This window comes from Pelophylax lessonae (genome assembly GCF_965119305.1).
Source record: "Pelophylax lessonae genome assembly, chromosome: 1".
Lineage (NCBI taxonomy): Eukaryota > Metazoa > Chordata > Amphibia > Anura > Ranidae > Pelophylax > Pelophylax lessonae.
In genome coordinates, this window is record NC_138768.1 from 678,117,584 (window position 1) to 678,405,941 (window position 288,358).

A 288,358-nucleotide genomic window follows, 5' to 3' on the forward strand; every position below is an offset into this window, starting at 1 on the left:
TCTCCCAGGCTCTCACAGCGTCGGGAGGCACACATCTGACTGTCCTCCTCTCCCCAGCCCACACGGCGTCAGGAGGCAGCAATCCTTCTCCCAGGCTCTCACAGCGTCGGGAGGCACACATCTGACTGTCCTCCTCTCCCCAGCCCACACGGCTTCAGGAGGCAGAAATCAATAGGACTTCCTTTGGACAAATTATAGAGGCCTTAACTTCCTCATTCCGAACAGCTGAAGGCCTTTCAACTTCCTTAAGCCGTCCTGGCTACCTCTGCAGCCGACACCCTATAGTAATTGGTGAATTTTCTAAACCAGGTGGAAATGTATCTCCTGTCTGTGACTACATCCACAGATTTACCTGACTTCCTGTCACACATTGCACAAGAACCTGTTTTATTTCTGCACTGAAATGCTAATGGACGTTTTAGACTCCATTTAATGTGATACATTACTTGTTGCAACCAGTGGTGGTTGGGATTATTTCACATAGCACCACATTAAATATAGAATTTTTTTTTTTATTTATTTATGTATGTATTTATGCACTTCTTTATTTACTGCAATTGATTGATAATATAAGCTACATGCACATGGCACTTTTTGGTTTGTATCACACATCATATTGAGGCAAGTGATGGTGGTAGCCAATAGCCACAGAGGCTAATATGTACTGTATATATTTAATTTCAACATACCCACATAGCAGAGTATTAATTATAGTAACACTTTTCAATAATTTATTTAGTATTCATTTACTATAATTGATTGAAAATATATGGCACATGCACTTAGCACTTTTGGTTTATAATATATCATACAGGCATGCGCTGGTGGTAGCCAACAGCAACAGAGGCTAAAATATATCATCGCTGCCACTAAATGACAGCTTCCCGCTCCTTGGTTGCTAGGATGATTGTTGTCACCTAAAGAGAGGAGACCCTTGTCCTTGTCATGTCTATTCTGCAATAAAAAGCCTACCTATTCATAATTTTTTACATTTAGTTCCACATAAGGTAGGCTGACAAGCATTTGTAATGAAAAAGTTTATTTTTTTTAAATAATTTTTAATTTTTTTTTTTTTTTTTTGAGTTTGCGTATGTCTGTTAGACTCTCGCTTGTGGCACAGTAATTAAAGCAAATTGTGTATGTAGAAGGACAATGGCATGTGTGTTCTGCAAACAATGAGAGTGCTCAGGTTTTGTTTAACCATGCCCCTTCCTGCCCTTTCCACTGTTATCTTAATTTGGCCACACCCACCATTCGACACAGAGTTTAGATGGATTCATATAGCTCAGAAATTTGTCAGGATAAACTGTATATTGAAATAAGCAAAGATACATTTTATTGTACATAGATTAAACATTTATAGTCAAATATTACAGTCTTATTACAAAGTATTAATTGTTTTAGTAATCATGAACTGGATATAAAGCAATTCATAAAAAATATTTGATAATATGAAAATAATAAGTGTGGTACAGCTCTAAAGTGAATAGCAGTAAACAAAATAAACAGAATTATGCAGTACTGAAGCTCTTAACACATTAATTTTTGAGCCAGCTGGCAACAACAAAAAACTGAAATAGTTCTATATTCATGTATAATATATAAAACTACTATTATAGATGTGTGGTAATTATTTTCTCTTCAGTTATCCTAAGTAGCCTTTGTTGTAGTCATGGATCTGTTTTAAACTAAAGTAAAGTTGACCCTGCCCGATTATAGACCTGTTCTTTTAGACTCGACCCTGTTACCCTGATGCATTAATGGGACTTCGTGAAATTCTCTGCCCGCTTGATCTCTATTCATTTTCTCCTGTCAGTCATCTTAGACACCCCACAATTAGCTATTAAATCTTTCAAACATTTACAGGAGCACTGGCAAATCCCTGCCATGGAGGCCTAACAATGCACTCAAATACATCACCATATCCACTTTCTTCTTAAACCCCAACTGGACTCCCTAAACTCCTGACTCCATTTGAAAACAGGTGCCGTAACTACCCATCTCTGAAAGGTTTAATGTCTGATCTATATAGATCACTAACAGACACTATGAAGAAGCCTCACACACTTTCCTATGTTTCTAAATAGGAAGCCGGCCTAGGCAAAACCAATCCACCTGGAACCAAAATTGGCTTGATTCTTCTGGCTGTTCTCAGAATATGTTTGCTCAAGAGAATGCCTATAAGCTATTCCCTAAAACAAGTAGCCAAATTTATCCCCTTAGCTTCCCTTTCCCGCTTCCAGGAATGCAGGGAACCAGGCACTCTCTTTCACATCTAGTGGACCTGTCTGAAAGCCGTGTAATTTTGGACTAAGATCTATTCATTGATCAGATCTGTTTTACATGTCTCATTAGCACGCATTCCCTGGGTATCCTTGTTGAATACGTCTATTTCTGTCTTGACCAAAGCTCAGAGGAAATTGGTGACGTTTGTCTTCCTGGCAGCTCAGCAGACATTGGCAAAGGCCTGGTACCAGCCTTTTCTCAATTTTGCTGAGGTAAAACAGAGGCTTATGGGAACTATGGTTCACAAGAATTTCACATCTATATTCACAGATACCCACACCAAGTTCCTAAAGATTTGGGACCTATGGATTAACTTTAATGATCACCTAGGCCTGGACTGTTCTTTACTATCAATGTGACTGGACGATCCATTCTAGGGTAGTGTACTAGACTGGACTGCACAGAAAATCTCGCCTTCTTCTACTGCAGGCAAACTCCCTTACCCCCTCCCCCCCCCTTCTCTATAGGCTAATGAAGATAACAGGCAGCTATCTTCTATTCCTCTTTCTCTCCCCCCTGGGCTTCAGATCCTTTTCCACCTTCCCCACCCTTTTTATGGCAAGAGTTCTTCTTGGAAATACACTCCCATACTGGCTTGCCTCCTAAATCATACTCTTGCTGGAATTGTATATTTACCAGTTCCTCCGATAACTTGTGAAGAATCATTGTGTACTGCCACTATGTCCAGACAGACTTGTTACCATGCACCTGCCTCTGCTATTTTTCTACTTACCTTTACTATTGCACTATTCTGTGTATCATTTTGTAAAAAAAAACTTTAAAAATCAAATAAAAACCTTTGTGAAATAAAGTAAAGCAAAGCAGTTCCTAAGGCTTTCAGCAAGAAAGACCTATAAATATGTCCTAGAGCAGGGGTCTCCACAGTATGGGCCACTACAAAATTTTCTTCAGCTCAAAGCTAGGGTCATAGGCATTCTCAATGTCTACCAATTGAGGATTAAGGGCAGTGGAGGCTGCCTATGTTCTCCATTTCTCCTCTTCAGCACCCTATCATCTAAAGATGTGCTTGCTCCAGTATTCACAGAGGAGAGGAACTTCCTCCATCCAGACCTGCTCCACTTACCAGCATCTGCCCAGCTGATACAGCCACTTTTTAAACCTTACAACGCTGATGGGAACCCTGTTGTAAGATGGAGACTGTTATAGGGACCATGATGTAAGCGGGGGACTCTGATGATGGGGTAACTCTAATAGGGAATCTTACTTTCTCTCTTTTGTTATGAATCATATCATGCTGATTACAAAAGGATCCAAGTAAAAGTTATTCATTTACAACCCAATTCCAAAAAAGTTGGGACACTGTACAAATTGTGAGGAAAAAAAGGAATGGACTAAATTACAAATCTCATAAACTTATATTTTATTCACAAAATAATATAGATATTTTGAAATGTCATGCCAAATATTGGCTCATTTTGGATTTCATGAGAGCTACACATTCCAAAAAAGTTGGGACAGGTAGCAATAAGAGGCTGGAAAAGTTAAATGTACATATGAGAAACAACTGGAGGACCAATTTGCAACTTTTTAGGTCAATTGGCAACATGATTGGGTATAAAAAGAGCCTCTCAGAGTGGCAGTGTCTCTCAGAAGTCAAGATAAGCAGAGGATCACCAATCCCCCCAATGCTGCGGCGAAAAATAGTGGAGCAGTATTAGAAAGGAGTTTCTCAGAGAAAAATTGCAAAGAGTTTAAAGTTATCATCATCTACAGTGCATAATATCATCCAAAGATTCAGAGAATCTGGAACAATCTCTGTGCGTAAGGGTCAAGGCCGGAAAACCATACTGAATGCCCGTGATCTTCGGGCCCTTAGACAGCACTGCATCACATACAGGAATGCTACTGTAATGGAAATCACAAAATGGGCTCAGGAATACTTCCAGAAAACATTGTCGGCTAAAACTCTATAGGCCAAAAAAAGAAGCCATATCTAAACATGATCAAGAAGTGCAGGCGTTTTCTCTAGGCCAAGGCTCATTGAAAATGGACTGTGGACTATTGCAAAGTTCTGTGGTCAGACAAGCCTGCATCTCTGATGGTATGGGGTTGCATGAGTGCGTGTGGCATGGGCAGCTTACACATCTGGAAAGGCACCATCAATGCTGAAACGTATATCCAAGTTCTAGAACAACATATGCTCCCATCCAGACGTCGTCTCTTTCAGGGAAGACCTTGCATTTTCCAACATGACAATGCCAGACCACATACTGAATCAATTACAACATCTTGCCTGCATAGAAGAAGGATCCAGGTACTGAAATGGCCAACCTGCAGTCCAGATCGTTTAACCCATAGAAAACATTTGGCGCATCATAAAGAGGAAGATGCGACAAAGAAGACCTATGACAGTTGAGCATCTAGAAGCCTGTATTAGACAAGAATAGGACAACATTCCTATTCCTATACTTGAGCAACTTGTCTCCTCAGTCCCCAGACGTTTGCAGAATGATATAAAAAGAAGAGGGGATGCCACACAGTGGTAAACATGGCCTTGTCCCAACTTTTTTGAGATGTGTTGATGCCATGAAATTTAAAATCAACTTATTTTTTCCCTTAAAAGACACATTTTCTCAGTTTAAACATTTGATATGTCATCTATGTTGTATTCTGAATAAAATATTGAAATTTGAAACGTCCACATCATTTCATTCTGTTTTTATTCACAATTTGTACAGTGTCCCAACTTTTTTTGGAATCGGGCTTGTATTTAAATTTTATTAATTTATTTATAAAATTGATTTTACATAGAACCTATTTTAAACAGGTCATCAGGATAACATTTATGATAAACTCTCCCAAAAAAATTATGCTCCTACATGCACAGTAATTTGCAAATGTTGATGTCCTTTCACCTACCTTCACTTGATTCACATACACAAGAAAAGCAGGGTATGATAATGCTGCAGTCATGTGTTTTGTGAATGGCCAAGCATAGATAATTGGAGGCTTGACAAAAGATCTTACATACACTGCTAAGGTCCAAGGGTGAGTGGAGAGCAAGCAGAAGTATAGTGGGAGCTGTACTATTTTAAGCAACTGAAAGAGATCTTTTAAAGCTATCTTTAGAAAGCCAGCACTGATCTGATATAATGAACAGCATAGGTAAACAGAAAGGGGTTCATGTATAAAAACTCTCTTTGCTAATTGCTCAGCAGTCTTGCAAAAGACAGGAATAATATCCTTAATGTTTACAATACTGTATTTGTGCAGTGTTGGCTTCCATTTGTTGCCTTGGGCGAGTGTAACATTTCCTAGCTTTTAATTCTAAGAGAAACAAGTAGGGTTGAGCGAACACGGACTGTATTATTCGGGTCCATACCGGATAATTGGATTTTTGTTACCCGGACACGGCCCGAAAACTTTACTGTATATTCGGGTTTAAAATCCGTGTTTGGTAATTTTATTTCCTGTTTTGTATGTGATGGCCGGGTTTTAATGGCGCGGTTTCAACAGCCAATCAACAATCGTTTAACTGGTGTGTCATAGAAGCCATCACAGCCATGCCTACTAATGGCATGGCTGTGATTGGCCAGCTGAAGCATGTGACCCAAGTTTTTATAAGCTAGAGACACAGCGCGGTGCGCGTCAGTCTGTTCTAGTGTAGGGAGAGAGCACACACAACGGTGCTGGCTGCTGCTGATTAGGGACAGAGACAGGAAAAAAAAAACATTGTGGCTGAAAAGAATGTAGGGACAGGTTGGAGTGTAGGCAGGGAAAGATAGAAAAGCATTTTAGGGACAGGCTGGAGAGAGTAGGCAGGGAGAGATTAGTAGACACAGGACAGAACAATCGTCCGTTAGCGATCTACATCGATTTTGCTGTGTGGGGGGGGGGGTGCAGTGAACGATCTTTTTGCCCTCACTTGAGCCCACTGAGGAGGAGGAGGAGGGAGAAAAAAATATATTTTTATCAGTCTGTTGTGTGCAGCGTTCAGCTATATTTTACTACACAGTGCTGTTCTGATCTGCTATTTAAAAATTACAAATTTAAAGGGGAATTTATTATTTTTTTCCTTCATAGCCTGCTGCTGACCGTGACATAAAACATAAGACACTGCTTTGTTCACATGTGCTATTGAAAAATCACCAATTTTATATACTTTTTTCTATTCCGCTATTTAATATACACTCTTTTGGGGTAAAAAAAATTGAATTGCGGCATAGTCTGTATCGGTACGTTTGAGATACACCTTTTAAATTTGTTTGGCGCATCTCCTTCCACCACCGAGGATTGCAGGGCGCTTCAGTTTGCCTCCTGTTCCGAAGTCCTCCTACTCCTCTTCCTCATCCTCCCTTTAGGGTACAAAAAATTGTAATCGGGGCCTAGTCTGTGTTTGTACGTGTGAGATACACCGTTTTATATACTTTTTTCTATTCCGCTATTCAATATACACCCTTTTGGGGGTAAAAAAAATTAAATTGCGGCATAGTCTGTATCGGTACATGTGAAATACACCATTTAAATTTGTTTGGTGCATCTCCTTCCACGGCCGAAGATTGCAGGGCGCTTCAGTTTGCCTCCTGTTCCGAACTCCTCCTACTTCTCTTCCTCATCCTCCCTTTAGGGTACAAAAAATTGTAATCGGGGCCTAGTCTGTGTTTGTACGTGTGAGATACACCGTTTTATATACTTTTTTTCTATTCCGCTATTCAATATACACCCTTTTGGGGGTGAAAAAAATTAAATTGCGGCATAGTCTGTATCGGTACGTGTGAGATACACCTTTTAAATTTGTTTGGCGCATCTCCTTCCACCGCTGAGGATTGCAGGGCGCTTCAGTTTGCCTCCTGTTCCGAACTCCTCCTACTCCTCTTCCTCATCCTCCCTTTAGGGTACAAAAAATTGTAATCGGGGCCTAGTCTGTGTTTGTATGTGTGAGATACACCGTTTTATATACTTTTTTCTATTCCGCTATTCAATATACACCCTTTTTGGGGTGAAAAAAATTAAATTGCAGCATAGTCTGTATCGGTACATGTGAGATACACCTTTTAAATTTGTTTGGCGCATCTCCTTCCACCACCGAGGATTGCAGGGCGCTTCAGTTTGCCTCCTGTTCCTAACTCCTCCTACTCCGCTTCCTCATCCTCTACCGCCTCCTCATCCCATCAGCGTAACACCTTTACCGCCAACTTCAGCACAGCCAGGGGTAAACGACAGCAGGCAGTTTTAAAACTTGCCTGTTTGGGGGAAAAACCACACACCGCGCAGGAGTTGTGGAGGAGCATGAAACAGCAGACCGATGAGTGGTTGCTGCCAGCGAGCCTCAAGCCCGGCCTGGTGGTGTGCGATAAATCTCATAGCAGCTCTGGGCCTAGCCGGTTTGACGCACATCCCTTGCCTGGCGCATGTGCTGAATTTGGTGGTGCAGAGGTTCCTTAAAAATTACCCCGATATGTCAGAGCTGCTGCAGAAAGTGCGGGCCGTCTGTGCGCACTTTCGGCATTCTCACCCTGCTGTTGCTCGCCTGTCAGCGCTGCAGCGTAACTTCGGCCTTCCCGCTCACCGCCTCATATGTGATGTGCCCACAAGGTGGAACTCCACCTTGCACATGCTGGAAAGACTGTGCGAGCAGCAGCAGGCCATAGTGGAGTTTCAGCTGCAGCACGCACGCATGAGTCGCTCTGCGGAACAGCACCACTTCACCACCAATAACTGGGCCTCCATGTGAGACCTGTGTGCCTTGTTGCGCTGTTTTGAGTACTCCACCAACATGGCCAGTGCCGATGACGCCGTTGTCAGCTTAACTATCCCACTTCTATGCCTCCTTCAAAAAACGATTCGGGCGATGATGGAAGAGGATGTGGCACAGGAGGAGGAGGAGGAAGAGGGATCATTCCAAGGCTTTTAGGGCAGTCATTCACAAGTGGCTCCGAGGGTGGGTTCCTGCACCCACAAACGCCAGGTACACAATTGTCCAGCAGGGGCACAGTTCTGGAGGATGAGGAGGATGAGGAGGAGATGGAGGAGGAGATGGAACCATGTTCACAGCAGGGTGGCACCCAGGCCAGCTCATGGCCATCACTGGTGCGTGGCTGGGGGGATACAGAGGACAGCCTTTCGTTGCCTCTGAGCAGCCTGGCACACATCAGCGATTACATCAACGACCGCCGAGTTGCCCACATTCTAACTTGTGCTGATTACTGGGTGGCCATGCTGCTGGATCCCCGTTACAAGGACAACGTACCGTCCTTAATTCACTCACTGGAGCGTGATCGCAAGATGCGCGAGTACAAGCGCATGCTGGTAGACGCGATGCTGCTTGCATTCCCACCTGACAGCGGGGCCACAGTGGAAGCACAAGGCCAACGCAACCAGGGCACCGCCAGCACCTCAGAAGGCAGGGTTAGCATAGCCAAAATGTGGAAAAGCTTTGTCAGCACGCCACAACAAACAGCAGCACCAGCAGCTCATATGGAACGTCTTAGCAGGAGGCAGCATTTCACCAACATGGTGGAACAGTATATGTGCACACGCTTACATGTAGTGAATGACGGGTCTGCCCCCTTCAACTTCTGGGTCTCCAAATTGGGCACATGGCCTGAGCTTGCCCTTTACGCCTTGGAGGTGCTGGCGTGCCCAGCAGCCAGTGTATTATCTGAACGTGTATTTAGCACGGCTGGGGGTGTTATCACAGACAAGCGCAGCCGCCTGTCCAGAGCCAAAGCTCACATTTATTAAAATGAACCAGGCATGGATCCCACAGGACTTGTCCGTACCTTGTGCAGAATAGAGATGGATACCGGCCTTACCCAGCCATTGTTATATTTTTGATCTTTCTCACTCTTTTGGGGTGTACCCTAATTTAAAATGACTAAAAAAAAGCAGTGTTGGCTACCTCGTCCCCCTCCACCGCCGCTTCCACCTACACCGCCACATCCACCGCCACCTCAACCTCCCTCCTACTCCATATGGGCCTCGTCCTTCACAGATGAAGAAAATTGTTTTATTTTTCTGTTTTTTTTATTGTTTTAAGTTATTTCCCTATCCACATTTGTTTGCAGAGCACTTGCCATGCTCTTAACTACATTTTGCTGCCATTTGCAGCACTCTAGCCCTTTCCATTGGTTTTTTAGAGCCATTTTAGTGCCTGAAAGTTCGGGTCCCCATTGACTTCAATGGGGTTTGGTGTCCGGGTCAAGTTCGGAAAAAGTCCGGGTCAAGACCCACCGAACACGGACATCCAGGTGTCCGCTCAACTCTAGAAACAAGCCTTAAGAACATTCGACCAAAATAGTTAAAGGACATTTAACCAATAGAGAAAATAGCCTAAAGCTACAGGCTAAGAAGAGGAAATAATATGAGGGAGACCTCTGCACTGTGTTCAAAGTTTATAAGTATTCCTGAATGAAGGGCTGAACAAAATGGGTCTTTGGACATCCAGTTGCAGTGGGAAGTAAAACATTTAGCAGCTGTATTATTTTCACTGCTAAATGTGACAGCTTCCTACTCAGGGCTGGTTGTTACTACTCAGACCCTGGTTGTTAGGGAGCTGGTACTTGCCAGTGTCCTAACAACCAGTGATTCATCCCCATTCGTTAAAACGATATCAAAGTGCAGGTGCTTTTGTGCTCAAAACATCCAAAGTTTGTGACTTTTCGTGGCGTAGGGTTCCTTTTTCAGTAAATGTGGTAAAGGTGGATCACTTACCAGAGGTATTGGGTCTTATGTGCTCTATAGCACTAAGACCACACTCGCTTGTGGGCCTGCCAGGCCGAAGGTACTGGGTTCCCTGTGTACTCCTAGTGGGGGTGATAGTTGGATTCCTCCTCACCTATTCTCCACTCCTCGGGGTATAGGGCCAGGTTTATGAAAAAAAGGAAATGCTCCAAGATAGTGTAGAAAGTTTATAAAAATATATTTCCCGCATAGGGGTAAAAACATATCAAAGTAACTCCAAAAGGACGAACAACCACGGGCATGCAGAGTAGGGAGCGGAGTGTCCCGGCTTGCGTTCCAAATGTGCGGTGTATTGGAACGCGCCTTTGGCCAATCATGGCTCTGACAGGACATTGTGCTAGGATTGCCCAAAGCATAAAGGTCAGGTACATGCTTTGGCCAATCATCAGCAATCAATTCACTGCAAAAGCACAGTGCATTATGGGGTGCTTATCGGCAGGCGAACTTGCCACGCAGCGCCCCATTTGTTTGTGTGTCCAGCGATGTTTGAGTCAAACTTACGTTTGACTTGAACATAGAGCCCAGCCCTAGTTGAGACATTTGTAAAACTCTTTTTATTACAAAAATCCATAGTGTCCTCTCTATTGCTAGTTATATCATGGTGCCTGGAGTTAAAATTGAATTATAGAGAGCTGTGGGTTCAAAGACTAACCACCAGATGGAGCTCTGTATTTAATTCAAACTCATCAATTTTTATTTTACATTGGGCCAGCTTAGCCCAATGTAAGTATGCATATGTGATATGTGCTGGCCTTCATGTACTCTAAGTGTAAATGATTGCATTATCCCAAGCTACTACAGTGATGGCTGTGATTGTGCGAAATGCCGAGCAGCTTCTGCCTAGTAACCACAGGGACTCGCCTACTTGGCATAACTGCCATGCAAGTCTTGGCTTTTCCTCAATGAATACAAAGCATTCTCTGATTGAACGATGTGGAGATTGTGATGTGACCCCCTCCACTTTACCGAGACCAATGAGAGAATGCTTTGATCATGGCCATCACTGTATTAGTTTGGAATACTTCAGTGATTTAGAACTTTTACAAGCCCAGTCAGGTACCACATATAAATATTTACATGGGGTCAAGCTGGACCAGTGTAAGTATTAAAAATATATCATTGCTGGAGTCCAGCTTTAACAACTGTTGAAATAAGGAAGCTGATTTTTTAACTACTTCCTGTTCATAAAATGTACCAGTACATCCTTGGGTTGAAATGATTATACCGGGACCATGGCTGCAGCTGCAGTTATGACCCCAGTATCTTTCTTTTCAGCTGGCGATGTTCTACAGTGTAAAAGTATTCCAAGCAACTGGATCCTTTTTACTGATATTTGTGGCCGAAGAGATCCCACCGCCTTCTGCTGCCTTTCTGGGCTCTCCCGTTCCACTGGGGAAGTGCTGCCAACCATAGAGCTGAAAGAGGACTGAAAGTTCTCGATCATCTCTATAGAAACTAAGAGTCTAAGAAACTGGGCGCAAGGAGGATTCTGTCCCTTCCGGTTTAGCTCAGATGTAAACAAGCTGGTATTGGCTTATAAAAGCGTAAAGAAAACCTGTCACTGGCCATACTATCACGAGGGATGTTGTTATTCCCAGCCTATTGTGATTTGCCACTTGTTATGTGTTTGTTTTCTCATCCTACTGCTACACTCAGATCTGTGCCCCTTGTGGTCTCTATTGGTCTTACAGCTGTAGGAGCTGCTACTTCCATCTGACTGAACTTTGCTCTGCCGAGACTTCACCACTGGAGGCTTCTTCCACATGTTTGGTGTGTCTCCCAGGTGGCTTGTGGCAAACTTTAAACAACACTTTTTATGGATATCTTTAAGAAATGGCTTTCTTCTTGCCACTCTTCCATAAAGGCCAGATTTGTGCAGTATACAGAGTGTAAAACAGGAAACAGAGTGTGTGTATAAGATAAGTATATATTGCTGCCACCGTGTACACATATAATTACAAACTATAAATTAAAACAAGGTTTTAAATAACCAAAAAAGATTTTTAACATCAAATTGATTTCTTTTATATCTAGAAAATCATTCCCTTTAACAATATGGAAATGTTTAATTTCATTTGTGTGCTTGAACTGGAAATATGGTATGAATATTAAAGAGTTATACATTTAATATAGTCATTTAGAGCTTATAGAATATTATTGCAAAGGACAAATAATAAATCAATTATACAGAAAATATAGCACTTACAAAAGCCATTAGTATATTTCTTTATTGGAATGGAAGAGTTGTCAGCATAAATTATTTCTGCAGTGATCTACTGCTGGAAACGACTGCAGTGGTTTGTGAGTGGTAGCTATATCTATTGCAGTGAGGAAGCTTATGAATCTAGCTCCTTAGCTTAGGTCTGTATTCCAGTTGTCACTGACAACAAAAGATTCCAGTGCAAATGCCATCCAGGACCTGCACAAGCCACTGGGTCCCAATGCAATTTTAAAATGGTACTGTGATAAATAGCTGCTGTCCTAAGTACTGTTTTAAAACAGAACATGGGACTAAAGTAATTAAGAAACAAAAACTAGAAATATGAGGTAGGAGGCCAGCCGGCCATCACATTTTTAAATCAAATTTTATGTTTGCATATCAGAGTGCCTGGTTTTAGGGGTGTCCCGGCTCTCAAAAATCTTGTGTGGCAGTTTTTATATACTCTTTGAAATCCAGATTTGACTGGTCCTAAAAGGCAAGCATTTCTAGGTTTGAAGCTGTAAATTTCTCAAAGAAATGGAAGCTGGACTTCAATAAATTTTTTTAAACAGTATCTTAAGCAAGACTGCACATACTCACACATGTGATTTTGAATTACAAAAAAAATCCTTAAACGTGGTGACTGAGCAGTATTTCATAATTGTCGAGAATCTAAATTTGACTGGTTCTAAATATGCTGGCTTCATTTAAAATGTACAGGCTATGAGGCTTTATGCTAATTTAGGCTGGAACGTGTATATACATACAGTGGGGATCGAAAGTTTAGGCACCCCAGGTAAAAATATGTATTAATGTGCATAAAGAAGCCAAGGAAAGATGGAAAAATCTCCAAAAGGCATCAGATTACAGATTAGACAGTCTTATAATATGTCAACAAAAGTTAGATTTTATTTCCATCATTGACACTTTCAAAATTAGGAGATTTTTCCATCTTTCCTTGGCTTCTTTATGCACATTAATACAAATTTTTACCTGGGTTGCCCAATCTTTCGATACCCAATGTATATAGCCCGATAAAGGATGTCATGTATGACGAAACTAGTCAGCTTATTTTCTTCCTGCTGTAATCATTCCATGCTACATACGCTGTTTACTTGCAGATCTCTGTAAGTGTTTTGTACTTTTTAAATAAATATGTTTTAAGTGGTTTTACACTATGTGTGACTATTTGGCTTGTCTTACATACTGGCTCAAACCTCGAGACATAGCTCATTTAAGTAGAAGTCCAACCCAACCAGAAGTGTGGTGACATATCTTGATTGAAGATTCCCGAGTCACTGGGGTCTCTACATTGTTGGTGATTATCCCTGCTTGAATGACCCATTTACTATAAGGTATCTGGGTCCACAACCTCTGGTAAGCACAACACCTCCAACCATGGTGGTTGGCTTGTCACACTGGTGACTACTGGCATCTGGACATCTTTTGTTCCCTATTTGGTTTCCAGTATCTTCTCCTGAACACTTTATTTGAATGTGGATTTGCTTTTGGATTTTTCTACTTTGATCCTTTGAACTTAATTTAAATTTTTTTTCAAGAGTATATATATATATATATATATATATATATATATATATATAGTATCTAGCGCTGCACTTTTTTATATTTCATTTGTACACAATTTTTTGTCGATTGTAGTGATAGCAGCTATTTGTATATACATTGGTTTCAGACAATTTAGACATTTATTGGCTACATGCTTGTTTCAGTGACTCCCTTGGTAGTGGAGGATGAGGATGACAATCCCAGAGCCTTGCACCTTTAAAAACAAGTTAGCAGTGACAGTTGTATACAGTAGGTGTGCTTCCACCTCTTTTCACACAGTAGAGCAGGTGTTGTATGAAACAACCTTAAAATCATGATTTAAAGCCCAACTCCAGGAAAGATTAAATTTAAATAGAGCATTATGCATACATTTTTTCTCAGACTTGATTCCAAACATCTCTTTCTAAGCCCTCTTGCAATGTAATGGCTCAAAGTCACAGTTTCCTCTAATTTCAAAGTTTCCAAGCAAATTTTCCGCCTTTGTGGATCAGACATTTTCCCTGCTCATTATCTTCTTGGGCGCTGCCCTCATAAGTTCTCCTACCTGTGGAGCCTATGATAAAGAACCTGGCTGCTGTCTCCACATCAAGGAGATGTCCACATCAAGCAGACAGTGATTTGAACACCTGAAGAAGGAACTCAGGAAGTAAACAGAAGAAATTAGAAATATCATCATGTGACCATTGGCTTCAGGTAAAAAAATGGGTATTTATTTTTTCTTTTCATACTAGTTAGAGGAGGGTGAGGGGCTACTAATATCCTAGAGTCGGGCTTTAAGTTTTCTCACAATAAATGCATTCCTGTTTAGCAATCCTGTATATCTTGTTTGTATCTTGATTGGCTGTCTACATACTGCGATATGTTGGGTATTTTCAGCAATATGAATGCGCAGGCCCAGAGAACATTGGTTAATACAAACTCCAGAATTTCTATAACTGTAATCATGCTTGCGCCACAAAAAAGACCAAGCTGTCCACCCACATCAGCTGCAATAAAAAATATTGATAATAACATATTAGATAGTAGATGCATGACATGCAAGACAACTCAGTTTTTTTAAACAGGTGATCGAAGTAGAGGAACCTCCTGCTTAAACCCGCTGAGATGAATGATTAAGGCAATTTAAAAAAAGAAGGTTTTGGATAGAGTAGGGGAGGGTTAGAATTTCTAATCAAACACAAAGTAAAACAAAGTGTTGAATACAGATTGTCACAGGGTAAATCAATTTATCACTGGGCACATTATCTCTGGTTTGTCAGCACTACACAAAACAAGAGGAAAACTCAGAGTTGAGAATCCATATACTGTATATACAGTCCAATGACATCCACTAATGTCCAAAAGTCCAAAGTTTTAATGATAAATTTGGTTTATGTAAGAAATAAGCCAATGCATTTTAGGGGCCAAACAGACTTCTTTATCAGAGCTCAGGAATTTTGCCTGGGATTGGCCATAGATACACGCTGGAAACAGCTTCAAATAGCAGGTTGTTCCAGTTTTATTAAGTTTAGCAAAGGACGTTCTCTCATGGCTTCAAATACTGTCTATATTTCTATAGAGATATTTTATTCTTAAAGTCTATAGAGACTTATTCTGTCTTTCACCCATCACCATGACAAGAAGTGGTGTAAAATCTGCCAGATGGGGACAGTAACAAAGGCCTGACAAATTCCCTACTGTACTAGACATAGAGAACAAAAGTAGAGTTGTTGTCCACCAGTCAAATAAAATCCGTTATACTTTGGGAAAAAGAAACAAGCAAACCGATTGTTTACTTTGAGAAACATGAAATTCACCAATTTTCTTCAATTTGTTATAAATAGCCTTCAGGGTACTTTATACGTGGCTGCATTTTTAACCACTTTAGCTCCGCTCACTGTGCCTCTACTGCGGCACAGTGGCTCGTTCCCGTCCAGCGACGTAGACCTACGTCGCTGGACTCCTCCCCTTGTGGGCGGCGATCACCGCTGCTCTTCCCCGATCATCGGGGAATCGAGTTTGGAGATCCGCCCGCTTGTGTAAACAAAGCGGGCGGATCTCCTAAGTGACAAACAGTGACAGATTGCAGGGTTCAGCATAGCTGAACATGCGATCTGTCCCTGTGTCACTCAGTCACCTCCCCCCACACACGTCAGTAAGCACCAGGCATACATTAACCCCCTCCCTCTCCAATAAAATTAACCCCTTCCCTGCCAGTGTCATTTTTACAGTAACAGTGCATATTTATAGCACTGATTACTGTAGTAATGTCACTGGTACCCCCAAAAGTGTCAAAAATGTCAGTCAAGGGTCCGATTTGTCCGCCGCAATGTCGCAGTCCCGCAAAAAAAATCGCAGATTGCCGCCATTAAAAAAAAAAACACCAAAAATGACAGAAATTTTTCCCTTAGTTAGTAAACGCAATAACTTTTGCGCTAACCAATCAAAATACGCTTATTGTGATTTTTTTTACCAAACAGATAGCAGAAAACAAATTGGCCAAAAATTTTAAAAAATTTTGATTTTTACATTTTTTTTGGGGGGAATTTCATATAAAAAAATGTGAAAAATATTGTTATTTTTTCAAAATTTATGCTCTTTTTTTGTTTATAGCGCAAAAAGTAAAAATCGCACAGGTGATCAAATACTACCAAAAGAAAGCTCTGTTTGTGGGAAAAAAGGACATAAATTTAGTTTGGGTACAGTGTCGCACGACCGCGCAATTGTCAGTTAAAGTCGCACAGTGCCGAATCGCAAAAAGTGGCCTGGACGTAAGACAGCAAAATCCTCCGGTGGTAAAGTGGTTAAAGTTATATTAACCACTTGAAGTAAAATATTTGCCCCCTTCCAGTGCAGACCATTTTTCAGCTCCCAGCACTGTCACACTTTGAATGATAATTATTAAGCCATGCAACACTGTACCCAAATATTTTATCTTTTTTTTTAGACAGATTGTGATTTCTTTTGTTGGATTTGAATCACCACTGGGTTTTTTTTATTTTTTGCTATATAAATGAAAAAATGCCAAACATTTTGGGGGAAAAAAAACATGTTTTTTTATATAGTTATAAGGCTACATTCACACCTGAGCGTAGCGTTTTTCGCGCGTTTTTACCGCGATTTTACCGCGATTTTTGCGGCGTTTTTTACCGCGATTTTACCGCGATTTTTACCGCGATTTTTGTGCAGGCGTTTTTAGATTGAATAGAGATCAATGGAAAACGCCTGTAATCTGCCCAAAAAGAAGCTCATGTACTTTTTTGAGCGTTGGGCGTTTTGTATACAGCGTCAAAACGCTCAGATGTGAACAGGGGCCATTGAAATGAATAGGATTTGTCTTGTTGGGCGTTTTGAGAGCTGATCCTAGAGCAGAAAAACGCCCCAAAAACGCCCCAAAACGCCTACATGTGAACGGAGCCTAATAGTTTCCGATATAAAAGTTTGCAAATAAATAATCTTTCTTCGTACATGTTGGTCAAAATGTGTTCTGCTACATTTCTTTGGGTAAAAGAACCCAACTTACTTAGTATGTGAAACTTGAAGAGTCTACAAACTATGGTATACTGTATATTTACACAGTATTTGAAAGTTGGTCAATGCTGATGTACTGACTGCCTATTTCATTTCTTGAGGCCCTTTAATGCCATGACAGTACAACTATCCCCCAAAATGACCCCACAATTTGTGTCCCAATTTTTGGGAAAATTAAGAAATGAAATACTATATATTTTTTTCAAAGTTGCCATTTTAGCAAGTTCTCACACACAGCATAGGCATACTTAGAATTTCACCCCAAAACACATTTTGCTATGCCTCCTATGTATAGGAATACCACCTGTGTAAACCTTTTCACAGCTTAGAAGCATAGAAGGGCCCAACATCAAAAGAAGCATGTTTGGGTTTTCAAGGTGCGTAGATTATGCAGCTAATTTCCTGATACATTTTGGAGGCCCTGGAGAACCAGGACAGTAGAAACACCCACAAAATTACCCTATTCTGCAAATCAATACACTTCAGGTATTTGGTATCTGAAAGGCATAGTGAGTGTTTTGAAAATGTCCTTTTTTGTCACAAGATTTTGGAAAATGCAGGAAAGAAAATTAAAATGTATTTTTTTACACACAGTTACACCCCAAAACACATTCTGCTACACCTTCTGAGTATTGTGATACAACATGTTAGACTTTTTCACAGCCTAGGCACAGAGAGGGACCCAAAATCCAAGGAGAGCCTTCAGGCTTTTTAGGGGCATCAATTACGCATCTAATTTCCTGACTACCTATAACATTTGGGGAGGCCCTGGAGCCCCAGGACAGTGGAAACACCTACAAAATGACCACATTTTTTAAATCAAACACCTTTAAGGTATTTTTTAGGAGGCATGGAAAGTATTTTGACGACTTCAATTTTTGCTACAAGTTTGTAGAAAACGCAGGAAGAAAATAAAAATGTATTTTATTTACACAAAGTTGTCAACTTAATAAGATATTTTTCACACACAGCATGGGCATACTTATAATTAAAACCCAAAACACATTCTGCTACTTCTACCGAGTATAGTGATACCACATGTGGGAGACTTTTTCATTGTTTGGACTTATTATATACCGGATATGGTATCTTGTGAATCACACAAATCATTGTATCAAAACAAATGTGATGTAATGGTCACCTCAACACGAGTAATCAGGGGCGTTAACTTAGTGTAGTGTCATCTATAGCAATCTTCCTATAAACCAGGCAAACCTAGCCTACTTGTATATGGCTAGTTCAGGAATGCCATGTTTATTGGCCAGAAAAAACAGAAGGCTAAAGAAAGGAAGAACAAAATATTCTGTATGGTTCCAGGAGTGCAGTTATCCGCAGGGGATGGCTGGGACTGGTTTCTCACAGGAACATAATCTGTCAGACATGCAGATGGGTCAGTTCAGGCGCAGGCAGAAACATGGTCAGCAAACAGGCTAACAATCAGTCTAGGCAACAGGTGGACACTGCACTTTTATGGTTCATTCATACGTGTGGTTGGGGATGGTAAAAACGTGTGGTTGAGCTGTGGTTTTACCATCCCTTCACCACTACTCCCTTTAGCTGCAGCAGCAGGGGGGTGTACACATGCCATGGCTGTGATGCTTTGCTTTACTGTTGTGGCAGGGATTTTACCCCCTGTATGCCCACTGTTAATGACCCATTCAAGTGAATAGAGTTTCACATGCAGGTTCCATAGGGATGAAGCAGGTGGTGAGGAGACGATAAGATGCCTCCTCATTGCCTGTCTGATGATCTCTGAAGAGCCATCCGAACATGGATGGCTCTTCAGAGACCATCGTACATGTGAACAAGTCCTTATGATGACAATATGTCTGGGGTGGTGGTGATCAGCGACACTGCAACGTGTATGGCAGTCATCATGGACACTGTAACTGGTGTGGTGTTGGTGATTATGGACAATATGACTGGTGTGATGGTGATTAGGGACACTGGGACTTACCTATTTGATTACCTGGCTTATGGCAATCTGTTGCCGCCAGCGACCCAAGAAATGATACACTAGCAAACTTCTTAGCTGGAATTCCCCACTGGGACAACGATTCCCACTTACAGCACCTTGCTTCATTACTGGTGTTACTGTATTTCTTTATTATTTGTGGGTAAAGGGCAAAAAGAGAGCCTGGAGGTCCCCAGTCAGGTACATGTAGGCTATTATCTTGGTACCCTAGGGGATGTCCACCACCTATTTGTTTATGTCACTATGTTATATTATTCTGAATAAACATTGAGGTTTTGGAGTACACCGCAGTCTGTCACCTTTTCTCTTTTTGAGATACGGACTACTTTGGGGCCCTATCCCCCACCCCATCCTTTTTTTGACACTGTAACTGGTGTGATGGTGTTTAGGGACACTGTACCTGGTGTGGAGGTGATTACGGACAATGTGACTGGTGTGGCAGGGCTTAGGGAAGCTGGAACTGATGTGGCAGGGATCAGGGACACTAGGACTGGTGGGGTGGTGATAAGAGGCACTGTAACTGGTGTGGTGGTGATCAGGGGTACTGTAACTGGTATGGTGGTGACTAGAGCAATATGACTGATGTGGGGGTGATTACAGCGGGTTACAGATTGTGATGCTGCACATTTTAGAGAGTGCACACAAGTGGATGATGCAGGAGGATGTATGGGTATTTCCCATCTGGCTGTTTATATGCATTGGCCAGACAGGAAGCAGTTAAACCCTAAAGCAAAAATGCATTATATTGCGGCTACATTAGCTTTCTTTTTCTTCTTTATTTTACTTCTTTACTTACTTTAACAGACCAAGCTGTACAGCAAAGGTGTTGGTTAGAAGGTTAAGACAAACCATTTTAAACTGACAAAGGTGTGCACAATGGTAAGCTTTTATTCATTTATGTAAAACCTTTGTGCCAAAAGGAAACTGTTGATGTAACTGCTTGAAAAGTGTTAGTTGGAGTTCAGCTTTGATTTGTTAGTGAAATCTATCTAATTCTGCCAGTGTGTCTAACCTTACCCTCACCCTGGAATAACAAAGCCACTGTCTAAAGGAGAAGTCACCTTAGGACAGGAAGTGTGTTACTGGCTGGATCACCAGTTTGAAATAAAGAATAAAAGTGCGCCACCACATTAAAAGGTTGCTAAGCTGCAATATATAACATTTTTGTTTGGGTCAAATACTGCTTTAGCTTTGCATCTTTTAAATTCAAATGTACTCATCTGATTTGAGATTCCCTTTGTGCTCCCTTTTATTACTTTAATGTGGAACTATGTATGTTTCTTCTGCAATGAGAGCATCTTACCTGCCTGCTAGCAAGTTACTTAAGACTGTAAAAAGAGCTGAGCATACACAGAAGTTACAGTATCTCACAAAAGTGAGTACACCACTCACATTTTTGTAAATATTTTATTATATCTTTTCATGTGACAACACTGAAGAAATGACACGTTGCTACAATGTAAAGTAGTGGATGTACAGCTTGTATAACAGGGAAAATTTGCTGTCCCCTCAACACAAAATAACTCAACACACAGTCATTAATGTCTAAACCGCTGGCAACAAGTGAAAATGTCCAAACTGGGCCCAATTAGCCATTTTCCCTCCCCGGTGTCACGTGACTCGTTAGTGTTACAAGGTCTCAGGTGGGAATGGGGAGCGGGTGTGTTAAATTTGGTGTTATCGCTCTCACTTTCTCATACTGGTCACTGGAAGTTCAACATGGCACCTCATGGCAAAGAACTCCCTGAGGATCTAAAAAAAAGAATTGTCACTCTACATAAAGATGGCCTAGGCTATTAGAAGATTGGTAAGACCCTGAAACTAAGCTGCAGCATGGTGGCCAAGATCATACAGCAGTTAAACAGGACAGGTTCCACTCAGAACAGGCCTCGCCATGGTCGACCAAAGAAGTTGAATGCACATGCTTAGTGTCATATCCAGAGGTTGTCTTTAGGAAATAGCCGTATGAGTGCTGCCAGCATTGCTACATCGGTTAAAGGGGTGGGGGGGGGGGTCAGTGCTTAGACCATATGCCACACACTGCATCAAATTGGTCTGCATGGCTGTTGTCCCAGAAGGAAGCCTCTTCTAAAGATGATGCTCAAGAAAGCCCGCAAACAGTTTGCTGAAGGCAAGCAGACCACAGGTCATGGATTACTGGAACCCTGTCCTGTGGTCTGATGAGACAAAGATAAACTTATTTAGATCAGATGGTGTCAAGCGTATGTGGCGGCACTGGGGAGCTACAGTTCATTCAGGGAACTATGAATGCCAACATGTACTGTGACATACTGAAGCAGAGCATGATCCCCTCCCTTCAGAGACTGGGCCGCAGGGCAGTATTCCAACATGATAATGACCCCAAACACACCTCCAAGATGACCACTGCCTTGCTAAAGAAGCTGATGGTAAAGGTGATGGACTGACCAAGCGTGTCTCCAGACCTAAACCCTATTGAGCATCTGTGGGGAATCCTCAAATGGAAGGTGGAGGAGCGCAAGGTCTCTAACATCCAGCGTGATGTCGTCATGGACGAGGACTCCAGTGGCAACCTGTGAAGCTCTGTTGAACTCCAAGAGGGTTAAGGCAGTGCTGAAAAATAATGTTGGCCACACAAAATATTGACACTTTGGGCCCAATTTGGACATTTTCTATTAGGGGTGTACTCACTTTTGTTGCAAGCGATTTAGACATTAATGGCTGTGTGTTGAGTTATTTTGAGGGGACAGCAAATGTACACTGTTATACAAGCTGTACACTCACTACTGTACATTGTAGCAAAGTGTTATTTCTTCAGTGTTGTCACATGAAAAGATATAATAAAATATTTACAGAAATGTGAGGGGTGTACTCACTTTTGTGAGATACTGTATACTCTTTTGCTACATGTGAAATAAAATAGGCTGTGAGATCAGAATTCTAAAACAGCTTTAAAACATTTGATAAAAGCATACACAAAAATTTCCTCCATGTTGATTGGTTCCCAAAAGCACCTTGTTGAAACCCATATATTAGCTCTCTAAAACCTAAAATGATAGTGCAAACAGATTATAATTATTACTAGTATTAACAATAAATCAATACTTACATAGCAGTGCACTTGAAGTCATCGCTTTTTGCTGCTTGGTTATTTTGTAATTCAGCTCGCTGTACTTAATGTCAATATACACCAAGTTATTCCTAGAAAAATATTAATTTTAAATAGAAAAACAATGTTTACTTTTAGTCAGTGACCCAGACCTCATAGAAGCCAAACTGTAGAAACAAGGATGTCTTCTAACGCAGCTCAGTGGTATTGTACTATATAATGCAGAATATAGGAACTCTATTTTCAAAAATGCTAAACATCTGCTGGACATGCTAAGTCTTAAAGAGGTTGTAAACCCACTTTGTTTACATTTACCTATAGGTAAGCCTACATTAAGGCTTACCTATAGGTGCTATAAATATCTCCTAAACTTGCACTATTTAGGAGATATTTACATTGCATGCAGCCGATGACGTCATCGGCGCATGCGCTCTGAAGGAACGGCCACCCGTGCCGTTCCTTCAGATCCCAGTGCCGTGAACGGCGGCTACCACGCGCATGTGAGGGAGTGCTGTAATCGCGCCCCCGGCCGATCAGACGTCCGGAGGACGAGATCCAGGAAGCAGGACGGCCTAACATGTCGGCCGTTCCTGTCCGCACTGAGGGGGCTTTGTTTTTAGGTAAGTACTTCATAATGAGCTAGTATGCGATGCATACTAGTTCATTATGCCTTTGTCTTTACAGGTTTTTTTTTTTTTTCACCTTTTTTTTAAGCGGGTTTACTTCCTCTTTAATGCCTGATGTGTCCAATCGAAATAAAGATGGGTTCCAATGGACCTACCGTAGAGCAAATCCGTGATTGAGTGTAGTTTGGGTGGACCCTGTCCTGTTCTGGCCTGGGCTGTTACCGCTCTGCTAATTACACAAGAAAGTGTTCACTAGATAGCAGATTCTTGAATGTGCACCGAGGAGTGCCTGACACCAAATTAATTTCACTTAAAGGATTTGTGAAACATTTACTTTTTAAGAGCATCAGATATAGCCAACATATTTGGGGGGGCTCCTCCATCTGCAGGGATTGAGCAATCAGTGTAATAAAATCACATAAGCATAAACAAAGGGGCCTGTGTTAAGGCTTGATGAGAACTAGCATCTTCTGATGGCACTGTAGAATATTTTTTGCCCCCAAAATGCGTTGTATATACTGTATCTGATGCTGTTAACCATTTAATGTTTCAAAAAGTCCTTCACGTGAGATGAACTTTTGTACCGGGTGCTCCTCTGTACACATTCAAGATGCAAAGTCTTGAGAAAGTTCAGAGCTCACAAAAAACAAAATAAACCAGTAAAAAATTCAATGGGAAACAGCCAGTTATTTACATGGGAGGCATACAGCAACCACTATTCTTGGGCTCATTGATATTTCTTTCATATCTGTGCAATTTAGACTGGACTGATTTGACTGACAAATAAAAGGCTTAATTTAATATGCTTTCCTATGCTATTCTTTAGCATTGTGCTGTGATTGGCAACATTCATATACAGTATTTGCACTTCCTGTGGGCTTAGGTTTGTGAGAGGTTGATTAAAACTCAAAGTCTTCTGAGCAGCACTCATCAGTATGGATAAGGCTTGAGTCTGACACTACCATGGGGGTAAGGGGAGTCCTGTGGGTTCAAGGTTGAGAGTCCCAGCAGATTTATGTGCAGATTCGCCCTAAAGACTTCTTGAAAACTATAATGCACTGCATAACCTTTAAACTATTGGCAACAGGCTTAAAGGACCAATAAGAAGCATGTTGGATAGGCCAGCCCCCTCACTATAAAAGGATGGCAGCCATAGTGTCAGTGAATTGGAAACTGTTGTAGGGAATGCATTGGGAAAGCTAACAAACAAACATACCCTCATTTATTGCTAGCTTCATTCATTGCAAACTGTATTGTTTGCTGCAAGGCTTCCTTTTTAAAAAATGGGCTATTTTTCAAGGGGTGGTATTTTGGTGTTTTCAATTATATTTGAGGTTATGCTAGTTTTTTAGTTTATGTTGATCAGTCCTATATTTTTCTGTTTTTTTCTGCTGTCAAATTTCAGCTTTAAAAAAAGTGGGATTGTGTTTTAGGGGTGGTATTTTGGAGTTTTAATTTCTTTTTGTCTCTGGTAAGCTCAGGCCTAGCCTAGCTCATTAAAATGGTCTTTCTGATTGTATATTTTGATGAGAAATTGTCCAGTGATAGGACAGTTTTCCATTAGTGAAGACATGGACATCCAAAGCAAAATACTGGCAAATATTTATCTGTCACTCAAAGCAGCCCTATTACTTTTTGATGAAAAAGCATGTCGTCTGCCAAAGTACCCCAAAAAAGCCTTTTTTTTTTCAAAGTGAAATTGATCAAATTGGAATGCTGTTGTTGTATGAAAGCCAAGCTAAATGTAAAAGAAATAAAAAATTCTACAGTTAAATATGTGCTGCAAGTAAATGCTGTTGCTGAGACTGTCCATGAAAAAACAGAAACAGCTTGTATGCATACAGATTTAAAGCATTCCCCCCAAACATGGTATTTAAGAGCCGGTTCACACTGAGGCGACACGACTCCTTACTACTTTGGGGGCGACTTGTGCAGTCCCGTGCACCACGACTTCGGAGCGACTAGCAGGGACTTCACGTAATGGAAGTCTATGCAAGTCACTCCGAGGTCGCCCCGAAGTAGTACAGGACCCTTTTTCTAAGTCGGAGCGACTTGTGTCGCTCCTATTAGAACGGGTCCTCTAGCGGTCAATGGACCGCGAGGGAGCGTGACTTGTCAAGCTGACAAGTCGCCTGACAAGTCGCACTAGAGTGAACCGTCTCTAAAGGATTTGTTTATTCTTAGTGCTGCCTTCAAAGTCACATGTGAAGAACCTTTCCTTCTGTATTCTATTTTCTTAAATCCCTCTTGCATTTTAGCATTGGCATACTGTATGTCCCCCATGGCAGTGCCTAGCTTCCCGTGTTTTTTTTTTACACTAGGCTGCATATTACCCCCAAAAATGACCAGATTTTAACAAGATTCGCCCCTTCCCCCATAGACTTCAGTTGGATTTGCCCCTAATGTCAAGCTTGCTAAGTTTTAATTAAGATTTGGCAAACTTTAACATAGTTACCGATTGTGACTGTCTTCCTACCTGTCTATCCAACTGTCTTTGCCCCTACAGAAGACAGGTGGACAACAATGGAATAGAAGTGAGCACAAACACAAATAAATACTGTATGTATGACTAATGCCTCTGCTCATTAATGACTCTGTGTATATAATGCATTAATGATGCTTGCTTTGCGGATCACCCATGTTCTTATCTATAAAATAACTGAGAAAAGCTTTCTTTTCTCAGACTGCACATTTGAAATCAATAGACATCTCATTTGGAAAATGGCATCTGATGCTTCTCACTCAGTCTACATGATTTATGTCAGTTAAGCACTTAGTGATAGAACAATGTTCTAGACATTAGGTTGTTTAACCTGTAACTTTAGTTTCCACTGTTTGCAGACAATAAACGGACAGCCTTAGAAAACCAGAGGTCACAAGGCAGTTCAGATATTTTCTGAAACCAGTAAGAAAACATTGATAAGTATGTGGATCAAGTTAACAACACAAGAACTCTACTTTGAGCTTTAACATGTACATTTATTTACCTTATGTAGGTTATATTTTTACTCAGCTTGTTGGAGAGGAAATCTGCAGCTTTGTCGCTGGGAAATGTGGAGTATGAAAGGGTAGCTGGGTAGTCAGTCTCTTCACACGGAACTGGGCAACTAGAATTATAGGTTCCCACACTACACAGCTCCAGTTTTTCGATTCTGACTGCTCAAAAACAAAAAAACAATTATTATAAACAAACACTTCCGATATATACTGTATTAAATCATGTACAATCACCGGCCACTTTATTAGGTACACCTTGCTAGTACCAGGTTGGACCCCCTTTTGCCTTCAGAACTTCCATAATTCTTTGTGGGATAGATTCCACAAGGTGTTGGAAACATTCCTCAGAGATTTTGGTCCATATTGACATGATAACATTGTGCAGTTACTGCAGATTTGTCGGCTGCAAATCCATTATGCAACTCTCCACTACATCCCAAAAGTGCTCCATTGGATTGAGATCTGGTGACTGTGGCGGCCATTGGAGTACATTGAACTCATTGTACTGTTCACGAAACCAGTGGTGAGATAATTTGAGCTTTGTGACATGGTGCATTATCCTGCTGGAAGGAGCCATCAGAAGATGGGTACACTGTAGTCATAAAGGGATGGACATGGTCAGCAATAATACTCAGGTAGGACGTGGTGTTTAAACGATGCTCAATTGGTACTAAGGTGCCCAAAGTGTGCCAAGAAAATATCCCCCACACCATTACACCACCAGCCTGATCTGTTGATACAAGGCAGGATGGATCCATGCTTCCATGTTGTTTACGTCAACTTCTGACCCTATTATCTGAATGTCGCCACTGAAATCAAGACTCTTTAGACCAGGCAATGTTTCTCCAATCTTCTGCTGTCCAATTTTGGCAAGCCTGTGTGAATGGTAGCCTCAGTTTCCTGTTACTAGCTGACAGGAGTGGCACCTGGGGTCTTCTGCTGCTGTATCCCATCTGCTTCAATGTTCAATGTGTTGTGCATTCGTGGATGGTATTCTGCATACCTTGGTTGTAACAAGTGGTTACTTGAGTTACTGTTGCCTTTCTATCATCTCAAACCAGTCTGCCAATTCTCCTCTGACCTCTGACATCAAAAAGGCATTTGTGTCCATACAACTGCTGCTCACTGGATATTTTCTCTTTTTCGGACGCTAGTCTGTAAACCCTAGAGATGGTTGTGCATGAAAAGCCCAGTAGATAAGCAGTTTTTGAACTACTCAGGCCAGCCTGTCTGACTCCAACAACCATGCCAAGATCAAAGTCACTTAAATCCCCTTTCTTCCCCATTCTGATGCGCAGTTTGAACTGCAATAACCCGTCTTCACCACATCTAGATGCCCAAATGTATTGATTTTCTGTCATGTGATTGGCTCATTAGCAATTTGTGTTACCAAGCAATTGAACAGGTATACCTAATAAAGTGGTCGGTGAATGTGTATATATATATATATATATATATATATTACTACACTATATTAATTTAAATTATAAGTATATTTAAATAATTTAATTTAGAGAGAAGTACTTACAAAGTGTAGGATACACACAGTTATAAAACTGTGGAAGGTCACATTCCTTTCCAACACCTGTCAAAAAGTTGTATTTCAAAGATTCTTTAGACAAATTGCATGCATAGTACTACTAATATTTATAGAAACAGCTGTTAATAATTATAATTATTAAATATATGAAATTAAACACTTGCTGACCAGAGTACATATATAAACATCCTGGGTAGCATGTGGTTATACCAGGATCATGGCTACAGCTGCAGGCATGATCCTGGTACCATTTTTTAGTGCCAGTGATCGGCAAGTGGTTAAAAACATTTAGGCTGGGTTCAAACTTAAGTGAATTGGATGTGGGTTTGCCCGCATCCAATTTGCATGACAGTAGAGTGTTACCGACTCTCAATAGAGCCGGTTCACACATCTCTGTGGCAGCTGCTGAGCAAATTGCTCAAGGATCCTGTGCATCTTTGGCTCTGTTTTACGTCCGAGTTCAGGCATAAATGAGTGCCTGATTCAACCCCTTAAATGGAGAACAGGGCTGCGGCCATATTAGGTGTGAACCCAGCCTAAATATTATTATTGATCTAATATCATATGAGTTGTTAAGTGATTAGCAATTAATACAATTGTTACAATACATATTAGAGGACTATTTTAACCATCAAAAGATTTGCAGTTCTACAGTCAAATCTTGGGATCCAGAAACCCCTGCCAGATAGCCCAACCAGGCCCCTACCAAAATTTGAGCAGCAGTAAAACTTGGCCAGGAACAAGTGCCCAGCCTGCTATTGGGGCAAAAAAAGAAAAGCAGCAGACAGATAAGTAATTTCTGTGTTCACCATCAGCTCTTACAGTATGTACTCTAGTGATATCCCTCCTTCTCCTAACCTAAGTGCTGTTGTACAGAGGCTGTGTCTGGAGTTCAGCTCTACATAAACATATTGTATTTGAATAGACTAACTGAATGCAGCCTACCCCTCACATATTTGTAAATAGTTTATTATATCTTTTCATGTGACAAGACTGAAGAAATCACACCTTGCTACAATGTAAAGTAGTGAGTGTACAGCTTGTATAACAGTGTAAATTTGCTGTCTCCGCAACACACAGCCATTTATATCTAAACCGCTGGCAACAAAAGTGAGTACACCCCTAAGTGAAAACGTCCAAATTGGGCCCAATTAGCCATTTTCTCTCCCCGGCGTCATGTGACTCGTTAGTGTTACAAGGTCTCAGGTGTGATTGGGAAGCATGTGTGTTAAATTTGATGTTATCTCTCTCACACTCCCATACTGGTCACTGGAAGTTCAACATGGCACCTCATGGCAAAGAACTCTCTGAAGTTCTGAAAAAAAGAATTGTTGCTCTACATAAAGATGGCCTAGGCTATAAGAAGATTGCCAAGACCCTGAAACTGAGCTGCAGCACGGTGGCCAAGACCATACAGCGGTTTAACAGGACAGGTTCCACTCAGAACAGGCCTCACCATGGTCAACCAAAGATGTTGAGTGCATGTGCTCAGCGCCATATCCAGAGGTTGTCTTTGGGAAATAGATGTATGAGTGCTGCCAGCATTGCTGCACAGGTTGAAGAGGTCGGGGGGGGCAGCCTGTCAGTGCTCAGACTATACGCCGCACACTGCATCAAATTGGTCTGCATGGCTGTCGTCCCAGAAGGAATCGTCTTCTAAAGATGATGCACAAGAAAGCCCCCAAACAGTTTGCTGAAGACAAGCAGACTAAGGACATGGATTACTGGAACCATGTTCTGTGGTCTGATGAGACCAAGATAAACTTTTTTGGTTCATATTTTGTTAAACGTGTGTGGCGGCAACCAGGTGAGGAGTACAAAGACAAGTGTCTCTTGCCTACAGTCAAGCATGGTGTCGGGAGTGTCATCGTCTGGGGCTGCATGAGTGCTGCCGGCACTGGAGAGCTACAGTTCATTAAGGGAACCATGAATGCCAGAGGTGTCAGAGATGAGGCAAACAGATTGGACACACTGATATTTTTGACACTTTGGGGGGACCAGTGACATAACTACAGTAATCAGTGTTAAAACATATGTACTGTTACTGTACTAATGACACTGGCAGGGAAGGGGTTAACACCAGGGGCGATAAAAGGGTTAAATGTATTTCCAGGGCAGTGACAGTGAATCTTGGCACCCCAGATGTTTTGGAACTATATTTCCCATGATGCTCAACTACACTGCAGAGTGCATGAGCATTATGGCAAATGTAGTTCCAAAACATCTGGGCTGCGAAAAAGGTTCACCATCACTACCCTAGGGGGTGCTTTCTAACTGTGTGGGGGATGTACTTATGGAATGAACACAGGGACTTGTGTTTCTAAATAGGAGGAACACAGGAGCCCTGTGTTTATTGCTGACAGAACTGTGGTCTGCCGTGTTTACAACTGCAGACCACCGTTCTGTCTTTACAAGGAGAGATCGCGGGTGCCTGGCGGCAATTGCAGCCGCCGGACCCGCAGATCAGCTTCCCATGTGCCTCCCACTCCCGGTTCCGCAAAGCGACGTACAGTTATGTAGTTTCACAGGACATAGCCGACCTGCTGCTGTATATGTACTGCTGGTGGTTGGCAAGTGGTTCAAAAAACTTGAATATCACTACAGGCAGTTCCTGAGTTAAATACATTCAACTTATATACGACTCATACTTACAAACAGAGGGAGAGGAAATCTACCCCTAGGAAGGGATATTCATGCCTGTAAGGGTTTTCATGGAAAAATTGTCTGCACTGAAGATTTATCACCAATTCTTGTTTCAACAACAACCCCACATTTTCAAAATCCAATTTTCACAGATACAGAAAGTGAGGTGAACTCTTCTGAACTGGGCACAGACAGCAAAACAAACATTACAGGGTTGTTACCCTTCTCTATGCTATCCAAAAATGTAAAAATTATTGTTTTGGCTGGAGTTACTTTTAAAAAAAAGTATTTCTTACATACAAATTCAACTTAAGAACAAACCTACTAAACCTATCTTGTTTGTAACCCAGGGACTGCATGTAAGTGATTTTATAATTGTCAGCAAATAAATGTGTTACCGGGAAGTAAGAATGGTAAGCATCCACATTCTTCTTGTATATAATTTGCCTTGCACTCCTGTACACATCCATATGTACTGTAGACTTTATGATGTGCCAGTGTTAAATCAGGATCACATTCTCCCCATGGATATTCTTGCATTATTGCCTGCAATTGAAACATTACATTAATATTATATAATATAATTTATATAGATTTAAAGGATCATTCTAGACTAAGATAATATCACAATTATAGCACAACTTGTCGGACTTATAGGGGTTGTAAAGGCAGAAGATTTTTTATTTTAATGCATTCTATGTATTAAGATAAAAAGCCTTCTGTGTGCAGCAGCCCCTCTCAGCCCCCACTAATACTTACCTGAGCCCCCTCTCTATCCAGCAATGTCCACATGCTCCTCAGCCACTCCTCAGCCACCATTGGCTCCCGCTGCTGTCAATCAAACTCAGTTAGCCAATCAGGAGAGAGAGAGGGGGCAGGGTCCAACAGCAGCTCTGTGTCTGAATGGATACAGGAAGCTGCAGCTTAGCTCGGGTGCCCCCGAAGAAAGCTGTTTACTGTGGGGCCACTCAATAGGAGGGAGGGACCAGAAGCAGTGAAGAGGGACCCGAGAAGAGGAAGATCTGGGCTGCTCTGTGCAAAACCAACAGCACACAGGAGGAAAGTACATGTTTGTTATTTTAATAGAAAAAAAAAACAAGACTTTACAATCACTTTAACTACTGGCATCTTTCTCCTTCCCAGGACTTTCATCCCACCTGTGCGAAAATAAAATAAATGTCAAAGGGGCAAAAGAGATCCCTTTTATTAGCTACCACAGGTTGGCAACCCACCAGGTTGTGGGAAAACCACCACAGAGCAGATATAATAGAAGCCATTGGGTATTTTAAAGTATAGGAGCTTCAAGGAGCTGCTAGTGAGCATGAAGCTTTAGAGAGCTAGGGTTGAAGACTGCAGGGGTTGTGTCAACAGGAGGCAGAGAAACAGCAGTACATTGAACTTCGCAGTGATCAGCTGTGCTGGGAGGCTGTGCTCCCAAGTGGAATGGAAAGAAGAAAACTGACGATGCTGGGATGGATGTGCTTCCATGCTTATCATAATACTCTTTGACCCCCAATGGATGTCAATACACATTTAAGATGTATTCCCTGTTTGGCCTTTGATCACCCAGATATAATTTTGTGCATGGAAAAATGTCTATATCGGTATCCCGATATATATGTACCCCTAATGTGACGTTTTTTGCATTCTATATGTATTTATTGTTAAACCTATTATATGTTATTCCATTATGGGCTTTGTAATACATGCTGAATGTTGTATTAATTAATTTTTGTTTCCCCTGCTGACACTTGGGCACTGATGGCCGGGAGACACCAAGCGGGATCAGTTCTTTCCGGCGGGTATGTGTCCCCCGAGCCAGCGGATATCCGCTGGTACCGCCGGATTTCCGATGGAGTGCGACGGCGCTATCGATGCGCATGCGCACTTCGGTGGGACTTGGCGCATGATGTCGGACGCCGCATCCGCGGCGCCGTGACGTCGGATGCGCCTGGAGACACATAAGAAGCCGGCGCTGCCACTATGGCGGCGTCGGCTTCTTATGCTCCATGCAGAGAGGACACAGAGTGGATGTTACCCCACATATTATGAAACTATGCTGCCAGCATAGAGTCTGGATAATAACTGTATCTATGGTATTAATAATTGCTAATAAAGCAGTTAATATCCAGATCAACGTTTAGACCTTTGGGGTACAAACTATCGGTAAGGTAGATCCAGTGTGTTTCTCGCTTTGATACTTCACGAACCCTATTAACACACTGGATCTGCCTTACCGATAGTTTGTACCCCAAAGGTCTAAACGTTGATCTGGATATTAACTGCTTTATTAGCAATTATTAATACCATAGATACAGTTATTATCCAGACTCTATGCTGGCAGCATAGTTTCATAATATGTGGGGTAACATCCACTCTGTGTCCATCCCTGATCTCACATGTATGTATTCGGAATGATTAGGGTTTCAACCTTTCCATTTCCCCTTTGTGACTTTTCTTATGCCTGATTTTAATTGGATAGGGTTTTAATTAATATTAATATTTCCCGTGTTTTTGTTGGGAGTATTTATTTATTATTTTAGATTTTATTGAATGACGGTGTTTTAAATATTTAGATATTTATGCATAATTCAGTGTGCTAAATTGACTACATTTCTTTTCCAATACCGATTTAGGAATAATGTGAATGCACTTTTATTGTTTGAGTTTTACTGCAACTTGTTATCTGATGCCTTTTTTAGTTTTAGTTTGGTGCCATTATGCAATTATTGATGTAAAGTTAAGGCATTCAGTGTAAAATATGGATGTTTTATGAAAATTGGTCCGGAATCGCTGATGTATTACAATGCCCCACTGGTGCAGGTATCCCTGCATAAGTATAGGCAAGTGAGAGGGCTAAGGGATTTTATGAAGTTAATCGCATTCCCTTGGTTTAAATGCGATCCGGAGGATAGTAGTAAGGGGAGTCCGCAGAGTCGGTATCCAATGAGCATGGTGAGGTTATACATCCGGCGGTAAAACCGGATGTTGACATCTCCTGCTGGGTTCCGATTTGACGGCAGGATGTGCGTCATCACGTCCGGCGGAAGTACACATCCGTGCATTAGAGTACCGATGCCGGATGTTGTTTAATGCCTGTGTACTTCCGGTGACCCCTGAGCTCGACGCTGGTGTGCACGCACCGGCGTCATTATTAAAGGAGACAGACCGCGCCGCGCACATGGGCTCTCAGAAGAAGTCGAGAAGACGAAACGTCAGAGCTGATGTGCGCGGTCGCTGAATACATCACACAGGACGTCCACCAGTATTCCTAACGTTCTGCAGGAATTACATATGGTGGCCCTCCAGTGTACATATTTTTATCTTTATGCCTTCACTCCATTGCCCTCCTGTAAGTAGACATCTTGAGGGGAGAGGGGCTTTTATTGTGTTTTTCTTTTAAATAAACATTTTGCGGAATTACACTATTGTTGCCCCCACTTTGTTCAATTGCATGTGCTTTGAACGGAGGATAATTGGAGGAGGAAGGAGTCAGGTGATGTCCAGCAGTGATCCCATACCCGTCGTTTGGTGGATATATTTGAAGGTTCTTTGCTCACCGTTTTCTGGTGAGTGTTCCATTTAAGGGGGGGAGCACCGAAGTGTGGTGGAAGCTTGGTGAATAGTCAAGACCCTTCACTCCCCTACCCTGGTTGATGGATTTTGTTTGAAGAATCACTGTATGGACTCTATGCCTTTATAATATATGAGTTGCTAAGGACTTTGTTTTACACAACAGTTCTGTATTTCTTAGCGCTGCTAGTGTTATAGTTTTATTTTACCAGGTATAATATTCTACAACACCTTTGTTAATATTATCATAATCAGTATGAAAAAGGAAAAAAGGGCACTGACAGGTTTACCAGATATTTCACAAAAAAAAAAAAGGAAGGCAGTGCAAAAAGAAAAGGATACTTTTTAACGCACTTTAAATAAACAGACCCTATTCATTAAAATAATAATAATAATTATATTAGAAATGAATGAACGTAACATATATGTGCCCTTTTTTAATCATGTCATGTATTTATATGGCAACATATTTGTAATGATTTACATTAACGACTTCAAGACCACACCATTTCACCCCCTTTCTATCCAGGTCATTTTGCAGATTTAACCACTTCTGGACCAGAAGGCTTTACCCCCTTAATGACCAGGCCACTTTTTGCGATTCGGCACTTCGTTACTTTAAAGGACAATTGCGCAGTCATGCGATGCTGTACTCAAATGCAATTGATGTCCTTTTTTCCCACAAATAGAGCTTTCTTTTGGTGGTATTTAATCACCTGTGCGATTTTTATTTATTGCGCTATAAACAGAAAAAGAGTGACAACTCTGAAAAAAAATCAATATTTTTCACTTTCTGCTGTATACCCAAAGAAAAAAATTAAAAAATCTAAATTTTCCATCCTTTTAGGCCAATTTGTTTTCTGCTACATATTTTTGGTAAAAAAATCCCAATAAGCGTATTTTGATTGGTTTGCGCAAAATTTATCTCGTCTACAAACTAGGGGAATGGTTTATGTAATTTTTATTATTTTTTTTTTACTAGCAATATTGGCGATCTGCGATTTTTAGCGGGACTGCTACATTGCAGCGGACAGATAGGACCTCTAACTGACATTTTTGACACTTTTGGGGGGGGGGGACCAGTGACATTACTACAGTAATAAGTACTAAAAATATGCAGTGTTACTGTAATAATGACACTGGCAGGGAAGGGGTTAACCCAGGGGTGATCAAAGGGCTAAGTGTGAGCCTAGGGTGTGTTTTCTAACTGTATGGGGAGGGACTTGTGAAATGAACACAGAGACATGCGATCCTAAATAGGAGGATCACAGGCACCCTGTGTTCATTTTAGAGAGAACAACGATCTGCTACAGCAGCAGATCATCGCTCTGTCTCAGCGGGGAGCGTACCCATACATTGGTTCGCGAAACCGAGCCAGCCTGCCGCAGTATATCTGAGGTGGGTGGTCGGCAAGTGGTTAAGCTCTGTTAGACTTTAAATGAAAATTACTTGTTTTTTTTTTGCTATATAAATAAAAAAAAGGAATAAAGGAAAAAAAGACTGAAACTTTTGAAAAAAATAACAGTTTTTCTTAGCTTTTGGTATACAATTTAGTAAATAATCTTTTCTAAAAGATTTAAGCCAAATGTATTCTGCTACATTTTGTTGGTAAAAATAACCCAAATTAGTGCATATTATTTGGTCTGTGTGGAAGGTATATAGGGTCTAGAAACTATGGTATATATATTTGAAAATTAAAGGATACGCTCACTTTTTTAAAAAAAATGTGCTACTATTATTTTTTTTTTTTTTTGAGCCTATAAAGCATTGCACCAGCAATCAAGCCATGCAGGTCTGCAGCAATCTTCCAATATATCTGTTGTGGGGGAGTTGCTCTTGTAAGCAGGATTTGCGGGTGCAGCACAGAAGGTTCTTAGAGTAAATCAGGAGTGTTTTATTCACATTTCAGGAACACAAAAGTAACAGTCCTTTTTGGTGTTAATTCACACCCAACAAAAAAGGAAAACGACAGTCTTTGAGGCAGGTTTAACCACCTCAATACTGGGCACTTAAACCCCCTTCCTTCCCAGACCAATTTTCAGCTTTTAGCGTTGGTGCATTTTGAATGACAATTGCGCGGTCATGCAACACTGTACCTAAACCAAATTTGCGTCATTTTTTCCCCACAAATAGAGCTTTCTTTTGGTGGTATTTGATCACCGCCAGGTTTTTTCTTTTTTGGTGCACAAATAAAAAAAGACCGAAAAGTTTGAAAAAAAAAAAGTTTTTTTGTTTAGGTTATAAAATTTTGTAAATAGATATGTTTTTTCCTGCACTGATAAGCACTGATGACGCCGCACTGACAGGCACTGATGAGGAGACACTTATGGGGTGGCACTGATGGGGTGGCACTGATGGGGTGGCACTGATATGCCGCACTGATGGGCACTGATAGGTAGCACTAATATGCAGCACTGATGGACACTGATATGTGGCACTGATAGATAGCACTGATATGCAGCATTGGTGGGCACTGATAGGCAGAGCTGATGGGCACTGATAGGCAGCACTGATGGGCACTGATCGGTGGCACTGATGGGCACTGATAGGTGGCACTGATGGGCGGCACTGATCGGCACTGATGGGGGCACTGATGGGCACTGATAGGCAGCACTGGTGGGCAATAATGGGCACTGGTGGGCGGCACTGATAGATGGCAATAACAGGCACTGGTGGGCAGCACTGATAGATGGCATTGGTGGGCAGCACTAATAGGGGGGCACCACTGGCAGGCTCTCTGAGCCCTGTTTGCCATCCCTGGTGGCCATGGTGGGCATTCCTGGTGGTCATGGGTGGGCATCCCTGGTGGCTCTAGTGGCACCCCCTCCCCCCAGGGCTGCACTGGTAATCAATCATCTGATTACCAGCACAGACCCCCCCCTGTGATCAGTGAGTAATTAGAAATGCTCACTGATCACCCCGGCTGCAGTATCGATCCTCTGCTCTTCTCCTCACTGACAGGATCTGTCAGGAGGAGAAGAGATCGAAGCCGTTACAACGGCTGTATTGACCTTACATGACGGCTGTGATTGGACACAGCCGTCATGTGATCAGGAGGGCCAATCACAGGGCCCTCCTGCCGAGGCTTGTTGCTCTGTGTCCTGGGGACACAGGCACATCGAGATCGCGCCGCTGCGCGTGCCCGCGGCGGTGCGATCTCTCTCCTTCTGAAGGACGTTCCAGAACATCCGATCAGAAGGAGGAGACTCCCACCTGGCCGTATATTTACAATGGCCCGGGTGGGAGGTGGTTAAACACCACAACAAGTCCATTCACCTGTGTCTCTTTGGTGCTGCTCACACACAGTAATAGATCGGTTCACCTGTTTGTAGCCTTTCCGGCCTCAGCACCGACTTCTCCAGCCTTCTGGTGTGTGGAGATCATTCTCCCTCACCTGTTAGGCTGTCTGCCTTATAAACCTCAGGCAAGACCCGGCCTGGAGCGTGGGGAGCAGCCACCCACCCATACTTTAACTGCTCCCAATAAGAGCCGGCCCGGATTCGGCTTTGCAGCCACACTAAAAAAAGAAAAGTGTCAAGCAGCACTAGCTGCAGCTGGCACAGAATTACTGGCTCTTATCTCACCGAGGCCAGGAACCACGGTGACACGTATCTTCCGTCGATCACGGATTCATGTGCCCTGCCACACTGTGTACATCCTGCAAGTAGATACAATCTGACAGAAAGAGACAATGAACTACGTGGAGCTCCACAGCACCGTGGTAGTTCATTGAAAACCGCAACCCGACAGCCTCAAAAGCTGCTGGATCCTGTAGTTTTCCATTCACAAGACACTTTTTTTTTAAATGTGTGACAGCTAGTGGAGGTGGGGGGGGGAGAAGATCCCTGCTAGCTGTCAGATCGGGGATCAGGGAGGTGCGGGGGGCGGTCTGTTCATAACATGTTACATCCTGAATATGGGTGTAATATGTAACGTGTTACATGGTTAACTTGCTGAACTTATCCTTTCATCATTCCCTGATGTACTGAACGTCTATGTCAATTTATGAGGACCTAAAATGCCAGGTAAATACCAATGCCCCGCAAATGACCCCTTTTTTAAATCAGACAGTCCAAGGTATTTAGAAATAGGCATGTTGAGTTTTTTTAAGTTGAATTTAAAAAAAAAAATGAATTTAATGAAATTGTGATTTTAACAAGTTATTTCTCACACACAGCATATTACAATTAAACCCCAGAACGCATTTTGGTTTGACTCCGGGGTTTAGGGTTACCACGTATGGAAGACCTTTTGTAGTCTAGATGCATAGAGTGACCCAAAATCTACTTTGAGGAAAACACCCCAAAGTATTTTCTGAAATGCAAATTGAATAGTTGGTACAAGGCTATGCCGATCCAGCCCAAACTCCCTTCCCCACTGAATTCATGGAAGAAACAACTATAGGTGTCCCAGGGGAATTTGAGTGGAGGGGCTGGAGATAGTCAGTATAGTAATAGGAGATATAAAGAGGAATATATAAAAATTATACATTTATTGATTTATATTAAAATTCAACAGAATAACAAAAGATAAATTTATCTTTTGTTATTCTGTTGAATTTTAATATAAATCAATAAATGTATAATTTTTATATATTCCTCTTTATATCTCTTATTACTATACTGACTATCTCCAGCCCCTCCACTCAAATTCCCCTGGGACACCTATAGTTGTTTCTTCCATATTTTCTGAAATGCATGTCTTTTGAAAATGTTATTTTCTGCCACAAGTTTTTGGAAAATACAAGAAAAAAAGTGAAAATGAAATGTTTTTTTTTTTTACACAAAGTCCTAAATTAATAAGATATTTCTAACACATCATAGGCATATTTCCTGACCACCTATCACATTTTTGGACGCCCTGGAGCACTAAGACAGTAGGAACACCCACAAAATTACTACGTTTTTTAAAGCAAACACCCAAGGTATTTTCTAAGAGGATGGTGAGTCTTATGAAGACTACATTTCCTGGCAGTCTCCATGGCAGCCTACGTGTGGGTTAACCCTGCCTCCACTCCAAAGGTAAAGGACCCCCCTCCCATAAATTTCAGCTCTCAGGTACAGCAGGTGTTCCTTTTTTGTCCTCCTCCATGGACCTACAATTCTGATGTCTTACTTTGTCCGGCTTACCTCAGAATACTTTGGATGGTGTCTGCATGTCCAGGGCCCAGCCACGGGCGGGTGAGGGACATTTAAAATCCCCCAGCTCTCTGCGGTTGACTTAAGCTTGGCTGGCATTCTCTGACAGGGTCTGAAGATTCCCATTACAGCTCTTCATGGCAGCGGTATTTGTGACTTATGTTTACTTTGTATGTGTCTTTCTCTATCGCTAAGTGGCGTTTGTTTGTAGCCCCAATGGCACTGGAACGCTTCCTGCGTTCCAGCATTCCTTCCTCTTCCTCCTCTGCTGTCTGCGGCCAATCAGTGGACGCTTCTTGGTCCCTCACATGCGCAGTGTGTCGCGAACGAAACATGCGCACTAGTGATCGCGGCTGCATCACCGCTGACGTCATTCCGGCGGGGGATTTAAGCAGCTGTCAGTTCCCCTGTACTTTGGGAAGTACTGTGGGCGTTGCGGCAGCTTCCCTGTGTCTCTGGATTCCTTGCTACAGGTATGTGCAACGGATGCTTGACTTGCAGAGGGGGGGATGGATTGTTGCTATCTTACACTATATCACTATATTGTCCTGGTGTCTAATGTGTATTACCTTTCTTTATCAGTCTGGTTGTTTGGCCTGAAGTATGGATCCTGCGTCACCGCCCTCCTGTGGCCAGCCCTCTCATAACAGGTGGGTGCTGGAAATTTCAGGGGGGGGGGGGGGGCAGGGGAGGGCTAGCTGGTCTCTGTTTCATGGCTAAATCCAGTGTCACCCCGACTTTCTCTTTTTCCATCAGCTCTTCCAGGCCTGGTTTATCTCAAGAAAGAGACCCTGTCAGACCACATGGGAGTTCATCCTCCAGATCAAAGCACCATGAATCTCCATCAGGGAGTAGGCAGCAGGGGAGACGCTCTAATTCCTCCCCCAGACACCATAAACAACGTCAGAGTCACCGCACACACCAGAGAGCTTGTTGGGGTTGTGGGGCGCAGGTCTCGGAGGACAAGTCCCTATGCGAGCCATGTTTTGCTCAGGCAGCCGGTGAGAGGGAGCCCGAGGACCACAGATTGGAATCCCTGGTAAAGAGGATAGTGCAACAGTCCCTGAAAGAATGAGGTACGGTCCCAGCACCTGGTCCCACTACATCCAGCTCTCCAGCTGAAGCGCCGGAAGATCAAGGCCCATCTCAACCGAGCATTACTTCTGCAAAATCATCTGACAGTGATTCGGAAGAAGAAGGGGCAGTAGGCGGCTTGAGTTTGCCCTGGATTCACCCCTGATCAGAGTCATTAAATAAGCTCTAAATTGGGATGATCCTGTGTCTCCCCAGAAAAAACAGCGGAAGTTCTTCAAGCACCTTGGCAAGGAGCGTATTAACTTCCCTTCCCTCTCTGAATTACAAGAGGTGATTACTGAGGAAGGGAGTAAAGGGGATGGTAAGTCTTCCCTATCCTCCAAACTAGGAAAACGATATCCCTTCAAACCTGAAGATGTTGCTCGCCTGGAGTCTGCTCCCCTTGTGGATGCTGCAGTCACAAGATTGGCAAAGCATGTTACTCTGCCCCTGGATGATGCGGTTTCCTTCAGAGATCCCTTGGACAGAAAAATAGATTTAGACCTGAAGAGAATCTATGTTACGGCCGGAGCGGCCTGCAAACCTGTTATGGCATTAGCAACGATGTCTAAAGCCATGGAAGTCTGGGTGTCTGATATTGAGACCAAACTTGGGAGCATCTCGGAAGAAGCTGTAGAGAGCTCTCCTATTCATGAACTCAAGTTGGCTTCTGTGTTTCTAGGAGAAGCATCCATTGATGTTCTGCGCCTTTTGTCCAGATCAATGTTATCATCAGTGACGGCAAAAAGGGCCTTGTGACGTGGTGTAAGATCCCTTTCGAGGGTACTTCCCTTTTCGGTAATAAATTGGACAGCGCCATTGCAAAGGCCACTGGCGGAAAGTCGGGTTTGCTTCCGCAAGATAAACTTCTATTTGGCCAGAAGAAGCCTCAACCTAGGAGGCAATACACTGAGAGGTCAAGAGATGCCCGCTCTTACAAACCTACTAGAGACTTTCCGAGAAATTGGAGAGGAGGCAAATCTTCTTCTCGAAGATCATCCAAGAATCCAGCTCCTGCTAGACAAGAATCCACTAAATCTTTTTGAGATTGGGCCCGTTCAGACATGCCAGGTGGGGGGCACGTCTTCTCCATTTTCAGCGTGTCTGGACGGCCTCAATCACTGACTTTTGGACCGTCAGGACGGTCTCTATAGGCCACAAATGGTCTTTTCTGGCAGATCCAGTTCCACGGTTCATTCCAACTCACTTGCCCTGTCAAGAAGAGAGAAGAGAAGTCTTGCTCGCTTATGTAGACGCTTTGGTGGCTCAAGGAGCAGTAGTTCCGGTTCCAGAGCAGGAAAAATTTCAAGGTGTTTACTCACCCCTCTTCTTGGTCCGGAAGAAGAACGTAGCTTGGAGGCCCGTTATAGACCTCACATACCTGAACAGGTTCATAAAGAACGAAAAATTCAAAATGGAAACACTCTCCACCATTCAGAAGGCAGTGCTGCCAGGGGACTGGCTCGCCTCAATATATCTGAAAGATGCGTACTTTCATGTACCTTTGGCAGTCGACTTTCACAAATATCTCCCCTTCTGTGTTCTGAACCGACATCTTCAATTCATTTGTCTACCTTTCGGCCTCTCTACCTCGCCCAGAGTGTTCTCCAAAGTTCTCCTGGCTGTAGTGGCCCTCATAAGGTTAAAAGGAATACGTCTACACCATTACCTAGACGATCGTCTGCTGCTGTCTCAAGACAAAGGTCAGTTACTGGCACACAGAGATCAGGTCATATTGACCCTCAAGGAATTTGGCTGGCTGTTGAACTTACAAAAGAGCCAGCTGGAGCCCACTCAGCGCCTAGTCTATCTCGGGGCGCAATTCAACACCATCGAAAATTCAATCTCTCTCCCGTTAGAGAAGATACCGGTGGTGCGGGAGAGAATCCTTCCAGCCCTTTCTTCCTCCCGGCTGAAAGCCTCTCAATGCCCCAAATCATTGGCACCATGGTGTCCACGGCTCCGATGGTCAAATGGGCTCTTTGGCATATGAGGCCTTTCCAGAAAGGGTTCCTACAACAGTGGAACCCGGAAGAGAGGGAGCAATACATTCACATCTCCTCCAGCATGAGATTCAGTCTTCTTTGGTGGCTCCAACGCAAGAATCTGCTCAACTGACACTCTCTGATTCCAGTCTCATGGACCATAATCACAACAGACACCAGCAACTCAGGTTGGGGGGCTCATTGTCTGTCGGCAATGGCCCAAGGAAAATGGTCTTCTCAGAGACACACGCCAGTCTCCAATATACTGGAGCTCCGGGCAGCATATCAGGCTCTTCGTTCCTTTCAACACCTGGTGGAAGGGAAATCGGTCATGATTCGGATGGACAACACCACGGCAGTGTCTTATGTGAAGAGACAAGGTGGGACACCGAGTCTCTCTCTACTACGAGAATTAGACCCAATTATGTCTTGGGCTCAGGCTCATCTAGTCGATATCTCAGAAGTCTACATTCCAGGTCCTCAGAATGTTCAAGCAGATTTCCTGTCCAGGGTCCAGTTGAACCACAACGAGTGGTCTCTCCATGTGGAGTCGTTCAAATGGATCCTGTCATTGGGAGTGTCTCCCGAAGTCGACCTGTTCTCCTCTCCTTGCAACCACAAGTTGGAGAAGTATGTCACAAGAGGCAGGTGCCATCAGGCCTACGGGACGGATGCGCTAACCAACAGGTGGGAGTTCAACAAGGCATATGCCTTTCCTCCGGTACCCATCATTCTCAAATTCCTGCAGAGACTTCAAGCGGAAGATGTAGAGATAGTGATGGTGGCGCCTTTCTGGCCGAACAGGCCATGGTTTCCGCTACTCCTACAGCTAAGTTACCGGGACCCGGTCCCTCTTCCCCTCAGACCAGACCTGCTCCTATAGGGAACATCAGTACACCCCTATCCTGCAATACTCCGGTTGACGGTCTGGTTCTTGAGAGGGAGAGGTTGGAATCGCTCTGCTGCCCACCAACAGCCATTTCCACCTTAATGAACGCTAGACGACCGAGCACAAATAAGGTATATTGCAAAATCTGGTCAAGATTCATGAAGTCTGCATATCCAGAAGGTATGTCTTCCTCAGTTCCTGGGATTCAAGAAGTACTAAGATTTTATTCAGGCTGGCTTAGATATGCCCCTTTCAGTAGCAACTCTAAGAGTCCAAGTATCGGCATTATCTGCCGTCTCTGGGATCATGTGGGCTCAACACCCACTTATTCAACAGTTCTTTAAAGGAGCAGCTAGGCTCAAACCTCAAAGAAAACCTAGGTTTCCAAAATGGGATCTTCCTCTTGTCCTGAATGCCTTCTCAAAAACGGGCATAGAATCTTCTTCTTCTATCAAGGACCTGACCATCCGGACAGTCTTCCTGGTAGCCATCACTTTGGCTAAAAGGGTCTCTGAAATAAGTTCCCTCGGCTATAGAGAACCATTCCTGACTTTCTTCCCAGATCGGGTAGTGCTGATACCCATGCTGAATTCAAATCCGAAAGTCACCTCGGTGTTTCACCAGAACCAGAAGATCGTCCTGCCTACTTTTCGGTCTTCTGATGAGTCTAATCCTCATCCATTGGATGTAGGAGAATCCTTAAAAGTTTATCTTCAAGCAACTGCACCATTCAGGCAGTCTGACCACCTCTTTATCCTGTTCTGGGGGAAGAACAGAGGTAAACGTGCTTCATCCAGAACTATTGCATCATGGATAGTGGCGGCTATCCAACAGGCCTATAGAGCAGAGGGTTTGGCTCCTCCAGAGGCGGTGACGGCGCACTCTACAAGGAGTATTTCTACGTCCCGGGCGGCCTCGCGACACATGGCTCCAGATTTGCAGAGCGGCTTCATGGTCTTCGGTCAATACTTTTATGACCCACTATTGTGTGGACCCTGCTTCTTTGTCTTCAGTTAATTTTGGTTTAACTGTTTTGTCTGCAAATAGCATGAATTAAAGTTTCTTTGCTAAAGCATTCCCACCCGTGTGGCGTGAGCTAGTTATTTCCCACAGGTAGGGTGCCATGGAGACTGCCAGGAAAACTGAAAATTCCTATCAAATACTTACCGTAATTTTCCTTTCCTGATAGTCTCCATGGCAGCCGGAGTTCCCACCCTCTCGTCTTGGATTCGGCTAAGATATGGAACACCTGCTGTACCTGAGAGCTGAAATTTATGGGAGGGGGGTCCTATACCCTTGGAGTGGAGGCGGGGTTAACCCACGCGTAGGCTGCCATGGAGACTGTCAGGAAAGGAAAATTACGGTAAGTATTTGATAGGAATTTTCAGTTTTTGTTGCTTACAGTTTTTGGAAAATGCAGAATAAAAATGAAAATGTATTTTATTTTGCACAAAGTTGTCAGTTAATAAGATATTTCTAACACACATCATATGTATATTTACAATTACAACATAAAACACAGTCTGCTACTCCTTCCAAGTGTGGCTATACCACATATACGAGACATTATTATAGCCTAGCTGTCATTGACCACTGTCACTGGTTGCACTTGTCAGGTGACATTGGGATTTGTGTACTGGTGATTAGGATCAGTATTGCTGGCTTACATTGGTCTGGTGACACTGGGATTGATGTAACGACAATCAGGGACACCATTGCTGGCTTACACTGTTCTAATGACATTGCAACTGGTGTGGCAGTGATCAGGGCTGGCCTTAGGTGTTCAGGCGCCCTGTGCGAGCTAATCCTGTGGCGCCCCCCCCCCCCCCCATACATTTTCTTGCACCTTTTTTGCACTTTATTTGACTTTTCTTTTTTATGATCACTAATAACTTAGCCCCCCTTACATTAGAGACCCCCCTTACATCAGAGACCCCCCTTACATCACAGACCCTCACAGAGTCCCCCCTTACATCAGAGACCCTCACAGAGCCCCCCGTACATCAGAGACCCTCACAGAGCCCCCCCTTACATCAGAGACCCCGCTACACAAAGCCCCCCTTACATCAGAGACCCCAAACAGAGCCCCCCTTACATTTATTGCAGGAGAGAGAGCTTACTTACCCAGTATGGAGGGTCATGCTGTCTGCAGCTTTTTTTTTTCTTTAAACTTCCCACCGACACATCCCTGGGGAGTGTGGGCGGGGCAGACCCAGGAGGAGAAGGGGCGGGAGGAGGAGTCCCTGCAGAGAGGAGGAGGGATCAGTCAGCGGCGGCGTCTCTGTGGCTGAGCTGTGGGAGATACACAGTTCAGCGCTGAAGCAGTAGAAGACCGAAGCACAGTGGGAGGTAAGCGGCGGCCGAGGCCTGTGTTAACCCTGTCCAGGCCACGGTCGCTGCTTACCTCCCGCTGTGCAGCCTGATCATCTGCGAGCTGTGATGGCCGCACAGGGCGCCCCTGTTGCCCATGGCGCCCTGTGCGGTCGCACAGCTCGCACACCCCAAAGGCCGGCCCTGGCAGTGATAACAAACACTGCTGCTGGCAAACATTGGTCTGGTGATAATGGGACTGATGTGGCAGTGATTAGGAAAACTCTTGCTGGCTGCACTGGTGTGGTGTGGTGGCAATCAGAAACACTGATTCTAGCTACACTGGTCTGGCAAAACTGTGACTGGTGTGGTGATCGGAGACACTGTGACTGGCTGCATTATTAGGGCTCTTTCACACATGAGGTTTTGGGGCAGTAAAACATTGCGGCTAAACAGAAATTTTCCCCCCTGTACACCCACCGATGACAACTTATTCAAGTGAATAGGGGTGCTGGTGCGGGGTCCAAGGGGCTAAAGCAGGTAGTGAGGAGGTGATACAACAGCTCCCCACTGTCTGTAAAATGCTCACTCTTCAGAGAGCATCACACATGTAAACAAGTCCTTATGGTGACACTGGGACTGATGTGGCAGTGATCAGGGACACTGCAACTGGTGTTGTGGTGATCATTGACACGGTGACTGGTGTGGCAGTGATTGGAACACCGTGACTGGTGTGGTGGCAGTGATCAGGGATACTGTGACTGGTGCAGGCTGGTGACAGCATGTAAAAAAAAAATGTTGTAATTGTTTACAAAGTCATGATGACCGTGTAAGCAGCCAGTTTGCCTACACCGTTTGGCACACTTGTATAAAGTACTCGAAACCCATACTTGAGTAAAAGTACAAGTGCTCGATCAAAAAGTGACTTGAGTAGAAGTGGAAGTGCTCTATCAAAAAGTGACTTGAGTAAAAGTACTAAAGTATTCAACATTTTTTGTACTTAAGTATTGCAAGAAGTTTTTTTTTTTTACATTTTGCTACTCAAGTACTGAAAGTAAAAGTACCAGTAGTTTTTTTAAAAAATGTGCTACTCAAGTATTGAAAGTAAAAGTACAAGTACTGTGTTATGTAGTTATTAAAGAAAGAAGTCAAAAGTTTGAATATCATATTGTTTTTTATTATTTGAAATGATTAACCTAAGGCTCCGTTCACATCTAGGCGTTTTGGGGCGTTTTTGGGGAGTTTTTCTGCTCTAGGATCAGCTCTCAAAACGCCCAACAAGACAAATCCTATTCATTTCAATGGCCCCTGTTCACATCTGAGCGTTTTTCTGAGCGGTAAAATCGCGGTAAAAAAACAGCGCGAAAACGCTACGCTCAGGTGTGAATGTAGCCTAAAGGACAATCACAATTCCTTTGGCTGTAACTTTTTGTAAACAAAAACAGATAAAGTATGTCCCTCCCTTTCCCCTTTAAAGCATCCCTCCTTATCTTCCCTGCATGTTTTTTTTTTTTTCCACAGCTTATTGGTGCACAAAATCATATATAAACCAATGTGATATACAACAATATATTCCAATAATGAAATAAAGGAAGAGTGTATGAAATCAAAGTCCATAAAAAGTCCATATATATATATATATAATTCCATAATGCCATAATACCATATATATGTGACAAAACAAGATGAATATATTTTCAAAGGTGCAGGAATCAAACAGGTGCTATTCCAAATAATAGGTGCAGACTCCCACCACCTTGTGGATTTCCCCCTTACCCGGCGGATGAAGGTAAGTGCAAAATAATATCCAAATAGACTCTTCCAGTGAAACAAAACTGCAAAACCTGTGCTCTCAACTTCCAGTGAAAAAAGCAAAATCAGCCTCTTACCAGAAAAAAGGTCTATGTATGCTTGTGACTCTCCTTGGATGGGGGAGGTTCTCTTTCCCCTTAACAGCAGATATGTAGACCATTTTATTTATACATACAGTAGCATTTATTTTCTTATGCGCGGATTTACACATGGCATTATACACATTTTTTTGAACTTCATGAAACCTGCCATCTACTGTTCTGGCAGTGGTAATTTTTATAATTGTAACGAGTAACTATTTAGCACAAAAAAAAAATATCGGAGTAGAAGTATTGAAATCATCGAAAAAATGTAGTGAAGTAAAAGTGGAAGTAGGAGAAAAAAATTCTACTCCAGGTACAGATACCGCCTTTCGGTACTTAAGTACAGTAGTGAAGTAGTTCTACTTAGTTACTATACATCTCTGCCGTTTGGCTGCATTCATGCTTTTATTTATTACTGTGATCGCTTTGATTGGTCATGGCAATCACGTGGTACTGGGACAATTTCATTTTAGATCCACCTGATGGTGAAATCTGATACTGAAGCTTTTCTACTAGCCTTTATTAATACTTAAAACTTAATAATTAAAAAAAACTAGGCATTTGTATGTAGCTGAGGAAAGAGAAAAACCCACAGTCAGTCCATCTAGGAGCAGCAGAGCTTTGGCAGAAAAAACGCTCTATGCGCCCAAACGCGTGTAAATGCATCTAAGCGCTAGGCCTGTCTAGTGCTTGCAGGTTAATTCATTTCAATAGCCAGAACAAATTAATAGTGCTTGACGCACCTAAACACCCTAAACACATTACACAAGTTGACAGTTTTTTCTGACAAAACTCTGCTGTCAGGAGGAAATAAATCTCGGAGAGCAAATGCTAACTAGAGCAAATGCTAACTAAACCTAAAAAAAAAAAAAAGATTGTGAAAATTAACCTCTCCTGCTGCAAGGACCACTGAACCTAGTATGGTTGATGAACAACCATTTCTTGAAAACTGCTGTGAAACCAACACTTCAAGAAGTCCCCTTCTCCCTTCCACCTGGCAGTGCTCAGTGGTTCTTTCTGCTAATTTCAACATCACTACTGTGTCCTGTGTCACTAATATCATCTGCATTGGAGGCCAGTATGATAAGGTAACAACTGTGAGACAGGGAGAGAGTGTTGCTTGTCCTCAACAAGGACTTTCATGGCAGGATCTCCACATATTTTAATGAAAGCTTTAGTTTTAAAAAAGATTGAAAATGACTATAGAAATTACATTAACCTTTATGGGTTTGCAAACAGTATAGTTTATTGCACAAGGTCCTCTGAGTATGCATGAGCTTGTACCAGTACAGTACAAACTGTGCTTGTAGAAAACTATTTGATTTGCTTAAGAACGTATTGAATCTAATAGTAACTAAGCACTTTTTTAGAATGTCTAAATTCCCCCGCATCATTAGCATATTCTTCAAAGCTATACTAATAATGGGAAGCTGACATTTATTGGCTTTAGATCCTGCTGAGTTCATGCAGGGTCCTCTATCTTTGAGAGAGATCATTAAATACGCATATTTAATTGAAGAGTCACCTCTGTGCCTTGTAAAACCTTTTAATTTGCTCTTCCTGTTTAAAACTGTGCATAAGTTATATACTTGCATTGGGAAATTATCTAGAGTATCAACAGCAACATCTGAACCTTCATTTGCCTATCTATTAAAAATTTAAATACCGGGGGGGGGGGTGGCTGTCAAGTTATGAAAACATATTGAGGACTCTGAAAGACTTTTATATTACATATTCATATATCCATAACCCGTATAGCAGTCTAGAGTCCCCTCTTAATTTCTGAATATATTTTCAGTAATAGTTTTAGAATTCAGTCTGTTAGTCTGTTAGTTTGTTATGTTGTTATGTTGTTTTTATTGTGTAAATGTGTCAAGGATGACATGAAGTGTTCTGCCAAAGAACTTTCCTAATTTCCCGGAAAATAGATAAAAATGTTATGTTGGCTTAGATAATCATAATTCCAGTAACCGGCCATTAATTTCATATTATCCATCATTTTAATTGTCATATTGACCTATAGTCACTCATCCTGTCTCGGTCAAGTTGACCACCAATAAGACTAAGTAATCAACAAAGAATGTATTGTGAAATATTGTGTAATCTTGTATAAACATGTTCTTGGACTTACGCCTCTTATAGGCTCTCATGTAAAAGTTATGTATAAAAGCTGTAACCAAAATGTAATCTGTGTCACATATCCGTTGGAGGATTATGTAAACCGTTGTACGGCTGTATGGCGCATATTCTGAGTAAACATATGGAGACGAATGCAAACCTGATTGGCGCAGATGTCCCTTCATTGAACGACTAAACTTAACATTTGGTGACTCTCGAATCGTGTCTTTCTGACTGCTTCTCCACTGCCGGCGATCATCCCACCATAGGAGGGACAGCATAGAGGCCTCAGGTGAGAAAAATTTTTTATTTCTCATGTTGAAACTGTCTTTATCTGATGTGTGGTGGTGTGCCGGTTGGGGAGTGCGGCTACGAAAGGTAACAGGTTTCCTTTGAATTTAATTGCATTCTGTCTGATTATTGTTACTGAGATTATTATATGGTACCAAGGGGAAATATTGTGCATGCAAAATATTACTGTCTGAAATATTTTTCTTTTCTTCTTATTACCAGAAATGACAATATATCTATAGTTGTATAATAAGGGACGTATTTAAGCAGGTACCACTATTTTCTGGAGTGTGTGTGTGGTGTTGAAAGACAAATGTGGAGGTATTAGGGCAGGTATTGCCTTAAACCCCAGTGTCTGTATGACCTGCTGAGTGTTCTTTGGATTAGGGAGTCAGAGAGAGACTAGCCTATATTCACTCATTTTTGGAGACGTCCAAACGAGCACAGCCGGGAGAGATGGCCGCGTGAGAGCAGAGCTCCGTCTCACCCGGTCTCTCCAACGATACTTCAGCGACGAGGGTAAACTAGTCCGGCTCCCACTTCCTACACCCAGCCCAGGGATCCTATAGGTTACCATTGGGAAGCGAAAAAACAACGGAGGACCCCATAATTTGACTGACTTTTTCGCCTCCACAAGCACCCTGTGCTCCCAAGGACGTCCGGCACGAACACCGGGGAAATCAGGCAGACTGAAGGTGCCATCTCTCCCTCCGCTAGCAGCCGCTCATCTCAGGGTGCTACCCCTTCCCAGAACCCACAGAAAACTGCGCAGAGGAGGTCAGTGGATCACCGGTGTGCAGGGGATGACCATGAGAGGGATATATCACAAAACAGCACACTGGAGTTCTATGACAGCATCAAGGACTTTCCTACCATGGTACAACCTCTGACGGATGTCACCATGAAAGAGATGCTTTTATCCATCAATGGCTCCTTTCATAGAGAGATCGTGGCATGTGTTAGTGGCATCAAAACTGAGCTGACAGAACTGGGGGGCAGGGTGGATCATATAGAGTCCAAGATGGAGGACTTCTCCATAGCACACAATGAGCTGGTGGATGCACATAATGACAGGGGTGATGACCTGGAGGCCTTAAAGAGCAAAATGGCAGACCTAGAGGATAGGGCCTGCCGCAACAATGTTAAGCTATGCGGAGTCCCATAGTCGATCTCTCCTTCAGACTAGAGGTCATATGTGCAGGCATTGCTCCTGCCACTACTGCCTGAAACTCCAGCGGGTTGAGGTGGTGGTGGACAGGTCTCACCGTTTACCGAAGCCACAACATTTACCAGAGAAGATGCCAAGGGATGTCATTGCCCGTCTACACTTTTTTCATGTTAAAGATGATCTCATGAGGTACGTTAGGAAACATTCCCCACTGCCTGACCCATATCATGGGATCTCTGTTTATGCTGACCTGTCTCAATACACCATGAATGCAAGGAAAAAATTGATACGATTGATTAAGTTGCTCCGGAACAATTGGGTCATATACTCCTGGGGATTCCCTACCAAGCTGCTTATAGTGAGAGAGGGCCGCACGCATGTTATCCGCTCAGTGGAAGATGGATTCTCGCTGACCAAACAGTGGGGTCTTCTCCCTGAATCACAAGCGTCTTCATCTCCCTCAGACCCTCCAACCCATCTGGAACCAGAATGGCGTCGTGTCAACAGATGATCCCTTTGATTTCGGAATATATACCCACATTGGTTTCTCAGGCTGGCTAGCTGAGGGTCCTCAATTTCCTTTTTTGTTATCTCAGCTTAGCTGGATTTGAGGAGACGACCGGGTGACCGGCGATATTACCCCCTTTACCACTACCTGCGATATTGATCGCATGATGGGGTTTTCCCCATACCCCTGTTTAACTGTTTTGTGTTTTTTCCAAGCTATCTTCTGTTTTGTTTTATTTTGTTTTAGCCTCACTAGTTGCTACCTATACACTGGAAACCATCAAGATCACGATCAAGGTTGCTATTTGCTCCATGCCACTTACCACAAGCGGGGAACACTGGTACATGGATGTCCTGCCTTGTCTTGGCAGCAGGTACTGTTTCTTTTTTTCTTAATCCATGAGCTCTTCTTGCTACGGAACTTTCTATGGACTGCCCAGCGATACAACGATAATTCTTCATGTGTAAATGACTGTTAAAATAGTTACTATTAATGCTCATGGCCTTAATAGCCCATTTAAGCGTAGATCCCTCTGGAGAGAGGCACAACACCCTTAAGGGTGATATACTTTGTGTCAGTAGACCCACTTCGCGCGGTCGAATTCACCTCGATGCTCAGATAAAACTTACCCTCATATATTCTTATCCTCTGGGGTCTCTAAAAATAGAGGAGTGCTCACTGCTCTTAAAAACTCTGTGGCATTCCAGCTGCATGATTCTATACCTGATGAAACAGGGCGGTATTTAATACTGATCTGCGATATCAACAATATTACATATACGATAGTTAATTTATATGCCCCTAACAAGGGCCAAAGCCGATTTTTGAGAGCATTGAAAAAGAAAGTGGATCGCGTTAAGAAAGATCTCACGGTATACTGCGGTGATTTTAATTGTGTCACAGATACAACTTTGGATTGCTCCCCAGCTCAGGGACATGCAAGGGCTACTTTACCAAAGTTATTGCACACCTCTGAACGATATGATGTGTGGCGTTGTTTGAACTCTACGGAAAGGGACTTCACATATTAATCGGCCCCCCACGGATCCTACTATAGACTGGATCTGTTTGTGGCTGACTTGCAATTTTTAAGATTAGTCGAATGGGCTACTATACATTCGATTTCCTGGTCTGACCACGCCCTGGTCGCGGTGGTGGTTTCGGAGCCTCATACCATCTCACCTGTGCACTTGTGGCGCAATAATGTATCTCTGCTCCGGGACCCGGGCCATCGGGAGCGGGTGGGTGGTCGGCTCCGGGAATACTTTGAACACAACGACATCCCTGAGACTGACATTTTTCAATTGTGGTGTGCTCATAAAGCGTATTCTAGGGGAATTCTTCTCCAGTTAGCATCTAGAGTAAAGAGAGAAAGAACCTTGGCCCTGACCACCCTTTTACAACAACTTAAATCTTTGGAATCAGCCCATAAAGCGGATCCCAATATATCTCTGCTGGAAAAACTCACAGAGTGTAGACAGAAAGTAAGACATAAATTGCTAGAGGAGCACCAGCATCTCCCATACCTATCCAAGGCGAAATACTATGCCCAAGGCAATAAATCCTCTATTAAAGACCCACAAACTAGTGCCCTAGTGCATCCCCCCAATGATATTGCTAATGCTTTTGCTAAATATTACAAGGTGCTGCACAACCTAAGGGAGGACGGTGCCACTCCGCAACCGACCAACCTTCTTATTAAAGAGTTTCTAGACTCCCTCCATCTACCCACTCTTAAGGACCATATGTTAACGTCTCTTAATGCATCCATTTCTGAGGCAGAAATAACACAGGCTATAAATTCCCTTCCTTACAACAAGTCTCCTGGCCCTGACGGCTTTTCGGCCGAATATTATAAAGCCTTCTCTCAGATCCTATCTCCTTATCTCTGTAAAGTGTTTAATGAGGCAGCCCATCGTGCTTCCTTCCCGGAGGAGATGCTACAAGCAGTGATTGTGGCACTCCCCAAACCTGGCAAGGCACTGGACGCACCTCAAAGTCAGCTTTGTGAAGGGGAGGTAAGCACCGGACGGAACTAGGCGGATGTTTGATCTTATGCAGCTAGCGGAGACTCGGAAGGTGCCCTATGTGTTCCTGATGCTGGACGCTGAAAAAGCATTTGATCGGGTCACTGGGGGTACCTAGAGCAACGCTTACCAGATTTGGACCGCAGGGATCGATATTCTCGGCTATCTCCGCCTTATACACTGTTCTCTCTGCTAGGGTATTTATGAGTAATGCTCTCTCTGATAGTTTTGCTATCACTAATGTCACCCGTCAGGGATTCCCACTATCTCCCCTGATCTTTTCCTTGATCATGGAACCCCTAGCCGAGGCCATTCGGTCCGACTCTAATATCTCCGGCATTAGAGTGGGAGGCCGAGATCACAAAATCGGCCATTTTGCCGACGATGTGATACTCACGTTGACGTTCCCCACTGTTTCCCTGCAAAATGTGCAATGCCAACTAAAGAATTTTGGAGCGATCTCATATTATAAACTTAATGTAACTAAATCCCTATGCCTACCGGTTTATATGCCTGTTCATACACTGTCCACCCTGAAACAGACATATCCATTCCAATGGACTACCAAATCACTACCGTATCTGGGGATTGCTTTGGTAGCGCCAACGTCGGTCACATATCACACTAACTACTCAAAACTACAATCTACCATTAAAGCAGATTTACTGCACAATGCATCCTATGAACTCTCCTGGCTGGGTCGTATTGCAGCCCTAAAGATGTTGGTTCTCCCAAAGATCCTGTATTTTTTTAGGACTATACCTATCACTATACCTGAGTCTTTCTTCCGTACAACGGACAAACTATTTAGACAGTTTCTGTGGGGAGGTAAAGTACCAAAAGTTCCATACTCGACATTACTTAAACCTAGATCAGAGGGAGGTATGGGCTTTCCACACCTTAAGAGATATCATTCTGCCGCCCTGCTGGACCAAATGAAAGCTTGGTTTGATCCAGATACGGACAAGCTGTGGGTGCTGCTGTAAAGGGCGCTTGTAGCACAGAGGGAGCTTTCATCTCTCCTCTTAGCGGCGTTAACCAGGAGAGAGGTGCATATTCCCCATTTTGCCCTCTCTGCAGGCCACTCTTGAGGCGTGGAGAGGAGTGCAGAACTTGGGAAGTACCCCACTGATCAAAAAAGAACTAACCTTAGCAGCATACGATTTTCTTTTGCCCTCTTTGAAAATCCCAAGTCAAGAGCTCCCAAAGTCCTCTACTTATCACGATGTACGGTCCAGAGTAAATGCTCCATTGTCCTTCTTCCATGCACAATTACACCATAACCATGTTAAATATCCTTGCCCAATAGTTGAAGTGCCCACTGAGATTTGGGATTACCTACATACAGAGTATCGTAAAACCAAGGATTTGTCCTGGTTTTATTGTAAACTGCAACCCCAATATGGAAAAGGAAAGTCTGCGCCTATGTTGGCTTGGGAGAGTGACCTCTCTGTGGAATACCCAGAACGTGAGTGGTTTTTGGCCATGCGTTCTTACTACCAATTCACGCACTGTACCAACCATTGGGAGGTGGCTCTCAAAATCCTGCACCGCAGTTACCTGACTCCAATGAAACTCGCTAGGATGTTTAAGGACACTTCTGCCCGGTGCTGGCGGGGATGTGGGGACAACGGTAACATATTCCACTTATTATGGCAATGCAAGAAAATTCATAGTTATTGGGCGGCAGTATACGCCCTACTTATCTCACTAATTGGTTTGCCACTGTCCTGGTCTCCGGGCCTTGCTCTATTAAACTTGGGTATTCATAAAATCCCATAAAAATTTCGCTGTTTGGTTACTCCTATTCTGACAGCGGCCAGGCTGACTGTTACCGCAGCATGGAGAACTACTCTTGTACCCACGATCTCCGAAGTTACGAACAGAGTACGCACATATTACTCCTTTGAACGGTTCTTTGCTAATTCAGGGGACAATTCCCTGAAATTCTCCCAGAATTGGGAACCTTGGTTAAGAAAGTATCCAAACTGAATAAGACAGTTCTGTTTGGGCTCTAACTTTTGACAACTTGTGAATGATGACTAGTAAACAAATATGAGGCTTTGTTATTGACTGTCCCGTTGACAGTCCTTTACTTATGTGACAAATGATGTTTTTGAATGTAATGTCTACTAATTGTTAATGTTTGGGTGTAGTTTCACCCTTGTCTGCCCTAGCATAGTATTCTGCTAGGAAGTGGGCGCGGGGGGGGGGGGGGATCTGGCTCCGGGCACCCATTGGGAGGCGGGGGGTGCATCCCTGGCCGCAGTGTTGTTCCCATTTGGGGTGGTTGGGGGTGTGACCCTGTCTCCTCGGCTCTGGGTGGGTTGCCTAGCTGGTGGGCCTGGCCTCCTCGGGGGGGATATGTTTGTTTTGGAATATGTTGTACGTGTTCTTATTGTCGTGGACTACATACCTGAGTTTCATGTACGAGTATTATTTGACTACTGTTTGTGATATTGAAAAGTTTAATAAAAAACTATTGAAATGAAACATATAAATACCTTGCAGAGTCTGATGGAAGCATGTGCATGCATCCCCACTGGACTGTGCAAGCCCAGACCATTAAATTGAGGAGGACTCTTCGGTGAGTGTATCACAAATGTTATCCCAGCATCCACAAAGCCCAGTGTTGGATCGTCTGTGAATTCGGTCTGATAAAGAAAGAAGAGCCATTGTTACTAATGTAATAAACATATATTGTACATCCAAAAGGTCATCTCAACACAGCAAAAGAAAAAGATATCATATTTCCTAAAAACATACAAGCAGAAGTTTTATGAAAACAGAGATAAACCTTGCATTTTTGAAGGTATTAACCAGAATTAAAGGGTTGCTGTGAAACATACAGCTACAGTATGTATTGTGACACATTATTAGTGTATTATTCATCCAAAACTGAAAACTTATTTAGCAGCTCTTGTCCTTTGAATAGATGGTACAGTGACTTACAAGCATCCCAAGACCCCAGATGCATCAAGCATTGACTAAATCTGCAACAGCCACACAAAAATAGTATTTCCTTGGGGGAATTTGGATTAGCGTGGGTGGATAGATAGATAGATAGATAGATAGATAGATAGATAGATAGATAGATAGATAGATAGATAGATAGATAGATAGATAGATAGATAGATAGATAGATAGATAGATAGATAGATAGATAGATAGATAGATAGATAGATAGATAGATAGATAGATAGATAGATAGATAGATAGATAGATAGATAGATAGATAGATAGATAGATAGATAGATAGATAGATCTTAGCCACTATTACCAATGATCTGGCACTATTCCTCCTCCAAATAAACCCACTAATAAACCCACTGACCACCAAACCTGAGACATTGTGGACTACCATTAACGCAAGGGCATTTTCTACTCCCACTGACCACAGTCCAGCTCTCGTAAAGTCTGACAGGCACTAAACTGGGCCTTTGTTTAGGAAGTTTAGAGACCCCTAATTTAGAGGATAGCTTGGATAGGAAAAAGGGATTCATGGGATGCCCAGAACTGAGGAACTAGAATAAACTCTTGAGGACTTGTCTGCTAAGAATTGGCTTCAAAGGTGCTGCCCACCTGCAGGAATAATGATGCAGCTGGAATAACATTAAAAAGGTTCCAACTGACAATGCAGGTGCTGCTCTTTGCAGGAATGCCAAAGCACCTGGCTACTACTGTCCCAAGCTATAGATGTGGCGATCCTCCTGGCTGCTTTGCGCTGGCTCTAAGCTGTCCCTTGGTCCCAGACATGTAAAGTATTGCAGCCTTACTGTCTTCTCTGTACAGGCTTGGGGTAAATTTAAATGGTAGTTACTCACTCAGTCCCTTTAAATTATTCCAGAAATCCAAGAAGCTTTTTTTTTTGGGCACACTGCTATACAGGACAGGTCTTGCTTTCAGGATGACTTCAGCTAAACCTAGCTGAGGCTGGTAAAGGATGTAAGGCTTCCTGCTGCCCCTTCTCTCTTTCTCTCACTCTGTCCTTCTCCTGGCATTCATCCTGCCCAGGGGCACAGCCCCCCAGAACATGGGTCCCCTCCAGACTACTTGACCCTGGACTCTGCTCCCCTGACTGCCAGGTTTCTTAGTATTTATGGTTTATTCCCCCACCTACTGAGCCCTGCTTCCTCAGGGATTGGTGGTATAAATATTCAGGCTGGGTGCAGTCTCTGCTCCTATATCCACTAGATTCTAGAACTATCCACAGGGTTCCAGAAAATAGAGGGAGGTAACAGAGCCAAAGCCCTTGAAGCCCTGTATAATCAACACCACAAATAAACCTCTGCTCCTCTGCCTTCAGAGGAGCCAAACTAAATCTTCTTACACTTAGTAACACTGAGGGTGCTACACGCAAATAAACTGTTGCAGTTTAAATTAATAAGTTGTTGCAGTGTGCTATGTAACTTTACAAATGTCTTTGTAAAAAGACGTTTGCAACTCACATTAGGGACCTATTTATACTTGTCTGCCTTCTAGAATGTGAATTTGATAAGGTAGAAATCCTGTTTTTTTTTATGTGGCTGGTCCATAACTTTGTTCAGCAGTTTAGTGTCATGTTAAATGGCCTATTCACGACTAAATTTGTGCTATATCACATGGTCATATTTGTGAATGAGCTAAATGTGAATTGCAGAATTTCCTTTGATAGGGTTTGAAACAATGCACTCCCAGTTCCCATCTTCTATACCAGAACAAAAGATGGAAATACCCCCACTGGGACTTTATAGGTAGTAATAAAGGTAGTAGGTAGATAAAGTAATTATAGTAGAAGATAAAATCAATATATTTTATTCAAATGTGATCAAAAGGTGCTAAACATCATAATACAAATTTAGGAACAATGAAAAAATGACCACATAGTAGCTCAGTACCCTGCTCTCATCTTACCATGAAGAAGGAATTTATTTACATTCCAAAACATCTTGGATATGTCAGTGTGAACCCTATGTATGGTTGGGCATCTACACTTTGAGACCCACCCGGGGTTCCCAGATTGACCTAATGGTACCAGTGTATAACACTGTATGGTCATTTTTTAAATTGTTTTTCAATTTGTATTGTGATGTTTAGCACTTTTTTTTATCACATTTGAATAAAATATATTGATTTTATATTTTCTACTATCATTACTTTATCTACCTACTGTCTATAAAGTCCCAGCAGGGGTATTTCCTTCTTTTGTTCTACATATTTTAAGGGATGTGGCAATCAGTCTTCTGACTTTACAGCACTAAGCTCTAAACCCTGCTTATCTTCTATACCAGTCACTCTCAACCAGGGTTCCATCAAACCATAGGTTTTCTTCCAGAGGTTGCTAGGGGCTTTAACAGTGACTAAATGACTTCTCATTTGATGATGCCTGCATAGTTCAAGGGCCAATGCCACAATGACTCCAATGATCATTTTAGCTGCTTTATAGGGGGGCATTCTTCCTACTAGCCTGCAATGTAAGATGGATTTTCCCATTGAGACCCAATATATTTGTTTAGCAAGGGTTCCCCATAACTTAAAAATAATTTCAGGGGTTCCTCTGGGGTAAAAAAAAAAGTTGAAGAAAGCTGTTCTATACTAATCATTGACCGTACTCAGTGCAGGATGAGTATCTGGCGGGTCATGCTACCAGCAGAACAGCATGTTCACAAGCAAGAAGAGTAGCAGATGATCCGGCTAACTGCCAAGAAATGCAAGCAAAAACATAGTGTAGTAATTAGCACATACATAACTATTCATATGGATTATTTATTAATGAATTATGTTAGTTTCCTGCAGTTTTTTTTTTTTTTTAAGTAACAAACCAGTAAATCAATTATAGCACCCAACACCAGGGATGTAACAAAACAGATATGCTTGCTATGAAAGTGTTTATTGATTCAAAGGTAAATTGCATAATTACCTGTTTGATATCGAACAGTACACTTAATCCTTTCCCTACTGCATTAATTCTTTTATTTGACTCAGGTGTATTGTGGTTAAAAGTGTAGCAGTTCCCATACTCTGTAAAAACATGCTTAAAATCCTAAAAGAGAAAAAAGTAAATATAATGATACATAAGAAAAATATAAATTAGGAGTTATATGGAAATGCCCTGCAAGCACTGGAGCAATAGCTTGTAACATTTTTTTCATTCTATAATAAATTGTGGTACAATAAAGGATTGTCAATCCAATCCGCAGGCATTATTTTCGCCTAAAGCTGAACTCGAGTGAAAATATATTTTGCATACTTACTTTAGGCCAGCTTTGCACACCGTAAATATGCATATATGTTACCTGATTGGTTTGTAATGACATGCATACAGGATGAATGAAAAAAATGTGTAGGGCTGTCCCCCAAAAACGTACAGGTTTTAAGGAAAACAAAAAAATGTGTGAGGTCCCCCAGCCTGGGTGGCCAGAAAAGGATGGGGACAAGAATGCACCCTTCTTCCTGAACCATAATAGGCTGCATGCCCTTGACATGGGGGAGGCACAAGGACAAGGGCATCTTCCCCACAACCTTGGCCCAGCATTTGTTGGGGTCTGAGGACAGGGGACCCTTTGGAATCTGAAAGCCCCCTTTAAAATAAGGGACACTCAGATATGCCCCCCCTGCAAGTGAAAGAGTATGAGTTACATAGTACCCCTTCTCATTCCCAAAAATAATGTAAACAGCAAACAAAAACACATAACATTTTTTACATGTCCTTTTGTATACACCCTCACGATGCACATCTACTGCCAACCCCATCATCCCACAATGTAGAGCCACGTTAGTCATGATGCCCACCAACCCACCAAAGCAAAAAAAGAAAAGAGATAGATCCATCTGCTTTTCTCCCACCAACTATAGGACAAAGAGATGACAGCTTTAATATACAACGGGGCATTTGTCATTAACCATATACGGGAGTTGTGATGTAATTGACCAAATATTGTCATGTCCATATATAGTCAATGACAGCAACAAAGAGCCCCATCACCTTGTATATAACAGCTGTCATACATCGGACTTGTCATTAGGTGGGAGGCACACAAAGGGCCAGGTTAGGGGGCATTATGATTGATGCAAATTTACATCCCTGGATAAAGTGATGGATAGTGGATATACATTGTCAGAGTCTATTCCTAATCTACAGCCTTTGTTGTACACAGAGAATCATATTGTGCTCAAACATTGACCCATGTCCCCCTTACACACGTCCCTGCCAGAGTCTTATGGCAATATTGACTGGTGGGGCTTAGCACAAGCACCAGTGGAAGTTAAGTCTCTAAGTACATTGTTTATAGATATAAATATTAACACTGATGCATGTAGGAACCAAAACATGCCTACAGGTTAGCAATATTGTTAAGTATAACTTTTTAAAACCTGCAGGTCGTGTAATGCTAACTACAACAAAGAACCCATTTGTAAATTGTTTTGTTGATTCTTGCACTTTGAACAGAAAACAGTATCTTACCTCTGGAGAACATGGAATACCAAAGAAGTCGCATTTTAACAGTGTGCTGTTATTGAGATAAAATCCATAATTTTTGGTAAAGTCTTTGATACTGAAATTTTGGTGGAGCTGCAGATATTGATTAATTTCTTGTATATCCTCATGATCTTTTCCTGCATTTGAAAACTGCAGTACTGAAGATACAATGTTCCACATGAAAAATGCAATACTTAGATTGTTCACTGCAGGGGTTTGGAACCTACAATTATGCATAGATGAAAGACAGTTACTGTATTGCAGGTAAATACATTATTTTGCTTTGAAATTAAAATAGAATTGGTTTCCAGAATCTACTTTACATATTATTTAAAGTGAACCCGTGTTTTCCCCACACAGAGTATAATAACGTGTTCATTTTTACTTAACCCTCCTCAGTTGCATATACTTACATTCTTGTTGCTCCTCCAACACCCAACTGCCAAGAAAGATGGAAGGTCCTCTGTAAACTACAACTCACATTTTACACAGGGCTATGGACTCCTCTTGTGACAGGACTGATTGGCTGTCTCATAGAGTGAGTCATGTGATCCTCCATACCCAGAAGCATTGAGTATTTCCTTTGGCATATAAAGCTGAAGGGATCCGGAGGAGAGCAAAAGAGAGATAATGATATGCCAGGGTGTCGTGGGAAATTAAAGCAAAGATTAAGATAAAGCATGTATTTGCTTTACAGGGTATCTATGGTCAAAATGTGAAATCATATATTAATTTCCACATCGTATTTCAATTATTTCTACCCTACTAGTATTAATCTGAATGCTCTTGACGTTTATAAACTTACTTTGTGAAGATCCCCACACATTTACATCCTTGAAATGGATGTTTACTATGCCCTGTGTGTAGGCACCAATGTGTCAGACATTTCACAGAGCCTTACTTCTGAAGTACAGAGGTGCCTAGAGGAGGAGTTTCAGGAGGCGGAGTCAGCACGGGAATCACAGCTTGCAGGTAACAAGGTACAATGGTATGTGTAGTCCTTGGAAATTGAAAGTACACAGCAGAAGAAAAGCTGCAAAGCATGCAAGGAATCCAGGCAGTTTTGGAAAGAGAGGATCAGAAAACAGGCAGCACTCACAACATTATAGGAGATTTTTCAAGTAAAATGATATTGGATTGTCAAAAAGTACTATTTTTGTTTTGTTATTACAATGCTGATGTTATAAAATGCAAGTGCATGCCATGACCATAGATTTCTTTTAACTTTTATCTAAAGTCAAATACATTTATAGCAATGGATAGAATAGGGAATGTCAGGGTTTGTTTTTGCTGTCTGTGTCCTACTGGGGAGATTTCTCTTCTTCATTTGCTTCCAGTCCTGGATACACAACAAGGTGTGAGTAAATAGGAAATCTTCTACTACACAGTTGTCACCAGAACAGGGTTGAAACAGAGTTAGAAAGCACTCTCCAGGGACTCTCCAGGGACACATTTAACCAATTGATTGCCCCTGATGTTAACCCCTTCCCTGCCAGTGTCATTAGTACAGTGACAGTGCATATTTTTTAGCACTAATCACTGTCTTGGTATCACTGGTCCCCAAAAAGTGTCATTCGGTGTTCTGATTTGTCCACTGCAACATTGCCGTCCCGCTACTAGTTGCTGATCGCCACCATTACTAGTAAAAAAAATGTAGCACTGTCTCCGTAGGGCTTGCTGTAAGATGACTTCTCGGGCCTCCTCTGATTACCAGCACACAGTCACTTAGGAAATAGTACATACAGTATCTCACAAATTTTTTTTTTTTTTGTATTTATTGTGGAACTTGGATGGGAGAAGGGAATAGTGGGATACTCCAACTTTCATTTAACCATTTCATTCAACCATCATTTAAAGTCCCAATCGTTTTTCCTTTATAGTGGGATACTCCAACTTTAACTACTCACAATGGATATGGACAACTCTCACTTGCCTCAATGGGTTGCTTGTGGAAACAGCAGCGCTGTTTAATCCATACTGCCACATGTATGGGAAGGGTTAAATCTCCTTGCTCTTTCCTCTCCAGCAATAGACTTGGTGATCCTACATTATCTTTGGGACACTCACTAGCATCCCCTTTACTGACACCCATTCACTGACTCATCTAGCTGCAGGGATGGCCCCCCTCAGGACAGGCCCCTTAACTCAGATCTGTACTCACTGTTTTGCTCCTGGCTTTTATACATGATCCCAGCACGCACTGATGCACTTTTCCTCTGTCAAATCACCGGGGCTGTATCAAATGCCTGTGCACTATTTCATCAGGTTTCCTCCCACTGTCCAATATGCCTCCTTATTGGATCAGCGTGAAACACTCTGCAGACAGAATGAGTTGCACCCAAGCACAATGAGCAGATCTCACTAACAGATCCTGCTCTCTGGTAAGCAGAAAACAATATAGATTTACCTGCAGTCCTCTGGATAAGCAGACAGGACCAAAAACGATACTTTCTCTCTAGCACCTACCTAGGAGGGTGCTACAAAAATAAATAAATAAAAATCCCATAAAAATATTGCATAGTTTGCAGACTCTATAACTTTTGTGCAAACCAATCAATATACGCTTATTGGGATTTGTTTTACAAAAAACATGTAGCAGAATACATATTGGCCTAAACTTTTGCGCAAACTATTGCGATTTTTTTTTACCAAAAATATGTAACAGAATACAAATTGGCCTAAAATTATGAAAAACATTGGATTTTTAAATTTTAAGAATGTGAAAAATATTGTTTTTTTTTCAGGATTGTCGCTCTTTTTTTGTTTATAGCGCAAAAAATAAAAATCGCACAGATGATAGAATAGCACACAAAAGAAAGCTCTATTCGTGGGGAAAAATAGGACATCAATTTAATTTGGGTACAGTGTTGCACGACTTCGCAATTATCCGTTAAATTAATGCAGTGCCGAATCGCAAAAAATGGGCTGGTCATAATGGGGGCAGATCCTTCCAGTCCAGAAATGGTAATTTGATGTAATTATCACTTAAGAGGTAGCACGGCACCTTTATCCTATTTGTTTATGATATATAGTAGGCAGTTGATGTGTTTCAGCTAGGTACAGCTGAATTAAGGCTGTACTAAGCTGAAACGCGTCAACGCTGTCTATACTATGGTGTTTTAATCACAGTTATTTATTAAAGAAGATTTTACAGTCTGTGGATGAGTGTTGGCTTTTCTATACAGACTATATGATGGGTATCTGGGAGCCCTAGCTGCAGCGCCATCATTTGCGTACAGACATTGGACCCATGCATATGTATATATATATATATATATATACTGTATATGAAAAAAGAAATGTAACCATACATATCAGATTCAAGTTCTTATGTTCTCTAGTAAAGGAGAGAACATGAATGTTAACATCTATGTTGTTGCTTCAAGCAACAGTCCTCTCTCACTTTGCCTCAGTTTTATAGATTAACCATGGCTGGATTTATACTTTTTGCGCCTCTAGAACAACTATGTTGTACTGCACCAGCTGGCTACCTTCATCATACTAGTATAGACAGTGTAAGTTGAAAACAAATTATTGTATAGAACAATATAAAACCTAGTATTTTTTAAAGTCTCAGGTAACAAAAAAAGAATATGAAGAAGTGGTATGCTGAAATAGTTATGCCATCTTCTCATACACAATATTTGGGAGCTTATACTCCAGTTGTTTCGGCACCATATTTTAACTACAGAGCAGCCAATCAAAGTATTAGTAAAATGGTGGCTTGGTCTTTAAAAGGGCTGCATATTTAGGAAAAAGTGCTGCATATTTAGGAAAAAAGTACTGTATTTTTAGGAAAAAGTACTGTATTTTAAGGAAAAAGTGCTGTATTTTTAGGAAAAATGCTGTATTTTTGGTAAAGAAAAGTTAAACATGCCTGCCAAACTGGAATAAAACTACTGAATTCAGAAAAACAGCAATTCGATTTGACAATGTTATAGCACCATCTGTCCTCAAATTCCATATATGTCTCATAATAAATGTATTTATTACAGCAAATTAAAAGGTTACCCCAAATGTAACAAATATGCTTTAGGTAAAAGAAAAAAATGGCGTTATAACATTATTAGACCCTTTAAAATCAGTCCTTTTTGTCTTGCATTATAAGTCATTAAGAAAAAAAAAAAAAACACATATATACCTGTTCAAATTACAAAATGTGACAGAGGGGAATTCAATCTTTTCAACATACTGGACGGTTACTGATGTCATCGTTGGCCAAGTGAAATAATTTACAATGCGTGAGCAGACTTGCGAAAGTGCTGCAAAGACAAAAACCAGTACAACAACGAACCAGAGAACTTTGCGGATATGGCCCCATGTTCCAGTGCTGTTGCCATGTACAAGGTTATGTAATCCATGAAATGAGGTGGAAACTGCAAAATCACGGTTAAATTTCCTCCGTTCTTCTGCGCATGGAGCAGAATGCTTTCTAAGAAAATATTGCATTTTATCCCATACTGCTGAAATAAGAAAAAGTCTCAAATTAGTTTTCATACTACTTATGGACTAGTGAAATAATTGCACTTTGTGTCAGACTTGCGCCTATTTTAATGTTATTTTTATTCATTTTTTTTTTTAAATTGACAATGGAAATTTGCATTGGTAAAGTGAACCAAAATGGTAAAAAGTTTGCAAGTACAGTGTACATTGGGCAGCTATATTTTACACACTACATATAATGTATATATTTATCTCTTTTACTAATTGGCATATCTCAATCATCCTAATACATGTTTAGGGACTTAAAATTTCAAATAAGAATGTACAAAAAATGTTAAAAAGAAAATGATCTACAAGATTACATAAGATGACATTGCAGCCTAAGTGAAATTTTGAATTTTAGTTTTGACAGTGGAGTCTCCAGTCTGCACGTGTTTACTGTGACAAAGGTAACAGAGTGATCACACAAGCATTTTGATTGGTGCCTGATCGTCCCTAGGGACCAAGGTTATCATTTACAGCTACGGGCATGGGACATCCTGACAGAGAACATTGTTATACAGATTGCAGGTGGGAAGAGGTTAGTAGATAGCATATAGTGGTTTGTTACATTGTATTTACTTATTTATTACAGTTCAGACTAAACTTACCATTTGTAAAAACATTTTTCTATTTTAGGTAGGTATATATACAGGTAGGTATATATACAATATTGTATATTTGAATTTTGATAAACAGTATAATCAAAAATTCCAATTTTGTGCTCACTGGCAATGTATGTTTCCTCAGGCTTTAGGGTACATTGTTGGTGAGATTTTCTGTGAAAATTGTTAAAACTAAAACTTTACTAGGTTATCACCAAAAATAGGGAAAATCTAGATCAGTTTTAGCTGTGAGCCAAGTTTAAAATGAATAGGCGACAGAAAGACACCACAGTAAAGATAGCAGATAAAGCATATCATATTATACATATACTGTATCATAATGTTAAATGGTATGTAATTACTACTAGTACAATAAAATCTTTAGGTTAATTATTTGCCAGTAACTCATTTAAATACAATAATGAAGTTGTAGAAGTTAGATAAAATGTGTTTGTCTCTATTGATAAAGTATACAATTTACCAAGATGGCCATACATGGATCAAAATGTTGTCCAGTTCAATAGAGACCAGTCGAATTTTGATCCATGTGTGGCCACTACAGTTGAAAAGAAGGCGATTTACCAGTTGACTTCTGTTTAATCACCCTTTCAGATAAAAGGTGTACGATCAGCTCCACAGGCAACAAGCTGCAGCATTGATCTGTGTATTCTGACAGCGGGGAAGTCTCCTCACTGTCAGAATACAATAAAGCAGCAGAGAGGAAGGATTTCCCCATCCACTTCAAATGGGGCAATCGGGTCAGTTTTTTTTCGTTTAACCTACTGGTTGAAAAAAAACGACTCATGTAGGGTCAGCTTAATACTAGTAAGCACATACATGAAGGCATTATTTTTGTATTTACATTTTTATGTGAGTGTCCCATTTTAAGTGCTTGCTAAACCATATCTGTCATTTCTATTGTTAAATAAATGAATTTGTAGATTAATCACTAGAGGGAGCAATGTCTTAGATTGAGTCTTGTTTAAAGTGTAAGCTATCTTTTCAGAAAAAATGAAAAGGTGAACTAACATCTTACCCACTCCCCACCCCTCATCTGTCTTTTCTATGTCAGAGCAGCCATGCTACACACACAGCATGCACAGGAAGTAGTTAAGTGGCTAACAAAGCCTCCATCTTCTTCTTCCTTCTAGATAAAGAGCAGCCAGTTGTCTACAACTGCACGCCCTCTTCTTCCTCTTTGAACCCTCTGCAGAATTCTCCAACATCCACCCTATTGTCTCCAGCAGCATTCTTCAGCAGTGTTCCCGACACCACATACATAAAGGCATCTCCTAAACATGTAATTAAAAAGAATGCTTGTTTTTTTTCAGTGTTGCTCTCTAAACTGCATTAACCAATTGCCGCCTGCCCACAATACATTTACTGCAGGCGGGCGGCAGCTTCAGGCTAAGCGATGTACTGTTATGGCATTCAGCACATGCGCACTGGTGCTCAGGTCCTGGCCTTTGTGAGTGACTGGGATATCATGTGATCGCTAAGACCAATCATAGCGATCACATGAATAATTGTAAGCAAAGCTGTCGTGAATGGAAGCCATTTATGACAGCTTGCTTACTATTGTAATGCTGTGATTGGACCACAGCTATCACACGGTACCAGGGCCAATCACAGCACCCTGTACCATGTGATTGCAATACACAGCATCACAATGTTAAGCAAGCTGTCATAAATGAAAGTCATCCATGAAAGTTACAGCTATTGCTTATAACAGCGATCATCAGAGCTGGTTCACATTAGAGCGATACGACGTGCCGGGGCGACCTCACAAGTCGCGGTGCGCAGCTCGCACCGCGACCACGGAGCGGCCGGCACAGACTTCATAACATTGAAGTCAATGCAGGTCGCTCCGGGTCGCCCCAAAGAAGCTCCGGAACCTTTTTCTAAGTCGGAGCGACTTGTGTCGCTCCTATTAGAACGGGTCCACAGCTTCTCTATGGCAGGCGACCTACGGTGATCTGTCAGGCGACCAGGTCGCCTGACAGGTCGCCCCACTGTGAACCGGCTCTCACTGTTATAAACAATAATTGTGTGAAAATAAACAAATACAACTCTGATACCCTTCCCCCCCAGAGTAGTACACTGAACTACTCTAATGACAGTAAGTAAAAAAAAAATGTAAAAGAAAAATAATATTAAAAGAAGGAAAAAAATATTTAAAAAATGTCATTTACATTTTTTTTTTTTATGTCACCAGTCAGTATCCCTGATCACTGCCACACCAGTCATTTGGTGATGCTGTACTGTACTGGTACAAACAAAAAGATTGGTGCAAAGCATCTATCTCCTGCGCTCTGAGTAGTGTAATCCTCTATCCACCTCGGCCACAATCATGCAGCTACTGAGAACTTTCGACTCGGCATCACTGGATAGCTTCAGCCTTGCAGCCCCTTACAAGACCAAGGTAGTCTAAGACCACTGAAAACAAAGAACAAACACAAGGGTGCCTAGTGCATTATCATCTAAAAAAGGTTTTTTTGAATAAAAGGTATAAAAATACTCACAAACAAGTTTTTGGTACAAGCATATCAAATAGGTATGTTGCCATTAGCATCTAGATAAAGGGTGTACCATCCTCTGAAGCCTGGAAAGGCTTACACGTTTCGAGGCTTGGCCTCTTCCTCAGAGCCTTGAGGAAGCCAAGAACTTCCAAGAACTCCAAGTACCAAGAACTCGCTTGTGAGTATTTTTATACCTTTTATTCAAATAAACCTTTTTTAGAGGATAATGCACTAGGCCGGTGTGCTCTTGTGTTTGTTCTTTGTTTTCAGTGTACTGTACTGGTGACAGTATGTAAAAAAAATAATAAAACCTAATTTTCCAAACACTGTGACAAAAAAAAAAAAATTACAACTTAAAAAAACTCACCATGCCTTTTACTAAATATCTTGAAATGTCTACTTTCCAAAAAAGGGGTAATTTGAGGAGTTTTGTTCTGTCCTGGCCTCAAGAAATGAGATCAAGAAATGAGGACCTCAAGTAATGAGAACTTTCACGTAATGAAAGCGTCAGTACATCAAGATTGATCAATTTTCAAATATATATACAGTATGTACAGTATATATATGTATGTATATATCTATATATATATATATATATATATATATATATATATATATATATATATATATACACTAGGGATGCACTGATACCAGTTTTTTAAGACCGATTATGAGTACTGATACTTTTCTCCATTATACCAATTACATATACCTATTTTTAGTGTCATGTGACAGTTTTTTTTAGAGCTTGTTCACAGCATACATGCTTGAAAAATTGATAGGAAAACTGCACAGATATCTCTTTGCGGGACTTCAGTTTTACTTCAGTTTTTGAGTGTGTTTCCTGGCCCGGAAGGTATCAGTTTAAGTATAGGAACATTTTCACAAGTACATGTACTCTCAGCACCGATACCAGTTTTGGTATTGGTACAACCCTAATATATACCATAGTTTGTACAACTTTCACACAGACTTAATATAATACACTGATTTGGGTTGTTTTTTACAAAAGAAATGTAGCAGGCTACATTTTAGCCTAAATTTATGAAAAAAAATAATTTATTGCAGACATAGACATTGAGAAAATTTTTTTTTTTTTTCTTAATTTTCTATTTTTTTTTTTTTTGTTTATATAGCAAAAAAAGGAAAATGAAGGCTCTATTTGAGTGAAAAAAAAGATAAGTAAATACATTTTATTTGCTTTTATTTGTGTACAGTGTTGCATGACCAAACAATTGCCAGTTAAAGTAGCTTAGTGCTAAATAGTAAAAAAAAAAAAAAAAAAATGCCCTTTTCATTGGGGGGGGGGGGGGGTAAAACCTTTTGGGGGTCATGTGGTAAAATAGACCTTCTCCCCACTTTATGGTATTTCAAAAATGTTGTTTTATGTCCTTAATGCCTGACTCTTCATGTCCTCCTTTATTGACAATAGCTTGCCTATTACCCCCCCCCCCCCCCTCAATAGAATTCAATGTGATTCTTTCACAGACATTCACAATAATAATTCACAGACAATAATTTGTAGCACCAATTTAACAAAGTATTTTTCATTGACTATCTTTTTCAGTTAAATTTAGAGAAAAAAAAGAAAACTGATCTTAAAAATGCAATCATTTATCAAAAGCAATGCATTCTTGTCCCTAAGGCCCCTTTCACACTTGTGCGACTTGCCCTGTGACTTGAGACTGCAAAGTTGCATGACAAGTTTTACTCCATGATTTCCAATGAGTACTATTCATGTCTGTGCGACTTCAAGTTGTAAAAACTTCAAAGCAGTTCCTGCACTACTTTGGTCCGACTTTGATGTGGTTTGAGGTCCATAGACCTCAAGATTACACAGGCATTGCTTGAGGCTCTGTTTCAGTGGCGTACCAATGGGGGGGGCGGGGGTGCGGCCCGCCCCGGGTGCCACTCACTGGGGGGTGTCAGCCTGTGTCCTGCCCGGTGTGTTCAGAGTCAGACAGATCCCGCAGTGTGAAGGCAGCTGCAGTGGCTGGCAGCTCCTTCAGTCCGTGCTGCTAGTGGGGGGCGGAGCCGCGGCGGGAATAAGGGGGCGGAGCCGCGGCGGGAATAAGGGGCGGAGCCTCGGCGGGAAGAAGGTGAGTGCCCATTGCAAAAGTGTGTGCTGGATAGGAGGGGGATGGGGCTGCTACATATAGAGGAATTCATCTTTCTCTATTCTTCCTGCAGCTTCCTGCTGAATAACTGATTCTCCTCCTCTCCCTCCTGCAGGAAGAATAGGGAAAGATCAATTCCTCTATATACAGCTGCCCCATCCCCCTCCTATACAACTTCTTTTGCTGGCCCCTCAAAGTTCTTAACCTCCTCCAGTGCTCCTAATCCCTCCCTCAGTGCTTTTAGCCCCCCCCCCCCCCCGCCAGTGCACTAGACCCCCCCTGTTCTTTAGCCCCCCCCCCCATGCTCTTCAACTCCCCACAGTGCTTTCTCCCTCCCCCCAAGTGCTCCCTGTCCCCCCCCTGTGCTCTCCACCCCCTGATTTTCCTTGCCCACCCCCCTAAGTACTCCCTGTCCCCCCAGTGCTCTCCACCCCCCTGATTTTCCTTGCCCACCCCCCTAAGTGCTCCCTGTCCCCCCAGTGCAATCCACCCCCTGCACCTTCCAACCCCCCTACAATGCTTTCCAAACCCTCTCTTAATTCTCTCCAGTCCCCCCCCCCCCACCGTGCCCTTCAGCACCTCCAGTGCTCTCTGCTTCGTCTGTGCTCTCCGGCCCCCCTAGTGCTCTTCTATCTTCTATCATATCCTCAGCCTCTGAGCATCTCCTGTACCATGTCTGTAGTCTCTGACCATCTCCTGTATCATGTCTGCAATCTCTCACCATCTCCTGTATCATGTCCTCAGTCTCTGACCATCTACTGTATCATGTCTGCAGTCTCTGACCATCTCCTGTATCATGTCTGTAGTCTCTGACCATCTACTGTATCATGTCCGCAGTCTCTGACCATCTCCTGTATCATGTCTGTAGTCTCTGACCATCTCCTGTATCATGTCTGTAGTCTCTGACCATCTCCTGTATCATGTCCTCAGTCTCTGACCATCTACTGTATCATGTCTTCAGTCTCTGACCATCTCCTGTATCATGTCTGCAGTCTCTGACCATCTCCTGTATCATGTCTGCAGTCTCTGACCATCTACTGTATCATGTCCTCAGTCTCTGACCATCTCCTGTATCATGTCCACAGTCTCTGACCATCTACTGTATCATGTCTTCAGTCTCTGACCATCTCCTGTATCATGTCTGCAGTCTCTGACCATCTACTGTATCATGTCTGCAGTCTCTGACCATCTCCTGTATCATGTCTGCAGTCTCTGACCATCTACTGTATCATGTCTGCAGTCCCTGACCAACTCCTGTATCATGTCTGCAGTCTCTGACCATCTCCTGTATCATGTCTGCAGTCTCTGACCATCTCCTGTATCATGTCTGTAGTCTCTGACCATCTCCTGTATCATGTCCTCAGTCTCTGACCATCTACTGTATCATGTCTGCAGTCTCTGACCATCTCCTGTATCATGTCTGTAGTCTCTGACCATCTACTGTATCATGTCCTCAGGCTCTGACCATCTCCTGTATCATGTCTGCAGTCTCTGACCATCTCCTGTATCATGTCTGTAGTCTCTGACCATCTACTGTATCATGTCTGCAGTCTCTGACCATCTCCTGTATCATGTCCTCAGTCTCTGACCATCTCCTGTATCATGTCTGCAGTCTCTGACCATCTACTGTATCATGTCTGCAGTCTCTGACCATCTCTTGTATCCTGTCTGCAGTCTCTGACCATCTCCTGTATCATGTCTGCAGTCTCTGACCATCTCCTGTATCATGTCTGCAGTCTCTGACCATCTCCTGTATCATGTCTGCAGTCTCTGACCATCTCCTGTATCATGTCTGTAGTCTCTGACCATCTCCTGTATCATGTCTGCAGTCTCTGACCATCTCTTGTATCATGTCTGTAGTCTCTGACCATCTCCTGTATCCTGTCTGCAGTCTCTGACCATCTCCTGTATCATGTCCTCAGTCTCTGACCATCTCCTGTTTCATGTCTGCAGTCTCTGACCATCTCCTGTATCATGTCTGCAGTCTCTGGCCATCTTCTGTATCACGTCTGCAGTCTCTGACCATCTCCTGTATCATGTCTGCAGTCTCTGACCATCTCCTGTATCACGTCTGCAGTCTCTGACCATCTCCTGTATCATGTCTGTAGTCTCTGAATATCTCCTTTAGCAAGTCTCCAATCTCTTACTCAAACTTAAACACATTGCTAATATTAGCTATCTATCTATGCTGAAGGTAGGACTGTGCAGGGGAGGCAGAGAGTGCAAAAGGGGGAACTGTGATTAGAGAGACGGAGGGCCACTGCAAGGGGCACTGTGATGGGGGGCTGTGAAATTTGTGCAAAAAATATTCTTGAAAACATTACATTTTTTTGTGGGTGTTTTTACATTTTAAAGTCGGTGGGGGGGGGGGTGCCAGATATAGGATCCGCCCCGGGTGCCAAATGCTCTAGGTACGCCACTGCTCTGTTTACATATCGGGGTCCCCGATCGTGGGCAGAATCACAGTAATTCTGTCTGCGATCCTGAATCACGGCAAATCGTGGGACGCCCTCACAATTCCCATCACTTCCAATGGCACCCCAAATGCGGCGAGATTTTGCTGTGATTCTCACCTGTTGAATCACGGTAAAGTCCCGCAAACAGAATCGCGGGATGCCTGTCGCCAAAAAGAAGTTCTTTTTTTGGGCGACAGGCGTCCCACGATTCTGTTTGCCTGATTAGTCGAGCAACAATCACAACAAAATTGTGCGTCTTTAGGGTTGCACGAGTGTGAAATGGGCCTAAAACATGGTCTGCATCTGTTCCGAAACATGATATCAAACAGAATTCTTTAAGACCCCGTTCAGACAGGGGCGACGCTACTTGCTGGGGCGACCTGTGAAGTCGTGGTGCACAGCGTGCACCGTGACCTCGGCGCGACATGCACGGACTTCATATCATTGAAGTCAATGCAGGTCGCCTCCAGGTCGCCCCAAAGTAGTACAGGACCGTTTTCTAAGTCGGAGCGACTTGTGTCGCTCCTATTAGAACGGGTCCTGTGCTAATCAATGGCAGGTGACCCACCGCGACTTGTCAGGCGACCAAGTCGCCTGACAAGTCGCGCTAGTGTGAATGGGGACTTAGTCCCTACATTTACATTTATGTTTTATTTTCCTAATAGAAGAAAATAGGCTGGAGGTAAATTACAGTGTTTCATTATTCCTCTTTACCAATGTAATAGACCTGCACCTGGCCAAAGACTTAAATGGCTACATACATAAAAGTTACAGTTCGGCCATATTTAGATAAATAAGGCCAGATGTATACATGGTGAAGTGAACTAAAACACGATTTTTATCCACAGCAAACCAATAAAAAGTATTATTTTATTTCCCAGCTGCAGATTGGGGAAGGAATAATAACATTTGAAAAGCTATTGTGGACAGTTGCCCAGAGCTCAATATCTTGCACTTATTCTTAAACAAAGCTTATATGACAGTTCAGTAAAAAAAAAAAAAAAAAAAAAAATCACACTGAAAGTTTAAAATGCATTTAAAAAAAGTCAAATTAAATAATATCCTTCACCTCTTTTTTGGCAGACACATCTAAAACAATTGAAAATCCTTTTCCTCATCTAGGCTGTGTTATATGAGAAATTGAGCAATGTACATACCATTCGTTTCAGGTGCAGGTGATTTGCTTTGGTCCATTATTCTGGAAACCAATGCATTGTGTTTGTTCAGATAGATTTTATAGAAGGTCCAGTGTGGGAGGAGAGTATAGTGTTCATGCATAGTGCAGTTGTTAACCTGCCTGTGCTGCTAAAGTAAAGATAATATCCTATTAGTACATACCAAATAAAACTCTAATGTAAAGTCAATAAACACACACTCATCGCAAAATGACCATTAAGGAATCATAATCATCATCAACTGAAATGTCTTCAATATTGCTGAAATTCTCGGCCAAAATATGTAAACATGCAACTCAACCACATTTTATCCAAACAGGATACTTTAAGGAGATCTTCAGGTAAAACACATTTATAAAATATTAAGGTGAAAAAAAACCCTTGCGTGATCTCCTATATAATGCGACCAGATAACCACTTCTACTGCTGCTTGTATTGCCATGTGTTCCCACACACCACCAAATAGTTTTGTTATATATGATTGCAGTGATGCAAGTATCTTCCTATCTTTGAATAATATGAATAGGGCAGCCATCAGAAATATTGGGGCCCCTTACACAGATTTAGCCCTGGGCCCCCTGGGGCCTTACCACCAACATTCCCCTTGGGAAAGCTGGGCCCTTGGGGACGCCCAGGCCCCCTACATGTGTGGGCTGTCCCCCTCTAACTATTATGTATTTTTGAAAAGGACATATTAGGGTGTCCTTGTGAATTATTTAACATAGATGTCCGTTCTTTGTGGTTGATTCAGGAGACGGATTATAATAAGATCATATCAGTCGATGTGGATTAATACCGTCAGGGGATAATTCCTGCCAACAACAGAAAGTCTTTCCGGCTCCTGGAATGCATGTGTTTTAATTTCCTGTTCCTGGATTTTGATTGACAGTTCCGCCTTCCCCGTCTATATTAAGATGCGTCCCCGCCGTTAGGCCACACCCCTGACCACGTCAACAACGTATGACGAAAAGCATTGGCTGGAGCCCATGGTGGATGGACGCATGCGCGATCGGGGAGTATGGCGGCCTTTTTTTTGGTTTGAAGCAAGGTCACGCCGGCTAGCCACTGTATGATACGCTGCTGCCACTCTGCATACATGTAAGCTGCTTATCCTTTTCCCTTAATAAATTGTGACAACATATAACACTATGAGAGGCATCTCTGATTGTTTTTTGGGAGCTGATTAAGAGTGACATGCTGGCTATCACATCATACTGGGAGAGAAGTACCATTCGGTCTAGAGCCATGATCTCCATTATCTACAGTCTGCAATATATGACCTGTTTGGGTATAATTGTCTGGTAAGAGTATATTAATGAATACTTGGTGGTGGATCTCTATCTCCCTGCACTACAAAGCCTGCTGGTGTGATTCGCATTCTACACATGTACTTTTTAAATTTCTTATCGACTTTAAAGTACCTTTTTGGATTAGCGCTAAACCCCCACTTATACTCGAACTATTACATTTAAAATTGTGTGTATGCACTAAAAAAGCTAAACAGATCTATATAACATTCCTATATATACCTATATATCCCTCATGTGCATTCTAATAGTAGAATATAAACAAAAAAAAATAACAGTCCCACTTTAATTAAAGTCCCCTTGTGTTAATTATTTTGTACTCCACAACCACTACACTACCACTACCAACAGCCACAACAAACTTTCACCTTATCGTTTGACCTATAAATACAATAGGCCCAAATGTGCCTTCCCCTTTAAGGGGTGTAGCCTGGGAGCAACACCGGACCAGCCGTTGCTCATTGGAACGCCTCCCACGATGCTGAGCCGAGCAGAACAGAATTGCCTAGACTAGAGATGACACAACCGGAAGTAGAAACCAGCTTGAACTGCATCAAGAAACAAGTTGCCGTGACCATCCGTATGCCCAGCTCGGCTGGGGCTTCCTTTATCCCATTCTGGGGATTGGATTCTTCACCCAGTGGCCCTGCAGGTCGCCATCCCTCACTACCAGCAGACATAGCCTGGATGGATACCGGTTTGAATTGATTTTTATTTATTGAGATAAACACAATTTTTTACTTCATACATGTTATTTACAATAAACATGACTTTTTCTTACGGGCTGTCCTCATAGCATCATAAGTGCTGACGGACACTGAATAATTGTGCAGCCCAGAAGCTTCTGGTGGCGTCTCAGATCATGTAACTATGTATGGGTGGCACAGTGGTTAACACTATCGCATAGCAAGAAAAGGGTTCCTGGTTCAAATCCCAGCGAGACTATCTTCCTGGAGTTTGTGTGTTCTCCCTGTGCCTGAGTAGGCTTCCTCCCACACTCCAAAGACATGCTGGTAGGTATTGGATCCAGTATAAATTGGTGCTACTATGTATATGTATGAATGTGAGCTAGGGACCTTAGATTGTAAGCTCTGAGGGTAGGAACTGATGTGAATGTACAATGTAAAGTGCTGCATAAATTGACAGCACTATATAAGTACCTGAAATAAATAAATGAGGAGTATGTAATGATTTCCCCCCTTCACTTTAAAAATGGTCTTCCTTGCTTAACCACTTTACCACCGGAGGATTTTGCTGTCTTCCGTCCAGGCCACTTTTTGCGATTCGGCGCTGTGCGACTTTAACTGACAATTGCGCGGTCGTGCGACGCCGTACCCAAATTAAATTTACGTCCTTTTTTTCCCACAAACAGAGCTTTCTTTTGGTGGTATTTGATCACCTGTGCGATTTTTACTTTTTGCGCTTTAAACAAAAAAAGAGCGTTTATTTTGAAAAAATAACAATATTTTTCATTTTTTTATATGAAATTCCCCCCCCCAAAAAAATGTAAAAATCAAATTTTTTTTAAATTTTTGGCCAATTTGTTTTATGCTACCTATGTTTAGTAAAAAAAAACGCAATAAGCGTATTTTGATTGGTTTGCGCAAAAGTTATTGCGTTTACTAACTAAGGGAAAGATTTCTGTCATTTTTGGTGTTTTTTTTTAACGCATATTGGCGGTGATCTGCGATTTTTTTTGCGGGACTGCGACATTGCGGCGGACAGATCGGACCCTTGACTGACATTTTTGACACTTTTGGGGGTACCAGTGACATTTCTACAGTAATCAGTGCTATATATATGCACTGTTACTGTAAAAATGACACTGGCAGGGAAGGGGTTAATTTTATTGGAGAGGGAGGGGTTAATGTATGCCTGGTGCTTACTGACGTGTGGGGGGGGAGGTGACTGTGTGACAGAAGGACAGATCGGATGTCCAGCTATGCTGAACACTCCAATCTGTCAGTCCCTGTCACTATGGAGATCCGCCCGCTGTGTTTACACACAGCGGGCGGATCTCCAGACTCGATCCCCGACGATCGGGGCAGAGCAGGGGCAATTGCCGCTGCTCCTCCCCTGGCCCGACTCCCGCTGTGAATGAACACAGCGGGAGCGAGCCTCCGGCGGCGCGCGAGCGCCGCCCACAAGGGGGGGAGTCCAGTGACGTAGGTCTACGTCGCTGGACGGGATCGCGGCACTTTGCCGCAGTAGCCTCCATGTGAGCGGGGCTAAAGTGGTTAACTAAAAATGTTCCCCCTCTCTATGAAAAGGGCCTTACAAGGTATCCTTTTGCTAGCTGCAAGAATATAAGCATTGATACATTTCAATAAATCATTTGCAATTTCTTAAATTACCCTTGCTTATCTTTATTTAAACAGACTAAATAGAGATGATCATGCCTTTGAAAGTTTGTACTGACATGGACTGTTATACGTGTTTGAGCTATGATAACAGTTGGAATGACTCTTCAGAATCTGGCAGCAGCTCTGCACTGCATGCTTCATACTATTATATGCCAGTTCTCATTTGACACTGGCCCCTATCAACTCTGATCCTTTAATTCTGTGAATGTCACTGCATAAACCGTGACAAGATTTCACAGTCTGTGTGGTGGCCAGGCATTCACCTTCATTTACTGCATTTTTCTGTAGATAAAAGCATGAAAAACTGTTAAAACTCCAGACAGGTTTTAAAAGCACAAGGTAATGCATCTCTGTAGTCATTAAATGCATTATTTAAGTGCAATTAGTGTAAGTACCTGAATTTGGCTTGGTATCAGCCTCTTGCAGAGTCACCTTTCATCCCGGCACTCGGTGGGTAAGTCGCACGCTGCAGATTTTTGTTCGGCCTAACTAAACGTGCCCTCCAGCAAAATTCTGTCCACCCTGGGTTTCCCTGCAATTCTTCAACACCAGATGACTCAATGATGGACAAGTGTATGTAGCACACCCCACATAGGAGCTGCAGATGAAAAGGGATCCTCCACTCGTGCACAGCCAGGCACACCGAATCTTCACAGTCACACAGAGTCAGAGAACAGTGCATAGCTTTTTTTTGTAATTTGAGAGGTTAATAAATTTGATATGGATGGGAGGTTATGGGATGCCCACTTGACTTGGCCAATATCTTCAGGGACAACTTCCTATTTTCAGTCTCTTATATACAGCTTCCTATATACAGCTCCAACTTCTTTAGCCTTCCACTTGCACACACGTTGTTCCTTTCCTTTGTTAGTTTTTTCCTCTGTACAGCTCCAGCTGGTTCACTCTTGGTGGAACTGACATACTCCTTGTCAGTTCAGTAACAGCCAATTACAAGCAGGAACTCAAAGTCCCTTAAAAGTATCACAGTTGAAGTGAAACAGCTTCCCCTGTGTCCACTAATCCCAGCACCACTTCTTCAGGCAATGCCACCCCACCTGGCTGCACCTGCCCCTTTCACCTGCCTTCCTGGCTGCCTCTCTACACCAGTCCGACTGACTCTTCCTCAGCCCACCCAGCTGACTCTCAGGAGATCTCCCAGGGAAAGGATAGAAGACTTAAGCACACTGCTTTCTTAAAGGGAGACATGTGGCAGTCTCCCCCCTTTGTTAGTCCACACAGTGTTGAACTACTCACACTGTCCTCTCTTGCTCCCTTGCCTCCAAGGAAGCCTCCCCCCTTTGTGTTTTTGGAAGGACACCACCCCCAGAGTAGGGGGTGCACCTCAAGCGCCACGACAGCCTCCCCAACATTGTATCTCCATCGTCCACCTGACTGCCCTCATTGGCATGGCCCATGTCTATTTATGAGGTGAACTCAGTCCCTTGCCAGCTCACTACTGGAGATTGGCTGAGGCCTAACAAATATTCAAGGCAGCTTCTCCTTACCCCCCCCCCACCCTCTAGTTCTTGAAGATTCTCCAGAGAAAATACTAAATAGCACAAACCCAAATGCTTTCCAACCCTCTGTAAGAACAGGAACAGGCTGCAACCCAAGATGGCAGATGCTGAATAATCTGTGCACAGTACAGAGAGATCCAATTGTGAGTATCTCATATGGGCTTGCTCTAAATTACAAAATACTTGCAACATAGGTAGCTCTACACATCAAAGCAGCCTTACCAATCAAAAAAAATGCTGATGTCAGAACAGAGATTTTAAGATTGTACAGTTCACATTATGCTTAGACATTTAAAGAAACTGCAAAACTGAAAATAGATGTCACAAATCTTGTCACAAATCCAACTTAACTCAAGTAGACCTACTTCTTCTGGGTCAGCCTAGTAACTGGAGTGCCAGCAGTTGCCTGGAAGGCTGATGTTGTACCTCTGATTAACAAATTGCCTTTATACCACATTCCAATCTATCCCAAGCTCAAGATGAAACATGGGGCTGAGGAGGCTTTGTATTTTTGCCAATAGGCACATCTAACAATTGCTACATCTAACAATGCGAAGAGCGCTCTGAAATGACATGTTAAATCTTCCACCAGTATCACTCAATAAATGAATGCTCATGGCATTCACATGACCAGGTTATTCCTCTTCACTTCTGGGAATGCTCATGTTATATGTATTTCATCAAAGAAAAGGCCATACATAGTGTAATCCTATATAATTAATCCAAATTTATTGTAAACATAATGTACTCACAAAGCAGCAGAAGAAATAAAGCTCATCACATTCTGCCATACAGTGCACATGAGTCAGATTGTATGCCCCACCCTATACACGTTTCGGCAGAAATGACATCTATGGGGTGAACAAGTGTTTCTGTTTACCTTGAAGACATGAATTCTGAGGAAACATGTGTAGGACGGGGCATGCAAATGGATGTTACTACACATGTGCGCCAAATGGCAGAATGTAATGAGCTTTATTCTACTGCTGTGTGAATACATGTTGTTTACAATCAATTTGGAATCATTTTATGGAGTTACGCTATTTATGGCCTTTTCTCCGAAAGTGAAGAGGAATTACCTGGGGTCGTTGGAGTGATTCTCTTGCCAGCTACAATCTGCTTAATATTATGAAAGAGCACTTGTGACCTACATAATAAGGGACCTTTGGATTCAGTATGAGACATATTTTTAGTTGAGGTGGCAGTGAAGAAGTGTCCCGATGGTGATCCACTGTGTGTCAGAGAACCTAAATGGGCACAAGAAGTCATTATTACACATTTTATAATTCCAGTGGACCTTAACTCAATATTTCACAAACAGGGTGATGGACTTAAAGGGGTTGTACAGTCAGAAGGTTTTTTATCTTAATGCATTCTATACGTTAAAGCGGAGTTTCACCTCCCCCACCCCACCCCCTCCAAAAATTAAAAGTCAGCAGCTACACATACTGTAGCTGCTGACTTTTAATATCAGGAAACTTACCAGTCCTGGAGTGCAACGATGTTGGCACCTCCATCGGGTGCCGCCGCTGCCATTGCTGGTAAGGGAACCTGGCAGTGAAGCCTTGAGGCTTCACGGGTGGGACCCTACTGTGCATGCGCGAAGCGCGTTGCACATTCCTATTGGCTCAGCGGCGGAGGAGGAAGGGTACCTGTCAAAAACAGGTACCCATTCCCCCTCCCACCTGAAAGGTGCCAAATGTGGCACTGGAGGGGGGAGGAAACAAAAGAGCGGAAGTTACACTTTTGGGTGGAACTTCGCTTTAAGATAAAAAAAGCCTTCTGTGCATAGCAGTCCCCCTCAGCCCACCTAATACTTACCTGAGCCTCATCTCTATCCAGCGATGTCCTCTATCCAGCGATGAGTGCCTCAGCCATCCGGGACTCTCTCTCCTGATTGGCTGAGACACAGCAGCAGCGCCATTGGCTCCTGCTGCTGTCAATCAAACTCAGTTAGCCAATCGGGAGACATGGGGTGGGGCAGAATGTCAGCTCTGTGTCTGAATAGATACACTGAGCAGCAGCTCGGCTTGGGTGTCCCCATAGCTAACTGCTTGCTGTGGGGGCACTCAACAGGAGGGAGGGGCCAGGAGCTCCAGCCAGGGACCCAAGAAGAGGAGTATCCAGCTGCCCTGTGCAAAACCAATTGCACAGAGGAGGTAAGAATTATATGTTCCTTATTTGAAAAAAAAAAAAAAAAAGAAAGCAGACTTTACAACCACTTTAAGCTTATATTGAGATTGTGTTAGGATTTTGCACTGAATTTGTTTGTATTGCATTTACTATTGTATGTGTATTATAGTCATTCTAAAAGGGATAGCACTACACAATTATTTATGTATACATGTTTAAAGTATTTTTTGTGGGCACTAGTGTAAGCAACTATCTTGATTGTGATGATGGTTGCACGTTTTTTACATTGGTTTATACAATGTTTCTCTATAATCTTTTGATGCTTTTTGATTGCATTAGAGCAGAGTTCACTAGGATTTAGTACATAAGACTTGAACAAAGAAGGTTCCCACCACACTTTTTAACTAGCCAGCAATAAAACATAAACTAATCTTTTTCAACTACTCAGGTTATAAACATTGCCATATTTAGACATCTGTGTTTGTCTGCACCAAACACAAAAAAGTAACAATGACAACTGCTCTAACACCAGGCCTATTTCAGACATTTGTTGTATTTTTTGCTAGAAAATTACTTGGAACCCCAAAACATTATATATTTGTTTTTTAGCAGAGACTCTAGAGAATAAAATGGAGATTGTTGAAATACTTTATGTCACACTGTATTTGTGCAGCGGTCTTACAAACACAATTTTTTTGGAAAAAATACATTTTTTTTAAATTAAAAAAACAGGAAAATAGTAAAGTTAGCACAATTTTTTTCTATAATGTAAAAGAGAATGTTACGCCGAGTAAATTGATACATAACATGTCATGCTTCAAAATTGCGCACGCTCGCTGAATGGCGACAAACATTGGTACTTAAAAATCTCCATAGGCAATGCTTTAAAATTTTCTACAGGTTACAAGGTTAGAGTTACAGAGGAGGTCTAGAATTATTGCTCTCACTCTAACGATCGCGGAGATACCTCACATGTGTGGTTTGAACACCGTTTACATATGTGGGCGTGACTTGCGTATATGTTCACTTCTGTGTGCGAGCTCGGAGGAACTCTTAATTTTTTTTCTTTTTTATTTTACCTTTTATTTTTTATTTTTCCCTTTAAAAAAAAAAAAAAATTTGATCACTTTTATTCCTAATACAGGGAATGTAAACAAGCCTTGTAATAGAAATAAGCAGGGCAAGTCCTCTGTAATGGGAGATATGGGGTCAAAAAGACCTCAGATCTCACATCTACACTTAAAAGCAAAAAAAAATGTAAGAAAAAAAATGGGCTCTTTGGGTGGAAGTGATGTATGATGTTGCTCTGGTCCTCCAAGGCCATAGAGTCACGTGGGGGCCATCTTGCCCTCACTTGACTTCCTGCCTGGGACTGGAAGGACCGGATCATTTTCCCCACTACCGATGGCTCCGGTAAGCCAGGAAAATGACCAGGAAGAGGCGGAGGCAGGGGCGGGGGGGTTGGTGGCACCTCTCCCACCGCTCATAAAAGTGATCCCGGGGCGAATCCCCCACTGGGACCATTTGTATGGGAAAGAGGACCACCGGTCATGTTAAAAAATACCAGGGTTATGGCAGATATCTGCTGCCATAACACCGGTATTTAACGTCAAAGTACTGAAGTAAATTTGCTTCAAAAAACAAATATTTTTCATTTTTAAATTGCGCCTTTTTGCGAAATTGGTGGAAATCGAATAGACCCAAAAGTTTAAATATCCAAATTTCTTTAAAGATCTGAAGGTCTTCTTTTTTCTCTTACAACTTTAGGAATTTGTGAAAGACCCCATAAACCATATATTTTCTGAAAGCACATAACCTGTAGAATAAAAAAAAAAAAAGGTGCTACTGATTTTTAAGGCCCCAGGATATTTGTGCAAATGTTTATCAAATCAATATGTTCGCTAAAAATACACTAAAACCATTATCAGCAGATAAAACACAGCTAACTTTACAAAATTTCTGCTGCATCCCTACTAAATATAAAAGCTTAACCTGTATGGAGTTAAAAAAATAACAAATATTTGTAATTTTTACATTGCACCTTTTTGCAAAATGGTGAAAATTGAACGAATGCAAAAATATAAATATCAAAATTTCTCAAACAATCTGAAGGTTTTCATTTTTCCCTTACAACTTTAAGAATTTGTAACAGACCCCCCAAACCATATATTTTCTGAAAACACATGACCGTAGAATAAAAAGAAAGCGCTACTGATTTTTAAAGCCCCGTGATATTTGCGTAAATGTTTATCAAATCAATACTGTCACTAAAAATACACTAAACCAATTAATAGCAGAAAAAAATACAGCTAATTTTACAAAATTTCTGCTAAATCCCTACTAAATATAAAAGTTTAACCTGTATTGAGTTGATAAATAACAAAAATGTGTAACTTTTAAATTGCGACTTTTTTTTTAAAAAATAAGGTGCTACTAATTTTTCAGGCACCGCAATATTTGCGCAAAAGTTTATTAAAACAATATTTTCACAAAAAGTATACTAAAATCATTATTATCAGATGCCAACACAGCACATTTTACTGCTAATTTCTTTTTTTTTTCCTCCAAAATGATTTTATTGAATAACATGAACAAGTCAGACAGCAGGCACAATAAACAATCGGTAAGCTTAAACCTTAAGCTGCATAATAAGAATACAGTGGGGATCGAAAGTTTGGGCACCCCAGGTAAAAATTTGTATTAATGTGCATAAAGAAGCCAAGGAAAGATGGAAAAATCTCCAAAAGGCATCACATTACAGATTAGACATTCTTATAATATGTCAACAAAAGTTAGATTTTATTTCCATCATTTACACTTTCAAAATTACAGAAAACAAAAAAATGGCATCTGCAAAAGTTTGGGCATCCTTCAGAGTTAATAACTTGCACTGCCCCCTTTGGCAAGTATCACAGCTTGTAAACGCTTTTTGTAGCCAGCCAAGAGTCTTTCAATTCTTGTTTGAGGTATCTTTGCCCATTCTTCCTTACAAAAGTCTTCCAGTTCTTTGAGATTTCTGGGCTGTCTGTCACGCACTGCTCTTTTAAGGTCTATCCATAGATTTTCAATTATGTTGAGGTCAGGAGATTGTGAAGGCCATGGCAAAACCTTCAGTTTACGCCTCTTGATGTAATCCCCCATGGATTTCGAGGTCTGTTTAGGATCATTATCCATTTGTAGAAGCCATCCTCTCTTTAACTTCAGCTTTTTCACAGATGGCATCAAGTTAACATCCAGAATTTGCTGAAATTTTATTGAATCCATTTTTCCTTCTACTCGTGACCGTGAGATGTTCCCTGTGCCACTGGCTGCAATACAACCCCAAAGCATGATTGATCCACCCCCATGCATACCAGTTGGACAGAGGTTCTTTTCATTAAATTCTGTACCCCTTCTTCTCCAAACGTACCTTTGCTCATTCAGGCCAAAAGTTCAATTTTAATCTCATCGCTCCACAGAGCTTGTTTCCAAAATGCATCAGGCTTGTCTATATGTTCATTTGCAAAGTTCAAACGTTGATTTTTGTGGTGAGGATGTAGAAGAGGTTTTCTTCTGATGACTCTTCCATGAAGACCATATTTGTACAAGTATCTCTTTATAGTGGAATAGTGTACCACAACTCCAGTGTCTGCCAGATCTTTCTGGAGGGATCGCACAGTCAAACGTGGGTTTTGAATTGTTTTTCTCACAATCCTGCGAGCTGTTCTGTCTGATATTTTTCTTGGTCTTCCAGATCTTGCTTTAACTTCCACTGTTCCTGATGACTGCCATTTTTTAATTACATTCCAAACAGAGGATATTGACATCTAAAAACGTTTTGCTATCTTCTTATAGCCTTCTCCAGCTTTGTGAGCGTCAACTATTTTCAGTTTCACTTTTCTAGACAACTGCTTAGAAGATCCCATGGTGCTGATTGTTGGCGCAAGCTCAGATGAGTCTGGGCATTTAAAACCTTTGAGATTGACATCACCTGGTCTTCCCAGACGATGATTGAGAACAATCCATGACACTGGCAGGTCTCAGCCTTGCAAAGGGGGCAGTGCATGCTATAAATGCTGCAGGGTGCCCAAACTTTTGCAGACACCATTTTTTTTTGCCATGAAGGTTTTGCCATGGCCTTCACAATCTCCTGACCTCAACATAATTGAAAATCTATGGATAGACCTTAAAAGAGCAGTGCGTGACAGACAGCGCAGAAATCTCAAAGAACTGGAAGACTTTTGTAAGGAAGAATGGGCAAAGATACCTCAAACAAGAATTGAAAGAATCTTGGCTGGCTACAAAAAGCGTTTACAAGCTGTGATACTTGCCAAAGGGGGCAATACAAGATATTAACTCTGCAGGGTGCCCAAACTTTTGCAGACACCATTTTTTTTGTTTTCTGTAATTTTGAAAGTGTCAATGATGGAAATAAAATCTAACTTTTGTTGACATATTATAAGAATGTCTAATCTGTAATTTGATGCCTTTTGGAGATGTTTCCATTTTTCCTTGGCTTCTTTATGCACATTAATACAAATTTTTACCTGGGGTGCCCAAATTTTCGATCCCCACTGTATATATATATATATATATATATATATATATATATATATATATATATATATACATACATACTTTAACTTATTTATAGTTATTTATTATATTACAATTTATGATTTTGTGTTTCAAACTTTATCATAACCGAGAAGTTATAAAGAAGAACGCACAGTAAAAAAAATCATATGTAAATATTTGGTTTCGGCTGCTCATCATTAAGAATTACATGCAAAATAATGGTACCGCTTTGAGCACCTGAAATCCGAAACAATCATACTGCCAGGGAGGTTAAACTGAGACGTTCAAATGGTGTTAGATCTCTGGCTATAGTTCCTGAACGGTTTTGAGAGTTAAGGAAATGCCGTATTTGGAAGTAGGTCCATTGTGGCATGGGGGGGGTGAGCTTGAAGTAGTTGGAAGGCAAATGCGATCTATTAAAGAGCAATCTATGTAGAAGTGACATGCACGGATTGTATCATGTTTCCAGTGACTTAATAGGAAGGATGATGACATACCAGAGGCAGAATCAGGATTATGTTTTATCGGCGTAAGGGGGCCCGGTGTGGAGGATAAGGAAGAGTGTTAGCATATATCTCTGAAAGTGTATAAAGTGGCGCCTATTAATTGATGGGATCTTAGATATTGTGGAATATTATTTGGGGTAATCCATGGTAAAGTTTGTATGGGGATAATGTCAAGTGAGTTTTCCAGTGCTATCCAATCTTTGTTTTTTCATGAAGAGACCAGTCTAGAATTCTTGTAAGGTGGTGTGCCCAATGGTATTTTTTTAGGTCAGGAAGGCCAATACCTCCCGCCAATTTTGGTTTGGTTAATAAATCGAATGAGAGTCTGGGTCTACTTTGGTTCCAAAGAAATTTTGTGCATAGGGTTTTGAAGGTTTGAAAAAAGGATGATGGGATTTTAATTGGGATCATCTGGAGTAGGTATAGGAGGCGGGGAAGGATATTCATTTTAATGATGGCAGCCCTGCCAAACCAGAAAAAGTGAGGTTTGATCCATTTTTTAATATCGTCTCTAACAGCTTTTAGCACTGGGGAGAAATTTTTGGTGAAGAGGTCTGCTAGGTTGGTAGGGAGGTGTATACCTAGATATTTTATGGAATCTCGTTGCCATTGAAATGGAAAATTGTTTTTACATTGGGTAATTGTCTCCGGGGGTAGTGAGATGTTGAGTGCGTGTGACTTAGAAAAAGTAATTTTGAAATTGGAGATGGTTTGGAAAACTTTGAATTGGCATAGAAGGGTAGGAATAGATAAAAGTGGCTTACCAAGAAAAAGCAGAAAATCGTCTGCAAAGGCGGCTAATTTATATCTGTGAGAACCGATATTGATGCCATGGATATCCTGGTTGGTATCAAGAGAGCAGAGAAAGGGTTCCAAGGTGAGAATAAACAAAATGGCGGATAGCGGGCAGACCTGTCTAGTCCCGTTGCTAATGGAGTAGGCGTTTTGATTTTTATTGATTATGCTGGGGATGATAGGGAGCAGTCTATTTGCGAGTATTTTAGCGAATAATTTGATATCCACATTTAACAGTGATATGGGTCTGTAATTTGTTACAGAGGTGGCGTCTTTACCTTCCCTGTGGATAACAGTAATCTGGGCCTCTAACAGTCTGTTGGGAGGGAGAGGAAGAGTCGACATGTAGTTGAAGGCTTTCGTCATTGGGTTGGAGAGTAAGTCTATAAAGGTCCTATAGTATGGGGCAGTGAAGCCATCTGGGCTGGGGCTTTTGCCTACTTTAAGTTGCTTGATTGCGGTGAGTTCTTCCTGGGATATGGGTTCATCCAGTTTTTGTGCTGTTATGGGTGTAATATGTGCCGGGCAATGTTTGTGTAGGAAGTCACGAATAAGGGTACTTTTGTCGGTTTCTGAGGGGGTGGTGGTGAGATTGTATAGGTTAGAGTAGTATTGTTCAAATTGGGAAGCAATGTCTGGGGTGTTGGCGAAAGTGTGCCCTTGACCATCTTTAATAGTGTGTATGGAGATAGACGCTTTCTTTGCTTGAAGGGCTCTCGCTAGATATCTACCTCTTTTGTTGCCGTATTCGTAGAATAGCTTTTGTTGTAGTATAAACTTCCGTTTGACCTTAATGTGTAATTCATCGAGGAGTAGCTGTCTGTGCTGAATATGTTCATTATAAGTGTCTACTGCTTGTGTACGCTTGTGTATGGACTCAAGTGTCTTGATTTTCTGGATAAGTGAATGAGTTTTAGCCTGATGGGCTTTTTTCTTGGATGTTTTAAGAGCTATTAATATACCTCTCAAAAAACATTTATGTGCTTCCCAGATGTTAATAGGTGACGTCTCTGTCGTGTCGTTGTTCTCAAAGAAGTCTGAAATTGCTGTGCTGATGTGTTGAATATCTGGTGCCAGAGTCAAGAGAGAACAGTCTAATCTCCAGAATTTGGAATGCGGATTGTGTGAGGGGAGAGATATTGTCAGTGATATTGGGTGGTGGTCGGATATGATCATTGATTCGATCGATGCTTTCTTAATAAGTGGGAGGTCTTTTTGAGAAAAGAAGATATAATCAAGTCTGGAGTATCTTTTGTGGAAAGGAGAGAAGAAAGTGTAGTCTTTAGTAGAGGGAAAGAGGGTACACCACGAATCATGGAGTAAGAGATCTTGAAGTTGTGTTCTAATTTGTTTTAAAGCTCTGTAGGGTAAAGAGGGCGTACCGATGGAGGTGTCAAGTAGAGGATACAGCGCCACATTAAAATCTCCCCCTAAGATAGTGATTCCTTTTTGGAACTCCGATAGTGTATGTGCGATTTTCCTGAAGAAGAAGACTTGTGCTGAGTTGGGACTATATATATTGGCTAATGTGAATGGCTTGTTTGCAATTTGCCCCTTTAGAAAAATAAATCTGCCCTCCGGATCGATTATAGAATCCAGGAGTGTCCAATCGACTTTTTTGGAAATGAGGATAGCTACACATTTAGTTTTGCCTAGAGGATTTGTAGAGAGATATACGTTATTGTATAGGTGGTTGGAGAATTTAGGTGTGTCTCTGGTGCGGAAATGCATTTCCTGAAGAAAAAAAATGTCCGCCTTAAGTTTTCTCATGAGATCTAGCACTTGTGTACGCTTCACTGGCATGTAAAGGCCTTTAGCATTCAGAGACACAATTTTGAGTGGTGTGGAGTTATGGGTGGTGGAAATGTTTGCCATCTTGGGTTTCAAGTGTGAGTGACGTGGATAGGAATATAGAGGTTATGTGGGAACTGGTGTCACTCACGGATGACTGGGTATAGATGAAGGGAATCGTCAGAGGGACAGAGATCAGGCAAACTCCGGGTGTTTTGGGGGGGGGGGAGGGGAAGTGGAGAGATCAGATGGGTTAAAGGAAGGACCAAGGGAGGTAAGGGGGGAATAAAGAAGGAGGTAAAGAAAGAAGAAAAGAAAGAATCCCAGTCTAGGGAGTAAGGGTAGAACCCGCCATAGTTACTGTATATATTTACAAGTCGGAAAGAATCGACGTAGAAAAGGAAATTCCGATTCCCGTCTCTTGGGGATGTAATTAGCGCTCGGGTCGAAAATGAATCCTGAGGGATCCCGAGCCAGCCCAGGGGATAGGCGCTGCTCCCCCAAAGAAAAATAAAAAAAAATAAAAAAAAATTGATTTTTAGCCCACTAGGGGCGCCGGACCACTAGGTGGGTATGGGGGGGGGGGGGTTTCCACCGCACGTGCAGCGGACAGAGGCGCCGATTAGACTCAAGCCTGGACCAATCACACAGGAGGACATCCCGGGACCTGTGACGTGGCGCGTAGGGGTGGCACGTGCGCCAGTCACTACATCCCAGGCCGGCGTCACACGTCACAGGATCACCGTCTGCCCGACACCTTCCCGCCAGAGAGCCGCTCAGCCGCATATCAGGAGGAGTGCAGCCGCAGCGCAGGACTCAGGACGGAGAAGATGTTCCACCACCAGTATCTAGTCCAGCAGAGTGACCAGAGTCAGACCACCCACCGGCACCGCCTGGTTCAGTTCCCGGCCCGCAACTCCGCACTCCACCAGTCCGCAGTGACTTGACTCCTGCCTCCCGCCGCCGCCCCGGGCCTACAGTCTCAGTCAGGCAGAGCAGCAGGCCAGCAGCATGCCACGCAGCCGGTCACCACTCAACGTCCGTGAGGTAAGTCCACTTCACACTGGTCACTGCATTAATGGGGAAATGCTGGTCACTGCATTAATGGGGACATGCTGCTCACTGCATTGATGGGGACATGCTGGTCACTGCATTGATGGGGACATGCTGGTCACTGCATTGATGGGGACAAGCTGGTCACTGCATTGATGGGGACATGCTGGTCACTGCATTGATGGGGACATGCTGGTCACTGCATTAATGGGGACATGCTGGTCACTGCATTGATGGGGACATGCTGGTCACTGCATTGATGGGGACATGCTGGTCACTGCATTGATGGGGACATGCTGGTCACTGCATTAATGGGGACATGCTGGTCACTGCATTGATGGGGGCATGCTGGTCACTGCATTGATGGGGGCATGCTGGTCACTGCATTGATGCGGGCAGCCCAGTGGTAACGGTAAGTGAAGTGAATGATAATGTGTATTATTTCAAGGGGTAACTATGAATACTTTTTCAAGGCACTGTTCCTTGATTACTGAAGGCCTCTTTAACACTTGTGTGGCGTCAAAGTCACGCAATTTTTTTACAGCGTTTTTTGCCGCAAATTTTTCTTTTTGCGCCCCCCCAAAAATTCTGAGCACCAGCCGCCACTGGTAGAATAGCTAAAGAGGGTGGCAAGTCATGGGGAGATAGGCGAAAAGGGGTAATTAAGGGTTAGATGGGAGGGAAATTGAAGTTTTCCGTATCTGCGTGTTGAAGTAATGGCTGGGTAATTCTGTAAGGCATTGCGGTACTTTAATGGAATCCATGGTTGGATATAGATAATTCTATAAGATTCTAAAAATACCTTCAGAAAAAGCAACAAACAATGCAGTTGGGAGAACGTAGGGGGACAATTGGAAGCCTCTTTAGAGGAGGTGATGGAGGGTCTATGTCTGGCAAGCTAGGTTAGATAATGGATGTAGAACATCTAATGGACATCACCCCCAGTCTCACACTATAAGAAGTGGGACAGGGGGGAAGGTCAGGAAAGACATGTTTACCAGAGGAGAATAAGATCTCGTGTGAGGATCAGCGCTCCGGAGACTCCAGTATGAGCTATAATATAAGTGGTATATAGTGGTTTGTCCACTCGCCTCGATATATGGGTTTAGGGTTTCAGAATCTTTGCGGATGTTGGTGAGGGTTGGGGGAAGAAGGTTGTAGGGGGCATAAAATGGTTTTGTGGCCATACGAGATTAAGGCTAAATGGATGTTAAAGGAAGGATAGGGGTCCCGGAGAGCTAATCCACACTCATATTGGAAAACAATACAATATTTACAATATAGAGAGTATGTGCAATATAGAGAGCAAATTAATTATCATATGTGTGTTTAATGGGATTGTTATTATCCATTCACCCTTCCTAGGCCTCGAATATGTTAGCAGTTTTTAGTAAGGCCTATGAAGGGGAAGTCATACGGTGGGTGGAGAATGATTATGAAAAAAAAAAGAAAAAAACGGAATCATTGGGGGATACTAGGTATAAAACCAAAGGGTAAATGCTGCTGGTTGTCTAGAGCGATGTAATGACAGCTCGTGAGAAAAACAACATGGGGTCATCAAGACAGGTCTCTTGGGTGAGTTATGAGTCTGAAATCGGGAACTTTTTGGGATTGCATACATTACCAGTCTCTGTACGATCGGAAGTAGGGAGCTTCTAGAATAGGTAGGTCTCCAGATCATGTTGTTGTAAGTGTCAGCAGGTAGAATGCGCTTCTAGGGTATAAGACTCCTGTCAGTTCGAGGAAGGTGCGTGGTAAATGCAGTGGCGGCTAGGCCTGAGGCGGATAGCAGTTTGGCGCATGTCCTTCCACCACGAGGATTGCAGGGCGCTTCAGTTTGCCTCCTGTTCCTAACTCCTCCTACTCCGCTTCCTCATCCTCTACCGCCTCCTCTTCCGGTCAGCGTAACACCTTCACCACCAACTTCAGCATAGCCAGGGGTAAACGACAGCAGGCAGTTTTAAAACGTGCCTGTTTGGGTGAAAAACCACACACCGCGCAGGAGTTATGGAGGGGCATTGAACAGCAGACCAATGAGTGGTTGCTGCCAGTGAGCCTCAAGCCGGCCTGGTGGTGTGCGATAACGGGCGAAATCTCATAGTAGCTCTGGGCCTAGCTGGTTTGACACACATCCCTTGCCTGGCGCATGTGCTGAATTTGGTGGTGCAGAGGTTCTGTCACGAACCGGCAGGACTGGTAGTGGATCCTCTGGACCAGAGAGGCGATGGCACGGGTTGTACTAGAGGACCGGTTCTAAGCAGTTACTGGTCTTCCCCAGAGCCCGCCGCAAGGCGGGATGGATTTGCTGCGGCGGTAACTACCAGGTCGTGTCCCCTAGTAACAACTCGACCCCTCTGGCAGCTGATATGGCGTGGTACACAGGGAGTAGGCAAGAGCGTAGTCGGACATAGCAGAGGTCAGGGCAGGCGGCAAAGGTTCAAAGGCGAGTAGTCGGTAGCAACGGGTTCGGCAACAGGCAAAGCAAACAAACACAGCAGGGAACACTTTCTCAAAGGCACAAGGCACAAAGATCCGGCAGGAAGCTGTGGGAGGAGAAGGTATTTATGGGTAGTGCACAGGTGAAGCCTAATTAAGTCAGCACTACCTCTCACAAACCTTAACCCTTAATAACCACTTTAGGCCAGGCACCAATCACTGGTGCACTGGCCCTTTGAATCTAAGAGTCCCGGCACGCGCGCGCCCTAGAGAGCAGGGACGCACACGCCGAGACGCTGGAGTGCTGCCTGGAGGCATACGCTGTGAGCGCTCCGAGGCCAGCAGGAGGCCCGGAGCGCTCAGCGTAACAGTACCCCCCCCCCTTTGGTCTCCCTCTCCTTTTGGTACAGAGGAACTTGAGGATGAGACTGCGGTCCAGGATGTTCTCCTCCGGCTCCCATGACCTCTCCTCAGGACCGCAGCCCTCCCAGTCGACCAAAAAAAATTTTTTTCCCCCGGGAGATCTTGGTCGCCAAGATCTCCTTGACAGAGAATATATCGGAGGTACCAGCGACAGAGGTGGGAGAAACAAGCTTGGGAGAAAAACGGTTAAAGACAGCAGGTTTAAGAAGGGAAACATGGAAGGAGTTATGGATTCGGAGGGAGGGAGGAAGATGGAGCTGATAAGAAACTTGATTGATACGACTCTTGATTTTATAGGGTCCCAAGAAACGAGGGCCCAACTTGTAACTTGGGACCCTAAATCGGATGTACCTAGAGGAGAGCCACACCTTGTCACCCGGGCGAAATTCCGGAGGAGATCTGCGTCTCTTATCAGCTTGAACCTTCATACAGGCGGAAGCCTTGAGGAGAGCAGCGTGGGTTTCTCGCCAGATGGAGGAAAAGTCCTGTACAAGACTGTCAACGGCAGGTACAGAAGAAGGAGTGGGAGACTGTGGCAGAGGTGGAAGAGGATGATGGCCAAAAACTACAAAGAAAGGAGACTTGTTAGAAGCAGAGGATTGTTTGTAGTTGTAGGAGAACTCCGCCCAGGGAAGTAGATCAGCCCAGTCGTCATGGCGCGAGGACACAAAGTGACGCAGATAGTCACCCAAAATTTGGTTCACCCGTTCTACTTGGCCGTTAGACTGAGGATGGTAAGAAGAAGAGAAGTCCAATTTGATCCCGAGCTGAGCACATAGAGCCCTCCAGAATTTGGAGACGAATTGTACCCCACGATCCGAGACAATATGTTTGGGAAGGCCATGGAGACGGAAGATGTGCTGGAAAAATTGTTTGGCCAACATGGGTGCAGAGGGTAGACCGGGCAGGGGTACAAAGTGAGCCATCTTGGAGAAGCGATCCACCACGACCCAAATAACGGACTTGCCATGGGAGGAGGGAAGATCTGTAATAAAGTCCATAGCGATGTGAGACCAGGGAACTTCAGGAACAGGTAAAGGCAAGAGGAGACCCGTTGGTTTCTGGCGAGGCGCTTTATCCCAGGCGCAAATCATACAGGCCTGGACGAAGTCCGAGACATCTTTCTCCAAAGAAGGCCACCAGTACCTTTGGGAGATTAGTTGGAGAGATTTTAGCACCCCCGGATGACCGGCAAAATGGGAGGCGTGGCCCCACTTGAGAATTCGCAACCGCTGACGTGGAGGTACGTAGGATTTGCCAGGAGGAAGAAGGCGCAGGTCCACGGGAGCGACTGTAATAAGGCGTTCTGGAGGGATAATATATTGAGGTGTTAACTCGTCGCCCACCACATCAGAGGAGCGAGACAGAGCATCTGCCCTAATGTTCTTTCAAGCCGGACGGAAATGGATCTCAAAATTAAAGCGGGCGAAGAACAGAGACCAACGGGCCTGACGGGGATTTAGTCTCTGAGCAGACTGGAGATAAGCCAGGTTCTTGTGGTCTGTGAAGATGTACACAGGATGTGTGGCGCCCTCGAGTAAATGTCTCCATTCCTCCAGTGCCAATTTAATAGCAAGCAGTTCTCTGTCCCCAATGGAGTAATTTCTCTCTGCGGGAGAGAATGTCTTTGAAAAGAAGCCACAAGTTGAAGTCTTGCCCCTGGAGGACTTCTGGGTGAGGACAGCTCCGGCTCCCACCGAGGAGGCATCCACTTCAAGAGAGAAAGGTTTGGTGGAATCTGGTCTAGAGAGAACGGGTGCAGAGGCAAAGGCGGATTTCAGGGACTGGAAGGCTTCCTCGGCTTGGGAAGGCCAGGATTTGGGGTTAGCTCCTTTTCTTGTGAGAGCCACGATAGGAGCTACCAGAGTGGAATAGTGAGGGATGAATTGCCTGTAGTAGTTCGCAAAGCCCAGAAATCTTTGTATGGCTCGGAGACCAGAGGGACGTGGCCAATCCAGAACCGCAGAGAGCTTGGCTGGGTCCATTTGAAGTCCTTGGGCTGAGATAATGTATCCCAGGAAAGGCAGGGAGGTCCGTTCAAAAATAAATTTTTCAAGCTTAGCGTACAGGCGATTCCTCCTAAGACGAGTAAGGACTTGTCGCACATGGGCTCGGTGTTGGTCCAAATTGGAGGAGAAGATGAGGATATCATCCAGGTATACGACCACGCAGGTGTAAAGTAAGTCCCTGAAAATATCATTGACAAATTCCTGGAAGACAGCAGGTGCGTTGCAGAGGCCGAAGGGCATCACCAAATACTCAAAATGGCCGTCCCTTGTGTTAAAGGCGGTCTTCCATTCGTCTCCCTCACGGATACGGATCAGATTATAGGCCCCCCGAAGGTCCAATTTAGTGAAGATCTTTGCCCCTCGGAGACGATCAAATAACTCAGAGATTAAAGGCAGAGGGTAACGGTTCTTGATGGTAATTTTATTAAGACCTCTGTAGTCAATGCAGGGGCGGAGGGAGCCGTCTTTTTTTGTCACGAAGAAAAAACCGGCCCCAGCAGGAGAAGAAGATTTTCTTATGAATCCTCTCTGTATGTTCTCACGTATATAGTCAGACATGGCAAGAGTCTCAGGAGGTGAGAGAGGATAAATTCTGCCCCGAGGTGGAGTAGAACCGGGTATCAGGTCGATCGGGCAATCATAGGGTCGGTGAGGAGGAAGAACCTCAGCTTGTTTCTTGCAGAAGACATCTGCAAAGGAATGGTATGGCTTGGGCAGCCCTGGAGGCGGAGAAACTTGCGGGTCCTGTTTGACCAGAGCAGGCTTGAGACAGCGGTCAGAACAGGAGGAACCCCAACGCAGGATCTCACCGGTGGACCAATTAAGGACAGGACTATGACGTTGAAGCCACGGCAGACCCAGGAGGAGTTCGGAGGAACAGAAGGGAAGGACAAAGAACTCTAAAGTCTCGGTATGAAATATTCCGATGTCCATCTGCAGAGGCTGGGTACGGAACTGCACGGTGGCAGAGAGTCTCTCACCGTTAACAGTAGAGATGAAAAACGGCTTGGGTAGACGTATTACTGGAATACGGTACTTGTCAACCAAGGAGGCGTGAATGAAGTTGCCTGCTGAACCGGAATCCAAGAGGGCGGTTGCGGAGAAAGAGGACTTGGAAGAGATGATCAACTGCACAGGTATGATGAGACGTGGAGAGGAAGAATCCACACCTAGCAACGCCTCTCCCACGTTTACTAGGTGCGAGCGTTTCCCGAACGCGGTGGACGGAGAGGACAATCTCTAAGGAAGTGCTCAGTACTGGCACAGTACAGACACAGGTTCTCGTCTCTGCGGCGGCTTCGTTCTTGCGGAGTCAGGCGTGACCGATCCACCTGCATGGCCTCCATGGCGGGAGGCCCAGTAGCGGGTTGAGGTGGACGCAGAAAAACGGGAGCCAGATGAGGGTAACGTCTAGGACGAGTTTTTTCCTTTTCAAGGAGGAGTTCCTCTTGTCTTTCGGCGAAACGCTTGTCTATCCTAGTGGCCAGCAAGATGAGGTCACTAAGAGTGGAAGGAAGCTCACGTGCAGCCAGGATGTCCTTTATCTCGCTGTTAAGTCCCTTCTTGAAGGTGGCGCAAAGGGCTTCATTGTTCCAGTTCAGCTCAGAGGCCAGGGTGCGGAACTGAATGGCATAGTCACCCACGGAAGAATCTCCTTGGGTCAAGTTTAGTAAGGCAGTCTCTGCGGAGGTAACCCGGGCAGGCTTCTCAAAAACATTCCGGAACTCTAGGCAGAAGCTCTGGACGGAAGCGGTGGCAGGATCTGCGCGGTCCCATAGTGGTGTAGCCCAGGCCAGGGCCTTCCCGGACAGTAAACTGAGAATAAAGGCTACCTTGGCTCGCTCAGAAGGAAACTGGTCGGACAGTAGCTCGAGGTGGAGAGAGCACTGCGACAGGAACCCACGGCACTGCTTTGGATCTCCGTCATATTTGTCTGGTAGGGACAAACGGATTCTGGAACCGGTGGCAACTGCAGGCGGAGGTGCTGGCTGTTGCTGAGAAGGCAGGAGCTGCTGCAACATAGCGGTCAACTGGGCCAGCTGTTGACCCTGCTGGGCCACAATGGTGGTGAGGTCCGCTAGGCTTGGCAGGGGAACATCAGCGGGATCCATGGCCGGATCTTACTGACACGAACCGGCAGGACTGGTAGTGGATCCTCTGGACCAGAGAGGCGATGGCACGGGTTGTACTAGAGGACCGGTTCTAAGCAGTTACTGGTCTTCACCAGAGCCCGCCGCAAGGCGGGATGGATTTGCTGCGGCGGTAACTACCAGGTCGTGTCCCCTAGTAACAACTCGACCCCTCTGGCAGCTGATATGGCGTGGTACACAGGGAGTAGGCAAGAGCGTAGTCGGACGTAGCAGAGGTCAGGGCAGGCGGCAAAGGTTCAAAGGCGAGTAGTCGGTAGCAACGGGTTCGGCAACAGGCAAAGCAAACAAACACAGCAGGGAACGCTTTCTCAAAGGCACAAGGCACAAAGATCCGGCAGGAAGCTGTGGGAGGAGAAGGTATTTATGGGTAGTGCACAGGTGAAGCCTAATTAAGTCAGCACTACCTCTCACAAACCTTAACCCTTAATAACCACTTTAGGCCAGGCACCAATCACTGGTGCACTGGCCCTTTGAATCTAAGAGTCCCGGCACGCGCGCCCTAGAGAGCAGGGACGCACACGCCGAGACGCTGGAGTGCTGCCTGGAGGCATACGCTGTGAGCGCTCCGAGGCCAGCAGGAGGCCCGGAGCGCTCAGCGTAACAGGTTCCTTACAAATTCCTCCGATATGTCAGAGCTGCTGCAGAAAGCGCTGGCCTTCTGTGCGCACTTTCGGCGTTCTCACCCTGCTGCTGCTCGCCTGTCAGCGCTACAGTGTAACTTCAGCCTTCCCGCTCACCGCCTCATATGTGATGTGCCCACAAGGTGGAACTCCACCTTGCACATGCTGGCCAGACTGTGCGAGCAGCAGCACTGCGGACAGCACCACTTCACCACCAATAACTGTGCCACCATGCACCTGTGTGCCTTGCTGTGCTGTTTCGAGTACTCCACCAACATGGCCAGTGCCGATGACGCCGTTCTCAGCTTAACTATCCCACTTCTATGCCTCCTTGAAAAAACAATTCGGGCGATGATGGAAGAGGATGTGGCACAGGATGAGGAGGAGGAGGAGCATGAAGAGGTAACATTTCCAAGGCTTTCAGGGCAGTCATTCACAAGTGGCTCCGAGGGTGGGTTCCTGCACCCACAAATGCCAGAGACACAATTGTCCAGCAGGGGCACAGTTCTGGAGGATGACGAGGAGGAGGAGATGAAGGAGGATATGGAACCATGTTCACAGCAGGGTGGCACCCGGGCCAGCTCCTGGCCATCACTGGTGCGTGGCTGGAGGGATACGGAGGACAGAGAGGATACACCTCCCACAGAGGACAGCTTTTCGTTGCCTCTGGGCAGCCTGGCACACATGAGCGATTACATGCTGCAGTGTCTCCGCAACGACCGCCGAGTTTTCCACATAGTAACTTGTGCTGATTACTGGGTGGCCACCCTGCTGGATCCCCATTACAAGGACAATGTACCGTCCTTAATTCCCTCACTGGAGCGTGATCAGAAGATGCGCGAGTACAAGCGCACACTGGTAAACGCGCTGCTGGTGGCATTCCCACCTGACAGCGGGAGGACAGTGGAAGCACAAGACCAAGGCAGGGGAGAAGGAGGAAGAGGTCGTCAACGCTGCCAGGGCACCGCCAGCACCATAGAAAGGCAGGGTTAGCATGGCCGAAATGTGGAAAAGGTTTGTCAGCTCGCCACAACAAGCAGCAGTGCCAGCAGGTGATATGGAACGTCTTAGCAGGAGGCAGCATTTCACTAACATGGTGGAGCAGTATTTGTGCACACGCCTAGACGTACTGAATGACGGGTCTGCCCCCTTCAACTTCTGGGTCTCCAAGTTGGGCACATGGCCTGAGCTTGCCCTTTACGCCTTGGAGGTGCTGGCCTGCCCTGCAGCCAGTGTATTATCTGAACGGGTATTTAGCACGGCTGGGGGTGTTATCACAGACAAGCGCAGCCGCCTGTCCAGAGCCAATGTGGACAAGCTCACGTTCATTAAAATTAACCAGGCATGGATCCCACAGGATTTGTCCGTACCTTGTGCAGAATAGACACGTATACCGGCCTTTCCCAGCCATCGCTGGATTTGATCTTTCTTACTCTTTTGGGGTGTACCCGAATTTAAAAAAATTGTTTTATTAAAAACCAAAACCAGTGTTGGCTGCCTCATCCTCCTCCTCTACTGCCGCCGCCGCTTCCACCTACACCGCCATATCCACCGCCATATCCACTGCCACCTCAACCTCCTACTTCACATGGGCCTCGTCCTCCTCCTACATCATTCAAGATGATTATTTTTTATTTTTATGTTATTTTAAGTTATTTCCCTATCCACATTTGTTTGCAGAGCACTTGCCATGCTCTTAAGATGATTTTGCTGCCTTTTGCAGCCCTCTAGCCCTTTCCATGTTTGTTTTAGAGCCATTTTAGTGCTCAAAAGTTCGGGTCTCTATTGACTTCAATGGGGTTCGGGATTGGGACAAAGTTCGGGTTAAGTCCGGTTCACGAACCCGGACTTTTTTTTCAAGTTCGGTCGAACCCGCCAAACCCAAACATCCAGGTGTTCGCTCAACTCTAGTCGTTAGGAAATTATATGTGTAATTTATGCTCCTAGAACACCTGACGGTACTCCTTGAATGTTGGGCCTCTGTGTGTGGACAGGCTGTGTAAAAGTCTCACACATGTGGTATTGCCATACTCAGGAGGAGTAGCAGAATGTATTTTGGGGTGTAATTGCAAGTATGCATATACTGTGTGTGAGAAATAACTTGTTATTATGACAATTTTGTGTAAAAAATATATATATATATTTCTTCATTTTCCCAAGAATTGTGGGAAAAAACATTACAACTTCAAAAAACTCACCATGCCTCTTACTAAATACCCTGGAATGTCTACTTTCCAAAAAGGGGTAATTTGGGGGGTATTTGCACTGTCCTGACATTTCAGGGCCTCAAGAAATGAGATAGGCTGTCGGTACATCAGGTGTGATCAATTTTCAATGATTGGCACCATAGCTTGTAGACTCTATAACTTTCACACAGACTAAATAATAACTACTAATTTGGATTATTTTTACTAAAGATATGTAGAAGTATAAATTTTGGCCCAAATTTATGAAAAAAAATTACTTATTTGCAAAATTTTTTAATAGAAACTAAAACAAAATGTGTTTTTTTTCTAAATTTTCGCTCTTTTTTCACTTATATCGCAAAAAAGAAAAAACCCAGTGGTGGTTAAATACTACCAAAAGAAAGCTTTATTTGTGTGAAAAAAATGATAAAAAATTTGATTGGGTACAGCGTTGTATGACTGAATAATTATCATTCGAAGTGTGAGAGTGCCGAAAGCTAAAAATTGGTCTTGGCAGGGAGGGGGTGTAACTTCTCTGTATGGAAATGCTTAAAAAAAGGACTTAAAAACATCTAACAGGACACAACATATCTATATGTAATTCAAATAGAGAGAGATTTGAATAGTTATATCTTCACTGGCACTATAAATTACATCATTAAAGATTGTTTTCTCCTAAATACGTTGTATTTACTGCACATGACACCCCTAAAAGTCCTGTTTGTTGCAATGTTTCCTAGCTTGTTTGCATGTCACTAAACATAAAGGCCTCATGCACACGGGGCGTTAGAAAAAACGTGCTGCAAAGCTAGTTCTGACCCCGGGAAAAAGCGGCTGTAAAAACATGCTTCTAGTAGCTTTTTCCATTTGCGTTATTGCACGTTCGCCCATGTTGCTTTTAGCAGCGTTTTTTCTGCCTCCATTCAAACCTATGGGAGCCTATTGATTTGAATGGAAGGCGCATCGCAAGTCGGATCATCGATGCGGTGCGACTTGCGTTGAGAATCCTGAGAGGGAACTCCACACCAAAATGGGAAAAAAAAACGGCATGGGGTCCCCCCCCCCAGGTTCCAAACCAGGCCCTTGAGTCTGGTGTGGATTTAGAGGGGAGCCCCATGCCAGAAAAAAAACTGTGTGGGGTCCCCCCCAAATCCACACCAGACCCTTATTCGAGCATGCAGCCGGTAGGGCAGGAAGGGGGAGGGGACGAGCAAGCCGCCCCACCCCCCCACCATACCAGGCCACACACCCTCAACATAGGGGGTGTTGGTGCTTTGGGGCAGAGGGAGCTCTGCACCCCCCACCCCAAAGCACCTTGCCCCCATGTTGATGAGGACAAGGGCCTCATCCCCACAACCCTGGCCGGTGGTTGTGGGGGTCTGCGGGCAGGGGACTTATCGGTATCTGGAAGCCCCCTTTACCAAGGGGGCCCCCCAGATCCCAAACCCCCTCCCTATGTGAATGGGTATGGGGTACCAGAGTGGAGAAGACCGGATGAAGATTTTTAATAAACTTTTCAAAACGTCTCCTGTCATTATTTACATACACTGCCTTTTATGGGGTGAATGGGTAGGGGTACAATGTACCCCATACCCATTCACATAGGGAGTGGGGCCGGGATCTGGGGGGCCCCTTGTTAAAGGGGGCTTCCAGATTCCGATGAGCCCCCTGCCCGCCGACCCCCACAACCACCGGCCAGGGTTGTTGGGAAGAGGCCCTTGTCCTCATCAGAGTGCAGAGCCCCCCCTGCCCCAAAGCTCCCACACCCCCCCCCCCCATGTTGAGGGCGTGTGGCCTGGTATGGTCCAGGGGGGGTGGGGCCACTCGCTCGTCCCCTCCCCTTTCCTTACCTGCCGGGCTGCATGCTCGGATAAGGGTTTGGTATGGATTTTAGGGGGGGACCCCACGCCGTTTTTTCGGCATGGGGCTACCCTCAAATTCCATACCAGACCCCAAGCGCCTGGTTTGGAACCGGGGGGGACCCCCCCGCCGTTTTTTCCCCATTTTGGCGTGGAGTTCCCCCTCAAGATTCTCACAGCGCAAGTAGGATCATCCTGATCCGATTTGCAGTGCGCCTTTCATTCAAATCAATAGGCTCCCATAGGGAACCATTGATTTTGAATGGAAGAAAAAAAAACATATAATGTGGCTTAACGCAGTTAAGCAACGTTATTCAGCCTTTAGCAGCATCAGGCGATTTTGCAGCTGTAACGCTGGTCCTCAGAACGCGCAGGCCGTGGGTTCTTCTTGCAGCTATAAAACGCCTATGCCACTTACAGCTCAGAAACGTCTGTGTGTGCATGAGGCCATAGAATAACACAGAGGGGCGTTTTTAAGCTGCAAAAAAAAATGCCTGACGCTCCTAACAGCAGCTGTAAAAACGCCCTGTGTGCAAGAGGCCAAATAGTCCCAAACCAAACTTTGGTTTGAACCGAATTCCACATTACCAACTTAAAGTGTTTGCAATACAAAAAACAAACAAACATCCTGTTCCCTTATAGCAGATTAAACAGCTTGCGCTGTCTAATCTGCTCCTCTCTAAATGGTAAAAAACCTGGCTGATAATGCCACTTACTGTGTCCCGGCGCTGTTCGTTGTAAAAAAAATACTTTACAAAATATCCTGGCAACCCCTCTTCTTTATCTGGCGATAACTCACTGTGTAAGTGTTTGTTTAAATAGATGCCTCTAAATACCTTTTTCCAGTTATCTTCAGGCCATACACGTGACTCCCGGCCCGCTCTGCTACTATGATAGAGTGGGAGATGCCGAGCGGCCAGCATGGTGGTCACGCAACATCCTGCCAACATCAGAGGGAGATCTCGGCTCCTCCTGCTGTAGCCCTGGATCGGAGTAGCAGAGCGGCCGGGAGTCACGTGACCGGCCTGAAGATAAATGGAAAAAGATATTTAGAGGCATCTATTTAAACAAACACTTATACAGTTTGTTATGACTCGATAAAGGAGAGGGGCTGCCAGTGAAAGGAATTTTAGGGTTACTACCACTTTAAAGACATCATGAAGTTTTTTCAGTATGCTGCTTGGTACAAAACTAAAAAATGTAAATGAACCTTAGGCAGATTAAATGTCTTATGATTTACACAGACCTCCGGACTAATATTTAAATTATTCCTCCTATTTATTTGATTTCCACTTGATTCCCAGCACCCAGGGAATCTCTAGCTGCCTATTTGGGGACTTGGCAGTGGGACTGAATGAGGTGATTTGCCTAATTCTCTGAAACTATACTATCGGTTGTAAGATTTGCAGTGCTATTTTGTTTTTCTTTTCCTTTTTTCTTCTCATTCTGATTATGCACCTCAGCGGCTCAAACTTAGATATTTCTTTAAAAAATATATTATTTGTTAGGCAAATACCTTTTCAATCTCATGTCAATGACAAATAAGCTATCAATACAGTAAACATAGGTAAAAATGTTCCCATAACAGGTTCCTTGTCATGTTTCTTTTCATACTGTTGGCACTTTGCAGTGCACATGTAACATTCTTATTGTGTTATATAACCTGTGGAACGGGCAGCAAATAGCCAATCGTGTGTGCAGCAGTGCCAGGAGCATGCTTCTGCCACTAAGGTGAGGTTGTGGAAGACCATTTCATGTCACGGGTCATACACCATGGTAGTGGCGGCTGGTGCTCAAAACTTTTTTTTTGGGGGGGGGGGGGCGCAAACAGAAAAATGTAATAGGCATTGCTTTGCGGCAAAAAACGCTGTAAAAAATTGCGTGACTTTGATGTCGCAAAAGTGTGAAAGGGGCCTTCAGTAATTAAGGTATAGTGTGCCCCCTTTCAATGCAGAGACCAGTGTGCCCCCTTTCAATGCAGAGAGACCAGCATTCCCCCTTTTAATGCACAGTTACCAGCGTGCCCCCTATTAATGCACAGTGACCAGCGTGCCCCCTTTCAATGCACAGTGACCAGCGGGCCCCCTTTCAATGCAGTGACCAGTGTACACGCCCCCTTCAATGCAATGACCACCGTACATGCCCCATTCAATGCAGTGACCAGTGCACATGCCCACTTTAATGCAGAGATCAGCGTACATGCCCCCAATGCAGAGACCAGCATACATGCCCCCTTCAATGCAGTGACCAGCATACCATTCCCCCAATGCAGAGATCAGCGTACATGCCCCCAATGCAGTGACCAGCATACATGCCCCCAATGCAGTGACCAGCATACATGCCCCCAATGCAGAGATCAGCGTGCGTGCCCCCAATGTAGTGACTAGCATACATGCCCCCAATGCAGAGTACATGCCCCCAATGCAGAGTACATGCCCCCAATGTAGAGTGCATGCCCCCAATGCAGAGATCAGCGTGTGTGCGCCCAATGCAGAGATCAGCGTGCATGCCCCCAATGCAGGGATCAGCGTGCGTGCCCCCTTACTTACCTGGAGCAGCAGCGGCGGCGATCAGCTTCTCCTCAGTCCCCCGAACGGCTTCTTCTCCTCGGTCCCGACGCGTCTCCTCCAGTCCTTCCGGTCCCGCCTCCTCCTCGGCCAATGGCATGGGGTTTGCCTTGCGGCCAATAAGGAAGCGCGTATCGGACGCGCTTCCTGATTGGCCAGGAGGAGGATCGGTGTGACAATAGCGAATTTTCATTCGCTATTGTCACACAATGGGTGGGCTCAGTATGCACGGCTCTGTGTCCCGGGTCCACCCTTTGCATCGCCCTATTAGAGCCTCTGGTTCTAATCAGGTGATGAAAAAAAAAATCCCCATTGAACTCCATGCGTCCGGCGCCCCTGCATGTAGATTAGGGGGCCGAACGCATGAATGGGGGGCGGCGCCCCTGCGCCCCTAAGGAGCCGGCCGCCACTGCACCATGGCAAGACTGAGTACAGCAACAAGACACAAGGTAGTTATACTGCATCAGCAAGGTCTCTCCCAGTCAATCATTTCAAAGCAGATTGGGCTATAAATATGTGCTCAAGCTCATTTGAAGAAGCAAAAATAAATGGGCAACGTTGAGGACCATAGACGCCAAGGTCGGCCAAGGAAACCTAGCAAAGCAGATGAAAGACACATAATGCTTACTTCCCTTTGACATGGAAAGATGTCCAGCTGTTCCATCAGCACAGAATTGGTTAAAACAAATGGGGCAGTGGTGGTCTTCGTGGAAGAAATGTGGCTAAAAAATCATACTTCCAATGTGGAAACAGGGCTAAGTGGCTCAACTATGCCTGAAAACATAGGAAATGGGGTGCAGAAAAATGGCAGCAGGTGCTCTAGACTCATGAGTAAAAATCTGAAAGATTTGGCTTTAGTAGGAGGCAGTTTGCTCACGGAAGGGCTGAAGAGCGGTACTATAAGGAGTGTCTGCAAGCAACAGTGAAGCATGGTAGACATTCCTTGCAAGTCTTGGGCTGCGTTTTTACAAATGGAGTTGGAGATTTGGTCAGAATCAGTGTTGTCCTCAAAAACTGTGTGTAAGTGTACCTTGAAAAATTAATACTGTTTTGATGGCCAATGGCAGGCAAAATTGGCTGTTTTGATCACACCAAATGCTGATTTGATTTGGATTTCTCTTCTGTTCATTTACTTTCCATGCTGTTAATTGATAAAAAATAAAGTATTAGCACTTCTGTTTCTGAAAAAATTCCTAATTGACAGCATTTTTTCACACCTGTCTAAAACTTTTGCACAGATACAAATATACAAATATAGTTGGGTTGGTGCAGGGCATTTAACAAAAATATATACTAAACTCTAATATACAGAATAAAAGATCCACTTAAACTTGCTACAGGTGTTTGCCAGCTATTATCCTGTAAAACCACCTGTAGCAAGTTTAAGGGTATTTTTAATTCAGTATACAGTATTTGCCTTAAGTTTATGTTTTTCTTGAGGGCGCTGCACCAACCCAACTATATTTGTACTGCTTTACTATTTTTCATTTGGAAATAGGAGGTGCAGAGCAGCTTACAACACTCCATTTTGCACATTATCTCCAGAGGTGCAGAGGTTCATTATATCACATTTAGTTTTGCACAGTAGTTTAGGTTTAGTGTGGGGAAAGGTTCCTCAGGAGTAGGGACAGCATGGGGTGGTCCAGAGCATTCCCAATTGCTACTTTGAGTGATGCACCTGCCACCATGATTGGCATATCCTGGTGCCCTTTTCCGTCAGTACAGCACCCCATCTGGAAGGCCACTGCAGAAGCCTTAGGGGCCCTTAAATAAAGGAGCGATTCTCATACTGCCTTCTGTAAGTTTTGCATAATTGCACTGTAATCATGTACAGAACTGTAAAAAGTTTTATTGTCCAAATTCCTACCTCCTACAACTGCAATATTGTACAGTTTTCTATTCATTATGTAAACCAGAAAATTCTGATAAGATGTTGTGCTTACTAACCCTTTTAAATTATCACCATACACTTGCCCCACCAACATGTTAGTAAGGCAGGCCTGGCAGGAAAGAAGTTCACTCGATTCCCCAATCAACACATCAGTGTTGAAGGTAGAAACCCTCCCTTGAAGCTATTGTGTTCTGCCAGGGGGGCGGTGCATGGAGCAGTCCCTCCAGGGAGAACACAGTGATTATTGCTAGCGGCATCCTAAAAATCCGACAATCAGTCTGCCCCTACATGGTCAAATCTCAGCCAGTCCCTGCTGAACAGAAGGAGATTCGAACCGTCTATAGCCAGTTTACCACTTTAGGACTGCTCACGTTGCTGCTACTGCAGCACAGTGGCAGCCCTGGGTCCAGCGACGTAGACCTACGTTGCTGGATTCCCTTCTGTCTCAGGGGGGCGCGCGCGCCGCCAGAGGCTCGCTCCTGCTGTGTTTAGACACAGCGGGAGTCGGCCCGGAAGAGGAGGGGCGGCAATCACCTTCTCTCTTCCCCGATCATTGTGTAAACAAAGCAGGCGGATCTTCTCTGTGACAGACAGGGACAGATCACAGGATTCAGCATAGCTGAACCTGCAATCTCTGTCTCTATCACAGAACCCCCTCCCCCCACACACGTCAGTAAGCATGAGGCATACATTTAACCCCTTGATCACCAACAGTGTTAACTCCTTCCAGTGTCATTAGTACAGTAACAGTGCATATTTTTAGCACTGATTACTGTAGTAATGTCACTGGCCCCCCCAAAAGTGTCAAAAATGTCAGGTAGAGGTCCGATCTGTCCGCCGCAATGTCACAGTCCCGCAAAAAATTGCAGATCGCCGCCATTACTAGTAAAAAAAAACAAACAATAAAAATGACAAATCTTTCCCGTAGTTAGTAAACGCGATAACTTTTGCGCAAACCAATCAAAATACGCTTATTGCAATTTTTTTTACCAAAAATATGTAGCAGAAAACAAATTGGCCTAAAATGTTAAAAGATTTTGATTTTTACATTTTTTTTTGTGAATGTTATATATCAGAAAGTGAAAAATATATATTTTTTTTTCAAAACTGTCGCTCTTTTTTTCAAAAATTAAAAATCGCACAGGTGATCAAATACCACCAAAAGAAAGCTCTATTTGTGTGAAAAAAAAGGACGTAAATTTCATTTTGGTACAGCATCGCACGACCACGCAATTGTCCGTTAAATTAACACAGTGCCGAATCACAAAATATGGCCTGGTCAGGAAGGGGGTAAAATCTTCTGGTCTTAAAGTGTATAAACATAAGCTCATTGAGAATATTTTTGTCAAAGATATAAATACATTTTGGCCTAAATATATGACAAAAATTTAATATATTGGATATTTTTTAACTGTCAAAGTAGAAAATGTTTTTCGCAAAATTTTCGCTTTTTTTATTAATATCGCAAAAAATAAAAAGCACAGAGGTGATCAAATAGCACCAAAATAAAGCTCTGTTTGTGGGGAAAAAAGGATATAAATTTTGTTTGGGTACAGCGTCACATGACTGCTCAATTGTCAGTTAAAAATCACCCAGTGCCAAGTTGAAAAAAGTGGCCTGGTCATTAAGCAGCAAAATCCTCTGGTCTTAAAGTGGTTAAAAGTTAAATTGCAGCAAAAAAATATTAGGTTCCATCACCTACCAGGCATGCCTGTATTGTGTGGCCACATTGTTAGAATCTCAAGACTGGATGGACAGAATTTTAAGTTCTCTAGCAGGTAATACAGCTTTCATGTATGTATTTCCTCTGTGTATTTAGCTTTTTGCATAGCGTTCAGCACTGGGATGATCAAACTTTTGAAAAGTTTGTTTCGACCAGAACACCCAAACTTCCTGAAAGTTCGGCCCGGATTTCAGAACCCCATTTAAATCAATGAGAACCGAACTTCGATAATCAAAAAACACCATTTTGAAGCCCTAAAACCCAATAAATGCCCCTAAAAAGTGCCTAGGGTTCTGGGTCATGCCCCAGGGACTATTAATCACACAAAAAAAGTTCCTAAAAATTGTCATTTTTGATAGAGAACCAATTATTGAAAAAATTATTGAAAAAAAAAAAGAGATTTCTTTGGATTTAGTGTCTGGGGGGGTCTAAAAAGTGTACCTGTGAAGTTTCAGCTCTGTAGCATGTCCAGAACCAGAAAAAGTTTGTTTGTATTAGAATTGCAGTAGAGCAGGATAGTGGCTTCGCTATTTTCACACCCGGCTTTTTGTTGCAGGCGTTTATAGGGCTTTTTTATGGATGTGTTTGGAGGCAGGCATGACATCTGAACTTCTGTGTAGGGGTATATATACACACACACATGTATGTATATATACACATACACAATTACACATATATAGGTGTGAAAGTAGCAGAACCCTATTCCTGCTCTAATAAAATAATGAGCAGGCATAGGACTTCGCTCCTATCACACCTATATGTGTGTATGTTTATAAATACATAGAAGTGTGTGTGTATATATACCCCTATACAGAAGTTCTGATGTTATGTCTGCCTCCAAAGACTCCCAAAAAATGCCCAAAAAAAAAGCCTGCAACAACACACCTGGGCGTTTTTGTAGCAGGCGTTTTTTTGGGCATTTTTTGGGCGTCTTTGGAGGCAGACATAACATCTGAACTTCTGTATAGGGGTATATATACACACACACACTTATATGTATTTATACACATACACACATATAGGTGTGATAGGAGCGAAGTCGTATGCCTGCTCATTATTTCATTAGCGCAGGAATAGGGTTCTGCTACTTTCACACCTATATGTGTGTATGTGTATATATACATACATGTGTGTGTGTATATATACCCCTACACAGAAGTTCTGATGTTATGCCTGCCTCCAAAGACGCCCAGAAAATGCCCAAAAAAACACCTGCTACAAAAACACCCAGGTGTGTTGTTGCAGGCGTTTTTTTGGGGCATTTTTGGGCGTCTTTGGAGGCAGGCATAACATCTGAACTTCTGTATAGGGGTATATATACACACACACTTATATGTATTTATACACATACACACATATAGGTGTGATAGGAGCAAAGTCCTATGCCTGCTCATTATTTCATTAGCGCAGGAATAGGGTTCTGCTACTTTCACACCTATATATGTGTATGTGTATATATACATACATGTGTGTGTGTATATATACCCCTACACAGAAGTTCAGATGTCATGCCTGCCTCCAAACACGTCCACAAAAAAGCCCAATAAACGCCTGCTACAAAAACGCCCAGGTGTGAAAATAGCGAAGCCACTATCCTGCTCTATTGCAATTCTAATAGAAACAATATTTTTTCTATGGCTTTCTATGGCGGTCACCCTGACATGGAAGGGTTTGGTCACCCTGCCAAAGCAGTCAGAGTCAGTTAACCCTACACTACACTACAGTCCCCCTGACACTTAACACTTTCCCTACAGAAACTAGATTATTAAATCTAACTACTGTATAGTGGAAAATAGTACCCTAACTACACTAGATATCCCTTTCCTCACACTAATAATTGCTAAATGACACTTTGAAGCAGGAGTAACAGAACTGCTTCCACTCTCTTCCACAGCCCCTGTATTACAATGTTAGAGATTTGGTGGGGCTATCTTATATACTGGGGGGCGTATTCACTACTGATTGGCCTCTGGACCCCCTAGTCACTCCAATCACATTCCTAGCATCCTCCTGCCCCCTCAATTGGCTTTTACTGATGGTTCTGGTCCAATAACGGGCTTTTAAAGCACAGTTCCTGTCCCATTGCATTTTGGTCGGTTCTGGTTGCCGAATTCTGAACAGTCAATGTTCGGGTCGAACCGATGGTCGACCCGAACCGTTCGATCATCCCTATTCAGCACAGCATGCAGTAAGACACAGGTGAGTGCACTATCATATGATAGCATTTATAGCTGAACTGCTGGTCAAATAGACAACAGACCTGAAGAACCAAGGACCTGTAGCCATAATACATGAGACTGCTATGGGGCCAAGCAACACACCTGATCCAATACTATTTTACCAGACAATTATTTTTTCATGAGCATAATTTGCTAAATAATAAAAATAATGTGTAAAACATGTGTTATATGCATTCTAGTTGAACAGGATTACTACGCCAACCCTGATGATGCAAAAAGCAGGGGCGTAGCGAAATACAAAGTCATGTGCCACATCCTAAAAATCATTGAAATGGGAGAACGGGGGAAAAAATGGACTTTAAAGGCACCATACGTAAAAAGAACAACACTTTATTGTTGATTAGCATAAAACCAAAAAGGGGTACATCAACCATCCCCGGAGGGGCGGAGACAATAGGTCAAAATGCAGGTGGCACAGTGACAGAAACCCTGCCACTAGGTCATACAAGGTGACAGGAGTGGACAAGGTAACAATAAAAGTAATAACAACTGACATGGGTGAGGGCGCTATACGCTACAATCGGGCGGCACCCGAAATAAGGTAACGCAGAGCGTCCTCAACAATAAGGGTACAATTTCCACAAGGGAACAGGTTCATGTAGCCAAATGCTCTACATGTTTCGCCTGATGTTCAAGCTTCTTCCGGAGCTGTTGGGATACACGTTCTGTATAGCGAGATGAACCATAATTAGTAAAGCGACAAAGAAAATAATATACATAATACAAGTTGAGTACATCCAGCTGGTTTACAAATATGCACCATGTCACACAGCTTAACAAACAATTGCACATATAATGCTATACAATTGGAATATTCATAAGTAGTTATACTGATCCAGCACACATAAGGGGAGGGAGGGAGAAAGGAGGGAGAGGAGTACCTCTCCGACCTTCTCATGGCTACAATGGATGGCACAAGGGTCACCCATCCGAGGGCCACGAGAGCATGGTGGGGTCACTGTGGGGAACAGGGGAGAAAATAGGAAAAGTAATCAACGTAACAATCAAATAAGGATACCTACCCCTATAAAGGTGTCACTGGAGCCAACAAAAGGGCGCCAGGAAGGTAGCCAAAGAGTACCATGAAATGATAGTAGTCACGAGGGACGACCTGCTGAGGCAACACATAGGGGCACGCACTGCTACGGCCAATTGGAAAATATTGATTGTTCAGGTAAAGGAACAAATCAAATGTAAACCTATAGTGGAGGATGGGAAGAAGGTAACCTGTTAAAATGAAGCCCATGGTGTAGCCATATGAGAAATACATCACTGAAATAGCTACAACAGGGTCATAAGGCACCAGAGGGTCTTAAGTATGGACCACCCAGGTAGGGGTGCAGATATCCAAAAGTCCCGCAGAAAGATAAACATGCAAGTAAAGGTGCCGCATACAGGTAGGGGTACAGATATCCAACAGTCCCGCAGAAGGATGAGCGTACAGATAGCGTGCATAGGAGCAAAACCAGAAACCAACACCCGAAATGGTATCATGCCATAGGTACAGAAAGTAAGAGTGTGGAATAATGAGTACATAGCCCACACCAAAAGATGTAGATGGGGGTGGTGCCTGATACATATAAAGAGGGGCCGTGAGCACAAGCCAGTCAGGAGTTAGAAGCAGTGAATACTCACCGGTAGATAACATAACAGGACATAGGCTGAAGGGGCTTAGTCAGTAGTACTCCCTCCGGCGAAAAGAAACTGGCGATAGAGAGGTAGATTTAGTAAAAAAGTCACAGACAGGGCCAGCAAATAGACAAGCAGAAGAGCAAAGTTACCGTGCAGTGCGTCCTCCTGGTTTTCCTCACAGAAATACAGATCGATGCCCCCGGATGGGGAATAACCACCATACAGGAGGCTTGGTGGCTGCCTCCTTTATAGCTCCACTGCTCCCGGGTCAGTGGGTCACAGGATGTGACGTCACTCCGACCCCGGCCGTACATCCCGTGCATGCGCCAGTCACATGCGCTCAGAGGGGCAGGATCCGCCGGGCTGACGGGGCGCGGGAGGGGAGGAGCCCGATGGGACCAACAAGTGATCCTATGGGCTCTCAATGCCACACGCAATGTCATCCAGAACTGGAGACGCCACGTGTGGCTACCTGGCCGCACAATAACCCCAAAAACGCCCAAGCGGTCGCCGGTGGCGAGACAGCGCCACCCAGTGGAGCCAGGACCAACTCCAACCTACAATGTGCGCTGGAACAAAAACAAAACAGAGGACTGACAAATGATAAAAAGAACCAAGATACTTGTAAATTAGGTCCAAGGTCACACAGGAGCCGGGGGACCAAGGGGTCCACGGATTGCGTGAGCCTGACATAAAAACATCTTAATGAACAAAAAACAAAACACAACAAATACAAGAATACAATAATATTGGCGCAGTAAATAAACGCCTAATGTGGGGTATCAAACATGAATCACAGAAGGACTAGTAGAGAGAGGTAAAACAAGGAAAGAGGGGGGGGGAAACAGAAAGGATTGGGGTGTGAAGAAAAGAGAAGGGAAAACAGGGAGGGGAACATATCCGTTACAAAAATGATTTAAAGGACTGTGTCTCGTTGAGGCCAGGGCGACTGGTGGCATTAAGGTGTAGGATCCAGAGTGCCTCTCTCTGTAGGATCCGCCTATTCCAGTTGCCCCCACGGGGGTCTTGGGGAATAACCTCCAAAATAAAGAAATGTGCACACCTATTATTGAACCTGTGGTATAGATCTAAATGTCTTGTGACGGGGAGTAAGCATTTTTCCTTTTGAGGAGTAATAGACATGGTCGTTAATACGACGTCTAAGTTGGCGTATAGTCTTCCCCACGTAGAAAACCCCACAGTCACAATACATTAGATATATGACCCCTTGAGTATTACAGTCAGCTCGGAACGTTGGAGATAGGGTCTCACCATTGGGTAGAAGGAACTTGGTGCCCTCTGCCACCCAAGGGCAAAATGTGCACTGGTGACATCTAAAAGTGCCCTTGCTCCTGGGGGGAGGGGCTCGGGAAGGTTGATAAAAGCTACTCTTCAGACGATCGCGTAAGGAACGCGTACGTCTGAAGGTAACTTGCGGGGTGCTACTAATATGTTTGCGGACGATAAAGTCCTTGCAAAGCATATGCCAGTGTCTATTTAGGATGTTGCGGAGTAATCCCTGATGGCTAGAGAACTCTGTGATGAGCCTGACCGTAGGTCATGCATTCTAGTGAATTCTGTCAGGATCTCCTCTGGGTATTTTTTTTGGAATAGCAGTATTAGAATGGCTCTGCTCAATGAGTTTTAGAAGCATGAAGTCTCTGTTCTTGTAAATACTGCTTGGAGAAGTTTTTTTTTTTTTTCACTTGGCCTTACAAACTGCATTATGTTGATCAGCATTGTTATTATATATTATTATGAACCTGTTTCTGATTAATCCATCTCCCATTGACAAGTTACATTTATACTTTGGCAGAGCAGAGAAGTAATGACTTGAGGACTGATATAATGGCATGGAAAAAGGCATAAAAAAAAAAATGTTTACTGTAATTATTAAAATAATACATTCAGTTTTTTTAGCCTGCGACGAAAGTTACACAAGTATGGACATTTATTTGGGTGATAGGACATAATAAACTAAAGCGCATATGAACCTTATCCTTCTTTTTACAGATTGTCCTTGACTTACCAGAGTTCACGATTGATCACAGAAGGCCAAGTAGATGTAGGTACTGTTCTGTTATATCTACTTATATTATTTTTCATCTGTGTAAACAGAGTATGTCAAATGTGTATAGTTGTATCCTTATATAACCAGTATATATCTTTCTAAATAATATGCGTTAAAAACAAATGTTAAAAATGTGCTCGATAAACATTAAAGACCTTACAGGCAGCCTGTAGCTTGTTTTACTGTTTGTATTGACACATGTGATTAGGAAATTGCTCAGAGATACTATGTGCAGGGCAAAGTCTGATGCAATGGGATCTCAGTTTACCAATCGTTGAGCAACACTGGTGGGAGGAATGTGGGTCAATGACATTTTCTAGAAAATTCATGGAGATGATTTTTTTTTTTTTTAAAGAAAACAGAACTTTCTGGGCAAGCTTTAGGTGCTCACAAAATTGTTCACAAAATGTGGGCTTTTGTCTTATATTTAGCTTAAATTATTGTATTCAGAAGAATAGTCAGAAAAAAGAAAATAACAATTTTTGTGTTAACTGTAAAACAAAATTGAGAAAAGTGGTAGTTAGATCCAGAGAGTCTTCCAGATGGCCCAGTGAGAGTATTTGTGGGCTTGTGTCAGCTTCTGTCCTGTCACAATCAATCAGATCTGTTTTCATGTAATATATCATCCAAATCTTGTGCCCCATGCCCATCTCTACTATGCCAGTGATGTAACTACAAGAATTATGCAAACCAAAAGCCCTATTCTGATGGGGACATTTTGACTTGACCATAGGTAGTTGTCCTGATTCAGCAAAGGCCAGTTAAGGTGTTACTAAACCCAGGACCCTGCATTCACTATAGCTGGTCTCCTACAGTACACAGAGCATGGAAATGCAATAGTTTTAGTTCATATAAACTGCTAAAAACCTTTCCTCATCAGCAGTTAGAGCAGTCTTGTGACTTATATCTGTGTCTGGTTAAAACTTAAAGGGAGAGTTTTCATTCTGCTCTCACTGTCCTATAAGGCTGCAGGACTCCTTACTCTCTTTGCTGATTGGCACTGTGTTGATCACATGCACCCCTAGCAGAAAACCCTCTAGCAATACACACCAAACTGAGCATGTGCAGCTTGTCCTCTACCCTCTGTTCAATCAGGGGATGAGTTGGAGGCACTGGAAGAAAGTGAGGATCAGAGGAGACAGGATCAAACAGTATTTTTATACAATGCAGAGGATTAACGCCTTAGGTTCCACAGTGAGTATAATAAGCATGCTTTACTGCATATACAGACTGATTTCACTGTTGTGGGTTTAGTAACACTTTAAATAATCAGTAGGTGGAACATGCACATACAGGCTTGCCATGTACTCCATAGCATTATGTAGTGGTCCTTTCCTCTTTTATAAACACAGTTAGAACAGAACTTTAGCTAAAAGTAACTACATAAAATGATTAGCCTATTTTTTAAACCTAAAATAAACTTTACACAGATTTGTAGAGAAAAGTGCAATGAACATTTCAAAGACCATGATGGACTTTACATTATATAAAGTACCCAATGATTTTCTGTATCTATCAGATACCGTACCTTATTGGTGGAGGGGGAATAAGCAGGAACTGTAAAGCTGATTACACACTGGCCGAAAATCAGCCGGTTCACCAGGAACTGGCCTAATTTTGGTCATTGTGTACAGCAGTCTGTCAGACAGAAGCTGGACATGCTGGAAAACCAGCTTCCGATCAGCACTTACAGCCAATGGCTGTGAGCATTGATCAGCGTATTCTGGTGGGGGGATGGGGGGGGCGAGTCCCCCTGTCAGAATACAATAGATCAGCAGTGACATAATTTGTGTTGGCAGGGTGATCTGTCATTTTTTTTTTTTCCTGTTCAGTCAGAAAGAAAAAAAATAAATACAGTGTGTACCAGACTATACAGAATGTCCAGTAGGTGTGCTCTTCTGTATCAGGAATATCCTAACATAATACTCACAATATATAGAAATATTTGAAAAAGGAAATAACATAAACATAAAAAAACAACAGCAAAAATATAATACAAAACAACCTTGCTAGGAGACTTTTTCAAACAACATTTCTATAGTTTTGCAAGCAGGTCAATAAAGTCCTCCATGCAATGCATTAATGAAGAAGCAGCATCTTTGATTTTCTGCAGTTTTGCGCAGCACTTGAAAAAATGTGCTAACATCCGGCCAATTGTTTCAGCATCAAGAACATGTTCTGTTAAAAAGGATAATAGCACCTTTTCTTTTCTTTTTTTTTTTTTGTTTAAATATATATTGTATTATTTTTTACCTATATTTATATCTCCTAACATAACTTTTTCTATCATACGTATGAGCACCTATATGTATTATACACACTTGCTTTTACTATTTTAATTTAATGTGTTTATCTATTAATTTCTATATTTATTTGTTATTTTATTTATTTATGTATTTATTTATTTATTATATACTTATACTGGATACAGGTTGTTTTCGGCCTATTTTCGTATAAATATTTTTTCTTCATGTCTCCAGGTTACTAGTTTCATAGATATCTCATATGAATTTATTTCCTGATAATTAGGCTGAAAAGTCCATCCATGATTTGTATTAATTATGATAAATATACAGTATGATCCATTTTAAAACAATGATATGCATTATCCATCATATACTATATAACATTTTATAAATATTAATATGCATTTGATCTTTATGTCAACAAAAACACACAGGGGGTGCCCCCCGGGTGCCCCCCCCCCCCGTTTTTGTTAGCTTACAGAGATCCTTTCCTGCCTCTGGGAGGAGCTGCCCATCTAGTGCTCTCTTGATACACCATTCCTTCCTTTGGATTTATAGGCTTTTGTAGTGTTATGTACTTTTATGAACTATAATATAACACATATTACAATTGGTTTTATATAAGACCATATGTGAGTTTTACACGCTAATTTACCAGAGATTGCCCCATATACCTTGCTGTTGATGTGATATTTATGTACATGTAGTTGCATCTATATTTCTATATTTAATAAATATATATTATATATAATATTTTGTGTGCACTTTAATTATTACACTTAATTATAGCACTTCATATTTTGATAAATAATATAATAATAATATTATTATTTTTCAGTTTATGTTTTATATTCTGGTAAATGTTTTTTTCTAATGTAAACATATATATTTATGTTAATATATATTTCATTTGTTTTATTATATGTACTACCTCTCTTCGACCTCTCCCTCCTCCTCCTAAGATTGACCCTGAATTTTATTATGTTATGCACCTTGGTGATAGTTTGCCCATTAGTAGACATATGCTTACCCCTTGGAATATCTCATTCCTTAACCACTTTAGCCCCGGAGGATTTTCCTGCTTATCGTCCAGGCCACTTTTTTTAACTTGGCACTGCGCGACTTTAACTGACAATTGCGCGGTCATGCAACCCTGTACCCAAACTAAATTTACGTCCTTTTTTTCCCACAAACAGAGCTTTCTTTTGGTGGTATTTGATCACCTCTGCGCTTTTCATTTTTTGCGATATTAATAACAAAATAGCTAAAATTTTGCGAAAAAATTTACATTTTCTACTTTGACAGTTAAAAAATATCCAACATATTAAATTTTTGTCATATATTTAGGCCAAAATGTATTTAGCTACATGTCTTTGACAAAAAAATTCTCAATAAGTGTATTTTTAACCACTTTAAGACCGGAAGATTTTACCCCCTTCCTGACCAGACCATATTTTGCGATTCGGCACTGTGTTACTTTAATGGACAATTGCGCGGTCGTGCGACGCTGTGTCCAAATTAAATTTATGTCCTTTTTTTCCCACAAAGAGAGCTTTCTTTTGGTGGTATTTGGACCACCGGCTACTCATTTTCACGCATTTGGGTACACTCTTTTTTCTCATCACTTACTCAATGTTTCTCCTATGACTCTTAAAATCCTCACTCTCAATACTCATGGATTAAACTAACCCTCCAAGTGTCATATGGTCTTCAATTTTCTTCAATTGCATGTCTCCAAAAGACATATTTTTCTGCTCTCTCAAGTCTGCACTATTTCCATCCCACTTATCAAACTGCATTTTTGGCATCTGCTTCTATGAAGCACAGAGGGGTTCTTATCACTTTTAATAAAAATGTGCAATTTGTTTGTAATAAACAAATAGCTGATCCTGCAAATATCTTTGGTTACGTGGCACAATCTTTAACTCAGGCATTGCTATTTTGTGCTACTATGCACATAATACATGGTAAAGGTGTTTTTCTTTTTATTCAGAGACTTAAATTTGGTCACTAACGCTAAGCTTCACAAATCCAAACCTACCACTTGCTCTATTTCTTCAGATTCCTTGTTTCTGGGACTTATTCTCAAATTTTGTAGATTAGTGGCGTGCGCTAAATTCTTTTCTCAGAGATTAAACTTATTACTCGGCACCAGAAGATTTTTTCACTTACACTGAGCATATTTGGATCTCCTGTTCCTTGCTCCCAGAAATCAAAAACTGTACCTGTATCTTGGTCAGACCACAATCCAACTATCATTTTTTGTCGTTCTCTGGTGATCAGACCTCAACACCGTTCTTGGTCCCTGAATGACTCACTGCTTGCTATGCCAAAAGTTCTTATGCCCCATACACACGTGCAGATTATCTGCAGACTTTTGTCTGCAGACTTACCAAAACCATATAATATGAGGTCAAACCTAAACACTTTCAATTTGTATGCAATCCGGCAGGCCCTTGCACTACATAGAAAAGGTAAGTCTGCAGACAAAAGTCTGCAGATAATCTGCACGTGTGTATGGGGCATAACTCAACCTAAATCCATTTCAGCTGATTACTTTTTAAATATTTAAAGGGGACATATAATCCAGCTCTCCTTCAAATGTAAGAAAGGAAGGAATGAACATACAATTTAATTAGAGTTTAAATTAGATCTTGATTTACAACAACATAAAAATAACCCCTCTAGTATTCTTAAAGCGGAGCTTCACTCTCCCAACCAACACTATTTATCATCCTATGCTGCTAGCATTAGTATATAAATAGGAAAGGTTGTCATATTTACTTGTTTCAAACTTTTTTTTGCATTTCTTCAGTTACTTTCTGGTATTATTTTGCTTGATTAAAAAGTACCTTTTCAGCAGCAGCAGATTCTCCCTCTTAACTTTGTGAGAAAAACATGGGGTTCTGGCTAAACCTTATACCCATAAACCCATGTTTTTTCCTTGTAGGTAAGAGGGCTAGGCTAGAAGGGAGCATGTGTCTTTTAGACACATGTCACCTTCTATGACAATGCAGTGAGAGGAGAGCCTCCACTGCAGCATTTTTATTGGACAGCTTGGACCAATGGTGCTTTACCATTGGTCCAAGGCTCCAAGCTGTCCATTGAGCTCAGTGCCTCTGACAAGAAATCAAAGGCACTGTGAGCTCATCCTCTCAGTCTGCTGCAAAAAGCATGTGCCAGGATGTGCAAGGAGCCCCGTATCTCCGGAACCATAGGTGATAGGAGCCCCAAATTTTGACCAGTGGTGGGGTAGGGCTTCTGTGACCCCAGGTCACTGAGCTATGACCCTAGAAGCTCTTGTTAAGTTCATGGCAAGGGAGACTGTTCTACCTGCCTCCCCTGACTGCACGTCCCTGATAAAATCCAGGAAGTAAATGCTACATGAATCATCTCATCTGCCCTTACTCAAGATAACCACTGATAAGCATATTGCAACACTGGTAATGTGAAAATATATAAATAGCAATAAATATCTGAAATTAAATTTAAGACATGCAGATCAGTATGAGCAAATGAAGCAAAAATTGTGTAAATATATATTAAAGTGCATTGTGACTTAAACCTTGTTAATGGTCATAAACGTGCATATGAGCAAAAAATAATGGTTAAAAGCATATAGTCCATCCAGTTCCAGAAACAATGGATAAATATAATGTTGACTGTAGAAAAGTCCACCAAAAGTGCAAAGTGCTAATCCTCCTTTGGAAAGAGTGACTGTGGTCACTCACGCTTATGAGAAGAGATAGTTATCACTGCATGGCTGACGCTGGAATGCCTTCAGTATCAATGATAAAAAAGCACTTGTAAATAGTTGACAATGTGAACGCAACACCTGTAGCTAACCCAACGTGTTTCGTCTCACAAGACATCATCTGGGTTGTCATGCTACTGATGTTGCTACAATAAATACCTTTCAGAGGCGGTCCCCACAATTAGACGCCCACATGACCTCAAAATTCGGCTCAGCCTGTCTATGTCTACACTTCCTGTTTGATCCAAAATGGCGGCAAAGCGTGCTCTCCAGACTTAGTTTTGGAGAGCATAGGTGAATAATACTGGCTCTGGGTGTGCATTCCAAGCCTCAGTATGGGTCCCAATATGAAACCACAGAGAGGAAATGGAAACAAAGCCTTGTTATATGAATGTTTAAAACCAGAAGTAGCTGATACGTCTAAGTTCTAGCCTCCTTTAGAGGAAACAACAACACTGGCTATAGGCATACAATCCACGCCTCTCTATCAGAACCAGTGAACAATCGTCAGAGATGGAGGGCGCAGGCCAAGCCTCGTTATGGGAATATTGCAAAAGGCTTAACTGACGTTTACACACTGAAAAATTAAAACGGCACGACTATTTCATTGGGGATAAAAGACATACAGAACTTAGACTGGCAATTAAACCAGTTAAGATGAATCTATCAAAAACCGAAAAATGTATAGAAATATATAAAAAAAATGGGGCTCAATGAGGGAGCTGTGACAGATAGATGGTAAAAACCATGTATATAGTATCTCCCAAAAGTGAGTACACTCCTCACATTTTTGTAAATATTTTATTATAACTTTTCATGTGACAACACTGAAGAAATGACACTTTGCTACAATGTAAAGTAGTGAGTGTACAGCTTGTATAACAGTGTAAATTTGCTGCCCCCTCAAAAAAACTCAACACACAGCCATTAATGTCTAAATCGCTGGCAACAAAAGTGAGTAAACTAATAAGTGAATAAGTGCAAATTGGGCCCAACGTGTCAATATTTTTGTGGCCACCATTATTTTCTAGCACTGCCTTTAGCCTCTTGGGCATTGAGTTCACCAGAGCTTCACAGGTTGCCACTGGAGTCCTCTTCCACTCCTCCCTGATGACATCATGAAGCTGGTGGATGTTGGAGACCTTGAGCTCCACCGCCTTCAATTTAAGGATGCCCCATGGATGCTCAATAGGGTTTAGGTCGGAAGGCCTGCTAAGCCAGTCCATCACCTTTACCCCCAGCTTCTTTAGCAAGGTAGTGGTCATCTTGGAGGAGTGTTTAGGGTCGTTATCATGTTGGAATACTGCCCTGTGGCCCAATCTCCGAAGGGAGGGGATCGTGCTCTGCTTCAGTATGTCACAGTACATGTTGGCATTTATGGCTCCCTCAATGAACTGTAGCTCCCCAGTCCCAGCAGCACTCATTCAGCCCCAGACCATGACACTCCCACCACCATGCTTGACTGTAGGCAAGACACACATGTCTTTGCATACCTCACCTGGCTGCCGCCACACATGCTTGACACCATCTGAACCACATAAGTTTATCTTGGTCTCATCAGACCAAAGGACATGGTTCCAGTAATCCATGTCTTTAGTCTGCTTGTCTTCAGCAAACTGTTTGCTGGCTTTCTTGTGCATCATCTTTAGAAGAAGCTTCCTTCTGGGATGACAGCCATGCAGACCATATGGATGCAGTGTGCGGCATATGGTCTGAGCACTGACAGGCGACCCCCCACCTCTTCAACCTGTGCAGCAATGCTGGCAGCAATCATATGTCTATTTCCCAAAGACAACCTCTAGATATGACGCTGAGCACATGCACTCAACTGAGTGGAACCTGTCCTGGTAAACCGCTATATGGTCTTGGCCACCGTGCTGCAGCTCAGTTTCAGGGTCTTGGCAATCTTCTTATAGCCTAGGCCATCTTTATAAAGAGCAACAATTTTTTTTTTCAGATCCTCAGAGAGTTCTTTGAAATGAGGTGCCATGTTGAACTTCCAGTGACCAGTATGAGAGAGTGAGAGAGATAACACCAAATTGAACAAACCTGCTCCCCCTTCACACCTGGGACCTTGTAACACTAATGAGTCACATGACACCGGGGAGGGAAAATGGCTAATTTGGCAGAATTTGGAATTTCACGTAGGGGTGTACTCACTTTTGTTGCCAGCAGTTTAGACATTAATGTCTGTGTGTTGAGTTATTTTGAGGATACGGCAAATATACACTCTTATACAAGCTGTATACTCACTACTTTATATTGTAGCAAAGTGTAATTTCTTCAGTGTTGTCACATGAAAAGATATAACTAAATATTTACAAAAATGTGAGGGGTGTACTTTTGTGAGATAATGTATATAAAAAACTGTCCATTGTGAAAACAACACTCGAAAGGTACTTCAAATGAACATAAAATTAGGAAGCTAAATACAAATAAATAATACGTCTTATATAGAAATATTGTAAAAATAATATTAGAACTTGATCATGCATAATATGTACAAACAAGGATAAAAGATAATATAAAACATAAGGACGCTGAATTTACACATTGGTTTTTACTATCTATCTGTCACAGCTCCCTCATCGAGCCCCGTTTTTTTATATATTTCTATACATTTTTCAGTTTTTGATAGATTAATTTTTAACTGGTTTAATTGCCAGTCTAAGTTCTGAATGTCTTTTATTCCCAATAAAATAGTCGTGCCGTTTTAATTTTTAGTGTGTAAACATCAGTTAGGCCTTTTGCATTATTCCCATAAAGAGGCTTGGCCTGAGCCCTCCGTCTCTGATGATTCTTCACTGGTTCTGATAGAGGGGTGTAAATCATATGCCTATAGCTGGTGTTGTTGTTTCTTCTAAACGAGGCTTGAACGTAGACGTATCAGCTAATTCTGGTTTTAAACATTCCTATAACGAGGCTTGGTTTCCATTTCCTCTCTGCGGTTCATATTGGGACCCATACTAAGGCTTGGAACGCATGCCCAGAGCCAGTATTATTCACCTATGCTCTCCAAAATGAGGTCTGGAGAGCATGCTTCTCTGCCATTTTGACTCAAACAGGAGGTGTAGACACACACAGGCTGAGCTGAATTTTGAGGTCACGTGGGTGTATAATTGCGGGGACCCCCCCGAATGGTATTTATTGTAGCAACCCCAGTAGCATGACACCCCACATGATGTCTTTTGAGACAAAACGCATTGGTTCTGCTACAGGTGTTTTGCGTTTACATTGTTTACTATTTACAAGTGCTTTTTTATGATCGATACTGTAAGTGTTCCTACTTTTAAAATAAATGGTTCCTTTATTGGTACACACTATGTGAGCTTTCTATTTCATTGAGTTCTTGTGGAGGATATCTCAGCTGCTGTCTTAAGTGGTTACCCAGTGATTTTCCATATGGATGTTGTAATGCGTTCGGAGGTGGTCCCTTAGTACTGAAGGTATTCCAGCACCAGTCAGACAGTGACAACTATCTCTTCTCATAAGCGTGAGTGACCTAAAGAGTGTATACTCTATTGGGTCCTATCCATCTGGTAAGCCCCCTACCTACCTTTTTCACTGGTGGTGGTCACATATACCAGAGATCACAGTCACTCTTTCCAAAGGAGATTTTGCACTTTACACTTTTGGTGGACTTTTCTACAGTCAACATTGTATTTATCCATTGTTTCTGGAACTGGATGGACTATATGCTTTTAACTATTATTTATTGCTCATATGCACTTCATGACCATTAACACGGTTTAAGTCACAACACACTTTAATATATGTTTATACAATTTTTGCTTCATTTGTACATACTGATCTGCATGTCTTAAATGTAATTTCATGTATTTTTTGCTAAATCTATTTATTGCTAAATCTCCCAGCAAAATAAAATAATAAATAAATAAAAAGCATGGAGACATGGATGGATTGATGGATGGATGGAGGAGTTTGCTTTGAATAATAAAACATTAATTATATAGAATTGTTGGTTTGTGCTACTCAGATGCAGTGCAGTTCCACTTTAATCTTCTTGATAAAGTCATTACAGAAGTTTACTTTTGTCTTTCAGATAAATCTGAAAAACAATTACACTGGACGAAACAGAAATTTTATGCACCAGTACCAAACCTACAATGCTTGCAAAACGCTTGAAAACTGTTTATACCAGACCATATCCTATTTCCCTTACAGCAACAAAAAAATTACTAATCCAATCAATATACTTTCTGAACTTGAAAGTATTTTATCTCATCTATATGCCACTCAATCCTCTTTTTCGGATGCTGCAGCTGATCATTTTTTTTAACATATAAAATTACCTTCTCTACCTCCTGACTTAATTTCCATGCTTAATTCAGAAATTACGTCAGAAGAAATCATGACTGCTATCAAATCTTTGAAAACGAACAAATGCCCCAGTCCTGGTGGATATACCTCCCTTAAAAAAAAAGAAAGAAAGTCTGAAATTCTAATTCCACACTTACTGTCTTATTTACCTAAGGAAGCACTTAAAGCTACCATTGTGATGATACCCAGACCTCATCTTGATCCACCTATTTGTTCTAATTACAGACCTATCTCTCTTCTTAACACAGATGTTACACTTATAGCAAAGATTTTAGCAAATAGAATCAATACAGTCTTTAGAAAAACACATACACAAGATCAAGTAGGTTTCGTACTCTTAAGACAAGCTGGAGACAACATATGATGTGTTTTTCAACTAATACATCTAGCTAAATACAGATCTCTTGAAACAATGCTGTTTTCACTTGACAATAGAAAGGCATTTGGTTCATTTTAATGGCCTTATTTATTCATTGTACTTTGTAAATGGGGATTTGGGGATGAATTTCTAGCTTGGATACATGCTTTATATGCTTGTTCCACTGCCTCTATTAAATACGCAGGCCTTTCGTCGACTTCTTTAACGTTCTTTTTGGCACTAGACAAGGTGGCCCATTGTCCCCGATCCTTTTTATTTGGCTATAGAACCTTTGGCGGCTACTATCAGATCTAATCCATCTATATATATATATAGCCTTTCTGTTGTGGATACACATCATAAAATGTTTATTTTTGCAGATGATATTCTTTTGAATATTTATTTTCTTCCTCCTGGTACTGTATATGCACACCCTGTCATAGTTTGGCCAAATTTTTTTCTATTAAAATAACAAATCTTACCAAATTGTTTTATTTGTTTAGATTCTTGCCTGTTCATATACCAATGCACATTCTTCGCATTGAACAATGTAAAATATTAAAATGTATATGGGGTGCCAAGAAATCACGTATCCCAGCTCATTTATTATATTGGAAAAGATAATTTAGTGGTCTTAATGTACTCAATGTTTCGAAATGCTAAGCCGGTCAAACCCTTAATGATTCTTCATGCTACTTTTGACTTACCAATTTGGACCCATCTCAACATTTTGAACTGCTCTCCTATACCAATCTTTAACCTAATTTGGCTCACCCCAAAACTTCCCCCTCCTATTGATGACCCTGCTCTACAGATGTCCCAAATAGGAGGAAATATTCAAGCTGACTGATATCTCCACATCTTCAACTTACAGGTATAATTAATAATCCTTTGTTCCCTCCTGCGTTTGAAAATCGCTTTTCTTTGCTGGTCAAACAAAGGCATAAAGTATATACATGAACTTTAACCCTTGATGTAATTAAATGATTTTTGTACCTCCAAGAAAGCTGGCAACTTCCTATCTCTGAAGTACTCTAGTTTGAACCAGATTTCAGAATTGATTTGCAAGCTCCCCAAAAACATTCAGACCTGCTCAACTCTTTTAACACCCCTTGAAAATAAATGTAGGAATACTCCTAATTCCACCGGTCTGATTTCTCTTCTATACTCAGCCTTAATTAATCCTGCATACATCTCTAAGCCACAATATGTTCCCAATTGTGAACTCAATTTAGGTAAATCACTAGACATTTGTGAGTGGAGTAGGATTTGATCTGGAATATCTCATTGTTCCATCAATGTCCTAGAATGTCTATAAGATATTACTTAGCTGGTATATGGCTCCAACTTTATTACCAACATGTATGCCATCAGTTTCCTCTTTGTGCTTCCGTGGTTGCAACTCTCCTGGCACATTCTGTCATATATGGTGACAGTCCCTCATTGTTTAGACACTCTGGAGATGCACCTATAATTTAATTAATCTTCTTTTTAATAGGTCCATACTCTGTGATTCGTGGGATGCTCTTTTTCACAAACAGATCTATGGCTTTACCAAATTCAGAAATTTGGCTTTACCAAATCAGAAAGGAAATGAATATTATTCCCAGCTGGGAAAAATTCCACTTCCCTATTCTCCTTTTCTTCCGATCTAAAAAAAATGTTGTTTAATTTATCATTATTATAACAGTTTTAATTAATTCTTTTTTTTTTTTTTTTGCTTAAAACATTGTTTATTTACATTTAAGATTCATCATATTCTATACTTCTGTTTAATACATACAGTAGATTGTATTAAACTGAACCCGCTTTCAAAATATATCTACACCGACCGATCTTGGTACAACATTTATTTATTAAGAATTTTTTTATTTTATTTTACTTGTACTTTATTTACATATCTATATCTGCATTTCATGCATTTTTATGTGCATTTATTATAACTGTAAATTCTCTATGCTTGATTTGTGGAATTCACTTTATCATTTTGCTTTGTATTCTATCTATGATAAAACCCAATAAGATCATTGCACTAAGAAAAAGGATAGTAATTAATAATATAATTAGTATCTTATACATATGGAGAAAACAAAATAGGTTTTCATTTCACTTACATGTGCAGGACACAATGTCCCCAATGTTTTCCTTGGCCACTTATTAAAATCACTTCCTGCAAAGTGACATTGGTTGGGTCAGAGAGGGAATGGTCACAAACATCAATTCTGGAGTAGGGACGGCAGCTTTCTTGGTCCTGCATTTCTCTTGTGTGATAATTATATCACCTGAAAATAAAACAGTTACAGTTGGTTAAAAATGCTTTAATATTTGCATCTGCAAAACCTACTCTTCTGAGTTTCCCCGCTGGGCAACTACTCTTCTTCCTACTACACCACCATAGCAAGCCGGAGGGTAAGGAGCAGGATGAGTGTGTGCATTGACAAACACTGTATGCTCACAGTCCCTGCAGCACCCAACCCCTACCCCCTATAAAGGCAGATACAGATCCCTCGATGCAGGGAATGCAGTAGATAACATAGAAAATACAGGGAAAGCCTCTCTCTTTTGTCTCTGGGAAAAAGGACTTTGTAAGGGTTATGACACCACTGTTCTCGTCAGGTATGTATACAGTATGTATACAGTGCCAAAGGTGTGATTGGTATTTTTCGCACATCTTGATTCTTCAGTATGCAACATATACTCCTTGTGAAGTATTTTCTTTTTTAATTTTGCTTCTATATTAACAAAAAGAATAATAGAAAGACAAATTGGGATCATTCAACAAGCAATAGAATGTTCAAACATCTTGTTATTGTTTGCAAGGGTATCTACCTGGTTAAGTAGAGGTATGCCCATAATCATCAGTGCAATGTGTGCATGCTTGGTTTCTTGCTCTGATGAGATACACGCCAAGCTGTCATGTAATCTTCTTTGGAATTGACCTTTCTTGGCTCTAAGCTTCTTCTTTTTCACTATAATATAAAAAAAATATGCATTCCAATTCCAAATTAAAAAAAAAAAATAGAATATGAAAAAAAAATTCCCATAACATATTAAGTAGAGAAAGAACATTGTTCAAGATGAGAGCAAAAAAAAAAAAAACAGTGCTTCAAATCAGACCAGTTGGTTTTTAAACTAATCAATACCGTGTTTCTTCTTCACAACTTCAATAACCTTGTCCAGAATGAGGTCCTTCCTGCTGTTGGAACTTGCATAGTTTTTTGGCCTTCCATTATAATTGTGCTTGTCCAGGAGGTGGATGATCTCCACCATCTTGCTCCTTGACATGACTGTAGCTATTCTTCCAGGTCTCCCGCTGGGCTTGAGTCTGGGTCCCCTGCAGTTCTTCACATCTACCATTTCATCCATGTTGTGCCCAAAGCCTCGTTTTTTGCCGGTGTTGCAGACAGAAGGTGATGTGTACATCTAGACCACTGTGAGACCAATCAGACAGGGACAGAGCAAAGAACGCATGCCCAGTGTATAAATAGGTGAACAAACTTTGTGAAACAAAACCGTTCACACTGAGCCTTTGCCTACATGAGTGTTCAAATTCACAAGTGATAACTACAAATGAACGAAGGTAACTTTTTGTTTTCTTTAGAAAATGTTTTGTGACAGGTGTTGTTGAAGGTCTTGTATTATTTTTGTAATAGGTGCTGATGTATCCAGCAGGTCTTGTGTTACAATACTGTAAAAAATGTGTGGGCTATCAAGCTGACCTTACAACATATTTATCATTATATAGCAATTTATTTAGCAGGAATCATGACAGACAAGTTCACATCCCCTGATTTTCTTCCTCAATTCATTGAGATGTACAGGCAGATGCCCTACACCCACAGCCACAGTAACATGGATGTCAGATTGGTAGCAGTGGCTGTGCCTGTGCAGATGCTTCTTCCCAATTGACATGCATGGAACACCTGTGCATCCCCATGTGGGTAAACATGGCCACTTTAGTACACCCCATGTGAATAGGACCTTAGTAGGAATTTAGCAGGAATATTGTAAGTTATGTTGTGTTTGTGTCCGCTAATAATAATTTTAGTGCATTTGTAGTGAAAATAGCAAATTGATAAACATTTGCACAACTATTGCAGGGCTTAAATCAGTAGCACATTTGTTTTATGCTACAGGTCATAAGCATTCAGAAAATATATGGTTTGGTGACCACATGCATCTCCCATGGGACTTTGTTGCAGCAAATAAGACTCAAACAAATAGATTTTTTTATAAAAGTAGAAAACTTTTTTTTTTAAAGCAGAATAAAATATGTCTAGTCCTGTTCTAGTATTAGGTTTTCTCTCATATTCTACTGACTGGGAGCAGAGATGATATATACATATTCTAATAGTTGTATAACCACAAAAATGTCCCAACGCATTTTGACTGCATTCCGTCTTCCTTAGGGGATAATGAGGTCGAGATGAGGTGGAGATGTTCCTAAATGGATGAAAGATATAACAACAAGTATATGGATCCCAGTATGTTAATGTTATTGCTTCACAGTATATTTTTACGCAGCTTTTAAGCAGTTCTGACTTTCTGCCTGCCAAGACAGTAAAAAAAACCCCCAAAATTACCCCTTTTTGGATTATAGACACCCCAAGGTATTTGCTGAGAGGTATGTTGAATCCATGGAAGATTTTATTTTTGCCACAAAGTGCTGGCAGTGATTGGGGCTGATCCTGCTAACACTGCATTTTGGGGACACTATACTACTGGGGACACTATACTACTGGGGACACTAGTATAACTCTGATTACTACCAAGATAATGATCCATACAGACACTATACTAGTAATATTAGTTACAGTGTGAATGTGATATTCTTCACACAGAATTTGAATCGGTCAATCATTTTTCGACTGATCCGAAATTTAATTGTTAGAAAATGTATTAATAAAACGTAATTGATCTAAATAAAACAAAATTAATTCCAAAACAGATCAACAAAATTAGTAACACAACTCATCTATCCGAAACTAAACACAGTTTTCTGTTCTGCATGTCCAATGCTTCCTCAAAATAACATTCCTAACAAACCTGTTAACATTACAGATAGCATTGAATATATCAAAATGAAAAGAAGGGGAGAAGAGAGGACAAAGATTTCATTTTCATCCAAGACTAAACCCAAAATATTACCAAAATTATTTCCTATCCTGTTTCTATGTTTTTTCTTTGCTTTTTTTTTTGGAATTTTTTTTGGGGGTAAATTTGTAGTAGGTTGGTCTGTTCCGTTATTTTTTTTTTTTTTTTTTTGCGGATTCCTGTTACATGGGCTCCTTGAAATATTGAACAAGCAGAGCTTCTTGAAGAAGCAGATCCTCCCAATTTTGTCTAATAGATATTATCAATATTACTGTGTTACTAAAGTATTCAGAGACTCAAAACTAACATTTTTAGCCTGGTACTTAGGATACACTGGAGTGAATTGCAATGCTTAGAGCGCTGATGCCCACACTCATAAACTTGCTTGTACTTTTTTTCTTGGCGACCTCTCAGAAATTATTTACACGCACCGCTATCAGGGTGTGAGGCATGATGACGGTGTGAGCTATGTGTCTCTTTTGTTGGATAATGATTGTAAATATAGGAATTTTCAGGTGCACTGTACAGTATGGCAGGAACTACTTATCCTTACCAACACTGAGTCTCATTTACTAAAGAAGTTAAAAATCTTTACCAAAAAAAAGAGTAAAGATTCACGTTAATTATTCAATTATGTGAAAAACAAACTTATGTTGTTGTGGGAAAACGTTTCTTGATCAATGGCTGCAGCCAATTAGCTGCAACTGATGATTAGTATAATCTGACAGCAGTCCTGCTGTCAGAATACAATAGTGCAGATTCCTCTATCCATCTCGATTGAACTTTTTTTTAGTAAATCAGCTTCAATGACTATAAGTAAATACATTTTTTATTACATTTTTATATGCCCATCCCAAAAGATGGCACAAACTAGTTTTCCCTACAGACATTGTGTGATCTACTGTATTTCTATCTACTCCAAGTGCCTTAACACACACTGGGCTCCATTCACAAAAGCAGATTGCGTGCAGTATTTAGGTGTTTTCCCAAATACCGCATGTGATTCTGAAAATGTCAATTCACTATTGGTTTATGCAGTGGTTACTGCATAATGCAAAAATGTTCAGTAAATACTGTAAAAAACAGGAGTTTAAGTCAATTCACAAAAAAAAAAAAAAGTAGTGGTCCAGGCATGCAATATTTAAGGAACTGGCAGATGCCGGCATCCTTAACAAGCGGTAAACAACATGATTGTTAAGGAGTAGGTGATCGCCACGTCATTAACAACTTATTTCTATTACAAGGGATGTTTACATTCCTTGTAATAGGAATAAAAGTGATTAAAAAAAAAACATTTTAAAGGGACAGTGTAAAAATAAAAAATAAAAGGTAAAATAAATAAGAAAAAAAAATGTAAAGTGTCCTGTCCTTCCGAGCTTGCGTACAGAAACAAACGCATATGCAACTCATGCCCACATATGTAAACAGCGTTCAAACCACACATGTGAGGTATTGCTGCAATCGTTAGAGCGAGAGAAATAATTCTAGACCTCCTCTGTAACTCTAAACTGGTAACCTGTAAAAATGTTTAAATTGTCACCTATGGAGATTTTGAATGACTAATGTTTGTCGCCATTCCACGAGCATGCGCAATTTTGAAGCATAACATGTTGGGTCTCTATTTAGTCGGCGTAACATTATCTTTCACATTATAGAAAGAAATTGGGCTAACTTTACTGTTTTGTGTGTATTTTTAAAAAACAAAATGAGTTTGTAAGACCGCTGTGCAAATACGGTGTGACATAAAGTATTGCAACAATCTTCATTTTATTTTCTAGGGTCTCTGCTAAAAAAAAATATATATATATAATGTTTGGGGGTTCTAAGTAATTTTCTAGCAAAGAATACTGATTTCAACTTGTAAACAACAAATGTCAGAAATAAGCCTGGTCCTTAAGTGGTTAAAAAAAAGAGAAGACTTTACAATCATTTTAACTTTGCAAGAGAGTTTTATCTCAACTCAACAAGTGAATGTGGTGAAAATTCACTTTGTTTTGCCTTGCACATAATACAATGATGTTAGTCAGCAAAGCTTCACCTCATTCACTAAGCTAAGAGAACTTGACTTGCAAAATGAAGAGTCTATTTGGCTTTAGTAAATCAACCCCAGTTTGTCTCTATTTTTAAGTGGCCAGCTGGGCATTGCTTCCTCAAGTCATAGCTGTCCTCTTAATAACTCATGACCTAATTACTAGTGATCTGATGACCGGTGGGGAGATGTTCACGAAAAATCAGGGGAGATTGAGGAATCGCATAACCGCGGAATAAATGAGGAAATATTAGGGAAAACATAGCACTGCAGGTCTTAAGAATCCTCTTTAGAAACTCCAAAGGAACCAACAAGAGCACACCATCAAATCTCACTCCACATTCTGTGACAATTGAAGTCAGAGGAACGATTCCTTGGCTGTTCTCAAAATGTGGATATACACGGCCGTAACTTTATGACCACTGACAGGTTAAGTGAATAACTGAATACTTGTTATAATGGCATTTGAAAGTCAGAGGGCCATATTTCAGGAAGCAAGGAAACATGTGGTCACAGAAGTTGATGTGTTGAAAGCAGTTTGTTGTGTATGCGGCTGTATAGATGTAGACCGGTCAGGATGCCCATGCTGACCCGTGTCCACAGTCAAATGAACATACAAGGGGCATGTGAGCATCAGAACTGGACCAAAGAGCAATGGATAAAGGTGCCCTGGTCTGATGAATCATGTTTTCTTTTACATCATATAGGTGACTGTGGGCATCGCTTACCTGGGGAAGAGATGGCACCAGGATGCAGTATAGTAAGGCAAGTCAGCAGAGACAGTGTGATGCTTTGGGCAATCTTCCGCTGGGAAACCTTGGGTCCTGCCATTCATGTGGATGTCACTTGACGTGTGCTACCTACCTAAACATTAAAACCCTTTATGGAAACAGTATTCCCTGACGGCAGCATACTGTAGCTATCAGGCTATAGAGCAGGACAGGAAAGCCTAGGCACAGTCACATATTAGGAAGTACGCTGTTATTTTTCAGAAGGAATTCAAGACAAAAGGTACATTTTTAGGGTTCTGCTTAGGCCAAATTGACATCCTTAGCTGTATTAAAATATTCCCTTTTTTGAGTTCAGGTCCAATGTATCCCACATCTGGTTTAAATTGTCTAGAGTCTAATGATAAGAGCAAGCAAAACCATATTTATTTATTAGCTATTCAATAGCCATAGGTAGCTGAAAATGACTATGAATGCATACTTTTATTATAGAAGATGCAGTTTGGTACTGCTTGGCCTGACCCAGATCTAATCCTGGGGTTGTTGGTTTTGTTTGAAAGAACAGTTACAGTATACACGCATGTAATTGCATACCTGTAACAATTGAATATGAGGATAATCCCAAGGAACACAGGCACGTTGAGGTGTGACTACCTGCACTAATAAAAAATCCTCTTTCAGTTTGTACTGGTCTTCAAAGCATGTGAAAGAATGATCTGTTTTCCGTTATAATGAGATTCCCCAAATTCTAGGAAGCATCTGATTTCATCTGAGAAAGTTATTTCAGACATTTAGTACTGTTGTAAAAACTAGCGGCATCAATATTTGACAGCCTAGGCTGATGACATACATTCTTTTACTGCAAGTAAATATTACAACTATTTTGGTTTGAACAGTGACAGCAAACAGACACAGAGATAGCCATCTCGGTTGCTGTTTGATAAAGTTTAACATTATATGGGCAGAATAAAAGTGTGGAGAGGTGATTGGCTAGCACAGCGCACACCGCAGGTATAAATGACAGTACAACTCAAGTTTGTTTGGTTATTGACTACAACATAACATACACAATGAGTGGATGTCCGTTTATGGGAAGGAGAGTTCAGTAAGTAGAAGATTTTGGCTATACTATTAGAATAATTTAAGGTTTTTAGAGTCACAGTTTATGTAATTGTATATATGTATTCTTTTTAAGCCATACATTTAATGAACAATCTCCAGAAGACAAAAATGGGGACAGTGCACAAGATGGATTAAATAAAGCTAGCAAGGGAGGTCTCATATATGGTGACTATTTACAGGTAAGTCTTCTTTTATTGGTAAAATAAAAACACAAAACATTAAAAGGCACTATTAGGTTTTTTATACAGGTTTTAAATGGAAAGAATATGGTTTAAATCTTCATTATGTGATACTGAAAGCTACTACCATTCCTGGCAATTAGCAGAACCTGATAACTGTAAGCAAGTTGTGGTAACTGGCTAACATTTTTAAACTGCTAATAACACCGGTTTACAAGTAGAAAACCTCAGAAATGAAAGTAGCTAATTGTTTACCAGAATTGGGTCACTAATAAAGGAAAATTAATCCCTGAGTATTAAATGGCTCTAGTTTGCAAGGTACAGCTTCAGGTCAAAATTGCATCAAAATAATTCACAATTATGAGGGGGATGTGCAATTACGCTCCATAACTTTTCTGCAAAATGTGATATAGCAATGAGAAAGGTGCCACACCAATCAATATAAATGTATCTTTTTATTGATACCAATAACATAACTTGCCATTCATCTATTGGTTTTTCATGTAACATTTTCATGCTCCCTCCACACCATTGGGACTTCGAAAGGCATTTCATTTTTCTTCCTGTTTAGTCAATGAGGCAGATAAGTTGCACATGTAATGCAACAATAAACCAAAGTCTTGATCCCCTATTTTGCATCCAAAATACAGGTGGTATGCCTTTTTTTTTTACCATTGTCGTCATACTGCAATTTTGAGATGCAAATGTAACCTCGCCACAAATGTATCAGAAATTATCTGCATTGTTTACACAGTTTCGAGGCATCTTGGCTTCTGAGGGAAAATATCATGCAACAATTCCTTGGAAAAGTAAGGCAATGACACTTTCACAAGCAACCAGATGTAAATGTATGATGTGTAGATCTAACCAAGACCTTGAAATAAAAGAACACTAAAATACAGTTAGGTAATAATCTTTAGTCTTAAAGTGAAGATACATTTATACACTTCCATGTGGTACCATTTTCATTGTTCTACCATACTTTGTCAAGAAGTTACAAGGTATCATGATCATCAGACACCTCCCTCCCTTGTAGACAAATATAGTCGCCTGTTTATAAAACTTTATTGTGAAATATCTTAGAAACTATAGCCAACCAGCACCTTTATCGCCTGTTTTCTATTTTATCTAATCAAAATATGTAAGAATTACCTCGGAGGTCGATAAGTTCCCAAAATTTGTAGACCAGTGTAATTATGGTTTATATTTTTAAACGGATAACCGATTTTAACTATTACTAACAAATGTTGTTTCATCCCCATATTTTTACAGCTGCCACGCTTCACCAAAATTTAAATTAACCAATTACTAAAAAAGCTGAATATAGGTATTAGAGGGTTGTATAACATCTAAAAAAAAAAATTGTATGTATGTTATTTACACTTATATCTCACTGATATAAATATCTATGAAGAATGCAGTCATACCCAGCGCTATGTAACAAACTTTTGTTGAATGGGTATGCTTTCAGCAGTGCTTTCAGCCAATGGCTGCTAGCACTGATCGATATATTCTGGCAGGAGAAGACCCTTGCATCAACATCATTTGTGTTCATGTGGGGATCTGTCAGTATTTATTTATTTTTAACTGTGTGTATATACCCAGCTTAAAGTGATACTAAAGTCTTGTTTTTTTTTGTTAAAAAATAACAAACATGTTATACTTACCTGCTCTGTTGTAGTGGATTTGCACAGAACCTAGATCCTCCACTTCTTGGTTCCCTCACCAGCGCTCCTGGCCCCTCCCTCCTGTTGAGTGCCCCCCCCCAGAGCAAGCAGCTTGCTATGGGGGTACCCGAGCTTAGTCGCAGCTCCCTGTGTCCATTCAGACACGGAGTCGGGGCCTGGCCCCGCACCCTTTCTCTCCTCATTGGCTCACTGACTTTGATTGGCAGCAGCAGGAGCCAATGGCACTGGGCTGCTGTCTCAGCCAATGAGGAAGGGAGCCCCAGAAAGCCAAGTCTTAATGGACCTCAGGTAAGTATTAGAATGCAACATAGAATGCATTATTAGGCTAAAAAACCTTCTGCCTTTACAATCACTATAAGCCAATGTCGGAGGTACCTGGTTTCAATCCCCTTACTATTTGACAGATATAAGCATGTACATTCAGGGGATTTAACCATGCATGTTTATGCACCAATCTGTAAAAAGTATTTTCAAGACATCAGCTCTTGCAGTAACAATAACCAGCAGTTAAATGTCCATGGGCATCAATAAAGGACAGGTGTTTATTAACCACTTCAGCCCTGGAAAGTTTTGCCCCCTTAATGACCAGGCCATTTTTTGCAATTCGGCACTGAGTTAATTTAACGGACAATTGCGCGGTCGTGCAGCGCTATACCCGAATAAAATTGATGTTCTTTTTATCCCACTAATAGAGCTTTCTTTTGATGGTGAAAACAAAAATGGGGGGGGGGGGGGGCAGCGCTCTCCCAATTAATTATTAAAAAGCTCTATATTATGCAAATTTGACACTATGCACGGTCACTTTTTTTAGAATGTAATATACATGAATTGATGTATTGAATTTATTTGGTATATATTTTGCACTGTGCACTTTCTTGATTTATCTATTTACATAATTAATTTATTTATTTGCATAATATAGAGATTTTTTAATAATTAATTGGGAGAGTGCTGCCCCCCCCCCCCATTTTTGTTTACATTCTTCAAACACGTGTTGTTTTAGGACTAGCTGCTCACCTAAATATTAATTTTATAATTGTTACCTTTCATCACTAGTAAATTTATTATTTATTAGCACTGTGGTTCCTAGGCGCAGTCACGTGATTTATAAAATCACCCTTTGTTTATTCCAGTTTCTTTTGATGGTATTTGATCACCTGCGACAATTCTGAAAAAAAAAAAAAAAAAAACAATATTTTTCACTTTCTTCTATATAACATTCCCAAAAAAGAAATTAAAAAATGTTTTCATCATTTTAGGCCAATTTGTATTCTGCTACATATTTTTGGTAAAAAAAAAAAAAAAAAAAAAAACCCAATAGGCGTATTTTGATTGGTTTGCTCAAAAGTTATCGCATCTACAAACTAGGGGAAAGATTTATGTCATTTTTTATTTATTTATTTATTTTTTACTAGTAATGGTGGCGATCTGCGATTTTTAGCAGGGCTGCAACATTGCAGTGAACAGATCGGACCCCTAACTGACATTTTTGACACTTTTTGGGGGACCAGTGACATTACTACAGTAATCAGTGCTAAAAATATGCACGGTTACTGTACTAATGACACTGGCAGGGAAGGGGTTAACCCAGGGGCGATCAAAGGGTTAGGTGTGAGCCTAGGGGGGGTTTTCTAACTGTGAATGGGATGGGCTTGTTTAATCAACACAGAGACCTGTGATCCTAAATAGGAGGATCACAGGCGCCCTGTGTTGATTCCAGAGAGAACAACAGCAACAGCATACCGCCATTCTCGCTCCACGAGTAATGATTGCAGGTGCCCAGCGGCAATCGGGGGAAAATGGATCTGGCAGATGAGGGTGTACACCCCCAGGATCGCTTCCGCGGAACGCCGTGGAGGTACACCCATTTGCCCAGCCGAGCCAGCCTGCGGCGGGCAGTCAGCAAGTAGTTAAGGCTGGTAACCGATAAGTGTAAAAATGTTAATATTTGAAAGATTAGTCTAATTTACGGCAAATAAATGTGTGAAAGGTATGTAAAACTGTGTGCACACTTACTGTGTGAAACTCACATGTCACATTGTGCAACTCCACCATCTTCAGTTACTATCAAAGTTCTCCACCAAAACATGCACACAGGGTAACACAGCCATAAGACATAGAAGCATTTGTGTTATTTGCATTGTATTGCCTCTCCTTACTCTGGCTGTCCAAATCCTGAGATAGATATTGTTACAAGGCAATATGTATGAGAAAAAAAGATCTTACCGCAGTTATCATCAGGACTTTAAACATAGCTGTACCATTGATCTCCTGCAGTATATGTCACAGACCTGGCTGTGCTGTCTTGTTGCTCTAGCTAAATCACAAGACGGACTCAATAAAAACACATTTTTAATAGGCTATTATAATCTGAAGATAACTAATGTCATGCAAACTTTTTAGACAGTTGCAACCACTTTCAGCACTTTCAGTTGAATTTTGACTGAGAAAAGAATCAAAGGGAGCAACCAACACGAGTTTTGATCAGGTCACATTTTCTATAGAAGCTGCAGATAATAGGTCAATGTATTGGACAATTTTCATATTGGAAAGCGGATTAAAAGTTGTTTAAATGGTGTGAAAACCATTAAATTTGTGCTGTGTGTACAGTATGCTGAACATTGTTCCCAATCTTATGCTATTGATTATGATATGCATGTACTAAATGAAGCATTCGCATTGCCTCTGAATTTAAACTGTTGATGCTGTATTCTTGTCATCTTCACTTCACAAAGTTTTATTTTAAAGCTGAACAGGTAATTACAAACAGGGAAGCTGGTTTCCCTGCCAAGGGATAATCTATGTTAAAGAAATGAAGTAAATACGTTTTAGTTCTATAATAATAATAAAATGTAGCAAAGCAATAAATATGGTATGTTTTATAGCTTGATAAAGTGCTGGATGCACAGGTACTGCAGAGTGAGCTGAAGGGAAACAAAATCCATGATGAACACCTTTTCATTGTCACTCATCAAGGTAAGCAAATACAACTGCAAACAGAATTTAGAACTTTTCTTTTTTAGTAGCTTTTTTTTCAATTCATGAATTCATGTCATGCCCATACTAGGCAACACTTTCTTCTATATCTTTGTAACCTATTGGGCATGCAGAAATCTATTTATTATTCCAAGCATCAGTATCAACATGGAGTGTGGAATGCTAGAACTTCTGTCCCAGGGGAGATTGCCCTTTACTTCCTATTGTGCCATCAGGACAAGGGAAGGGATTGGACCTTTGTCAGTTGCAGTGGCGACTCTAGGAAAAATTTATAGGGAGGCACATAAGATACCACAGTCAAAGCTGGGTGGGGCACTCATAATTTTCACCACTATATCATAAGACTGAAAAAAACTAAATAAGTATATATATATATATATATATATAAATACGGTTACAAAATATGAGAGTAATGCAGTATGCAAGGATACCTTTTTATTGTACCAACATAACACTTAAAAGAAAAGCTTTCAAGAGTTTTCCTTTCTTCCTCAGGTACTGCTTCAGACCTGAGAAAGAGGAAAACTCTCAAAAAGCTTTATAGTTTAAAGCAATTTTAGCAAACAGTTTACACAGTAATAACCCCTAGTATTGGTGCCAGTTTATGCAGTAATAGTCCCTAGTATTTGTGCCATTTTATGCAGTAATAGCTCCTAGCATTGGTGCAAAATTTCACAGTAATAGCCCCTAGTATTAATGCCAGTTTACACAGTAATAAAGCCTAGTATTGAAGCCAGTTTATGCAGTGATAAAGCCTAGTATTGAAGCCAGTTTATGCAGGAATAAAGCCTAGTATTGGTGCCAGTTTATGCAGTAATAGCCCCTAGTATTGGTGCCAGTTTATGTAGTAATAACCCTTAGTATCGGTGCCAGTTTATGTAGTAATAGCCCCTAGTATTGGTGCGAGTTTATGTAGTAATAGCCCCTAGTATTGGTGCCAGTTTACGCAGTAATAAAAGCCTAGTATTGGAGCCAGTTTATGCAGTAATAAAGCCTAGTATTGGAGCCAGTTTATGCAGTAATAAAGCCTAGTATTGATGCCAGTTTATACAGTAATAAAGCCTGGTATTGATGCCAGTTTTCACAAAAAAAAAAACCTAGTATTGGTGCTAGTTTATGCAGTAATAAAGCCTAGTATTGGAGCCAGTTTATGCAGTAATAAATCCTAGTATTGGTGCCAGTTTATGCAGTAATAAAGCCTAGTATTGGTGCCAGTTTACACAATAATAAAGCCTAGTGTTGGTGCCATTTTACACAGTAATAAAGCCTAGAATTGATGCCATGCTCTCAGCGCGGAGGAGGTAGGGAGGACTAGTAGACCTGCCAACCACAGTGATGAAAGTGTTAAAGCCAGCCACGATAGAGGCGGCAGTCTTAACACCTTTATCAACTTCATGGGAGATCTTTATGATTTCCCCGTGGGTCTCCTGATGCACTACAGTACAGCGCACCTCTCCATCCAGGACTCATGCCTAGTGTCTAACCTTTTGAGGAGAGAGGGCCACTTTAGCGACTTGGTAACCAGTCATGGGTCAAAATGAGCAGAGCAGGCAGATGACAGGTCAATGGACCAATCGTGTGAAAGGGCCCTAAGGCTGCTTTCACACAGATGCACTGAGGTTTGCCTGCAACTCAACTGACCTCAATCTTCACTTCTTCCTCAGAATTCCTGCAGGTATCACTGGCTGCTGCTGTCCCCAAGGCGGGTATAGCTGGTGGCTGCTGCTGGCTGTCCTCTAGGGCTGGTACTGCTGGTGGGTACTGCTGGCTGGCACTTCTGGTGGGTACAGCTGGCTGGTACTGCTGGCTGATACTGCTTGCTGGTACTGCTGGTGGGTACCGCTGACAGGTACTGCTGGCTGGTACCACTGGTGAGTACTGCTGGTGGGTACTGATGACTGGTACTGCTGGCTGGTACTACTGGTGGGTACTGCTGGTGAGTACTGCTGGTGGGTACTTCTGTGGGTACTGCTGCTGGCACCTCTGAGACACCAATGGAGTGTGGTGCTGGAGGAAACATGTGGCTGCAGTAGAGAGCAGAGCCACTGCTTCCTGTATTCCTCCTGTGCCCTGTCACAGGCGGGGTACATTTGGCATCACTCCGCCTGTGACAGGAGTCGGCGCTATACAGGAAACATCAACTCTAGTGCCGGCTCCAATATTTACAGTGATGCTCGGGGATGGCGGGTTGGGAGTCTGCAATCTGGGCTTACCGACCCTCCATTCCAGAGCAGGAGGTAGCTGGGGTCCTGTTGGGGGGGCACAGCATAATGTTGAGGGGCCATGCTCCCCTCTGCCCCCCAGTGATGCCACTGGGAAAGAGTAGTGCCAAGAGCTCTTGATTTATACACAGAAGAAAATAAATAAATATAACACACCACAACTGCTACTGTTTCCCCACTGTTAGCCTAAATTATAAAAGTAAAAGAGATTTCAATATTGTTTTACTCTGATTTAACCTTGTGTATGACAGTGATTTAATAAGAGATGTAAAAGAATCATAGATCTCCAGGGTGATGCCCGATTAAAATGTTTTCATAGTAACAAAAATCAACAACACTAGAAATGTAAATATACAAGGAAACCTCACCTAAGTGGTGTAAACCTAATTTCCAAGTGTTCTTTATGCAGTATGCAGCACATGACCTAAAGCAATCATAAACTGAAAAGGAGAGGTATAGCCAAAGCATTTTTGGCCATACTTCTCTTGGGGATGACAGGAGTGCTGTTCATTCTGCACTCCTGCAACCCATTTTCAGCTGACAGTGGGCCAAAGTCTGCTGATGTCACTCAGCCGAGCCAGGCTCAGGAAAGATCTTGACTTTACAGTTGGTATCCACCCAGATGTCTGGACCAGCAGCTGGCTCAGCCTCTTAGCGAGCCGCTAAGAGACCGAGCCAGCGCCTCACACCTTCTCTACAGCCTAGCACTCCAGTGAGCATTGGAGGGGCAGAGCAGAGACTAACAGCTCTCTGCTCACTGAAGGCTAGGAACTGAGAAATCAGTGGTTATGAATGATCGTCTGGTTCTCAGTCTCAGAGCCAGCGGGGGACAGATGCTGCATCCATCTGGGTTAATTTACTTTTCTTTCAACAAGCCCATACTTCTCTTTTAATATATTCTCCCTTTTAAAATTGCAGAATAATAATGAATTGTCTGATTATTTTCTTTAATTTTATTGCAGCTTATGAACTTTGGTTTAAGCAGGTTCTTTGGGAATTAGACTCTGTTCGAGAAATCTTTCAGAATGGACATGTAAGTAAAAATAATACGTTAAGCACCAAGTAAATGATAGGTAACTCACCTTATCTTTTGCATTGGCGCATATTGGGCCAATGCTACAAATTTTTCTGCAGTCTCTTGTTAAAGTGTATCTAAACCTAAAAGCAAAAATGAAATAAATTGCAGCCTACCAATCCTTAGATTACCTTTCTTTTTTTGTTTTGCTTTTTTCCCTTTATTTTCACCTGGTTAATAACACACTGTCTGTTCTAGGGCAGTGTTTCTCAACCTTTTTTCAGTCAAGGCACCCTTAAAAATTATGGAAATCTCCAGGCACACTTTAAAAATTATGGACAGTCTCGAGGCACCCCATTCTAAAACGTGAAAACTATTCTAATAGTTTTACATAATGCAGCTACATTCACACACGTAGGACATCCAACGTTAGAGGTGATTTATTTTTTCAAAGCAAATACATTTTTGCACACTGGTACTGACTAGTATTCCAATGTTCCTCCAAAAATCATGTGCAGGTGACTGACATCCTCCCTCAACTGATGATGCCATTGTTTGTTAGAATGCTGGCAACTAGAAGGTTGTAATGAAAACCTGTAGCTTTGTGTAACTAAAAGGCAACCTTCATCCACACGCCAGCTTATATACACATTTTGGGCAACTTTTAGACATTTTGCCAAGGCACACCTGAAGACACCTCAAAGCACCCTGGTTGAAAAAGGCTGTTCTAAGATGACAATGCTCGCTCATTCACTCGCTGGAGGAGAAGTGTTAGGACTACAGATCACCTACTCCTCTCCATCACATAGTGGGGTGTTTTGTACTTCACAGAAGATAGCTGTGAAGGATAAGATTGCTTTAGATTTCAGTTACAAGGTCACTATAATTCTGATAAGATCATGAAATATTTTCTTGTACTTGCAAAAAAAATGTTTAAAATAGTAAAAAAAATGAGATTAAAAAAAAAAAAAAGAAAATGCAGTTTAAGGATTAGTAAACTGCAATGTGAGGGGGTTGTTTGGTGCTTCAGGCCAAGAGGTGGGACTTTAAGGGCAAGTGATTATGTACACAAGTTATACATAAAATCAGAATGTAGTTTATTCAGTAGTTTAAAGCATATATTCAAAAAGAAAGACTTAATGTGCATATATGTGTATATAAATAATGTGCATAAGTGCTCTCGCTGAGAGGGGCCTGGAGAGACAGAGAGGATCGCGCTACTTGGAACAATTCAAAATCTCTACACACATCAAATTTACCCCAACAACAAACACGGACCACAAGAAGCTCCCCCTTTAGTGTGGAGCATGACGGTGACTGCGACTTTGCAGCACACTATTACCCCCACCAAATGAAGGGCCCTAAGAAGACCCCCCACTAGTGTTGAGCACTACGGTTACTGCGATTTTGCAGCACATACTTACCCTGACTACAAAAAAGGACTTCAAGAAACTCCCCCCCTTATTTTAGAGCAGGATTGTGACTGCGATTCCTGCAGCACACACTTACCCCGACTACAAAAAAGACCCCATCAAGCTCCCCCCACATTGTTGAGCACGACTGTGACTGCAATTCAGCAGCACACTATTATCCACAGCAACAAAAGTTCCCACAATAGTGTGGAGCACTATTGCAACTGCGATTCTGCAGCACACATTGCCGCATCCAATGGTTCCTGTTGCAAGTTTTACAAGACACAGGGAAGCACACATGAATAGGCAAAAAAATACTTGGTGATAAAATCCTTGAGAAAGGCTACAACGTAGCCGAAACGCGTCAGCCAACTACCGGATGACCTCTGTAAATATCTTTCGAAGCCCCCAGCATGGAAAAACAGAGATAACATCCAGAATAAGTCAAAAGATTTACACTTGTCACAGAAAATTTTCTGAACCTACTTTCCTATCTATGCACCTTGGGTCTCTAACCCAACACTTATGCACATTATTGTTATAAGTCTTTCTATATGCTTTAAACTACTGAATAAACTACCTTCTGATTTTATGTATAACTTGTGTACATAATCACTTGCCCTTAAAGTCCCACCTCTTGGCCTGAGACACCAAACAACCCCCTCATGATATATAGGGACGGAGGCAACCAATACTTTCTAGCTCTATAGAGATCAAAACATACCCCCCATAGTAAACTGCAATGTATGAAATGCTTTTTCTTGGGTTTTAGATACACTTTATGTTTTTTTTTTTGTTTTTTATGCCTTGAACATTACATTTAAGTGGTTGTCCACCAGAATGTATCTTTACCTGAAGGCTAATATCATGGACTGCATCTTGCATATTCTAGTCATTAATTGCTGTTCGTTTTTTTTTTTTTTTTTGTTTTTAACATCATCTTAATAAACGTATGAGCTTGCATAAAGTGGAACACAATGAACATTAAGACTTCTGTATTCCCTAATAATAAAACAAAAAAATAAAACAAAACAGGATTTAAGATTGAAAAATTAGGTGAAAAATCACATGGTCAAGTGAAGATTAGCACCTTTCTTAGTTCATCAACTTTAAGATATGTTAAAGTGCAAAATGTTGGCCATAGGGCATGTGTTAGAATCATCAGTTGCAACAGTTCAGTTCACAAATTTTGTGTGTCCTCGTATCTATTTTTTTTCTTTGTTGTTAAGAATGTCAGATATTTTTGATCAGATCACAGATTTCTTTTCATTTATGATCCCCATCTGTAAAGTACAGTCACACGTATATTATGATCTCATCTAGGTGAGAGATGAAAGGAACATGCTGAAAGTTGTGACACGTATTCACCGAATTTCAATGATTCTGAAACTGCTGGTAGAACAGTTCTCAGTTCTAGAGACCATGACCCCTATGGATTTCTTCGACTTCAGGTAAGACTTTGTTTTTAGGAGATATTGTTCTCATAATCTAAATCTCTTTATTGGACTTTTTGGAGAAACAAATATTTACAAACTACAATGAAAAATGTATTATCTTGTTAGGTGGCTTTAAAGCTGCAAAAAGATAGGACACTGTTGGGTTGATTTATTAAAACTGGAGAGTGCAAAATCTGGTGCAGCTGTGCATGGTAGCCAATCAGCATCTAACTTTAGCTTGTTCAATTAGGCTTTGACAATAAAACCTGGAAGCTGATTGGTTTCTATGTAGATCTGTGCCATATTTTGCACTCTCCAGTTTTAATATATCAAGCTAATTATTTTTATGGTCATAGTCACTGGTCAATTGCTTGTTCTAAGATGGGTCCGAAGTCACATAAAGGAAATTTTAATTTTTAATTTTTCTTTTAATCCAAAGGGATTATCTAACCCCAGCATCTGGCTTTCAGAGCCTGCAATTTCGACTTTTAGAAAATAAAATTGGTGTTCCAGAAATTCTAAGGGTTCCCTATAACAGACGTCATTACCGTGATAACTTCAAAGGAAAAGAAAATGAAATACTGCTGAAATCCGAGGAAGAACCCACCTTGTTGGGTTTGGTGGAGGTAAGTCACTTGATCAAAGCATACAGGTGTTTGATGTAGCTGGTCTTATTCTGTACAGCGGAACACAAGGAAGATAATATGCAGCCAAAGTATCTATCAGATTTTACCATAGTCAAATCAGTTCAGTAATTATTGATTGCTTAGTTAGGATTATAGCATTTTGCACATTCCAATCACCTTTACTATAGAAGTCCTATATATCTATATGATCTCACTATATCACAAAGGAAATAGTATAGAACTGGATAGGTAATTAGGTATCTTTAGTATATGAAAGTTCAGGGATACAAATTATTTAAAAGAACAGAAAAAGAGACAAACTATCATTCCAACTATCTATTAGGTAGATACAAATGATCATGATATTATATATATCGATAATATATAATATTTTATTTAAGGCATGGCTTGAACGTACACCTGGACTGGAGGAAACAGGATTTAATTTCTGGGGGGAATTGCATGCCAATATATTTCAAGGATTAGAGGAAGAGCTCCAAAAAGCAAAGGTATGTATAGGCAGCCAATTTATTTATTATACAAATTTCTTAAAGAGGGTTGGTTATATCTACTTTATTGATCAAATATTAATACATGTTTGCTCATCATTACAATCCTCTGAACACTGTATGTACATAAGTGTAAGTACAGTAGATCTGATCAAGAACATTTACCTGGGGATGGAGCTTAAAATGGAGTTCCACCCTAAAATGATACTTATCTCCATCTTCTCGCTCCGGGTCACCTGGAAAACAAATGGATGATCGCAATCTTTTTTTTTTTTTTTACTTACCTCATTTAGAAGATAATATACTCACCTTACTTCCTTCTTCCTCCCCTCGGGAGCCACGGCAATTCATCACTTCCTGTCTTGCATTGATTCCTGGGAGCTGAACGTCATCGCTCCCAGGAATCAATGCGCCTGCACCGGCCCCGACGTCAGTTCCGGTGCAGGCGCCGTCATACCTTGCAAAACAGCTTCTGGGCATGCCCAGAAGCTGTGCAGGGATGACGCTGCGGCCCGGAAGTGACGGCGGGGCCGGTGCAGTGCATTGTGGGACCGAAGAAGACGGAAGAGGACACAGAAGAGGATCGCGCTGGCTTCAAGCTGCCCACACCTGAGATGGCAGCGCTGGAGAATACATTTTCAAGGTAAGTATTTCTTCTAAAAGGTAAGTGCAACCCGGGACAGATCAGAGGCTAGCCATTGTAGAGTGCACTAGCCCTGACTGTCCCGGGGGTATTTTTATTTAAAAAAAAGTTCACTGGGTGGAACTCTGCTTTTTCACTAAGAGATACTGAATCTTGCATATTTAAATGTCAATTTTGTAGGTACATTAATCAGGTAAATATTCCAATGCGCCATCTTATACAACTACGTAGACTGTATATCATACTGGACTTAGAGAAAAAAAAAAAAGGTGTTTAAAGCATTATTAAAACAAAATGTATTTCTTTCTGTAAGGCTAAACCAGATTCAGAGGATAAAGAGGAACAACTGGCAGACCTGCAGAAGCAAAAGGAAGTCTTTACTGCTTTATTTGATGAGAAGAGACATGAACATCTTCTTAGTAAAGGTACAAGTACTATTCTTTACCAAAACTTTAAAAACAAATATGTGCACTCTGCAGTCCACACATAACTACTAAATGTAAAACAAAATAAAAGTAAAAAAAAATAAAAGTAATATGCCATCAAAAAAGATATGTGAATTTTATCTGAGCCATCTATCTTAGCTATAGATTACAAAAGAAACCAGCTGGAATATACTGTACTGTACAGATGTAGATGAAGACCTCAAATAGGGAAAGCTTATACTCTTGTTGCAAAGCAACATTCCTACCATGTTGGAAACTATCTGGTGGAATTGATCAAAGCTAGAGCAGCTGTGCATGACAATCAGCTTGTATCTTCAACTTTTTCACTCAGGCTTTGAAAATGAAAGATAGAAGCAGGTTGGTTGCCACGCGCTACTGTTCCAGATTCTGGTTGGTAAATTTCTTCTTTGTATATTACATAACAATTTCTGATGCATGCACATGCTCATTTTCCTATTCCAATAAACCCCTAAATGGCTCAGACCTAATTAATTAATTAGGTCTGGTCAGGAACCAGACCTAATTAACAGGTCATGTGTATGGCTATAATCTGTGTTTACATTTTGAAATGACTGAACACTTTAGGTGCCTCATGATTAATGATTGCAATTGATGCAAAACAGTTTTAGGTGAATACTACAAAATATAGTACTTCTATGTGAAAAGTACACTGGCATATTGTGCTTCCTAACATTGCAGAGGTTAAGTCCCACCTAAATGTGATTTATAAATATGAACAATTAATGGCATACAAAGATGGCTCTCCTAAGAAAATCCACCATAAATGGGATCTGTGGAAACGATTCAGGTGTATTCCTTGAAAAATTAAAGTATCTTAAAGTTTTTGTATGGCTTATTTCTATCTTTGTTTTTTGTTCACTTTGTAATAATGTCCTAGGATACTTGCTAAAATGTGGATAATTGATGGAAAATGTTATATACTCATGTGCTGTCTCACTCTTTAAACAGATGTGATGTGACAGATGTTATTATGGCAAGTTTAAGATGTTCGATACATTGTTTTTTCTTAGACCACGATGGTCAACGTTTGTACACTTTAGTAAACTAACCCCTTTATACTAGTGACAAAGGAATATGATTGGCTGCTAAAAATTACTGTATTGGGCATGTCATCACAGTATTATTTGCTGCTTTGCTCAGTGATCATGACTCCATTGCAGACACATTTCACAAAATAAGAAGCAATTTATGTAAGCTTAAAAAAATAAACAGTGTGTAGCAGATTTTCCAGGCCTGTGGCCTAATGTGGGTCTGCCATTGTTACCGGTTACCCCTCCAGCCCTTGTGAGCTGCGGCCCTGGGTGTGAGCACTGAGAAATTGACGCAATCTTTGTTTTGTTGTTTTATTATATTTAAGGGCATGGGAGAAGGGAATGAGTGGGATACTCCTTTAGGCTCAACTAGATACAACTGTGGGACTTTTCTGGCAAAAATGCCTGTTAGCGATGTCTTGACGCCAGCCGACGCTAGCCAACGCTTCCGGACGCTTGAACACTGTGTAATTACTGAAACTGTGCTGGATCCTCAACTTTAGTCAAGAAGATCCAGGACAGTAGAACTGCTTGACTTGTAACACTGCAATAGCTCAGAGTCACTGAATGGCTCCCTCCAGCACTGCACTGGCTGAGAAAGCTCCTTGCAAGTTCCTGTACTGCTGCAACTCTCAACTAGCACACTTCACACTGTGCACTATCACTTCAGGGCCCAAACCACAGGTGCCCCCTTTACACTTTAAGCTCTTCAGGGTCCACTGTCTATGTACCCCCTCTGTCACTTCAGGGTCCTCAACCTAGGTACCCCCTTTCACCACTAGCTGGCACTGGATCCCCGAACCTCTTCCAGAGTGGTCCCCCGTAACTTCAGGCAGACCCCCAGGGGCAATCCTTAGAACTCACGACCTGTGTAGGCTTTCCTGCGACTGGACCCCTCTGACTCTTCACAGGTTCTCGGCACACCGGATCCCCTCAGCTTAGCTCAGCACTCTCTGGATCTTCAGGCAGCCCCCCGAGAACCTCCTCCTCAGACAGGAGGGGAGACAGCTGTTCTCTCCCTCCTGGGACTCTGCTCCCGCCAAAGACATTGTGTCATGCGCCACCCCCAAACTTATACCCACTGCCAGAATCCTTTGCAGCACAATCTGCTTTCTGGGGTAGTTACAAGTCTGAATGTGTCCCCTGATTGGGTTTCCTCCACCGCCCTATGAGAAGCCTCTCCTCACAAGAGCCAGTGGGGGGACCCCCCTTCAGCAGGCACACCTGGAAACCATGACACCCTAACTAATTAATCACAGCCCTGCTGTTAAGCAGACAGGGCCCACTATACCTTTACCTAGCACCTACCTGTAGGGTGCTACAAGTACAAAATAAAATGCAGTGATAATTATATTCATGTGTATACCTTTAATATATATTTATATAAATGTAATGGAATTATAATCTATATTATAGTTTTTAAATGTGTACTATTTTTAAACAGGTGAAAGAAGGCTGTCATATAAAGCTCTGAAGGGGGCTTTAATGATCTACTTCTACAGGTATGCTCAAATTAATTCCTAGTAGTTGTGATTTATGTATTTATATATGTATAGTCAGTTAGATAACATTTATTTGACAGATGTGCAAATGAACAACTTAACTAAACACAATTTAGAAACATACACAATTTTTAAGTGATGTCCAAAAAATATTAATGATAGAGTGCTTAAGCCCCGTTGAAAATGTATGAACATGTATCCAATATACAAAGCTCTTGCTGAAAAAGGACTTGCGCCATATAGTGCTTATAATAACTGACAAACCTCAGTGGGCTCCCAAAAAACCCCCATGTGCAAAGCTGAGGTGAAGATCTCCACTCACCAGATACTGATGACCCACCTTGGCATATGACAAAAAGGAGTCAGATAAAGCTTAACAGGGTCTCTGTGACTAGGATGTATCCTTCAGCCGGCTCCCCAGGTCCCCACCTCACAGTGGTCAGTGGTTCCAGAGGTAAGGTTTATTAACAGGCAGGGTGAAAGGAAAAACTAAGAAAAAGCTCCTCATAGCGTAAAAAAGTTTTGGCAATTTATTAAAATCCTATATATAAGGTCTGGAATACAAAAATAGTTAAAATTGTATCCCGTCCAGGCATCTGCGCTAGAGGGGATAACAAAAACCGCATTGTGTCAGCGCATGTTCCACCTAAGTTCAGCGTAACACATCGTGCGTCCCAGCTTGACGTGTTTCATTATCATTGTGACGTCTTCTGAAGGCGTCATGTGATGACGAAACGCATCAAGCTGGGACGCACAGTGTATTCTGCTGAGCTTAAACGGAACGCACGCTGAGACCTAGGCATTTTTTTTTCATCACCCCTAGCACGGATGCCTGCATCAAATGCAATTTTAACTATTTTTGTATGCCAGACCTTATATGAAGGATTTTAATAAATTGTCAACAGTTTTTTACTCTATGAGGAGCTTTTTCTTTGTTTTTCCTTTCACCCTGCCTGTTAATAAACCTTACCTTTGTGACCACTGTGAGGAGGGGACGTAGGGAGACGGCTGGAGGATACATCCTGGTCACAGAGACCTTTCAAGCTATATCTGACCACTTTTTGTCATATGACAAGGTGGGTCAACAGTATCTGGTGAGTGGAGATCTTCACTTCACCTTTGCACGGGGTGTTTTTTTGGGAGCCCACTGAGAATTGTCAGTTATTATAAGCACTATACGGCACAAGTCCTTTTTCAGCAAGAACTTTGTATATTGGATGTCATCTATATTCAACAGGGATTAAGCACTCTATCATTAATATTTTTTGGACTTCACTTATAAATTGTGTATGTTTCTTAATTGTGTTGATATCTATATAAGCAAGCACTGTTTATTCAGAGAATACACAGTACACTTGTGGCTCATTTATCATGGTCTAACTAATAGGTTTGGAATAGCAGCTGCAAGCATTACAATATTGTTAGATATACATTTTTATAGCTGGCACAAGTGTATTTATAGTTTTTTCACATAACATTTATTATTGTACTCTGTCACACTAGGGAGGAACCACGCTTCCAGGTCCCATTTCAACTGCTCACCTCACTAATGGATATTGATGTACTGATGACCAAATGGAGATGTGCGTATTGCATTAAGCTCATTCACAGCTGTTAGCTCATATGTTCTTAGTGTTTTCAATGAAAATTATGTCAGAATACTCTATTATCCCCATGACAGGAGGTTTACATTTGTATTACAAGTTGTTTCAGTATTACAATAATCAGTGTACTAGGTCTTTTGGTACGCACAATGTGGAAGGTTTAGAACCTCTGTAATGTTTTTGGCAATAGATGGATCGAAAAATCGGACAGTTCACCAGGAACCATACGAATTTCCATCCATGTATCAATATTCCTGTTTGAGAGATGTTGATCTAATAAATGGCTTCTATTAAACAGGAATGTCGGAAATTTTTAATTTGATCAGCACAGGCAACCAATTGGCTGCAGCGCTGATCAGGGTATTCTGATAGCGGAGGAAACCTCACTATCAGAATACAATGGCACAGCGGGGAGGATTCTTCAATCCAATTTGCTTGTGTGGATAGGGGAATACGTTCATTTTTTTTTTTTATTAGGCCGCTGGCTAATTAAAAAAAATAAATAATCCATCTATGTCCAGCTTTACTCTTTTTATTAATTTTTTGTGGCAATTATCCATTGGACAGAAGCACTTCCTGTTGTGCCTACTGGACATGAAAGAAAAAATTACCTTACTGGGCTTTAAACTTTCAATCCACTGTCCGAAAAAAGTTTTGCTTACAAATGTACTTTAACAAAAAAATGTAAAAGTATAATTTGAAATCCTGCCCCCCCCCCCCCCCAAAAGTAAGTTACAATGGATGTGGACAGTCGGTTCTCTCACAGATAATGGGAAATGAAAGATCTGTAGGTTCTTTATTGCTGAATGCAACTTTTAACCTAGCTTGTGGGATGCTTGTGCATTGCTTATGCATTATTGCTCCATTGTAACCCATTCCTGTCTGTTTATCTAAAGCAATGTGAATGGTCTAAACCATATCTTTTCATTCAAGTTGCCGGAGTGATCAGTGCAGGCAGATTGCCAAATCCAATGTTAAATACTGACATATGTCATTTTCTCCATTAGATAACCATGTGTGCATGGTGCACCGAATGATCGGCAGCAAAACTGGGACAGGTGGTTCATCAGGTTACCACTACCTACGATCAACTGTGAGGTGAGATGATTACTTAGAATGTAAGATTGTTATGCACATTACATTTAGTGTTATTGAATGCATTAGCAAAGGTTAACAGTTGAAATCACATGAAAAATGACAGTAAGAAATTTGCCAGTTGGCCATAAAACTTGAGTAAATTGTAGCACGCCCCTTTTAATATAAAAGGGTAAATACGTGTTTGGTCTAGTAGAAGAGCACTTACCTTAAACCTTGCACCCCTAAAGTTGGTGCTCCCCTCTGCTCCTGTAATGTGGGTGGGCCCTTATTGTCATCAACAAATAAATCCCCCAAAAAGGAGTATCTTAACTTGTGATAGCATATGTGCAACAAACTCTGTAAAACACTCCATCGTGCTAGAAATTAACTAGCTGTACATCTCCTATGGATCACAGGAGTGCAGAACGACCCATTTTCAGCAGAGAGCGGGCTGAAGTCCACTCTCTGCTGATGCCACAGATGTAGTTCCAGGCACCGCGTCATCATGACCAAGGGGTCTGGATCCGCCAGGTGCCTGAACCAACACCTGGCTTAAGCCCCGTACACACGCACAGATCGTCGTCATACAAATGTTCGTCTTTTCTCCCCGGGATGTCGGTGTCTGTTGAAAAGTGCAAAGACACAAGAACAGCACAAGAATTTTGTCCGCAGACTTCAGCTGACTGCAGAAGTGATGTCATGTAATGGTTAACTTTCCCTGTGTTTTTTATTTTCTGAGCATGCCCAGTCTTGCAAATCTGCGGTCTGTCGGCTGATTTCTGTACTGACAGGCGAACAATCGTCCGTTCTGGTGTCCGCAGACAAAAATTTTCATGTTTGCAAGAAAGACTCTTGTCCGCGGATTGTGTGCAGACAGCTGTCGGAGGCACCATACTAACACGCGTACAATCGGCAGATCTTTCGTCTGCCGACGTTTGTATGACGACGATCTGTGCGTGTGTACGGGCCTTTAGCCTCTCATCAAGCCGCTGAGAGCATGAGTTGGCCGCTTCCTGCCCCTCCACAGTTCAGCGCTCCAGTAAAGAAGCAGAGGGCAGAGAAAAGAGCTGCTGACTGACAGTCAGCAGCTCTCTGCTCGGGAAGCTGTCAGAACCGAGAGATCAGTGGTGTTCGATCGCTCAGTTCTCAGTGCAGAGGTGCTGAGGGACAGATGCAGCATCGGACTGATGCTGCATCCACCTAGGTGAGTATAAAGGGAGAAAAACGGAAACCCCATACTTCTTTTTTAAATATCCTTATGCAAGTACTTTTGAATATGATTGTGCATCAACTCTTCCACTGCAATCCACTCTGCAATCCACTCTGTCACCTCATGACAACACCTCACCCAAGATGTGCTCTCACGTCTCGTATATGACCTTTAAAGTGATATAAAACCTACAATTTTATTTTTTTTTATATAAATTTTATATATAAAATAACAAACATGTTATACTTACCTGCTGTGTGCAATGGTTTTGCACAGAGAAGCCCTGATTCTGCTAAACTTGGGTCCTCCCCCTGCTTACTGCCCTCATAGCAAGTCGCTTGCTATGGGCGCACTCGAGCATGCTTGCTCCGAGCTACCGTGGTTCAGTCCCCTCCCACTCTCTCCTTCCTGATTGCGAGTGACAGCAGTGGGAGCCAATGGCTCCTGCTGCTGTGTCTCAGCAAATGAGGAGGCAGAGACCATAGAGAGCAGCAGCTCTCGTGCACATAGAATGTGTGAAGGTAAAATACCTTCTGCCTTTAGAACCACTTAAGTTACAGAGGTCATGAATCCCTTTTCCCCTTCAGGAGTTAATTAGCATTTTTCCTCCTCGCCTTAGCTGTACCACCTCCTCTTTCCCAGGCAATAACACTTGGCAGCAGGATATTAAAATTATAACCAAGAAGAAAACAAGGAAGAAGAAACATGATCTTTTCAACAGTACCCACAGACAAAAAACAAACTATAAACTGACTCTACTTACTGAAAGCTTCATAAATCAGTAACTTAAGGTTACAGTCTCCCCAGGTCCTATTAAAAAGATTAAAGTGATTGTTAACCCACTTTGACATCTTAATATAATCCTCCTTGTTTCCTAATGACAGGTGCTCCTATCTCTGTGTTTTATAAAAAAAAATGCCTTCTTTACCAGATTTACATCCCTTGTAATAGGAATAGTAAATGACAGATCCTCCTTATGGGTCTTATTGACCCCAGATCTCTCCTACAGGCTAGAAAGCCTGAAATTTAAAAAAAAAAAAAAAAAAAGACCTCGGCTATAGAGCCGGCAGTATTGACAACTGCCAGGTCGGGTGTGACGTCATCAAGTCGTGCCCAGGCCTTCGAGAGTCATAGAAACTGTCGGGGAGCATCTGGTCCTCGGCAGACTCTATGGTGTACTTCCGCCACCGGTGGATTCCTTCTCCGGCTCGCTGATTGCAGGAGCGAGCCGGGAGAAGCACCGGAGGGCGGCGGGAGGGGGGCGATGTCCCCTCCCGCCGCTTGGAAGAACGATCAAGCGGCTTACCAGCCGCTATGATTGTTCTTATGGTGAAGAAAATCACAGTGGAGAAAAAATTATATCTGAATGATGCTTGATATCCCCACTTAAAGCCTTGGGTGTCATATGACATCCAGCGGTAAGGAAGTGGTTAAAGTGTTACTAAATCCACAACAGTAAAATTTGTCTGTATATAAGGGCCCAAAATATCAAGTCCTGAGCTACTAGCCAGGCCTCAAGAGCTACTCGCCACCCGTCGACCCACCCAACCCCTACCCTGCCCACCTCTAATTCCACCCCTAAGCAAGCCCTCATAAATTATCTCATGAAATAACACTGTTAATAGTTTTATGTAGAATTAAGTTACAAAAATAAATATTAACAACAACAACAACTTTATCAGTGCTAGCTTTCAGTGGCTATCAGTGCAGCATATCAGTGCAACCTCATCAATGCAGCTTATCAGTGCCTATCAGTGCAGCCAATTAATGGCCCATCGATGTAGCCTCATGGAAGCTGATTCTCCTCTCAGCAATTGACCAAGAAACTGTGGGGAAGGAGGGGAGAAATAGGAGAGTAGGCCAGATCATACTGAGAGGGGATCTCTGCTGTCAAACCAAGTCCTGCTTCCTGGACTGGCTTCTATGATAAACATCACACTACTTCAATTTCCTGGCATTGGACCAGTGTGCTGTCTATCATAGGAGACGGTCAAGAAAGCAGGTTTTGGTTTGACAGTGGAGATCCCCTCTCTCATTGATCTGGCTGACTCTCCTCTCCATTCCCCACAATTTCCTGGCCGAACACAGAATCCGCACTCATTCAACAATACCTGCTGGCGGCGCCCACCCCCCCCCTTCCGATGCGGCTCCTCACTCGCGCTGAGATACATTTCCACTCACTAAATGCGAGCAGGAGAGTGGAAATTTTGAGGGCTGTGTATATGCAGTAAAGCATGCTTGTTATATTGGAACCTAAGGGGTTAATCCTGCACATTGTGTAAAAAGGCTGTTTGATCCGGTCTTCTCTGATCCTCCCTTTCTTCCACAGTCCCCAGTCCATCTCTTGATAATACAGAGGAGCCTTGGGGGCACTCGACACATGCTCAGTTTGATGTGTATTGCCAGAGAGGTTTTTTTCTTCCCCCGGGAGTGTGCATATAATCGGCACAGGGTCAATCAGCATTGTCCAGACAGAGGGTCAGGAGTCAGCCTCAGAGGAGAATGAAAACTCCTCCTACAAGATGTAACCTGTGCTTGGCCAAACACTGATAGAAGTCACAAGGCTGCTATATACTGCTGATGAGAAAAAGTATTTAGCAGTTTATATTTACTAAAATGATTGCATTTCCATGTTCTGTGTACTGTGGAACATCGGACACAGTGAATGCAGGGTCCTGGGTTTAGTGAAACTTTAAAACAAGTATTTTATAAAAAAAAAAAAAAAAAACAATTGTTTGTGATATACAAAATGCTTTATCATACTCGATTTTGTAAGTTAGGATTTAGATGTTTAATATGTTAAAAGGGGAGCTGACATTATGAAAAATTTATCTGAAGAGGTCAGTAGTTTATCAAGGCCACCAGGATCACCCATAGCTGAAATACCAATACCATGTGAACAGACTTGTTAAAGGGAAAATATGTTTTAATGGACCAGACAATAGTATCTAACCATTCTTTTTTTCCTGAACAGTGACAGATATAAAGTTTTTGTGGACCTTTTCAATCTTTCAACATTTTTGGTGCCGAGACACTGGGTACCTCGACTGAACCCGAACGTACACAAATTCCTGTACACTGCAGAATGTTGTGACAGTTCTTACTTCAGCAGTGAGGATTCTGACTGAGGACACTAAATACAGCCATCTGGCAGCTGTTCATACTGTATGTTTCCAGAGAAAATGAACCTTGATGTAAAATGTTAGATTTTACAGAAATGTTAGAAATTACAAATTGATGTACTTAACCACTTAAGCCCCGGAAGATTTTACCCCCTTCCTGACCAGGGCCTATTTTGCGATTCGGCACTGCTTTCTTTTGGTGGTATTTGATCACCTGTGCGATTTTTTGATCATGCGCTATAAACAAAAAAAGAGCGTCAATTTTGCAAAAATAACAATATTTTCACATTTTTTTATATGAAATTCCCCCCAAAAAATGTAAAAATCAAATTTTTTTAACATTTTAGGCCAATTTTCTTTTTTTACCATATGTTTGGTAAAAAAAACAAATCGCAAAAAGCGTATTTTGATTGGTTTGCGCAAAAGTTATTGCGTTTACTAACAAAGGGAAAGATTTTTGTCATTTTTTTTTTTAACGCGTAATGGCGGCGATCTGCGATTTTTTTTGCGGGACTGCGACATTGGAGCGGACAGATCGGACCCTTGACTGACATTTTTGGGGTTACCAGTGACATTACTACAGTAATCAGTGCTATATATATGCACTGTTACTGTAAAAATGACACTGGCAGTGAAGGAGTTAACTGTATTGGAGAGGGAGGGGTTAAGTGTGTCCTAGGGGCGTGCTTCTAACTGTGATTGGCTGTGGCTGTGTGTGTAAGAACAGTGATCAACGGTCCTACCTAGTAGAACCGTTTGATCATCATTCTTACACAGGGAGAACTGACAGGCGGCTTTGTTTACACTAGCCGTCTGCCTTTCTCCCGCTGTCACGGACGATCGCGAGGGCATACGCGCGGGGGGGTCCGTGACAGGCGCGGCGCACACTCGCTCCCCACACCCTTACAGGCTAGCGACGTAGACCTACGTCGCTCTGCCTGTGAGGGGCTGACTGCCGACGTAAATAGTCGTGCGGCAGTCGGCAAGTGGTTAATAGGGTGACGTCATGTCTTTGTAAATTATTATATCTGAATTTATTCAAAGGCTAAACACACAAAATAATTCTGTCTTACAGTATTTAAGAGAAAAACAAAAACTCTTTAAATCAAAAAAACATATATACTTAAAATCGTAGTATTCTTGCATGGTTTCACAAGTCAATAGGGAAAACAAGCATATTTGAAGTTCTATGTAGATATTTGAATGTATAAACTACTCAACGCAGTATTAGTAAAGATGCCAAACTTAACATGGTTCCGGCCAAGAGTATGTGTGTGTACATATAGACACCTGGCCTGGACTATATATAGATATATATATATGTAAAGAAACATTATTTAAAAATGACACATTTGTTGTAACTTAAAATACTTTATTTATACAAAATCAATACATAGCCCTTCATCACTTAAAATTAACTTACAATTTTTGGAATGTCTATAAATGTGTATGTTGCCGCCTCTTTATAATATTCAAATACATTATTTCCTTTTCTATTGATATTGTGTGTGTGCTTTATTCTCGGAAAAAATGAATATTTACATAATATATATACATAAGTAATTAAACAAAATATTTTCAAAAAGATTGTCAGATATAGGCTTGTATTGTGAGCCCTTAACAGTTAGCGGCCCAAAAAATCTTATGCTGGAGCTTCTTTTTTCAGTATATGAAGGTCAAACCCCTCCATTCTAGGTCACAACACAGCAGCACCTACTGGATTGATTTTTCATTTTAGGTTATGTCTAGGCTAAACATGTTTAATATATCCAGAGATACCCTTCTGCTTTCCAAAAATAAACCTCTTACCTCTGCCTTTTCTATCCTTGTCCTTTGAGAGATAACATATGGCAGTTTAAACACTGAAATATTTATATTCTATTTGTCTGCACTGTAACAGCAGATGAGGACAAAGGACAGGAGCTTACACCCAAATAGTACCTGTTTGACTCAATGTCTTGTCTGCCAATAGTCACAGATTATGATATTTATGCTGCACTTGTTTAATCTCTGTGAAAAGTATTTTGGGGCCCAGTCCCTGAAGAGAGGGGATCATGCACTGCTTCAGTATGTCAATGTATATGTCGGCATTCATGTTTCCCTCAATGAACTGTAGCTCCCCAGTGCGGGAAGCAGCCCCAGACCATGACACTCCCACCACAATGCTTGACTGTAGGCAAGACACACTTGTCTTTGTACTCCTCACCTGGTTGCCGCCAAAAACGTTTGACACCATCTGAGCCAAATAGGTTTATCTTGATCTCATCAGTCCACAGGACATGGTTCCAGTAATCCATGTCCTTAGTCTGCTTGTCTTTAGCAAACTGTTTGAGAGCTTTCTTGTGCATCATCTTTAGAAGAGGCTTCCATCTGGGATGACAGCCATGCAGTCCAATTTGATGCAATGTGCGGCATATGGTCTAAGCACTGGCAGACTGACCTCCCACCCCTTCAACCCCTGCAGCAATGCTGGCAGTACTCATGCTTCTATTTCCAATAGACAACCTCTGGATATGACGCTGAGCACGTACACTCAACCTCTTTGGTCGGCCATGGCGAGGATGTTATAAGTGGAACCTGTCCTGCTAAACCGCTCTATGGTCCTGGCCACCATGCTGCAGCCGTTTCAGGGTCTTGGTAATCTTCTTATAGCCTAGGCCATCTTTATGTAGAGCAACAATTATTTTTTTAAGATCCCAGAGAGTTCTTTGACATGAGGTGCCAGGTTGAACTTCCTGTGACCAGTATGAGGGAGTGAGAGCGATAATACCAAATGTAACACACCTGCTCCCCATTCACACCTAACACATTGTACTACTAATGAGTCACATGACACTGGGGAGGGAAAAATGGCTAATTGGGCCCAATTTGGACATTTTTACTTAGGGGTGTACTCACTTTTGTTGCCAGCGATTTATACATTAATGGCTGTGTGTTGAGTTATTTTGAGGGGACAGCAAATTCACACTGTTATACAAGCTGCACACTCACTACTTTACATTGTACTTTACATATGTAGCAAAGTGTCATTTCTTCAGTGTTGTCACATGAAAAGATATAATACATTTTTACAAAAATGTGGGGGCTGTACTTACTTTTGTGAGATATTGTACATGGTGTAAATAAATGGCAAAGAAAGATCCACATAGCGTAATTCAGTTTTATTATAAAGTCAAATAGTTTAAAACATATCCACTCAGATGGTATAGGAAAAAATAAGCATAAAACCAGGAGGTTCACAACGACCTGCGTCTCACCGACCTAAAATGACGTCACCATCCGAGGTCAACCGACGTGGTTTGTCCATCCCACAGGACGTTATCAAAGGATACCCTTCAGGTGATGTATTGTGTATATTTATAGGGATGGGCTACGCTGGTCTGGCTGAAGGCTGGGACCAAAAGAAGCCCGTGGTGTATGTGCTCCTGGGGTGGCAGCCCAAGGGTGCCATAATTCTCACTGGTGGGGGAGCTCACCTTGAGTTTTTGGCACCTTGGTCACTGCAACAAACACACTTTTTTCACACCTGCCTCTTGGGACGGACCTTTTGGCTGGGACCAGAGGAATTTTTTTATTCCTGGCCGAAGGGCCTGTCAAGGTCCTGCACCTTGACACCACCGCACTTCTCCACTTCCCCTTTCCCCACTCTTGTATGTTGTGTGTTTTTCTTTGTAGGTTTTGTCACTTTCCTATCTCACGTTTTCACGATGAGTAGGGTGTGGGTCCTCAGGCCTACCTTGAAAGTCTTGAAAGGGGGTGGATATGGCCTTCTAGCTTAGTTCGCCCTCTCTCTTCAGGGGAGCCACACATAGTACTTGGGGTGGGCTGTTTCGGCAGTCCTCCCAGAGAACGGGATCTGCCTGGTTTCGGCTGGACAGGCCATAGTGAGTACCCTAGTCCCTGTCAGGAGTCTTGTGCCCCGGGGGATCAAGGTCAGGGTCCGTCCTCTTCGGAGGTTGACTTTCCGCACACCCTGTGCACCTTTTTGTGTTCTCACGTTTGCGTGTGTGCACTTTTTTATGCACCTGGTGTTAGTTTGAGTGTGTTCACACACCATGGGCTAGAAAAAAAAAAAAAAAATTATGTATATTTATAACGTAATATTCCTCCCTCCATACCTAATTCCTGATCAATCTAAGGCTTGTATGCTTATTTGTTCCTATACCATGTAAGTGGATATGTTTTAATCTATTTAATTTTATAATAAAACAGAATTACGCTATGTGCATCTTTCTCTGCCATTTATTTACACCATATATGAGCATCCTATTGAATAATTATTAGGGAGTAACGAAGGACCATAAAGCTCAGCAGACGCAAGATATCTGCACAAGCTCATAGGACTCCTTTCATTGGAGTGGTGAGTGAGTGGGCACATAGAAGGGGAGCACGATTTGCACCGCATTTGAGTTTACAGCACTTGACACTTTAGCACGATAGAACTTTACTTCATTATTCACAAGATTTGAGATAATGGGCTTTATGTGAATTATGATGCATTTTATTTGATTTATTTGTAATATTCATTCATGGTTGACTGATACTTATTATTGTTTATATTCATATATAGTGCTCTCTAAATACACTATCACTATTTAAAAGGCACATCACCTTCTAGAGCAGCAACCCACATTAATATATTCTTTTCACTTACACCATAAGCGCAGGAATATATATGAAAGTGTTTTACACTGCCAGAGCACAAAATGACCTTCAGCAGGCCACTGGTGTAAATGCCTAACCAAACAATCAGAAACAGACTTCATGACGTCCTCTAGTGGGCCCTGTGCTCACTGCCCGGCATCGTGGAGGCTCTATTGGCATTTGCTACTGAACACTAGAATTAGCAGGTCCGCCACTAGCGCCCTGTGTTTTTCACAGATGAGAGCAGGTTCACCCTGAGCACGTGTCAGACCTGAAAGGGTCTGGAGACGCTGTGGAGAATGTTATCATGCCTGTAACATTGTTAAGCATGACCGGTTTGGTGGTGGGTCAGTGATGGTTTGTGGAGGGGGGGGGGGGGGGGGAGGGCAAATCCATGGAGGGACACACAGACCTCTACAGGCTAGAAAATGGCTCCCTGATTGCCATTAGGTATCGGGATGAAATCCTCAGACCCTACGCAGTGGGTCCTGGGTTCCTCCTGGTGCACGACAATGCCCGGCCTCATTTGGCGAGAGTATACACCAAGTTCCTGTAGAATGAAGGAATTGATACCATTGAATGGCCCCCACGCTCGCCTGACCTAAATCCAATAGAACACCTCTGGGACATTATGTTTCAGTCCATCCGACACCGGCAGATTGCCCCTCAGTCTGTTTAGAAGCTCAGCGATGCCCTGGTCCAGACCTGGGAGGAAATACCCCAGGACACCATTCGTCATCTCATTGGGAGCATGCCCTGATGTTGTCAGGCATGCATACTAGCATGTGGGAGCCATAGAAACTACTGAGTACCATTTTGAGTTGCTGCAATGACATTTTAGCAAAATGGACTAGCCTGATGTATAATTTTTTCACTTTGAATTTAGCCCTTTGTAAGTTAATAATTTTCATTTCCATCAAACGATGTGGCATCCTTTAGTTTCTAACACATTATCTAGTCAATATCAGTATAGATATCCAGCATGATATTTTCCCCCATTGAGATCGGATGTGTTTTCAAAGTGTTCTTTTAATTTTTTTTGAGCAGTGTATATACTTTTGTCTTCATTCACATGGATCACATACATCCGCAAACATTCATTTCTATTTTTATCAAGAATCTCCAAATTATTGTTTTTGTTGAATTTTAAGTTCTCTAAAAGCACTATTTGACTGGAACTAACATTAATGGCCAATTCACATCATAGAAACACAGTCTGGATGTGTTTCTGCATGCGTGTTGTTGACGGATTCCGGTGCATTTTTCCCCTATTTTTTTCTTCACCTTAAATAAGGATATGTGCCTACCAGTGCGTTTTGTATGCATTTTACTGCACTGCAGTACAGTTCAGTGCAGAAAAAAAATGCAGCATGTTCTACTTTTTTTTTCTGGAACTGACTACACTGGGGTGAACTATGCCGTTGGAAACCATATAATCTACTATCCATTCATTTTTGGTGCAGAAAAAAACACGCAGAACTACATGTGGTGTGAACCAGCTCTAAAGCAGTAATAAACCCAAAAGCAAACATTTATTCTATTGCCGCTTACGGATTCTTAAATGTGATGGCTGCATTCGTTTTCTTTTTTTTTGCTTTCTTTCCACTGTTTCTACCTGGTGAGTAAAGCCCCGTAGACACGCACAGATTGTTACCCGTAAATTGTCGGCCAACGTCCGATCGGCCGATTGTAGGCTTGTTAGTATGATGCTTCCGACAACCAACTGCGACTTTTCGGCCGAAAAAAATCTGGTGTGCATGCTATAAAATTTTTGTTGGCCAACAACAGAACGGCCGATTGTTCCTCAGTCAGTACAGATTTCGGCAGACAAAAATCAGATGAGCAAGACTGGGCATGCTCAGAGAAGAAAAAACACACGGAAAGTAAACCATCACATGACATCACTTCTGAAGTTGTTTTTTGTTGGCCAACAAAAGTCCAGTGCAAGTGTAGAGCACATTTCAACCAACAAACAACACTGGACAAAAGACGGCCGATCGGTCGGCCAACAATCTGTGCGTGTGTACGAGGCTTTAGTCTGTTGTTTTCCAACAGAACAAGCGGTCTAGCAGAATGTATCAGTTACAGAAATGGGACAAACCATTTAACACTGACAGGGGTGCTTAAAATGATTAGCTTTTATTTATTTATGTAAAACCTTTATCCCAAAAGGGAAAAAAAAAAAAAAAAAAAAAAACTGTTCGCTGTAACTGCTTAAAAAGTGTGAGCTTAGGTTTGTCTTCAATTTGTTAATGTTAGATGCAGATTTAGATACACGAATACTCCCCTCCCCTCAGACTGTCAATGCTGCTCTCTGTTGTGCCCCCTGTGCTCCTTCATTCAGATTGGGGGCACTCTGATACAGAAGGTGTGCTACTGGCCAGATCACCAGGCGAAAACAGAGGGGAAAAAGCCTAAAAAGCAAACTAATGCAGTCGCCCCAGCTAATGATTGGCAAGCTTGAGTATATTATATATTTGGTTTTGGGTTTATTGTTGCTTTAACTTAAAAAGGCTTTTGAGCTTTCAGTTTTTCTATCCCTGCTTCTCTTGCTGCCCAAGCTACCTGGAGCATGAGCGGAGTTGCAATTGCTACCCTATTCCTATGTTGATGCCTACAATAAAAAAAAAAAAAAAACAGACAATTAACCAAAAGGAAATTTGATTCTGAATATTGGGACAGACAAGGAAACAAAACCTTGCAACAATACACGCTGCAAGCTGTGCAGCCACATTAATCAATAAAAACTTATTACACATAACTTTCAATATTGCTGGATCATACAGCTGCACCTTTAGTTATGTAGAGTACCACATTCTATGCAACAAGTGCAACTAAGATGTTATATTGGTGAAACAGGACAAAAAAACATAAAATAATAAACCTACATAGACACACCACAAAAGAACATAAGGAAGACGATTACTGCACACTTGTGGGACATCATTTTTCACAGCCAGGACAATCCATAAATCATTAAAGTTTTGATTGTTTGGGAAGAAAGGGGGTGTTAAATATATCAGGGAAGGAAAATGATTGGACATAAAATGAGAATCCTGTTTCACATGAGAGATAGCAGACTGAATGTGTATCATAGCTTTCTAAAGGCCCGTAGACACGCACCGATTGTTGGCCATAAATTTTCGGCCAACGTCCGATCGGCCGATTGTCGGCTTGTTAGTATGATGCTTCCGACAACCGACTGCGACTTTTCGGCCGAACAAAATCTGGTGTGCATGCTATAAAATTTTTGTTGGCCGTCAACAGAACGGCCGATTGTTCTTCAGTCAGTACAGATTTTGGCAGACAAAAATGTGATGAGCAAGACTGGGCATGCTCAGAGAAGAAAAAAACACGGAAAGTAAACCAGAACATGACATCACTTCTGAAGTTGGTTTCTGTCGGCAACACTGGACAAAAGACGGCCGATCGGTCGGCCAACAATCGGTGCGTGTGTACGAGGCTTTAATCCCTATCAAATAATTTTATGACCATCCTCAACTCTGCACGCCCCCCCCCTCCCCCACTGTTCCTTAGTCCTCTTCTTTACTCCTTATTGGACTCATTTTCACCCTTCAATTACCCTGTGCTTGTGTGTTTTTGCTAAGCTTTTAGGTATTCCATGTGCTGAGAAAAGGGGGTGGAGCCCAAAAATTCTAACAGTTAGTGCAAAAAAAAATAAATATATATGGTCACACTGCTAAGGCTTCTTTACCGCGCTATCCAAAAAAGAGAATCTTGTGAAGGTAAACTTTGCCTGTAAAACAATATTTTGCCCGTTACGATAATCGATTTTGATGATGCATCTTCATGAAGACATTCATTCGTGTTTATATCCCTTTCACAAATCACATCTCGGGAAAAGCTACAAAGTCCGCAATTCCTGATAAAAAAAAAAAAACAAAAAAAAAACACTCATTTCTGGTGAAATAATATAGTGCTAATTGTTGTACTATATTCAGATGGAATTGGAGAATATAGGTCACACATCTTATAATACAAACTGATAAAAAGACATTTCATAAGATCAAAGAAAAGGTAAAAATGCTACAAAAACATTTCTAAAGGAAAAACAAGCTGTCCACATATTGAGCAAACACAGCACTGCTGCTAGGAAATAGTTGCAAAGATCACAGCAAGGGTACAACATGCAGAACTGAAATAGGTGAAGAAGTCTCTTAAATTTTTCCCACTGTAAGAAAAATACAGAGCAAGAATGGCATTTGTAAAGCAATACCATGGAAGGGTGGGAGATCATCCACCCTTTCCCTGCTGGGATTTACATGCGGTTACTGACCAAGCTTAATTGCGAGGTCACACTCCATGAGGGGAGCACACACCTAACGGGGGGGGGTTGGGTGTCACAAAAGTGGAGGTGATACATCCGACAAACCGTCTTATTAACCACAGTTCACGGATTGTCAACTTTTTTTTTTTGAGCACTGGTGATTAGGACTGTTCTCTTATTGATTCACGGATTATATATATATATATATATTTTTTTTTTCTAATATTAATTTTATTTTTAATTTTGATGGTTAGCTATCACACTACAGATTTTTTTTATATATATATGCATTCACCAATATATTTATATTTTGCACTTTAAAATAATGTTTATTTGATTTGTCAATATATATTACATATATTATATTTGCGCAGCACTTATATATTTTATTATTTCACCCCTCCAAGTTACATTGTCTAATCAAAAAAGGATTTATAATCACTGAAAAAAATAAATGACTAACTAGACAATGGAATGACTCAAACTGAAGAAAATATGTATTAAGGAAGAGCCAAGTTGGATCCAGATCTCAATACAACTGAAATGCTGTGGGATGGCCATAAACATTTCATATAGGGAATCTTTTGATTTTCATAAATGTCAATAAAAAGCTTTGTAATGAAGAACAGTTTTGATTTATTCTTCAAGAGCTGCAGGAAAACATTGGTTGGAGGTTTGTTGCTATAAAACAGATCACATGCTTTTTCCAGCCTGACTGAAAATTATTAAATACAATGCTTAATAAAGATGTAAATGAGTAAGACCCCATTCACACTAGCGCGACTTGTCAGGCGACTTGGTCGCCTGACAAGTCGTGGTGGGTCGCTCGCCATTGAATAGTACAGGACCCGTTCTAATAGGAGCGACACAAGTCGCTCCGACTTAGAAAAAGGGTCCTGTACTACTTTGGGGCGACCTGGAGGCGACTTGCATTGACTTCAATGATATGAAGTCCGTGCATGTCGCGCCGAGGTCGCGGTGCGCGCTGTGCACCGCGACTTCACAGGTCGCTCCAGCAAGTCGTGTCGCGCCAGTGTGAATGGGCGGTAAACCTGCGTGGTAATTGAACTATGTTATTAAAACAGGAAGGTTCCACACCTTCCATCATTGGACAACTGGACAATCGTCATGCGCCTTGACACATTCCATTGTAATTGGATTAGGGTGACTGAGAAACCTGTATGGATATAAATAATGTCCCCAGCCCTGGGAGTGGTAAGTTTAAGGATAACTGCTCTAAAAGGTATAATTTAACCAACTGAAGTGAATTTAATGAGTAAAAGATAATTTGTTTTTAGCGATCATTTAAACTTACCACATAAATTACCTCCCATTTTTATATGTACATAGCCATCTATACCCCAACCTGTACCCCAAGAGTTTTTCACAATCCAGTAAGGAATATCACCTAAAAAACATAAAAAAAAATAATATTCCACACATGCCAGAAGTTACAAATTAAAGCACAACAAAATAAACATATGCATGAAATGAGTACCAGCCATGAAAAGCAGTAGCTGATGTAAATAAAGGAAGACTGAACTGAAAACTTTAACCGCATTCCAGAGATTATACTTTGGTTCTTTTATAGTGCTTAAACACATTTCCACTTAATCCAAATACAAAGACAGAAATCGCAACTTCAATGTTTTTTTGCTCATTCATTAATCTGTATAATGCAATGGAGGTTGATTTACTAAAACTGAAGAGTTCAAAATCTGGTGCAGCTCTGCATGGTCAGCTTCTAACTTTAGCTTGTTCAGTTAAGCTTTGACAAACTGGAAGCTGATTGGTTTCTTTGCAGAGCTGCACCAGATTTTAGTAAATCAAACCTCATGTGTCTTCCTTCTTCTTTGTGGACTTTCAGAGCCCTAAGGATTGTCAACTGCCAAAATAGTTTTCAATCCAACATCTTCATTGACCTTCCAATATGGTAAAGAATTTTAACTGGCCTTTTACAATGCCCTAATAAAACAAAACTCCCCTCTAAGCCTCAAGGAACTGGATGAGAGTGTCAGCTGTGATGCAACAGAGCAGACCATTGGGGACCTGGACACTGAAGACAATGAGGAAGATTTTCTAAAACTGGTGCAACTTTTAGGTTTTATTGCCAAAGCTTAATTAAACAAGCTGAAGATAGAAGCTGATTGGTTACTATGCACAGCAGCATAAGATTCTGTGTACACCACTTTTAGTAAATCTCCCACAATGTATGTAGAATCATATACTCCTATTCTGTCAACACTACACGCTTTTCTTTTGTTTTTCCAGACACTGTTGGCCTAATTCAACAGAAACATGGGGCAGGAGTTAGCTATGATGAATAAAAATATAATTTTATATATATATATTTCACAGTATATATATTAGAATATATGAATTCAGTTTGAAAGATGATGTAAATCCCCTCCTCCTTGATAATGGTTGGCCCAGGCTGTTAGAATTGGGAATGTCAAAAAGTTAAGCTGATAATCATGTTTTGTCTTTGAGCACCCAAAGTACCTTTATGCTGCATTTACACATTCCCCAGACAATGAGCGATAACTTTTTTAAAAAAACAAATAAAAAAACTTCTACTGCAGAAGATTAGTAAATGTTAGCCATGATAAAACAAATCATTTATTGAAGAAATACTATTTTACAGAAACATGGAGTCAAGGTATGAATTTGTGGCTTACAGGTATAAATACTTCACAACCGTTATACTGGCAACAAGGGTGATGGTGATAATTTAGTGTCCTAATAAATACCTTACAGGAAATATTTGACACAACTACTGTATAGTATTGGACAAATCAAACCCATTAAGGGACACCCAGGATTTCAAATTAATTAGTCATAAATATCAATCTCTTACCTGATTTATCATAGCCAACTACAAGGACAGCATGGTTTGAATGACCGCTGGAACAATGATGCTGAATTATGCCTCCAAGATAATCCTGCCAGCTAAGTGCATCTACAATAACTGCTAATGGACCATAGTGCATCAGCAACATCATCATCACATCTTCAGAATCACTACAAAATAAAGGAAAATAATTAAAACATATGTCACAAAATAATCAAAAGTAGCGAGAGAATCACATTTTATATGCTGATGTGTCATCAACCAGTAGCACAAATTGTAATTATTATAATTATTTAGAAATTTAGTAAAAGTGCAGGAAAATAAATAGTTAACATGTACTGATTAGTTGTTACAAGCAGGAACTTCACTTTTCCCTTTCAGGTTTCTAAACTGCCCATGTAAGCAAAGTATGTTTTTCTTAGTATTTTAAAGAAGCCAGCAGATTTTAGATTTATTACAACAAGGAGAGAGAAAGCCTGTGTACATTCTAAAAGTTGTTGTTAAGTCAGTGTTATCAATTACTGGCACCCCCTCTGTTATAGTAAGATATACAACTCAGTGTATGTGTTTTTTTTTTTTTAATTCAATTCTTAAACACCTTAATCCACATCACCATCGCACGGTCATGTGACCGCCCACCACTTTCCTTCCCCGACCTAAGAACTACAATGGAAAGGAATGAGATCTCCACGAGATCACGTGACTGCACATCCCAGAGATGTGGATTAAGTTATTTAGGATTAGAATTAAAAAAAAAAAAAAAAAAAACACGTACAGAGTAGTATATCTTGTTATAACAGAGGGGCTGCCAGTAATCAAAAACACTAACTTTACTGCTACACGGAATAGCGGCAGGAGGGGAGGGGTGGCTCACACACAGGAGCTGACAGGCAGGCAGGCAAGAAGGGAGGAAGGGAGAGAGAGCCTGTGGGCCGAGTTACGTAACCTGACCATGGCTCAGCAGCCATGATTACCGTGGTCTGCACACACAGGGGGACACAGGAATAGGCAGGATCAATCAGGGAAAATGACACTGCACAAGCACAATGCAGTTTAAAAGAAAAATGTGTTTTGTTTTTTTTATTGTTACAACCTTTTTAAACATTTTTGATTAATTGGCGCTTGCATGAAATGAAAAAGCAATAACAATCTGCCAGCATTTTAAATGAGTTTCCAGGGACATTTTCCAATACCAACATATCTAAACTGTTTCATATACGATTTTGAGGCTTTTGAAGGGCCATAGTCTTCTGATAAGACCGAATTAGAAAATTATGTTTTTCTAAAAAAAAACCCTTCTCTTAAATAAATATTAAAAAATAGGTTAGCTATTGAAACCGACATGCATAAAATACTGAAACATAATCTGTGATTAGAAAGAGGATTATCTGGACGGTTTAATTAAATTTATGAAGATGCACAGAGATGTATGAAGTTTCACAAAAAGACACCAGATAGTCTGTAACTAATTCACACAAAGTATGCATTGCATTACGTCACCAATTAAAAACTTAGCATTTTGTCTATTAACATGCACTGGCTGTATCTGTACAGGTAATGAGGATAATCTGCCAATAAGTAGGAGATTAAAGCTGGATAAATAATATCTCCGCCCTGATACTGTGTTGTTGTATCCACACCAATGTGTCCACCATCTGCTGGTGTGCTTTAATCCGCATGAGACACTGTTAATTTTTTTTTGAACGAAAAATGACTCAAGCAAGTATCACACAACTGTGCCATACAACCATAATCCTACCTTAATACTCCAAAAGTCCTCTATTCCAAGGAAAGTATAACGATATGCGAATTTGGGTGGAACAGTAGCTGCATTTCCTTCACTTGTTTCACCTCAACTCAGTTTCATCTAAATTATAAAACGTACCAAACATTGATGTCCAACAGCGACACGGTATCAAGATTGCTGGACATCAGTGTTTGGCATCTCTTTTTATGATTTAGCAGAGATGCCTGAAGGAATTACAGCTACTCTATCATCTATAGTAATATATAGTTGCTTTCCAGGAATGGTGGACTGTTGCAGTGATGATATAGGATTATGACTGCTGAACACACTTGCAAAAACTTGTCACAGTTCTTACCCAAGACATGCAAAAAACAATTAGATGGAAGCACATCAGCAGATAGTGGATGCGATGCATTAGTGCCCCTTTCCAAGACGTTCAGTATTTAGTCATGTAGAGATACTATTTATCCAGATTCACTCATGAACCTATGGACCTGCTATGTACATTCATAATGTTTGCAAAGGGAATAAAATAAAATGTCCTAAATGTACATTTTTAAAGCTTAGCTGGTAGAAAGTGACTCAAGTTAAACAAACATCAGTGCTGGAGATTACATGATAGCTGCCGTCTCTCTGAAGACAAATCTCTACTGTTCTCTCCTGGCCCCCTCTATTACTGTTCTCTCCTGGGCCCCCTGTTACTGTTCTCTCCTGGCCCCCTCTATTACTGTTCTCTCCTGGGCCCCCTGTTACTGTTCTCTCCTGGGCCCCCTGTTACTGTTCTCTCCTGGGCCCCCCTGTTACTGTTCTCTCCTGTGCCCCCCCCTGTTACTGTTCTCTCCTGTGCCCCCCCCTGTTACTGTTCTCTCCTGGCCCCCTCTATTACTGTTCTCTCCTGGCCCCCTCTATTACTGTTCTCTCCTGGCCCCCTCTATTACTGTTCTATCCTGGCCCCCTCTATTACTGTTCTCTCCTGGCCCCCTCTATTACTGTTCTCTCCTGGGCCCCCTCTATTACTGTTCTCTCGTGGGCCCTCTCTATTACGGTTCTCTCCTGGGCCCCCTGTTACTGTTCTCTCCTGGGCCCCTTCCATTACTGTTCTCTCCTGGGCCCCCTGTTACTGATCTCTCCTGGCCCCTTCTGTTACTGTTCTCTCCTGGGCCCCCTGTTACTGTTCTCTCCTGGGCCCCCTGTTACTGTTCTCTCCTGGGCCCCGTTACTGTTCTCTCCTGGGCCCCCTGTTACTGTTCTCTCCTGGGCCCTTCCATTACTGTTTTCTCCTGGGCCCCCTGTTACTGATCGCTCCTGGGCCCCCCGTCACTGTTCTCTCCTGGGCCCCCTGTTACTGATCTCTCCTGGCCCCTTCTATTACTGTTCTCTCCTGGGCCCCCTGTTACTGTTCTCTCCTGGGCCTGCCTGTTACTGTTCCTCCTGGGCCCCTTGTTACTGTTCTCTCCTGGGCCCCTTGTTACTGTTCTCTCCTGGGCCCCCTGTTACTGTTCCCTCCTGGCCCCCATTATGCCATTGCCTGCACTAAAACATATATTTCTCACATGCTGCTGCAGAACCTGCTTCTCTCCCCCCCTGAAAAAAAATAAAGAAAACAAAACTCACCGTGGAGGTGGAAGGGTTGTGTAAGCACTTTGGCTTCTTCCTCTTGCTCTGCAGCCGACTGCCCGAAGTCAAAATGTGGCGGGAGGGGGGAAAGGGGAGGGGTTGCAGCACTAATACAGCCTGATTGGCTAAGCAGTCTTCCCTCCCACTACTGATCATGGCACCCTGTTTCCGTACATTACAGGTTCGAGAAAACCTGTAGTTTACACAGAGGCAGGCTGGAGGGCGGGAGCACTGCTTGTATCAGGAGCAGGGTCAGCCCGCAGTTATTATGACAAGAGATCTGGGTTTGCCTGATGTCCAGGACATTGGCGAATTTTCTGGATTTTTGTCACAAAATATACCAAATATTATTCCATTTTGGCTGCACGCTATCTGCCTTTTTCCCCTCTTTTAAGCCATAACAGTGTGCATTTATTTAGCGATAAATTTAACTGTTACAGAACTTAAAAGTACTTAGAAACACTTTTTAAACAACAAAAACTAATTTAAGCAAATTGCATACAGATAATAAACCTGTCCCTAACTTGAATAACTGCAACAATAAGACAATTTTGATAAATGTCCTCTATAACTATAATTCCTTAAATACTGTATATTATATCTTCAGATAACCCTCTAAATGTATTAAATGCAATCATTTTTTTTAACATAACATTCATATAAATTACTATTTAAAAACACACATGTAGCAGTTCCCCTAGCAATCTTCCCGAATAACCAGTGTACCCTATTCATCTATAATCCTACTTTGAGGTACTGCACATTAGTTTTCCTTTTCTGCTTTTCCTCACCATGCAAGTCTTGGTACTACTTAGGTCAGGGGTGGACAAATGAATATGGAATTTAGGAGCTAGTCTGTTCAGTCTAGGAGCCAGCAGGATTTATTTTTAGAAGCAAGCTCCATTGACATCAAATAGAGAAAACCGCAAAAGTTAGACATCAGCTGTCATTTTTAAAAAGCATTGGCTTTCTGGTTCCTGGAAAATTTCCAGCCCTGGCCTAAGTACTTATTTTTTACCTGTTGTTAAGGATAGAGGCGCAGGCTGACTACAAAGCAAGTACGTATTCCCCTTTAGTGGTTAATTTACAAATCTCTATTTAATACAACAACAAAATTACAAGCGTGTAAAATTTAAAAAATAGTAAAGGTAAACACTTAAATAATACCTAAATGAGCATTTTTGGTTTACCTGTAAAATCTTTTTCTTGAAATACAAAACAGGGTACGAAGGTTAAAAAAAGTTAATATTTAAGACTAATTGAGTTATGCTGCCAAAAAAAGGCAGGAATCCCCATGTAGGCATGAACTCTCCCAGCTCCACTAAGGCGAAGACTCAGTTTTATAGCTTATCGAAACAATGCCACAGCTAATGCATGCCGTAATCAAATATAAAGGCGGTCGAACGTGTGTGACCTTTTTTTGGTGGTGACTTTTCTTTTGGCCAGGCAGTGTATAATGACTGTGAAACAGGGAAAACAAACCACAATATGTCTCTGCTTCAACATGGTATAATAAAGCTGACACCACACACAGAATGTCCTCATTTAATTGCCAGTTAATATCCTGGAACTTCCGGCAACTTGGCTGGCTCTCATACACTGGTCTGTCTGCCTCAGGGGTTTTCCTGTCAGGTTGCAGTTGAACAATGCCATGCCTATAGCATACATCAACCGTCAAGGAAAAATAAGCCTTACTGCTCAGCAAGAAGCAGACCTGATCTTGTCTTGGGTAGAACTTCATTTTCCAGCCCTCTCCACCATGCACATTACCGACGTGAAAAATTGTCTGTTGGATTTTCTCAGCCATTAGCAGCTGAATCCGGAAGTGGTTGCAGAGATTTATCTATGATGGGGACACCAGATGTGGATCTCTTGGCATTCAGATTCAGCAACAAACTGAACAGGTTTGTGTCCAGAACCAGGGAACCCCCTTTCCCCAATCCATACCTCCACTGTGTCTTCATCCTCGTCTATTATGCAGCATAAAGGTGGAGATTATTCCGGTGATTATGATAGTGCCTGCTTGGCCAAGAAATACATGGTATCTAGACATGATAAATTTCCTGGCAGACCATCTGTGGGCTCTTCCAGATCAATCATATTTCCTGTTGCAAGGTCTGCTCTTCTATCCTATTATACAGTTGATGGCTTTAATGGCATGACTGTTGAAGCCCAGTTTCTGAGGGCTAGGAGTGTGTCTGACTCTATAAACCCTTCCCTCCTCAAGGAATGGAAGCATACTTTGCTTGGTTTGAGGCTCATAAATTTAATCCCTGACAATTTGTTGTGGCTTTTCTCCAATCTGGGATGGAGATGTCTGTGGCTTTTAAGTACTATCGGAACAGTTCATGACCTAGGCTATCCCATTTCAGAGACCGATTGAATCTCATTATTTGGTTAAAAACTTGGTGCAGGGTGTTACACTGATTGTTCAACCTGTGCAGCCTTCCTTGTACCGATTAAATCCTTAACTTGGTCTTGCAGAGTTTTAACCTCTCTAAGAGATTTCCTTGATGTTCCTTTCACATAAGGGTTTTTTTTAAGTTGCCATTACCTCAGCTCACCAGGTCTTGAAGTTGGTTACACTTTACTGCAAGGAACCCTTCCTAGTTTTTCACCAGGACAAGGTGGTGTTGAGGCCTTGGTCCTATTTCTTACCCAAGTTGGTATCTTCTTTGCACCTGAATTAGGACATTGTGTTTTTGTCTTAATCCTAAAATTTCTTCACTCTTTGAATGTTGTTAAAGTGGTTTACGTTTATCTGAAGGAGACTGCTTCTTTTTGTAGTTTTTTTTCCCTGTTTGTTTTTTCTGAAGGTTCATGTAGGGGTCAGCCTGCTACTTGATCCACTATCTCTAGGTGTTTTTTGTCAGCTTATTTTTCAAGGCCATGGTATCAAGGGCAAGATTCCTCCTTTCCCAGGCCAAGGCTCATTCCGAAAGGAGTGTCAGTGTTCCCTGGGCTATTCAGCATCAAGCTTCTTCTGTTCAAGTTTGTAAGGCTGCTACCTGGTATTTCCTTAACATGTTTACCAAGTTCTACCAGGTAGATGTTTATGCCTCTGTGGATGCCAGTTTTGGGTGAAAGGTCTTGCAGGCAGCCTTGTAGTGGGATTGTCCCCTTTTCTGTTTTGGGTTTGGAGCATATTGGCCTTATCTCTTTGTTGGAACAAGTAGTCATGAATATTACCTCCTCTGTATCCTGTGATGTATGATTAAGAAATTAAGATTTTTGGTTTACCTGTAAAATCCTCTTGTTGGAGTGCATCAGGGGATGCAGCGATACCTCCCTTCTTGTTTTGCTCACCATTTCTTGGCTTCTGCAATGTCACAAGATTTATTTCCGTTCAGTGTTGCATTATATTTCACCAGGATCTTGTATTGATGATGGGAGGGTCAGACCACTACGCAAAGCCTTCTCCAGCACATCCCAAAGATTCTCAATGGGGTTAAGTTCTGGACTCTGTGGTGGCCAATCCATGTGTGAAAAAATGGATTTTTGTAAAATCTTACCGTAAAATCCTTTTCTCTTAGCTCATTGACAGACGTAGTCCTCGGTGATACAGCACCTTCGGGTTATGTTGCCTCCACAGGAGCAGGACTAGACAGGAAATTAAAAAGCTCTGGTCACACCCTAGGGGCAGTCCCAGAGGGTATATCCTCTCTTTCTCTGCCTCAGCAAATCAGTTATGTGAAAAAGCAGTCTTTAGAGATTTTAACCCAACCCAACTCAAAAAACAGAGGGGCGGGGACTACGTCTGTCAATGAGCTAAGAGAAAAGGATTTTACGGTAAGATTTTACAAAAATCCATTTTTCTCTAGCGCTCATTGACAGACGTACTCCTCGGTGATACAGCACCTTCGGGACGTCCCAGAGCAGTATCACAAATGAGGGGTGGGAAAATGAAAATCAAATCCCAATCTAGAAGGCCCAACCGGTGCCAACTAGAAGTTTACAATGCTCATCCTTAATGATGAGACTCAACAAAAAAGAGAAAATTTTTTTTTTTTTTTTTTTTTTCCAAACAGAAAAAACCCTCGAGGTAGACCCCCGGTCTCCTCAAATTGCGGCCTGCAAAACCTTGCGGCCAAATGAGGCATCCGCCGATGCCGTCACATCAATTTTATAGAATTTTGTAAAGGTATGTACCGACGACCAGGTGGCCGCCTTACATACCTGGACCACTGACGCCTGATGGCGAAAGGCCCAGGAAGTACTGAGCGCTCGAGTGGAGTGCGCCCTAACAGGGAACGGAGGACTCTGACCCTTAATAGAATAAGCCTGTACCACCGTTTGTCTAATCCATTTGGCAATGGTCGCGGCAGATGCAGGCAAACCCTTTCTGGGGCCATCCGTGATCACAAAAAGCGAATCCGTCTTACGGAATGATTCCGTAGCTTTCAGGTATACCCTGATTGCCCGAACCACATCTAAGGAATGCAACGCATGTTCCCCATGATGCTTGGGCTGAGGACACAAGGAAGGTAGTACAATATCTTCATTCAGATGAAAATCTGAAACCACCTTAGGAAGAAAAGATGGCTTAGGATGAAGTACTACCTTATCCCTATGAATCACTAGGTATGGGGACTGGCATGATAATGCAGCCAGTTCTGACACCCTGCGAGCAGAAGTAATAGCCACCAAGAAGGCCACCTTCTGGGATAAAGTAAGCAAGGGAATCTCCCTGATGTTTTCAAAGGGAGGTTTCTGTAGAACCGACAAAACCAAATTAAGATCCCAGGGCGGTAAGGGCGCGCGGACTGGTGGAGCCAGGTGCCGCACCCCCTGGATGAAATTCCGCACCAAGGACTTGGTAGCTAAAGGCTTCTGAAAGAAGATTGCTAATGCTGAAACTTGACCCTTGATGGTGCTCAAGGCTAGCTTCTGCTCAACCCCTTGTTGCAAAAAGGCCAATATTCGAGTCACCGAATAGGTACGTGGAGGAAATCCTAAAGATTCGCACCACGCAATATAAGTCTTCCATGTGTGATAATAGACCTTGCTGGAAGTCGCTTTCCTTGCTTTAATAAGGGTAGGAATGACTGAAGTAGACAAACCTCTGTCCTTCAGTACTTGGGTCTCAATGGCCAGGCCATTAAAACCAGCGACAGTAAAGCATGATGGTAAATTGGTCCTTGAGACCACAGACACTCCCTGAGACGAAGTTCCCACGGAACGTCTGCGACTAGCATGTCCAAGTCGGCCAGGCCGGCTTGAGGAGGCCAGCCTAGAATTTCTAGGACCACTGGCGCTGATAGAATCTGAACCAGGCGTCCCTAGAGGTATCTGGCCCCGACCATCCGAGAAAGTCTGGTCGTTTTCTGTTCCCACACATTTATCAGATACCTGATTGTTATCAGGAAGGGTGATCTTTTCAGGTTGAACCTCAGGGACCGAAGTCACCCGACTAGAGGCTACTTGGCCTATCTGGTCAACCAGATCCGATTCCTGTGAGGTATAGGGACTAATCTTAGGAAAAGGTAAAGGAAAAGATCTATTCAGGGAACGGTAACTACCGCTTCCTGTAGTACTTAAATGTTGGAAGGGAAGAATCGCACCGGTAGTAGTGGTTGATGCTCGATCTAATGTCCTGAATACCGGTGAAAACGTCCCCCCACCCTGAAACCGGGTGGGGGCGCACCTTCAGGCTGTGTACTCCTTTGCTTCGGGTTTGGCTGGGTTGGTCCTCTGCTTGTCCGACCAGCCCTTCTTGAACCCTCCTGGAGGAGTCTTGCCTTTCCCGCTTGTACCAGCCGGGCGCCCTTTATGGGCGGTAAAGAAAGGTCCTCGCTTGTTGCGAGGTCCCTTAGCTTTAGCAGCCTGTGGCAAAAAAGTGCTCTTGCCCCCAGTGGCATCCTTAATGATTTCATCTAGGTTGGCCCCAAATAGACGATTCCCCTGAAAAGGGAGATTTGTCAAGGTCTTTTTGGAACCTAGGTCAGCTGACCAGCATTTTAACCACAGCACACGTCTGAGGATGACCGCTGACATAGATGCATGCCCTAATAAGGGAGTAGTGTCCAAGGCTGCGTCACAGATAAACTGTAGCCCTTGTATAATCTGTTCCATCAAATCAGATGTCTCCTGGGGAATATCTTTTCCCCTAAGGTCTTGGCGTACCATTCTCGCCCATTCCGTAAGTGTCTGGGAAACTAGACCAATAACAATTACTGGTCTAAATGCTGACCCTATCAGAGAGAAGATGGTGCGGGACTCTGCTTCCATCTTTCGATCCACCGGATCCTTAAAGGACGAAGTGTCCTCCACTGGGATAACCGTGGCTTTATTCAGCCTGGAAATAGGTGGATCCACCACTGGTGGTACCGTCCATTTCTTAATGATGGATTCTTCAAACGGATAGCGTCTAGCAATACGCTTGGAAATAGTAAAGGTACGTTTAGAATGCTCCCATTCTCCTTTAATCTGATTACCGAAACACTTGGGTACAGGAAAAACCTTCACCGTTTTGATGGGCTTATTAGTACCAAAAGGAATCTCTGTTTCAGTTGCCTCTGCCGGTAAAGCCTCAAGTTTTAAGGTTTCCTGCACTGCCACAACTAGTGCGTCCACCAATGCTTCTTCCTGAATTATAGCGGGAGAAGAAACGTCCTCCTCACTGTCTGAGGGGGCTTTACCTGAGACAACAGCCCTTGCAGAGGAACCTGCAACTGCAGTGACCATCTCTGAATCTGAGTCAGAGGTGTCAGATAGTATAGGGGTAGGCGGGGGTCGCTTCCTTGACCCCCGTCCCTGACAGGCCGCCTCCACCCGAGCCACCATAGACTCCAAAATTGCTGTAAATGACTCTACACTCTGTGCACCGGCGGGTCCCGTGGCCCCCTCGAGGGAAACAGATGGGGGAATATGTGTGGCAGGGTCCATGATAATTCCAGTCACTTCCTGGATAATATAATTCAAAAATAAAAAACTTTTTTTTTTTTTTTTTCAGACCCCCAGCGCCACAAAAAGCCCCTTAGTGTTACCTGCTAGGGATCCCTATCGATCGAGAGAGAGAGAGATAGACCCCCAGGCTCACCACTTGATGCTCAGAGTTTAACTGCAACAGGTTATAGCGCTGTCTTGACAAACAGGAAGTCTTTTGGCTGGCTGCCCAGGAAGAAAGGAGGCGGCTCCGCCCCTCTGCACGCCTTCCGGCGCCTCCCCTAGCTCCACGAGGTGTTTAGATCACCTCAAACATGGCCGCCCCCATGCTGGAGACACGAGGCTACGCCAAAATGGCGGCTCGTGCGATCCAGCAAAAAAAATGGCGGCGGCCTGTACTGAATAGCGGTGTGCTGCAGGGCACACAACACTCTCTCTGCATGGGGATTTGGCGTGGTTGGCGGTACCGGCCCTGGCGGACCGCATGGCCATTCGGGAGGCCTGCTAATAGCTGGAGATCTGATTAGGAAGGCAGTCTACATGTCCGTGGCTTCTGACTGGTAGGTAGCTTATTCTTATCACCGTAAGATTCCCAGAATGCCACTGATTACAATCTTTTTAACATGTATACAATTAGATTGTTAGCTCCCAAACCAAGCCTCCTGGCTTTTTGCACATAAAATCACACTCAAAGTAGGAGGATCTGTGTCATTTATAGGATAGAGAGGGACTCTATCTTACCATACAGAGAGGGGCCCGCGTTCACCACAAGACCCGTCAGGGGAAAAGGGGGAACATACTACTCACCATACCGGAACCAGGCGGGCACCAACTCCTGACAGTACCCCTCTCCACCGGGGCGGGAGGGCTGTCGACCGATATGGACGCCGTGACTCATGGTCTTTGGCGTTTCAGCGAGACGTTTAACTCGCGGGGTCAGTCCTTTAATGGGACTTTGTCGCGGCCGACCCAGCGCGGAGCTATGGCCTGCACGCGCTCGTAGGCTGAACTGGGGTGACCACCGGATCTCAACATCCAGCCCGTCGCCCAGTTCAGCTTTCTTGCTTGAAGATCTCACAGGAACACTGGAGAAAAAAAGCTGTCTAAAAAAATCTTTTAAGAAAAAAATCTTGCCAGGACCTAAGATCCCAGCAAGGTATCTAGGTCCTTACTCCTAACTAGACAGAAAATAACTGATTTGCTGAGGCAGAGAGAGAGAGCATATACCCTCTGGGACTGCCCCTAGGGTGTGGCCAGAGCTTTTTAATTTCCTGTCTAGTCCTGCTCCTGTGGAGGCAACATAACCCGAAGGTGCTGTATCACCGAGGACTACGTCTGTCAATGAGCGCTAGAGAAATGATGTCTCATGCTCCCTGAACCACTCTTTAACAATTTGAGCCCGGTGAATCCTGGTATTGTCATCTTGGAATATGCCCGCCCCATCAGGGGAGAAAAAATCCATTAATGGAATAACCTGGTGATTCAGTATATTTAGGTAGTAAGCTGACCTCATTCTTTGGGCACATGCAGTAACTATCCAATAGGATACTTATTGCATACTTAGTTTAGTTAGTTACTTAAGTAATTCCAGGAGGTGACTTTTTTTTGGCCAGGCAGTGTATTATCATTAACTACTTGCCGACTGCCTAACGACTATCTACGTCGGCAGTCAGCCCCTCACAGGCAAAGTGACGTAGGTCTACGTCGCTAGCCTGTGAGGGTCTAGGGAGCGAGTGCGCGCCGCCGGAGGCGCGCTCCCGCGTGGTCACGGACCCCCCCGCGCGTGTGACCGGTGGACCCGATGTCCGCCGGTCACTCTGCGATCACTCAGTTGATCACTGTTTCTACAGCTCAACAGACAGCCAATCACAGTTAGAATCACGCCCCTAGGGACACACACAGCCCCTCCCTCTCAAATAAAGTTAACCCCTTCACTACCAGTGTAATGTTGCAGTAACAGTGCTTATGTATAGCACTGATTACTGCAGTAATGTCACTGGTAACCCCAAAAGTGTCAAAAATGTCAGTCAAGGGTCCGATCTGTCCGCCGCAATGTCGCAGTACCGCAAAAAAAAAAAAAACGCAGATCGCCGCCATTACGCGTTAAAAAAAAAAACAACAACAATGACAAAAATCTTTCCCTTTGTTAGTAAACGCGATAACTTTTGCGCAAACCAATCAAAATACGCTTTTTGCAATTTTTTTTACCAAACATAGGTAGCATAAAACAAATTGGCCGAAAATGTTAAAAAATTTTGATTTTTACATTTTTTGGGGGGAATTTCATATAAAAAAATGTGAAAAATATTGTTATTTTTGCAAAATTGACGCTCTTTTTTTGTTTATAGCGCATGATCAAAAAAAATCGCACAGGTAATCAAATACCACCAAAAGAAAGCTCTGTTTGTGGGAAAAAAAGGACGTCAAATTAATTTAGGTACAGCGTCGCACGACCGCGCAATTGTCCGTTAAAGTCACGCAGTGCCGAATCGCAAAATACCCCCTGGTCAGGAAGGGGGTAAAATCTTCCGGGGCTTAAGTGGTTAAAGGCTATTTAGCTGGTAGAGAGTTAACCATAGCTAATGTGTATGCACCTAATGAAGGCCAGTCTACATTTTTTGCACATTTTTTTGACACCCTACAACGTTTTCATTCAGCACACATCATATTTGGGGATTTCAACTCTGTTTCGCAACCAAGTATAGACCGCAGTAAACAAACACCTAACTCTAAAACCTTCTCCAAATCTACAAGCACACATTAAAACACTTTGCAACTGATTTGTGGAGGGCTCTAAACGTTGGCGCTTGTGAATGTACATTTTATTCACATCCACATGAATCATACTCACGTCTGGATTACAATTTTTGCACACCTAATTTATTATTATATTATCAAACTCTCTTGATGCCACTATTCACCCCGTCTAATCGCCATATAAATGCACTTAGTACTCAATTTATTGGTCTCTCATCTACTTCCTACTCCTGGAGGCTCAATGAATCCCTTTTAACAGACCCTACATGTCAACAAGAGATAGAGACAGCAATTGAAGAATACTTTAAATGAAACTTTACTCCAGACACACCATCGACAACCCTCTGGCCTGCACACAAGGCAGTCCTTTGTGGTCACCTTATTCAAATAGCAGCAGACTGTAATAAAGAAAAATGGAAAAAATCTTAGTTGTTATTACAAAGGACCTACAAGGGATCTAAAAATGCAGACTTCCACCCATGACCCTTCAATCGCTAACTTAATATCCCAAAAACACTCAGAACTAGATACACTCCTAACACAAAGCAGAAAAAGCACTCAGATGGTCCAAGGCCAATTTTTTTTTTTTTATCAAGCAACTTCTACTCATCAATGTTTGCTAGAAAACTCAATCAATCAATTAAATCCCCCCATGTATTGAAACTTAAGAATGCCGCAAATCAATTAGCCACACATCCACAAGAAGTCTTATCGATATTTCAAAAATTCTACTTAAACCTTCTCTCCAGTCCTGAATCCTTCACCTCACCACCGGATCCCTCATGTTTGGCCAATATTCAAATACCTTCATTATCATCCAGTCAACTAGAAAAATTAAACGGCCCGTTGTACAGAAGACGAATTATAGCAAATAATCAAACTTCTAAAAAGAGGCTCCGCCCCTGGACTGGATGAATTTTCTGCATTCTACTATAAACAATTTGCCCCTCGTTTAATCCCATATTTAACATGATTATATAACGATATTCTCAGAGGATTATTCCCAGAGGAAATGTTACTGGCCAATATGTCCTAATTACCCAAACCTGATAATGACCATACTCTGCCTCAAAACTATAGGTTTTAATAATAAACAATGATCTTAAAATATTTAGTAGAATGTAAGCAAATAGACTATCCTCATTGATATCGCCATATCAATCAGGATTTATACCCGGCCACCAAATTACAGATAATATCCGCTTAGCAACAAATGTAATCCAAGGCGCAAACCTTAAATCTCAAGCAGTTCTACTTCTGAGCCTAGATATCAATAAATCTCCAAAAATTATCTCCCATTGATGTCAAAACTTAGAATGATTCGGAAAAACTATGGAAATCGTATCACATCTCCTTCCTAGGAAGAATAACGGCTATTAAAATGACAATACTCCCAAAACTGTTATACTTTAGAGCTGTTCTGATTAGGTTAAATAAAATTCATTCGCAAGTTAATGAATTTGTTTGAGCAAACTCTCATCCTCATCTCTCTAAAACAATTTTATACTCACCACAACACACAGGAGGGTCTTGGCCTTCCTGATTTCTGGCTATATTATTTAGTTTCACGCATGTGACAAATCGCACAATGGCATATTTGTAAGCCAAGGGTCCCATGGGTTAAAATTTGAAAAGGCTTCCATTCAACCTTATGGCTTATTATGGTTCCCCAAAACAGTATTGCCTGGCAAAACCAACTTGTTCTTCAATCATTACAGCTCTGGAGACTTTACAAACAGAAATTCAGTTTAATATCTAAAGCACTTCCCCAGGCAACATTCCTAGGAGAACCAAAATTTCCACCTGGTTTACACAGAATGGAAGATTTCTCCTGGTGGGTATCCAACGATATCACCACCCTTTGTAAATGTATTACAAATTCCACTTTCGTCACATTCTCATCCCTTCAAACAACATATCATATCCCAAATAATGAACACTATCAATTTCTTTAAATAAGACATTTTTACAACACACACTTTAAAACATCTAATTTAGAACCCCCCACCTTTTATGAAAACATAGGTTTAAAAACACCTAGGGAAAGGGTCTCATAACAGAAATATACAATAACTTAGTGAAAGTAGACCATCAAGAATAGCTCCAATACATGCAGAATTGGGAAGCAGAATGTAATCTTTCTTTAGAAGACTGAAGAGACTGCATAATTGATATCCAGAAATGCACAAGATCACTTAGAGTCCGCGAAACTGCGATTAAAGTTTTCACTGGATGGTATTTTACACCCACCAAATTACGTGCTATATTCCCAACAGTTACCATAGTATGCTTTAGAGCTTGCCCTTCCCCAGGCTCCTTCTCTCATATCTTTTGGGAATGCCACAAAATATCTCATATTTGGCACCAACATGAAAATTTTGCTTCTACCATCTCTGTCAATCGTACCCATCTCACTATAACTAACTGTCTATTATTTACACCCATACGGAGATTGTCTATCCCACATATGAGACTTATCCATACTTTAAGTGTAACCATAAAATGGCTCATTGAAAATCACTGGAAATCTCCTGCATTTTCTATTTCTCATATTATTATATATTTTACACAGTATATAATGCTACACTCTTCTATAACCTAAAATAAGACCCTTGGTTCAAACATTCAGATATTCTATATCAATCTTTAAAATAACTAGTTTGAACATTCTCTTCACTCCTTTAGTTGCGGAAGATACAAAATCCATAGTATTTCAAACTGCTTATATAATAATAGAAGCTATTAATTTTATGCCATTTAAAGGATATCAAGTTTACTCCATGGTAATCAATATATTCATCATGTTTCTATGCACATACATGACAATGATATTAATACACCCCAAGTTAAGTGTTCTATACATACAATTGTAATGTAATGCTACACGTTTGCAACCCCTTCCCTTTTCAATGTATTTTTGTTTGATGATCTGTACCACCATGTTTCCTTGAATACAAATAGTTTGAAAAAAAAAAAAAATGAATGTATAGAAACAAAGCCCCTGAAAGAGATCTTCAGAGAGACACAGTGAAGCACATTCATCACTTAAAGACAGGTTTAGTGTAACTGGGAGGGGTTATGTCTTGGATCCATGCCCTTTTTGTCCATTATTCAATTACCTAAGGTGGCAGCATAACCCAATAAGTCATGAAAACGAACTACAAAAAAAAAAAGATTGACGATGAGAAAAGAGTTTACCTTAAGTCATAGGCATGATATCTTTTTATGGACACCCCAAATTCCATTGCAGGGAAATAATGGCATGATCCAGTGTGTGATTTAAAGGGGTACACCGAGGACCTCACCAGTTTAGTTTGAGACTTAAACAAAACATAAATATGGTTGGTAAATATTTTAAATAATGAAGAGAGCTAAAAAAAAAGTCAACAAAATTAGAGAAAATTATATGAAAGTTATTCGAGATATTTTTGCAGCTTAAGAAAAAAAAAATATTAGGAGTGTTAATTAAAGAAGCTCTAAAATCACTATAAGGTCTTTGTCAGAATGCCATCACCCCCTCCATATTACCCCTCCAAAACACTAGGCAAGTAGCACACAAAAAATTCTTCCTTACTGTAAAAAAAATAAAAAATAATTAAATGAGGATGTCATAAAAGGAGGCATTTTCTCTAAGGACATTGCTTCCTGAACACCCTCCCTCCTAATCAGCACAACAGTAAAACTCCATCTAACAAAGGCAAAGTTGTCTAGTAACTGACAGGTAAGGTCAAGGCTACCAGTGACATCACTGCTAAACGACCTAGAAATTGTGTCTTTGCAATAAAGGTAGTCAGTCTAGCTCCAAGGGTATAGGTTATGAGGGAATTTAAAGCAACATTGCATGCTAGATTTTTATTTTTGCCCAAGGATACAATATTTTATTTTAAGAGAGAATACTTCTATTCTGGGTCAAATGGGTGCACTTACTTTTGCACTTCTGTGATCCAGATTTATCTGACAACAGACTAAAACTGTCACAGAGCTGCTCTAGGCTTTGGAATGATCCCATATTGTTGGGATTCACCCAGATGCCTCCGGTTCTTAGCGCGTGGGTGAGAGCCAAAGCCAGCTGCTGCCATTCCCCCCCACCAGCCTGGCGCTCCAGTGAGCACCACAGAGCAAAAAGCAGTGACTGACAGTTACTGCTCTCTGCTCAGAGCCCACTGAGAACTGAGCCATCAGCGGTCATTTGATCGCTCAGCTCTTGGGCTTAGAGCCGGCCAAGGACAGCTGCAGCATGTCAGATGCTGCAGCTGTCCCTGGCCGACTCTAAGCCAGAGAGGGGAGTATGTTTATTTTTTGTTTGTTTTTTTAGCTACCCCAAGCTTCTTCTTTAAACAAAGGAGGAGCTAGCTTCCTAAGATACAATTGAAATCTTACACCTTTTTAGAACTCTGAAATACTGTAGGTTATGTTTTTCAACAATTTTAACTGAGAAATACCTTAAAATGGCCTAAAATTTTCTTTTAGTGGAAATGCACTTCTTGCTTCAGCACTCTGTGTTGATGTATAAAAGTAATGGCTGCACCACTCATCACAGTTTTCCTCACACAGAAGTGTAGTGCTGAAGAATAGAGGGTGTAAGAAAACCTGACTGAATATCTATTGCTGGGACTATAATTAGCCTTTAAGTTGAGTTAACGTATTACCACACTGGTGTCTGGTGCTCTTCTATGAAGGACAAATTATGTCAATATGAGAGAAAGGAAAATCAAACAACCTGATATAACCATTTCAAGGCACTGAGTGTGGATCCACCATTGCAGCCACTGTTCATGTACGAACAGTCAATGACCTGCTGTACGCTAAGCTCCGTGAGAGGATGTCCTTTGATAGCATAGGCAGACTCCACCGTGTCAACTATGCTGAAAGCCCAGCAAGCACCACACTGAAAAATAAAAGCTAAAATAATTATAGAGTTTTGGAAACTGGATATAATACCAAATAACTAAAATGTTGCCAACATATTAAAAAAGCAGCTTTTTCATAAAGTTACAGCAGAGCTGCAGCAAGAGCTCTCAAACATTCAAAGTTACAGTCTACACAAAAGCAGTGGTTCAGTTTTAGATACCAGTTGCTTGAATAGCCTACCAGCATTTAGGGAGTATTTTAATAACATATATAGTATTTCTCTATTTTAGATTTTGAGTGAAGTAGATTTAGCGTAGTATTGTCAGTTGTTTTGTGCTCTGGGAGCCAGATGGGGGAACCTCTCTCCGTTGCTGCAAAGCTGCATGCTCTCAGCTAGGCTGCGTGCTTACACCTAACTGGTTCAATGCCAAAGCACACACACTGTGCCCTTTAAATCTGTTGGAAACTTACAAGAAATGTACAATAATTAGCAAGTACTGTACTCTGTGTGAATTAAAATACTCCTATATTTACTAGAATGTGGTCTTTCTTTCTGACACTTATGAGCTATGATGGCTACTTAAGCTTTGTAAAGGAGAATAGAAAAAGAAAATTAATCATTAAAGCAGAGGTTCACTTTCTGGGTCAATGCTGACTAGTTGTAATATTTGTGCTGCTAGTATTAGTAAATAGATAGGAAAATATATATCATATCTACTTATTTTTAAAGGTTTTTTTTTTTTTTATTATTTCTTCAGTTACTTCCAGGTTTCCAGGCCTAGGCAAATGATGTTGAAAATCCCAGGAGTCTTCAAGAGGAGCTTTCTCAGCTAAGCACGCCCTCCTGCCTGCATGTCTGAGCTAAGGGCAGATGGAGTAGTAATGCTGCATGAATCATCTTACTCAAGAACGTAATGCCCAGAAAGGCTAGGGGTTGTTTTTTAAAGTGATTTCTCAGCATAATAAAGCATGGAGACATGGATGGATAGCGTTTTTCATTTATAGTGCTCAGATGCACAGTAGTTCCACTTTATTGTATCTTCTGTTTTCTTTATTTTTATACCCAAAAGACATATCTAACCTAATCCAGTAAAGTAAATAGTAGGATACCCAAGTGGGATTATGTACCACAGCAACAAATAGTAAATTTAATTTGGAACATAAAGCTGGCCATCCATGGAGTAAATTTTGACTGGTTCAGGATGAACTAGAAAAAAATCTGAAGCAACTACTGTTTGGATATTCTGACTGCTGCGGGCAGGGTCGCTGATAAGTCAGTAAAACCGGCCCTGTTGTACCAGGCCCGGCCTCATCAGATCAGTAAGGGGGGGCCGGGCAGCTTCACAGACAGTTGTGTGCAAGAAAGGGCTTTCTCAATTACATCCCCTCTCAGCTGTTCCTAGTAGCTTTGGGTGTGTATTTCCAGGGCCCCTCTGATGTGATGGTCGGAGCAGTGGAGCGACTTTTTTATTTTTAATTTTGCCGCATGTGCCCTTCGCCTCCGCCTGCATGTTACTGGCACTGCATCTGACCATTGCCTTCTCTGGCGGACTGATCTTTCTCCACTCAGCTCAACAGCTGATTCAAGACCAAGAGGCTTATGTGAGGCAGACAGGCGGGCGGTGGCAGGCAACTGACAAGGTGAAGGAGCCGGAGTTTATCGTGGCTGCAGCACAGGGTGTGAATATAAAGATATACCTAGCCGTAGTACTATGATGATTAAAGACACAGGTAGTGGTCAGTAGGTTCTCTGTTACATAACATGGCTGTTGGGTGCTGATTTTGTTAACTTATTAGTCATAAGTTAACAAAATCAGCACCCAACAGCCATGGTATGTGAAACATGTAAGACACATGTGTCTTATATCAGAATGCTGACAATCACCCTCCTGAAAAAGATCCTCCCTCTGCACCCCTCATTCCTTCCTCTGGCGGAATAGGGCATTTTATTTTAAATTTCTTTTGTTTACCTGTTTCTTTTTTTCTATTAAAGTCTGACCTGTCTCCCCATGCAGGTCATTCGCCTCAGGCGAATGACGCATACACTGCCCGTGGTGCCTCCCGGGATATGTGACGCATAGGCTTTAATTGAAGAACAGGAGGAGGGGGTGGGCCTATCACGCATCATCAAGAGGCGCGCCCCCTGAACCCAGAAGAGACAGCAGGTCTCTTGATGACTTCAGATTGAACATGGCAGTGCAAGACAGAGCTGTGGCTGGGCACACGATGATCTCAGCATGTCAACGCTGGATCCACTGGATGGGTGAGTATCTGAAATGTGCAGATACAACCATCAGGTAAGTGGAGGGAAAAAAAAATGAGGTCAGCTGCAGTTCCTTTTTAACCTGTGCTGTTTGTTATCAAGGCTCCTTTCACGCAGGGCAGAATTTGCTTGTATAGCGGGGATCTGTCTACTGATCCCCTGCTGAGCAGAGCAGGTGGATGACAGGTCCATGTTCACTCAGCTTATGCAAAGCAAACAGACACAGCCTGCTCTACTCTTAGGGTGGCTGGTGTAAACAAACCAGGTGTCCGTTTACACACAACTGCCCTCCGATCCAATCTGCTAGACGGAGGGGAATGAACCCCTTTACGTTTTGTTTAGCGAATCGGATTGAAGGTAGGCGGGTGTAAATGGTCACAAGTCTGTTTACATCCATCACTCTATAGAAGTAAATGGAGGGTCAGATCAGGTCTGCCTGAAAAAATGTACAGCTGATCAGACCTGTCATGTGAAAGAAGCCTAATGCTAATAAATCATAAGATACAGTGGGATGTTACTTGCCGCTCGCCCTCAGTACATTTACTACGGCAGGGTGGCATGGGCAGGCTGGATCACATATATGTACATCATCCAGGGGGACCCCATCAGGTAGGCTGTACGGGGCCCCATGATTTCTTTCATCAGCCCTGCCTGCGGGTGCCACCTGTCAGAATACAATAGCAAACAGAGAATATTCCCTCATTCAGACTGTTAGGTGTGGATGGAGGAATTGATAGATTTCTCTTATTCAGTCCCATGGGGAAATCTTATAGTGTATGGCCAGCAGAGCAAAATGATACATAAAACTGTATGAGCGGATTTTTCGTAAAATGGAGATATGGAGAAGTGACTATGTCTGGTTAACACTTTTATAAAGAATAAACATGTCCATTTAACATGGCTACAAATACATGTCTTGTGACAACATGCATACTAATATTTATAGGTACAGGAAGAAATTTTCCCCCTGCTGGAGCAAATTGTATCATGCTTTATTATAGTTTTTTTCCTCCTTTCTCTGGATCAACTGTGGGTATAGGATTGTATAACTTTTTCCTTCTATTGGATGAACTAGATGGACTTGTGTCTTTTTTCAACCAGACTAACTATGTAACTATATATCAATACACTGAAGAACAAAAGAGAGACAGAAAGGACTCTTGGAACTTACATCCAACTGATTTTTCACTGATGTCACAAGATTTTTATCTCGCCAGTCAAACCGCAATGGCAAAGTATTTTCACTTAAAAATGTTTCATTAGGCACAATGTAATTGTCTTTCATAGCAGGGTAGCTCTTTAAGTAAATGTCTAAAGAAAGAACACAAAGAACAAGTAAAAATATGCCAAATACATAATGGACTGTACAAGCGATAACAATCTGCTTTCTTAGCACTTAAAATTAGTCTTATACTTTATGAAATCATAGTTTCCTAAATTTGCCATGCTGCATAGATGAAGCGTTGTGTGCTGCTTAAAAGGAAACACTCATTGTTGACTTTCCCTGAAAATACTTCCTGTCCGTCATGCTCATCCAGTGGCTTTTGCGGAGTAAGTATGCAGATTAGAGGTTATGAGTTTGCTTAAACTTTTGCTTGTTTTGAGTCAATGACTCAAAGAGTAATGAAGGAAAAGAGATCATTATGACTAGCATTTTAGGATGAATGCCAGCAGCAACATATCCCATTTTTGCATCATGATAGGTTTTTTTCAAAGTGAAATAGGTTTACAATGTTAGGTTGTTCACATACATTTGTCAAGTACGTAGAAAGGATCCAAGTACCCGCGGAGGAGAAAATTTAACTCTAAAAGCAGAAAATGGTTAAAAAAAAAAAAAAAAAAAAAAAAAAAAACTTGACACTTCAGGCAGTCCCCGGGTTACAAACAAGATAGGTTCTGTAGGTTTGTTCTTAAAGTAGAACTATAGGCAAAACCCCGGTCAGATTTTTTTTTTTGCCATCCGTATCCCATTGCAGAGATTTACCTTCACGTCCTGTCCCATATCCAAACAGGAAGTGAGAGGAAATTCCTGCAAAGTAAGTGCATCTCTTGGGGACTCCCAGGTCACCAGAACTAGTGTCCCCATTGGAAGGATTCCCCTCTATTACATTTCTGGGGACAACCCAAAATTTGGGACTTTTACTTTGATTTTCAATATTTTCGATATTATTAGTAAACAGCACAAATAGAGAGGGTGAATCTCCCGAACGGGGGGCACAGATAGCGGTAAAAACTCACAAGCGTTCTAATACCTCCCAGCCTCTATCCAAAACTAAATAAAACATTTTTTCCCTTAGTTATAGTTTTAAGTTGAATTTGTATGCAAGTTGGAACAAGTAAATTTTTTTAAAGTGGACATGCAGTGATGTGGGATTGCTAACAGGTCCACTGGACTATAGGTGGTAATATTCAGTGAGCGGCAAGATGGCCGCCTGGAGGTTTCCGGGACCAGCATAACGTCACACTGCCTCTGTCCTTAAGTACAAGTTGAGTAAATATATATGGGGGTATGATAAATGTGTTCTCTATATACAGTGCCTTGCGAAAGTATTCGGCCCCCTTGAACTTTGCGAACTTTTGCCACATTTCAGGCTTCAAACATAAAGATATAAAACTGTAATTTTTTGTGAAGAATCAACAACAAGTGGGACACAATCATGAAGTGGAACGAAATTTATTGGATATTTCAAACTTTTTTAACAAATAAAAAACTGAAAAATTGGGTGTGCAAAATTTTTCAGCCCCCTTAAGTTAATACTTTGTAGCGCCACCTTTTGCTGCGATTACAGCTGTAAGTCGCTTGGGTTATGTCTCTATCAGTTTTGCACATCGAGAGACTGAAATTTTTGTTTAAAAGAAGGGTAGTGTCGCGCTCAAACATAAAGTGCTTGTGCAGATAATTAAACCTTAATTCAAAAATTAAAAATTCATGATAGGTGACAATCTAAAAAAATCAATCAATCTGTGCTCAACATTGTAAAGTGCAAACAGTCCATATGCAGCATCAAACAGTCCACATCTCTTTGGTGTCACACAAATTAGCAGAGACTTGATGTTAGTGCAGATTAACCTTCACCTCCACACTTCACCCAGTGATCTAGTAAGGTACTCCTTACCGGAAATATATGACCCCTTAATTATAGGGGGTCACATAGGCAATATCTCCACTCAGTACACACGATCCTCAGCTCCTCTGTTACACAGTGGGTAATCCAGCATCAAGCCCTTATAGTGTAGCTCGGATCAGGTGACAAACATGGGTGGGACAAAAAGGAGACTCTCATGGTGCAGTACATCTAAACATATCGCTTTATTTAAAAAGTATTGCACTTACTCGAATCACCATAAAACAATCGCCTTTCTCATAAAAACATCCAGCGAGGGTTGTGAGCACTGCCGATCGCACAGCGCTCCTCTAACCCGGAAATGGCTACGGTCTCACGTTTCCCTTCCCGACGTACGTTTCGTCAGTACGACCTGACGTCATCAGGGGATCATGTGACCGTATGTTTACTTCTCTTATTTATTGAGAATAAACCGCTTGGCATCCAATCAGAAACTCCTTAGTTTGTAACCCCGCCCGCATGACTCGGATCAGAATCATTAAGGGAGCCTGCTTAGAACAAAAAGGATGATATCATAATATTGCAGCAATGACGCCGCAATTTATTTCTTTTTAATATATACCCAAAGTAGGGATGCACCGAAATTTCGGCCACCGAAATTATCGGCCGAAAATGAGCCTCTCTCATTTCGGCCGATAATGGGTTAACAGTGCCGAAAATAAAAATGGCCGCCGTGGGGAAGGAGGAGGGCGCAGCGCAGCGCAGGGCAGGTTTCAAAAGTCCCGCCTCTGGCCGGCCGTCCGCCTCTTAATAATGTCCCTACTACTCTGTGCATTATGAATGGACATACTAGGCGGGGGGCGGGGCGAGCGGCCGCTATAGAGAGAACTATTGAGATCCTTCACTGTCAGCTCCTCACGTCTATGTATGAATGAGAACTGAACTGAGCTGACACCGGGCGGGGGGGCGGGCGGAGCGGCCGCTATTAGCTGTGACTATGTGAGAGTTTCACTTCCCTGACAGGCACGTATCTCCGCTGACAAGGAAGAGAAGCTCTCACATAGTCACAGCTAATAGCGGCCGCTCCGCCCGCCCCCCCGCCCGGTGTCAGCTCAGTTCAGTTCTCATTCATACATAGACGTGAGGAGCTGACAGTGAAGGATCACAATAGTTCTCTCTATAGCGGCCGCTCGCCCCGCCCCCCGCCTAGTATGTCCATTCATAATGCACAGAGTAGTAGGGACATCATTGAGAGGCGGTGCCGCCGGCCAGAGGCGGGACTTTTGAATGCAGGAGAGGACACCCGAGGAGGAGGACGCTGAGGCAGTGGGGGAGGGGGGAGGGGAGCTGAGGCAGCTTACCAATGCTATTAGTATTATGAGGCATGAGGGGTTAATGTATTGTCACTGCTGGTCACTCATCTATTAGTGACTGACCAGTGGCAGTTAATTAACCCCTTTTGTGCTGCATTAGTGCAACCAGTGTCAGTGTTAATTAACACTGGTTGCACTAATGCAGCACAAAGGGGTTAATTACCTGCCACTGGTCAGTCACTAATAGATGAGTGACCAGCAGTGACTATACATTAACCCCTCATGCCTCATAATACAAATACCATTGGTAATTAAATTAACCTCTTGCCAACCCATCACAGTACATATACTGTGACAGGGTGGCAGCGACAGGTGTAGGTGTACGTCGCTGCCTGTTTTTGGTTTATGTCCCTGTTCTATCCATTTCAAATTTTTTTTGGGGAAAAAGTCATTTTCGGTTTCGGTTTCGGTTTTCGGCCAAGGGCATCCTGCATTTTCGGTTTCGGTTTCGGCCCAAAATTTTCATTTCGGTGCATCCCTAACCCAAAGCAAAATTGCTTAGTTTAAAACCTTGGACCGCAACTGTGCTTACTGGGTTTGTGGTGGAATGCCTCACGTTACATTATTGAAATTCCATCAATAGCGGTATTGATACAAATGCATAACCTAGTAAATTCATTAACCATTTCAGTACTAAATAAATTAAACAACATGTTGTAAATTAATTAATTGGGTTTAAATCATAAATTTGCATATACTACCTCAATTTTGTTATTGTTGGAGACAAGTTAAAATTAATTTTAATTTTATTTTTGGTTAAAAAGATTAAAATTTAAAAATTATTTTTTTGAAAAATTAAAGATTAAAATTATTAAAAATTAGATATAAAGCAATTCAAATCTATCTCAATGTTCATACCTAAAGGTTGCAATGTGTTCATTTTATATATCCATTGGGTTTCATTAATGGATATTTTTTGAGTCATGTTTCCTCCTCTCCAATGGTTTATTACTCTATCAATACCACAAAAAGTCATTTTTGAAGGATCCTTATTGTGGTACAAGCGGAAATGATTGGAGAGGCTATGTTTTGGAAATCCCTTCCTCACGTTTTTAACGTGTTCGTTAATACGCACCGATAATTGTCTTGTGGTCCTTCCAATATACTGGAGGCCACAAGGACAAGTTATCAGGTATGTAACGTGGGTGGACCTACATGAAATGAATTTTTTGATATTAAATTGCTGACCGGTAACATTAGATTGGAAGGTGGTGGTTTTCCTTGGATTTTTCTTTGTTTTCTTGCACGCATTGCACCTCCCACAACGAAAAAAACCATTTACATCTAAGAAAGTTGGTTTATTGGTGGGCGGGTCTGGTATATTTGGAGCAATGCTGTGTCTAAGATTAGGAGCTTTTCGATAAATGAAAATTGGTTTTTCCGGTAATATTTTGTTCAAGGTCTTATCTTTTTTCAAAATTGGCCAATGTTTTCTCATAATGGCTTCAACTTTTTTATAATCTCTATTAAAGTTGGTTAGGAACGCTATTTCTCCATTGCTGTTCTTATTCTTCTTTTTCGTTTTCAGCAGATCTTTCCTCGGCATTTGTCGCACAAGTTCTCTTGTTTTCAAAACTTCTTCCAATTTGTACCCTTTTTCAACAAACCTAGATGTTAACAGATTTGATTGGGTCAAGTAGTCTTCTTCTTTCTTACAGTTTCGTCTTATGCGCATGTACTGTCCCTTCGGTATAGCTCCCAGCCACTTGGGATGATGGCAACTTCTTGTGGGAATATAACTATTCCTATCCGTGTCCTTGAAGAAACTCTTGGTACAGATCTGATTACCCTCTTTTACCAGAGTCAAATCAAGGAAATTCACGGATTCAGTCTCCCAAGTAGCTGTGAATACCAGCCCATACTGATTATCATTGATTTCTGCCAGGAATTTCTTTAGGTCCTCCTCCGAACCACTCCATAGGACTAGCAGATCATCAATGAACCTTTTATATAAGGTTAACGATGGGTTGGGGTTCTTGAAAATTACCTCCTTTTCCCATTGGCCCAGAAGGATGTTAGCGACACTTGGTGCATATTTAGCACCCATTGCCACGCCCTTAATTTGGTTATAGTGACTACCATCGTGCCAAAAGTAATTGTTGCCCATTGCCAGGCCAAGGGCATCGCATATAAACTTTTTTTGTATTGGTTGGAGATTGGTTTTAGAGTTTAAGGCAGCAATGGTGGTGTCTATCACATCTGATTGTTTTAAACTCGTGTACAACGATTCCACATCTATGGTCACTAGGATAGTGTTCGATTGTACTTCTAATTCTTCTAAGATGTTAATTAGATGTTTACTGTCTTGTAAATGGGACGGATAGGTAGGTATTATGGGCTGCAAAAAATGATCAATGTATTCTCCAATCCTGGAGAAAATAGATCCAATTCCACTTATAATTGGCCTGCCGGGCGGCTTAGTTTTATGTTTGTGGATTTTCGGCAGCTGGTATATGGTTGGTAGTCTGGGTGCTTTTGGTACAAGGTACTGTGCTTCTTTCTTTGTAAGGATCCCGTTTTCTTTGGCTTTTTTCACCAATTTGTTTAATTTGTCTTTCAAGGTTTTGGTGGGGTTGTTTTTCAGCTTCTTGTAGGTGACAGTGTCACCTACTAGTCTATTGAGTTCTTCTTTATAATCATTTTTGTTTAGAACTACGATTCCACCTCCTTTATCAGCTCCTCTGATTACTATATTCTTCCTTTTTTCTAATTCTTCCAGTCCTTTTTGTATGTCATTTCGATTGCTTGAATTGGTTTTGATCTTTTTAACATCATCTTCCACCATATTTTTGAAGACCTCCAAACAATGATTGGAGGCTTTGGGTGGATTGAAAGTGGATTTATTTCTAAGTCCACTGTTTTGAAATTCAGAACTCATAGGATTCTGGCTCAAAGGTTTCTCTAGAAAGTGTTTTTTAATTTTGAGTTTTCTTATGTATTTTTCAATATCAATGTATGTGTTGAACTTGTCAACACCTCTATCAGGGGCGAATTTATGCACCAAGTGTCGCTAACATCCTTCTGGGCCAATGGGAAAAGGAGGTAATTTTCAAGAACCCCAACCCATCGTTAACCTTATATAAAAGGTTCATTGATGATCTGCTAGTCCTATGGAGTGGTTCGGAGGAGGACCTAAAGAAATTCCTGGCAGAAATCAATGATAATCAGTATGGGCTGGTATTCACAGCTACTTGGGAGACTGAATCCGTGAATTTCCTTGATTTGACTCTGGTAAAAGAGGGTAATCAGATCTGTACCAAGAGTTTCTTCAAGGACACGGATAGGAATAGTTATATTCCCACAAGAAGTTGCCATCATCCCAAGTGGCTGGGAGCTATACCGAAGGGACAGTACATGCGCATAAGACGAAACTGTAAGAAAGAAGAAGACTACTTGACCCAATCAAATCTGTTAACATCTAGGTTTGTTGAAAAAGGGTACAAATTGGAAGAAGTTTTGAAAACAAGAGAACTTGTGCGACAAATGCCGAGGAAAGATCTGCTGAAAACGAAAAAGAAGAATAAGAACAGCAATGGAGAAATAGCGTTCCTAACCAACTTTAATAGAGATTATAAAAAAGTTGAAGCCATTATGAGAAAACATTGGCCAATTTTGAAAAAAGATAAGACCTTGAACAAAATATTACCGGAAAAACCAATTTTCATTTATCGAAAAGCTCCTAATCTTAGACACAGCATTGCTCCAAATATACCAGACCCGCCCACCAATAAACCAACTTTCTTAGATGTAAATGGTTTTTTTCGTTGTGGGAGGTGCAATGCGTGCAAGAAAACAAAGAAAAATCCAAGGAAAACCACCACCTTCCAATCTAATGTTACCGGTCAGCAATTTAATATCAAAAAATTCATTTCATGTAGGTCCACCCACGTTACATACCTGATAACTTGTCCTTGTGGCCTCCAGTATATTGGAAGGACCACAAGACAATTATCGGTGCGTATTAACGAACACGTTAAAAACGTGAGGAAGGGATTTCCAAAACATAGCCTCTCCAATCATTTCCGCTTGTACCACAATAAGGATCCTTCAAAAATGACTTTTTGTGGTATTGATAGAGTAATAAACCATTGGAGAGGAGGAAACATGACTCAAAAAATATCCATTAATGAAACCCAATGGATATATAAAATGAACACATTGCAACCTTTAGGTATGAACATTGAGATAGATTTGAATTGCTTTATATCTAATTTTTAATAATTTTAATCTTTAATTTTTCAAAAAAATAATTTTTAAATTTTAATCTTTTTAACCAAAAATAAAATTAAAATTAATTTTAACTTGTCTCCAACAATAACAAAATTGAGGTAGTATATGCAAATTTATGATTTAAACCCAATTAATTAATTTACAACATGTTGTTTAATTTATTTAGTACTGAAATGGTTAATGAATTTACTAGGTTATGCATTTGTATCAATACCGCTATTGATGGAATTTCAATAATGTAACGTGAGGCATTCCACCACAAACCCAGTAAGCACAGTTGCGGTCCAAGGTTTTAAACTAAGCAATTTTGCTTTGGGTATATATTAAAAAGAAATAAATCGCGGCGTCATTGCTGCAATATTATGATATCATCCTTTTTGTTCTAAGCAGGCTCCCTTAATGATTCTGATCCGAGTCATGCGGGCGGGGTTACAAACTAAGGAGTTTCTGATTGGATGCCAAGCGGTTTATTCTCAATAAATAAGAGAAGTAAACATACGGTCACATGATCCCCTGATGACGTCAGGTCGTACTGACGAAACGTACGTCGGGAAGGGAAACGTGAGACCGTAGCCATTTCCGGGTTAGAGGAGCGCTGTGCGATCGGCAGTGCTCACAACCCTCGCTGGATGTTTTTATTTAGTGACCATAGATGTGGAATCGTTGTACACGAGTTTAAAACAATCAGATGTGATAGACACCACCATTGCTGCCTTAAACTCTAAAACCAATCTCCAACCAATACAAAAAAAGTTTATATGCGATGCCCTTGGCCTGGCAATGGGCAACAATTACTTTTGGCACGATGGTAGTCACTATAACCAAATTAAGGGCGTGGCAATGGGTGCTAAATATGCACCAAGTGTCGCTAACATCCTTCTGGGCCAACGGGAAAAGGAGGTAATTTTCAAGAACCCCAACCCATCGTTAACCTTATATAAAAGGTTCATTGATGATCTGCTAGTCCTATGGAGTGGTTCGGAGGAGGACCTAAAGAAATTCCTGGCAGAAATCAATGATAATCAGTATGGGCTGGTATTCACAGCTACTTGGGAGACTGAATCCGTGAATTTCCTTGATTTATTTAAAAAGTGCAATACTTTTTAAATAAAGCGATATGTTTAGATGTACTGCACCATGAGAGTCTCCTTTTTGTCCCACCCATGTTTGTCACCTGATCCGAGCTACACTATAAGGGCTTGATGCTGGATTACCCACTGTGTAACAGAGGAGCTGAGGATCGTGTGTACTGAGTGGAGATATTGTCTATGTGACCCCCTATAATTAAGGGGTCATATATTTCCGGTAAGGAGTACCTTACTAGATCACTGGGTGAAGTGTGGAGGTGAAGGTTAATCTGCACTAACATCAAGTCTCTGCTAATTTGTGTGACACCAAAGAGATGTGGACTGTTTGATGCTGCATATGGACTGTTTGCACTTTACAATGTTGAGCACAGATTGATTGATTTTTTTTAGATTGTCACCTATCATGAATTTTTAATTTTTGAATTAAGGTTTAATTATCTGCACAAGCACTTTATGTTTGAGCGCGACACTACCCTTCTTTTAAACAAGTGTTCAGCACCTTGCTTTTTTTGTTGCCGCTCACTACAAGGAAGCAATTCCTGTAAATAATTAATATTTATTAATTATTATATTAATATCTATATTCACATATAATTTTATGTTTATATTTATTGATTATATATTTATATATTTATACATATATACACGGTTGAACCACTTGCGCGGTTTTTGGTTTGCACCAAACCCCCCTTTTAGACTGAAATTTTTGCCCATTCCTCCTTGCAAAACAGCTCGAGCTCAGTGAGGTTGGATGGAGAGAGCGTTTGTGAACAGCAGCTTTCAGTTCTTTCCACAGATACTCGATTGGATTCAGGTCTGGACTTTGACTTGGCCATTCTAACACCTGGATATGTTTATTTGTGAACCATTCCATTGTAGATTTTGCTTTATGTTTTGGATCATTGTCTTGTTGGAAGACAAATCTCCGTCCCAGTCTCAGGTCTTTTGCAGACTCCATCAGGTTTTCTTCCAGAATGGTCCTGTATTTATCTCCATCCATCTTCCCATCAATTTTAACCATCTTCCCTGTCCCCGCTGAAGAAAAGCAGGCCCAAACCATGATGCTGCCACCACCATGTTTGACAGTGGTGATGGTGTGTTCAGGGTGATGAGCTGTGTTGCTTTTACGCCAAACATAACGTTTTGCATTGTTGCCAAAAAGTTTGATTTTGGTTTCATCTGACCAGAGCACCTTCTTCCACATGTTTGGTGTGTCTCCCAGGTGGCTTGTGGCAAACTTTAAATGACACTTTTTATGGATATCTTTAAGAAATGGTTTTCTTCTTGCCACTCTTCCATAAAGGCCAGATTTGTGCAGAATACGACTGATTGTTGTCCTATGGACAGGGTCTCCCACCTCAGCTGTAGATCTCTGCAGTTCATCCAGAGTGATCATGGGCCTCTTGGCTGCATCTCTGATCAGTCTTCTCCTTGTATGAGCTGAAAGTTTGGAGGGACGGCCAGGTCTTCATAGATTTGCAGTGGTCTGATACTCCTTCCATTTCAATATTATCGCTTGCACAGTGCTCCTTGGGATGTTTAAAGCTTGGGAAATCTTTTTGTATCCAAATCCGGCTTTAAACTTCTCATACAACAGTATCTCGGACCTTCCTGGTGTGTTCCTTGTTCTTCATGATGCTCTCTGCACTTTAAACAGACCTCTGAGACTATCACAGTGCAGGTGCATTTATACGGAGACTTGATTACACACAGGTGGATTCTATTTATCATCATTAGTCATTTAGGTCAACATCGGATCATTCAGAGATCCTCACTGAACTTCTGTAGAGAGTTTGCTGCACTGAAAGTAAAGGGGCTGAATAATTTTGCACGCCCAATTTTTCAGTTTTTTATTTGTTAACAAAGTTTGAAATATCCAATACATTTCGTTCCACTTCATGATTGTGTCCCACTTGTTGTTGATTCTTCACAAAAAATTACAGTTTTATATCTTTATGTTTGAAGCCTGAAATGTGGCAAAAGGTCGCAAAGTTCAAGGGGGCTGAATACTTTCGCAAGGCACTGTATATATTGTTACTTCTGCTTATTTCTGAGATTTCATTGCTAGAGCTAATGTACACTTTTCTGTAAAACTGTAGTAAACAAACACAAGTCTGAACCTGTGATGACACTCACTGCCTGATGAAAACCAACCACCTACCTTCCTGTTTGATCAAAGAATAGACATTTGTGGTCAGAACCAGTTTGAACCAATCACGGCGGACTGCTGCTAGTTCCCTTTTTGTGTCAGTCACATGATGTTAACGCCCATTTAACTATTAGTTTACCATTCAGAAGATATGGACACTCATTGGATTGATTATATAATCACACCTGTCTTATGCGTATTCATTACTATAAATTAGTTAGCCTAATGTTTGTTGGAGATACTTTGGACTCAGTATCTCATCTTGAAGGTCTTGTTTGAAGGCACCCTCACTGAAAGTAACAGAGTCGTATGCAAGTTGGATGTTTGTAACTCGGGGACTGCCTGTACTGTGTGCTTCAGCTATGTGGATCATTATTCAGAATGGTCCTGCCCATTGTCAAATTAGTAGTATACAATCTGGACATAGTTATACAGCATAGAGAAAGCTTATACGTCCAATCAAGCATAGTCCTAGTGTCACAATCATAAGCTACTTAATCACTTCTGGACCAGAAGATTTTACCCCCTTAATGACCAGGCCATTTTTTGCGTTTCAGCACTGCGTTATTTTAATGGACAACTGCGCAGCCGTGTGGCGCTGTACCCAAATTAAATTGAAGTCCTTTTTTCCCACAAATAGCGCTTTCTTTTGGTGGTATTTGACCACTTGTGCGATTTTTATATTTTTTCGCTATAAACAAAAAATAAGCGACAATTCTGAAAAAAAAAAAAAAAATGTTTTTCCACTTTCTGATATATAACATTGCCAATTAAAAAAAATTTAAAAATCTATTTTTTTCATAATTTTAGGCCAATTTGAATTCTGCTACATATGGTAAAAAAAACCCCCAGTAAGCGTATTTTGTTTGGTTTGCTCAAAAGTTATCGCGTCTACAAACTAGGGCAAAGCTTTATGTCATTTTTATTTATTTTTTTACTAGTAATGGCCGCCATCAGCGATTTTTAGTGGGACTGCGACATTGCGGCGGGCAGATCAGACCCATAACTTATATTTTTTTTACACTTTTGGGACGACCAGAGACATTACTACAGTAATCAGTGCTAAAATTATGCACTTACTGTAACAATGACACTGGCAGGGAAGGGGTTAACTAAGGGGCGTTAAAAGGGTTAGGTGTGAGTCTAGGGGGTGTTTACTAACTGTGAGGGGGTGGGCTTGTGGAATCAACACAGAGACCTGTGATCCAAAATAGGACAATCACAGGTGTGCTTTGTGTTCATTCCAGAGAGAACAACGGTCTGCTGTGTTTACAACAGCAGACCGTCGTTCTCTCTCCACGGAGAGTGATCGCGGGTGCTCGGCGGTAATCGCAGCCGCCGGCCCAGTGGATTGGCTTTCCCGCTGCCTAAAGGGGGTGTGCGCGCGCTCCTGTGAACCAACAAACCTATACATCGGTTCGCGCAGCCGAGCCAGCATGCTGCAGTATATCTACGACGGGCGGTCAGCAAGTGGTTACATATGCTTGTTGTGGTAATCTGTGTGATTTAAAACAACGACTCAGCTGACATGAATTTTCACTGTAACCGTCACTTAACCTTCCTAGCGGTATTCCCGAGCGTGACTCGGGGTTAGATCTTAGAGCCAAAAGCGGTAACCCCGAGCCACACTCGGGGTAGCGCTAGGAAGATCGCTGGATCCTGGTAGAGGTTTTACTTACCTTTTCTCCGGGATCCAGCGAAGAATGCGGGCGGTATGCTGCGGCGGAGCTTCCTCCCGATCGTCTGCGAGCCCCGGCTTCCGTCTCCGCCGACGTGACGTCCGCCGGGGGATGGAACCGGCGGCAAATTCAAATGTAAAACACACCAAACACACTGATACCATTCAAAATAAAAAAAATTCACATTACATTGCCCCCCAGTGCCCTTTCCTGCAGTTTTACTGTACTTTTTATGTAAATAATATATATATATATACACACACACACACACACACACACACACACACACACACGTATATATATATATATATATATATATATATATATATATATATATATATACACATACACGTAATTCTTGTGAATGAGCAGCCCAAACCAACTGTATACATTATATATATATATATAATATATATATATATATATATATAATAAATGTATACAGTTAGTTTGGGCTGCTCATTCACAAGAATTACATGCAAAATAATGGTACCGCTTTCAGCACCTAAAATCCAAAAGAATCATACCGCCAGGGAGGTTAACATACAGACACAACTTTTGCTAGAAGCTCTCTATCTCTCTCCCTCCTTCATTCTTTTACAACTGTTATGACATTATTTCTATTTGCTAGTTTTTAATAAAATAATTTCTTTATTTATTTCAGCACAGACTTGTTTAAAAAGAAGCTATAGATCTTCAGCAGCAATTTTAAGAATTTGCAGTAAATTGAATGGATGTTCTCCTCCTCCCAAGGCCTCCTGCTTTCCACCTATCTCGTACACTTTTCTGATGCTCACCTACAGGACTTTCCCTAGAATCTCTCCTTTCCTCTTAAAGAGTATCTTCACCATACAAAGAAAAAAATTAAATTCAGCAGCTACATATCTGGTAGCTTCTGACTCTTAAAAGAGAAGTATGGGATTTTTAGGTGAATGCAGCATCAGTTTGATGCTGCATCTGTCCCCAGCCAGCTCTAAGACTGAGAAGCGAGCGATCAAACCCCACCGATTGCTCAGTTCTCAAAACCCCCTGAGAAGAGAGCTGATGACTGTCAGTCACTGCTGTCTGCTCTGCCCCCCCCCCCCCCCCAGTCACTGGAGAGCTGGGCTGTGGAGGTGGCGGGGCCCGCTGCCTCAGGCTCTCAGTGAGGCTGAGTCATGTCCTGATTCAGGCATGTGGGCGGATCCCAACCATATGGACACCATCTTTCCTGGACCGGCTCTGTGACATCAGCAGACAATGGGCTTCAGCCTGATGTCTGCTGAAAATGGGTCAGAGGAGTGCAGAAAAAACTGCATTCCTTTGATCCACAGGAGAAGTACAGCCAAACAAGACATATAGCAGAACCTCCCCATGTGGGTGAAGTTTTACTTTAAATTCTGCCCTTACCTGCCTGGTTATCTCCCACCTTTACGAGACCTTTACGAGATCCCTAAGAGCTCATCTCTTCAGGAAAGTCGGTCTCCACCTAAAAACTGTACCTTTTCCATAAGCTCTCCCTCCCAATTACTGCCTTTTTGTACCACTTACCCTCCTTCTTAAATTGTAAGCCCCACAAGCTGGGCGCTCTTGATTCTCTTGTCTTGAATTGTATTGTAGTGTACCGTTTCCCTCTTTTTTTGTAAAGTGCTGTGCAAACTGCTAAGCCCTATATAAATCCTGTATAACGATAAGAACAATGTTCTAATGCTACTACTATTACTACTATTGCAGGTCTTCCTGAACATTATTAGCAGGTCACTGAAATCACATCACATCACTCATTATCTGTAGACAATCTTTAAGTGATTGTCACTTTAACCAAAAAACTGCAACTTGGCCCAAATGCTAATGACAATTTCAATATACCAACCAACATACTCCACTATCTTTTTGGTAACAGTTCAACAACCTTTTATCTGTTGCCTAGGATTACAGTTCTAATGGTTGTACACATTGGAGGATATTTACTAAAACTTGTGCACACAGAATCTGGTGCAGCTGTGCACGGTAACCAATCAGCTTCTAGGTTTTAGGCCCCTTTCACACATGCTGTTCGTTTGTCCGTTTTTCATCCATCCGTTGACGGATGAAAAACGGAAAACAATGTATCTCTATGTAAAAACGGATTACAATGGATGATCATCATTTAACATCCGTTTTCACCTGCTTCCGTCAATGTCCGTTTTTTTGAACGGATGAATGCCCTATTTTTTTATACGTCAAAAAGAACGGATCGGACGAAAAACGGATGACAATGGATGAAAAACGGATGACAACAGATGAAAAACGGATGGAAAACTGATACATTTTGACGTGAGTGAACTGATGAACTGAACGGACCATATGTGTGAAAGGGGCCTTATTGTCAAAGCTTAATTGAACAAGCTAAAAGTAGAAGTAGATTGGTTACTATGCACAGCTGTACTGGATTCTGGGTGTACCAATTTTAGTTACCCCATTATGTTCTTTACATTTTTAATATTTAACCTGGATTGTTGTAAACAAAAATGAAGGTCAATGAAATGTGCTAATGTGTGTTACATTAACACACATGGTACCAGAACACGCGTTACATGCATTAGCACTAGCGCATTGTGGTGCCATTCATTTTCAGTGGCACCTCAATGCACTACTAGGGCAATGCACTTCCAAAGCATGTGTGTGAAACACACCACAACTCATGCGTTAAAAAAAAAAAAGTGGTGCATATCCGATTTTGCATACATACTGGTGTATTACAAAGTTGGTAAGATTGAAAAAAGACACCAGTCCATCCAGTTCAATGCAGTTTGTGTGGATGTGGCTGTATAGGTGTTTGTATTTATGTCTCTACCATTTCCCATATCCAATATTGTGTTGATATTGTGCGATATCTGTAGTCTGCTGCTGCAATACTGACATTTCTAAAGGAAAAAATGTAATTTAAATTTGCTTGCGGCTGTAATTTATTGTCGGCTCCCGGCAATTCAGGTAAAAAAATGAAAAAATAAAAAAAAAAATAGTGTCCCCCGATGATCAGTCGCCCGTCCGCCCGAAAAATAGAAAAAAAGAAGAAGCAGTAGCTCCTGCTTCTCCGGATGCTTCCCACGTTCTGAGCTGCTTTGATTTTGACAGCTCTTTTAAAGATACCTGACGTCACACAAGCCACACCCACTATGCACTGCTCAGGTACAGTGAATAAATTACTGATGTTAGTAATTTATTCACTGCACCTGAGTAGTGCATTGTGGGGGCAGTTTGTGATGTCAGGTCACTATAAAAGAGCTGTCACAATCAAAGCAGCTCAGAACACGGGAATCATCCAGAGAAGCAGGAGCTGCTTCTCCTTTTTTTTTTCTATTTTTCGGGCAGACGGGCTACTGATCATCGGGGGACACTATTTTTTAATAAAGGAGTTTTCCAAAACTGTCTTTTGTCTTCGTTTTTATTTTACACTTTTTTGGTGAATGGGTAGGGGGTACGATGTACCCGATATCCATTCACATGGGGGGGCAGAATCTGGCGCCCCCTTGTTAAAGGGGGCTCTCAGATTCTGATAAGCCTTCCCCCCCGCAACCACAGCCCACGGTTGTCTGGAAGAAACCCCTGTCCCCATCAACATTGGGACGAGGTGCTTTGGAGTGGGAGCTCGCTCGCTCCCACCCCCATCCTGGCCAGCCAGGCTGTGTGCTCGGATAAAAGTCTGGTATGGATTTTAGGGGGAACCCCACGTCTTTTTTTTATTTTGGTGCGGGGTTCCCCTTAAAATCCATACCAGACCCGAGGGGCCTGGTATGGACTGGAGGGGGGACCCCTTAAACTGTAAAAAGCAAACATCTCTCTGCCTGCCAACAATGTATTTAATAACTATAGAATTCCACTTAAAAATCACCCACTGACCAAGGGATTCGAATCCACAACCCCTCAATTAGCAAGGCTGGTGTTCTACCAGCTACGCCACCATCAAGCACACTTAGGCTGACCACACTCTCCCTGCCTAACTAACTCCTATCTCACCCTACACACAGTGGATGAGATAAAAGTTAGGGAGAGTGTGTTCAGCTTAAGCAGGCTTAACAGTGGCGTAGATGGTAGAATACCAGGCTTGCAATGACATGGCTGTGGGGTTTGAATCCCTCGGCCAGCAGGAGATTTATTGAGGTCAGAGTCCATGATGATAATGCAGGAACTCGAAGTTCCCGCAAAGAAGCCCATTTATTCGTCATTCGACGAACGAGCGAACAGCCAATGTTCGACTCAAACTCGAAGCTCATCCCTACTCATTAGTCCCTCATTCACCAATATAAATTTGTGGGAGGCAAAAAGGGGTGGGGAAGTTTCAGTTTGTAAGAACCTGTTATTGTTTTCTTTTTATCATTGTTGGGCAAATGAATACAAATGGTTTAAGGTGAGCTGCACAGTGTATAAAAATATTCATGTAATTAAAGCAAAAAGTCAAATATATCATAATGCTTTAAAACTTACGTGAAAACTCCTCGACTGACAAATCAGAAAACTGGTTAATTCCATAAAATGCATCTCCAGCACTGCGTGCAAACCCATTCAGATGTTTATGTCTTTCCAAGCTTTCCTAGAACACAAAAATAGAGGATCATCTACTGCATCTCATATTACGAGGGGTGTCTAAAAAGTTTGGTGAATGGTCCGATATCTCAATGGCAACATGGGCTGGGTGCGCGCTCGCATGTACATGGCTATCCAGAGACACGTCGAGAAGCCCCACCTAGCGTGGAGTACATGTGACCATCAGGCTAACCCAGAGCGGGCAGTCAAACGTAATCAGTGTGAGAGGTAGGGTCACAGTGCAATGGAGCAACGAGTGAACATCAAGTTCTGCTACAAATTTGAGAAACCAGGGACGGAGACGCATGAAATGTTGGTGCAAGTGTACAAGACAGAAGCTGTGAGCAGAAAATGTGTTTACAATTGATTCAAATGCTTTCGCAATGGGAAGGAAACGACTGAGGATGAGCCTCATGTGGGTCGGCCATTGACAAGAAGAACCCCAGACATGATCGAGCGACAAATACTGGCACGTGATTGGTGACTGACTCTATGATTGATGGTGAAGGAATTGGGCATTAACAAGGACACGGTGCCCACCATCGTCCACGAAGATTTGGGTAGGCGGAAGATCTGTTCCCGTTTGTGCTGCACAAGCTGGCAGATGAACAGAAAGCAAAACGGATGGAAACCTCTGGAGGTTTCATTACCATGTGTGATCAGGATCCATTCTGTCTGCGAACCATCGTCAAAGGGGATGAGACCTGGTGCTACCAGTTCGATACGGAATTCAAGTGGCATTTGATGGAATGGCGTTTACCGTACTCCCCTGATCTGGCGCCTGTGGACTTCTGTTTCCCCGCCTGAAGAGAGGCATGAAAGGCGCTCGTTTTGCGGATATGGTAGTAATCCAAAAATGTGTGACAGCAGTTCTACGATTGGTTCCTAAAGAGGCCTTTGATGACAGTTCCAGAAGCTTTATGAACATTGCCAAAAGAGTGTTGTGAAGGATGGCAATTATTTTGAAGACCAATAAAGGTAATTTGTTTTTATCTGCGGTTTTGTTTGTTTTCTGATACCATTCACCAAACTTTTTAGACACACCTTGTATATATGTAACTGAAAACAAGAACACTGTCTATGATGTTGACAGTTTATTAAAAATGCATTATTTAGGGAGTTGAATAACCCATTACCTGCTACTAATATATTACAGCTTTCGCCATGCCTTACTTTTCATTAAAAAGAAAAAAAGGATAGGGACATATCAATAAGGCAGAGTCATACAACCTCAAAAAGGCTGGGCAGGTGGAAAAATCTGGGAACTTAAGTGCAGAGATCATACTGACTCCCAGATTCCCAGGGATATAGGACAGGGTGAAAGTTCAAAGCGGATTTTAAGGCTTAAGTAATAGAAAAGTATAGTTAATAAATAATATACTACTTTAAAGTGAACCTGTGCTAGAGTATGCATACTAAAGTATTTACATGCTCTAGAAAATCAGTAAAAGCAGTTTAAAGCAAGCCCGCATCCATCTATCTATAAGGGTTGTGAAGAAATCAATTTTCAAAGTTCATAACACAGGCTTAGCTTTTTTTCTATGACAGTAGTTCCCAACTTTCTTTCACTTGCATGCCCCTTGGAAACCCATATCCATACATTGTACCCCTCACTCATATTAGTAAAATGTTTGTAATTAAAATAGTTGCTGGTATTTCAAAATGTATATGTTGTGACTGTAAATAATATTCCAATAATGGGTAATGGGACCATCACCAATGAAATAATAGGGTGACTTACTCCCCTGAATCACAGATTCACAGAGCAAAGTTACTTACCAACTTCAGCAGGAACACTGTCTTGGCTTCTATCTCCAGCCTCCAGGTTCTCCCCAAAGCCTAGCATGTGTTTAAGCCTCAGTGGGTACTTTTTCAGGGACGCCTGGTGTCTTGCTCTGGCAAGCACTAGGCAGAATGATGTGGCAGTACATCAATCACACAGTGGTGTGTCAATGGAGGCAGTAGGCACTCAGGCATCATGAGGCTCCTGCAGCACATTGGCCATCTATTGTATAGAGTGCTGTAGTGTACAATGTGGCCCCAGCACTTGGGTGGGTGGCAGCAGAACAGATTCAAGGGGACAGTATAATTTTTTTTTCTTTTGAAAAAATAGCTTTTTGCTGTCCTGTTTGCTATACTTCCACCTTTCTTGCCTAGATGAAAATAACATGGATTGTACTGCCCGCAGACTCCTGCGATATCAATGTCAAATTGTCCTTAGGACGTTTATTTATTATTATTATTATTTATTATAAGTATTTATAAAGCACCAACAACTTAAAGTGGAGTTCCACCCATTTTAATAAGATTAGATGTATGTAATCCCCTTTAAAGTGGAGTTCTACCCATTTTAATAAGTTTAGATGTACATAATCCCCTTTAAAAATACTTTTACCAATGGAAACTATTTTTTTTTTGCAAGGAAATACCTTTTTTTCTTATTTATTCATCCGCGCTTCCTGGTCCGGTCGCCTATAGGCGATTACGTCACTCGGCGATTTGCAAGGGCTGCTGGGATGTAATCTCGAATTATTACACGGGCACCAGCTGTACTCAGCAATGGATTGCTTGGATTCCGTGCTCTGCCCCGCCTCCTCTCAGTGAGCTCTACGGGATGTAATGCTTTCAGGACTCAAAGCAATACATCCCGTAGAGCTCACTGAGAGGAGGCGGGGCGGAGCACGGGCTCAATGCAATACATCCGAGTACAGCTGGTGCCGGTGTAATAATGTAAGATTTCGTCACTCGGCGATTCGCAAGGGCTGCTGGGATGTATCCCAGCAGCCCTTGCAAATCGCCGAGTGACGTTATCGCCTATAGGCGGCCGGACCCGGAAGTGCGGATGAATAAAGAAGAAAAAAGGTATTTCCTTGCAAAAAAGACAGCGCAAAGTGCGGACTCCAAGCAATCAATAGCTGAGTACAGCTGGTGCCGGTGTAATAATGCGAGATTTCGTCACTAGGTGATTCGCAAGGGCTGCTGGGATACATCCCAGCAGCCCTTGCGAATTGCGAGTGACGTAATTGCCTATAGGCGGCCGGACCGGGAAGTGCGGATGAATAAAGAAGAAAAAAAGGTATTTCCTTGCAAAAAAAAAAAAAAATAGTTTCCATTGGTAAAAGTATTTTTAAAGGGGATTACGTACATCTAAACGTATTAAAATGGGTGGAACTCCACTTTAAGCAATGCTTTCCATAAACTGTACATTCTGAAAAATGCAAGATATTGCTAACCTGCTTCCATAGGTAAGTTTGTATTTTCAGGTTGTCATTTATACTTTTTTATTTATCAATGTATTCTAATAACTTGATCCTCTTTAGGGCATCTAAATAATTGAATGCCTATAGTCTGTGCACAGGTGCATTTTCCCTTCAAACCACCCTGTATTCAATTGAGACAAAGAACAGGTCGTGGGATTATACCGCCATCTTGTGGATATATTAAGATATGCATGCAAATATGAAAACCTTAATGAAAACAGATCCCTATGGAGAAAAACATATACAATAAAAAAATTGGTACCCAAACAGGGCGAGGTTATCTAACTTGTCTAATCTTGTGAAATGAAATCTTCTGAACAGGGGTACAGACAAAAAAAAAAAAATGGTATAGGGGTGATAATCCTTCCATATGCTATCCAAAAAACTTAAAAATATTTGTTTGGGCTGGAGCTACACATAAAAAAAATGTACCTTTTCCGACTTACAAAGAAATTCAACTTAAGAACAAACCTACAGTCCCTATCTTGTTTGTATCCCGGGGGGCGCCTGTAAATGGAGTGGTAAAAGATAAATTACTTTTACTGGCCCTTAATTAAGAGTATTTCATTATTTTCGAGGTGATAGTTATGCTATTAATAGCGGTTTGCTACTACAATCTGTTTTCTGAGGCTTCATGTTAAAATACATACTGGAGCTGCATTAGAAGCTCAATTGAGTGTTACCATTGTCTGCCATAGAAGCCTGCAGTTGGAGTTTTAGACCTGCACTATGGCCATTTTAGTCAGAAGACAATTAACCTACCAGCATGTGTTGACGTATGGAAAAAAAGTACCACGCAAGCACAGGAAAAACATGCAAACTCCATGCAGATAGCATCTTGGCTGGGATTCAAATCGAGAACCCCAGTGCTTGTTTGCCCCCCTACCCACGTACAGTTGCTTATGCACTAAAAAGGTGGAATATAATACATATGATACTTAACACACACGCCAGAGTAAGATCAATAATTCTAGGCCCCATAATTCATGTTTATCTCTAAACTGATGACCTGTAGTCTCATGGAAAATAAAGGGAACCCAAGTTTGCCGCTGCATTACAAGTGCTGGCAATTTTAAGCCTTGACATGTTGGGTATCGTTTTACTCAGCGCAACCTCATCTTTTATATTTTACGACAAAATATTGGGAAATATATAGTGTTTGTGTGCCCTAAATTACCTTTAGCGTATTTTTTACAAAATGTTTGCATTTCATGAAGCACTCTGCTAATACTGCCTGACATAAAAAATTGGAACAACCACCATTTTATTATCTAGGGTGTCTGCTTTCAGAAAATACATGTTTGGGGGTTTTAACCAATCTCGTCTCTCCAAGCCTAAAATTATTTTCAAGTGGGCAAAAAAAAAACAAAACTGGCTTTGGCAGTGATAAGGTTAATCAGGGCTTTTTTTCCCTCCAAGAATAGGTGCAGGTACTCCCCTCTTCTGAGTCACCCCTTGTCTCCACTCCCTACCCACCTCCAAGCGCTGTCCTTTGGTTCCACCCTCTGCCCACCTCAACCCATGTTGTGGTTCTAGGTCATTTGTATGGAATTTGTTAATGATAACTAGAAAAGCAGTCAGTGTCACTACCTGGACCCTATAGAGCAGGGGCCTTTAAACTATGGCCCTCCAGTTGCTCAGGAACTACAATTTCCATAATGCCTACTCATGTTTGTGAATATCAGACTTTTACATTGCCTCATGGGATGTATAGTCCTGCAACAGCTGGAGGGCTGTATGTTATATATACATGTTTTTGTTAATAGGTGTCCCTCATTCCCATCTCAGAAAGTTGGGAGGTATGGTACTGCTCTTTGTAATCTGTTTCGGGGTGTCGTTAACCACTTGCCGACTGCCTAATGACTATTTACGTCGGCGGTCAGCCCCTCACAGGCAAAGCAACACAGGGAGCAAGCGTGCTCCCGCTCGCTCACGGGGCCTGCCAGGCACTCGCGATTGTCCGTTACACCGGAAGAAAGGCAAGCGGATAATGTAAACAAAGCCGCCTGTCATTCTCCCCTGTGTAAGAATGGAGATCATACGGTTCTGCTATGTAGGACCGTTGATCACTGTTCATACACTAGTAGCCACATCCAATCACAGTTAGAAGCACGCCCCTAGGGACACACTTAACCCCTCCCTCTCAAAAAAAGTTAACCCCTTCACTGCCAGTGTCATTTTTACAGTAACAGTGCATATGTATAGCACTGATTACTGTAGTAATGTCACTGGTAACCCCAAAAGTGTCAAAAATGTCAGTCAAGGGTCCGATCTGTCCGCCGCAATGTCGCAGTACCGCAAAAAAAAAAAAAATCGCAGATCGCCGCCATTACTCGTTAAAAAAAAAAAAAACAACAAAAATTACAGAAATCTTTCCCTTAGTTAGTAAACGTGATAACTTTTGCGCAAACCAATCAAAATACGCTTTTTGCGATTTTTTTTACCAAACATATGTAGCAGAAAACAAATTGGCCAAAAATGTTAAAAAAATTTTGATTTTTACATTTTTTTGGGGAATTTCATATAAAAAAATGTGAAAAATATTGTTATTTTTGCAAAATTGTCGCTCTTTTTTTGTTTATAGCGCAAAAAGTAAAAAATCGCACAGGTGATCAAATACCACCAAAAGAAAGCTCTGTTTGTGGGAAAAAAAGGACGTCAAATTTGTTTAGGTACAGCGTCGCACGACCGCGCAATTGTCTGTTAAAGTCACGCAGTACCGAATCGCAAAATAGGCCCTGGTCAGGAAGGGGGTAAAATCTTCCGGGGCTTAAGTGGTTAAGATAACATTGACACCTGCAGCAGATAGCATGGACGCCACATACAATTGCAATGCAGTGTGTGTAACGCACAGGATTCCCTGCGTTACCCACATTGCATAAGTGTGAACCAGATCTGAATCTTAAAATAAATAAATATATGTAAACTTAAGTTGGGTATAATGTTACATGATGTAGAAATAGTGAAAGTATCAGAGTGCGGAGAATGACAGGCTGGTAGTGAAGAGGTTAAACAGACAATGTAATTGTCAGAATAGGAAGTCTTCTCTTCCTCTTCAGCTGGCACTCTGCTACCCCCTGCTGGACACTCCGCCTCTGTACATTATAAATGAACTCTCATACACATTACACACCAATGAAATCCCGCGCCCCTGCCATCTAATATCCCCTCAGAGAGCCCCGGGCATACCAGGAACACTCCGTATCGTTCCTCCACAAGACTCCCAGAGGCCGGGTACTTGCTGCCGAATGTCTCCAGGAAGGTGGTGAGGGTGTCATTATCCTCAGACGGCTGTGTACTGGGCTGACCTGTGTGGTTGTTATTATGATATTGTGGTCCCTGGCAGTGCACATGCTGGGAAAGGCTCAGCTGAATGTACAGCACACACAGGACACCCAGCATAGCTGTCCAATCACCTTCTCCAATACATAGAGGAAGTGACTGACACTCCACTCTGCTCTCTGACTGAAAACACCAGAGGAACACGCTCTCTGTACTGGCCGTGTCTGATAGCCAGCAGCGCCATCTTGCTGGAGACCAGGAAATGACAGACATGTAAACTTCACCTTGTCTATATTGGACTGTATTATGCAGAGAAAGGAAAAACAGTGTACCTGCATTTTATCCTGCACACAGCAAATACACCGGCTGATATAAAGGAGGTCTATGGTCACAGCATACGCTTTTTTTTATAACATCAGTATTTTAATAGCGGGGCAAACATTAATGACTTAAAGAGGTTGTAAACTCCGCTAAAATTTTTTTTTTCTTTTTACACCCTGAAAGATAAACACATAATGAGCTAGTATGCATCGCATACTAGCTTATTATGAAATACTTACCTTAGAACAAGCCCCCGTCGTGCCGTCCGCTCACCTCTATGACGGGCGACATGTCCAGTCGCCCGTCTTCCGGGATCGCGGCATCCGGCCATCTGATTGGCCGGAGCCGTGGTGACGTCACTCCCGCGCACGCGCACGGGAGCCGACAGTCACGGCACGGGGCTCTGAAGAAACGGCACCAGCGGCCGTTCCTTCAGAGCGCATGCGCCAGTGACGTCACTGGCTGCATGTAAGGTAAATATCTCCTAAACGGTACATGTTTAGGAGATATTTACAGTACCTATAGGTAAGCCTTATCATAGACTTACCTATAGGTAAAAAAGTGTCAGAGGAGGGTTTACTTCCTCTTTAAAGTGGTTCTAAAGGCAAGACCTTTTTTACCTTAACCCCTTCTGGACCGGAAGATGTTCCCTACTTAATGACCAGGCCATTTTTTGCGATTCGGCACTGCGTTACTTTAACTGACAGTTGTGCCGTAATGCGACGCTGTACCCAAATAAAACTGATGTTCTTTTTCCCACCGATAACGTTTTCTTATGGTGGTATTTGATCACCTGTGCGATTTTTATTTTTTGCACTATAAACAAAAATATATTTTTTACTTTCTGCTATAACACATTCCCAATAAAAAAATAAATAAATAAAAATAAAATGTTTTCATCCTTTCAGACCAATTTGTATTCTGCTACATATTTTTGGTAAAAAAAATCCCAATAAGCGTATGTTGATTGGTTTGCGCAAAAGTTATCGCGTCTACAAACTAGGTGAAAGATTTGTCATTTTAATTTTTTTTTTTTACTAGTAATGGCATCGATCAGCAGTTTTTAGCAGGACTGCGACATTGCGGCGGACAGATCGGACCCCTAACTGACATTTTTGACGCTGTGGGGGGACCAGTGACATTACTACAGTAATCAGTGCTAAAAAGATGCATTATTACTGTAATAATGACACTGGCAGGGAAAGGGTTAACCCAGGGGCGATCAAAGGGCTAGGTGTGACCCTAGGGGGTGTTTTCTAACAGTGGGGGCATGGGCTTGTAATATCCTCCTAAATAGCAGGAACACAGGAGCTCTGTGTTGATAGCAGAGAGAACAACAGTCTGCTGTGTTTACACGGCGATCGCAGGTGGCTGGCGGCAATTGCGGCCACCGGCCCCACACCTCAGCTTCCCCACTGGCAAGTGGGCACGGGCTTTGGCAGTGCTCATCCCACAAACTGCTGTACAGGTGCGGCGATTCACTGGAACCTGCCGACCTGCTGCTGTATTACTGCGGCACCTGGTCCGCAAGTGGTTAAAGTGGTTCTAAAGGCAAGACATTTTTTACCTTAACCACTTGCCGACTGCGCACAGTATATTTACTGCGGCAGTCGGCCCCGGCCAGGCAGAGTGACGTAGGTCTACGTCGCTCGCCTGTCACTCCTTCTAGAGCCAATAGCGGGCGGGCGCGCGCCCGCTGAGGCGCGCGCCCGCCTCGGCTCGTTCACGGAGGAGTGCGGGAGTGTGACTAGCGGACCCGATGTCCGCCGGTCACACTACGATCGCCGGTACAGCGGGAGAAAGACAGAGCGGCTTATGTAAACAAGCCGCCTGTCAGTTCTCCCTGTGTAAAAATGAAGATCAGACAGTTCTACTATGTAGAACTGTTGACCTTTGTTTTTACACTAGTAGACCTGTCCCTGCACAGTTAGAATCACGCCCCTAGGACACACTTAACCCCTCCCTGTCCAATACTGTTAACCCCTTCCCTGCCAGTGTCATTTTTGCAGTAACAGTGCATATATATAGCACTGATTACTGCAGTAATGTCACTGGTACCCCCAAAAGTGTCAAAAATGTCAGTCAAGGGTCCGATCTGTCCGCCGCAATGTCGCAGTACCGCAAAAAAAAAAACGCAGATCGCCGCCATTACTCGTTAAAAAAAAAAACACCAAAAATGACAAAAATCTTTCCCTTTGTTAGTAAACGCGATAACTTTTGCGCAAACCAATCAAAATACGCTTTTTGCGATTTTTTTTACCAAACATAGGTAGCGTAAAACAAATTGGCCGAAAATGTTAAAAAATTTTGATTTTTACATTTTTTTTGGGGGGAATTTCATATAAAAAAAAGTGAAAAATATTGTTGTTTTTGCAAAAATTACGCTCTTTTTTTGTTTATAGCGCGTGATCAAAAAATCGCACAGGTGATCAAATACCACCAAAAGAAAGCTCTGTTTGTGGGAAAAAAAGGACGTGAAATTAGTTTAGGTACAGCGTCGCACGACCGCGCAATTGTCCGTTAAAGTCACGCAGTAAAAAATCGCAAAAAAACCCCTGGTCTTTTAGCAGGAAAATCCTCCGGTGGTAAAGTGGTTAAAGTAGAACTAAAGGCAGTTTTTTTGTTTTTTCTCATATTGGATAGAGCAAGGAAGGGTTATAGATACCTCCCAACTTTTTGGGATGGGAATGAGGGACACCTATTCGCAAAAGTATGCAGGAATAGGACCCACCCCCTTAAAGGAGAATTCTCCAAAAAAAAAAAAAATGATTAGTTAAACCTACAATTGCTTTTTTTTTTTTTTTTTTTACCACTACTATGCCTATTTCCATTTACCAAAGCTGTCTTCTGACATACCTCTGTTTCTACATGGATTGAGATGTCATGCACCGGTCAAACCCCAGCACCAGTCTCCGCAGTTTCCCTGCCCTCTCAGGTCATTGCCCTATCAGCCTCTCAGGGCTTCGTGGCAGGTTTTCCAACTTCTATAAGCTCCGCGTCACACATTATTACGCCAGCACACATGGTCCCTCCCAACATTAAAAAATATATTTTGGAGGGCAAGGATGTGAATCTCATGTCGTTGTTAATAGCGTCCCAAGACATTGTTAAAAGCAAGACCTACAACTACGGTGACCTATCAGTGGTACTAAAGGCCAAAGACGCTAGGCTGAACAGGAAGTTGTCCATTCCTTAGTTTGTCATGGCCTTCGGTCTATATAGGGATGTGGTTTGTTTCAACTTTCCGCACCGTAGAGAGGAACTGTTTTTTTATTTGCACAAGCTGGTCGACCTAGGGCACAAGTACAGTGGTTCCGCCTTTTATAACTATCACCGTTCGTTTTTGGCTAAGGCAGCAGCTACCTTCACACAATTCAACGTCAGGGTAGACTGGGGCCAGTTGGATACTGAGTTGTTTTGTCGCCACTTCGCTGGGCTCGTGCCACCAGCTTGTGCAATTTATGCTTCCAACTCCCATTCCTCCAACTTGTGCGCCATTGAACCCAAGTCTTCTGCCACCAGTGATGTCACCCCAGGCACCAGCAAACCCAATCAGAGAGCCTCCAAAGACAAGTGGGGGAGACCGATTGTGTTCCTAGGCAAGGCTCAGGTATGCAACAATTTTAATGCAGGGGGTTTCAGTTTTAGCGCCTGCAGGTTGTTGCATATCTGCTCCATCTGCTTCCGGGCACACCTTAAGTCATGTGCCCTAACCGTCTTTTCCTCAGAAGTTTACTGACCGAGGTGCAGGTTGATTTCCTAGCCTTTCTCAAATCCCATCCTTCTACTGATTTAGTCAAGTTCTTAGTAACAGGCTTCACGGTAGGTTTCTATACAGGTCTGGTTGCGCTGCCGCCAGGCACGATCGAGTGCAAAAACTTACTGGCAGCCACTGCTGGCACAGCCACAGTTGACACTCTCTTACAGACGGAAGTGGACAAAGGCTTCATGTTAGGGCCTTTTAGAACCACTCCTTTCTCTTGTTGGCAAACCAACCTGTTGGGAGTAGCAAATGGTAAATACAACAATAAAAAAACGTTTGATCATCGACCTCTCGTCTCCTCATTCTGTCATCACACCTAGCCTCAATTCACTCATTCCTTCTCAAGAATTTTCATTGCAGTACACTACAGTAGATCACGCCATTCAGGCTATCCTGAAAGCCGGGAAAGCAGCTTGGCTTGGGAAAACAGACATTTCTAACGCCTTCAAGTTGCTGCCCATACACCCGTCGCTGTGGCATCTGCATGGTGCGAAATGGAAGGGACTTTTTTTTTTTGCTGTTCGCCTGGCCTTCGGGGCTAAGAGCAGCCCCAAGATTTTTGACCTGTTTGCAGAGACTCTGTGCTGGTTCCTGTTAAACATCTGTTGCTGTCCGGTCATAATCAATTATTTAGATGATTTTCTGACAGTTGAAAGTCCCACATCTACTCGGCTCAGCATAGTAAAGATGGTGGCACTTTTTTCTGCTTTGGGGGTTCCAGTCGCCGAGGACAAAACAGTAGGTCCCTCTACCAAACAAACCTTCTTAGGCATTTGCTTGGACTCGGTCGCCATGCAGGCGAGCCTACTCCCTGACAAGGTCCAGTGGATCAAGGCACAGGTCGAGTTGTTCCTCAGAGATTCTGCATTTTGGAAAGACCACCAATCTCTCCTGGGTTCTCTGAACTTTGCCATGAGAATCATTCCCCAAGGCCATGCATTTGTCTCTAGGCTTCTCATTCTGCTTCCTGGCCTCCCGCACGATGAGAGTGTAATCTCACTGGACGGGCAGGCCAGGGCAGACTTGTCCACGTGGAGACAGTTCCTGGCTCATTGGAATGGGGTGAATATGTTTATCCCGCCTTTTTCAGATAGCTTCCCAGTCTTATGGACCGATGCTGCAGCCCATTCAGAGTTCGCAGCTATTTGTGGTAAAAACTGGTTCAGAGCCGTTTGGCCGTCTGAGACCGCTAATTTACCGTCTTTCAACCATACCTCTGCCTTTTTGGGATTTACCCCATAGTGGCAGCAGCCTAGGTGTGGGGAGGTCAGACAGTGAAATGCTTCACTGACAACATGGCTGCTTGCAATATAATCCACAGGGGCTGATCCTTATCCCTCACCATCATGAGCCTAGTTAGGAGACTTACTTGGCTCGCTGCTACGCTACATTTTCACCTAGTTTGTGAGCACTTGCCAGGTTCTCTTTTTGCCACTTAAACTTAAAGCTTGCTTATAACCAGAGTTGTATAAAGTACTCAAAACCCATACTTGAGTAAAAGTACAAGTGCTCGATCAAAAAGTGACTTGAGTAGAAGTGGAAGTGCTCGATCAAAAAGTGACTTGAGTAGAAGTACTAAAGTATTCAACATTTTTTGTACTTAAGTATTGCAAGTAGTTTTTTTAATTTTGCTACTCAAGTACTGAAAGTAAAAGTACTAGTAGTTTTGAAAAAAAATTGCTACTCAAGTACTGAAAGTAAAATGTGTTATGTAGTTATTAAAGAAAGAAGTCAAGAGGTCAAGGCGGGCTAAAGGTAGAGGCTTCGGGTTCCCGCCAGAGTGTGTCAGGCGGTGTAAGGAGAGATTCTGGAAAGCGATGGGGGACATCCATGAGGTGGGCAGAGCCCGGATCAACACCAGCATGCTGGCCCGGTATATAGGACAGCCCCTGTGCTTCGTGGGCCGTGTGGAGAAGGTTCACCCTACAGGGACATCCTTTGTCCTCTGTGATGGGGCAGGCAAGAGCACAACCGTGGAGTTATCAGAACCATTGGATGAAGAATTGTCTGGAATTGTAGAAGTTGTTGGAAAAGTTACCCAGAAGGCAACAATATTGGGCACTTCCTACGTCCCATTCCGGGAAGATGTTGGGGCTTTTGATCTGGGGCTTTATGATGAAGCATTAAAGATAATTCATGAATTTTCACAGTATTATCCATTTGGACTCAAAGGAGCAGAATAATTTTTCAATATTTTGAACAAGGCAATATAATTCCTGTCTCAGATGCTTAAACTCTGAAACCTCCTAACTGGCTGCACATTGGCCAAATCGGGCTGTCTGCTTTCCAGAACAATATTACAATAGTGCATTGATTGCTGGATTTGGTAAAAGATTATTACAATCTACTGAATAACATCTCCACCCTTTGTTTCTAGTCCAGCCTGCAATGTAGATGGATTGATGGCACCTCAAATATGAGATTTATAATATTTACAAATTGTCCACAATCACTATGGGAAGCTTGCTGAGAATATCCACAATTGTTAAGATTTTTCTCTTGGCAGGTACTTTTCTGCATGAAAATGAAATGTGGATAATGTTACTGAATTTAAGTTGGTGTGTACTTTTTTAATAAAAAAAAAAAAGTTTTAAAGAAAGAAGTCAAAAGTTTGAACATCATATTGTTTTTTATTATTTCAAATGCAGCTTTTATTTTATATACAGTAGCATTTATTTTCGTATGCGCTGATAATACACATGTTTTGAGCTCCATGAAACCTGCCATCTACTGTTCTGGCAGTGATAATTTTTATAATAGTAACGAGTAACTACGCAGCACAAAAAAAAATATCGGAGTAGAAGTATTGAAATCATCGAAAAAATGTAGTGAAGTAAAAGTGGAAGTAGGAGAAAAAAATTCTACTCTAGGAAAGTACAGATACCGCCTTTCGGTACTTAAGTACAGTAGTGAAGTAATTCTACTTAGTTACTATACATCTTTGCTTATAACACAATTAAACTTTATCTCGCAGGGGTAGAGTTCCATGTCATCAACACACACCCCAGACGTGAAGCCTTTATGTCTTCAAGGTCAATCAAGAACATCCTAAAAGTCATCCTTCGCTTGGAAGGCTGCAAGCCCACGAGACGTCAGCTGATTGACAGCATCAGGTTCAGGGCCTTGTCCGACAAGGACACATGGCCATTTAAAACAGGGACTAACAGTGCCATCAAGATCGCCATATACCTAGCCTTCTACGGGTTCTTGCATCCCAGCAAATTTATGGTCGGGAGGTTAAATGGGGCCTCCAACTTGCTGAAGGTGGCAGGCCTGGGCAAGGTGGGTTATTACTTTGTCTTGTCACTAGAGGTGTACCGAACTGTTCACCGGCGGACAGTTCCCGGCGAACTTAGCATGTTCGCGTTCGCTGCTGCGGGCGAACATATGCGATGTTCGGTCCGCCCCCTATAATACATCATTGAGGCAAACTTTGACCCTGAACTTCACAGTCAGCAGGCACATTTCCAGCCAATCAGCATACCTCCCTCCCACACCCTCCCACCTCCTATAAATAAGCAAGGGCAGCATCCATCTTAGATCATTCTGAAGCAGTGTGTTAGTGAGAGCAGGGAGAGTGTTGCTGCTGCTGCTGCTGTTAATAGCTAGAGACAGTTGTTAGTCAGTGTTCCTGGTCTTGCTAGTCAGTGTTCTTGGTCCACTACTGCTGTAAGGACAGCATCCTGACAGCACCCCAAAAAGCCCTTCTAAGGGCTGGTATTTGTGTAATTTTTTTTATATATATATATATATATATATATATATATATATATATATATATATATATATATATATATAGTGTCCCCAAAAGCCCTTTTTAGGGCTGGTAATTGAGTATTTTTTTTATATATATATATATATATCTATTGTACACTGCAGTTGCCTGCCCGCTGTGTGTGAGAGGCCACAGACCCACCACAGACTGTACTGTGTGCACACCACACTCATTTCGGGTGGCACAGGCACAGTACCTTGCATTTTAAAAAATATATATTTATATTTTTATAATTGCAGTGAGTGCTGTGTCAGGTCCACAGAGTGCACTGTACCCACTGCAGTGCACTGCCCACCACTTATATATATATATATATATATATATATATATATATATATATATATATATATATATATACGGTGGCACAGCATCTTGTTGCAAATTGAAAAAAAAAAATATTTTTTATTATTGCAGTTGCCTGGGCTGCCAGTGACTGTCAGGTCCACAGAGTGTACTGTGCCCACTGTAGTGCCACTGCGTGCCCACCCACCACTGATATATATATACGGTGGCACAGCAGCTTGCAAAGTAAAAATATATATATATTTTTTTATAATTGCAGTTGCCTGGGTGCCACTGACTGTCAGGTCCACAGAGTGTACTGTGCCCACTGCAGTGCCACTGCCCACCCACCACTGATATATACGGTGGCAGGCATGACTTTTTTTGGATTAGTGTCTGGGTGGGTCTAAAAAGCGTACCTGTGAAGTTTCAGCTCTGTAGCATTTCCAGAACCAGAAAAAAAAGATCATATAGGTGTAAAAGGGGTTCCCACCATCCCTGCTCTACTGAATTTTTTTTTTTTCTGGTTCTGAACATGCTACAGAGCTGAAACTTCACAGGTACACTTTTTAGACCCCCTAGACACTAAATCACACAAAAAAAGTTCTTAAAATTTGTCATTTTTGATAGAGAGCCAATTATTGGAAAACTTGAAAAAAAAAAACTTAAAAAATAAAAAATTTCTTTGGATTTATTGTCTGGGGGGTCTAAAAAGTGTACTTGTGAAGTTTCAGCTCTGTAGCATGTCCAGAACCAGAAAAAAAATAGAATTAGGGTTAGGGCTAGGGCTAGGGTTAGGGTCAGGGCTAAGGTTAGGGTTATTTTTAGTGCTTAGGGTTAGAGGGTTAGAGTTAGAGGGGTAGGGGTAGGGCTACTAACTCTAACCCTAAGTATCTCACCGTAACCCTAACCCTAGCCCCTAACACTAAACCTAACCCTCTAACCATAACCCTAACCCTCTAACCTTAACCCTAACCCTCTAAGCCTAGCCATAAAAATAACCCTAAACCTAACCCTAGCCCTAACCCTAACCCTAACCCTAGCCCTAGCCCTAACCCTAGCCCTAAGCCTAACCCTAGCCCTAACCCTAATTCGTATTTTTTTCTTGTTCTGGACATGCTACAGAGCTGAAACTTCACAGGTACACTTTTTAGACCCCCCAGATGCTAAATCCAAAGATTTTTTTTATTTATTTATTTTTTTCCAATAATTGGCTCTCTAACAAAAAATTACAATTTTTAAGAACTTTTTTTGTGTGATTCAGTGTCTGGGGGTCTAAAAAGTGTACCTGTGAAGTTTCAGCTCTGTAGCATGTCCAGAACCAGAAAAAAAAAATTAAATTAGGGTTAGGGCTAGGGTTAGGGTTATTTTTAGTGCTTAGGGTTAGACGGTTAGGGTTAGAGGCGTAGGGGTAGGGTTACTAACTCTAACCCTAAGTATCTCACCCTAACCCTAGCCCCTAACACTAAACCTAACCCTAACCCTTAAAGCCCAGTTCCTGTCCCATTTTGGTCGGGTTCTGGTCTGTTTGCGGTGCGTTAAACGGGGAGTTTGGTCTGTCACTGTGAAGCGGGAGTAACCCTTACACTACCTGATCGATACAACATCATACCTGATCGTATACACACACTGGATGTTTTAAAGCACGTTATTCCAAATAATTTAGGAATGTTAGGTGATTTATGCCCTTTATGGAATAAAACCCGACTCTGCGTCAACTACGTAATTTTCCATGGGAGTTTTGCCATGGATCCCCTTCCGGCATGCCACAGTCCAGGTGTTTGTCCCCTTGAAACAACTTTTCCATTACTATTGTGGCCAGAAAGAGTCCCTGTGGGTTTTAAAATTCGCCTGCCTATTAAAGTCTATGGCGGTTCGCAATGTTCGCCGGTTCGCGAACAATCGCAGATGTTCGCGTTCGCCGTTCGCGAACGGCAAATTTTATGTTCGCGACATCACTACTTGTCACTGCAACAGTCCAAAACAAATCAGATGGGATCGACGTTCGTCTACTCTGCAGGCAATGAGTGGTGCCCAGTTTGGTTACTGGACCTTCTTCGTCCATCCTTGTCAGGTCGAGGCTGTGACACCCCCTACTGAGTCTCTAACATGCCTCTAACAATGTCTAGGTTCATAGGGTACTTAAGAACTCTGCCATCTAAGACAGGTTGCGACCCAGCAGCCTTCACAGGTCATTTGACAATAACATACCTGTTCATATCATCAAAAGGATGGGCCGGTGAAAATTGTCCGTGTACAACCGCTACATTCCCCAGCCAGAGGAAGAGCTTAGACAAGCTTTCAGAGAACTGGCCACGTAGCACAATAGTCTTCGTATCTTTCCGTGTTGTTCATGGGCATGTGTGTATTAAAGGGTGTTTGGTTAAGCATATATTTTTGCCCTCTTTATTTACAGGCCTGCCCGAACAACGGTTTTGGCATGCTACAACCGTACTTTAATTGTTATAAATTTGCTTTCTTGTCTTGGTTCCCTGACCACCACAAATGTATATAAAGTATATCAATCTGTTTTGTACTTTTTCATTTGACTTCAATAAAGCACTTTATTGAAAAAAAAAAAAATCAATCTGTAAGAATATTTAATGATAATATCTTGCGCTCGTACTTCATTATGTCAGAAATTTATACTGCTCTGACTATAACAGTGTCTATTTATGGTTAATAAGCAAAGATCTGTGCGGTAGGAGAGTCTTCACTTATTCTTCCACAAATCAATGTCGTGAATTCTTTTTAATTGATTAATTTCTTTTTAAAAGCATATACCAATCTTAGTGAGTACAGTCTACAGTATTTAATATATAAAAATATTTATTCTCAAGACATGTAATCACAATATATGATCAAACAAGAAGTGACACAAAAAGATAACTCTTACATAAACTACTAACTTCAAACAATCAATGCAATGTGATGTTTAGCTCAATAATGAAAGTGAAACCGAAACAAAGTGAAAGTAAAACATCAGCAAGATTACCATTTCTCCAGGTATAGCATAAACCATAAATAAATGTTCTATATAAACAGACTACAATGGTCTGCGCAATGCATAGCCGAAAGTCACTTCACTGCAGATGAGTGAGAATAAGCCATGCAAAACGGAAGACTTAAAATTGCAAATAATGCACTAAATCTGATATTAATAAAAATGTATAAAAACAAAAATCAGCTTTTTAGAGAAAAATCTACCATGGTTTATACAGCTGGGATTGTAATCTTATTACCCTTAAATATGCAATATAAAACATATAAGGAAGGAAATAAACAATTGTTGAATAAACTCAAATAAACAGCAAAGTTATATTTATCACACTTAAGATGGCAGCTAGCTTCAAATGTCGTTACCAGAGTCTTAAGATGGATGCCAGTGAGGGAGGAGTTTCGTTTGGCGTCCCTCAAAGTTTCAGATGAATGATGGAGTATGTCTAGATGAGTCTATAGATGGACGTAGTAGCGCTTGTGATGTATGTGTATTGTATGATGGGCAGTGTAATGTGATGTGTCCTCTCTCTCATCTGGGTTGTTCTTTTATATAGTATGAACAAAGGGCTATTAAAATCACCATAAGTTAAACCCAGAGGGATGAAACATTATCTCCATTGGTTGGGATATTCTATACCTAAACTGGTGAGGTCATAGACACACCTCTCCTGATAATTAACCCAATGTATGTATAATAAAATTAAAGGATGATTTCTCTATATGTAAGAGTAATCACAAAACACAACATAAAACTTTGTCCATACTCCCAGTACATACATAAATGTCCATCTGTATCTCCATCATTCTCTGGCAATTATTGGATCTGGTAAACCATTTCAATAATAATTATTTTTAATACAATATAATATTTCTACATGGGAAATATCTAAAATATCCCAAGACTGCATTTGGTATTTCGTCTATAGAGGGCAGTATTGCACTGTTCATTAAATTTCGTGCATTTAATAATTAGACACCATTATTATCTGATGATGACCTTTTTGACCTCTGGCTAGTGAAGATCCATTCATTATTTGGATTCTGACATAACTGTCAGACATCTAGTCTAGGTTTGGAAGATCTATAGTGTCATAAAAACTTACACTAGACCTACACACAAACTTCTCTGAAATGAGGTAATTAGTGACGAGATACACATGTCTTACACTTAAAAGAAATGTATTCTAACTAAGAAGATTACTACTGTAAGAATATAAACCCAAAATGTAATATAACATTCCTAAATATATATGTATTTGCCTTACATAATATAATGACATAATTATGGCTAATATCTTCTCACACATAATAATGTATCTTTAAAAACTTATATATAGCTCATTTTAAATGTCTGCTAGAGTATACTGGGGTATTGTCCATTGTTATATACAGATAAGATTACAAGCTAGACTAGTATGGTGTCTCGCTAATTGTCCGTTATCTGATGAGATGTCAATGTATTACCTTATTTACGATTACATAGATACAAAGACCTCTGTTGAAATTATAAGACCCTATTGTAAGCTTGTAAGAGACATTTTGTTTAACCACTTAAGCCCTGGAGGATTTGGCTGCTAAAAGACCAGGGGGTTTTTTGCGATTTTTTACTGCGTGACTTTAACGGACAATTGCGCGGTCGTGCGACGCTGTACCTAAACGAATTTGACGTCCTTTTTTTCCCACAAACAGAGCTTTCTTTTGGTGGTATTTGCTCACCTGTTCGTTTTTTTGATCATGCGCTATAAACAAAAAAAGAGTGTAAATTTTGCAAAAATAACAATATTTTTCACATTTTTTTTTATGAAATTCCCCAAAAAAAAAGTAAAAATCAAAATTTTTTAACATTTTCGGCCAATTTGTTTTATGCTACATATGTTTGGTAAAAAAAAAATTGCAAAAAGCGTATTTTGATTGGTTTGCGCAAAAGTTATCGCGTTTACTAACAAAGGGAAAGATTTTTGTCATTTTTGGTGTTTTTTTTAACGCGTAATGGCGGCGATCTGCGATTTTTTTTGTGGTACTGCGACATTGCGGCGGACAGATCGGACCCTTGACTGACATTTTTGACACTTTTGGGGGTACCAGTGACATTACTGCAGTAATCAGTGCTATACATATGCACTGTTACTGCAAAAATGACACTGGCAGGGAAGGGGGTAACTGTATTGGAGAGGGAGGGGTTAAGTGTATCCTAGGGGCGTGCTTCTAACTGTGTAGGGACATGGCTATTGGTGTAAAAACAAAGATCAACGGTCCTACATAGTAGAACCGTCTGATCTTCATTTTTACATCAGGGAGAATGACTGGCGGCTTGTTTACATAAGCCGCTCTGCCTTTCTCCCTTCACCGGAGCGATCGTAGTGTGACCGGCGGACATCGGGTCCGCCAGTCACACGCACTGACTTGTCAGTGAACGAGCCGCGGCGGGCGCGCGCCCGCCCGCAATTGGCTCGCAAGTCAGTGACAGGCGAGTGACGTACCCATACGTCACTCTGCCTGGCCGGGGCTTACCACCGCAGTATATAGTCGTGCGGCGGTCGGCAACCGGTTAACAAGTACATATATGAACTTTCTTTCACCTTCAAAACAAAATGGAAGCCATGCTGTACTGTTCAGCATCATAAGATATGAATATACATGGCTTTTAAAATCATTTTTATTCTATTAGTTAATTTTCAATCACCCCCAATAATTCTGACAAATCGAAAAAAACAAAAAATTATGAAAATAGCACAACAGGAGGAGGGTGAAGATTATTTCTCAAAGAAATAATAATAAATCAAAATTTTTACCCTTTAGGATGTATAGTTTCCAATGGATACATTTAGTTAACCTCTCTTTTTCTTTAACCACTTTACCGCTGAGTACCGTAGTACTACTGCGGCAAAGTGGCTCGTTATCGTCTGACGACGTAGTACTATGTCGTCAGACACTCCCCTTGTGGGCGGCGCTCGCGCGCCGCCGGAGGCTCGCGCGCCGCCGGAGGCTCGCTCCCGCTGTTTTCAGTCACATCGGGAGTCGGGCCAGGGAAGGAGCAGCGGCGATCGCCTCTGCTCTTCCCCGATCGTCGGGGATCTAGTGTGGAGATCCGCCCGCCTGTGTAAACACAAGCGGGCGAATCTCCCAAGTGACAGGCAGGGTCAGATTGCAGGGTTCAGCATAGCTGAACCCTGGATCTGTCCTTGTGTCACTCAGTCACCTCCCCCCACACACGTTAGTAAGCACCAGGCATACATTAACCCCTCCCTTTCCAATAAAATTAACCCCTTCCCTGCCAGTGTCATTTTTACAGTAACAGTGCATATATATATAGCACTGATTACTGCAGTAATGTCACTGGTACCCCCAAAAGTGTCAAAAATGTCAGTCAAGGGTCCGATATGTCCGCCGCAATGTCGCAGTCCCGCAAAAAAAAAAATCGCAGATCGCCGCCATTACGCGTTAAAAAAAAACACCAAAAATGACAGAAATCTTTCCCTTTGTTAGTAAACACAATAACTTTTGCGCAAACCAATCAAAATACACTTATTGTGAATTTTTTTACCAAACATAGGTAGCAGAAAACAAATTGGCCAAAAATATTTTGATTTTTACATTTTTTTGGGGGGGAATTTCATATAAAAAAATGTGAAAAATATTGTTGTTTTTTCAAAATTTACGCTCTTTTTTTGTTTATAGCGCAAAAAGTAAAAATCGCACAGGTGATCAAATACCACCAAAAGAAAGCTCTGTTTGTGGGAAAAAAAGGACATAAATTTTGTTTGGGTATGGCGTCGCACGACCACGCAATTGTCAGTTAAAGTCGCACAGCGCCAAATCGCAAAAAGTGGCCCAGACGTAAGACAGCAAAATGCTCTAGTGGTAAAGTGGTTAACTGAGTCCTCTACAAAGTTTTTTTTTTTTTTTAACAGTGGACAGTATCCTTGTACAGTGTGGGTAGTCTGAGACATCTTTTGTTTCAATATTATGTCATGCTATGTGTAAGGAGCTTCTTGTGCAATTAATTATCTAATTACTAATTGGTTTCAGATTGTCTAATTGAAAGAGATAAACGATATATACTTGGCTATACATGTGGTTATTTGTAGGTATTTATTTTTTGAAGAAGGGTGTTATCTGTTGAGCCCAAAACTATCAACCTTGAATACTATGTAATTTTGATGTAATCTTAATTAATTAATTTAAATCTTTTCATTAAAGAATTTTTGTACAGCAATCCCATCCATATATATATATATATATATATATATATATATATATACACAATTAAATACGCTCAGATTCTAGAAAGGTAATTGTAAAGGTACCTCATCCCAGGTTAAATCGTAGAGCAAAAATTGGGATATGGGGCAAGCAATGGGATTTTAGTGGTACTGTCTGTGACTAATAGTACTGTGTAAAAAACATAAATCTTGTTTATTATAAAAATTCACATATTTTAATACAAATTATCATATATATATATATATATATATATATATATATATATATATATATATATATATATTGTAACCTGGGGTAGCTCTGGAAAGACCGCTAGCCAGTTTGGTAAAAGTGAAACAGTTCATTTATTTTAATTGCAGCAAAACAAAAGATGGCGTACTTCAGCCAAACTAAATAAACAGTCCTGGTATTGGTAATAAAGCAGCAGACTCACAGCTAGTCTTTGGTCCCATACAGGGGTCAGGCTCCTCCAAAGTAACGGTGCCAGGCAGGCCACACAGGGGGGTTAGCAGCCCATGTCTCAGCTTGTCTGAGAGCTTCCACTTGCTACACAGCTTGTGAGTTTCTCTCTCTCTTCCACTCACTTCCTTGACACAGGTGCTGATTTCCCTCTGCTGCCTTTCAAGCCTCCCTCACCTGGGACTTAACACCTTCAGGACCAACGTACTGGTAGTCAGGGTTTGAAGGCTCTTCCCCCTAAAGCCCCGTACACACGTACTGATCGTCGGCTGAACGATCGGCCGTCTTTTGTCCAGGGCTGTCGTGTCTGTTGAAAACTGAAAAAGACTGCACACGAATTTTGTCGGCCAACAACAGCCGACTGCATAAGTGATGTCATGTGATGGTTAACTTTCCTTGTCTTTTTTCTTTTCTGAGCATGCCCAGTCTTGCTAATCTGCTGTCTATCAGCCGAAATCTGTACTGACTGGCGAACATTCAGCCGTTCTGGTGTTGGCCAACAAAAATTTTAATGCCTGCACGACAGATTCTGTTCGGCCCGAAAATGCGCTAACGGCTGTCGGAAGCATCATACTAACAAGCCTACAATCGGCCGATCGGTCGTCGGCCGAATATTTACGGCCGACAATCGGTACGTGTGTACGGGGCTTTAGTCTCTTTGAAACTTCGAAATCCCGGGTCCCTGATATAAACTTAGCAATGCAGAGAGTTCTGGAAGTCAGTCCTCTCCAGCCAAACTTAACCCGGCACACCTTACCCTGCATGGGTGAGAACCCCTAAGTACCACGAAAGCTCTGCAACTGTCCTAATTAGAGGGACCACAACTCAAAAATTGGGGAAATGTACCTGCTATCCAGGACATATTCCCAGTGTCCTGTACAATATATACACAGTATCTCACAAAAGTGAGTACACCCCTCACATTTTTGTAAATATTTTATTATATCTTTTCATGTGACAACACTGAAGAAATTACACTTTGCTACATTGTAAAGTAGTGAGTGTACAGCTTGTATAACCATTATTGTCTAAACTGCTGGCAACAAAAGTGAGTACACCCCTAAGTTAAAATGTCCAAATTGGGCCCAAATTTCAACATTTTTTGTGGCCACCATTATTTTCCAGCACTTCCTTAACCCTCTTGGGCATGGAGTTCACCAGAGCTTCACAGGTTGCCACTGAAGTCCGATTCCACTCCTCCATGATGACATCCCAGAGCTGGTGGATGTTAGAGACCTTGCGCTCCCCCACCTTCCGTTTGAGGATGCCCCAATGGGTTTAGGTCTGGAGACATGCTTGGCCAGTCCATCACCTTTACCCTCAGCTTCTTTAGCAAGGCAGTGGTCGTCTTGGAGGTGTGTTTGGGGTCAGTATCATGTTGGAATACGGCCCAGTCTCTGAAGGGAGGGGATAATGCTCTGCTCCAGTATGTCACAGTACATCGTGGCATTCATGGTTCCCTCAATAAACTGTAGCTCCCCAGCGCTGGCAGCACTCATGCAGCCCCAGACATGACATTCCCACCACCATGCTTGACTGTAAGCAAGACACACTTGTCTTTGTGCTCCTCACCTGGTTGCCGTCGCACACGCTTGACACCATTTAAACCAAATAAATTAATCTCATCATACTACAGGACATGGTTCTGGTAATCCATGTTCTTAGTCTGCTTGTCTTTAGCAAACTGTGTGCGGGTTTTCTTGTGCATCATCTTTAGAAGAGGCTTTCTTCTGGGACGACAGCCATGTAGACCGATTTGATGCAGTGTGCGGCATATGGTCTGAGCACTGACAAGCTGACCCCCCACCCCTTTAACTTCTGCAGCAATGCTGGCAGCACTCATACATCTATTTCTCAAAGACAACCTCTGGATATGACGCTGAGCACGTGCACTCAACTTATTTGGTCGACCAAGGCGAGGCCTGTTCTGAATGGAACCTGTCCTGTTAAACCGATGTATGGTCTTAACCACCGTGCTGCTGTTCAGTTTCAGGATCTTGGCAATCTTCATATAGCCTAGGCCATCTTTATGTAAAGCAACAATTTTTTTTTTCAGATGACATGTTGAACTTCCAGTGACCAATATGAAAGAGTGAGAGAGATAACACCAAATTTAACACACCTGCTCCCCATAAACACCTGAGACTTTGTAACACTAATGAGTCACATGACACCGGGGAGGGAAAATGGCTAATTGGGCCCAATTTGGACATTTTCACTTAGGGGTGTACTCACGTTTGTTGCCAGCGGTTTAGACATTAATGGCTGAAGTTTTTTGAGGGGACAGCAAATTTACACTGTTATACAAGCTGTACACTCACTAATTTACATTGTGGCAAAGTGTCATTTCTTCAGTGTTGTCACATGAAAAGATATAATACAATTTTTACAAAAGTGTGAGGAGTGTACTCTCTCTCTCTCTCTTTATATATATATATATATATATATATATATATATAGTAGCTATCATTTGACATACTGTATATATAGCCATATTGTCAAATGCCAAGAGGCAAGCTACACAATCCTAATTGAAGGAGTTTAGGAAAACAATGTAAGGAAGGCAGCTAAGGTAAGACAGGTAGTCTCTTTTTACCATCTATATATTTTACAGGCACTGGTTTGCCCCTAAAAGATGAGAATATAAAAGCATAAATTTAACATTATGTAGGAAAGATATTTTATAATAATTGCTTCATATTGTGTATCTGGTTATTCTGCGGAGCATATAATTACATTTTAATATTGGGTTTTGACTGATACTTACAATTTAGTCAAGTTGCAGTGTTTCAACTCTTGCTCTGTTCGATTTCACTTCCTACTGTGGTGGTGTAATTGCCTGTACAATGCAGTTTGACATGATTTACACCATATGCATTTTAGTATATGATATACCAAATTACAGCCTTTTTACCCCTGCCAAGGTGTCTTAATCCTCTGGCAGATGCAAGGCAGCTGTTGTATCCTGCCTTTTGTACAATTATCAAACAAATCCAACATGGAGATGAACATGAGGTCTAAACAGGCAATGGATGCAGAAGCAAACTTTTCAGAGCCTTTACTGTACCAACTCATACTTGACCTTCACTCATTCCTTCACACTTCCTCTGTAAGGATGGGGGGGGGGGGGGGGCAATGCTGATGGGTTAATGTATGCCAATAGTAAAGCCAAGGCAAAGCCCATCTTGAACAGGGAAGTGTATTAGGCTTTTTATCTCATTCCATGATGTCTGACCCATAAACTGGAGAGCAATTATCAAGTGACAGATTTGCATGCCAATGAAGTATGAGGACCCAAGGATTCATGCACTATTCAGGGCACAGCAAAATCAGTCAGAGGAGCAGCAGGGTACACCAAAGCATTCATAAATGTTTCTTAGCTTTTTATTGTTTGTTCATAGAACTAGCCAGAAAGTGAGGAATATTTAAGGTGGGCCCCTGATAAACAGCTAATTAATACTACAGTATATCCTACTGGATGGTTCTTAAAGTAATGTTGCTTGGATGGCACTTGTACATATTTTATGATTTTGGTTTTTATATGCTACTTTTTTTGCTAATGTAATGAAAATGTCATCTTTTGTGCATTATTTGTCCAGCACACAGGACTATTGCTTGACATGATAAGAAACCCATTTTGTAAACAGGAAGGAATAAATGGTGGACAAATAGTACACCAATTATGTGCGTTTTTTCTGTTTTTTTTTTTTTTTCATTCTATTTGAGCTATAGCATTATCAGTGTCAATGCATAATTGATAACTAATAGACTGGACGAGTGAGCCCTCACTTGAGTCATTGTAAGCAACTGGTCAGTACAGCCAACTAACTAAGAAACACACCAGCAAAACGAATTACATAGCAAAACATTTTTACATTTATCCTTGAGACCATAAATTATGTTTATATAATGATTTAAACATCAATGTACAGTAACTTTATTTTGCTAAAAAAAAGGCTGTTATACTGTATGTACATAAAAAAAAAAAGCTTTGAAAAAAAAACATCAGATATGCAGAAATCTGGGTTAAAATTTCCTCATCTGAATCAAACTGACATGAACATAAATTTGGCTTTGTATCAATTAGTACAAGTCATTTTAATGCACCTATAAATCACACTGTCTTTTTCATTGTTACTGCAGAATGCAGTACATCTGCTCGTAGCACCTGTTCCATGAAAGCTGTATTGAAATCTACTTTGTGGACAAAAAAAGAACTGGAAAGTGCTTAAAATATTTGTCCATCACAGCAAGATTTTCTGTGCTGAGAAAATATTGAATTATCATAGTAGTGTGCACTTTGTCATATTCTTGGACACCAATCAAATTCTTGGAAAAAAAAAACATTTTCCAAAAATAATTAGTACCAGACCAGTTAAATCAAGTTAAATTGTATTTTAAGTGATAATAAAGGCATTTTTTTCTAATATAAAAAACATGTTATACTTACCTGCTGTGTGCAGTGATAGCAAGCCAGGTGCTAATAGGGCACTCATGTGGGAGCACTCCCGAGCCGGGCTGTGTGCATCCATGCCCTGCTCCCACTTTACAGCAGTTTGACTGACAGCAGCAGGAGCCATAGGCTACCACTGCTCCCAGTGTTTCCTGTGAGACCAGGTAGAGAGGACAGCAGTGCTGCAGCTGGCATGGTACTGGAGCAGTGAGAGGAGTCAGGTAAGTGTTTAGGATTGGGGGGAAACAGTTAGAAGGACTAGATTTATTTTTTTACCTCAAAGATTGAATGAATTAAAGCTGTATTAAACCCTCGTATTTCTTTTCAATTAAAATAATAAACATGCCTATACTTACCTGCTCTGTGCAATGCTTTTGCACAGAGCAGCCCCAATCATCTTTTTCTGGGGTTCCCCGTTGGTGCTCCAGGCCCCTCCTCTTTGGTGGATGCCCCCACAGAAAGCCGGTTTACCTGGGTGCATCGTGTATGCTCACTCCCGAGTTCTACTGCTGCGTTCATTGACAGACATGCCCCCCGCTCCTGTGTCACAGCTTTTGAATGACAGAAGCAGGAGAAGTGGGATTGCTCCCACTGCTATCAAACAATGAGGAGGGAGACAGTGGCAGGAGCCGCTGCGCTTATGCACATCGCTGGATCAGATCGGGCTCAGGTAAGAAGAAGGAGGGGGTGGCTTGGGGGGGGGGGGGTGTACATAGAATGCATTAAGGTGAAAAACCTTAAAGTGGATGTAAAGCCCATTCATGACATCTGACCCAGGCACATATATGTGTAGTGTTTACCTCTCTCTCTCCAAGACCCTAAGTCCCGTGCCTTTCTGCTGCTCCGTTCCTCTGTTATCAGTGTGATAACTTCTGACAAGCTCTCCAACACAGGAAATAAAAGCGGGTGAATTTTTGTGTCGAGGAAAGGACTTGGAGACAGATTAGCAGAGAGCTTGTCTATTCACAGCACAGCCCTGTACGTTTCTTCATTCCTCTGCTTATGTGGAGGTGTCCCTTTCCTCCAATCAGCTCACACCCAGTGTATGCCCAGACTTCCCTCCCACTGCTGAAACAGGAAGAAACATTTGTAACACAATGTGCCGAAGACAGCAGCTATGCATGTAAAACTTCTGTGGGGAGATTTGTTTTATCCCTGTGTATCCTCTGAGACTGTTAATTTCACTGGGTATATTTGAGGGTTTACATCCACTTTAGGGGTTTAGAAACACTTTAAGGTAAAAAACTTTTAGAGTTTAGAACCATTTTAAGAATAAAAATTATAAACTATTATATTAGGATATTTAAATGATTTTTAATGTTAGGATATTAGGATTAGGATATTCAAATGAGGTTTAAAATCATAAACGCAAACTACTCACTAGGGGGTGAAACTTTGGGGGAATCAAGGATAGAGAAAGATTTGGGGTCCTAGTGGAAGACAGACTGAGCAATAGCATGCAATGTCAAGCAGCTACCAAAGCCGGCAGAATATTAGCATGCATAAAAAAGGGGATATACTCCAGAGATAAAACTTTAATTCTGCCACTTTACAAAACTCTGATCTGGCCACATCTGGAGTATTCTGTTCAGTTCTAGTCACCAATCCTCAGAAGGGATGTACCTGGAGCTGGAGAGAGTCCAAAGAAGGGCAAAGAAATTAATAAGGGGATTGGAGGACCTCTACATTACAATTACGAGGAGCGACTACAAACATGTATTCTCGCTGGAGAAGAGACGCTTGAGAGGGGACATGATAGACTATTATACAAATTCCTCAATGGGGATTTCAGCATAGGAATAAAGCTATTCAGTCTCAGGGAGTGTAAGAGGACACGTGGACACACAATGAAAATTGAGGAGAAACGGTTTAACCTTAAAAAGGTTGTAAACCCCCCTCTGTAAGTTGTACCTCTAGGTAAGCCTAAAATAAGGCTTACCTAGAGGTACTGTAAATATCTCCTCAACTTGCACCGTTTAGGAGATATTTACTTTTCATGCAGCCGATGACCTCATCGGTGTATGCGCTCTGACGGAACGGCCACTCGCCGTGCCGTTCCTTCAGCGCCCTGTGCCGTGAATAGCAGCTCCAACGCGAATGCACGGGAGTGATGTAATCGCACCTCCGGCCAATCAGATGGCCAGAGGACATGAACCAGGAAGTAGGATGGCCAAAAATGTTGGTTGTGTCACTGCTGAGCGGGCGGCACTGCGGGGGTTCGTTCTAAGGTAAGTATTTTATAATGAGCCAGTATGGGATGCATACTAGCTCATTATGCCTTTGTCTTACAGGATTTTTTTTTTCTTGTTTTTGAGTTTACAACCTCTTTAAGCTGCGCAGGGGATTTTTCACTGTCAGGGCTGTAGGAATGTTGAACTCACTTCCACACTTAGCAGGGAGTACTGTATTGATATTTTTAAAAGACTCTTGGACATGCATCTTAACCACTTTGCGTCCAGCCGCCGCAGATGTGCTGCGGCAGGCTGGCTCTCCCAGGCAAAGCCCCGTTCATTTGACATTTAAAAAATATCCAATATATTACATTTTTGTCATATATTTAGGCCAAAATGTATTTAGCTACATGTCTTTGGCAAAAAAAATTCTCAATGAGCGTATTTTTAACCGCTTTAAGACCGGAAGATTTTACCCCATTCCTGACCAGGCCATATTTTGCGATTTGGCACTGCGTTACTTTAACGGACAATTGCGCGGTCGTGCAATGCTGTACCCAAATTAAATTTATGTTTTCTTTTTCCCCACAAATAGAACTTTCTTTTGGTGTGATTTGATCACCTGTGCTATTTTTACTTTTTGCGCTATAAACAAAAAAAGAGCGACAATTTTGAAAAAATAACAATATTTTTCACATTTTATCATATAAAATTCCCCCGAAAAAAATGTAAAAATCTAAATTTTTTAACATTTTAGGCCAATTTGTTTTCTGCTACATATGTTTGGTAAAAAAAATCGCAATAAGCGTATTTTGATTGGTTTGCACAAAAGTTATCGCAGCTACTAACTACGGGAAAGTTTTATGTCATTTTTATTGTTTGTTTTTTTAACTAGTAATGGCGGCGATCTGCGATTTTTTTTGCAGGACTGCGACATTGCGGCGGACTGATCGGACCCTTACCTGACATTTTTGACACGTTTGAGGGTACCAGGGACATTACTACAGTAATCAGTGCTATAAATATGCACTGTTACTGTAATAATGGCACTGGCAGGGAAGGGGTTAACTTTATTGGTGATCAAGGGGTTAAATGTATGCCTGGTGCTTACTGACGTGTGTGGGGGAGAGGATTGTGTGACACAGGCACAGATCGCAGGTTCAGCTATGCTTTGTTTACACAAGCGGGCAAATTTCCTCACTCAATCCCCGACGATCAGGGAAGAGCGGCGGTGATCACCGCATCTCCTCCCCTGGCCCGACTCTCGCTGTGTCTGAATACAGCGGGAGTGAGCCTCCGGTGGCTCGCGCGCGCCTCCGAGAAGGGGAGGATTCCAGCTGGACGATAATGAGCCACTTTGCCGCAGTACCAGCTCAGTGAGCGGTCGGCAAGTGGTTAAGCAGCAAAAAGTGGTTAAAGAACACAACATACAGGGATATGGGAACTGATTATCGACACTGACACACACACACCTACACAGGTTGAACTGGATGGACTATTGTCTTTTTTTTCAACCTTACCTACTATGTAAGGGTCCTCATATATGAAAAAGCTACACCAGTTCCTTCAATTATTTCTCTTTGCATAGTGCACCCAGGGCTGCTGTTAGAAATCATGTGGCCCCATACAGCCTACCTGACAGGGCCCCCTCCCGACTGAGGGACATAGATTTATCAGTACCTTTCTCTGCAGCCTCTGCAGCCTCTGCAGCAACAGATGAATGCATTTGAAGCGCTTTGAGGCTTCTTGCTAACTCACACAGTGAAGCATAGTAAACAGTTTACTATGCTTCAACAATGAATGGACACAGGGGTGATTGGTACAGATCATTCACTGTGTTTCTTCAGGAAAGGAAGGCCAATAAATGATATATTATTATTATTATACATCACCCTGTGTGCCCACAGCAGCTGCTGGCAGGGGAGGAGAGGAGGGAAGCCTGCAGTGCTGCAGGGGAAAGGGGCACATAGACGGTCCCAGACAGCAGATGGAAGGGACGCATATGCTAGAACCAATCCCCCTGCAGTGAAGGCAAAGGGAGAAAGAGGAGGAGAAGCTGGCAGTGCTGCAGGGGGAGGCAGAAGAAGATTGGTGTCTGCAATAAGACAGTACAGTCGGCCCTCCTGCCCAGCAGGTGCCTGGGCCCCCCTTTTGAACTGATGTGGCTTGGGCCCAGTACAGGAGGGCCGGCTGTACTGCCTTATCAGCAGCCCTGAGTGCACCTGCTTCCTGAAGCACCTGAACTTTATATGAATTCTATATTTATGGCTTAGGACTTACCCAGTTTTGAGCTGGTGATGTCTTGCTAATTAAAAATACCTAGACAATATATTTATTATAATTTATTTACTGAAACAATGCATTAGAGTTCAGTATGCAGAATTTGATGCTTGTAGGATGCGGCATAGAGTTTCCAGAGCAGAGAGAAATACCTAAGACCCCCTCACATTAACTATCTGTTTGATCCCAACGCTCACAAGTATGTCTCCCCATGTATCTCTTACCTTTACACTAACCCTCAACTATTTACACATACATTGTATATAAACAAAATATTTATCTTATTTCTTCCCTATTAGCCTAAAAAATGTACCATTGAAAGCATTTTGTAATATCTGTTTGACAAGTATAAAAGAAAAAAATAAACATATAACCCCCTGATGAAGACACGAGGTCCCTGTGTCGTCACGCGTAGGGGAGGGGCAAGGGCGGACAGAACGATGCACTGACCGAGTCAGTGAGGCTGTCGGCTGCTACCGCTGGATCGGGCTGCTGTTCTCACCACACCACCACGATACCTATCCTATTCGGATGCTGATGATAGATCGGTGCACTGCAGCACCTTATAAATGTAAGTGTTTTTGATTCATTTTCTCAATACATTTTAAATTAAAAGGATTTCAGCACTATTCCATTTTTTTCCTTTGCATATGTGATACGCGTGCTGGGTATTGGAAGGAGCTATTTCCTGTGAAGGATCCATTTCTGAGAGTATTGGACTCCACTAAGTGCTTTCTAACTATAGCTTAAATGCTAAGTCACACTTCGTAAGGTGAGTGCCCACTCACAAGGGGGTGCACAATTTGCTGTGTGAAGTTGTCACTGTGTCACCTTGGAGCACTCGTCACTTTATGTGGCTCTATTATCGGCACATATTCAGCACTATTGGCACCTTTTGAAGAGGCTGCATTTCTGAGAGTATTGGACTCCACTAAGTGCTTTCTGACTATAGCTTAAATGCTAAGTCACACTTCGTAAGGTGAGTGCCCACTCACAAGGGGGTGCACAATTTGCTGTGAGAAGTTGTCACTGTGTCACCTTGGAGCACTCGTCACTTTATGTGGCTCTATTATCGGCACATATTCAGCACTATTGGCACCTTTTGAAGAGGCTGCATTTGTACCTGTACTGACTCAACAGGATGACTTTTGCACAAATGGACTTTGCACATGTGTATTAATTATTTGTAATTATCTGTACATATTCAGCACTATTGGCACCTTTTGAAGAGGCTGCATTTGTACTTGCACTGGGCTCAACAGGATTAATTTTGCACAAAATGACTTTTGCACATGTGTATTAATTATTTATTTGTGATTTTTTACTTTATCACATATTTGGCACCAGTGGCACTTTAGAAGATTTATTTTAAGTGGTTGTTATTTACTTACACTAGCATTTTTTGCACTGCTGGATTTTTTTTTACATGTGTTTATAACAATATATTTATTTATTTTTTACATGCGTTTACAACAATATATTTATTTATTTATTAATGTATTTATGATCACTATATATTTGATGTCTATTGATTACTAATTGGTTCGCTACTTATTGCACAGCATTTTTTTATATAAAAAAAAAAATACAGGTTCAACTATCAAGAAATCTTGTAAGCTGATAACTTCCTGTACTCTCAGCCTCTGGACTGGTATCAGGTAACATTGTTCCCTGCTATCTCTATGGACTAAAAACTATTCCCCTTGTTATGGAGAAGAGAGGTAGGTGTTATGTAGACCTAGCACAGTGTTATGTGGTCATAAGATACTCCCTGTCCTAGGGTGACAACACTGTTGAAAATGGTTGTCACCTGGGGACTGGAGATGAGTTAATAGAAGGATTATCAAGTTTAAATAAAGAAAAAAGTATTGAAAAAAGAAAAACAATGCAGCCATCACATATAAGGATCAGTGAGCTGACATACTATCTATTTATGTTCTTGGGTTTAGATAAAAAAAAAAAATAATAAAAAATCCCCGCTCTATTAAAATATCACAAAAGATGGACAATATAACACACTATAGAGTGATAAATAGAGCTGCTACCACCTATACATGCAATCACTATACACATAAAAAAAAAAAAAAAATAATTCAGATAAAAGTGAAGCACTCAATACTACAAACGTGAAAATAGATATAAGACAACAAAACACAATAATGCTATTAAAAATAAGTCCTAAATATGAAGTGAATAAATAAAAGTCCCCTACACACTCTAATTTGAATCTTATTTTTATTTGCATTACTATATTATTTTGCTATTTCAAATTTACTTTTATGTGTAGCAGGGGGCTATTTGACCGATTAAGATTGCTTAAAGATTCAAATTGGACCATGTATGAGACTTATTTAAACATTTTATATTTCACATGTGTGACATTTGGGACTTTATTTAGGACTTATTTTTATTTGCAATATTTGTGTTTTGTTGTCTTATACTGTATCTATTTTCATGTTTGTAGTGTGGAGCACTTGACTGTTATCTGATTGCTTGGGTTTAGATACACCTTAAAGCTGAAAGGTTTAAAGAGGTTAAAGCCTTAGGCTCCATTCACATATAGGCTCGCGGGCAGAATTGCCGCGATTCTGCTCACGATTCCGAACCATTGCAAGTCGCGGGTACAAGAACTTCTTTTGGGCATCAGGCGTCCCACGGTTCTGTTTGCGCGATTTTACTGTGATTCGTCAGGCGGCATTTGTGGCAAAATTGCGCTGAGTGCGCTACTTGCAATGGTTTGGAATTGCTACGATTCTGCCCGCGATCCGAAACGCTTATATGTGAACGGAGCCTTAAGGTTTTTTACCTTAATGCATTCTTTGCACTAAGGCAGTGTTTCTCAACCTTTTTCCAGTCGGGGTGCCCTTGAAAAGTATTTTCAGTCGTGAGGCACCAAAGCTTGGTTCACATTACTGTGTGTCACGAAACACACGCAAAATCGCACTCGTTCCTGACACACCGAAAAATGCTTCCTGACACAGGTGTGTTGTTGCAGGCGTTCATTGGGCATTTTTTCGGCGTCTTTGGAGGCAGGCATGACATCTGAATTTCTGTATAGGGGTATATATACACACACACATATATGTATATATACACATACACACATATAGGTGTAATAGGAGCGGAACCCTATGCCTGCATATAATTTCATTAGTGCAGGCATATGGTTCCGATACTTTCACACCTATATGTGTGTATGTGTATATATACATATATGTGTGTGTGTATATATACCCCTACACAGAAGTTCAGATGTCATGCCTGCCTCCAAAGGCGTCCACAAAAAATGCCCAATAAACGCCTGAAACAAAAACAGCCAGGTGTAAAAGTAGCGGAGCCACTACCCTGCTCTATTCTAATACAAACGATCTTTTTTCTATGGCGGTCACCCTGGCATAGCAGTCAGAGTCAGTTCACCCTACACTACACTACGGTCACCCTGACACTTACAACTTTCCCTACAGAAACTAGATTTTTGAATCTAACTATAGTGGAATATAGTACCCTAACTACACTAGATATCCCTTTCCTCACACTAATAATTGCTAAATGACACTTTTGCAGCAGAAGTAACAGAACTGCTTCCACTCTCTTCCACAGCCCCTGTATTACAGTGTTAGAGATTTGGCGGGGCTATCTTATATACTGGGGGGCGTATTCACTACTGATTGGCCTCTGGACCCCCTAGTTACTCCAATCACATTCCTAGCATCCTCCTGCCCCCTCAATTGGCTTTTACTAATGTTTCTGGTCCAATCATGGGCTTTTAAAGCCCAGTTCCTGTCCCATTGCATTTTGGTGGGTTCTTTGTTGCCGAATTCCGAACTTTTTGCGGAAAAAGTTTGAAATTCGGCCCGAATTTCGAACAGTCAATGTTCGCGTCGAACCGATGGTCGACCCGATTGTCGACCCGAGCCGTTCGATCATCCCTAGTCGTTAGCCATATTTGATTGAATCTCTTCCTCAACATCTGAGAGTCTGTGTTCAAGGTGAGAGAGTCTTTTTGCCCGATCTCCTATCTCCTTGCGCAATGCCTGCCGAGACCGCAGAGTCTACAGCTGCAGTAATGGTGGGGGAGAGGAGAGCAGCAACAGCTTGTGCTATCCGAGAGTATTGTTCCTCTTCAGGGAGGGAGACATGCATCCCTGCTTGGGGCTGTAATGGAGCCGCAGGTCCCACTGGAGGCTGCATCGTGGCGGTGGCCATATTGAGCGGGAAGGCAGCGGGAGAGTCAGTGTCCGGGCGGGCTTCCCCTGAGCCCGGAACTCCGTGGATCATGTACCGATCCATTGCTGCGGCTGTGCTGATCGTCTCGGAGACGGTTGCGGGTGACACCGTGAAGCAAGGAAGCCTGTAGCCTAGTTTTGTAAGGCGAATAGTCCGGAGCCGCCGTGCACACCGCCTACCTCATCGAGCGCTGGAACCGGAAGTCTCCATAAAGTTATTATTAATCACAGCTTTAGTCTTTTATCACCTGGATTCAAATAATCCGTCATCACATGATTTATTAGCACGTGCACTTTTATTGTGGTACTCACTTATTTATTTATTGATTTTTATTGTGGTACTCACTTATTTATTTATTGATTTATTTTTGTAAGATACTTGATATTCACTTTGCTTCAATATTTTATCCTTTGGCGCTACATATCTTATTAGCTTTTTAGAACACACACACACACATGTTTATATGCATACGCATAAAGACACAGACATGTGTACACATACACACACACACATGTACACACGTACATACACATGTACACACACAGACACATGTATACACACAGAGGCACATTTATAAAGCTCTTGAAAACATTCCAGCACAGTACCTTTCTCAGTCAGCCGGGTACTGCACTGTAGGGGGAAGCAGAGAGCACAGCACACTTTCTCTCCCTTTACTTTCACTTTTTAGGCTTTCGGAGCTGACTCACAGTGCCGATGTACAGTTTTGCAGGGGATCGGGAAATTGGGCTCATCTGACAGCCCTTCTCTCCCATGATCCCACGGCACACCTGGGGACCTCTAGCGGCACACCAGCACACACTGGTTGAGAGAGGCTGCATTAAGGTAATAACAATTCTGTGCTGCATGATCCCCCCCCCCCCCAACTCCCTCTTATATTTAACTGAGCCTAATCTTAATCCACGCGGTGCACAAAAGCAAAGGCTCTCCAGGCACTGTCCCTCCTCACGAAGCAAATTAATAGCAGTGGGAGCCATTGGCTTGCGAGCAAGCCCACACAAGTACCCCCATAGAAAGTACCTTTTTGTTCAGACACTCACCAAGAGGAGGAGCCAGGAGCAGGCGGGAGGGGGGTTTGCGGGGAGTGTTAGTCTTGCCTAGGGTGCAAAATAGTTGAGCACTGGCCCTGGATACTGGCCAAAATTCAACTCAGAAGAAAATTGCCTTCTGCTGGAAGAGCAGACCTTTTTGTGGGTGAAAATTGAATGAAAGCTGTTTTCTGGGCTATTTATTTATTAATTTGGAAATAACCAGCAGTGCTGCTTTATGTAATATGACCAGGGGGCTTAATCAAAAAGCAAAGGTATGGCTGTATCACTTCCTTATTGCTGCTGTAAATAAAAAAAAACAAAAAAAAAAATGAAGGTGCTTTGCAAGTGTGCTCTCTGCTCCACCTGCTTCAGAACTCTGAATATGGTGGAGCACAATATGGTGGAGCATTTGCTTGCTTCAAGTGGGATTTCTTTCCCTTACATATCTATGGGAATACAAAACAATACAGATCAAAGGCACCCTTTAAATAATTTTAAATCATCTTCAAAGTGTCACAATTGATGCCATTGACACCAACTCAAAGCCTGACCACACAGGCCTCAAATATGAATAGGCATTATTTAACAAAAAATAAGCCAGGAAGAGAGCTTTGTCATATTGTTTTCTTTTCCCCAATCACTTAGCTCTCTTTGTTCCATTAAAGCGGATCTTTACTGCATCTGAGCACCAGAAACCAAAAATACTATTTAATTCTATTTTAATATTCAAGGCACACCCTCCATCCACCCATGTCTCCATGTTTTATTTTGGTGAGAAATCTCCTTGAAAAACACCCCCTAGCATTTCTGGCCATGGACATCTTGAGTAAGGGCAATTGATTAATGTAGCATTTACTTCCTGCCCTCAGCTCACGTATGCATGCAGGAGAGTGTGCTTAGCTTAGAAAACCCCTCCTCCCTTCCTGAAGACTCCTGGGATGATGACATAATTTGCCTAGGCAGGAAATCAGGAAGTAACCGAAGAAATGTAAAAAAAAAATGTTTAAAACAAGTAAATATAATATACTTTCCTATCTACAGTGGGTACGGAAAGTATTCAGACCCCCTTAAATTTCTCACTCTTTGTTATATTACAGCCATTTGCTAAAATCATTTAAGTTCATTCTTCTTCCTCATGAATGTACACACAGCTCCCCATACTGACAGAAAAACACAGAATTGTTGACATTGTTGCAGATTTATTAAAAAAGAAAAACTGAAATATCACATGGTCCTAAATATTCAGACCCTTTGCTGTGACACTCATATATTTAACTCAGGTGCTTTCAATTTCTTCTGATCATCCTTGAGATGGTTCTACACCTTCATTTGAGTCCAGCTGTGTTTGATTATACTGATTGGACTTGATTAGGAAAGCCACACACCTGTCTATATAAGACCTTCCAGATCACAATGCATGTCAGAGCAAATGAGAATCATGAGGTCAAAGGAACTGCCTGAAGAGCTCAGAGACAGAATTGTGGCAAGGCACAGATCTGGCCAAGGTTACAAAAAGATTTCTGCTGCACTTAAGGTTCCTAAGAGCACAGTGGCCTCCATAATCCTCAAATGGAAGACGTTTGGGACGACCAGAACCCTTCCTAGAGCTGGCCGTCCGGCCAAACTGAGCTATCGGGGGGGAAGAGGCTTGGTGAGAGAGGTCCAACTGGATGGACTGATGTCTTTTTTCAACCTCACTAACTATGTAACTATGTAACTATGTAAGGTAAAGAAGAACCCAAAGATCACTGTGGCTGAGCTCCAGTGATGCAGTCAGGAGATGGGAGAAAGTTGTAGAAAGTCAACCATCACTGCAGCCCTCCACCAGTCGGGGCTTTATGGCAGAGTGGCCCGACGGAAGCCTCTCCTCAGTGTAAGACACATGAAAGCCCGCATGGAGTTTGCTAAGAAACACCTGAAGGACTCCAAGATGGTGAGAAATAAGATTCTCTGGTCTGATGAGACCAAAATAGAACTTTTTGGCCTTAATTCTAAGCGGTATGTGTGGAGAAAACCAGGCACTGCTCATCACCTGTCTAATACAGTCCCAACAGTGAAGCATGGTGGTGGCAGCATCATGCTGTGGGGGTGTTTTTCAGCTGCAGGGACAGGACGACTAGTTGCAATCGAGGGAAAGATGAATGCGGCCAAGTACAGGGATATCCTGGACAAAAACCTTCTTCAGAGTGCTCTGGACCTCAGACTGGGCCGAAGGTTTACCTTCCAACAAGACAATGACCCTAAGCACACAGCTAAAATAACGAAGGAGTGGCTTCACAACAACTCCGTGACTGTTCTTGAATGGCCCAACCAGAGCCCTGACTTAAACCCAATTGAGCATCTCGGGAGAGACCTAAAAATGGCTGTCCACCAACGTTTACCATCCAACCTGACAGAACTGGAGAGGATCTGCAAGGAGGAATGGCAGAGGATCCCCAAATCCAGGTGTGAAAGACTTGTTGCATCTTTCCCAAAAAGACTCCTGGCTGTATTAGATCAAAAGGGGGCTTCTACTAAATACTGAGCAAAGGTTCTGAATACTTAGGACCATGTGATATTTCAGTTTTTCTTTTTTAATAAATCTGCAACAATGTCAACAATTCTGTGTTTTTCTGTCAGTATAGGGTGCTATGTGTACATTCATGAGGAAGAAGAATGAACTTAAATGATTTTAGCAAATGGCTGCAATATAACAAAGAGTGAAAAATTTAAGGGGGTCTGAATACTTTCCGTACCCACTGTATGTACTAATGCTTGCAGCATGAGGAGTAAAAATAATCAATGTTGACTGAGAGAGTTAAGTTCCACTTTAAGTGGAAAGAACTCCTTGGGGCTTGCTGGTTACATGACAAGACCTGATGTTTATGAATGGGAAGGACTGCAATGTGCCTAGTACAGCAGTGCATATAGGAGAGTGAATAGCAATATCCCCTGTCTAGTATAAATGAGCCTTTAGGTCTTGCCTCTGCCCCCATCCTCTGATGGACAAGCAGACCTTCTGGGGGAACATTGACAAAATAAAAGTACGATTTTCTGGGGAGCTATTTTGGGCTATATATACCTACACACAAAATTCTATGCATAGAAGCTGGTTAACCTTCTATTATCAGCATATTTTGCAGTGTTAGAAGAGAGAAGAGTACTTGAAGGAAACCCAGGCAAGCATGGGAATACATAAAAACTGCATATACAGAGTGTCCCTAGTAGGAACCAAATGTTGGGCCCCACTAGTGAAAAGAATGAGTGCTAACCAACAAATTAGTTCTTTTAGATTTGAAAAAGTTTAACGTTTTATTAGATATGCACCATACTCAAAGGAAAATATTTCAAAGTAGTTTAGGAATGTCTAGGAAAAAAGCACATCACTGAATTTCAATGAAAGCTTAGAGAACTTGAACACGTATAATTCTCACATAACCAGGATAATTGACCGAGACATAAAAACCTCCTTAGTCATTCAGAAGCTGTTAAAGCAACTTTCATCTTTTTTTTTTAAGAGGATTTCTTTTTACTGGCAGTGTGCATGAATACTAAGGATATTGATCTTGCTACACACATAAACATTTTTATTTAGTGAGAATTTAAAGGTTTACTCCAGTTAAAACCTGTTACAGGGCCAGAACTTTTGGTTTTCTCCCAGGCATAGCTGCAGTGCACCAAGACACTCAAATGTTTAAAGTAAGCCTGTTTTCAGGCAAATCTGGGGGTGCCATTGCAAATGGCCTGTTACTTGGCTAATATGTTGATTGTTAAATTAAATTGTTAAAATCCCTGTAATTGAAAAAATCATGTCCCTAGCAATTTATATTTAATATTTAAAGAAAACATATACAGTAAGTGTTAGTTCTAACTGGAGTGCTAAAAAAGTTTGAGGGCTGGGCTTAATTAAAAGGTATCTAAACTCAAAAACAAAAATGTAATATATTGCACGTTACCAATCCTTAGGCCTCATGCACACTGGACATTATAAAAACACCAGTAGCATCAGCTGTAGAAAGTTGTAGCTGTAGAATGAGCTTTGCAGCGTTTTTGTAGTAGCGTTATTTAGCCTTTTTTTTTATAGCTGTAGTGTTTCTTAGCATTTTTTAGCAAAACTATACTCCCACAAAAGCTTATGGATCCAAAACGCTGATAAACGCTGAATAGCTGTGTTTCTAGCATTTTTTTTTTTTTTTTTTTGCGTTTTTAAGCTTTTATCAGAGTTAGGCTGGATACACACTATACAACTTTTGTTGTTTGATTTCCTTTAGATTTACTGTCAACTATGTAGTGCAAGGGCCTGACTGATAGCATACAAATTGAAATTGTTTAGGTTTTGACCTCATATTATATGGTTTTGGTAAGTTGTAAGGAAAAAATCTAAAGATAATTGTATAGTGTGTATCCAGCCTTAGAGTGTTTTTACAGCTGAAAAATCCTCTTAAAATCCACTAGTTCTGGGGGGGGGGGGGGGCTTGGGGTTTCAGTCAGAAAATGCCCCTCCCAAAAAACCCTGATAACAACCTATGTGTGCATTGACACATAGGATAACATGCTGTGGAGTTTACTGGCTACAGAAAAAAATGCCTGAAGCCAAAAACAGCAGCTGTAAAAATGTCCAGTGTGCATGAGGTGCAAATGTTGTGGCTGCATTTGTTTTCATTTTTGCTTTTTTCCATTATTTTCAGTTAATTATCCAGCCAGTAACACACTTACTGATAACACTAGACTCTAAAACTTCTTGGTCCTCTAATAGGAAATCCATGCAATATAACATGTCTTCAGTGGTGTCTTGCATTATTGGTGGGTGTTTATTCAAAGAAGAAGCACATCATTAGTGGGTTGCAGGAAAAAAAAAAAAAACATTCCCTCCTGCTGAACTTTTGTGTTCTAATAATTGCATGAAAAATTCAACATACTGACTGTACCCAAGTTGATCAATGGATTGACTTGGGTACAATCTGCCTGCCCGTATATGGTGCAAATCTCGGCCGGCCCCTGCTGGAATGGCCAAGATTCAAGCCGTCTATGGCCAGCTATACTTTGGCAGCAAACAAGAACCTTAATGCATTTCACACCTTAAACGCTTACTCATAAGGTGATTATGAGTGCTGCAAAAAGCATACTAGCTGTATTGAAAAGAAAATAAGGATGAAGATGAACAGATAACTGTGGATTGTATGATTGTCTACAGTCTAAGAATGTATTACTCACTATGAAAAAAATAGTTTTGCTTGGATTCAACCTTTGATGTGAACACATAGCTGGTAAATAAGAGAGAGGTAATATTTTTGTGTCTAATTATCTCTTAAATTTTACACCCTCCATATTTCAGTAGTTACGCTCTAGGTTCCAACAGTAACATTAAAAGACACAAATTAAAAAATTTGAAGGTATGTGATATTATAAAAAGTGTAGTAACCTTTAAGAAACAATTGGATTTTAAATAACTTTGGTTGGTCAGTCAACTTCCAATCTTGACTTGATGTCCTCATAGTTGTTTGAACTGTTTGCGGATAGTCCCTTTTAGGAGGTGTCCCACCCAAGAGGTTGGCACCTCTTCCTGCAATTCTACTTTGTTTACTTAGTAGTGTAAGGCGGGTGAAGCCTAAGTGGTATAGTCAAGCAGACCTTGTGGAAGGAAGGATCTGGATATCAGCTGGGTAAAAATCTGTGTCAACATGTATGCTACAAGGCAGAGTGTACTTTTACCTTTGTGGGAAAGTGAAGAACTCCTCCCTAGAGGAAATAGGCAGATACTGGACTGTTTGTTGTATGAGCTATTACGAAGTACTAAGGAAGCGTGCAACACATTAGCTTGTGATGCTGTTCCCCTTTATTTTTGTTTTGGGATATGTTTTTATGAACTTGCAATAACAAAAGTGATTTTACTGGACATGCGGCCAACCAGAATTCTTTTTGCTTATATGTTGCCTATACTGTGAAGGGCAGATACACTGTGAAACTGGTTCTTTTATTAAAATATAGCACCACTTTGCTTGATTTGTACCAAAATCTGTACAAGCAATTAGTGATGAGCCGAACACCCCCTGTTCGGCTCGCACCAGAACATCTCGAAGAGGGGAAATGTTTTAGCGAATATACGAACAAGAACGTGAAAAATCACAAGTTCTCATTTTAAAGGCTTAAATGTAAGTGTCTATTAACCACTTAAGCCCCGGAGGATTTGGCTGCTAAAGGACCAGGGGTTTTTTTGCGATTTTTTACTGCGTGACTTTAACGGACAATTGCGCGGTCGTGCGACGCTGTACCTAAACAAATTTGACGTCCTTTTTTTCCCACAAACAGAGCTTTCTTTTGGTGGTATTTGATCACCTGTGCGATTTTTTGATCACGCGCTATAAACAAAAAAAGAGCGTAAATTTTGCAAAAATAACAATATTTTTCACATTTTTTTATATGAAATTCCCCAAAAAAAAAAGTAAAAATCAAAATTTTTTAACATTTTTCGGCCAATTTGTTTTATGCTACCTATGTTTGGTAAAAAAAATCGCAAAAAGCGTATTTTGATTGGTTTGCGCAAAAGTTATCGCGTTTACTAACAAAGGGAAAGATTTTTGTCATTTTTGGTGTTTTTTTTTTTAACGTGTAATGGCGGCGATCTGCGATTTTTTTTTCGGTACTGCGACATTGCGGCGGACAGATCGGACCCTTGACTGACATTTTTGACACTTTTGGGGTTACCAGTGACATTACTGCAGTAATCAGTGCTATACATATGCACTGTTACTGCAAAAATGACACTGGCAGGGAATGGGTTAACTTTATTGGACAGGGAGGGGTTAAGTGTGTCCTAGGGGCGTGATTCTAACTGTGTAGGGACATTCCTATTGGTGTAAAAGCAAAGATCCACCGTTCTACATAGTAGAACGGACAGATCTTCACTTTTACACAGGGAGAACTGACAGGCAGCTTGTTTACACAAGCTGCTCTGTCTTTCTCCCTTCACAGGAGCGATCGCAGTGTGACTGGCGGACATCGAGTCCGCCGGTCACACGCACTGACTTGCCTGTGAACGAGCCGCGGCGGGCGCGCGCCCGCCCGCGATAGGCTCGCAAGTCAGTGACAGGCGAGTGACGTACCGATACGTCACTCTGCCTGGCCAGGGCTGACCGCCGCAGTATATAGTCGTGCGGCGGTCGGCAACCGGTTAATCACTCACTGGCCAAGGATTTGAACCCACAGCCTCTCACTTTATAGCCTGTTATTTTAACAGCTACACCACCAAGGCAGCTGAGTAACCTAAGACTCTCTCTGCCTAACGATTCTCTATTTTAGTTTGACAGCTCTTTTATAGGGCTCTGACATCACCAGCGCCCCATAATCCATTGCTCAGGTGCAGTGAATAAATTACTGACGTCACTGCAGAAGGGGCGAGACAATTAATAGGTTTTAATTAAAATCCATAATTAACATTAATCACCCGCTGGCCTGGGGATTCAAACTCACAGCCTTTCATTTACAATCCAGTGATTTTACCAGCTAAGCCCCCAAGCCAGCTGATTAACCCTGGACTCTCTATGGCTAACTAACTTCTATCTGAGTTTGACAGCTCTTTTATAGGGCTCTGACATCGCCCCATAATCCATTGCTTTAAGTGCAGTGAATAAATTACTGACGTCAATAATTTATTCACTGTACCTGAGCAGTGCATTGTGGAACGGGCTGTGACGTCAGGTCATTATAAGAGATCTGTCAAAATCAAAACAGCTCATTCCGCAGGAAGCGTCCGGAGAAGCAGGAGCTTCTTCTTTTTTTTTTTTTTTTTTTCTATTTTTCGGGTGGACGGGCAACTGATCATCAGGGGACAGTATTTTTTTATTTTTTAATAAAAGACTTTTCCAAAACTTTGTCATTAATTTTTTGTACACTTTTTTTGGTGAATGGGTACCATGTATCCAATATCCATTCACATGGGGGGGGGTCTGGGGGTCCCCTTGTTAAAGGGGGCTTTCAGATTCTGATATTCCTCCCCCCGGCAGACCCCCACAACCACAGCCCAGGGTTGTGGGGAAGAGACCCCTGTCCCCATCAACATGGGGACAAGGTGCTTTGGGGTCGGGGGGGCAGAGCCCCCCCTGCCCCAAAGCACCCAACCCCCCATGTTGAGGGCATGTGGCCTAGTATGGTTTAGGAGGGGGGGGCACCCTCTCGCTCACCCCCACCCCCATCCTGTGATCTCAACAAACTAAAAAGGAAAAATCTAGCTCCCTGCTAACAATGTATTATTAATTATAAAAGTCTACTTATAAATCCCCTGCTGGCCAAGGGATTCAATCTCACAACCATCTTAATTGCAGGTCTGGTAGTCTACCAACTACGCCACCATCAAGAACAGTTAGGCTGAATACACTTTCCCTGCCTAACTGCCTAACTAACTAACTAACTAACTAACTAACTAACTAACTAACTAACTAACTCCTATCTCACCCTACACACAGTGGATGAGATAAATGTTAGGGAGGGTGTACTCAGCTTACTCAGCTTACTCAGCTTACTCAGCTTACTCAGCGTACTCAGCGTACTCAGCGCACTCAGCTTAAGCAGGCTTGGTGGCATAGGTGGTAGAATACCAGGCTTGCAATGATAAAAGCTGTGCGTTCTATCCCCCCCTGCCAGCCAGTGATTTATTTATAGGAATTCAGAAGTTAGAGAGTCCATGATAATGCGGGAACTCAAATTTCCTGGGAAGAAGCCCATTTGTTCGTCATTCGACGAACGAGCGAACAGCCAATGTTCGAGTCAAACTCGAAACTCATCCCTACAAGCAATGTATCTGGACATTCCCGTTATTAAGAACCAGCAAAAGATGAAGAGTGGCGTTATTAGTTACAAAGTAGGCTCAGAGTGGTGGTGTCTTACTGTCAGGCTAAACACTCCCCATGTTCCTGTAAGGTGGGGGCATATGGTACATGTAAGTGCCTACTGTGATGGTCTGGGGTGTGTGTAATATTTTTCTTTTGGTTGGGGACTTGGAGAGCTCCAACAAGGCTGGTCAGGAATTCAGTCCTGGGGTTAGGGCTCCCCTCCGGGATCCATAGGTTGAGAAAGACCTAAATTTGAGGAAATTATTTTAGGTAGCCGTGGAGACTTAAATTTTTGAGGAAAAAAATTCAGATAGCCTTGAACTGAGTCATGCAGGTGTCCCATGCAATGGTCTATGAAGCTAGCACAGTACTGCATTCAACATGCTTAGGGAAAACACAGTAAACAGAAAGGGAGTACTGCATATTTGCCAGCTGCCATGACAAAAGCTTCTGATTAGTCTGCGTTTTTATTTAATTTATTAATTTTTTTTAAAGTGCTGGGTAGAGCGAGGGCAGGTTCTTAAGAATTTACATCATCATTTCAGTTCGTTTAATCTTGTTTTAAATAAAGATCTCACTGTTTATGCATCCTAAGACCTTGTGAAATCTCAATAAAAGGAAGCTTTCAGCTTTTGCACTTGAGATGTTAAAGACATTTTGTAATAATATTTTAATTGCAGATCTGAAGGTATAAAGTATGTCAGTTAGAGGTACGTAGATGAAGCAATACTATACTGCACGATATGAACATTTTGAAATGCAAAATAGAATGTTTACATTAAGGATAATTCCCTCTGTGCTTTTCTATATAAACATTCAACTTCTGCTTATAGCATTTGGATATTTTTTCTTTCTTGGTACAAAATGTTTCCTAAAGACTTAACAGTTTTATTTAAATATACTTGAGATCAAACATAGATGTTTCTAATTTACATTTTATTCTGCCACCAGGCATTAATACATGTCTATGCAACATCAGTTAGTGTAGTTTGAGAAATGTACAAAATGTAATTCAATAACCTAATAAACTATATTGTCAGTGATTTCAGAATTTACAGACGTTCAGCTCATGGTAAAGTTCTCTGAATTTGAGATCAAGCAACAAAAGCACAGGTTACATAAAAAATGCAATCAAAATAATATTTATATTAAACATGGATAGTATTATCGCCATTTCAGCATTATTGTATCTCTACATAAAGTCCATGCCTGATATGCAACTTGAGTCTACTTATGGAACTGCCGTCTGAACCATGATTTTACACATGAGGGAACACTAGTTGGTTTCTGAGTCTCTTAAGCCCTGAAGAAGCAAAACCAAGCGAAACGTGTTGGCTGTGCAGGGACCATTTTCCACCTTCTCTTGTTGAGACCCACCACTTGGTTATCCTTATCTGTGTTCTTGTTTTTATGTTATTATATGTCATATATATGTATGTCCTTCGAGCATGTTTGCACATGCCTTTTATAAATAAGAATTAACCAGTAAACATGCGTTTTTAATAAACTTGCTGTGTTGTATCATATTCTGACCATCTCATTTTGGCCTACAAAACCCCACTGTTTTTCTTTCTCTCTTTTTTGGTATAATATATATAGGGGTGTGGCCTACGCTTTACGGTAATTTTTTCTGCTTGTGGAAGAGAATTCCACATCCTTACCACTCTGAAAGTAAAGAACCCCTTACGTAGTTTAAGGTTAAACCGCTTTTATTCTAGTTTTAGTGAGTGGCCCCGTATCTTATTGTATTCCCTTTTCCCTTAAAAGTTTGTTCCTTATGCTATGGTCACCAGTACAGTATTTGTACATTGATATCATATCCCCCCTCAAGCGTCTCTTCTCCAGAGAGAATAATGCTTGCAGTCTTTCCTCATAGCTGATGTTCTCCATTCCCCTAATTATCTTCTGAAGGTTCTGGAATCAGGATTCAATATCTTTACAGAGGAGTATTGTGCTTTGAGGTAATAATTATTGGAGCTGGTGTGGATCTCTGTTATGGGGATCTACACATACAGGTAAGCGGCTACACTAAATGGTGATTGGTGGAGGTCTTTTTAACCAGCACATGGTGAATGGGATTTCCCTTAAGGGGTCTATTCATGAGGACTTTTTATGGACTTTTACAATATTATTTGTTTTATGATTTAATTAGTGTTCATTCTGCAATAATATCCTAAGGTCTTTGTGGTGTTATTGATCTGGTTATATGTTTGGTTTATATTGAGCGCTGCACACCTTGTTTATACCCTAATTATCTTTGTTGCCCTTCTCTGGACTCTCTCCAGTTCCAGCACATCATTTCTGAGGACCGGTGCCCAGAACTGGACGGCATATTCAAGATGTGGCCGGACCAGAGTCTTGTAAAGTGGGAGAATAATCTCTTTATTTCTGGAGTGAATCCCCCCTTTTTTATACATGCCAGTATTCTGTTGGCTTTGCTTGCAGCGGCTTGGCATTGCATGCCACTGCCAAGCCTGTCGTCCACTAGGACGCCCAGGTCCTTTTCCATTTTAGATTCACCCACAGGTTCCCCCCTAGCGAGTAACTTACGCTCGTATTTCTGACACCCAAGTGCATTACCTTAGATTTTTCAACATTAAACCTCATCTGCCATGTAGTTGCCCACCAAATTATTTTTTTCAGGTCTGCTTGTAAGGTTACAATATCCTGTATAAAAGATATTGGCCTGCTTAGCTTTGTATCATCCGCAAATACCGATGCTGGATATCCCCTCCTCTAGGTTGTTTATGAATAAATTAAACAGGATTGGTCCCAGGACAGATCCTTGGGGGACCCCACTTTCAAAACCGGCCCAATCTGAGTACTCCCCGTTTATCACCACCCTCTGGGCCCGCCCCTGGAGCCAGTTCTCAGTCCAGGCACACACCCTTTGGTCCATACCTACGTACCTTAGTTTGTACAGTAAGCGTTTGTTGGGAACTTTGTCAAATGCCTTTGCAAAGTCCAGATATACCACATCCACAGGCCTTCCTTTATCTAGATGGCAGCTTACTTCTTCATAGAAGGTTAATAGATTGGTCTGGCAAGAATGATTTTTCATGAATCCATGCTGATTACTACTAATAATACCGTGTTCATTACTAAAGTCTTGTATATATTTCCTTCCTTAGCATCTCTTCCAAAATTTTGCAGACTACTGATTTTAGGCTAACTGGCCCATAGTTCCCTGGGATATATCCCAGCCCTTTTTTAAATATTAGTACCACGTTGGTTTTTTTCCAATCAGCTGGCACCATACCCGTCTGTAGACTATCCATAAAGATCAAGAACAATGGTCTGGCTATCTCCTGGCTGAGTTCTTTTAGAACCCTCGGGTGCAAGCCATCTGGTCCCGGTGATTTATTTATGTTAATTTTTTAAAGTTTAGTTCTAAGTCCATCCTCTGTTAACCATGATGGTGCTTCCTGTGGTGTATTATTTAATTTAACATTGCCAGCTGGGTTTGTGTAGTCCCCGATACTTTTGTGAAGACTGAACAGTAGAATTTATTTAGCACTTTCGCCTTCTCTCTGTCCTCTGTGGCCAAATTCCCTTTGTTATCTTTTATGGGGCCAATATGTTCTGGTCTCACTTTCTTACTATTTATATACTTAAAGAATTTCCTGGTTTTTTTTTTTTTTTCTACTCTCTTCCGCTATATATCTTTCATGTTCTATTTTAGCCACCTTAATTTCACCTTTACATTTCTTATTGCACTCTTTGTAATGTTGGAATTCTGCCAATGTCTCCTTAGCCTTGCATTTTTTGAAGGCCTTTTCTTTCGTTTTAATATGCATTTTTCTGTTTCAAAGATTTTATTGGAGTTAACAAATGTAGTACAACGTTTAACATGCACTGGAGAATTACAGAGATACAACTAATAACCCATAGGGTACAGAGAGCAAACAGTAAAGTATCAAACAGTCGTAACCTCAGGAAAACCTCAGTAAGTGACAACAAAGGCTATGAACCAATGGGGGATCTCGGGATGGAGAAAGGTAAAAGGAACCCATCCCCTAGGCACCCCGTAAAGGGAACAAGCTGTGCCCAGGAGGAGAGGCGCGGCCATCAAGCACTCACCAAGTTATGAGGCAACTGCAAGAGGGTAATCACATCCCGGAGGAGGGAAGCATGGGACAAATAGGGCTGTCCTGGGCAGGGACCAAGACAGCTGTAGCATGAGGTTACGAGTAGCAAACAGGGGGAAACATAGCTCTCCGTTACCACATGACCAGTGGTTGAACAATAGTAGTTGAACCAGACAAATACGTTGTCAAAAAAGAAAACGAAAAAGAGAAAAGAAAAAGAAGAGGGGTCAATAGATAGCAGTAATGGAAAAAAGAGAGGGGGGAGGAGGGGAACAGAACAGGGAAGTAAAGAGGAGGGTGAGAGAGGGGTGGGTGGGAGAGAGAGAGAGGGAGGGGTGGGGGGGGTAAGACAGGTCGCCGGGGGGGACACCAGAAATAAGCGGTGTGAGCTATGCAAAGCTTGGAAGCCGATTAAGAAAGCAGCAAGGCTTCGTCAAAGTTGGGGGGCAGATAATGGGTCACCCAGGGGTGCCAAAGTTTATCAAACTTCTCCACCTTGTCAGTTAAGATCGCTTCTATTTTTGCATGGATCATCGCGTTGGTGTCTCTATGTTTGAGTTCTGGCAAAGGCAAATGGGACGTCTTCCAAGCTTTCGCTATAGTTTGTTTGGCCGCTGTGGTGACCTGCAGGAATAACTTATGTCGAAATTTAGAAACATTGTCTGGTTTCAGGTTCAACAGGGCCAGCGAGGGATCCGGGGAGATGGGTACTTCCATGAGGGTGGAGAGGATTCGAAAGACCGCTTGCCAAAACTTTTGAACTGTAGGGCAAGTCCACCAGATGTGCATGTGCGTGCCTACAGCTGAGCAACCCCGGAAACATACGGAGGGGTACGTGGGTAAGAACTTAGCAATGCGCGCTGGCACAAGGTACCAGCGCATTAGAACCTTGTAATTCGTCTCGGATGCCACTACATTTTGTGAGGCAGCCTTCGTCGTCTGCCAAATTTGTGACCAGTCTGCGGGGTCAAGCGTAAGCCCCAAATCATGTTCCCATTTAGCAGTGTACGGGGGGGGGGGGTTCGACTCGGGGGGGCTGAGTTTTAATATGCATTTTTATGGTGGAGTTTAGCCACCCTGGGTTTATTTTTGCTCTTTTAAACGTATTCCCCTTTGGAATACACTGGCCAATCCCTTTATTTAATATGTTCTTAAAGCACTCCCATTTTTCCTCCGTGTTCTTTGTTCCTAGGGTTCTATCCCATTTGATATTGTCTAGCAAAGAGTGCAGTTTAGGGAAGTTGGCTCTTTTGAAATTTAGTGTCCTTATATTACCCTTGTGTTTCCTATTTCTATGATTTATACTGAAACAAATTGACCTATTGTCACTGTTTCCTAAGTTGCCCTGTATTTCTATATCCGTGATCAGGTCTGTAATGTTGGTAATCAGTAGGGATGATCGAACGGTTCGGGTCGACCATCGGTTCGACCCGAACATTGGCTGTTCGAGGTTCGGCCGAATTCAGAACTTTTTGCTGAAAAAGTTCGGAATTCGGCAACCAGAACCGACCAAAATGCAATGGGACAGGAAATGGGCTTTAAAAGCCAGTGATTGGACCAGAACCATTAGTAGCCAATTGAGGGGGCAGGAAAATGCTAGGGATGTGATTGGAGTGACTAGGGGGTCCATAGGCCAATCATTAGTGAATATGCCCCCCCAGTATATAAGATAGCCCCGACAAATTCCTAGCATTGTAATACAGGGACATGGAAGAGAGTGGAAGCAGTTCTGTTACTTCTGCTTCAAAAGTGTCATTTAGCATTTATTAGTGTGAGGAAAGGGATATCTAGTGTAGTTAGTGTGCTATTTTCTACTTTAGTTAGATGAAAACATTTCGTTTCTGTAGGGAAAGTGTTAAGTGCCAGGGTGACCGTAGTGTAGTGTAGGGTGAACTGACTCTATGGCAGGGTGACTAAACACTTCCATGTCAGGGTGACCGCTATAGAGAAAACATTGTTTCTCTTAGGTCACTTACAGAGCAGCGATATGGCTTCTCACCGGTCAGCCTGCTTTTTGCTGCAGGCGTTTATAGGGATTTTTTGAGGACAAGTTTGGAGTCAGGCATGACATCTGAACTTGTGTATAGGGGTATATATACACACTGTCAGGGCACTACCAATGTCATTGCTAATCAGCGAATTCGCGCATTGACGCGAACACGCATGCGCGCCCAATCACGGGCGAACGCAGTCCGAAATGTGCGTGCGCCAATGCGCACGTGCATACGCAAGTGCGTAATGGCGCTTGGCGCTAAACGGCCTATTTAAAGCCAGCAATCTCAACAACAAGTTGCTGGATGATCAACAGCCTCCCGTGTTCCCTGTGCCTTGTAACCTGCTGATTGTGATTCCCTGTTGCCGACCCAGATTGTCTGACGTTGTTTCTCCTGGCTCCTGACCCCTTGGCTTACTCCTGGTTTCCTGTTGTCTGCTCCTATACTTGACCTCGGCTTGGCTCTTGACTTCTCTACAGCATTCTCCCAGTCTGTTCCTGTTTGCATCCTGCTACTGCCTGGCTTGCCAAAGTGTTCCGGACCTGCTTGGAACTTCACAACAAGCTTTGTTCCTGCTTCCATCTGGTCATCCCAACCGGCAACCCGTGCAACTTCGGGCACAGCACTCCCTGTCCCACTTCCAGGGGTGCTCTGCACCTAGCCGCAAGGGGGAGCCCTCTCTACACTCCGGCTTCGGATCAGGTACGTGACACACACATGTCTGTATATATACACCTGCACATATATAGGTGTGAAAGTAGCAGAACACTATACTTGCGCTAATGAAATAATTAACACCAATATGTCTCCGCTCCTATCACACCTATATATGTGCAAGTGTAAAATACATATAAGTATGTGTGTATATATACCCCTATACAGAAGTTCAGATGTTTTGCCTGCCTCCAAAGAACCCAAAAAAATGCCCAAAAAAACGCCTGCGCCAAAAAAAACGCCCAGGTGTGTTTTTGCAGCAGGCGTTTTTTTGGGCATTTTTTGGGGTCTTTGGAGGCAGGCAAAACATCTGAACTTCTGTATAGGGGTATATATACACACACACACACTTATATGTATATATACTCATACACATATATAGGTGTGAAAGTAGCAGAACACTATACTTGCGCTAATGAAATAATTAACACCAATATGGCTTCGCTCCTATCACACCTATATATGTGTAAGTGTAAAATACATATACGTGTGTGTGTGTATATATACCCCTATACAGAAGTTCAGATGTTTTGCCTGCCTCCAAAGACCCCAAAAAAATGCCCAAAAAAAACGCCTGCTGCAAAACACACCTGGGCGTTTTTTTTGGCGCAGGCATTTTTTTGGGTTCTTTGGAGGCAGGCAAAACATCTGAACTTGTGTATAGGGGTATATATACACACATACTTATATGTATTTTACACATACACATATATAGGTGTGATAGGAGCGGAGCCATATTGGTGTTAATTATTTCATTAGTGCAAGTATAGTGTTCTGCTACTTTCACACCTATATATGTGTATGGGTATATATACATATAAGTGTGTGTGTATATATACCCCTACACAGAAGTTCTGATGTTATGCCTGCCTCCAATAACCCCCAAAAAATACCCCAAAAAACGCTTGCTACTAAACCGGCCAGGTGTGAAAATAGCGGAGCCATATCCCTGTTCTATATTAATTTTAATACAAACTACCTTTTTTTCTGGTTCTGGACATGCTACAGAGCTGAAACTTCACAGGTACACTTTTTAGACCCCCCCCCTCCCATATAATAGTCCCTGGGGCATGACCCAGAACCCTAGGCACTTTTTAGGGGCATTTATTGGGTTTTAGGGCTTCAAAATGGTGTTTTTTGATTACCGAAGTTCGGGTCCCATTGATTTCAATGGGGTTCTGAAATCCGGGCCGAACTTTTGGGAAGTTCGGGTGTTCTGGTCGAACCGAACTTTTCAAAAGTTCGATCATCCCTAGTAATCAGTAGGTCTAGTACTGCATTGTTTCTTGTCGGTGCGTTCACCATCTGACCCATGAAATTGTCCTGCAAAACATTTAGGAACTGCCGAGCCTTCGAATGTGCGGTTCCTTCTGCCCAGTCTATATCTGGATAATTAAATTTCCCCATTATAATGACATTTCCCATCCTTGCTGCCATTCCAAGCTGTGATAGGAGGTCCGCCTCCCCCTCTTCTCTCTGGTTTGGGGGCCTATAGCATACGCCCAATATTACTTTCCCCATAGTGCCTTCCCTTTGAAGTTCTACCCATAGGGATTCTACCTCCTCCTTAGGTCCATTCGTGATATCGTCCATAAAATTTACCTGCACACTGTTCTTAATATACAGACATACCCCTCCCCTTTTCTACCTTCTCTATCTCTGCAATATAGGGAATTCCCCTGAATGGTCACAGCCAATCATGAGAGCTGTCAAACCAAGTCTCTGAAATTCCCACAAAATCGAAATCCTCCTCATATATTAGCAGCTCCAGTTCTCCCATATTGTTGGCCAGGCTTCTAACATTGGTATACAAACCTCGTAATTTTGTCCGGTATTGATGTTTTTATGCTGCACTTGCGATTTGTCCCCCTACCCACCTTGGGTTTAGGAACTCTGAACACCCTACCGCTAATGTCCCCATTACTGCCCGCTGAACCTTGCTCCCCATTGGCTAATTCTACATCTCATACCCTCCCCCATCACCTAGTTTAAAAGCCCCTCTAACTTGTTGGCCATCTTCTCTCCCAGTATGGCGCACCCTCCCCATTTAAGTGCAAACCGTCCCTACTAAAGAGACGGTAGCCGACTGAGAAGTCGGCCCAGTTCTCCAGGAACCCAAAACCCTCCTTATTAAACCAGCTTCTCAGCCACTTGTTTACTTTCCTAATCTCCCACTGCCTCTCTGGCGTGGGTGAGGGTACGGGTAGTATTTCTGAAAATACTACCTTGGAGGTCCTACTCCTCAATTTAGCTCCTAAGTCCCTGAAATTATTTTTTAAGACTCTCCATCTCCCTCCCTCCATCTCCCTCCTGCCCCACCCAATAATCTGTCCATCATATCCGTAATGTGCCGAACCTGAGCGCCCGGTAAACAACAAACTGTTCGGCACTTAGGTTTTTTTTTTTGACAGATTACCCTCTCTGTCCTTCTAATAATTGAGTCCCCTACCACCAAAATGTGCCTTTCCTTACCATTAGCCTTGTTCCCGCCCTCACTGGAGAAGTTCAAACCCTGGCAGCTAGGGGCGTCGCTCTGCTCCAGCAATGCTGGTCCCTGACTGGTTTCCCAACATCACGCAACAGGACGTATTTATTGGGATGCTCCAGCCCAGGACCGGCCTTCTTGCCTCATTCCCTTCTACCCTTCCTAACAGTCACCCTACCAACTACTCTGCTCTGATGTCTGCACCCTTGTCTCTCCACCTGCCTCTGTAATGGCCCCTGCCGTCACCTGAGGGGTATGTTCCCAGCTCTCCTTCAGTATGGAGATTCTTCTCAGTGTTGACAGTTGCTTCCCTAGATTCAGGACCTGAGCTTCCAGGGAAGCTACATGCTTACATTTTGTGCAGCTGTATTCGCCCTTGATCGCCTGATCGAGGAACGCATACATGCCACAAGATGTACACCGAGTCGCATCACCACACCTGCCGGGCATTGTGCCCACTATCTAATCTAATGGGGATTTGGTAATGTAACTTTGTCCTGTGTAGCTGTTTTCTAGCTTCCTGACTCTATTTTCTCATACTCAGGTACTCTCAACTCTCAGGTACTCTCAACACTTGGGTACTCAGGTACTTTACAACACTCAGTACTCACACTCGGGTACTCAGGTACTTTTCAACCTCAGGTACTCACACTCAGGTACTCACACTCAGGTACTCATGCACTCACACTCCGGTACTCTGGTGCTCACACTCAGGTACTCACACTCGGGGTACTCTTTTCAATCTCAGATACTCACACTTAGATAGTCACACTCAGGTACACAGGTACTCATACTCAAGTGCTCAGGTACTCAATCTCAGGTACTCAAACTCAGGTACTCAGGCACTCACACTCCAGTAATCAGGTACTCACACTCAGGTGCTCACACTCAGGTACTCAAACTCAGGTACTCACACACTCAGGTACTCAGGCACTCACGTACTCAGGCACTCACACTTCAGTTCTCTGGTACTCAAACTCAGGTAATCACACTCAGGTACTCGGGCACTCACACTCCGGTACTCTGGTGCTGCTCACACTCAGGTACTTACACTCATGTACTCACACTCGGGTACTCAGGTACTTTTCAATGTCAGATACTCACACTTAGGTAGTCACACTCAGGTACTCACTCTCAGGTATTCACACTCAGGTACTCACACTCAGGTGCTCACACTCAGGTGCTCAGGTACTCACACTCAGGTACTCACACTCAGGTACTCAGGTACTCACACTCAGGTACTCACACTCAGGTACTACACTACACTCTCAGTCAGTCACAGTCACAGTCTTTACTTACCTAGTCTGTGTCACTGTACTCCTGCACAGCCGCCCCCTGTAATCTGACATGGACACTTGCAGAGCTTGATGGTGAATCCTTCTCCCTCAGTCTGTCAGTCTCCTACACTGCTCCGCTGCCTATGCTGTCCTCTCCCTCACCCCTTTGAATCCCTGGATCCCTCGATCCCGCCACTCACCGACCACCCGCCGCTGCTGGAGCCTCTTCCGGCCCCCTGATCTGAAGCTGCTTGTCCCCTGAGCCCACAGTCTAAGGGGGGGGTAGGGGTCTGATCAGACTAGCTGCTCTCTTCACACGCTCTCTCCTCGCATGCTGTCGCAGCTGACAGTTATCCCACCTTGTCTGTACAACACAGCACAACATGGGCAGTGATCTAAAATGCCTTTAAAAATTCCCCATCCCCCTTGCACAATAGAATGATAACATTTTTAAAGTTCTTTTTTATACGAGACTCAAGAATGATGTTTCCCCCACCTGAAGATTCCTAGGATATGAATGTCACTGCCATGCATGCAGTGCAGTATCAGATGCTGTCCACAACAACCAGGAAGAGACAATCTGGTCCCCTGATTTCATCAGATGGCAGTGGAGGACAGGAGTGCTGAAACAGAACAGTGGCTTACACCAGACAATGCTGGTGTCAGGACCCGGGTCTAAGGCTGCAACCTCTGCTCTGTCTGGCAGTGTCTCTTCTTGCTGGGCCACCCCGAGATGCTGTACAGCTCACTGGTTACTTCCTTGAACAATATTGCCTTGAACCTTGTTTCTACTTTCTATTTTAGCCAAGCATTTGCACTTCCAGTTCACCAGATTATTGTGCTCTCTCCAGCCAATATCTCGCTCTTGTTATTCCTGCTGCCATCCATATCTTCAGTACCACTCATTACTGACCATTGGCTTGTTACTCGACTATGTTTCTGCTTGATCCCAACCTGCAATTACTTGTTACTGACCTTTCACTTGTTTACTGGCTACACTTCTGCTTGATCCCTGCCTGCTATATCTGCTACTGGACCCCAGCTTGCTCCCCTCCTGGTGGGGTGATCCTGAGGACTGCGATCTAGTAGTAACATGCAACAAAACCCATGTGCTGGTAGAGGAGAAAAAAAAGGCGGCTGTATGTTTGCGATCCCCGGCATTCCGGACCATGCAGGATTGATGTCACCCTGTATGCTGACTTACTTCCAGTCCCTGAAAAAATTCCATGTGCCATTTTCTTCCCCTCATGGGATAATCTTGCTGGCCTATAGACAAATAGATAGGGGAAAGATACCACCCACCACCGCCCATAGAACCACTCATTTTTTTAAAAGGTAACTATAAAGGGAACTGTAAACTGCTGCTACAAACCTACAGACTTTGCATACTAATTTTGGAGCTGTCCCATAGACCTTAGATACTATTATTGCCAAGTAAGTGAGTATTAACAAGATGGAAGATATTGAGAGATGGATGTGAGAAATGGTAAATCAAGCTTAAAATCTTAATGTAATCGTAATATAATGGAGGGCTTATCATACTGATATCTGTATCCCTAATACCTCAAAACTACTGATTTTTAAACCTGCTTGGGTTTTAGATATAAACACTCCTCCATTTTGTGAATAAAAACTCCCTCGCTATCATTCATAACTTGGGTATTTTTAGAAAGAGAATATACCTTTGATTGATTTTAATAACCCTATTGTACTATGCTTGATGGCAGCTGCAGGCCAGGCCCGTGTGGTCTCTATGTGTCCTGAGGGTTCCCTTTGAGGGATAAGCATCTGTGTGATGACATAGAAGGACGTTTGGTATGAAAGATGGGGTTATACATATGCTGCAAGTTAACAACGAAATAGATCCAATGGATATGTATGAAATCGATGATGTTGCTCTTTATTGCAGTGTGGTACAATATCCGTGAAGAATGTTTAATATAACAAATTTGAAACGCGTTGGATTTCCCAATACATGGACTATCTGTTAAATCAGAAAGAATTTGGTTGTACAGTAGGAACCAGTCTGCGTGTACCACTTAACATTTCAAGCATACTAAAATGGTGACACACATTTTTTGTAACTGTGGATTTTATTGATGGATATATACAGTACTTTTTAAAGATTGTAATAAAAACATACTTTTTTATAAAATAATTCTCACACAAGTTCCCTTAAAGCCCCATTAGAGGGATATTGGTATATTGGTAATAGAAGAAAAGCATATATACCGCTGACAGGCAATATCAGAAACAGGGAAGGGCAATAGGTCGGGTGATAGTGGTGGAGCAGGGTGACCAGTGGAAAAACAGTCAGAGATATCGTAAATAGGGATGATCGAACGGTTCGGGTCCACCATCGGTTCGGCCCGAACATTGGGTGTTCGAGGTTCGGCCGAATTTAGAACTTTTTGCCCAAAAAGTTTGGAATTCGGCAACCAGAACCGACCAAAATGCAATGCTTCAGGAAATGGGCTTTAAAAACCTGTGATTGGACCAGAACCATTAGCAAAAGCCAATTGAGGGGGCAGGAGAATGCTAGGAATGTGATTGGAGTGACTAGGGGGTCCCTAGACCAATCATTAGTGAATACGCCCCCCAGTATATAAGATAGCCCCCGCCATATTCCTAGCATTGTTATACTGGACATGGAAGAGAGTGGAAGCAGTTCTGCTAATTTTACTTTAAAAGTGTCATTTAGCATTTATTAGTGTGAGGAAAGGGATATCTAGTGTAGTTAGAGTGCTCCTTTACACTTAAGTTAGCTTCAAAAATTTAGTTTCTGTAGGGAAAGTGTTAAGTGTAAGGGGACCGTAGTGTAGTGTAGGGTTAACTGACAGTGACTGCTATGGAAGGGTGACAAAACCCTTCCATAGCAGGGTGACCGCTATAGAGAAATGATCATTTCTCTGAGTTGCTTCCGGACAGGAATATGGCTTCTCACCAGCAAGCATTTTTCATGCTGCAGGGGTTGCCACTGCCAGTGCTTTTTTGAGGACATGTTTGATGTCAGACATGACATCTGAACATGTGTATAGGGGGTATATATACACATATATGTCTGTATATATACCCCTAGACATATATAGGTGTGATAATAGCAGAAATATATGCTTGCGCTAATGAAATCATTTACAGTAATATATTTCTGCTACTATCACACCTATATATGGCTAGGTGTCTATATACATATAATTATGTGTGTATATATACCACTATACACAAGTTCAGATGTTTTGCCTGCCTCAAAAGAACCCAAAAAAATGCCAAAAAAACGCTAGCGTCAAAAAAAAAATGCCCAGGTGTGTTTTTGCTGGCATTTTTTGGGGGGTTTTGGAGGCAGGCAAAACATCTGAACTTGTGTATATTGGTGTATATACACACATACATATATTTATATACACACCTAGACATATATAGGTGTGATAGTAGCAGAAATATAAATCATTTACAGTAATATATTTCTGCTACTATCACACCTATATATGGCTAGGTGTCTATATACATATAATTATGTGTGTATATATACCACTATACACAAGTTCAGATGTTTTGCCTGCCTCAAAAGAACCCCAAAAAATGCCAAAAAAAACGCTAGCGTCAAAAAAAAAATGCCCAGGTGTGTTTTTGCTGGCATTTTTTGGGGGTTTTTGGAGGCAGGCAAAACATCTGAACTTGTGCACAGTACCACTATACACAAGTTCAGATGTTTTTCCTGACTGCAAAGAACCCAAAAAAATGCCTGCTATTAAACCGGCAAGGTGTGAAAACCGGGAAGAGAAGCCAACCCCCTGAGCTGAAAATGTTCTAATACAAACAATCCTTTTTTTTATGGTTCTGGACATGCTACAGAGCTGAAACTTCACATGTACACCTTTTAGACCACTCAGATACGAAATCACACAAAAAAAGTTCTTAAAAATTGTCATTTTTGATAAAAAAGCCAATTATTGAAAAAATTTAAAAAAAAAGAGATTTTTTTGATTTTTACTTTGGATTTCAGATCTGGGGGGGTCTAAAAAGTGTACATGTGAAGTTTCAGCTCTGTAGCATGTCCAGAACCATAAAAAAAAAAAGATCGTTTGTATTAGAACACTTTCAGCTCAGGGGGTTGGCTTCTCTTCTCGGTTTTCACACCTTGCCGGTTTAATAGCAGGCATTTTTTTGGGTTCTTTGCAGTCAGGAAAAACATCTGAACTTGTGTATAGTGGTACTGTGCACAAGTTCTGATGTTTTGCCTGCCTCCAAAAACTCCCAAAAAATGCCAGCAAAAACACACCTGGGCATTTTTTTTTTGACGCTAGCATTTTTTTGGCATTTTTTGGGGTTCTTTTGAGGCAGGCAAAACATCTGAACTTGTGTATAGTGGTATATATACACACATAATTATATGTATATAGACACCTAGCCATATATAGGTGTGATAGTAGCAGAAATATATTACTGTAAATGATTTCATTAGCGCAAGCATATATTTCTGCTACTATCACACCTATATATGTCTAGGTATGTATATAAATATATGTATGTGTGTATATACACCACTATACACAAGTTCAGATGTTTTGCCTGCCTCAAAAGAACCCCAAAAAATGCCAAAAAAACGCTAGCGTCAAAAAAAAAAAATGCCCAGGTGTGTTTTTGCTGGCATTTTTGGGGGTTTTTGGAGGCAGGCAAAACATCAGAACTTGTGCACAGTACCACTATACACAAGTTCAGATGTTTTTCCTGACTGCAAAGAACCCAAAAAAATGCCTGCTATTAAACCGGCAAGGTGTGAAAACTCCTGTGCTGAAAGTGTTCTAATACAAACAATCTTTTTTTTTTTATGGTTCTGGACATGCTACAGAGCTGAAACTTCACATGTACACTTTTTAGACCCCCCAGATACGAAATCCAAAGTAAAAATCATTTTATTTTTCAATAATTGGCTTTTTTTATCAAAAATTACAATTTTTAAGAACTTTTTTTGTGTGATTTTGTGTCTGGGGGGTCTAAAAGGTGTACCTGTAAAGTTTCAGCTCTGTAGCATGTCCAGAACCAGAAAAAAAAGATCATATTGGTGTAAAAGGAGGGTCCCACATCCCTGTTCTACTGAAAAATTATCTTTTTTTTTTTCATGGTTCTGGACATGCTACAGAGCTGAAACTTCACATGTACACTTTTTAGACCCCCCAGATACTAAATCCAAAGTCAAAATCAAAAAATCTCTCTTTTTTTTTTCAATAATTGGCTTTTTTATCAAAAATGACAATTTTTAAGGACTTTTTTTGTGTGATTAATAGTTAATGGGGCATGACCCAGAACCCTAGGTACTTTTTAGGGGCATTTATTGTGTTTTAGGGCTTAAAAATGGTGTTTTTTGATTACCGAAGTTCGGGTCCCATTGATTTCAATGGGGTTCTGAAATCCGGGCCGAACTTTCTGGAAGTTCGGATGTTCTGGCCGAACCGAACTTTTCAAAAGTTCGATCATCCCTAATCGTAAATGAAGAATTAGGAAGGCAGGAAATAGGCAGTCAGAGTGAGAGGTCAACCGTCTTTAAAACAAGATGGAATGCACAGAATGCTTAGCTTTGATCATGTTGAGAGCCAACCGCTGGTCCACACCCAGCTATTTTCCCATCCTCCACTACAATTTTTTATCTTTTTTTAACACTATTTACATATATGCAATTTTTATCTTTTCACTTTATTAATTTAGTTTTGCCTCATTTTTTTCCCCCTAAGCTGTCCCTGCCCTGTTTTTTCAAACACAACGTGCAGTGAAGAAGAGCCCGTGTGGTTCATTTGCTACAGACAAATAGACTGTGCCCTTGCAAAGTGCAGTTGCACTCTGCAAGTGCAGTTGCTCCAGATCTTAGTAAATGAGGTAAAGCTTTACTTTGCAAAAAATACCCAATCACTTGCAAGGAAAAAAAAAAAAATATATAAATATAGCATTTTTGCTTGCACATGATTGAATGATGGAAGTCAGCGGAGCTTCTGCTCATTTACTAAGCTCTGGAGAAACTGCTTTTGCAGAGTGCAACTGCACTTTGCAAAGTACACCGTATATTTGCCCTTAGTAAATCAAACCTCTTTAAATGAAATGCTTACAGGTGATCATATCTCCTGAATTAAAGGCAAGACAGTTTTTTTTTCTGCTGCCACAGACATGTATACCAATGTAATGATCTTATTATGTAGGTAACAAAAATATTCTACCCAAACTAAATGGTTTGATCCCCTGATCTAATAATAATTGAAGTGTATGTCAAAGTAAAAGGTCTTCTATCAAGCTTACCTTATTGTAGTGGTTGCATAAAGGCAAAGCAGATTAAAGTTTATAAATATTTTCTGACTGCCAGGGTTGACATTAATCCCTTGCCTGACAAAGGTATAGAGTTTGATAATAATTTACCATCTGAGTTTGCTTAATCAATTCAAAGCTTTTGCCAGAGTCACCATTTTTTTATAGAAAAGGAAAGAACAAAAAAACGTTATCTGTTTATGCAGTTCGTTATCTAAGGCCTATATGTGTTTAGACAGGTACTGAATAACTTACTGTTTTGTGAACACTTTACATTCAAGGTATGCTGTGAATGACAACTGTCGCAGTGCTATATGTTCTCAACTCAACTGTTAATCCATCAAACTGATCAGATGTGCAGCACCAAGAAAAGTGCAGTTTAAACAGAGACTAAAGCCTCGTACACACGCGCCGAAATTCGGCCGGGAATTTTCGTCTGACGACCGATCTGCCGATTTTCGGCTTGTTAGTATGATGCTTCTGACAACCAACTCCCACTTTTCGGCCGAAAAAAGTCTGGTGTGCAGGCTATAAAATTTTTGTCCACAGTCAAAACACGTCCAATTTTCGTGCAGTCAGTACAGATTTCGACAGGGAAAAATCTTATGAGCAAGACTGGACATGCTCAGAGAAGAAAGAACACAAAGAAAGCAAACCAACACATGACATCACTTCTGAAGTAGAATTTTGTCATGCGGGAAAATTAGTGTGCAGTCTAGGCACATTCCAACCAACAAAACACCACTCTGGACAAAAGACGGATGACCGGTCGGCGGAAATTTGTTGCGTGTGCACTAGGCTTAAGAGGGCAGATTTCTTCCCTGTAGACTACAGGAGAGTTTAGTTCTGCTTTATGTTTTTATTTTGTTGTTAGTGCCTAATAGCTACTTCCCACCCAGCCTATAGACAAATGAGGGCTGGATTGGACATCCTCCTAGTCACTCACCTTGCAAGTGCCCTAGGGGCCTCGCTGTGGCATGATCTGTCACACTGTGTTCACCGGACACAGAGAATGAGAGATCATAGTACCTGGCTGGCCCAAGTACCATATGATTGCTGTGACCAATCACAACGATCACATGACAGTTGTACACAATGAATGGCTTTTAATCATAGTGATTCATTGAGTACTATTGTGATAATCTCTGTGATTGGTCATAGTAATTACATGTACAGACAGGTCAATCACAGCTATCACAATAGTACACAATGAATGGCTGTGAATGAATAGATGCCATTCATCAAAATGATTGCTTATAACAATGATAATCACTGTTATAAGCATTTCTAGTGTTAAAAAAATCCTGACATCGCCAGAGTAGTACAATGTCACCATGGTAACAGTGCACTGCTCTGGTCATGTTATGTAAAAAAATCTAAAGAAAAAAAAAAAAGGAATGTTCAAAATTGAAATAGAAAAAAAAAATGTATATATATTTTTTGTAACATACTATCACCAATCAGTGTTTCTGATCACCACCACACCAGTCATACGATAATGCTAAAACTGCTCTGGTGACAATATGTAAAAAAAATAAAAAATTGTGAAAAAAGAAACAAACTTTATTTGATTTCTAAATTTTCCACAAAAATGACAAAAAATTACCGCTTCAAAAAACTCTCTTTGCCTCTTACTAAATACCTCACTCTTCCTACCTGCAAAATCTTATAACAGAAATGAAGAAAAAAAAGTTTTTTTTTCAATATTTTCTGTAAATTTTTTGTTTATATAACAACAAATAAAAAACCCAGTAGTGATTAAATACCACCAAAAGAAAGTTCTATCTATCTCAAAAAAATGATAAAAAATGTTAGGCTCCTTTTACACTTGTACGACTCCAAAGTTGCGCCAACTTTGGAGTGTAACTTTGTTGCAACTTTGATGCAACTTTGACGCAAATGTGGATGGTTGCAACTTGGATATGACCTTGGCTCTGACCAGTTTTAATGGAGAACTGTTGCACACAAGTTGCATTGTAGAACATTCAGGTACGACTTTCATGCAACTTCTGAGGGTTAACATTGAAGTCTATGGCCTTCAAGTTACATGAAAGTCGGACCAAAGTAGTGCATGAACTACTTTGAAGTTTCTGCAACTTCAAGTTGTGCATATATGAATGGGTATCATTGGAAAACATGGGAAACGACATATCGTGCAAATTCTGATGCCCAATGTTGCAAAACAAGTTGCACAAGTGTGAAAGGGGCCTTATTTGGGTACAGTGTTGCATGACTGAGTATTTGTCATTCAAAGTGTGAAAGCTTTAAATTGGCTTGAGCAGGAACGCAGTGAAAGTGTCCAAGATTGAAGTGGTAATCACCCCAAGCCTAAAGTTAGGTCCCGTTCACATCTAGCTAAACACATTGTCAGTAGGGTCTGTGAACATAATCTACTCTCTGTGTTTGGTTTATGTCTTATCCCGCAAGAAGACAGGAAGAATAATTACAGATTGAATGTTTCTCTTCCCTCTGGTAGCTAATTGACAAATCTCAGTACAATAACAATATGAATGAGCAACAACATATGAAAGAACAAAACATGAAATGATAACTTACAATTTGTGTTCACTAAAAATACTATATTTTTCCTATTCAGATGAATTTTGGCAAGCTGATGAGAAAAAGAGACAGATCCTTTATCCCTAAAAATGTCCCAGAACATGTGTCAAATACAAGACCTGTGGGCCGAATCTGGCCTGCCAGGCCATTTCATGCGGCCTTCACACCTCTCCTGCAGCTGCAGCACCCCACTCATCTCCCCTCCACCTTGTCTCAGCAGAAGAGAGGAGAACAGGACTGCTCCTCCAGATCCTGTGCTTCTCTGTGCAGCCACAAAGAGGCTTGCCTGTGCCTGTATTGGAGACTGCTCAGACAGAACACCATGGCAGCACCATGTTCTGTTTGAGCAGTCTCCCATAAAGTATCTTCTGGTTAATACCAGTGGTGTGCAGCCCTCCTTTTCAGACTTACACATCTGCATCAGGAGTGTGGGTGGGCTCTGTGCCGGTCTGCACCTGCCCTTCACAACTTAAGTCTTAAGTTACTAACCAGTAGTAATCGAATGCAGAGACAATTATTTAGTATGATAAAGAGTAGACACATTTATATAGCATTACTGATACAACTGGTCCTTTGAGGGCAACCATAATGCTGATGCAGCCTGCAATGAAATTGAGTTTGACACACCTGTTCTGGGATATGTTCCTTGCAACCGCCCTCCTACATCTAACCCATGAAAACTTCCCAAATGCTTTGGAAATGCTATATGGAATTGGTCCTTCCAACACCATGCATATTTGAACTGAAAATATAATTAAAATGAGGGAGGAGGAGAGAGGTTACGAATTTAAAGTGAAAGCCTGGGCTAAAAAGTGGATCTTATCCTAAATCTGCTCCCACCCCCAGTCTAAAGCCTCTTACACACGCACCGATTGTTGGCCGACCGATCGGCCGTCTTTTGTCCAGTCTTGTTGTGTTGGTTGAAATGTGCTCTAGACTGCACACAAATTTTTTCGGCCAACAACAACCAACTGCAGAAGTGATGTCATGTGCTGGTTTACTTTCCGTGTGTTTTTTCTTCTCTGAGCATGCCCAGTCTTGCTCATCTGATTTTTGTCTGCCGAAATCTGTACTGACTGACGAACAATCGGCCGTTCTGTTGACGGCCAACAAAAATTTTATAGCATGCACACCAGATTTTGTTCGGCCGAAAAATCGCAGTCGGTTGTCGGAAGCATCATACCAACAAGCCGACAATCGGCCGATCGGACGTTGCCCGAAAATTCACGGCCAACAATCGGTGCGTGTGTACGAGGCTTTACTCCTATTCTAACTACCCTGTAGAGGAAAGATGTGTATAATTACCTATTCTCAAGGTGCTGTGGCTCAGTCTCGTTATCAGCTCCTAGAGCCAGTTTCAGGAGAGAGGAGGGACAGCTGACAATGGTTCCTCTATAGTAAGTCTATGGCTGACATCACCGCCCAGGCATTCCAGCCCTTGTGACCGGACCAGAGCTTCCTCAGAATAGGTAAGTAAAGACATCTTTCTTCCACAGGCTAGTTAATATAGGACTTAGAAGGGGGTGGGAGAAGATTTTACTTCCACTTTAAGTAAAAGTTTTCTTATTTTTTCTTGTTTCTTTTTTTTTTCTTCCAGGAAAAAATGATTAGAACTAAATATTTCAGTTTCAAATATTTTATGACAAAGGACCTAACACAGAAGCATTCCCGTCAACATTTCCTTGAAGCGTATTTCCATTTTTGCAGGCAAATTGCAATTGCACCTACTTTATATTTATTACAAGTCCCTATTTACATAACATACCTTTAAAAAAATATTTTGGAAACAATGCTGCTTATCTTTTTATATATTATTTTCTGAAAGCACCAGGACTGAAAATCCTACTTTTCATGTAGGAGCCATTGAACTATTTGAGTCCTCATGCCCTGCCCCAGTTATGACCCACCCTATACAAACAACATGACATGCCATAAACTGTTGGAATAGGCTTTATTGAAACTGGTTAAAGCCCTGGAATGGAAGTTTGGTTTGGCAGCAAAGGACCAAAAAGGCTGCTGCGCTGTTGCTGTAGTTTCCTTTGCTGCCAAACCAAACTTCCATTCCAGGGCTTTAATCAGTTTCAATAAAGCCTATTCCAACAGTTTATGGTGTATCATGTTGTTTGGGTCCAAGTATAGGGTGGGTCATAACTGGGGCTTCTTCAAATTTCCACAGACAGTTCATGTTCATCACAGAGCCTGGTAGTGGTCATCACTATGCAAAGGAGAGCAGAAATAATTCTGGACATGACCCACTTGTAATGGTATCCCTGTGGAGATCCTGTTTTGTTTTGATCCCTTTACCTGAAACTATAGGAGTCGGCTTTATTAAAACAGGTAAAAGCCCTGGAAGGTAAGTTTGGTTAGGCAGGAAGGACAGGGGGAATCCAATGCAGACAGGGTTAAAGCAATTCAAAATGCACAACTTTAGAATTTCTCATCTTCTGGCATAAGCAAATGTCAGCCAATAGAGCAATTTATGACTATAGTACAAGGACAAACATTCATGTGTTAACCACTTAAGCCCCGGAAGATTTTACCCCCTTCCTGACCAGGGGGTATTTTGCGATTCGGCACTGCGTGACTTTAACGGACAATTGCGCGGTCGTGCGACGCTGTACCTAAACGAATTTGACGTCCTTTTTTTCCCACAAACAGAGCTTTCTTTTGGTGGTATTTGATCACCTGTGTGATTTTTTGATCACGCGCTATAAACAAAAAAAGAGCGTCAATTTTGCAAAAATAACAATATTTTTCAAATTTTTTTATATGAAATTCCCCCCAAAAAAAAAGTAAAAATCAAAATTTTTTAAAATTTTCGGCCAATTTGTTTTATGCTACATATATTTGGTAAAAAAAATCACAAAAAGCGTATTTTGATTGGTTTGCGCAAAAGTTATCGCGTTTACTAACAAAGGGAAAGATTTTTGTCATTTTTGTTGTTTTTTTTTTAACGTGTAATGGCGGCGATCTGCGATTTTTTTGCGGTACTGCGACATTGGGGCGGACAGATCGGACCCTTGACTGACATTTGTGACACTTTTGGGGTTACCAGTGACATTTCTACAGTAATCAGTGCTATACATATGCACTGTTACTGTAAAAATACACTGGTTGTGAAGGGGTTAACTTTATTTGGGAGGGAGGGGCTGTGTGTATCCCTAGGGGCGTGCTTTCTACTGTGATTGGCTGTGGCTTGAGCTGTAAGGACACTGATCAACGGATCTACATACTAGATCCGTTTGATCAGCGTCTTTACAGCGAGGAGAATGACAGGCAGCTTGTTTACACAAGCTGCCTGACATTCTCCCTCTCCCCCGCCGATCGCCGAGTGACCGGCGGACATCGGGTCCGCTGGTCACACGCGCGGGGGGGTCCGTGACCACGCGGGAGCGTGCCTCCGGGGGTGCGCGCTCGCTCCCTAGACCCTCACAAGCTAGTGACGTAGCCCTACGTCACTTTGCCTGTGAGGGGCTGACTGCCGACGTAGATCGGCGTTAGGCAGTCGGCAAGTGGTTAAAGCAGAGCTCCAGTCTACACAACATTTTTTTTTTTTAAAAGCACCACCATGATTGTTTTTAGTTGTACTGCAATAATTGTCTATTGTTAGAACTGTATTCATACCAGTTATTGTGAAATCTGTAATCAAGCATACGATCTCATCAGCAGGCAGGGGCCATAGTGGATGTGGGCATCCGAGGCCCGCTGCTGTTTACTTCCGGTATTTGGTGCAGCTGGGTACCCAGCAAGCACCTCGCAAACTTGTTGATCGCAGGTTGCCATAGCAACGTCAGTGTTGGCGAAAGTTCCCATCCCATTGTTATAGCAACCTGTCATTTAGAAGACAACCCGGAAGTCAGGTGCAGTCGGGAAAATAACGCAAGATTTCAGTATTAGGCAATTCCCTTGAACTGCTGGGATACAGGACGGCAAGGTAAACGCCTTATGACAACATCGCCTAGGCAGCTGGGCCAGAAGTGCTGCATACACAGCTAATAATAAGGTACAGAGACATTAAAAAGAAAAAACTGATTATCCATTTAGAAATGCACTGCGGATGGACATGAGCATGAAAGTCATTTCTAAAAATGGGTGGAACTCTGCTTTAAGCAACCTTTCTGTAAGTCCCAATCTCTGACTGGCCACTGGCCAATGAAGAATGTATATTATTCAGTACTGCCAGTGTTGGGGCTCTAAACTCACCCCCCCCCCCCCCAAAAAAAAAGAAAGTTGTAATCAATAGAATATGGTATTAAATGTTAAATTTTTTTCTTCTGCAGAATTTCTCAACAGGGAAAGTAACAATTAACACTTCAAATTTGCCAAGAGGTCTCTCAACACACTGGTGTCTCTGTTCTGCCCTCTTGTTCCTGAGATTTCCTGAGATGGCTGTACCAATGGCTGTAGATTGAACATAGACTGCAACTCCTGAGTGGAATCAAGTGAAAGGTAGTCTGACAAGTTATCAAGCCTGCACTTCTGGGTCTGATACACAGCTACTAATACAGCACAGCAGCTTTGTCCACAGTAGCAGCATCCCTCCTGGTCATGGCAACACTGCAGCAACAGCACAGCAGCCTTTTTGGTTTTGCAGCTCTTGTGGCTCTCTCTCCTTCAGAAGCACCCAGTCTTCTCCCAAGACTCCAGGAAGACAGTGGCAGCAGCAGTAACAACAGGCCTGAGCACCTGCACAGCGGCTCCTGGCTGTTCTAGGCAGTTCTTATTCTGTTCTTGGGCTCACTGTAACTCTTCTGGGTAAACCCACCTGCCCCAGTCCTGTTCCTTCCTTTCAACTCTGAGAACAGTGGAATCATTTGTCATCCAGCCACAGTAGCAGCCTAAAAGAATCCCCCTGGTCCAGTTGCTAGGGGTGGACACAACCCTTGGTTACGCCAGAGCCAGTAGCATCCACAAGACTCCTCCCCAAAGCCTATGCTCAGTCAGACAACTTGGTCTGTTAAACTAGACGGTTGTGTTGATGTTTTTGACAGATTGCATCATACTATATATGTCATTTTTTTATTTTGCCTATAGTTCCCCTTTAAAACAGATGCCAAGGTATTGCATGTAACTAAATCAAGAGACAACTTAGATGGATGCATAGTTGCAGCTGTGCAGAAGAGTTCTTAACTTATGATAATGCTTTTGTTCACTGATACATATTCATTGTTTCTGGTTAAAGTTCAAAGAATTAGCATAACAGCCAACTAGCATTTTCTGAAAATGTTAGAAATTGCAGGTAAACTAAACCCAAAAGTGGAAATGTAATATATTGCAGTGTGCCGGCTCTTACAAGTGGTGGCTACATTGGTTTTTATTTTTCAGACTAGGTACATTTTCAGCAGGTACAGAATATACTAGTTGATCTTACTAGAAATGCAGTGTTTTTTCCACTCTCTGTGAATTAAACTGAAAGCACAAACAGGTTTGAATTCCAGCCAGAGTGACAACCATGGCTATATCAATAGGTACAGTAGAGTAAGGGAGCATAACCCTACAAGAGGAATTTATCCACATAATCACCAGATTAAAACAAAAAAAGCCTGAAAAACTAACATAATTGGCTTATGCTATTATAATGCACAGGAAACAATTTCTAATGACCTTATCAGAATCATTCCACAGTTACAGTATATTTTTTAATTTGCTCTGGCTTTATCAATCCATAGAAAAAGAGCAGCTGTTTCAGTTAAGCAAGGAAACACTGGGAATTCCAAAGAATTATCCAGAGAGTTTCCAGAGAAATTAAGGCAAGCTTAAAATTATTGTATCTTTTTACATAATAATGTAAATAATATGATCCAAAGATTTACATTTTGTGACTTATTATTTTTTTGAAAGTATTAAACTTTGCAATGAATGCACCAAAAATGTTGTCATATTCGGTCCTAGTGATAAAGTGCTTTACAAAAATCTCATTAATCATGGATTATCTTCATGAGTAATTCATAAGTCTGAAAAAAAGCTTAAATCAATAAAAGCTCATGAATAAGTTTCAGGGTTATTAATATAAGTTATTAATATAAAATGGTTTAGACACAGTGCATGTGCATTGTGCCAACTGATACATTTAGAATATAATATAATGTATCTTGCAAATGATAGACAATACTGGAACATACAGTAGTTGATATAGAGTTGCAAGTAACTGTTCAAAAATTGAGCCACCCTATTAGTATTTGTAAAGGCCAGCGGATTCATCTTTAAAGCTTGAGGGATGCCATTGGTCCACTGTTTTCTCTATTGACTCATTCAGCTGCATCCTGCTGGTCACATTATTTCTAGGCTGGTTCTGGCTGTGCTTAATAAACTTTGCTCTGTGTGCAAGAAGTTTATCAGTGTGCATGTTATGTCACCTAGGTGAACAGTTAAAAAAATGCTCAGTGCATTGTATTACTTTCTTAGCAAAAACTTTTGTCAGTTTTAGGTCAAGTTCAGCTTTTACATTTTGATAGATTTTCTGATTGTTCCAATTTTTGTTATAGCTAGTCCTGTGTTGTCATTGGTTATATGTGTGCTACCTACTCTGACCTTTTTGCCTGATTTCTTACTATAATTTTGTCCTGCAGTTCAGTGGCGTCTCCAGCTTTCATATTTTGGGGGGGGGGGGCACATGGGGGGACAGGGACAAAAGTAGGGGGGCCGACAATAAAATGCAATATATATATATATATTTCATTATTTTTTTTCCCCCAAGAATAGAATGCACTCCAGAGGTCTTGTTACAAATTCACCTTTGTTTTGTTCATGCAATATACAATACAATTGAGCGTCAATGTTTCAATCTGACTAGGGACTTTTATCAAGATGCTAAAAAGTCCCCAGGCATACTTCCGAGAAGGAAGCTGGGGAGTTTCTTTAACATAACCTATAGACAAAAAATTTGCATTATGAAGGACTATCGAACGCATAAACATGAAATATTCCGAACACTTTGTCACAATTCCTGACAATGGGCATCAAAAAGGCAAAAACATGAAATATTCATGACAATGGGCATCAGTGCAAGAAACCATAGGGAGCCACCCTGACCACCCCCACCCATCAGTCCCGGGGGCCTTCCCTGTGTGCGTGGTGTGCTTTCCACTGATCCAGGGGCCCTTTATTACTTTCCCACAGCAGGGCTCTTTCACATGTTCTGCAGTGGGCCTCCTTCCTGACATCTTAGGCACCCCCATGGTGGTGGAAAGCAAGGGATATGTCACCAGCAACCAGGCCCTGGTGTTCCACCACTGTGGGGGTTCCCAATTTCCTCTTGCTGTCCTGCCCCTGCTATTGACAGGGCCAGTCCTGCATCTGTCTTCATGACAGCGCATTAGGATCCAGTGCTGGTTACATTATGGGGCTAATGGGCAAATGTGCGGGAGGGCTGGCACTACTGGTTGTAGACAGCTGTGCTCTCTGCCAGTCCCTAGCAGCAATGACACTGCATAGCCTTCTCTGTTGACATGCCATTTGGATGCAAACTGGGCGATTCTCCCAATTGGATCGAATATGTGGACACAGGGCTGCTGTTAGAAATCACGGGGCCCCCGTACAGACTATCTGGCAGGGCCCCCCCAAGAATATATTAAAGATATATTTAGCTAAAATTACAACAAAATCACTATTATCAGACACAAATATAACATAACTCGCATAATTCCTGCTAAATCTAAAAAAAAAACTATGTTAAATAAAAAAGAAGATGAGATGAGAAAAATATACAGGCTGGGCAGTTGGAGCTCAGTGATCAGAGAGACAGAGAGAGAGAAACAAAGTTACAATTTACCCATAAACTCCTGAGCAGAGATAACATTAGAGCCTGTGCTGGGAGGGGGCCCACACAAGGGAGGGGGATTGGTGAGGGACGACTGTCTCTTTCTCAACAGATGAAAGCTGATAACAGGGAGAGAGACAGATCAGATTCAGGTGCTGGAGGAAGATTTCTCTATTTGTTGTCCATCACTAATCCCCCTCTCTGTGTGGGCCCCCCTGTGTGCTGGGGCCCCCTACAAGAGGGCTGGTGGTCCCCCCCTATCAGCGGCTCTGTGTGGACATAAACACAGTATTTAATAGAATCAAAAGTGCAATCACATATATATCAGCCATATGCTCAGCAACTGTGTGGGCTCCATTCCAGTAAGGTGGGGGCTCTAATCAATAAAACCACTATAATATTTATTTTTAGATTTTCTAGATCTGATCGGGAGCATCGCCCAGAACACATCCAGATCACCATGTCAACAGAAAAGGCTATGCAGTGTCACAGCTGCTAGGCGACTGGTGGAGAGCTCAGCCATCTACAACCAGTAGTGCTGCCCCCCTCTTCCCATATGCACCCATCAGCCCCATAATGTAACCAGTACTGGGTCCTAATATGCTGCAGCTGCTGCCAAGGAGACAGAAAACACCAGATTGACGTTGTCAATATCAGGGGCAGGACAGAAAGAGGAGGTTGGAAACCCCCCTGGTGGCCGAACACCAGGACCTGGTCGCAAGTGCGACCCTGGTATTTCTGGCATGGGCTCAGCAGGAGGATTCCCCCATCCACCTTGAATGTGTAGATGGGGGAATTTAATATTTTTTCGTCAACACAATAGTTGAGGTCCGGTTCACATTGATGCGGTGAGGGAACTGCTGCAATTCCTTTCCTGCAATGCATTAGAATCGCAGGCAGTTCACACTGCGCTCTGCAAACCACTGCGGGTGTCAATTTTAATGACCAAAGTTAATGATACCCACAAACTGGTTTGCAGTGCGCACTGTGGAAGCCGATGGAGATGGAATTGAATCATATGGGTCTGAACACCCTTGCGATCCGATTCCAGTGCAGACAAAAAAAAAAAAAAGGGTCTTGCACCTTTTTGGAGCGGATTCAATGCAAATTGAGCCATACACAATGTATGGTTCAATTTGCATCGCACTGAATTTGCATGTCATTTGTACAGGAATCTTGTGCGATTCCTGGAAAAATGACATGCAATGCAGTACACTGCATCAGTGTGAACCCCACCTGAATGAAACAAAATCCATGCATTGGAAAATAAGTGTAATACAAGGTATTACTCACAGCACATGTCCTTGAGCAAAATAATAATAAATAATGATGTGCTGAATATGTGATACTGAGTATAAAAATGTATGGTGTGCTCTTGTGATTATAATAAAAGAACTTTTGGCTGCTTATAGCTCTATTTACATGCACCCTATAAAATACTGAACTCGTGCTTATTGTGACTTTGCAGTCATATGCCAAAATGCATCAAAAAAAGAAATTATCAAGTGAAATGTGATATGCAAAACTTAAACCATATAATACAAAGAAATATTGGTGCTAAAAAATTACTGGTGCAGAAAAAATAGTGAAAATTATTAAACTGTGATTGGTGTCCAATATACTGAAATATAGTGTCCAAATAGTCCAAAAAAATTAGTCCAAAAGAAATATTCCTAGCTTCAGTGATGGTGTTGAAAATACCAATCAGTTCAATAGTGGTGTCACCCTCCGTGCACCTGTGCGATAAGGTAGGCAATTTAAACTCACCAGACGTTGTTGACCCACAATGTCTTATGAGAAGTGGGTCAGTAGAGCTTTGTGTGGTAGGTATCCAGTGGGGTCCCAGCCATCCGTGTCCAGGTGGTCCTGGATGCTCAGTTTCCAGAAAATTCTGCAGACAGGAAGAAGTGACGCAGCAGAGATAAAGAATCACACATGGCTCCCACCGAGTCCCAAACTTTGGGGATGGTTGATAAATTGAAGGAGGTCATCCCTTCCACACTGAGCTCAATGTGCACTTCAACCCTCTCTTTCAGATCGCTCTACTGCAGTGTATTCTTCCCGTTCACGACTACAGACTGCCTGCGGTGAGGAGGACGGTCTATGTGGACATCTTTACCCCAGAAGCCTGCATTCTTAGATTTATCAATCATCCCCAAAGTTTGGGACCCGGTGGGAGCCATGTGTGATTCTTTATCTCTGCTGCGTCACTTCTTCCTGTCTGCAGAATTTTCTGGAAACTGAGCATCCAGGACCACCCGGACACGGATGGCTGGGACCCCGCTGGATACCTACCACACAAAGCTCTACTGACCCACTTGTTGTAAGACATTGTGGGTCAACACCGTCTGGTGAGTTTGAATTGCCTACCTTATCGCACAGGAGCACGGAGGGTGACACCACTATTGCACTGATTGGTATTTCCAACACCATCACTCATCGCTGTGAGTAATACCTTGTATTACACTTATTTTCCATTGTTCACTCTTAGGGGTCATCCACAGCGCAATCACATTTTATAATACTAATTGGCGCGAGTGTTCTTTCACATTTAAAAAATCCATGCATTGGCTAAGTTCTTAATGGAAGTGAAGTTTGTCAAGCTCTTGGAAGAACAGACAGGGGGGGGGGACAAGGGAGAGAGATGGGGGGGGGGATAGGGACAGTTCAGCAATCACACTATACTGCACAGCTGTACTCACCCAGGGTTAAAGCTCTTTTCTCTCTCTCACACACCACCATCTTTCATGTTTCCCGCCCACATCTCCTGTCAGATACATCTGCATGCCGGGAGGAGAGTGGGCGGTCCAGGCAGACACACAAGGAGCTCGTATTACCTCTCCTCTGCTGTCTGTGAGGGGAGGGGGGAGTGTGCTGGCTGGGCTGTGGGAGTGTCATACAGACAGACACTCGCAGCCTCGTATACACAGTGTGATTCAGGCTGGGGGCTGGGGGGGGGGGGGATGTCTCACACAGCAGCAGAACAGCAGCCGAACAGCAGCCTTCTTCAGCCCTATTTATTGATTCAGTGCTTTCTCTGCCATGTAAAATACTAACAAAAAACAGCATTTTATTTGGGGGGGCACAGAGTAATATTGGTGGGGCCATGGCCCCCTCTGCCCCCAGTGACGCCACTGCTGCAGTTTAGTACTTCATCTTTGTCAAAAAGAATTGGACAATTTTTTGACAGCGAATAATATTAGGAGATATAATTACATTATAGAATAAGAGATAAATATTCTGATCCATCTGTGCCAACTGATTTTTAAGGGGTCATGAAGTAAACATTTTTCCTCTTGTAAGGCAAAAATGGTAACAGTTACACAGTTATACATATTGTGGGGGTTTAGCTTCAAACGGAGAGCTCGCAGAGAGGTAATCCAAGCGTCAAGTGGGTTTAAGGGCTTCCTGCCCGTGTTTGTTGGTCAGTGTTACAGCAAATGCAAAGAAAAGAGCAACTCTGCTCAGGCTCAATCAGCTGTGCTCTGCAATCCAGCTGGGTGCTCAACTTGGCTCACCACAGTGAAAGTATTTGTAGAAAAATAAATAGGTTGCACTCCTTCATGGACTGAAGTTGCTTGAATTTATTGAAGTATCGTCATGTCAAACATCCAAACAGACAGGAACTGTTAACGTTTCACACGGGTCTCCGTGCTTGTTCCCAACCAGCTGTTACGGCAAATCAAGAACATTTATTTGCGGGGGTAAGACTCACAGTCCAAAACAAAAATCCAACAGAAACAGTGATAGACCCTATTGGGTTTGCATCAGAGCTGCAGACATGTTTACTGACAGTTCGCTTGCATCCTTTCCCAACAACAATACATTAGCACATGGTAGGGCAAATTATCCCCCCAGGTAGAGATCAAGGTGTGGCCAGTGATTATCTCCCTGCTACAGATCTTTTACTGCCACTCATTTATCTTATGAACGGCAAAATCCTATGCGACAGCTGACAGGGGCTGTTTGTCACAATATTAACTATGCAACATAAGTAACCTGTCTATAATGTATCTACTAGTGGAACAATCTTTAGGGTATTCCACAGCCTCTGCACCTTGATGTGGGTCTTCCACTGGTCTTTTAGAGATTCCCTTGTCTGGCCTTCTTCCTCTTTATCACAGATAATTTCCTATTCTGTGTCTATTTTCTGCATTGGAAACGTTTTTGGTCTTTTGGATATCAGTGAACTGGAGAAAGTACAGAGAAGGGAAACCAAATTAATAGGAGGCATGGAAGAGCTCAGTGATGAGGAAAGATTAGCTGAACTGAATGAATTCTCTCTTGACAAGAGAGGATTGAGGGGTGATATAATCAACACGTATAAATATATAAGTGGTCCATATGGTGCACTTGGTGTAGAGTTATTCACTTTCAGGTAATTACAGAGGATAAGGGGGTATCTTTACATATGGAGGAAAAGAGATTTAGCCTTTACTCACGGAAAAGCTTCTTTACAGTAAGAGTTGTGAAATTGTAGAGGAGTGCCGCACCCGGAGGAACTGGTCGGGATAGACCGAGACAGGATTCTTTTTTTTTTTTTTTTTCTTGCCATTCCTGACACTGTCACATTTCTAACATGGGGAATATGTTTGCCAACCTCTTCAAGGGTCTTTTTGGCAAGAAAGAGATGCGTATTCTGATGGTGGGGTTGGATGCCGCAGGTAAAACCACTATTCTTTACAAGCTGAAGCTAGGAGAAATCATCACAACCATCCCCACAATAGGTTTTAATGTAGAGACAGTAGAATATAAGAACATCAGTTTCATGGTGTGGGATGTGGGTGGTCAAGACAAGATCCGGCCTCTGTGGCGTCATTACTTCCAGAACACACAAGGCTTAATGTGCGTGGCGGACAGGAACGATTGGGAGCAATTAAAAGAAGCAAGGGAGGAGTTGATGAGGATGTTGGTGGTTGGTGGAAGATGAGCTCTGAGACACTGTATTGCTGGTGTTCGCTAAACAAACAGGATCTGCCAAACGCTATGAACGCAGCGGAAATAACAGACAAGCTAGGACTGCACTCCCTCCACCATAGAAACTGGAACATCCATGCAACTTGTGCAACTAGTGGAGATGGTCTCTATGTAGGACTGGATTGGTTGTCCAATCATCTCCGGAACCAGAAATAAAAACCAGCAATCATATATATTAAAAAAAAAGAGATGTGAAATAGTGGAATAGATTCCCTTTTTTTGGTTCTGGCCAGCTCAGTAGATTGCTTTAAAAAAGCTGAATGCATTCCTAAATGTACAAAATCTAAGTGGATATTATTATGTAGAGCTATTAATAACAAGGGTAGTTGATCCAGGCAATATCTTATTGACTCCAGGGGGATCAGGAAGGATTCTTATTGTTGCCTTCCTCTGGAAGGTATAGGATTGTGTATTTGGAGGGTTTCTTTCTTGTGTGGGTTTTTTTCCTCCTAGAACCCAGCTCAAAGAGTGTCAGATTCCTGTTGCCCCTTTGTAACTACCACTTCTGGTAACACATCCAATTTACAGAAACATCACAATATCTACTGGTATTTAAACAGAAGCCTTAAGCTGAGTACACACTAGAATTTTATTTTTCCTTTAATCCAGCGGGCTGAACAAAAAAAAAAAAAAAAAAAACTGAGATTGTTGAGATGACACAAGCTATGTTAGTGCAGCAATCTCCCCCGTTGTGCCTTTGTGTTCTGAAAGGGAGACTCCCCCTCCTACCAGAACATACTAATTAGCACATTGGCTGCCAGCGCTGATTGGATGCTGGTCGAATGCTGGTTTTCCAGCATGCTCGTTTGACAGAAGCCGGTCATGAGACCGGTTTATGTAAGACAGACAAATGTACATACAGGTCAAAATTCAGCCAGTTCCTGCCGAACCTACCAAGTTTGGCCAATTTTCAGCCTGTGCATAGAAGGCTGAAAGGCAGGCACTGGATTTGCATGTTTTGTTCCAGAAAAGTGGTTCATACGGTCCATTTAAACAAGTTCTTGATATGAACAAAAATCTCATGCTGTCCGAAGAATTGGCTTGCCTAAACAATGAGCATCGAAATCCACTTGATTTATTTCAACGACAAAGTTACTTATCATATATATTAATTTATCATCAATCACATTGATGCTTCTTGTGCACAGAATGCACTCACAAGTACACATAATTTCTAAGATTATCAGTAACTAAGAGGAATTAATAATCCTGGCTTCCCTCCATATCTTATTCCCTCCAGTTCCTCACTCTCCTTCAGTCACTTGCTATCCCCATTTTTCTATGTCAGCATTAATTGTAAATGTCAGAAGAATTCACCCGTCCATCAGTTCAATTTTGGTTTTTTTTTCTATCTATCTTGTCCTTTCTTTTTTGTATACTCCTGGATTCTTGCCATTCACTTTGCCTTTCTTAATTCTTACCCAGCCAAACTGTCAGGAAAGGGCTCACCTGCTGGTGACAATGTGGCTCCCAGATCCATAGGCTGCAGTTCCAGCGTCCACCAATGGGTGTCTCCCAGTAGCCAGAAGCTTATATCATGAGTCATTACCTGATGCTCATTGCAGAAAGTATATTTAAGTTCTGTCTGTCCTGCTCTGGTTGCCTTGATGTTTGGGTCTCCATGTGCCCCTGTCCGGCGATCCTGTGATCCTGTTTCCTGTTCATGGACCCGGACCCCTGCCCTGCAGCCTGATTACTTACCACCTGTACTTTTTGTCTCCTGTTACCCTTTCCCTGTCCTGTCTTTCTCCAAGCTCCCTCTGCTTGATCTCCTGTGTATGACCCTGGCTCTGCTACGATTACGATTTTGCATTCCCTACTTGCTGTATATACTTAGTTTAGGCAGATGATCATCGTGTGTCACTATTTGTTTGGTTATCTGGTTTCTTTTACACAGTTTGTTGGAGGTGTGTTTACATCTATGTTATTCACTTATCTTTTAAATACATTTTATTTTTTCCCACTGTACTTGTGCCTGGTATTCTCTGTGGCAGTCCACACATTTCTGGTTACACCTGCTACTGACTAACTGACTAACTATTTCTCCTGGGACTGTTTGCTCTACTACTTGCACGTTCTAGTTTTGCTTCTACTGATTCTCCCCTATAATATACTATCTCCCTGCATCTCTAGTCTGCCACATTCTTCTGGTCCTATAAGCTATCTTACTGCTGATTATCTCTTGTTTATTCTTTCCTTCAACTGATCTCTGTCCATGCTTAATATCTTCCCATGTATGACATTAAAGTCATGAAATCTGAACAAAGCACCTATATCTGTAGTGTTTGCTTATCTCTCTCTCCAAAGCTGTAAGTGTCATTTCTCTCTGGTTCTACATGCCTCTGTTATCAGTGCGAGTCTCTTTTGAGTTGTTTTCCCTTCCCATGAGATAAATTTGTGATGGGGGAGGGAGCCCAGCACACAGCTTGTCTATTTAGAACACAGTTCAGTATCCTTCCTTTGCTCCTGTATGCTATGTGGAGGGGGATAAGTGCCTATCCTCCAATCAGCTCTCACACACTGTAACTGCAGCTCTCCTCGCCCTCCTCTGTGATACTAACAGATGAAGAAAGATTTTAACATGATTCTGCCCTTTTGAAGGGGTGTAGAGAAGAGAAGACTGCACATAAACAAGTAAAACATATGCAGGAGGATTTGTTTCAACTTTGTGCATCATCTGAGGCTATTTACATAACTGGGTATATGATTACAACCACTTTTCTCTGTCGCTCATTGACAGACGCAGTCCTCTTGATTAGTAACACATTGGGTTATACTGCCCTCTACAGGAGTAGGACACTAGACGGAAGGAAAACGTTCTGTGCACACCTTAGGGGCAGACCCAGAGGGTATATCCTCTCTCTCCCTGCTACAGGATGTCAGTTTTTTCTGTCTAGTTAGGAGTAAGGACCTAAGTTCCTTGCTGGGATCTTGGTCCTGGCAAGATTTTTTAGAAAACTTTTTTATTAGGCAGCTTTTTTTCTCCAGTGTTCCTGTGAGATCTTCAAGCAAGTACGCTGAAACTGGGCGACGGGCTGGATGTTGAGGGTCGCGCGGGGCCGCCATCTTGGCGTAGCCTCGTGTCTCCAGCATGGGGGCGGCCATGTTTGAGATGACCAAACACCTCGAGGAGTAATTGGGAGGCGCTGGAAGGCGTGTAAAGGGGCGGAGCCGCCTCCTTTACCCGGGAAAAGGAGCCAAAGACTTCCTGTCTGTAACAGACAGTGCTGGGAGCAGGTTGATAGAAACTTCTGTGCATCAGGTGGATGAGCCTTGGGGTCTCTCTCTCTCTCTCTGTGGGGTCCAGAGCAGGTAACACTGAGGGGCGCTGCTGCGCTGGGGGATTTAAAAAAAAAAAAGTTTTTTTCTTTGCAATTATTTTTTTGTTCGCTGACAAGTGTCTTGTATAATCATGGACCCTGCCACACATGTATCCCCACCTGATCCCCTCGAGGTGGCCGCAGGACCCTCCAGTACCCCACTGGTTATTGATGCATTATCAGCAGTTTTGGAGTCTTGGGTATCCCGGGTGGAGGTGTCCTGTCAGGGACGGGGGTCAAGAAAGCGACCCCCGCCTACCCCTATTGCATCTGATATTTCAGATACGGATTCTGAGCTGGTCACTGCAGCCGCAGGTCCCTCTTCTGGGGCTGCTGTCTTAGGTACGGTCTCCTCAGACAGTGAGGAGGACGTTTTTGCCTCCGCCATAGCACAAGAAGAAGCGTTGGTGGATGCACTAGTTGTGTCTGTCCGGGAAACCTTAAGTCTTGAGGTTATACCGGCAGAGGTAGCTGAGACTAAAAATTCCTTTTTGGTACTAGTTAGCCTACCAAAATGGCGAAGGATTTTCCTTTGCCCAAATGGGGTCGTCTGAAACGTACCCCTGCTATTTCCAAACGCATGGCTAGGCGCTATCCGTTTGAGGAATCCCTCCTTAAAAAATGGACGGTGCCACCAGTGGTGGACTCACCGATTTCCAGATAAAGCCACTGTTATCCTGTTGGAGCACGCTCCGTCCTTTAGGGATCCGGTGGATCGAAGAGTGAAAGCGGAATCCCGCTTCATTTTTTCCCTGATAGGGTCAACCTTTAGGCCAGTGGTTGCCATTGGTTTAGTTTCAAGAATGGGTTGGCTAATCTCCCCTTTCAAGGGGATCGCCTGTTTGGGTGAGATTATAAAGATCTCACTGGGGGGCAAGAGCACTCTCTTGCTAAGACAACCTGATGCGCCCCCACCCATCTCTGGGGTGGGGGGACGTCTTCACCGATTTCCAGATCCATGGTTTTCCTGAATCCCGGACAAAGGGGTTCAAGAGGTCATACGGTCAGGATACAAGATCGAGTATTCGATCATTTCTACCGGTGCGATTCTTCCCTCCCAACATTCGTATGCTACAGGGAGCGGTAGAAAGTTTTCAGGGGTTCTATTCGAACCTGTTCACAATGCCCAGGAAAGATTCTGGACTTGGGAAAGATGGAGTCCATCCGATCAGTGGTGGCCTCCGTGCATCAGGGGGATTTCCTGGCGTCCATAGACATCAAGGATGCCTATCTTCATATCCCCATCTTCGCAGGACATCAGCGTTTTCTTTGCTTTTCCCAAAGATCATCCCTGGTTCCCACCAGGAGACTGAACTATCTGGGCCTAATTTTGGATAGATCCTT

At 41.9% G+C, this 288,358-nt stretch overlaps 3 protein-coding genes and 1 pseudogene across 4 annotated transcripts; 3 read left to right on the forward strand and 1 right to left on the reverse strand.

Annotated features, from left to right (window-relative positions):
• Nucleotides 1–14,560: 14,560 nt before the first annotated feature.
• On the reverse strand, nucleotides 14,561–212,911 carry ASIC5 (acid sensing ion channel subunit family member 5; the record flags this gene model as incomplete). Its single annotated transcript, XM_082249038.1, has 25 exons — nucleotides 212,647–212,911; nucleotides 206,099–206,204; nucleotides 189,240–189,379; nucleotides 185,675–185,842; nucleotides 184,153–184,274; nucleotides 167,955–168,118; nucleotides 166,413–166,505; nucleotides 164,662–164,692; nucleotides 141,594–141,669; nucleotides 127,596–127,875; nucleotides 126,668–126,734; nucleotides 124,067–124,185; nucleotides 87,072–88,169; nucleotides 80,191–80,358; nucleotides 75,140–75,204; nucleotides 73,907–74,054; nucleotides 64,712–65,033; nucleotides 60,556–60,793; nucleotides 59,011–59,133; nucleotides 55,616–55,765; nucleotides 30,534–30,681; nucleotides 27,481–27,537; nucleotides 25,943–26,111; nucleotides 22,330–22,421; nucleotides 14,561–14,742 (listed from the first exon to the last, which is right to left on the reverse strand). Exons 1-25 carry the CDS (start codon nucleotides 212,857–212,859, stop codon nucleotides 14,561–14,563), a joined length of 4,539 nt encoding a protein of 1,512 aa, XP_082105164.1. The 5' UTR covers nucleotides 212,860–212,911.
• On the forward strand, nucleotides 133,256–156,285 carry TDO2 (tryptophan 2,3-dioxygenase). Its single transcript, XM_082265624.1, has 12 exons — nucleotides 133,256–133,408; nucleotides 133,499–133,604; nucleotides 138,178–138,268; nucleotides 141,474–141,544; nucleotides 144,262–144,389; nucleotides 144,814–145,000; nucleotides 145,402–145,509; nucleotides 146,466–146,577; nucleotides 149,095–149,152; nucleotides 150,656–150,735; nucleotides 151,764–151,854; nucleotides 156,018–156,285. Exons 1-12 carry the CDS (start codon nucleotides 133,374–133,376, stop codon nucleotides 156,169–156,171), a joined length of 1,221 nt encoding a protein of 406 aa, XP_082121750.1. The 5' UTR covers nucleotides 133,256–133,373; the 3' UTR covers nucleotides 156,172–156,285.
• A 5,729-nt stretch (nucleotides 212,912–218,640) lies between the features above and the next one.
• On the forward strand, nucleotides 218,641–219,006 carry LOC309549071 (replication protein A 14 kDa subunit-like; the record flags this gene model as incomplete). Its single annotated transcript, XM_082249066.1, has 1 exon — nucleotides 218,641–219,006. The coding sequence occupies one exon, from the start codon at nucleotides 218,641–218,643 to the stop codon at nucleotides 219,004–219,006; it is 366 nt and encodes a 121-aa protein (XP_082105192.1).
• Nucleotides 219,007–283,247: 64,241 nt separating this feature from the next.
• LOC309559075 (ADP-ribosylation factor 1-like) lies at nucleotides 283,248–283,850 on the forward strand (annotated as a pseudogene). The gene has a single exon. The product of its transcript is annotated as an ADP-ribosylation factor 1-like (transcript).
• Nucleotides 283,851–288,358: the final 4,508 nt, after the last annotated feature.

Coding starts and splice junctions, on each gene's coding strand:
- TDO2 (XM_082265624.1), top strand. CDS start 133,374: ATGAGTGGATGTCCGTTTATGGGAAGGAGAGTTCA. Junction 138,269..141,473: donor TTTCATTGTCACTCATCAAG/GTAAGCAAATAC, acceptor ATTTTATTGCAG/CTTATGAACTTTGGTTTAAG. Junction 151,855..156,017: donor TACCTACGATCAACTGTGAG/GTGAGATGATTA, acceptor TTTCCTGAACAG/TGACAGATATAAAGTTTTTG.